The 288,358-nt window shown below is 44.0% G+C and overlaps 4 protein-coding genes and 1 pseudogene across 6 annotated transcripts; 1 reads left to right on the forward strand and 4 right to left on the reverse strand.

The window, feature by feature from the left end:
- Nucleotides 1-18,585: 18,585 nt before the first annotated feature.
- On the forward strand, nt 18,586-30,846 carry CD40LG (CD40 ligand; the record flags this gene model as incomplete). The annotated part of the gene is made up of 5 exons (XM_084259031.1): nt 18,586-19,155; nt 21,038-21,166; nt 25,883-25,943; nt 27,787-27,849; nt 30,470-30,846. The coding sequence occupies exons 1-5, from the start codon at nt 19,000-19,002 to the stop codon at nt 30,844-30,846; spliced, it is 786 nt and encodes a 261-aa protein (XP_084115157.1). The 5' UTR covers nt 18,586-18,999.
- A 7,048-nt stretch (nt 30,847-37,894) lies between these two features.
- On the reverse strand, nt 37,895-132,190 carry ARHGEF6 (Rac/Cdc42 guanine nucleotide exchange factor 6; the record flags this gene model as incomplete). 2 transcript variants are annotated; one of them, XM_084258615.1, is made up of 22 exons in its annotated part: nt 37,895-38,035; nt 39,703-39,757; nt 42,024-42,123; nt 44,686-44,775; nt 45,779-45,872; nt 47,044-47,064; nt 48,610-48,735; nt 49,788-49,933; nt 51,209-51,287; nt 52,110-52,196; nt 54,522-54,668; nt 56,703-56,762; nt 59,424-59,562; nt 74,969-75,091; nt 76,437-76,532; nt 79,277-79,371; nt 89,651-89,721; nt 101,495-101,696; nt 103,291-103,412; nt 105,538-105,622; nt 130,759-130,842; nt 132,026-132,190. In XM_084258615.1, the coding sequence occupies 22 exons, from the start codon at nt 132,188-132,190 to the stop codon at nt 37,895-37,897; spliced, it is 2,328 nt and encodes a 775-aa protein (XP_084114741.1). The 2 variants fall into 2 exon arrangements, with proteins under 2 accessions (XP_084114741.1, XP_084114740.1); XM_084258614.1 differs by having other exon boundaries at nt 103,288-103,412.
- Nucleotides 132,191-161,023: 28,833 nt separating this feature from the next.
- RBMX (RNA binding motif protein X-linked) lies at nt 161,024-164,370 on the reverse strand (the record flags this gene model as incomplete). Its single annotated transcript, XM_084258087.1, has 8 exons — nt 161,024-161,334; nt 161,972-162,054; nt 162,153-162,278; nt 162,377-162,491; nt 162,750-162,902; nt 163,329-163,500; nt 163,947-164,053; nt 164,262-164,370. The coding sequence occupies 8 exons, from the start codon at nt 164,368-164,370 to the stop codon at nt 161,024-161,026; spliced, it is 1,176 nt and encodes a 391-aa protein (XP_084114213.1).
- A 53,339-nt stretch (nt 164,371-217,709) lies between these two features.
- Nucleotides 217,710-218,116, reverse strand: LOC311187706 (uncharacterized protein C1orf21-like; annotated as a pseudogene). The gene has a single exon. The product of its transcript is annotated as an uncharacterized protein C1orf21-like (transcript).
- A 42,418-nt stretch (nt 218,117-260,534) lies between these two features.
- GPR101 (G protein-coupled receptor 101) lies at nt 260,535-262,019 on the reverse strand (the record flags this gene model as incomplete). Its single annotated transcript, XM_084258666.1, has 1 exon — nt 260,535-262,019. The coding sequence occupies one exon, from the start codon at nt 262,017-262,019 to the stop codon at nt 260,535-260,537; it is 1,485 nt and encodes a 494-aa protein (XP_084114792.1).
- Between the last annotated feature and the right edge of the window lie 26,339 nt (nt 262,020-288,358).

Below are 288,358 nucleotides of genomic sequence, written 5' to 3' on the forward strand. Positions count from 1 at the left end.
TCCGCCCAGGGAGCTACCCACATGGTGCAGCAGACCTCTCCTGTCTCACCTGTTGCTCCCCTTAGCAGTGTATCTCAGTAGATCTACCTGTTCTGCTCCCCACTCTGTTTCTGGTGAATCCTCTTACCCCCGCACCTCTGGCCTACACTCCAGTTCTTCTATGCATATAAATAAAAATAAATCTTTGAAAAAAAGGGAAGGAAATTCTGCAATATGGGATGACATGCATGAAATTTGAGGACTTTATGCTCAATGAAATAAGTCAATCACAGAAAGGTAGACACATCCTTCATGGTTCCACTGCATGAGGAATTTAAAATAGTCAAATTTATAGGGTCAAAGAATGGAAACATGGAGGGGTTATTATTACTTCGATCTCATTACTTGATCTTGTTTTTTTTTCAGGTTTTCTATTTCTGCAAGATTCAGTCTTGGTAGGTTGTGTATTTTAGGGATTTTTCAGTTTCTTCCAGTTTTCCCAGTTTGTTGGTGTAGAATTGTTCATAGCAGTCTCTTATCATTTTTGTATATGTCACATCAGTTATAATGTCCCTTCTTTCATTTCTTTGTCTTTGTCTAAGAGTTTGCCAATTTTGTTTATCTCTTCATAAAACCAACTCACGTTTGTTGTTTTTTGTTTTGTCTTATCGATTGTCCATTTCATTTACTTCTACTCCAATCTTTCCTCTGCTCACTTTGGATTTAGTGTGTTCTTTGTCATCTAGTTTGGTTGCTTTATTGTAACCTTTGCTATCAATATTATGCTGGCTTTGCATTCGAAAAGAAGATAAACCTCTCTGGTTTTCAGTGTTCCAGAACACTTTTAAAAATATCAAAATTATTTGTTCCTTGAAATATTGAAGGAATTTATTTATGCGTCTGTCTGGGCCTGATGCTATTTAAGAGATTTAGCTATTAAAAAACACTCCTAGTTTATTCTATAAGGATTTAAACCAGCCCAGTGAACCTAGTGAGGGAGAAGATATTCATTCTACTGATCAGGCTGTTTACCTATTTATTGGTGACATCCTTCTGTTTACCTTATAAACCTTCTCTCTTCTTTCCATCTTATCCAAATCTGGAATAGTTTTAAAGTAACACTGACGGTGAAGATTCCTTCTAGGACATCTAGGTGCACTCCCAGTATGATGGGCTCACGATGTAGATGTCTTATATATGCAGGCAACTTTTGAGTTAAAAGTGTTCTGGACTTCCTGAGATTGACATTAATTTTTCTTCTGTTTCCTCTACTTTCCTTTTCCCAGCTATTGAATCAGATCCCTTCTGCTAGAAGATGTGGCTAGAGATCATCCACAAAATTAGCGGAGGGAGTGGGGTGCAGAGAAATCTTTATTGGGAATTACATTTTCCCTCCCTTTCCCCTCTTACCCAAAAAGGCGTAAAAGTTCTTCCGGTTCATGGTTTGAGCCTGTCATTCTAGAATGTTCCACAATGCGACTATTACTTTCCTGCAGAGGTCATGAAACGTAGATTTTTTTGCTTTCCGTTCTTGCTTAAAGATCTACATTTCAGTGAAATACCTGTCCAGAAGCTACTTTGAAAAGTGTCATATGCAGTCCCCAGCCTCGGTTTAGGAATAACTTGTGCAAAAAGCCACAATTGTTCTTCTTCACAAAACCTCTACTGTGGTTTTTGCACATCCCTGCAACCTTGAGCACAGTCTTTCCTCTTTCTTACAGGAGTAAAAGAAAGCATTAGCACCAAGTCAGCCCTGTTCACATTTCCGGGTTCAGAGGTGCTAACTCTAAAAATGTAATCATTTTCATTGCTCACCAACTCTCTGAAGAACACTCCTCAAACCCACCACTCTGATCAAAAATTCTTTTGTCCTGAGCGGCAAGTGAACATTTTTCTCCACGCTGGGAGTAGATTTTGAGATAGATTTTTGTTAAGAATGAAAATAAGAGCATTGTTAACTGATGAAGTGCATTGGTGACTGGGTTCAGCTACATGAGTGGCAGCCTGGGTTGGCGTTTTGTGCCTAGTGTCTGCTCATGCTTGAACCCTAGAGTGCTGAGTGCACAAGTATGCAGCATTGGAAAAGAAAAAGCTACTGCGAGACTCCTCTCCCATGTAGCACAAAGGCCTGGAAAATTTCCCTCCCCAGGACACACGTGGCGCTATCTGTGTGCAGAAATGTGCCCTCTGTCTGCATCTTTTGCTGCAAAGCTGCACCCTCCCCTTGCCTAGCCAGGAAAGCTCTTTAATCAAGACAGTGGTGTGGGAGCTTCTTTTTAAGGCAACTTCCTTACCTACAATTGGCTGGCCCCTAATGCCATTTAAGCTTCCTCTTCCTGTCCTGGGGTGTGTGTGTGTGTGTGTGTGTGTGTGTGCAAAGGCCAGGGGAGGGGAAAACTGGAATCCTACAGGGTTCCCAGAGCCCTGCTCCCTGACTCCAGTGCTCAGAGGCCCCTGGTCCTCTCTTTCCTTGTCCAATCCTTCGCTTCCTCTGGCCTGGCCCTTCTTAGCTCTGAGAGTGGAGATACCTTCTACCTCCCAGGCAGGACAGGGACAGCTTTCCAGCTTCTTGGAAATTTCCTAGGAAGATTTCCCAGGGGGATTTGAACTTGAAAAGGAGACCTAGGCAGCAGCCCCACCTCTCTGTATAAAGCCTGCCTTTGAATACACACACACACACACACACACACACACACACACACACAGAGCCTGGTGGGAAGATGTCAGCTGTGTGAGGGGTGTGGGGGATAGCCTGAGGGGTGGCTATGAGAACCAGAGGTTGAGCTAGAGTGACAGGCGACAGGTGCAGGGCTGTCTTCTGTCTGTCCCATCCCACTTCCTTTCCCCATTTTTTTATTTTATTTTATTTTATTTTTTAAAAAATTTTTTTAATAGAGGCATGTTTTATTTTATTTATTTGTTTGTTTGTTTGTTTTGTTTATACATGCACTGGATACAGTCAGAAGCGCGGGAGGGTGAGAGAATTCACCAGAGCCAGAGCGGGGAGCAGAGCAGGCAGAAGGACCGAAGTACACTGCTGAGGGGAGCAGTGGGCGGCAGGAGAGGTCTGCGCGCCATGTGGGACCCTCCTCTGGTGGCCGGGGAGCAGCCGGGGATCGAACCGGCGCTGCAGAGGCTGCGGGCAGCTTCGCAACCCAGCGCTCAACCGCTGCGCCACCTGGGAGGCCCCCATTTTTTTTTTATACCAAATCTTGCTTTTTGATCTACTTTGGCCTTTTCTGCGCTCTCTCATTTTGTTTCTGAATGGAGACCCTTCTCTCTCTGCCTTGCTGCCGTCTTCAGTCTCTGTCAACATTTCCTCATGTGTCCTGTTCCTTGCCCCAGAACCCAATCAATCATTCTGGGGTTGTCAAGCCCACACTTCACAAAGCTGGCCCTCCCCTTAACCTTGGGTCTTTTGACTGGGTGGCACTACTCTGAGATGAGGAGTCCATTCTAGACCCACCTTGAGCTGTCATCCTAGATGCCTCCTTGTTGGTGATATGAGAGGCCAGCTACAGGAGTCAGCTATCCCCTGCCTGGGGTGGGGAGTGGAGGGGCGGGTCGTGGAAGGACAGAAATGGGAAGAGAGTGGGGCCCCCTCAGCAGCCCTGCTGCCGTCTGCAGAGCAAAAGAGCTTGGTTTGAACAAAAGTGTTCCCAGCAGCAGACGATGCTTGCAGGGTGAAGCTTGCTGGCGTCACATCGGGTCAACGGTGTGTGTGTCCTGGTCACCTGCTGGGTGTCAGGCCGTGGGCCCGGCATGGCTGTGGAAGTGCTGGGAGGTCAACACCCACAAGAACTTCTGCTTTTATGAAATGCTACTGGGCCAGGTGTCAGGACTGTGGGTGCTGGTCACAGCCCCCTGAGTTGACACCTGGACAAGTTCCTTAACCAGCCTCTGAGCCGCAGCTCCCTGTCTGTCAGAGCACTGAGAGATTGAGTGGCTCAGAGGATATGGAGGCGTGTTCTTGGAAGAGCATCGAATGCCATGTGAAGATATGGTTTTATCTTTGTCTACTGTCATCCCCGCCGGGGCTTTTAGGGAATAGTTCTGAGCCTCTGACCTAGATGAAATGAAGGTGCTCTGGGACTGTTTCACCTGAAAGTTTCCAAGCATGCATGAGAGTATTTGTAACTAAAGATAAATGGATGGATGAACAGACGACAAGCAGATAGAGATGGCTACTTTTTTTGAACGCAAGCAATACATAGCCAGCCATTGTGGGAAACAATGGACAAGTTAAAGCAAAGGATTGAAGGCCCAGAGACAAGTCTTTGGTACCTTCAGACCTTATTTCTCTGTGCACGTGCAAATGCCCCATCATCAGAGGGGCCACACACCATCATCAGAGGGGTCATACAGGCCTGTGAGAGCATGTCTTCTGTTGATGAACATTGTTCTCCTCAGGTCTCAACTGGATCAGCACTTCAAATGAGGGGCTCAAGTTTTCCCAAATTAGTGTGTTCATTTTCTTTTCTTAAAAAAGATTTTATTTATGCATACAAGAACTGGGGCACAGGCTGGAGGTGTAGGGGGTGAGAGGATTTACCAGTGGGGAGCAGAACAGATAGATTGACTGAAATACATACATTGCTGAGGGGAGCAGAGGGCGAGACAGTAGAGGTCTGCTGCACCATGTGGGTAGCTCCCTGACTGGGGATTGAACTCGTGCTGCAGAGTCTGTGGATAGCTTCACAGTGCTGTGTTTAACCTCTTGCGCCACCAGAGAGGCCCAGTGTGTTCATTTTCAATGGGTGCCATGACAAACTGGGGGGCTCAGAACAGAAATATATTCTCTCACAGTAAGAGGCCAGAACTCCGAGATCAAAATATCAGCAGGGCCAGGCTCCCTCTGAAGGCACAGGGAAGAACACTTTCTTCTGGCGTGCAGAAGTTGCCAGTAATCCTTGATATTCCCTGGATTGTAACTACATCACTCCAATCTCTGCCTCCATCTTCACATTGCCATCTTTCCCTTGAGGGTGTCTGTTAAATTTTTCCTCTTCTTGTATCAATACCAGTCATTGGATTAGGGTCCACTCTAATCAAGTATGGCCTCATCTAAATTTAACTAATGTCTGTATGATTCTATTTCTGCCTGTCTTCATGTGGGGACACAAGGAGTCTAACCCAGAAGAGGCACTCCCCTGACCATGTACACACCCTGATCTTGGACTTCCAGCCTCCAGAACTATGAAGATTAGCACCTCAACTTTACAGTCGGAAGACCTGGTGGCAGAGAATAAGCCAAGAAAAGTATTCGTGTAACTTCTGCCAACGATTCTTTTTCTCCTTTCCTGGATGAATAATTTTTGATTTTTGGAATTGTTATAGCACTTTCTCCCTGGATCATTTTCTGTGGCAGTAACAATGCTTACTATTGCTGCTGTGTTTCTACGTGTTGTTGGAGTGGTGGTCTTGTGTGAGCACACTGGAAGTCAGAGGGTTGACTTCTGTCTCCCCAAGTAGAAAAATCATGGACGTGTGGAATCAAACATGTTGAAATTTAGGCTTTCTCAATGGAGAAACAGACAGGCATCTGTCTATAATCTTACTAGAAACCTAGAGATCTTTAGACTTTTGGACCTTTTTAAAGTCTCTTGAACTTTTAAAAAAGTTAAAAAAAATACCCTATTTCCAAATCAGGTCACATTTACTGGTTGCTGGTGGACGAGAATTTTGGGGTTGCTATTCAATCCAGTGAAAGTGTCAGTCCCACCAATTATCTGAGCACACTCAGGTTTGGCTGGCCGCCCTATGTCAGGAGGGGTGTCTCCAGGCATCAGAAACCCTGCAACGGTAGGGGATGCAAGGCAGAAACGTCTGGATACCTAAATCCCTGGATGGGTCCGATTCTGGGGTCATGTTGTGTGTGTCCATGGGAGCTGCTCTGTGTCCACACTCTGTGTCCAGCTACTCTGTGTAACAAGACGGCGCTACTCACTAGGGAATATTGTGAAGGAGGGAAATTCTCAATTCCGTTTATTTGCAAGTGAACACCTGTGCCACAGCACTCTCAAAGGTGGTGGTCAGTGTTTCCAGCTATTAGCCTGTTGGCAACTAATAACCAGGAAGCAGAAAGTGGAGAACATATAGTCACTTTCTATCACTCATAGGCACCTTGGGCCACTCTCAGCTTAGCTTTTCACAAGTGAAACTATGGGAGTTTTGCCATAATATTTTCACTAACAGGAGTCCCTCTTTCTAAGCCAGTAAAAGCACTTCTGTACTGAAATGCATTTAGCTAGTCATTCTAAATCTTTTGATATAGCCCTTCCACTCCTCACCCCACCCCATGAAGCCTGACATGGGGACCCTACCACCCCCGTTTGCACCCCTCATGCTGGCAGAGAAAAAAATGCTTTCTGCCCCTGGCGTTTCCTTAATCATATGCAGACATGGCTGGATGATCTTTGTGAGGCTGCTGAGTCAGAGCCTGGACCGGCCAGCTTCAGTGTTAATGCACTGGCTCAGGAAGGAAGTGCTAAGATAGATGGGTGCACAGCACAGTCAAAGGGTGGAAACTGATGCCAGCTAAGACCTGAGCCTGATTCCTGGGACAGAGCAGGGGCTGGAAGTCCCAGCGGTCTGAACTAGTCTGTGCTTGCAGTAACCTGCTGTGTGACCCTGGTAAGTCATTCCCTTTCTCTGAGCCTCAGTGTCCCCATGTGTGAAATGATGGGGAGCTAATGTGGGGAACTAGAGGTCTCCTGAGTCAGGTCTCCATTAACAAGACAGTGTCCTGTAAGGATTCCTAGGAGATGGGTTGGGAACAGAGGCACTAAAATCAGTAACAGCCCCTAGAGGTTGCCGGGAGAAGATCCTGGGAGGGATCAGAAAAGAATTGCCAACCGTCTGAGGTCAGAGCTGAAGGGGGCAGCCCCAAGGGTAGCCGTAGAGCTTGGAAAAGTGGCGAGAAGAGAAGACAAGAAAAGAAGGAAGGGGAAGAGGAAAAAGAGAGAAGAAGGGGGAAGAGGAGAAAAAGGAAAAGATGAGAAGGAAGGAAGGAAGGAAGGAGGGAGGGAGGGGGGGAGGGGGGAGGGAAGGAAGGAGGAGAACCCTGAACGAGTTAAGCCAGACGGGATTAGAGTAGGGGGAAGTTAGGGGGGTCCAGAAAAAGACTATGTGGAGAAGTTTGGGGCATAGGAACTCGGGGCCAGGCTACCAGAGCTCTGCAGCCTTGGGAAAATGTAGGCAGCAGACTGAGACTAGAGGGAGGGAGGCAGAAAATGAGCTGGAATCACCCAGGCATTCCACGTTCAATGTTATCTGGCTGATTTCAAAGGGAAATTGGTGTCGATGATGTGCCCACCTGTAGGAGCCCTGATCCCCGAACCCACTCCCTCTGGAACAAAGGGATTTTGTTCCTAGAAAGTCCTGCTATTCTGTGCTCTACCTTGGGACTCCACTGGAAAAGCAGGGCTGCTATTCAGTTCCCAGAGCAAGGCTTGGGTCCCAAGCAGGCACCCTCAAAAGGAAAAAGAGTCCCAGCCTCTGGGTCTTCACACAGAATAGCCTCTGTCCCTGAAAAAATTCTTCCCTCATCCAGAAAATTTCCTCAGGGCTCTGATGGGATTTTTTCCAGGAAACTTCCCTGGCCCTCTCAAGGCCTTCACCCTCACACCTGCTTGCTCCTGCCACCCTCTGCGCTTGCTCCATTGTGGTGCTTCCCGGTGCACTGTAATCAACTCCTTGCTTTTCTACCAGACTAACTAGCAGCCCTTTTCCACCTTGGTCCCTATCAGAGAGACTAGTGCTTGCTGAGTGCTGAGCCAATATTTGATTAATGGATATTGACTATTTGGTGTTGGCAACAAGATCCCAGTCTGCCATCCTAGGGAACATCAATGGGAGAATTTTCTGGAATTATAGAGAAAGATGCTATGGGGTTTGTGTCTTCCTGCTAGACACACAGCGTTGGCTGTTAAAGTCATGCAAGGGGTGCATCAGCATCCAAGAGCCTTGCTATGTCTAGAAAGTTCCCTCAAAGCACACTATGCCTGCTGTGTTGGGGGAGAGGCAATGCGGGTGCAGGGACAGAATCGTGTCTCCAGAATACACCTCTGGCATCTCCCCACCTTGAGTCAGAAGAAGAATCACTTTCCCATTCACCCTCAGATACTGAACTGTTGACTGCCTCGAGAACAATCTTCACTTCTTTGCCTTCTTCCAGGCTTTTCCAGAAGGCAGAGGGAACACTGATAAACATTTACCCTATCAGGCTCAGAGCAGAGAACCTCACATAATTTCTCCTCTAATCCTCAGGATGACCCTATGAAGCAGAAACCGTTATTATCCTCACTTTATAGACAAAGCAACTGAAGTACAAAGTGGTTAAATAGTTTGCTTGAGCTCCGACAACAACTCCAGAAATTCTGCTACCAAACCCTGACTATTTCCACCACCTTAATCTGCCTCTTGGAAGGATTGACAACATTCTCTAGTTCAGTTTAATGGCACTATTATTTTCAAGCAATTAAAAATGATTACATTCAATAATTAGGGAAGATGTTAACACCAAAGTGAACATCTCGATGGCAAATGAGCATAAGAAAAGATGTACAACGTTATCAGCCTTTACGGAAATGCAAACCAAAACCACACACAATGAGCTAATACTACAGATCTGTTAGAATGGCTAAGGTAAATAATATTGATGATATTAAGCACTGGTGAGGATAATAAGGGTCAACTAGAACTCTCAGTCAAAACTAATCTTCAGTGATAGAAGACAAAGTAGTGGTTCCCTTGTGAGAAGCAGAGGTGATTGAAAAGAGAAAATGGGGGGCTTTAGTCAATAATCTGGGTAATGATTATAATGATATGTTTATGAAAATTTGTTAACCTTATGATTTTCACACTTTCCTGTACATAAAAGGTTGACTTCAATAAAAAGGTTATCAAAAATAAGTTATTGCAACAGTAAAATATGCTCATTGTAAAGATAATGCAAAGGGTACAGAGTATATAGAGCCAACAGTAACTCCCTCCCCCAGCTCCAGTTCTACTGCACAGTGATACCACTGTTAGCTGCATTTCTTGTTTATCTGAGCACATAGTTGTTTTGTTTTGTTTCGTTTTTTACTTATGCAAATGGGAAGTGGAGTCAGTGACTGCAAGGTCAGAAACAAAAAGTGGGCTTTTGCTAAGAAGATTGACCTTGGGAACCTGCGTTAGAGGTAAGCAGCTGAATACAGACTGAGGATACTGTCACGTGATCCAAACAAATACCTGAAGCTCTTACAGGGCAAACCCCAATATAAAATGGGGCTGCCTGACTGTGGGTCCTCACCGCACGCTTAAAGGGTACTTATGAATGCTAAACTGCAGACATACACAGAAGATTGATAAAGGGTTTATTTACAAGGGAAGGGGAAATGGGAAGCGAATAACTCAGGGAGAAAAAGAGGGAGGGAAGTTTGTAAGTGCGTCCTACCCTTTCCGCTGACCTGGAATCCCAATGACCCGCGGAGCTGGCAAAAACCTAGCATGATGCATGGCCAAGCCAGCGACTCCCTGGCCACATGGCCAGTTAAATACCCAAACCAAGAGCCTAGTTGCTTAACTCCGCCCTCAGGTCCTCACAACTTTCCCTTCGGTGATCCTGGGATTTGTAGTTCCCGGTGTCATGGGGGTGGAGTCCACAAAGCCTGTATGGAGCTTGCTCAGGACAGCCCTTCCCCCTATCAAAACCAGGTCAAAACTGCAGACGTCCTTGCCCCAAGCACATCTGTCTATGCTGGACATGAGTATCCCCAGCCCCCTCAGCCCCCCTATTCCTCTTAGCCTTCAGAATATCAGAGTAATTGCAGCCAACTACCAGATGCTGCAGAATGAAAGGGGCAGAAATTTCAGTCTAGAAAACCAAGGACACTGAATTGGGGATTTGTCATTGACTGGGTAGGCATTCCTCCAGAATGTTCCCACAGCATTCTGTACATACCTCTACTGTGGCACTTTCTTTCTTTCTTTCTTTTTTTTTTTTTTTTATTGTGGGACCCTCGCCGGCGGCTGGGGAACGAACCAACTCTGCAGAGGCTGCGGGCATCCTCACAGCCCAGCGCTCAACCACTGCGCCACCAGGGTATGCCCTACTGTGTGGCACTTTCTGATTGTTTTATGGTGGTCTGCTCATGTGTTGCTTTGTTCCTGTGGTCTGGGAGGAGTTCCTGACCAGGCAGGGACTATCATTTTGATCTTTGTACTCCCAGCATGCAGCTCAGCACCTGGCCCACTGCAGATACTCTGAGTGTTGATTTGAGAAAATGGACTGATTGAAAGAAATGTCTTCTGAAATTGTGTAGGGTAAGGAAAAATGTCAGGCTTTACTGCCCTCCCGCCATCAGGATAGATGATGGATCCTTGCGGTCCTGAATGCATGCCTGATGGCGGGCACCTGGAGTAGGGTGTGGGCATAGGTAGATGGGATTCACTGGGCTGAGACTGGGCTTTTTTAAGGGTGGCGTCACGGGGACGCCAGCAGAAGCCGAGAACAAACGGAAGCTGAAAGAGGAAGAGAACGTCAGAGAGCCCAGATAGAGTGAAGATTTGCTGGGGGCTGGGAGGCCTGCCAGCCTCCCGGCAAAACCACTGAGGACTCTGACTCCTTTACCCGGTCTGCTGGATCAGAAAACCTGCACTGTGTCCATTCCTGACCTTTACAAATTGCTTCTTAACAATCTAGCCAACAAATGCAGCATAGTGGATGGAAGAGCCAGAGCCAGAGTCCACATCATTGCTGGTTTCTGCTGTAATCCTTTGTGGAGAATCCCACATGGTGCAACTGAAGTCCTCCAGGCAGATAGAACCTTGCCTTGGAAGCTTTAAAATACAATGCCTGACTTTAAGAAGATGTGCGTAATACAAATGATTTACTATGCATTGAGCCAATGAATGGAAAATAAACAGTAACTTTGAGATGCTCTTCCTTTGAGTGTGATGTGTTTAGATTAGCACGTTGATTGGTCAATATTAAAAAAAATGTGTTTTTAGTATTTTTTTTCACTGACATTTTTTGAAGTAGACTTTTAAAAGTTCAATAGAATTTAATAAAAACTGTTAATGTTGAAATTTCCTTAATTTTATTTCTTAGTTATTAACTTCAATTTTCTTTGTTTTTAATTAATTTAATTTGTTATGTCTGTGGTACCTGATACTTTAGCCTTTTACTTGTATAATATGCTAAATTAGGTATATTATGGTTGCTACCCCTGGATGGAAAAGATAAGGCAAAGTAATAATAGCATGTAAATCAACTTTGAATAGTGAAAATTGGTACATAGATATAAGAAATTTGTATCATTTTATAAACATAAAATGGGCAGAATTGTGGGTATGCATTCATGTCAAAATTTATTTCTAAGAATTTTAGGAAATCATGAAGATAATTCAGTAACAAAATAAGACTCTGCTCATCCACAGGTGTACAGGCCAATATCACTCCTATTCGTGCAAATAATCTCAGCAACAAAGAATTTGCAGCTCTGTTTAGTGCAAGGGATTATGAAGTGTCCCCTCCAGAGCACCACTAGAAGCTTCTGTTGGGATGTCTGTAAACACAGTTTTGTTCTTAGTCCTTCTCTTGTACAAATGATGTACTTTGAAAATGCTAGTGTATAATATAATTGATGTTTGCATTTTGTTTGATTTTAAACAGAGAAAATAAAAGGGGAAACAATGTGATTTTTAGTCTTCCAGACTCCATGGACATCTGAAAAGAAACTTTTAAAACATGAAAATTATAAGGTTATTTGTTGTAGCAGTGTTGAATATCATACAACTGGAAACAACCTAAGTGTTGGTCAGTAGGGGACTAGTTAAATAAATTATAGGATGTCATTCATAAAATGCAGTAAAAAATAATAAAAAATCACTTTGCTGACATGGAATAATCTCCAGGATACATTGTTAAATGAAAAAATCAAAAGACACAGAACAGTGTATTGTGTACTACTATGTGAATAAAATGGTAAGAAAGAAAATCTGTGTATTTGCTTCAGTGAGCATAAGACTTTCTGGAAGACACATAAGAAGCTGACATTGGTTGCTGATGGAGGACTGGCAGGAAGATGTGGAAAGAAAACCTCACATGCACACTATTGTATCATGTACATTTTTAACCATGTGAATGAACAGTAATAAATGTAAAAAGAATGGAGTTACAAACATGGGCAATAAGAAGAGGTGACTTAATGTGAAATAAATTTTGAGGGATATCAGTGTAAGGGCAGGACTGGCCACAGTGCAGGTTTTCTGATCCCATGCAGACCGGGTAAAGGAGGAGTCAGAGTCCTCAGTAGTTTTGCAGGTCTTTTATTTGGGGTTCACCAGGCATATGGCAGGCAGGGGTGCTGGCTGGGGGGCTGGGAGGCTGGCAGGCCTCCCAGCCCCCAGCAAGTCTTCACTCTATCTGGGCTCTCTGGCGTTCTTTCTGCTGCTTTTCCGCTTCGGCTTCTACTGCTGCTGCTGCTGCTGCTGCTGGCTGGGGCTGCTGGCGTCCCCCCGTGATGCCACCCTTAAAAGCACAGTCTTAACTCAGCTGAATCCCATCTACCTAGGCCCACACCCTATTCCAGGTGCCCGCCATCAGGCATGCATTCAGGACAAGGATCCATCATCTATCCTGATGGCGGAAGGGCAGAAAAGCCTGACATTTTCTTTACCCTACAGTCCACCCCCTCAGGGTTTTCTGCCATACAGTCTATACATATATATACAATTTTCTAATCAAACAAACAATGCAGCCATGGCCCACAAAAGCAAATACATCAAATAACAAAATACAATATAACAAAATACAACAGAACACAAATAAGTCCAGGCAGGGCACCAACCAAGTGCAAAAGACAATTATTGGTACCAGCAGATGAGCCACCAAATCTGCTGCCGAAGGCACTGCTCATACGAGGGAGGGGAATCACTCACGGCATCTACTATATCACACCAGGAGCCGTCAGGCTTCCTGGCCTTCTCTGGCTGTAGTCTTGGCTACAAGGCACACACAGCATCCACCCCCAGGATGCACTAGCTCTGGGATTGGCAATTTTATTCTGTTGGGGGTAATCGCCAACCCTCAGGGTTTCTGTCTGCAGTCGCTCCAACACTCGGCCTTCATGGCCACCCATGCGACTCACAGACCCCTGCTCTCAAGCCAACCCACTGCACAAGCACATGGGTTGGGGATCCAAACTTTGCATTCGGCTTGGGCTCCACCCCAAGCCACATTCCCCACCCGTCCCCCAAGGACAGGTTCCTCAGTTCCTCACCCTCACTCAAGAATAAGCAGGGCATCACCCACAGGTGATTTTACGAGACTCACAGTTCTTCAGCATACCCAGGCTGCTTAACAGCCGCTTAGGGCTTCTCAACTTAGCATCAGTACCAGCTTTTGCCTACTTAGTTGGCTTTTCTCCTCCAACTGGCTGCTGGGCATACACAGGCTGCTTTTGGCCATCTAGGCCCACTGGCCACCCCTAGATTCCCATCTCTTGGGGTTTACAAACCAAACTGTTCCACCCCCAGGGTCCCAAAACATATCAACCTGCAAGATCCTCCACCTTCTGGCGGGAATGTCAGTCCATCAGTCCATCAGTTCAAGTCCATTGGCCTCTCCCTGCGTCAGCAATGGCCTGCTGCCTCAGGGGTCATTGGCTGGTCCTTTCCGGTGTCCTTGGCTGGTCCTATCCGGTGTCGTTGGCTGGTCCTTTCCGGTGTCGTTGGCTGGTCCTTTCGGGCGTCTCCTTCACGCCAGGTCCCGTCCTGCAGCTCCCGGACCGTATCCATCTTCTGTGCCGCCCTGGCGCCTCCAGCGTCGTCACAGGCAAACACTTACTCCTTAGTCCCTTCCAGGTCTTCGGAGGGCTCCAATACCTGTCTGCATGGATCCTGCCGACTACGCCAATTGTAAGGGCAGGACTGGCCACAGTGCAGGTTTTCTGATCCCATGCAGACCGGGTAAAGGAGGAGTCAGAGTCCTCAGTAGTTTTGCAGGTCTTTTATTTGGGGTTCACCAGGCATATGGCAGGCAGGGGTGCTGGCTGGGGGGCTGGGAGGCTGGCAGGCCTCCCAGCCCCCAGCAAGTCTTCACTCTATCTGGGCTCTCTGGCGTTCTTTCTGCTGCTTTTCCGCTTCGGCTTCTACTGCTGCTGCTGCTGCTGCTGGCTGGGGCTGCTGGCGTCCCCCCGTGATGCCACCCTTAAAAGCACAGTCTTAACTCAGCTGAATCCCATCTACCTATGCCCACACCCTATTCCAGGTGCCCGCCATCAGGCATGCATTCAGGACAAGGATCCATCATCTATCCTGATGGCGGAAGGGCAGAAAAGCCTGACATTTTCTTTACCCTACAATCAGGAAGTGAGAAAGTCAATGAATTTGGACTAAGAGATCAGAACAGAAAACATTGCAATTTAAGAAATCATAGATTAGAGTGGACTTTGCCAAGGAAACACCAATTTCAGAGTCAATGGACACAAAGAGCGGGATAGACCGAAAGGAAGCGTTATGGCAACTCATGAAGGAGCTGCAGGGGCAGCAGGTAGGACAGGTGCGCCCTTTCCTCCCTCTCTCCTTTCTCCAAGCACCTATCATCCGCTACAGCTGTGTTTGGCCTTGGCCCTCAGGCTAAAGTTGCCCAAGGAGGACTCCAGGGAGGGTGCTGAGGCCTGAAGGACAGATGAAAAAAAAAAAGAAAACAAAAGGAAAACTAGCATCAGTCAAGCGTGAAACCCTCTGAAAAGTTCCCCCCTCCTCCCATAGAGAAAAGCCCTCCTTACTTTATCGGTGTGGGGGGTCCTTGGCTTTCCTGCCTCTCCACCCACGCAACCCAAAGGGAAGCCTGCCTACTGACAGGCCCCGCCTACTTAAACAGAACCCACAGTCAGCCCTCCCATTCTGGAGAGGCAGGTTTGTGGGGGAAACAGATAAACACAATTGCAGAAGAAACCGTGCCATCTGCCTATACAACTGGCACAGCTCTTCATTCATAAATGTGGCCAGACAACTAAGGATCATGACACATTTGAGAAAAACCATGAAAATGAAAGAGAGGGCCCAAAATAAACAAATGGAACTGACCCCAGAGGAAAGAGAGATAACCAAGGGAATCAAAGAACACTTGATACAAATACATTCTGATTTGTGCCGCCAGAGAGGGCAGTCACTGTTATTCCACCAGGTTAGAATGTTTTGCAACTTCCCTTTCTAGCCCCTTAAAAGAAAATTTAGTAATTTGGAAAAGATTTTACTCATGTCTTACAATGTGTCAGAAAGAAAGGATTCTGAGATTTTTTTTAAATGTGGTTCTTTCCTCTAGGGGCTTATGGTAGGGAAAGCAGACACGTCAGTGATGATGTAATGTGGCAAATGCTGTGATGGATTAAGCACAGCAGAGGGCACCTTGTCAGCTAGGAGGGGATGCTTCTCAAAGAGGGTGTCTTTCCAACACAAACGGATGAGAAAGAAGGGTCTGCGGGGTCACAGTGAACAAGTTGAACAAGTATATCACATTCAGGAAAATAAAACTAGCTTGATATTTTTGATGCTCAGGGTTGGGCAGGAGCATGATGTGGGAGATGAGGATAGAAAGGTGGGCAGGCGCTGTGCTAAGAATCAAAGACTCGAGATGCTATCCTTGAGGCTAGGATTTTCCAGACATGTTCAAGGAAAGGAGAACAAACAAAACGCTGATATATTTAACTCTGTGATATGTAGACTGGAAACAATTTTCCTAGCAGAAACTATGACTGTGTTCTAGCTTATCAATATAAAATCACAACCACAAGCATATTCACACCAAAAACAAGCTGTTGAAGTATGATCCATTGCTTTTTGATTTTGCCCCTTGGTACTTATTTGCTGCAGACAAATCAGTAGCTACCAGAAAGGCAATAGAAGAAAAGAGTGACAGAGATTTAAGAAAACTGTGTGTGAGAAAAACTGAACAATGAAACAATTCCATCCATTAACTTCATTCTGTGAACTAAGAAAAAGATGGTCAGTATTTGACTTTGGCTGGAGACTCCGTCATGTACTCCGTGGATCTACAAATTTCCTGGAAACTAAGCTAAAGGGTCACTTTATGTATTAAAGGAACCAAGCACTCTTAAAGAAGCCCCAACACCAGGCCAAGCATTTCTTTGTTCAGGGAGAGACAAAGTTTGGGGGTTCCTGACACAAAGGATGTCTGATACAGAATCAGAAGTCAGAAAATAGAGTGAAAGATTTAGGAGTAGGAAAGGCAGTCCAGCTAGAGGAACAGGCAGACAAGGGATGGAGAAAGCGGAGGCTTCACGATGGAAGTATGAGCAGGATTTTCTGCAGCTAATCTCATTCAGGATGAACATGCCTGGATACTCTTGTCAATCGGCTTCCTGGCTCTGGTCCAGAGTTTTAGGTGGTTAAAGTAGGTTCAATGATGTGGTCAGTTATAAGATTTAGAATTAACATTCTGCGGGCAGTATGGAGGCTAGATGGAGTGGAGCAGGAAGGGAAAAGAAGAGCTAAATTAGAGAGGTACAAGTCAGTGTTCTAGGAGAGAGGGGATACAGGCCTGGGCTAAGATGTTGGAGAGATGGAGAGAAGTGATGACAATTAGGAAGCTTTCGGGGTTGGGGGAGGGGAAGAAGCCACTGGAGTTGGAAAGTAATCTGGGCAAGTGGGAGGGAGGACTCAGGGATGACTCCTAGGCCGCTGACCTGGAAAATTAGGTTGGTGGTGGTACCAGTCACTGAAATAGGGAGAGCAGGTCTGGGGTGGAAGTGGAATGGGGAGTTGAGCTAAATTTGGGCACTGCCAAATGTGAGGTATAGGATATGCAGGTGGGGCTATTCAGAGGTGTCCTTGCAAATCTGATGTTCAGGGCTGCAGTTATAGAGCTGAGATTTATCATAATGAAGGCGATAGCAAAAATCAAAAAGCGAATGGGAATCACTCCAGGAAAACATGGAGAATGAGATCAAGGGAGGGGAGGGGAGAGCAGAAAGAAGAGGAGGGGAGGGCAACAAAGATAATGAATGCTTGAGTTTCGAGCGGTGCAATGAGAGAATGGGATCGATCACGTGAAGAAGGGCTCTCAGAGGCAAGAGGGGAAGAGTTTTCAGAAAGGTGGCCCCAGCATAACAGGTCAGCGGCATTATTGAAGGATCGCTGAAATGGAACTCTAAAGGGTATGCAGCCAAAAGTAATCCTAAGGTAACAATGGTGGGAGTAGTTTCAGGGGGATGTTGTGGGCAGGATTAAGACGGCAGGAGGTGGAGAGCAGGAAGCCGAGGCAGGGAGACAGGACAACTACTCTTCTGAAAGTTGGTCACATGAACAAATCCTGACATCCTCTGCATCTCTGTGGTCCCTCCCGTGTCCTCTCCTGGGGAGCTTCGCTGAGCCCACCTGCAGGGGGGCCTTAAAGCTCTGGCATTCTGTGACTGTATGAAACTGACCCTAGAAAAGTCCTTGAGCTCATTTTGGCTCCCATGATAACTCTCCTTCCGTGGAACTAAGGTTACTTGTCTAAGAACTGAGGCTTGATCAAAGTTCAGCACGTGCACTGAAGCCACTGCCCTGGCAGATGCAGTCAAGAACTTCAGTGATCTTGGGCCCAGGACAGGATGCCGGGGCGTGGGAGGGGAACACAGCAGATGCAACTGTACACAGAGCATGCCTGGCGCAGCAGCTTGTAACATTTCCTATTTGTCTCTCAAAACAATTTCATAGGAATCCCCAAAAGCAAGCTTCTAGACCCGGTTTCTAGATCATGGTTTCTAGAGCAGGTTGGGATGTGGGGCAGAGATTTCCACAACTGCTTTTATTTCGAAGGCAATCCGATAACATGATACAAAAACCATCTAGAAATTCACAATCCTACACACCTTAATGCTACAATTCATTCTTTAAATGTGGGTGTTCTTTATATCATTACTGTTCATTTGTCTTTTACTAGTATATAAAGAGCTGGCGATTATTTGGAAAACTCATATCTTAGGTTAAACAGATTCCAAAAATATACAGAATGAGAGTGGCTTATTTCTTGACACGTTTCAAGATTTTTCTTGCACACATTTATTTGGTCTTCACAAGACCCTATAGGGTCAGCAATACAGATGCAACTGTCCCCTCTGGAAGTGAAGAAACTGAGGTCTAGAGAGGTAAAGATATTTGCCTGAGATCCATAGAAATTTATTGGTAGAGCAGGCAGAAGTCAGGTCTTTTAACTACAGCATATTTTCCCTATTCCTGATCCTTACGTCATCACCAACAATGATCTGGTGGATTGGTCCCGGGCAGCCAGGCAAATTGGCTAAATTGAACTTATGTTCTTACTTCACCCTCAACCCCAGAATTCTGGTCTGATCTCTTTCAAGTGCACTTTTCTCTGGTTATGAGAAATTTTATTTTTTCTTGAATTATCTTTCCAGCTAAATTTCATTTAATCATTATCTGCACTCCTTCTCACTCGATGATGCCTTGTGGAGTAGACTGGAAAAGTCGCTAAGATTTCACTGGGTTTAAAGATGAATGAAGTCTTGAGGAGCAATGAGCTAGTGCCACACCTGTCAGGAAATCAATCCAAACTTTTGTTGACATCTGTTTCTGTCCCCATATACCAGGTTCCCGCTTTACATTAGTAAGATTGAAATTGAAATAAGTCTGTTGCTGGTGGATTAATTTGTCACTTTCCTTGAAACTGGAGAAACCAAAAATTAGACCTTATAGGAAAATACTGCCATTGTCTGTTAAGGAGTCTATGACATTTCAAGGCAAGAATGAATATATGGAAGAAGACTAACAAAAGGGAAAGGCTGGACGTGAATGATACGGGTATACTTTGAAAAAAAAAAAAAAAACCTTTACGTAACATTTTTGCTGGGAGAGAAGACTACAAAGCACATTTTCCAGGAAGTGTGGGCTGCGACGATTGTGCGCCCTTAACTAATCCTGAGTAAGGTGGCCACTCTGACAGACTTCTCATGCTGCTTTTGCCACGTTCTCCGCCAGAAGCTACCGTCGCAACTCGAACACAGCATGATCGAAACATACAGCCAGCCTGCTCCCCGACCTGTGGCCACGGCCCCGCCGGCCACTATGAAAATTTTTCTGCATTTACTTACTGTTTTTCTTATCACCCACATGATTGGGTCAGCACTTTTTGCTGTGTATCTTCACAGAAGATTGGACAAGGTAAGTTGGACCCTAAAACTTTATTAACTAAATGTGGGGTCCTTATTGATTTGTGTTGCTTGATTTTAGTTCTACCTAAATGATAGGCAATGGAAGGCATGCAGAGAGATCAAAGGTCCTGAGGTGTGATGCTTGTTGTCTGCTCAGCCAGGTCTGTTCTTGTCCCTGGTCAAGAGCTCTGGTTCTAGAGTCACACTGCTTAGGCACGAATCTTGATTCTGCTCCTGACCAGATCTGTGCTCTGGGGCATGTTACTTTCTAGTTCTGTGCCTCAATTTCGACATCCGAGAAATGGCGATGCTAATGGCATGCACCTCAAAGATTAAGTGAATTTCACCCTGTAAAGGCTCAGAACAGAGCCTGGTACCAAGTAATTCCTCTGCTCACATCAGCTCTAATGATTTACACAACTTTTGCTCAAACAGTGGACAATTTTTGTTCTGAGGGAGACGACTTTTTTTCTTTTCAATGTCCAAATGGAGGAGAGTGTCACTTTGATCTGAATTTGCCCAGTGCTGCAGCTTGGCACAGCCACGGATGAGCCCACAGTTTGCAGGCTTTTAGTAAGTGTGGCGTTTTTTTTCTGTTATTTTTCAAATGCTGATTTAGCTGCAAGTTGCTCTGTTTCCCTGGAGATGTTTTACATTCTTAAATGGTTGGGCTGGCAGGAACAAAAGCAGAGAATAACTTAGTAGGTTGTTTTGCATTCTTAGGAAAAAAGAGGGCCATTAGGATTTATCGTGTTTTGACGCATTTATCCACTTCCACTGAGGGGCATTATTGGCTGTGTTGACAAAATATCAATCATCGATGAAAAGGAGAAATTTGATCACTTATCTGGCTGATCCTAAATGCCTGGGTGTAGGAATCCTGGGTGCGCATGAGTCGAGACTGCATTTTCTCGGGGATGTTTGAGCATACTCTGCTGGGATGCTGACCTAGACTTACCGCCACTGGGTTTTCTAGTGGGGTAAGCGGAGCAGTGACCACGGCAAACGGCGATTCCCCAGCGAACGAACGGGAACTCAGGGCTTCGCTGCTGAGAAAAGAGAGAAGTCCTGGGTCCAGTAGGTTGTTTGTTTATTGGACCTGGTGGGCAAATCAAATGCCTGGACATAAGTCTAGCCTCTACAGGGGGAATTATCGACTGGGAGGACGCAACTGTTACCATAGCTGCCGGGTATGCTCTCTGGGATAATGGAAGCCACCGGCTAACTGGGTCTGGTTTTAAATGTAAAAATTTAATCCTAAAACAAGAATTAGTTGATTATGCAAGTGAATTCCATACATTTAATTATTCTGAGGCACTGGAAAATAAAATAGCTCATTAACATTGGGAATGAAAGATGATTTCCTTAAAAATGCAAATATTTTCTGCAAACACTAAAGTGATAAAGAGGGAGATGTAATTAGAACTCGAGTTAATTGACACACATTGTAAATTAACTGCTTTTTATAAAGCCCTGAATCACAAGCACTGAAATGAAGTGGGCAAATTAGCTCAGCAGAAAACTACTTTTTATAGGCTGAGTTTATAATGACCAATCATTACTGGGGCAGTGGGAAATAGGACAATTATAGAATGTTATTGCTATCATACACTGGAAAAGTATACTTTTGTGATGAAATTTTATTAGAATAGCTGTGATTTCTGAGTTCTTTCCAGAGATTCAGATAATATGACATCTTAATTGCTGTTTTTTGTAGATTTTGTAACTGCAAATACCAAATAGCAATAGTCCAGCATAATAACATTTATTCCCCATTTATACCTGCAAAGTCCTCCTCCTATTGTGAGTGCTGCGGATGTGAACGTCTAGGCAGACATCATTAGCGCCATTGTCCAGAATTACTTCTCATGTCCCTGTTATTTCATGAATAGATAGAAGATGAAAGGAATCTTCAAGACGATTTTGTGTTCATGAAAATGATACAGAGATGCAGCGAAGAGAGGCCCTTATCCTTACTCAACTGTGAGAAGATTAGAGGCCAGTTTGAAGTCTTAGTGCAGGTAAGGAGCTCCGTGGTTGGGAAAAACATCATGGAAAAGTCTTATTCCCTTTGCTTGGTTGGGAAACTGAAATCTGACAGCACAGAGCTCTAAACATTTATAGCATACATATGTGCATATGTGTGTGTGTGTGTGTGTGTGTGTGTATCTAACATCACAGATAGTGCTATGGGTATAGAGATACACAGAATACATGTGGGTGTGCATGTGCGTGCACATGCACAGATGCATGCATACACACATGGGTGGATTTATCAAAGAAAAAAAAAGCCAAAATGGAGCCAAAATCCTGCGTTGTGAAGGAAAGGGAAGTTGGGAGCGTGCACATCATCATTCGAGAAGCACAGAAAGGCTCTGGGCAGATCACACACTGTCATGGGCACGTGCACACCGCCTCAGCCTCTGAGCAAAATTAGGAAGCACAGCAATTTTGGTTTTTACATTTCTTTATTTTCCCATCCAAACCATGGTAACTTCTCTCTGTGAATCCACGTTCTGGTCCCCGTTTCCAGAACCCCATTTTCTCAGGTTAGGGAAACACTAACCATTGGTCGCTGCAGTGTTGGCTCGCAACAGGTTAGGACTTTGCTTTTACTAGGGTAGCAGGGACTTCTGAAGACTGATCCACTCTAACTAGCGAAATGCGTGCATCTCTGATGATGGAACTTCAGGTGCCATGACAGTGAGATCTTTTCCTTCCCTTGTGAGGAGAGGTGTGGGGAGTGGGGGTTGATGGACCTTCCTAGTGTCGCTCAAACCACACCATACTGGCTCTTGAGGCCAGTCCACTCTAGGGCTGGTCAAGACCTAGATGGGGAGAATTTAAGCCTCTAGCCCAATAGGCTGGTACCTAGCGCCAAGTCACTGTGGTGACTGTGGCCTATGATGGGTACCTAAAATAAGTACTTTTAGAGCGCTTATTGAGGCTGCTCCTACAACGTTCATTCCCTCATCAGGGACAAGGGGCCTAGGGGGTTCTTTCTCCTGAAACAGGACTTCAAGATGTCTTTTGGCCTGTTTTCCCCTCAGGACACCAACTCAAATACCTTGACCCTCAACTGACTTTGGGGTCATGAACAGAAGGCAACACTCCACGTTGAGGGTAGCTCTGTGCCACGTGGGTGGGTATCAGGATAAACCGCAGGGGTTACTTCTTGTATCTGTAGCTGGTGTGTAATTTAACCCAGGAGCTAAGGGTTTCAACTCTTATTTCTGAACTTATTCCAGACCTCCTGTCCAATCCCAGCTGTGTGGTTTAATCCGGTAGTAAACACTCTGAGAGCTGATTCCCGAGTCACCCACTGGAATCCAAATCCAGTTCAAATCTGCTGTTGGCTTTCGGGTTCTTTACTTTAGGTTTTAGATGAAGACTCCTAAATCTTTATTTGCAAGGCTTGAAAATGATTTGAGCTTCTCTGGTTCTTTGAGGATTTTGGTCGGTTTTACAGAGCCTTAGGAGGTGTTGCAAATTTAAATGTAAATAAAACCATTTTCAGAACAATGGTTAATAATCCAAATAGCATGTTTGATTAGGCTTGGCTTTGTGGCCTTGGGCAAATGACTTCACCTTTCTTGGCCTCAGTATTCTCTCCTATAAAACAATGAGAGGACTGGGCCTCCCCTGGTGGCGCAGCAGTTGAGCGCTGGGCTGCAAGGCTATGGGCCTCTGCAGCACCGGTTTGTTCCACAGCCGCAGGCGAGGGTCCCACCAAAAAAAAAAAAAAAAAAAAAGTAGAAAACAATGAGAGGACTGAGATTATCTGTAAGAACATGACCAGCTGTGACATTCTGGAATAACATGATTAGCCTTAAGCTCCCTCCAAGGGCAGCATGGAAGGGTCGGGTCCCCCCTCCATCCTATCCTTACTATTTTACAGTTGACCTGCCAATTCCTCATGACCTTATTTCGGGTCGAATATTTGAAGCTTCCCAAACCAGCTACCCAGAATAGGAGTCAGGAAAACAGTTTGGCCCCTTTGCTCATGCTTGCATGAAAAAAAGGACAGCTCCAAAGTTTCATAGTCTAAAAAGGCAGACCTCAGCCATGTCACCCAAGGCCCCTCACATGTGACCGAGGAGGGCTCTTGCCTCGATGGCAGCAGGGGTGGAATCCCTGCCGACGTCATCAATAGCGACAACATGCACGATGGTCAGACACAATCTCTAGCTACCCAATCCCCCTCCAATTCCCACCCCTTTCCAACCCACATTCCCTAATTTCTCATCCTACAACAGTATTTTGGACTTTTGTTTAACCCCAACAGGCCAACTACAGAACCCCAAATGGGACCTTTATATTCCTCACTAATGTTAGCAGACTTTCCTTCTGGGTCACAATCTGACTAGTTCAGAGTAACCTAAGGTTTGGGTTTTTGGGCTCCAAATCATAGGGCCTGGCAGTATATTAGAAATCATCAAGTCCAATTCTCAATCCAGAACTTCAGTCTTCGCTATCAAATTTGGGACCCAATCTCTCACCCAACTGGTGAGATTGGGTGATTGGAATGTCACCCTATCTGTGTTTGAGCATCTCTAGTGACAAGGAACTCATATCTCTTGTGGCTGATAACACCAAGCTCCCACTTTGTGGGGGGAAGATGAGATTCTGGGCTTAGGTTAGGGTAAGTAGAGGCAGCATCTTGAACAGTGCGATCTCACATTTAAACCTCCTTCCCTCCCTGACCCCTGCTAGAATGAGCAAGTCCGTGATTGCCCATCAATGCCCCGGATGAGCAAGGCAGCTCACTTTGATAAGGTCAAAGCATTTCCTTTTCAAGGCAAATGTCGACCTGGCCATCCCTGCCACTCAGAGTTCCCACTAAGAGGGAAAGAACTAATTCCAGATCTTCTGAAAGTCAACTTGAAAAAGGCTTTCAGTTGAGATGGGGAGCAAAGCAATGAACAAAATGAGGCTCTGGGGCGTGGAGCTGGGGGAAAGTTCACAGAAAGGCGAGGCTGGGCGCATGAAAGACCAAGCTGCTGACTTCACGCTTTCATCTCAGCAGGCCCCGGCCCCAGTGCACCCACCCCACCTCAAAGTATCTCAATCTCAAGCGTCACACTCCATTTTTTTTGAAAAGACACTAAATACTCATTTGTTTACTGGTTATCTCACAAACATTTTCCTGTTGCTGCATGTTCGCAGAGCCACACTTCAGCTCAAATGGAAAATTGAGGCTCTGCCCCCCACCCCCCGTGAGCGCTGAGAGCTGCCACTTCCCCTTTGGGTGCCACGACTGACACCTCCCATCGAGTGACTGAGCTGAGCCTCCACCAGGGCACCCACAGCACCCACACAAAGTCTTGCTTGAGGATGGACGGGAAGGGAGGGCCCTGTAGAAGCGCATCCCTGTCTTGGGAAGGAGCGCCCGGCTTCCCCCAGAGCCGTGAATGCTGCCGTGGGGGGCGCGAGTAAGCCCGGTCCATGGATGGGATCTCTCAGTTTCTGCTCTGGCTTCGGCCTCAGACTGCCTGGCTCACCTCATGCCAGCCAGTTAATCCCTCCAGGCCTTTGTTCCGGATCTTTCAAGTGGCAGCTGTAGCTTTTATTACCTGCACCAATGACAGTTGCTGCTGGATCCCTTGGGTACCCCCAGTGTTCCTTCGGTGGCTGAGTTTTCTTAAGAAAATGCTTAAGGGAGGGCTTGGGGTCAAAATAAGGGGGTTGCAATTGTATGGGGAATATAAAAATAAAATTTACTAAAAATAAATAAATAAGTAAATAAATTTCAAATGAATAAATAAATAAATTTCAAATAAATAAATAAATAAATTTCAAATAAATAAATAAATAAATAAATAAATAAATAAATAAAGAGAAGTATTGCCTTTGCAAAAAAGAAGATAAGTTACCAGAGGGACTAGGAGAAAGGGCGGAGAGGATGGAGAGGGAGGCAAATGGGGTATGGCCATGGGCAGTTTGGGGGAGGAATCAAAGAAAAAAATAAAATAAAAAAGTGAAAAAGACCAGGAAATTCAATCCACATTGTCTAATATAAGGCTTAAAAGTCTCTGTATCCGTGAATAAGTGGCGCTGATGTAAACAGTATAACTGAGGGAGAAGTGTTGCATTTGCCCTTGAACATCAGCACTTTGACTGGTTGGTACCTGTGGTCCCTACGTGCTGATTATTCCAAATAAGCCTCAACCAGACAGGGCAACTGGAAATAAGGGGATCTCCTCAACTGTTGAAAGAGATAACAGAATAAAAAATTGCTGAGCTTCTTTCCATAGTCTGGGAGTCCTCCCAAGGTCAAACTTACTTATTGCCATTTCCTAAGAGATTTCAGACCACTGTTTCTCTAGTAAATACAGACCGTGCTTTATGTTGAATAATATCCTATAGGCCAGTTCCCAGTGTAGACTCATCTCCACAGTCTGCATTATTTGTCAATACTTGTCAAAGCCAGGGAGGCTGGGGTCACGGGAAGGGTTATGGGAGCAGCCTCTGGTCTGGAGAGAGCACGGGAATGGAGATAATAAGGCCCAGAGTCTGCTTCCAGATGCACCCCTGGGCTTTCGGGGCTGTCAGCTCATCTGTCAGATCCATGGGCTTCCAGTTGGTATGCCGGAATTAGTGACGGGATCGGACTCCGTTAGATAATCCTCCCCAGAAACAGACAACGGAGTAATGACAGATGCCAGATGCACGACACCTCTAAAGCCCCATAGCAGAGTTCCTGTCAAAATGACCTTTTGCAATGATTCTTATTTTAGGGTGTCATGCAAAAACTCAACGAGGTGAAGATGGATGAGAATAAGTTTCAAAAGCAAAAAGGTAGGTTGCAATTTACCAATTCCTCTGAATACTTGAAACGGGAAAGGAAGCTTTAGGTTGGTTGTATTGAACAAACACCACGGTGAATCAGGAACTCAATTCTGGAGATACAAGGGAAATACAATCATCAAATTGATGCCATCTCTGTTGACTGTGATTTGGAAAGGTTTTACAGGTGAATTGACAGGGAAAGCTGTGTTCCTTGAACACAGCTGGCACTCCCACGTCTGAAGAAATCCCATACCTTTGAATACCTCAATCAAAGAGGCCCTAAGGCCTGGTACCACCTGCAGAGAAGGAGATGCCAAGGAGATCACCCTTTGGTAGCAAGGGTGCTCACGGCCCGATGATGACAGTCATTGGCCCGATGATGACAGTCATTGGTCGGGAAGCATCGCCAGGGGCACCACTGGGAGCAAGGAGTGATTCAGTGTGAGCGAGCACGCTCTACTCTTTTTCCTGTTCTTAACATTGCAGTAGCTTGAACATCTCAGGCCTGGGAGGGCCCAAGATGGCCCCAAAATCCAGCAACATCCCCAGAGCACACATCTCCTTTACATCACCTGCCTTCGGATCAAACATGTCTAGGGACCTTCTACCTCCTAAAGCAACCTGGCCCATCCTCACTGGCTCAAATAGTCATAGCTAGATTACTATACTGCTTGAGAGAAGTCTCTTCTCCTCTGGGGTTGAAATTTGTTCCAGTAATCTCTACCCACTGGACCCAGTTCTGCTCTTTAGGGTCACATCAAACAAAGTTTATAATTCCTCTCCCATGCAGCAGCTGTCCAGATGTCTCAGGCCCCTGAGGCCTCTATTCGGCAGGCTAATCCTCCCCCTGGGGTCTTCCCTATTCCTCCCAGGACCCTTTTCAGGGTCCCTCCCCCTCCTAGATACTTCTTCTTCTGGACACATTAACTTTCAAAACAAACACCAAAATGCCTGAAGTGACCTGAGCAACTGGGGATGGGAAAGCTGGAGGACTGATGAAAGACTATGATGTCACAGAGTCAGGGAACATATAAATAGTACCTTCTGTAAATTTAATACACACCAAAAAATCCAGATGCAAATACTGTTTCCTGGGGCAGAGACTTGTTCTAATTATTGGTCTGGATTCAAAGGGTCATCTGATTTCCATGAAAGTCTTGTTTCGGCACGAATGTGACGTCTGTCGAGTGCCACCATGCTGCCTGTTAACTACAGCGACATTTAAGGAAACAGTTGGTGTGGATGCTGCCTGTTAGCCTTTAGGAAAATGACAAACTTCACACAACCGGTAACTGAGGTCATGCAACCTGACTCTACCTTCCAGGACACTACAAAGTGTCCAGGACCAGGCTCATCACTGCAAAGAGAGAAACTTCCACATAGTCTGAGCACTTAGCAGATCAGCACACTTAATTAAGGAGCAAGCTTTTCGTGTGAGAAGCAATTAGAGAAAAACACCATAGCCCGGCCAGTTGCTTGACCAAAGCAGACACCATAAGCATCTTACTAGCAAACTGTGCACACACGACCCCCAATGGATGGGAGGTATCCCTAAAGGCAAACTGCGAGATGTTTAAGGAAGACCAGTGTTTTCAGCCTGTGTCAGTCTACGGAGTGTGGAGTCACGTGCTGGACAGCCACGAGAGGAATGGGACCAGAGGGAAAAGCCGCTTCGATTGTTCAGATTTTAAAAATCAACTTTTTCCTCCAGGAAAGGGATTTCGGATTATTTCACCCTGCCTTTTACCCCGTCAAGCGCGGTCTCTGGGACACAGCTGTCCAACTAGACTAAGTAGTTCTGTGGACAGTGATATGACTCGGGCCTGACAGTTTGCTTTTGGTTTCATTTTAGGTGATCAGGCTCCTCAAATTGCGGCACATGTCATAAGTGAGGCCAGCAGTAAAACAGCCTCTGGTGAGTCCAAAAGCATCTGCACATCAGCCACCCAAGGGGGGAGGTTGGGATGCTGTAGCAAGGCAGCCTAATGATCAGGCTCCTCTCTTCCTCCGGGGTCCAATTTACAAACCTATCTGTGCACCTCTGCATGCTCCCTTTTGTCTTCAAAGTGAGCGCAAATGCACAGATGGGGCTTGGAAGGATGGAAGGAGGAGGGACTTCTCATTATAGTCTTGCTCCGTGGCTGATTCTGAGTGATGGATTGCCGAGCGCAGGGACCGTTATTCTGATTACACAGAAGAGATGGCGGGTAGTGACCTCCTGCCTGGGAGCACTGCTCCTCCTAACCCCTCTTCGCTGTGTGTAAATGGGCCTCGGGGGATGTTCCCTGCCATCTCTCAATCCCTGTATGATTAACCCCAGCCTCACTGGGGCCAACCTCAGGGAAATTAAAGGTAAAATCATTCTGCAAAGATCAATAGGTGCCAGGATGTTAGCTTTTCCACTGAAGTAACAACCGATGACATGCTGTAATCTTGTCAACTTTGAGTGATTTTATTTCCATATACATTCTGCCATCATTCTAGCCATTAGATCTTTTTTCCCAAATCTGTACCTCACCGGAGCTGGTGCTGGAGAATGTGTCGCATCTGATAAATGGATGGAACATGTACGCCAGCATGAAATCCCCCATCTGCCTCGATAAAGCCGTTAGAGGGCAGTGAGACCGAATCTGAAAAATTCAGCACAGTGCCCCGGAATGGAGTGTGTGAGAGTGAGTGTGTGTGAGAGTGTGTGTGAGAAAGAGAGACAGAAACACAGAGAAAGACAGAGAGACAAGACAGGAGAGGAGACAGCGCCTGGCCTTGCAGGGGTGTGGGCTTCTCAGTCGGGGTGACATGGGCGTGGTCATCCTAGATCATGGTTTCGGGAGGAGGAGAGCTGGCAGGATGCTTCAACACTGACATTCAAGACCCGTGACCATCACTGGCTGGGTGACAGTGGGCGAGTCCCTTTACCTACGCAGTGCTTCCTGCCTCACTAACGACGCAGGGTAACAGAGCATCCCATCGGCTCAGGTGGAAGAAGGTTATTGACAAGTACTACCCACACGCCAGGGGTCATGACTGCTTATTTCGCTGGCATTGAGCTGTCAGAAGAGTGACATAAAGCCCTTCATCAATACCAGTTACTTAATAATTCCGCCAATTACCTTTCTCTCAAAAAATACACTTCTGGGATAATGTCACGGTTGCAGGGAGGTCAGGGTGGCCAGCCACACGATGCTGTCTCATCTGGAGTAGATGACAGTGATGAGACACCACTGGTCTTTGTCCACTGTGTCTAAACCGTCCTCTTGGATATATTATTTCCTGCTGCTCGGGTTCAGCTAAAGGGCCCAGGACTGCCATCAGCCGTCTGCAGTCCGCAGCACTGTGGGCTCGCAGGCTCGGGTGGAAGACAGTAACTTCCGTGTCCCTCCCCAGTCCCGACTTCTCCTTCCCACCTGGTCATGCTGCTACAAACTTGACCTACAGCCCACAGCAAGGAGGAAAGTTACCTAAAGACTTACGAACTTAGTGGACTGAAAAATAGAGAGCCCAAAAGTGAAACCATCCTATGAAGTGTCATTTCTGAGATGATCTAGAGGGCCAGGAAATGGCGGGCCCTGCAGGATGCGCCCTTTGACTAAAGCAGGGCTCAGCAGGCTGGATCTTGCACTCTGATGGGCCTAAGCGCACCGGCTAGGAAGTTTTTAAAACCAAAGAAAGCAAATGCATCAATGATTTCACTTCTCCCCATACCCCCACCCCTGGTAGCCTAGCTCTGTGGGAGCTGAGATTTGATATCGGGTGCGCACACGACTTTGAACCCACTCAAAATCTCAGCTGAGAAATGGCACTCTTGGTGGGTACTCCGGTGCAGCCACAAGACTACAGCTACTTTCAAGTTGGTGGCGCCCACTACAACGGGAGATCAAAACATGTGCAATGACAGGTTTATTTTCATACTTCCTTGCCTCGTTTGAGTCCTGGCTGCGGGAGGCAGGTTGGCTTTGCAGCAGTGTGATCCGTAGGAAGAAGTTGGGATCTTTCCTTTTCGCTGACCTAGGCAGACTGGCAACTCTCCGACTCTGTCCGATTCAAGGAAAGCCTGCTGGCCACGTTCCCGTTAGCAAAGACTGAACTGGAATGTTTTGGCCAGCATAAATGATGGTGGGGGGCTTTGAAATCCTTCTCACTTTCTTTAAGTCCAGGGCAAATTGGCTTTAAGAACAGGAAAGGGAGAAGTAAGTTCATTGGGCTACTACTTTATTTAATGATCACAACCAGTCTGAGGAATATGCTGTGCCCGGAGCCCCGGGTTGCAGATGGGGAGCTGCAGGGAGAATGCAGGGACTTGTCCAAACTTAAGCAGAGCCTGGGTTGGCAACCAGCTCCCTCTGAGCTGAAAGCCCATGGCGTGTCATGAAGCAGCCCCATAGCCTGGGGGAGGGGTTCTGGAAAGGCCCTGAAGTGTCCCTGGCCCCCCAGACTTCCATTCACATATGCAGCAGTACTCACCATTCAACCCCGTGTCCTGTTGGAATGGGAACCACTGTGCAACCTCTCACCCCACGTTTGCCCTGTCCTCACAGTTCTGCAGTGGGCCCTGAAGGGCTACTACACCATGAGCAGCAACTTGGTAAGCCTGGACAATGGGAGACAGCTGACCGTTAAAATGCCAGGACTCTATTACATCTATACTCAAGTCACCTTCTGCTCCAATCGGGAAGCTTCGACTCAAGCACCCTTCATAGCCAGCGTCTGCCTGAGGTCTGACGGGGCCTCGGAGAGGATCTTACTGAGAGCAGCGAACACCCACAGCTCCTCCAAACCCTGCGGGCAACAATCTGTTCACTTGGGAGGAGTATTTGAATTGCACTCCGGCGCTTCGGTCTTTGTCAATGTGACTGATCCAAGCCAAGTGAGCCACGGCACCGGCTTCACGTCCTTCGGCTTACTCAAACTCTGAGCAGCACGACCTCGCACGCTGCGGCTGGGCTGGTGCTGGCAGTCTTCATAATACAGCAAAGCAGTTAAAACCACCCCCTGCTGAACTGCCTATTTATAACCCCAGGCTCCTCCTCGAGGAGAACTATTTATTATACGTCCCAAGGCACGGAGGGCCGCAGTAAATGAGTATGGGCACATGCAGCCCAGGCAGGCCCCATTCCAAAGAGCTTGTATTCTGAAGCAGCAATCCCAGAGCCGCAGGCACCAGAGGGCTCCGCAGACAGGACCTTGTGTGCAGAGTCCCGCGAGCAAACAGCAGCTAGTTAGCCGAGTTTAGTTTTGTTTCTTTGCCTGCAGTGTCTTGCAGTGGATAATGTATTTGATTTATCCACGAAGATGTGGAAGGGAGACAGGAAGACTCAGCTCACATTCGGTTATGGTTGATTCTGGGTCCCTGTGGCCCTGATGGAGGGGCAGGCCCTGCAGAGTGAAATGCAGTGGAGAACTGACAACCCCATTCTCTCTCTCTCTCTCTCTCTCTCTCTCTTTCTCTCTCTTTCTCTCTCTCTCTCTCTCTCTCTCTCTCTCTCTCTCTCTCTCTCTCTCTCTCTCTCTCTCACACACACACACACACACACACACGTGTCAGGCTTTTGTGGGCAGGGAACTCAGAAAGAAACAGCTCTGAGCCGGGGCGGCCCCTCCTCCCCTAAGGACTGTATTTAAAGGAAACCTGTTGTATCCACCTGCAGTTGCCATTGTTTCCAGAGTGAATTTGTGATTATCTTGTTATTTATTTTTTGAATAATAAAGATCCTTTAACCTTATTGTTGTCATTTAGCACCGAAAGCCCCAAGCCAGGTTGGGAGAGGAGAACGCATTTGGAGGGAATTTCCTGACCTTTGTCATGTTTTCTTAAACTTGTGTCCTGAGCTGGAAATGCCCTGGTGAGCACCCCCTTCCTGCAGGGCCGCCATGGCCTGTGGAAGCGCATTCAGCGAAGCGGTCTGGGCCTTTCCTGCCAGGTTGCTCTGGAAGGCTGCAGGGGATTGACTAGAGACAGATGTGTTTCTTGAACCACCACTAAATGAAACCAGAGGAAGGGCCTTTAAAGGAGAAGCAGCTGCTTGTTTTTTGAATGGCTGTCCGGTGGTTGCATCTTAGGCAGGAGGAAATGGAGCTGGGACAAACCAGGGTGGGGTGCAGGGAGGGGAGGTATCTATCCCTCAGTCCCCCACTGAAATCAAAGGAGCCATGCCTTGTCACCCCCAATCAAGGGTTATTTCGTGTGAGAGACCCAACAACCGTGCTGGAAACAAGGGCTGCCAGCTCTCCCTGCTTATTTATCACTGTGGACTTCTAGATTTCTCCTTTTTTTTTTTTCAATGTTTGTAATTCATTACTGTCCTTCTTTTCGTGCTCAAATTTCCCTTCGTTTGGCCTCTTCACGTTAGCACCTGCGTCCCTGTGACCTGACCCTATTGTTTGTTTTTGTTTTTTTTTTTTTTTTGAGCCTTCTGTTACTTCCTGGCATGAGATGTCCCAGGCTCATCTTCTCCCTTCCCTGCCCCAAACACAGAATCGGCCCTGTCTCCAAGGAGCTCTGTTTCCCTTTGGCATAGAGAAGAGTGTTTAGCAGCCAAGTTCTAGGCATTAGCTGTGTTCATTATTATTGGAGTGTCACTGCTCCTAGGGAATACATATACCCTCCAAAGTCTTTGCATTTAGCAAACTAAAATTCAGGATGCTCAGTTATATTTGAATTTCAGGTAAATACTGAAAAAATAGTACAAATATGTCCCATACAATATTTGGAAAATGATATATACCAAAATATTCCTTTTCTATATAACTAAAATTCAAATTTAACTAGGCATCAAATTTACCTGGCAATCTTAATACATATATACATACCACATACATATAAAGAAATGTACATGTACATATATGTACATATGGATATGTAGAAAGCATGAATTCACATAGATACTAGAACTGACCCCAAATGGAATGAAAAGAATTTGCTTAATGGGCAAGGGGGAAGGCATTCTAGGCAGGGTACATGGCATTTTAATAGCACTTGAGAAAAATTCAATAATTGGATCATTGAGATACTCTTTCTACTGGCACCAAAGAGCTAAATTCGAGAAGGTGGTACAAGAAGGAAGGCGATGCAGTAGCCCAAGGGAAAGAAGACATAATGACAAAAATAGGCAATGTACGTAAGGATGGAGATCCAGGGGATCCAACAGAGTTAGAATGGGAAGGCTTGGTGACTAAATGCATTAAAGGTTAAAGTATAAATTTATAGAGTTGAGGGGGAAGGTGGAATAAAGGCTAATGCCTGTTTTTTAGCTGGGGCAATTAAGTGGCCAGATGTGAGGTTTTCTGGGATGGGAGCCATTGGAAGAGAAGATTTGGGAGTAGAGGTGAGGAGTCCAGTTTTGGACATGTTGTGTTGATATTGCTTTGGGCCCTCCATGTGAGCTTTCTAGAAAGTAGCTGCATCCATGGGCCCAGAGCTTCGGGAAAAGGGCAAAATGAAAAATACAGACCTGAAAATCATCTTCATTTTGATAAATGATAAATGAAGACATGGAGTAGAGAAGTTTAACTTGGAAGAGGTTATAGAATGGAAGACACAGGAAAAGGGTGTCAAAGATCAGCTGTGTTCAGGGAACAGGCAAAGCGGCAGATCCAACAAAGGAGGCTGAGGGGTGGTCAGAAAGGCTGACTGAATGCCAGGAAAGCATGTCATCATGAAAGTCATGTAGCAACATACCAAGGAGGAAAGGGTCATCTTCATTTTGATAAATGATAAATGAAGACATGGAGTAGAGAAGTTTAACTTGGAAGAGGTTATAGAATGGAAGACACAGGAAAAGGGTGTCAAAGATCAGCTGTGTTCAGGGAACAGGCAAAGCGGCAGATCCAACAAAGGAGGCTGAGGGGTGGTCAGAAAGGCTGACTGAATGCCAGGAAAGCATGTCATCATGAAAGTCATGTAGCAACATACCAAGGAGGAAAGGGTCCAATACTGCAGGGGTATCCCCTGGATGTCAATTAAGAGTTCATTAATGATTTGGGGAGAGTGGATGGCTGAGGTAGAAGCCTAGTTAGTGGGTGCCATGTAAGGAGGAGCAAATGGCGCCAAGAGGCAGACAGACTGAAGACTGAAATCCTAACTCCACACATACTAGTATATTGTTCAACATCTCTGCCTTTGTTTACCTGTAAAGCGGAGATAACAAGAGTGAATGTGTCATAGGGTTGTTCCAAGGGTGACAGGAGTTTAACCATGTAAACCACTAGCACAATGCCTAGTACATGAAAGGTACAGTGTTACAGGCTCAGAGTAGGAAACAAACTGTTGAGGCTGTCTCAGGCAGAAAGGTAATTAGACACCTAAAAAATCACTGGGCCAGAGAAGTGGATGTGAAGGGGCTTCCGTTAGATTCAAGGCTTCAAGATCATAGCACTGAAGTGGTGATCTAATTCTAGTTGCTACATAAATCAAGCTGCATTGTTGTAACTACTGTCTCATCTACAAACCTATGAATAGACACATTGGAATGTGGAATACAGAAGCCACAAATATATCCCTGGAACTGTCTGCCAGCCAACATGCCCCAGGAAGATGGCTTCCACCTAACTTGAGCATGCCAAAGCTTTTACAAGGGCATCTCACTGGTGGAATAGGAAAAGTGTCAGATCCCACATTGTATACAGAACACTAGCTGCAAGGGTGTCTGGGATGTATTTTTTCTTTTTTAGCTTTTGAGGCAAAATATAAAAAGGGTAGGAATGGGGGCCTCCCTGGTGGTACAAGGGGTCTCAGCACTATCAAGCTATTTCCAGCCACTAAGGCATGGGCTTGATCCCCTGCCAGGGAGCTGACCCACATGGCACAGCAGACCTCTCCTGTCTCACCCGCTGCTCCCCTCTACAGTGTATTTCAGTAGATCTGCCTGTTCTGCTCCCCACTCTGTCTCTGGTGAATCTTTTCATCCCCCTTGTACCTCTGGCCTACACCCTACTTCTTGTATGCATAAATAAAAATAAACCTTTTTCTAAAAAAGGGTAGGAATGGATGCTGAGGAGCAACAGATAATCCCCGGCACATCTATCTTGAGGTGACACAATGTTTTCATTCTCTTGACACCAGCATTTCGACTGTAGTCAAAGTATAGGATTTCACTGTTAGACAAAATTCTTCAAAATATAAATAAGAATGGAGACAAAACTAATACAAAGGGTTAACCTTGAACAGGAAAATGTATACGCTTTTCTTTAATGTTGGAAGGAAAATGGTGTGACGAGGCATGGACATTGTATAGGTTGGGGCAAAAGGAGAGGGCTAGAGAAGTTAAGGAATGAAGGAAAGAGTCCCAAAGATCAGCTGTGTTCAGGGAACAGGCAAAGGAGCCATATCCAACAAAAGAGACTAGTATTGTCTATGTGACACAAGGAGCAAATGTCATCTGTCCCAAATGGAAAAGGTAGTAGCTGTTTAGGGAGCCTGATGAGAGTGGATAGTTAATGAGGGAAATGAAAGAGGATGCTGACTAGCCAGGACTATATTACAAAGCAATAATAATCAAAACAGTATGGTACTGGGACAAAAACAAAAATGCAGACTAATGGAGTAGACAGCCCTGAGATAAAGCCACACAGATACGGAATTGATCTTTGACAAAAGAGCCATGACCATGCAATGGACAAAGGAATGTCTCTTCAATAAATGGCGTTGGGAAAAGAGAGCTTTTTCTGACACCAGCTAGCCAAAAAAGGAAACACAGGACTTATTTTATAAAGCATCATTATTTATATTTATTGAAAATGTCAATTTTAAAATCTTCCAAATAAAAACAGGTTAGAAAATTTGAGCTTGTGTAAGAAGGGACATAACAGAAGAGGAACTGAAAGGCCTCCAGGGGCAGCAGTTTCATTACAGGGTAATAGGAACCCATTTATAGAGGATTGTAAACAACACAACTATGAAGACGCTGCTCTCGGGTTAACATGGCTTCATTTCCTTTATATGATTGTTTAGTGTGGAGCGTGGACATCTCTCTGCACAAGCTTCATTACTCAGAGTACCAAAGGCCTCTCATCAAAAGGCCCAAGTCCCCAAAACATGCATATGTACATGTCACTTTAAAATAAAATATCTTTCAATATTTTAAGCAATCCTATATCTTATCAACTAAAGTATTTTGTAATCATGTAATCACAAAAATGTTTCCTATGGATATAGTTTGCACATTTATTGCAAGCCATTGACTAACCACACACAGGGCAGATGCTAAGATCTGTGTCATTGTTTTAAATTTTTAGGTAAAGAATGGCATATCTAAGCTGCTGTGCTTAATAACGGAACAGCAGTCATTCCTAGAAATCCTCTTCATGCCTCAACTTCCAAAGACACTTGAGTGTGGCTGGGCTGACTGTAGCCTGCAGGAATTTCCTGTGGATGGTGTCATTTCTGCTGTGCAGCAGTCAACAGCTCTGTACCGAGTGGCCATGTGAACCTGAGATCCCCAGCACTAGGGAAAAAAAGGGCTTCTCAGCAGGCTGGGGATGTGAAGGTCCATGTTTGGTTTCCAAAACAACCTTTGCAAAACCCACATTTACTGATGTATTGACATTGATCATTCTATTGGCACTTTGCTGCTCTTGCCAATGTTTTCCCCCGCATGGCCAAATTTCACCTGCGTTTGGGAGAGAGAGGGAGGGGTTACTGTGCTCTGTTCCAGAGCCTTCGGCTGACATCTGAGGTTCTCCTAAACCTGCTTTATCACTGTTTCAATTTGTGTGATACTTACAAAGGCAAGGGTTTGATTTGATGAGTAGGTTGAGTAAACCAATTCCAAATGATCAGTCTCTCTAGTTACCAGCATGTAGCTATTAGAGGGGCCTTTTCTGGATGTACAAACGGGACCGGCAGCACACTTTTGCACAAAATGCTTACAGTCCCTCTCAAAGAGGCTCAAACTCCTCACAGCATGTATGGGGCAGCCATCAAGGGCATGGCGGTGTTTGCAAGGGCACAGTAGCTCCTCAATGTGGATGGTTTTGAAGGATGAGAAGTCACAATTTGAATAGGCAATGTAGATAAATAAAGTAACTGCTCACAGTCTATATTTTTAGAACATAAGCAAAGCACACGCGTACCAGTTGACACACTGCCTGGTATGATTGGCAAAAAGCACTGAGTAAGCATAACACTGACACATGAGGGAGAAGGCTGGGGGAGGGGCCAATTGTACACTTGGAAGAGATGGTCCATTCTGTGGCTGAAGGGGAGGCTGTCCAGCATAATTTATCCATGGATTTGGGGTTGGCATGGATGACCCGAGTTTCTTCCCCACAGAGTCAAAAAGTAAAGCGACACAAAAGTAACAAGGGTCCTGTGGTTTCCTTGGTCTTACACACGGCATGTGGCAGTGACTTTCTAAAAAGTGGGCATGGAGGAGGGCACATGATGGTCTGGGGGGGGGCAGCTGGATCATTGGGCAAATGTGTTACTCTTTCACTCTAGTCATTGCTTAAGAAGCTTTGCTTTCAGTAAATTAAGTATTGAGGGGCTTCTGGCTATAGCCACAGATTGGGGAGACATGAAGTTCACATTTAATAAGCCACAGCCAGCTGCTTTGGGAAGCAGCCAGCTGGACGAGAGTGACCCAAGGGTAGCGGCTGTGGCAGGCACACTGTGAATTGCAGGCCACTGCAGAGCATGGACGTCTCTTGCCTGTATTCACTGTCCTTCTCTTATCAAATGGAATAGACTCTGGGTGACTCCTACTGCCCCTCTTGCTTTTACCCTATAAAAAATAAACAACGACCAATAACCAAACAACAACAAACACTCAAGCAAACGGGGTATTTTGGAGAGAACAAGAAAGAGAGAGAGAGAGAGAGAGAGAGAGAGAGAGAGAGAGAGAGAGAGAGAGAGAGAGAGAGAGAGAAAGAAAGAACACCAAAGAAGTGAGTATATTGAGTCAAATCCTTCAGCTGGACGTTTCGAGATGCTCTGAAGACGCACTCCGCCCAGCAGCACAGTGAGGTCACGGAAGAACCGAGGTCTTGCTACTGGACTCAGACCGTACACACTCATCAGTTTGCTTCAACAGCCTCCGCACCAGCTTTTCTAGGTCCCTTCTTGATTTCAATTCTTCCTCCAGGCATTGCTTCATTCTTTTATTCTCCTGTGATGGGGGAAAGACTTGTCATTACCAAAGCGACTGCTTCTCAGACTCCTCCTGCTCATCCTCCTGACAGCTCTCACCACTGACTAAACGTTCCTTCTTCATGCTCCTCTCCCTCGCTCAGCTTCGAAGACAAGGCAGGCTCTCGAGTCTCCTATCTCTCTCTGACCAACCCTTTGCATTCTTCTTCCTTGCAATACATGCATTTGCTAAGGTCCTGGCCCTGGATTCTCTTCGATTTCAACTCTCCTTTTGTTTACTGTCTCTTCTCTTTCAACTCACTTATCTATTAAGGGGTCTTCCAAGTCTGATACTGACCTTAGCCGCTCTCCCGATCACAAGGTCCACAGTCCCAAATGCCAACTTGATGTTTCTACCCAAACATGTTACAAACATGTTACAAGCTCTTTATGTCCAAGAACAAACTGAGTTTATTCCGCAGCACCCCAGATTTCTCCCCTCCTGTAATTCCTGATCTGTGACAGGCATCACCATACCAAACCACGTCAAGTGTCACGTAATGTCAAGGACACAGGCTGAGACACGCATCATCCGATGTTTTCCTCATGGTACAAACATCATCGAATGTAATTACACAAACCTACACGGTCTGGCCCACCACACTCCCAGGCTCCACGGGACCTATTGGGATGGCTGTTGTTGACCGAAACATCGTTAAGTGAAGCATGACTAGAGATATCAAGTAAGAAGCTTCACCCTTAATCCCTGCCTCTGTCTTAATCTCAGCGTCAGGGCATCATTGTCCTTGGACTCTAACTCTGCAGCACACGGTCCCGTTCATCCATTTTCCTCCTGCCCAGCCGGAGTTGCCCTGCCTCGGCTCAGGACTCCATCACGTGTCATCCTGCATTTTTATTTTTTATTTATTTTTTTTTAATTTTTTTCCAAAGATTTATTTATTTATTTATACAAGCACTGGGTACAGTCAGAAGCGCGGGAGGGTGAGAGAATTCACCAGAGCCAGAGCGGGGAGCAGAACAGGCAGAAGGACCTAAGTACACTGCTGAGGGGAGCAGCGGGCGGCAGGAGAGGTCTGCGCGCCATGTGGGACCCTCCTCCGGTGGCCGGGGAGCAGCCGGGGATCGAACCGGCGCCGCAGAGGCCGCGGGCAGCTTCGCAACCCAGCGCTCAACCGCTGCGCCACCAGGGAGGCCCAATCATCCTGCATTTTTAAATCACCTCCTGTGTGGCCTCAGCCTTTGACCTCTCTCCCCTCCAGGCCTCCCTTTTCCCTGTGACCAGGTACAGCCAGTCCTCAAACACAAGTAAGACTATGCATCGTGGCGCATGGGGCCACTTCTGCAGAGAAAGGCCACAAAGCAAAATTTAGAGTTCTGTTTACACTTACGCTTGGATGACTTAGTTTTTCTTAATTCTGTTTACAACTTCCAGGGAACATAAAAGCTATAACTGAGCTTGGGACCTTATTGCAAACCATTAAATAGGTATCTAAGTGAGCCTCAGAAATTTAAACCCAAGCCCAAATGTAAAATCAACAAAACCTACTTTGGTGACACAAGGAAAATAAAAATCCCCACCTCACTGCCGTGCTCCTGGGCCTTTCCTGAGAGCGGCTACCAGTGCGTGGCAAGGAAGAGGGAGTGGGCCCGTTATGATCTGAGAAAATGACTTTGATATTTCATCACCTGTTTCAGTTCTTTGACCTCATCCTTCAAGGCATAGACAGTATCAACAAGGCTCCTGGAACAAAAAGGTAAAATTCAGACATTAATGGCTGGCACTCCAGTATTGTTAGGTAATAATACTAAAAGCAGTTTTATAGAAATACAGATCCTGAAAAGCAGTGGACTCTTTAGCCGACCTGGAGAGAGACTGCTGTAACTGGTGGTCGTGTTCCGCCGGTTTACCTGCCAATAGCACCCCTGCGCGTACTCATCATGGGCCCCTGCCACGTCTCTGTGCTTTCCTCCTCCTTCCCACTTGCTTCCCAGCTTGGGTGAGTATGAAGCAGAAAACTAGGTCTTCTGCTCGTTTTCATTGGGTTGCTAGTTTCTTTGCTGTTGAGTTGTATGAGGTCTTTATATACTGACAGATGGATTTGCAAATATCTTGTCCCAAACTCCATGCAGTAGGCTACCTTTCAATTTTTTTTAAAAGATTTATTTATTTTATGCATACAAGAGCTGGGGTACAGGCCAGAGGTGTGGGGGGGGGGTGTGAGGATTCACCAGAGACAGAGTGGGTAACAGAACAGGCAGATTAATCTAAGTACACCGCTGAGGGGAGCAGCGGACAAGTCAGGAGAGGTCTGCTGTGCCATGTGGGTCACCTCCCTGGCCAGACATTGAACTCATGCTGCAGTGGCTGCGGGTAGCTTCATAGTGCTGCGTCTTAACCCCTTGCGTCGCCAAGGAGGTCCTCCCTTTACATTTTAATGATGGTTTCTTTCATGGTGCAAAAGCCTTTTAGTTTGATGTAGTCCCATTGGTTTATTTTTGCTTCTGTTACTCTTACCATTGGTGTTGAATTCACAAAGACATTGCTGAGGTCAATGCTAAGTGGTGGTTACCAAAGGGGAAGTGTGTTGGGGAGGGTGTGAAATAAATGAGTGAAAGGGGGTCAAACGTTTGGTGGTAGATAGAAGCTAGACTCTTGGTGGTGATCATGATGTAGTATGCATACATGTACAAGGATAAAGCTGTGTATCCAAAATCTAAATAATGTTACCGTAATACAAATTTATTTTTAAAGAACAGAGGTGAGGGCTCAACACATGATTTGGCATTCTCTCTCTGGGGCAGAAATGAGCATCACCTAATGTATAATGAGAGGTGTCACAGGCCCCACCTACCCTACAATATCTGTGTAACGCCCTTCTCACCTGTCTGGCCCTACATGTTAGGGACATTACTTTGGGAAGGTCCTATAGAATACCTAAAAAGGGTGAAGCATCCTGGCTGGCTCGTGGAAGAGTCATTTCCTCTCTAGTTCTGTTCTTGAGCAAGGGCTTTGGAGATGTGGGCTCCAGTTCTGATCCTATCACTCACTAGTCCTCTAACTTTGAGCAGTCCGTTTTCTTCTCATCTGGTCTTGGTCTTACTGTCTTCACATTCAAATTGGGGATATTACCACATTCGCTGACAACTTCACAAAGTTGTCATAAGGTTGATACAGCTATAATAATAATAACTATCATCATTTACTGAGCGATTACCTTGTGCAAGCTACTTATTATTCTATTTTGCCTCACAATATCCTGGAAAGTATTACTACCTTAGCTATTACACAGAGGAAGAAACTGAGGCACCGAGAGGTGTGTGAAAGAGCTTGCACAAGTCGCAGAACTGGGAGTTGAACCAGGGCTATCCTCCCTGGTAAAGCCCAGGTGCTTTGCCATTTTCTCTACCACTTCATTCACCAGAGGGAAAAACACATCAACAATGCCAAGTACTTTGAAACATGCTGTCCTACGCACATTTAGGCCTGACTTCGGAAATGACTCAAGTTTAAACGAATGAATTATTTGGCAACTTTGTGTTTATTTGACAAGCCATTGGCCGTTCACCAGATTTCCCCTCACTACTGTGCCAAAGATAAGCCAGACATGGTTTCCCTGAACCCCAGTCTCCTCCTCCAGGGAAACAGTGAGAGGTGTACTTAGCTGACTGGATTGCTGGAGGGTCTCTAACTCAGGTCAAGTTGTAAAAGCCCAATACCTGGTCAGGGAAGAGGTGCTCTGGTGTCCCCAGGTGCCTCCTTCCCCACCTAGACCATCCTCGTACATACCCTGAAGCCCCTGACTGCATGGGGAGCCACCCCAAGGAGAGACCTCCGCCCCTCTGCCTCACCTTCCTGTGTCCCTTCCTGCCCTCCCAAGGGTCCTATCCCCAGACCACGAGGAGGGATGGTCTTCAGTGCAGGCTTCCTATGAGCACCACTGCCCTGCGAGAACCTTCAGTGCAGCCCCCCTGAGAAAGCAGGGAAGGCATTAGCCCACTCTACTCACTTTTCTTCAATGATGGTCTGCCCATTGCTTCTGGTTTCTTCGATGATGAGTTTCTCTTCCTCAGGGAGTAAGACTTGCGGGATTGAATCTTTGCGAGCACCTACAAACACAGATTGCAAGATGGAGGCGAGGGGAGATTTTGGGGTATCATCTCCTTTCTGCTATTATTACCAGAGGGTCTTGGTAATGGTACCCCCCAGGGAACTGTTACCCAACATTTGCTGATGAGAGCTTCCTGACAAGGAATTCCAAATGGCCAAAAACAGATTCCATCTTGGAGGAGGGAACTTTTTATCAGAGGAATCATGTAAAGGGTGGCTGTATTGCCCGGCCTGAACCAAGGCCACATCCTTTCCTGTTTTGCCTCCTGCAGAGCAGAGCTGGGCAGCGACATCTTGTCCCGCGCATCAACTCCGGGCTGGTGCTCCAGCCCCCATGCTGCCGTGTTACATAATTTTATTTTATTTTTTAAAAAGATTTATTTATTTATGCATACAAGAGCTGGGGTACAGGCCAGAGGTGCAGGGGGTGAGAGGATTCACCAGAGACAGAGTGGGGAACAGAACAGGCAGACTGACTAAAAATACAGTGGGCGAGACAGGAGAGGTCTGCTGTGCCATGTGGGTTGCTGCCTGGCCAGCCAGGGATTGAACTCATGCTGCAGAGGCTGCAGATTGCTTCACAGTGCGGTGCTTATCCCCTTGCACCACCAGGGAGGCCCCCGTAATTTTAGTAAAAGTCACTTAGAGAGCTGCACTGCTTAGAGACACACGCGCTTAGAGGGCCTGAGAATCACCACTCACTCCTGCTTGTGCTCTTTATAGTCCTGTGGGGTGAGGTGGGGGCAGTTAGGACATTCTGATCACAGATGGGGTTGGGTTTGGGAGGGGGTCATACCAGCAGCAAAGAGACCAGTGTCCTCCCCACCCTCTGCCCACAGTCTCTGTTCAGGCTCTGTAATGGGTGAAGTGACACAATAGACATAGGACCTGACCAAACAGCTCTCCTTCGCCTCCAACCTCCCACCACTGGCTTCTGGATCTTTCCTGAAGAGGCCTTGAGTTCCTCATTTTCAAGTATCCCTGAGCCACTGGTTTCCATTTTTTTTAAAGTCAAGTTCCTTCATGTTCCTACACCCACTGCCTTCACTTGACCATCTTTCCTTCCCTGAGGTGAAATATGCTTCTGGCTTCGATAGGGCCTAGCAACCATGGATGCTTACTAAATAGAGAGCAGGCTGACTGACTGACTGACTGACTGACTGACTGACTGACTGAACACAGCAAGAAACAACAGTGGTCACTTCTCTGAAAACAGTACTGGCTGGTGGATAGAGGGAGATGGGTCACTAGATGCTAAAAGGCTTGCTACATGCTGAGCACTGCCCTGCAAAGTTCCCATATAGAAAAGGTGGGCTAGGCAGAAGGGGTGGAAATGTGGGTGTTTCTTCTAGAAAGGTCCAGAAGGCCCAAACAACCACTTGCACCTCTGAGCAGATCTCCTGACTTCCGATGTGAGGAGAGGTGGTGGGGGAACAAATTTTGTAGGAGTGGCATGTCTTTCGTGTCTCCCTGTGCCCCTCTCTTTTTTGGTTTTCAACCAATGTTACTTCGATGAGTAAAACCAAAAAATCCTGCTCTCACTTTCTTTTCCTGGCTCCTTGCAATTTGCTATCAGGGCCAGGCAGGCCCAAAGCCACAGCCCAGCTTTGTCTGTGAAGCAGAAGGGGTGGTGGCAGCTCCTCCTCATGGTCGACTGTATCGGCTTTCACACCAAACATTTTCCTCATGAGTCTGAGAGACAAGTGACTTTGAAGGACGGTGTCCCGACTGCCACCCAAACCCTCTGCTGGCACACGCAGAGGTGGGCCCTGGCCTCCCCAGCAAGCACCAGGGAGCACACATTTCTCAGGCGGGTGTGACAGCCTCACAGAAGGCATCCTGAGTGTCTACAACCATGGAAGACAAATGACATACCCGGTGTGACCTCACTTTTGCAAAAACCCAGGATGTATCAGCAAACATGATCTCACTTTCATTTGAAAGCCCGAAAGCTGTGTGGGAAATAACCTGCCTGAACAACTCCTTGAAAGGTGGTCTCCATTCCAACAGGCCCTGCTTAGCAGCAACTTTCCAGATTTTCAGAGCAACTTTGCAACTAGGGTTGGGCAAGGTACCGCTTGCTTAAATATGCAGCTGATCAGAGCTAGTATTGACACTTCCTTTCCGCGGCCGCCAAAGAAGAGATTAGCATCAGCTCACAGACACAGGAACTCTCTGGCCTCTTGAATTCCTAGCTAGTGCGGCTGTGGGTATTTGTGTACTTCAAAGGCGAATGACTTAATTTTTTTTCCCCTTCATTTCTATCACGTCCAACTTTCTTACTCTCGCATCTTTTTCTCTCTGGGTAAACAAAGTGCTTGGTAGCTGAAACCACCACGACTGAAAGACGCAGTTCTGTCCTCTGCAGCAGGCAACACGGTTCCATGCCCTGCAACCCATTGGGCTGCTTTTCTCTGTTTCTGAGGCAGCAAGCAGGGAAAGGAAGAGGGGGAGAAAGAAAGAAAGAAAGAAGAGAGAGGGAAGGAAGGAGGGAAGAGGGAGGCAAGAAGCAGAAAGGGGGAACGGAAGCTCAGGAGAGTGAATGCTTTGGGGGAACCTACTTGAGCCATGGCCTGGTTGAAAATTTGCGCTGGTACAATAGGCTTCTATCACTTTGAGAATCTGAGCATCCTCTTCCAGAGCAGCAGTACCTATAAAATGTAATCAATCATGACTTTTCATACAAAGATGTGCCCCTAGACCCTCGACATGATATTGGGGACTGGCTTTTCTGACCGGTGCCATTTTGGATGGCAGGAGAGATGCCGCCCAGCTCTTGTAAAGCAGCAGGAACAACAGTGTCCCCTAGGGACTCTGGGTCAACATTGGTGCATTCAGCACCGAGGGCGTCTGCTCCCGAAGCCCACCCAGAGTTCGAAAACTGGGGACTCCTACCAGGTACCTCTAACAGGCCACAGTGACAGCAGTGGCTGACACCACATCCTTCCTCTCCTTCAAGATCAAGGCTCACCTTCTCTAGGAAGCTTTCCCCCATAAACTCCACCCATTTTTCCAACCAGCCTGCACAGTCACTGATTCTCCCTCCTCCCTCCAACTCACTCTCGAAATGACTGGATGACGGAGCTAACGTGCTGACGCAGATGCCCAGGTGGGGTGTGGGGAGTGCAGAAGTTAGAGCCAAGGAAAGATTTATCCAGACTATATTGTCAGCTGATACAGCTCAGGACCCTCTTTTGAGACATCACTTACTCCTTGATGTGTGTCCCAAAGAACCGACTGCAGTTTGGCTTGAAATCAAGCCTTGTTTCTGCATGTCAGCTGGCCCATGCCTTGGCTAATTGAGCACATCCTGAGCTTTGGACTTCCAGAAGGAGCGCAGTCCATTCAGTCTATCTCAGTAGAGGAAAAGATCTCAGACATCAGAAGCTAAGCAGGGGAATAATGTACCCAGAGCAAACAGGTCCCTTTAGTGGCTCAAAACCCAGTAAGTTCAAATATTCAAGACAAAGTCATACAGCTGGTGTCTGGCTAAGTGGACCCACAGGTGGCATCTTATTCAAAGTCTCAGTGGTGATCAAACCATCCCATGCATTTTTCTCTAGATCACAGATGAGGCCAAGAACAAATTGCTCTTATTGTCTGCTTTGTGTTAGTTCATTCATAACCAACTTCTAGAAAATACAAAACACGTACTTTTCCGAATCACATACTCCTCCTCCGATGGCTTTCTTTCGGTTTTTCTTTTGTGAAGAAACTTCTTCATTGTTTTGGGGCTCTTACTAGACTCCTGTAAGGATAGTGGTTACTTTATGAATTAAAATTCTCCCCGCTCCAAAAGAAAAAAAAAATAAAAAAGAGCAAATGAAATGAAATAGAACACCTCTCTCTTAATAGTCTCAATCAGGAGTGCATAAAACTTAATTTTATACACAATAAAAATGGCTCCAGTGAACTCTAAAAGGTTAAATAAAACAGAGGCAATGATATTATCCTCTCAATTGTTGTGGCGATGGGAATGAGAATGGACTGTGCCCACTGGAGATGCGGCAGATTCCTTTGGGAGGCCAAATGCCTTAGGGGAGCCATCTGCAGAGGGAAGGGTGGGCATCAGTCCCGAGAAACAGCACTATTTCTAACTTGATGTGCACTCCCCACTGATAGTGGTGAGGGAATTAAATGACAGTTGTAGCTACTAGTAGAGTACATGACACTTTTCAAAGAGCTTGAAAATGACTTAAATTTTCCTTTGCAACAGTCCCACCAAAGAAGAATATGAATTTCCATTTGTCAGATGGGAAAATTAAGGCAGAGAGACTAATTTCCCTGCAGTCAGAGTGAAGGGTCAAACGAAGGATTTCTCCTGATGTATACAATTTTGAGTTAGCAGTAATTTACCTAAGAGCCAAGCTTAAATATACATATATAGAGTCATGTTTTAAATTAGTAGATAAGATGTGTAAATCACTGAATTTGCTTTGCCATAGGAATAAGCAGCAGATCTTTAAAAAAGCATTCATCATCAGCATCCACGTAAATGAATTAGAATCTTAGCAAAAGCCTTCATGATCATCTTATACCCAACCTCCCTTGATACATGGATAAAAACTAGTCCCTCAAAAATATATGAAACAAAGAATTTAATTTCTTCCATTGAGCCACTGTGATCTAGTTAGACTTAAAAACAGAGACATCAAACACTCACATGGAACAAAAATAACGGGGAAAATAACATTTAAAAAATAGACATTTTTAAGGCATTGAGATGACATTTTTCACATGTATTTCCACAAAAGCCTGCTTTTTGAAGAACGTACTTACATGTCAGAATTGCCTCTTCATATTTTAGCCACCAATTATAACAAAGGACAAAACAAGCATAAAGGAAAGCTTCAATCATCAAAGGTTACAGCACAGCATTATGATGTCACTGTAAGCCAAAGATATTGTTCTACCCTTACCTTTAAGATATAAGACATCCTCTAAAGTGAATATGTAAAGAAAGAGAAGATGAGCGTGAGAGGTCGATGGTTATAATGACCAAATCCATTTATCAATAATTCTAAAACAACATTTGAAATGTTAGTGTTATCACAAATCACACAGAGAGAATATCACATGTCCCCCACATTAGTTTCAGATGCGATACCATCATGCAAAAGCCCAAGGAATACAGTTCTGTGCAGCATGACCAATGCTGAAATCACCGAAATACGTACTACATAGTAAGGATATATTAATAATGCTCCTCTCCCAGCAGAAACAAAGTGATCATGCCTTAGTTTTAATGGATTAGTTCTGTGCAGGATTAAGTTGCCTTTACCCTTCAAAGCTCACCTTCATTTGAATTTAGTAACTGACAATAACAAAATATCCATCATTAAAAAGGGGACCTAGATAATTATGAAGTGGCACTCCTGGTTTTAGGTAATCAAAGAAGAAAATGGGATGATTGTGGTTATCATCGGTCAATTTCCCAAACAAATCTGTGCGATAGCATCCAGGCCTGTTTCTGAACAGAGGTACATAATAAAGATTCAGCTCAAGGATTATTGTTTCTATCATGTTGGGTTGAAGCAATCAAAAAATCCCCCAGTGTCCAAATATTGTTCTAGTTTCATTGCACTAAGACTTGGAGGCACCAATTTATGCAAACAGTAGTATGGGGTTTTAAATCAAGACTCAAAACTGAGCTAGGTCTGCGTCGCTCATCAAAGCACACGTTCCCTGTAGAAATATACACTGCATTTGCTCCATCATTCTAAGACGGGTCCCCTCACTGTCATAAACTTAGAGCTTCATTCAATAAGACCAATTTAAAGAATAGTTACTCATCACTGAGCTTCTTTTCCAAAACGATGATTAACAGGTTAGGGGGGAAAAAAATCCACTGTTGTTGGAATGGGAAAGATAGCACTCCCCACAGTGATGGAAGCCAGTGACATTTCCTGCCTGCAACTTCGAGAGGAAAAAAAAAAACCTTGAAATCCCCACCTTACCTAAACATCGAAAGAGCTCTCAAGTTTACAAGCCTCTTTTGAAAAGGCATTCCTTTCCTTCTATTCTTTCCCCTTTACAATTGCAGCAAATAGGTCAGACTGTCAGAGTTTGGACTCCTGGCTTGGTCTTACAATAACTGTACTGATTCCATTTAATAGATAAAACTGTTCCAATACGCGGCACTGGGTTTGCTTGGTTGGGAATTCAACTTTAATAAAGTGGTCCATGTTTAATCATGGCCAGTGATGTAGATACACCCTTACCAACGTATAGAAAACCAGCACACTTCAGGAAGAGACCTGGAAAACTCAGGCAGTGCACATAAACTCAGTGGATCCACAGGAAATATTTGTAGATGGAACAGGGGAAGTGGGTAATTAAGAAATAAAAAATGTCCAAGTGGAGCAACGAGATTCACTGACATGTATCATCTATCACAAATTCTACCACATTCCCACAGAACTATGTGTCATCAGCTACAAAATTAGCTCATCAGAAGCATTTTATACCATATGTAGCAAAATTACCTCTTTATAACCTAGAGCTGCGGATGGTCTAAGTGGAGGCGCAGGTCGCAGACAACTTAAACTCCACGGTTTTATAATTTGAGGAGGCTCCAAGGGTCCTCGGGGCTGTCCAGTAGAGCTAAAAGACTGGGAAAACGTCTGATGAGATGTTGGCAATCTGCCATCTGAACCCGACCTTGTGCCAAACGCAGCGAGAGAGCGCGATCTCCGTGGGAGCAGCCAAGGCAAAGAAGGAAAAACGGAACTACGGAACTTTCCAGCGGGAGAACTGGCGCTTTCCAGTCAAGATCGTGGGGTAGCGAAGGAACAGCACAAAATTGACTCAGGACCCCATGCTCCTGTCCTCCCTCTCTCTTCTGGAATTTCACGCAAGTCGTGGTTTCTCCCCCCAAGGGAGGAAGGTGGGGGAGACGCTCGATATTGAATAAGTTCACTCGTGTGTTGGGCGCTCTTCTTAGGAGCTTAAACAGCTGATTTCATCAGAACAACCTAAGACCTAGGCTCAGAAGGCGAAGTGATTTGGCAAAGTCAAGATTCGAACCCAGATTGGATGCCAAAGCCTATGTTCTTCCCACCACAACACAGCACTCCACACCGGAAGCCGGGCGGCGCCGGTCAGTGTTCACAGCCAACACGAGGGGTCTTCGATCTCACTCAAGTACAGTAAAATCTCAGCAATTCAAATTCCATGAATGCTAAATTTGTGATAAGGTGGAAGAAGGCAATCCTACAAGTTTACCCCTGAAGGTTACTGAACGAATGTGAGTGTAAATGAGATTACATGAAGATGTTTAAGTACTTAGGAAGGCAAACTATTTCTTATGACTTAGAAAATTATTAATAGGAGAATAACAGTTGCTAATTAAAATGCGTCTTATTTAGCATTAAAACATGGTAGCAGCACTGCTAGTTAGAAACACTTTGCTAGCAGTTAGTTGGACTACCTAAATACTGTCAAACAAAACTACACGCGTTCTAGAGAAAACCATTGATTAATTTGGATAGCCCCCCCCCCCCCGCAAAAGAAATCAGAATTAGTGAGGTTTAACTGTACTTCAAAGTCTACAAATATAAACTACCCGAGACCCGGGGCATGCTCACTGCTTCTCCTGAGTCCTCAGCAGGCAGGATTTGAAAGAGACTCGATGATATCTGGCCACAGCACCTGGACTACTTACAGAATGAGCACTGCAAGATGACGATGATGTTTTGGATAAAGAGCTGCAGGAGGTAGGTCCTCTGATAAGTCTGCACAGCTGCTCCAGCCATTCTTGGAAGTCCTGGCTGTTGTTGCAATGGACCACAATTCTCTCTATTAAGTTCCCTGCATCACCGATTATGAGCATTTGAAAACAAAAGGCAAGGAGGACCTTGAACTTGTTTTGTTCATAAGCATATTTCATGCAACTAGAACTTAGGCTTCGTTTCAGGACTTTCCTATCTACAAGATAACCTTACTGAAACTTCTGGAACAGATAAGCTGGGATAATACGATAAAGAAGTAAACGTTCACCTCTGATGTATAAAACTTGATTTCTACTGCTTTCGGAAACTTAGCAGCTGCAGTATAAAATCTCACTGTAAACTAACAAAAAAAAATTTTACAATCCAAAAATTTAAGTGCAGAGTCTGCCTAGTGTAAAATAAAATTCTTATATTTGGCTTCATTTGGATTGTTTATTTTTATCTTCATGTTCTGCATAGATGATGACATATTTTCATTTTAAAAATTAAGTTTAATAGATTGTCAAGATATAAGTTTTATATATAAATACATTTATTAAATATGGTTGTATGTTTATGATTTATGTTTATTTACAAAGCCACATTAAAAAGACACACAATGTTCATTTTTAACATTTTAACCTACCTCTTAAATGCTATTAAATTTCCTATAGAGTTAAAAAAATAAAATAATAAAATGAGAACAGCATACTGCTTTATCCAATATCAAACTTGAAACAAGATCCAACTAAGACTGGTTAAAATCTTTGGGCCAACACCATATCCTGGGCTCCCCACTGGGAAATAAGGGGGAAAGGCCTGGGGCCATTCGCCCAGTGTTGGCCTTGGGCCACGTCAGTAGAAAAGGGCAACCATTATATGTAAATCACACAGGCCTGGCAAAAGGCCAGGGAGCATTATTGAGGCCTGGCATTTGGCTCAATTTGTGAAGAAGCTTCATGGTTTTTCAGCACTTTTTAGAAATACAACCAAATCTTGCTAATTCATAGGCTGATGATAAAATTGCGGATAAAATCCACATCTTTGGCTCCTCTGCCACCAGGAAATAGATGACAGAAGGAAGAGAAAATTGCATTTACATCAGTCCATTTTGTTATTAGCTCTAACAAGTAGCTCTTATGCGAGAGAAGATTGAAACTAATGGCAAAGTGGAGGCTTTTGAATGACCAGGAGACTTCTCTGTTCTATTGCCACTGTACCCTAATTATCCCAGGAAATGGAATATACTTCTCTAAGCCATGTAAAACTTGCGCCCAGACTGTATAACAGAAAATAATAGCATTTATTTATTTAAAGCCCACTTCATTCCGAAAAGGATTTGAAGTAGCTGCATGAAAAAGAGAAAATGACCTACCTGTGATTTCAAATGTGCAGTCATTCCCTTCAATTTCATCTAATCTAGTCACTGCCATTCCCGCTGTTGGCATTTTTCCCTATCAGAAAGGGAAGATTCCCATTAATTCTGTGGTTATACAAGCCTGCGCTTATTTCCATTCGCTTTCCTGACTCTCTCAGGAATCACTGCTAAATTATGGCTAGATATATTTCTCCGGTCTGTCAACACATAATCTGTTTCCCCACTCCAAATTTTAATCAGGCAAGAAAGCAAGAGGGGAACTGTGGATTGTGTTTAGCTAAACCCCTAAAACCATCAGGTCAGGATTTACAAGCAGTTTATTTTCTAACACATTTTCATGAGAATCCATGAGCAAAATAAAGACTGAAATTTTACTAGTCATTGCCAGACCAAGATACAACAGGCGACGGGAATGTATAATACTCTGTATTTTGGGAGCAGCCCGAAGGAAGTTTCATTTGCTAAGGAGTTTAATGACTTGCATCTAAGAATCCCGAATCATGTGAAGTGACTGTAATAATACAACCACAGCAGCAAGCCCCAGGTTCTGTATTTTCTCAGCAATAAAGATACACTGTGGGCTTGTAAAATACTGCTGCTCATTTACCTAGCTGCAGACTTAGATTTCTATTTATACATTCAAAACCTAGCTCATAGCCAGAGCAGTGGACAATCAGGTAATTTAGCAATACAAAGTAATACATTGCATTATAGTAATACAAAGGTCTTTGATATAAGGGACATCTGCTCTGATAAGCTATTTAATTACAATGAAGGATCAGAACATTCTGTTCTTTTCTGACCGGAGCTTTTAATGCCAGAGCGGAGATATAGCATCTAGATGGAAATCTTTTTTCATTATGGGTCCTGCTATTTGTTTTATATGAAGTCTACTAACCTGATAGATAAAGCCACTCATCCGAGGACTTGCAGATAACATTATCAAGACACTTGAAAATAACATAAGGTACCGCTCCTCTTTTTCCTGAAGTGGAATGAAAAATATTCAGTGGAGATAGAAAATGGATATTTTGTTCACTAAGAATTTCTGGAATAAGTTTTTGTAATATAAACAACATATTTTTAAAGATACCCAACGTGAAAGTATAAAATCGTAGAATTTTACTTTGAAATGGACATCAACCTGAAGTTGATCTCTGTCCTTCCAGCACATAAAGCTAAATACAAATAACCTTATTGTTTCCCAAGTAGGTAAGCCTGTGAGGCCAGGTCCATACCTCCCTTCCCAGGCTGCAGCCATAACACAAAATTAGTGTCTCGGTTCAGAAAATGAAAATGACTTTACTTTGAAAAGTGGCAAAGTGATGGCGTTTTTGGGTGATAGGAAATGTATTACATGGTAACATGTATGTTAAATTCTTATTCATAAAAATTACTTTTACTCAGTGAGAACAAGAGAATTATTCTAACCACATAAAGCAAAGAAGTCAATGATTTTTAAAATGGGACGAAAGGAAATTTTACATAGCAGAAGCCCTCTGAGTCCCTTAAACACATAGGCAGTTCAGAGGTGCAAGCAAGGACAGTCAGCTTACATGTCTAGCAGTCTACCTGTAGTTATCTTACGCCCCTTCTGTCTCTGTCCTCATGAGAAGAGCAAGCTTTGGAGACTACTCTTCTAGCAAGTGCTGTGCAATCACTTGCCTCTTTCTTGTGCTCGGTTTTCTTTAAACATCTCATCTCTCCTTCCAGCAGCCTCTCCTGTGGAACTAGCCTTTGCTATTTGATCTTTTAACCTATGCACAGCCCCTGTCCTGCTAGGCTTGCTTGCCCCTGTGGCTCCTGATACATGACGCCCTGTTTCTTAACATTTTATTGCCAAATGATTTCTTGTCTTTATCTTCTCTCTATCCATCCCTCCCTAACTACACCCCATTGCTCTCTGAGAGTCATCAATGACTGCCTTCCAGCACAATCCAGTGGCTTCCTCTTGGTGTCCATGTCTTGACCTCTGAACCTTCTGCTGTGTTCAGCAAGCTGACCACTTTCCAGTGCTCCTCCTGGAATTACCAGGTCATCCTCCCACCCCCCAATTCTCCTCTCTTCCTCTTTGTCTTTTCCTGGCACCGATTCCTCCTCTCTTTACCCAAGAGGTTTATTCCAAAGTTGTGAAAGACTAATAGTTAGGCTCGCTGCATTAACCTTCCCCAGGGTACCAGTGCTTTAAATGAGATTAACCCAAAATAATGAATCTCTGACAGAAACCTGTCAGGGAGGATGGGAAGTTGTTCGGGGAGGGAGAGCATCCGAGAGATCGCCCCAGGGTGACATAACCAACCTCCTTCCCCTCCCCATCCTCTTCCTAAAAAACATAATCCATCTTCAGCCCTCTCTGTTTCTCTCCAGGTATTTCCTTCCTAGGAAGGCACATCTGTCAGAGACCTCTAAATCCCTGCCTCCAACTGACCACCCACCCACATTCTGTGTTGTTTAACAGCCAATTACAAGACATCTCCCCCGGGATACCCAAGGTCACTTGAAAGTCAATGGGTCTAAAGTGCCATCATCACTGCCTCAGGCCCATGGGTGACCGCTTCCTACAAACGTCCTCTTTTAACTTTTCTACAGAAGTTCACACACTTCCTACACTTTTGTCTTTCTCAGATGTGCCCCTTAAGTTTCGTTCTCTCCACAGCTACCTTTGTCAGGCCGATGATCACTTTCCAATCACTTGGGTTTTCTGTTTCTTAACCCCTTCACCCCCCTGCAGTTTACCTGACATGCACGGATGTCAGATCAAATACCGTAAACTCCTGCCACATGGAACTCTGTTTCCTATTGTCTGCTGTGTCAGTCTGACCTATTCTTGCCTGACGCTTAAGGCCCTTCATAATCTCAGTCTGACTCAGTCCAACTCTGTCATGCCACCGGGCAAGCTTCCTTCACTCCTGACAGACAGGCTTGCTCGCTATCCCGAGGCCCACATTCCTGTCCTCCCCTGACATGAGAATGAACTGTATCTCAGGAAACCTTCCCTCGTCTCTGCATGGCCCCTCGACTTGATGTCTTCTTAGGGGCGTCTTCTGGCTCTCCCCCTCCTCTGAGCTTCTAGGGGTTCTGCTATTGAGACTCACTATCTGACTTGCATCTGACTGAGTTCTCTGAAGGACAGGACTAATGCTTGCTCTTTCCTCCCTGCTCCCACAGCACTGACCACAACACTGGGTACAGAATAAAAGCTCATTTTTTTATTGGAATGTTCAAGTATTTTGACCTTGATGGAAAAGCAAATAAAGGAAGCAAAACAGCAAAGATGGAAGAAAAGGTGTGGAGACTGACAACACCTTACCTCGCATGTGCCATACTGCACCATTACTTGTGACATAAAAATCACATTTCCCAAGGTCTTAATATCCTCCCCTTCCCATGCCTGAATAGGCTCTGAAAGTATCTGCAACTCCAGCTGCTTTCTCTTCCTTAGATCTTGGCACTGCCCCTATACAACCAAAGCAGAACAGAATGGAATGAGGATTCTTATGAAACAGACCTAAAATATGACCAAGTAATGTGTGGCTTTGACTCCCAGATTCCTACTGAGTCCTTATCACTTAGTATGAATCCTATCACCAGATTCATTCTTGATGGACAGATCGACTCACTACCCTAAATCTCTAGCCACGAGCCTCCAAGAGTTTGATAAAGAGCTACTTTTCATTTTGCCAAAACATCAAGACAAAATGGTAGAAGAGGCTTGTTTCTCCCTCTCTGCAAAGAGTATGGGAAGATTAGCAGCAGAATCATACCAAAGAAGGCAGGGGGCATACGGGAGGTTCAGATCTCTTGGGGGGTCCTGGTTCTAGCTCCTCTCCATTGAGGCACTCGGCATAAAAAACACATTACTTACAAGGCAATTTGTTTTTCTAACATATGCTCAGTTTCCAATTAAGGAATACTTATTTAAAAAAAAAAAACACAAAAATGTCTCCAGGAGTTATACAAAAGGAAAAGATTAAATCCTATGTCACAGTGAAATGAATTAACATATGCACATAATGCTTAATGAAACATACTCACTGCCCTATATTTTGTTTAGGGACTAGTAGCAGATTGCAATGAAAAAATATGAAATTAATATTTGTTCCTAAAACGATTAGGAAAAGCAGATACAACTGAATTTCAAGAGTACAAACTAAATATACAAATCAAGAAACAACATATGCGGCATGAGTATGGACAGACTGATTGACTGATGGATTGGCTGACAGGTTATCTTACAGTAATTTAATGCTATTCACTCCAAATTGAGTATGAAAATAAGCATACATTTAGTAAAAGGCGAAAGATTTACATGATCTGAAGAGAAACCAGAGTATGAAAATAAGCATACATTTAGTTATGTTATTGTTTCCAAATTAATGTTATAGTTTTTTGGGGGGTATCTTCTATAAAATCTCTACTGTCCCTTCATTTAGCTAAATGGAAGCTTGAAGAAATAAATTCATTGCACAAATTTAGAAGTAATAAACATAATAAATATATAAATAAATACATAGAATAAATATATAAATCTCAAAACAAGTGTTACGGCATGTAAAATGATCAGAAAGAAATAAGGGTTTTAAAGGAGGCAATTATGATTCCATTTACATGGGGAGAATAAAGTGGACAGAACTTATGATAAACACCATGGTGGCCATGGGCTGTTCTATTACACTGAACCACGTAAAACTGCCAATATTTACCTGCTTCTTGACCATGAAAACAGCCATTTTAACTTAAAAAATACCTTAAACTGGTCTTCAACTTGTGATTTAACTGATTTCAACAACAGGGTGATGGTAAATACTGCATCTCAACCTTGCAGCAAGAATCAACAACTAAACGTGGCTCCCAATCACCAGGAAGGCAACAGAAATGTCTCAAATGAAATGGAACTTAATCCATCACCCCAAATCACATTTTGTTTCCTCCTAAAATGGCACCAAATGGTTTTACATCAATGAGTTCAAGAAGACCCATTCACCATCACAGTCAAGAAACAAGACTATAGGTTCTTTGATAGCAATCTATATAAAGCAAATGTATTGTAGCAGGTTGTTTTCCTTTCAGATTTGATGAAGGATTTATTTTTCACTTGCAAAAAATAAACACGCACCTTTGGCATCAGTAGGTGATGATGAGGCCAGTATTGATGCCAATCAGTGAACGACTAGCTGCACAGGCATAAGATGAGCAACATGGGGGTAAAGACAAAGAGACAAAAGGAAACCCCCCACCTACACAGCAGCGCTTAATGTGGCAGAGACTTCAAATGTGAGTGCTTTATACCCTCGGCCTGGCAAGCTTTCATAGGCAAGCATGATTTTTGGAAGACAAAATTAAATGAAACAATCACTGCGATACTGTCACTAAAGCTTCTTGTTTCCACTCTGAAGACCTTTGCATAAGGAAAGAAACGTTACACACAATCACTTTTTTTCAGGAACGAAGCATACGAAATGGAGAATTATAATTTTAGAGTCTCACCTACCATGAGGGTTTTGAATGCTACGATGGCTTTCAGAATATCCTGATGATCTGGATGCGTGTCCTATTAAGGGAATACATTTTAAAACAATATTAAATGAGAATGGATCAGTGATTAGCAAGGCCTAGGGGCGGGAGGAGGGTGAGGCGGCAAATAGATAGAAAAAGGGAATTTGGGGTAGAGGGTAAAGCAACTGTCTATCTCAATTGTCGTGCTAGTAACCAAATCTATTCATGTATTAAAATTCATAGAACTATATAGCAAAAGAAAAAAGTGAAGTTTACTGTATGCTAACGTGAAGATTGGAAAATAAAGCAGCATTTGCCCATTTGGAATCTCAGCACTTCCAGTCATTGGCGGTTTAAGAAATTACAGCATCTAATAACACATCAGATATTTGAGAACCACACACTAGGTTCAAGTTCTACTCTACAGTTTGCTACCATTTCCCTTTGCTCTTTAGATAATCGAAATTATTATTTGAGTCATGTTGGGATGATTAGTTGTTAGTAAATGACACTAGGTAACAAATTGTGGGCACAGAATGGTGGTTAGAGAAAAATCAATCCAATCTCATTTGCTAAAATGCCTCCATTTTCTTTGGGCAGCCACAACATGGCAGTTGGGAAGACATTCCAAGTTGCACAGCCTGTGCTCCTTCGGCAACGTCATGACGACACACTTGCCGCGCCCGGCAACCTACAGCCCTGAGAAGTGGAGAGCACAGTAATGGCTTGGAGGACTCACACCGCTATAACAGTTTATGAAGGGACAGGAGAAATTCTTGAGGGTAGATATATGCCTAACCTTGGGGCCTAAGGGGTGTAGACGTGCGCCTAATGTGGGGCTACATGTATACCTGAGGTTTGGAATTCAGCTGAAGACAAAATCTGCTGCTCCCCCAGCCTGAGGTGCTTAAACACGGAGCTGCGCAGATGAGGGGGTCTGCCCCACACCCAAGGACAAGCATTCCTTGTGAGGAGAAAGGGGGTATCCTTTGATATTTAAATTGCTCCTTACCAAAGTCAACTGATAATGGAGACGTTCAAGCTCTACTCTACAGTTAGCCAGCAGCCATGCTACCTGGGCCAGAAAGGTAGGTAAATGTGTCACCCAGCGGTGAGCTAATGTAATGGGGCTCATTATCTGATGGCGGCAGACATACAAACAGGCTCCCATACAAGGAAGGCGAAGAAAGAAGACCTAGGCAGTAGGGGCGTTGGGGATTTTTCTCCCCAAATATGCACTTAATAGTGCATATTCATACTTCAGTACTAAGCAGAAACAGAAACTGAGGCCACTAATTTCTGGACTTTTGTCATAAGAAAGGGAGGGCAAACCTCAAACAGTTCAGTGAAGTAGCTTAGCTTTTGGAAAGGCATCCAGAGGTCAACACCTTCCTGAGCCCCCCTGGAATTTCATTCGGGTAGGCCACCCCTCTAGCCCCCCACTGCCTCCAGTTTTCTGGCAGGTCACATAATCTGAGAATGTGGTTTCACTCAGCACACATACTTTCAATCCTTTCAAACACTGACAAGACTGGCAGCGTGCAACCTTTTTCTTTAAAGATAATCAAACCCTTTAAAACCTCAAAATCTTTCCCCAGACACAGGAAGAGCAAGTAGGGTAAATGCAGCCCTCCACCGCCCGTGGGCCCTCCTCTGCTACCCACACCTTAGTCCCCTATGCTAGATGGTGCGAGAGCACATCAGAAAACTCTCACTATTGATTGGTTTTTAATAACAGGATTTGGGTTCTTGAAAAAATATCCAATTATCAGGTCTGGCTACAACTTTTAACATTTAGAAAAGATTATTGCTGTGCTTCAGCTATGACAAGTGAATTTATAAACAAAAATGCGAGGCAGCTTTGATGTGGACATGTGGAGCCACAGATTAAGGGGGTCATTTATTAATCTTCAAGGAAATACCAGAATCTTGCACTGTGATCCAGAATCCCAAAGCTGAATGACCACAGCATTCTAGAGATACATGTTCCTGTCCACAGGGAAAGTGCCCTTTGGATATTGTTTTGCTTTGTTTATCTCCCACAGTGAAGTTTGTTAATATGCCAGAACAGAAATGTCCAGCTTGATTTTGATTGAGCCGCCATCTACACATGAGAGGGCAGAACAAAACCCAAGTCAACAAGTTAGTATAGGCTTGCAGAAGGATGGAAGCTAGGGGGCAAGAGGAAGGAGGGAGAATAATCGTGGGCATTTAGCACTAATAGATGGATTTCCAGTTCCGAGTAAGACCCGGGGGCCTAAGGTGACTAGAGTTAATAACACTATATTGTCTACTTGAAAGTTGCTACTTGAGTAGATTTTAAGTGTTCTCGAGGTGATGGCTGCGTTAACTGACTTGGTGGTGATCATCATTTCACAGTGTGTGCATATATTACATCATCACATTGCACACCCAAAAACAATCACATGGTATATCCTTAATGTATATAGTTCTCATTTCTCGCTCATACCTCAATACAGGTGAGAAAAAATATATAAAAATGAGTAAGAGATTAAAAATATCTTCAATGGGGAACATAAAAATGTCCCTTTCTTATTTTGCTACATAAAGAGGAAAACTAGAAGCCCGGGAAGAAGGAAGATTGGATAATGGAAATTGTGAGATGCAGGCTTTTCCCGAATTCCCCTGCAAAGCTAGCTCGGAGGCCCAGCACAGGTGCGTGCTTGGCATCTGGCTGGAAAGCTGCCTTCCTTACCTCCATGTGTCGCTCCAGCTCCTGTAAGAGGGTCACATACTTTTCCAGGCGCATGAATGGTTTGCTGAGGCTTGTCGTTAAAATGAGGATACCCGGGCTGGCCGCGCCTTGACTTTCCATAAACTGTTCCAGATCATCACTAGCCAAAGAGGGCAGATCATTTTATTACTGTTAAATATGCCATATCGAAATTACTAAGTGCACATTATTTTACACAATAAAATTAAAATGTATTTCAGCAGCTCCTAGAAGTCTGATTGTAGAATGGAGGTTACCAGATGAGGAGGGGGAGGGTGAAGAGCCAAGTGGGGAGGGGCCCCTGGACTGCGGTGGAGACTATGGCACCCTGATGGAGGGTGTGCTATGGCCACTTACATCTGAGGAGGTGTGAACCGACACCTCTGAGTCATAGACACCGTACTAAACCAATGTGACCTCAATTGAAAAATTAATTAGGGCCTCCCCTGGTGGCACAGGCAGTTGAGTGCAGTGCTGTGAAGCTGTCCGCAGCCTCTGCAGTGCCGGTTCAATCCTGGCTGGCCAGTGAGGGTCCCACATGGTGTGGCAGACTTCTTGCCCGCTGCTTCCCTCAGCACTGTATTTCGTCAGTCTGCCTGTTCTGTTTCCCGCTCTGTCTCTGGTGAATCCTCTCACCCTCCGGTGCATCTGGCCTGTACCCCGGTTCTTGTATAAATAAATAATAATAATAAATAATTAAAAACAATCAAATAAAATTAAAAAGTAAAAATGTGTATCAGTATGCTGTCGGATTCATTTCCGCTCACTGCAGTAAGCCTTTGTTGGTTTCTCCTCACTCAATTAGCATTGTGCCTAGCACTGAAGCTACAGTGGTGCATCTGAGGCATCATTTGCTCATCCATCGGTTATTTACTGAGTATCTACTAAGTGAGTGAAGATACAGCAGTGAACAAAAAACAATCCCTTTCCTTAAGGGGCCTGCAACAGAACAGTTTATCAGGGATGACCTAACATAGTCCTTGGTCACCGCCAACATTCCAGTTACTGGCTGGTTAAATGCTGAGGGTGGTCATTTACTGAGCATTCCCTGTCACCACGGCACTGACTTACAATGTTCTAGAATCAAGCTCTAAATTCAGATAGCAGCCTTTCTGTATGACTAACCACAAAGTCACTAGGATCTTAAACCTAGGCTCTTAGCCTAGGATCTTACGGCAGGGCCACACACCACCCAGGCAATTCCATATGGCAACAACTTGGTTGAAAAAAAACCAAAAATGATTGTATTAATATGCTATGAACTGTGGCCTGTAAATGTCTAACTCAAAGCTGGTGATTTCTCTGCCCTTTTGTACCTTCTGGATTATTTCTTCCAACAGAACATTGAGTCGTGGGGCTACAAGATCTACACAAAATATACAGAGGGAAACCTACTGCCTACGACAGTGTATTTTGAAACTTCTGCTTATCCCTTGACTCCTGACCTCCTTGCTTCTCCAATCAGTCATAGGTCTTCCCACCTCTGGCTATGCCTTTCCACGCCGCCTTCATTCAGGTCTTCATGTCATCCCATCCACCATCCAAGTAGTAACCCCGGCTCCCAGGCCTTATCGCTTCTGAACCACCTTTTCTGCAGACTGCCACTTCAACCCCGTTGTGCTGCTATGTAAGAACCTCTGATCACCTGCTAGATCGAGCTTTAACTTTTTCGATTCCTACTGGCCCCACCAATCTTTCTTACTGCTCTCCAAATGGAACCCTCTACTGTACAAAGTGACCTATTTAGTCTCCCTAGAACACATCTTATGAAGTGGTTCGTAATAGTAGTGGTGTTGCAAGAAGTTGTGGAATGTGTCCCAAGAAACTTGCTAGCAGTCATCAAATATCAGGGGGTTGGGAATGGGGTGGATTGCAGGTCATCCTGTTGAAAAGACAGTCTTTCTCCTTGGGCTTTTGTAAGCAGGACAGAAAAGGATGTAATTTCAGCTTCAGCACCAGCAGCCTTGAATGTCACAAGTCTATCAGGCTGGAAATCGCTACCTTCAGGGAAGCTAGATCTCGTCAGAGTGGTGATATCTAACCATCTATTTATCTACTTTTGCAATCTTGCTCCAGAAGCAGCTGGGAAGAACAAAGTGCCCTGGGGTTGGAGTCATGAAATCCTGGCTCTCTCCTCAAGCTTGGGCAGACTGGTACGGGAGACAGATAAAAAACCTGCTCCTACTAAGGGTGGCTACTGTTGCATTCTAAGATCTTTGCAGACTTCGTTCTTGTTTAAGATAAAAAACATTTCAACACAGGTGCTATCTTCCTTTTTCAGATGAGAAACCCAAGACTCAGAAAGGACAAGCAATAGCAAGTCAATGGTCAGCTAAGCTGGGGTTCAGACCCAAGTCTGAAGTGAGAACCTCAGGGCTTCCCATGGCCCACACGGCCTCTGTATTGGAAAGTATTTTGTAAACTTTAAAGTAGTCAACAGATGCATTTTTGTTAGGATTATTATTATTCCAAGGCAAACACTTGAGAAAATCACATCTTTAAAAATTACTAAGCTGTGATTTCCAGCCAAATGGAAATTCAATTGATGTTTAATTTCCAATCAAGAGCATAAAGTGCACAAAGAGATTTAAAAATTCATCACATATTAAATATAATTAGGAAAATAACTGAAATTTGGAGAGTGCATTTGAGTAGAAATGTAATTTAGAGAAAATCGCCTTCCTAATTTCTTTTCAATTTGGTAAACAAGTCTTATTTTTTCTTTCCATCAAGGAATAACTGCTGGCATCCGGAAGGTTGCGTGCTAATTGATATAGGAGTTGCAACAATTAAAAGCCAATGCTAATGTGCGCTCTATTACTTTCCATGCAGTGCTCTAACTCCTAGGTTTGTTGAATACAAAAGAATTTTTAAAATTTTCAATCTAACATGCAATCAGTATTTTAGAACAAAAAACCTAGCCATCGGGAAGAAAACAACACTTTACTAATGCAACAAAAGAACAAAACTGTCTTAGACAGTCAGTGCTCATGGTGATAAATAGATTCTAAAAGATGCATTTTACTTAGCCAAATAAATTTAATACACAAATCATGATCGTGATTCACAAATATAATAGGTAAATATATATCATCACTCCAAAGAACAACTGATCTTTATTTATTTATTTATTTATTTATTTCTGTGGGACCCTTGCCAGCGGCCGGGGAATGAACTGGCGCTGCAGAGGCTGTGGGCAACCTCGCAGCCCAGCGCTCAACCCAGCGCTCAACTGCTGCGCCACCAGGGGAGGCCCAACAACTGGTCTTTGAAACACAGTTCTAGGGCCTCCCCAGTGGCACAGTGGGTTGAGCGCAGCACTATGAAGCTGTCTGCAGCCTCTGCAGCACTGGTTCTATCCCAGCTGGCCGGCGAGAATCCCACATGGCGCAGCAGACCTCTCCTGTCTCGCCCGCTGCTCCCCTCAGCAATGTATTTCTTCAGTCTGCCTGTTCTGTTCCCCGCTTTTTCTCTGGTGAATCCTCTCACCCTCCCGTGGTGCTGGCCTTTACCCTAGTTCTTGTATAAAAATAATAAATAAATCTTAAAAAAAAATTTCTAAGCTTTATACAACCAATTTGAATTGTCAGTGGGTTAAAACTTGCTTTTCAAGCTTAATATGTTCCGTATATGTGATGTGATGCAATCGACGCTGTTTTCAACATATGAGTGGTCACAAGGTTAACATGAATTTGTCTTAAAGGATGTACTGTGGACGGGACGCCGGCCCCTCCAGAAAGCCATGGAAACGACTGTACAGTATGAGGCTACCACATACCACACCGAGGCTTCGGTGGCATCTTTGTATCAAGATCCACTCTGTTGGCAGATAACTCTACCTGGAGCAGTTCTGGAAAAGGAACAGCCATTTCCCCACCCTTCCCCTCCCTCCCTGCCTTCCAGGGGAATCACTGTGGGGGAGGGGGGAGGGATGTGAGGCTTGAGGGTCTGGGAGGCCTCTCCCACTGGGTCAGGAAGACCTGCGTTATCCTGTTACATGTACTCAGTCCCACATGACAGGCTGTCTGCTTCTTTTTTGTCCCTTCCACTTTTCGTTGTGATTAGTCTGACTTGTTCCTGGTTCCTCAAAGACAGAGACAGAACAGCTCTGCTCTCAGAATTTCTCCTATGTTCCATGTCCCCAAAGCAAGGGCACAGCTCTGGGTTTTTCTCAAAGTGTCTGTCGCTGACAGCAATGGTTTACAGACAATGATTACGCCTAGCAAGAGGGAAAGAACCTCGCTGTTTGTAATACTCGCCGTGAAGGAGGGAAGTGAGGCCCACGTCTGTCCAGGCGCTTTGCCTCCTCTCTCCGCCTCTCTTAACTCTGGCTCCTCTGTTGTGAAAGGATGGATGCCACATCGAAGCACGGGGGAATATTTGGGTATTTACGGGTATTTTTGTAAGGGAGAGGTTCAAGAAGAAATAAGAAACCAGAGCTGCTGTGGCAAGGCAGAAGGGGAGAGAGAGGGGAAATCCCAAAAGACCTCACTCGGGGGATAGCAAAAGACTGGGACAGTCATTCAAATATATGTAAATATGGGGGACACACTGAGATGGGGGTCTGCTTATGTCTTCAAATTCAGATACTATATTACTCCATTTTAACAAGCTGCCTGTATCCGAACATGCACTGATACAGCAGCAGGCCTTCTCATTGGCCGTTGTCAGGAGCATTGCTGGTCTGGTGGTGCCACCTGCAGGCAGAAAGGGACAAGTGCACCTGACTGGCCTGCTCCCGCCGGAAGTCCTCTTCCAGCTTCCACACAGGTAGCTTCAGCAGGGAAAGCACAGAAATCGACCAATATCCCTATTTAGTTTGAAACCTTCATCTAAAACCAGGTCTTAATCTGAATTTTCTGTGAATTTCACACAAGTATGCTTTGTCTCTAGTGTGTCAGCATAAATTACCACAAAATTCAAGTAAAATAGCTGAGACTGTATTAGAAGCACACCTGAGGAAAAGCACTAGTTCATTTCATTTTCAATCCTTACGTGTAAATAAACCATGAAGATAAAAATTCAGTTTTATGGGACTCCAGTGAGCCTTCCATCATTTCTTTTTTTTTTTTTAAGATTTATTTATGCATACGAGAACTGGGATACAGACCAGAGGTGTGGGGGGTGAGAGGGTTCACCAGAGACAGAATGGGGAGCAGAACGGGCGGATCTACTGAAATACACTGCTGAGGGGAGAGGCCGGTGAGACAGGAGAGGCCTGCTGTGCCATGTGGGTAGCTCCCTGGCTGGGGATTGAACTCGTGCTGCAGTGGTTGCAGACAGCTTCATAGTTCTACGTCTTAACCCCTTGTACCACCAGGGAGGCCCCGAGCCTTCCATCATTTCAAGGGATATTATAAAAGTCTCAAAGAAACATAACAAAAAAAAAAATCAAGCAAACCACAGTATAATAATTATCGTCAATGTTAAGAATGTTATAACAGAAACATCTCTAAATACCACAAAAGCCTGCCATTTCAGGTACACCTTTATCTTTCTGGTATTTATCTAAAAGTGCTATCCTCAGATCAGAAGGAGAATATGTGCTCATATAAATAGTAAGTTAACATGAAGGACATCTCTTTTTATTGGTATTTAGAAATTTTCCTTTATACATATAGGGTGTTTATACATTCATCACAGGAAAAAGTACCTCTGAACCGTTTTTTTTTTTTAAATATATATTACAATAAGTGGCAAAGTATTAAAACATTCTTAGAAATTATAAAAACAAATTCAGGACTGTTTTACCTCTTGTGAGCGAGGGAGGGTAAGGAAATATTGGCAAGTACACTTTCATTAGGACTCTAATTGCAGCTATAATTTGTTTCTTAAGTTAAATGGTGGGTATCTGTGTATGCTTTATCTTTGTTCTTTGTGTGCTTAAAATATACATTTTTTTTCTTCTAAAAAACAACTAGTAGCTGGTAGAAGATGAAAGAATGCAGAAATGGGGAGTGACAACAAGAACTTTGTGTTATATCCCGGGTGCTATATGCTGAGTTCTTTTCATTTACTCTTCATACCAACCTTGCAAAGTAGGTATTTTTTTCCTTTTCACAAGCCAAGGTAAGAGCCTAAGAAATTAAATGAATTGCCTTAGGTAACACAGCTTCAAAGTGGCAGAGCTTTAAATTGAGACAGTGCAGAGGTGGTAGAAAGTTTACACGGAGAGCAAGGGGTGGCACAGAGTGGCTTACAAGGAAATAGCGGGGACTTCCACTTTTGGGATGGCGGCATGAGATGCTCCAATGACCCATCATCCCCCCATGAAATAAGCATAGCTGGTATAAACACCACCATTTATAGTGTCTAAAAACTGTTCGAATGGAAGATGATAAGCAAAAAACACTTAAGAAAATACTGTAATACTCAAAAGAGAGGGACCTCCCGGGTGGCGCAGCGGATGAGCGCTGGGTTGCGAAGCTGCCCGCAGCCTCTGCAGCGCCAGTTCGATCCCCGGCTGCCCCCCGGCCACTGGAGGAGGGTCCCACATGGCGCGCAGACCCCTCCTGCCGCCCGCTGCTCCCCTCAGCAGTGTACTTCGGTCCTTCTGCCTGCTCTGCTCCCCGCTCTGGCTCTGGCTCTGGTGGATTCTCTCACCCTCCCGCGCTTCTGACTGTACCCAGTGCTTGTATAAACAAAACAAACAAACAAATAAATAAAACATGCCTCTATTAAAAAAAATTTAAAAAAAAACACCTCAAAAGAGGGAATGTTCATGGCAATTGAAGCATGACCTGCTCTGCCTCTCTTCCTCCCTCTTAGTTTATCTTAACGGAAGTGCCACTGCAAGCAAGTATGGCTAAAAGACAGGGCTCCCTCTCACTCAGCACCCAAAGGACACAACATCTCTTTAGCACATCTCATCAGTTTCAACTCTCAGTTGAAGAAACTCAATGTCTGGTGAGAGTGACTGAGAAATTGAAGGCTCCCTTCTCTACTCAGCTTCCACTCATAGGGAAGAAGTTCTACCCCAGGCTAAAAATAATGGGACTCAATCACCCTCAACCCAGCTCACTTGTAGGGCAGAGGTTCTGTGCTGGGAAGGTCAAACACAGGAGACCATAAGGTATCGCCCTACCCAGTGCCCTCAGTAGTGCCTTGAAGATTTTTCCCAGAGAGGAAGTCTAAGGGAACAGAGAGCACTGAAGCTTTTCCCAAAAGGGGCTGACTTTATTTGAAATCGAGTGTGGGGAAATTCAAACCTAAAGAATCTTGCAATGAAGATTTTGGTGGTAAGCAAATAAGAGGACGCTGGTAGCTCTTCTTAAGAGTAACAAGCCAAGTCGTAGGTCAACTAGGTCACTAGAGAGAACGGAGGTGGGGGGGGAGCTAAGAGGTGCCAAGAAGGGTCAGAACAAACTTCAAAGAATGGTCTCAGAAACTAGCTCTACCTGAACTAAATTGGATCAGATGGTGGATCAATTTATGCCCCAGGAAACTGTCTAAAACATTAGAGCAATCAGATGGAAATCACTGGAGCCTAACAACTGAGTGTGATACCAAATGGGGCCAGATAGCTTACAGAGGGATCAGAGAGCAAGACAGCCAGCGCGAGCCCTGCTAAATCACTGTCATTTCAGGGGGATTGTGTGCAAGACCGAGGCTGTGGAGTGATCTCAGAGTTTGTATACCATGGGGGAAATAAGCCCCACTAAAATAATTTAGTCAGGTTACTAAACAAATAAACAAAATCAAACTCCAGAGGAAAGGGGAAGAGAGTCAGTATCCAGATTTCTTTTTTTTTTTTAAATTTTTTTTTAAATAGAGGCATGCTTTATTTATTTATTTGTTTGTTTGTTTGTTTTTTGTTTATACATGCACTGGGTACAGTCAGAAGCGCGGGAGGGAGAGAGAATTCACCAGAGCCAGAGCAGGGAGCAGAGCAGGCAGAAGGACCGAAGGACACTGCTGAGGGGAGCAGCGGGCGGCAGGAGAGGTCTGCGCGCCATGTGGGACCCTCCTCCGGTGGCCGGGGAGCAGCCGGGGATTGAACCGGCGCCGCAGAGGCTGCGGGCAGCTTCGCAACCCAGCGCTCAACCACTGCGCCACTGGGGAGGCCCAGTATCCAGATTTCTTAAATCTAAACTTGCATATAGTGTCTTGCTGTCAACAAAAGGTTATGTGACACACAAACAAGAATGTGTGACCCATATAACAAGGGGGAAAAAGACAACATAAAAATAAATGCCAGGTTGAACAAAGACTTCAAAGTAGTTATTATAAATGTGCTACCAGAACAAAGGAAACTATGCTTAAAGAAATAAAGGAAGCTGCAATGACAATGTTCCATCAAATACTGAATATCATTAAAGAGATAAAAAATTATTTTAAAAAGAACCAAAAGAGGGCCTCCCTGGTGGCACAGCGGTTGAGCGCTGGGTTGCGAAGCTGCACCAGTTCGATCCCCGGCTGCTCTCCGGCCACCGGAGGAGGGTCCCACATGGCGCGCAGACCTCTCCTGCCGCCCGCTGCTCCCCTCAGCAGTGTACTTGGGTCCTTCTGCCTGCTCTGCTCCCCGCTCTGGCTCTGGTGAATTCTCTCACCCTCCCGCGCTTCTGACTGTACCCAGTACTTGTATAAATAAATAAAAAAAAATAAAAATCTTTTAAAAAAATTTAAAAAAAGAAAAAAAACCAGGGCCTCCCCTGGTGGCGCAGTGGTTAAGCGCTGGGCTGCGAGGCTGCCGCAGCCTCTGCAGCGCCGGTTCGATCCCCGGCCGCTGGGTGAGGGTCCCACATGGCGCACAGACCTCTCCTGCCGCCTGCTGCTCCCCTCAGCAGTGTACTTCAGTCCTTCTGCCTGCTCTGCTCCCCGCTCTGGCTGTGGTGAATCCTCTAACCCTCCCGCGCTTCTGACTGTACCCAGTGCTCGTGTCAATAAATAAATAAATAAATAGATAAATAAATAAATAAATAGATAAATAAATAGAGTTTCTTTAAAAAAAAAAAGGAAAAAAAAAAGAAAAAAAACCAAAAGAAAATTCTTGAATTAAAAAATATAATAACTGAAATTTCAATTTTCACTGTAGGTGAAAGAATCAGTGAATTTAAAGAGAAATTGATAGAAATTATGCAAAAAAATAAAGAAGAAAACGAATAAAGAAAAATTAACTGAGTCTCAGGGAAATATGGGACATCTTTGGGCTTCCCCGGTGGTGCAGCGGTTGAGCGCTGGGCTGTGAAGCTGCCCGCAGCCTCTGTAGCACCAGTTCGATCCCTGACCACCAGGCGAGGGTCCCACAGGGTGCACAGACCTCTCCTGCCACGCCCGCCGCTCCCCTCAGCAGTGTATTTTATCAGTCTGCCTGTTCTGCTCTCTGCTCTGGCTCTGGTGGATCCTCTCACCCTCCCGTGCATCTGGCCTGTACCCCAGTTCTTGTATAAACAAACAAACAAATAAATAAATCTTTAAAAAAAAACACAAATATGGGACATATTTAAGTACAACAACATATGCATGGTGAGCGAACCAAAAGGGGAGGAGGGAGAAAATGGAGCAGAAAAAAATATTTGAAGAAATAGTGACAGAAAGCTTCCCCAACTTGAGGAAAATATTAATCTGCACATTCAAGAAGTTCAGGGAACTTTAAACAGGATTGTGCAAAGAGATCCATACACACAAATATTATAGAATTGCTGAAAGACAAAAATCTTGAAAAGAGGAAGAGAAAAAACAAGTCATCATGAGATAGGGAATGTGAATAAGATGAACAGCTAATTTCTGACCAGAATTAGTGGAGCTCAGAAAGGCATAAGAGATCATACCCAAAGTAACGAGAGAAACAAAATTGCCTATCAAGAATTCTGTATTCATCCAAATTTTTTTGAAAAATGAAGGTGGAATGAAAACATTCCCAGAGAAACAAAAACTGAGAGAATTCTTTGCTAAAGACCCACCTTGCAAGAAATACTAAAGTTATTGGATAAAATTAAGTAAAATCAGATGTAAATTCATATTTACATATTAAAACATCGCAGAAAATCATGTAATGATGAAAAACATATTAATACGTATTTCTTCTTCTTTTAACAGAAAAATAATTGTAAAAAGTAATATTTTATCTTTGTGTGTTGGGCCTATAAAATATAGAAATATTTTATAGCACACTGGAAGGGGTGGAAATGTTGCTCTATTAGAATAAGGATATGATACCAGATAGTAATTCTGCCACAGGAAAAAACAGAGATAAACAAATGGTAAGCAAGAATGTTACCATAACAAATGCTATAAATATATCCTTGTTCCTATTTCTTCTTTCAGTTTCATTAATAAATATAAAAAATAATTATGATGATGTAAAATTGGGTTTTAACATATACATGTAATGTGTATAATTGTAACATGAAAAGGGAAGTGGAAATAGAGCTATACTAAGAGTAATATTTTTATAGTTCACTAGAATTATGTTAATGTGAATATGAAGTAGATTCAAACAAGTTAAGACATATATGGAAAGACTCATAACAAATGCTAAAAAATATTTCAAAAAATTATTAAAGAAATTCTAGTTTCAACTCTGGCAAGCAATTGGAAGTAATCATTACTCTCCTCACAACAAGAGGAAACACTAAACAAATAGAGTACCAATGTTTTTTTCTAGGATCCACTGAGAATTGAGATCACTGACAAAATTACCACCCTAAAATCTAGAAAGACAGATAGAGCAAATTAGAGCAGAGGTCAGAAGTCACTGTGGCCAGTAACTGGTAGGGACACTTCAGTGGTAAGTTTGATGAATTGAAAGATTCTGAGTGTGGAACAACTTGACAGGTAAAAGTTCTGGGACCCAGTCTTGGGGACCCCAAAACTTTTGTGGATTTTGCATCCAGGAACCCAAACACATTTTCATAATGAAGATCAGAGAAAAATCCCCTTGTGTTTCAAGAAGGGTAGAGAAAAATAACCATTATATAATGCTCCCAGAATATTTCTCCATGCAAAGGCTTGCTCTTCAAGGGAACTGATATTGCAAACATTGACAAACTGAAGGGAGAAATGGAGAGCAACAGGATGATAGTAGGGGATCTGCAAACTCTAGGGAAGCCACTAAATTTTTTCAGAGGAATTATCATACATAATGAAAGAAGAGAAAATAAGGTCAGGTAAATATGTAATTATACAGCGATAGCAGTAAGAGGGGGTATTAAAGAAACAAAAAGTGCAGTGAATAGGAAACAGTTACAAACATGGTAGATATTCTTTTATTTATTTTTATTTTTTTTTTTTATAGAGGCATGTTTTTTATTTTATTTATTTGTTTGTTTGTTTTGTCTATACATGCACTGGACACAGTCAGAAGCGCGGGAGGGCGAGAGAATTCACCAGAGCCAGAGCAGGGAGCAGAGCAGGCAGACGGACTGAAGTACACTGCTGAGAGGAGCAGCGGGCGGCAGGAGAGGTCTGCGCGCCATGTGGGACCCTCCTCTGGTGGCTGGGGAGCAGCCGGGGATCGAACCAGCACCGCAGAGGCCGCAGGCAGCTTCGCAACCCAATGCTCAACCGCTGCGCCACCGGGGAGGCCCGGTAGATATTCTTTTAAAGGTGTGTTTATTTATGCATACAAGAACTGGTAGATATTAACCCAACTGCATCAATAATGATTTTAAATGTGAATGGTCTAAATATGCCAATTAAAAGACAGCAACTGTCAGAGTGGGTATAAAAACAAGACTCAACTGTTTATTGTCTACAAGACACAGATTAAAAGAAACAGGCTCTCACCCGTTGCTCCCCTCAGCAGTGTATTTCAGTCAATAGCCTGTTGTGTTCCCCACTCTGTCTCTGGTGAATCCTCTCACCCCCCCATATCTCTGGCCTACACCCCAGTTCTTCTACACAAAAAATAAATAAAAATTTAAAAAAGAAACAAACTGTAAATAGATATATTAGCAATATCAAAAGATAGCTGGGCAAAAGGGGTGTCTTGGTTGGTAGTGGATATCTGGTGGCGAGTGAGGTGAGAAAACGCCATCTTGGAACCAATACAGTGTTATAAACTAATGTTACCTCAACAAAAAAATATTTTTTTAAAAAAAGATAATGGGACTAGTTACAGTAAGTTCAGAAAAACCTTGCATCAGAACAAGAAAAATAAAGAGGAAGCATTACAGAGACAAAGGGCCAATACTCCAACAAGACAAAACAATCCTTAATGTGAATGCACCCAAGAGAACATCAAAATGCATGAGGTAACAACTGATAAAACTGAAAGAGAAATGATAAATCCACTGTTCTGGTTAGAGACTTCACCATTGCTCTATCAGGAATCATCAGATCCAACAGATCAAAAATTAGTAAGAATATAGTTGAACTGAGCAGCATTATTTTTTTAAAGATTTATTTATTTATGCATACAAGAACTGGGGTACAGGCCAGAAGCACAGGGGTGGGGGTTAGAGGATTTACCAGAGACAGAGTGGGGAGCAGAACAGGCAGACTGACTGAAATACACTGCTGAGGGGAGCAGTGGGAGAGCCAGGAGAGGTCTGCTGTGCCATGTGGGTCAGCATCCTGGCCGAGGATGGAACTCATGCTGCAGAGGCTGCAAATAGCTTCATAGGTTGTATCTTAACCCCTTGCGCCACCAGGGAGGCCCCTGAGCAGCATTATTAATGTAGTAGATTTAACTGATTTTTTTTTTAAGATTTATTTATTTATTTATTTATATAAGCACTGGGTACAGTCAGAAGCGTGGGAGGGTGAGAGAATTCACCAGAGCCAGAGAGGGGAACAGAACAGGCAGACTGATGAAATACACTGCTGAGGGGAGCAGTGGGCACGGCAGGAGAGGTCTGCGCACCATGTGGGATCCTCGCTGGCGGCCAGGGATCAAACTGGTGCTGCAGAGGCTGCGGGCAGCTTCGCAGCCCAGCGCTCAACCACTGAGCCACCAGGGAGGCTCTATGTGAGTCATTTCTCAACAAGACAAATAACCCAATCTAAAAATAAGCAAGGAATCTGAATAAATATTTCTCCAAATGAAAAGGTACAAATTTCCAATAAGCACATGAAAGATACTCAACATTACTAATCATTAGAAAAATCTAAGTCAACATTAGAACGAGGTATCACTTCACACCGGCTAGGATGGGCTAACAAAAAAAGAGTGATAATAACAAATGTTGATAAGGATACAGAGCAAACAGAGGGCTCATGCATTGTAGGTGAGAATTGGTGCAGTCACTTTGGAAAACAATCCAACAGTTCCTCTGAAAGTGAAACAGAATTACCAGATGACCCAGCAATTCTCTTGGCACTTACCCAAGAGAAATGAAGATGTTATGTTCACACAAAGACTCACACATACATGTTGACAGCAGCCCCATTCACGATCCCTGTCCATAAACAGGCAAAGGGAAGAACACTATGCAGTATCTGTGTCGCAGAATATTTTTTTGGCAAGTTGAAAAATGAAGTACTTTGGTGGTGGGTGTGGTGTGGTGACATACATCAGAAGAGGTGTGACCCCACATCCCTAAATCATACACAGTGTTGTAAACCAACGTTACCCTCCATAAACAGCAATACAATTTTAAAAAAAGGTTTTTCATTAAAAAAATAAATTAAAAAATGAAGTGCTGATAAGTGCTACAATGTGGATGAATCTCAAAAACATTATGTTTAGTGAAAGAAACCAGACATAAAAGACCATGTGTTGTGAGTCCACTTAAATGAAATGTCCAGAATAGGCAAATCCATAGTAATGTAATGTATTTTCATGGTTGCCTTAGATTACCAGCGGGAAGCACCTGTTAATGAGTTCAGGTTTATTTGGGGAGTGATGACAATGTTCTAAAATTGATTGTGGTGAGGTTGCACAACTCTGAATATATTAAAAATAATTTTTAGACCCATTCCCACCCCTCCTCCTACTAAAAATAATTTAACTGTACACTTTAAACAGGTGAACTGTATAGTATGCAAATTTCATGTTGATAAAGCAGTTATATACAAAAGACTATGGCAATGATTATTCTTCTAAGCTTGGTGGTGGGTACATGGGTGCTCGTTAGATTACCACCCTTTACATTTGCATTTAGATTCTCTTTGCATGTAAAATACATAACTAAGTGAAAAAAAAATTGACAAGTCTAACAGACCTGGATTCTAATTGTGGCTTAACACTTAACAGCTATGAGTTCTTGGTCAGATGACTTAACCTTTCAATGTCTTATCTGTAAAGCAGAGGAGGTAATAATAGTAACTCCCTCACAGGCTCATCCATCATGTGCCTGGCACACTGTCAGTGTTATTATTAGCTAATGTTGGCTCCAGGCAGTGTAGTCACTAGTCCAAATAGTCCAGCTTCATAGCTACTCTTTCTTTAGACTCCAACGTCCATATTCACTGTCCCTCAAGAGTCCTCCACTTTGATCACAGGAATAAAATTGAGCTTCAAGTAAGATCTACTGAATTTTACCTTTGAAAACTCTCTATTTAACAGTTCTTATAAAAGCCAAGACATCTCCTAACAAACTAGAACAAAACCCAAAATTTCCACCACTTCTGAGCATTGGTGCCAAGCAGTATTCTAGCTTGGTTCTGGAAGTTTAAGTCTTGACCAGATTAAGAGAATATGCTTGTCAGTGTTGAGTAGCCACCAGAATCCAAGCCCACTCTGAGTCTAGTCTCCAGGTTGCCACAAGAACCTGCATGTGTTGTCCTCGCTATGGCCCCACCTGGATTTCTAGCACATGCCCTTAAAAGCTGAAAGCACATCTTCAAGTCTGTCATACCGTGTTCTGGCCCAGACAAATGTGCCAGTGACCATGTCGGGGGTGGGTAGTCAGAGGGAGAGGAAGGATAGGAGAGATGTGAAGTTATGTGGACTCTTAAAGGAAACACTATTTTGCTGTTTTTCATGCATCTGTAAATTTATGTTCATGCAAATTTTTATCAGAGCCCTTTGCTTAAAGTACCTGAACACACAGTTCACAGTGCTAGTTTCCACTAGCACTTCCACCTTCCTCTCCTAATAACTGCCTTAACCACAGCACTAATGGAGACTTCCTCCACCAGACAAAGGGAAAGTGAACAGTTTAGCCATTTGTCAGCCACTCGGATGAAACTCTCCTGGGGGTAGGGGAAGGCCAAAGCATTGGATCTAAATAGAACTTCACCTCAGGAAAGCCTTCTCTGTTCTTCCCTCACCCCCACACTAAGTTGATACCAGGTTGCAAAGCCTCACAAGGTCCCTTCAATTACCCTTTGGTAAGACAACATGTTTACAACATGGAATTTCCTGTCTGAGGGCGAGATTCTGTGTTCCAGAGGGGAGGGACATTTGCTATATTGTTCACTTTTGTATCCCCACCAGCCGGCACCTGACCTTGCACAAAGTAGATACTCAGTAAATATTATGGAAAAATCAATCCATGTAACAATCAATCATTTCCTGGCAAGAGGAATGAGGATGATCAGCAGTTCAATTGGAGACCTGGCATCTCCTAAGGAGGGCTCCTAGGAAAGGATCTTACTGGAGAAGTCTTTTTTGGGGGTGAGGGGGGATGTTAAAGACTTACCTGTGCTGGGTGAGTACATTTACAGCTGAAGGATGATTTGCACAGTATGCCAGATACATGGATTTAAAATGAGGCATGAGGTTAAGTAGACAACCTCCTACTTTGTGTTGGTTTTCTGGAAACCTGTAGGCAAAACAAGTGAAACACAGAATGTAAAATAAGAAAGAAGGGATAAAGGAAGATGCTTTCAATGAAACCATACAACATGCGAGCTTTTTGCCAAAGGGGAGCTGTGTTACAACCATTTTGTCCATGAAGTAAAGTTCTTGACCACTGCTTCAAACTCTAGCCACCAAATAGCTCCAATAGACAGGGTCAGACACGTACTTAGAATGAGTAGGTAAGATGCTTTTTTAAATTATAATATTTCGATTTAGCTGGGCACACTACAAATACTCTTGGTTAATTTATGTGAAGTTCAAAGTACAAACATAACTATCCAAATCTAAAAATTAACACATTGCAAAGAAATATCATATAGTCCAGGCGACATAGTGCTTGGTAGGTGGAGTGACCTCAAGATTCTTTAAATTGATTTTTTGAATTACAAGCCACCTGCTTTCATCTGTAGAAAAATCAGAAAAGTACGTGAAAGAAAAAAAATACTCAGATTTGACATCTAGTGTAACAATTTTGGCGTATTCCTTGAACTTTCTTCTAGATGTTTCTCTATAAAATGGAAAACAAAGATTATATCTCTGGTTTGCAATCTGCTATTGCCACTTAGTAAACATCTTTCCACGTCAGGAATCTGGATCCCTCTCGACATCTGGAGTGGCTCCTCAGGGGTCTCTTTGTGTCTCTCCCCACCTCCCTCCCTGGGCAACCAGGCATCTGTGTCCCCTAAAGCTCAAAAACAGGCCCTAGTTCCCCTGTGGACAGTGAAAGTCGATAACTTCTCCAAGATCTGCTTAGAAAATGAATCTTGCTACAGAAATGTAGGGCCTGCAGGATGAAGCTGAGCACCTCTGTGCGCTAGCTGGCCCACAAAAACGTGTGGTGGTTCACATCCAAGTACGCTTTTCGCTTCCCCACTTTTATGAATTTTAACTTTAATATAATAACATACCAGGAGGGACTAAAAGAGAAAAGCCAGCTGGTGAAACAAAATGAACCGTTTGAATAACTTTTCCAGGCAATTCTAATGTACAAAAGAAAATCGATGTCAAAGGTATGATCTATGGCCAATTAAGACCTTAGTTGCCTCTCCCGCTGACCAGCAGCAGTGATCCAATATGACTTTTACATGAAGTCACAAGTAATTCACTAGATGTGGGCCCCGATGGACGAGTGCTGTGACTCTGCGACCGCCACCACCTCATGCATTGTCTCCATACTGGCACAAATTTCCAAGCGGTAAGAAATGCATAAATATAACCGTGCCCTATCTAAGACAGCACTTAAGAGGAAAACTAAATGCAAGCAACTAACACCGTTGGCTGTGTTCATGGCGATACGCAACACTCACTTGGAACATTCTTCCAAGGCTTGGCAGAGTGTCTGTTGAAACGTGCATACTTCCTCGAAGTTTCCCAGTAAAGATGTAAACTCCACGCTGCTCAGGCTGGGGGGAAAAAAAAGGCATGTAGCTTCAGTGAGCAGAATCTGAGGAGGAGTCTAGTCATTCCCAGTCTGGGGAGCTGATTGGTGGGAAATCACTGGCAAAGCGGACGAGGGAAGCAGCCCCTAGATTCTAAGCGCTGCTTTGCAACTTCTACCACCTCTGTGATCTCAAGCAACTTTCCAAAGCTTCTTTCCTTGATGTCCCTTCTCTATAGTAAGAAAAATGAGCCCAAGGAAAATGAGTGTTAAGGGGCATTTAGGTATTTTCCAAAGCAGCAAGTAAATGAATAATAAGTGTTTCATATCTAAGCGCTGAAGTAGGCGAAGTACACGGATGCTGGGACTAAGTAGAAACTTTTGCGTGCTCCCTTCTGAAGGAACTGGGGAAGTCACTGAGAGCTTTGCTAGCTGTTCATATACAGAACGGGGAGAAATAGCAAAATCCAGTTTATCCTAAATGAAGATGCTCCTAAGCCAACGAAAGGAAATCTTTCAGAGGAAGGGGGCGGGAAGAAGATAGGAGTGACTTGTCGTGCTTGTATTTGGAGGGGACAGGGGTCAAATAAAGAGCAACAGAACAATTTTACCCAGGGCTTCTGTGGTAAGAACCGTCTCACTCCCCCTTCACCCCGCCAAAGAGGAGGTGGCAATAATGACGCCAGCAGCGCTCATCCTGCTCTTCACACCTATGCGAGCATTTTACAGCCACAAACTCATTTTGCCCCCAGAGCAAATTTACGGGTAGGACTAGCGCTGCCTCCGTTGTACATTTCAGGAAGCCCGGGCACAGGGAGGTTAAGCAGATCACCCCAAGTCACCCCAAGTCCCAAGCCAGGGACTGGCAAAGGCTGAATTAGAACCAACACATTCTCGCTCCAGGGTCCACGCTGGAGAGAACTTTCCTGAAGATATCCTTAAAAGGCCAGTGTCTGCCACGGGTTCTTTCTCCTTCACATAATAATCCTAAGGGAGAGTTTCCAAGACAGTCATCTTTGCTGACAAAGAGAAAGGGAGAACAAGCCTCGCCAGCAAGCCCGGCGGATGAAAAGCCCCCAGTTCCTCTGCTGTAATGCCCTCCTGAGCCACAGGCTGGAAAAACCCTTTTGGGGGGTCAAAAGCGAAAGCGTCAGCCTGCTCCCCTGGCTCCCTCTCTCATAGCAGCCAGAACCTGACTGAAGGGAGGACCTGCACCGGATTGGGGCCTTATTTGACCCCTCTGGGGTCAGAGAATAAACTGCCTTGCTCGAATCACTGGTGTCTACAAGCCAGAGTGCGGTGGAGACCGACAGCAAGAGCCTGGCGAGCTGGCGCGTGGGAAAGGCGCTTGGCCCTCAGGTCTCCCACAGCGCTGCCCTGGCGCTCCTGTGACCACCTTGTGCAAGTGTCAGGTGCTCACGGCTCTGCTCTGGCTCTTTCCCTTTCCTTCCCTCTTATGTTTCTTGACTGGTAACCAGTCACTCCTTCCCTTGAGCTCTTAGCAGCTCCCCTTCCCACGTTGGCACTTCAGTTTCCCCCTGGTCCTCTGCTGGGCACCGCCAGGAAGCAGAGGGAACATTTCTCTTGGTGGCAGGAGACACCATGTGCCGTCTGGCACATACTGGCTGTGGTGGGCACAGCAGTGAGCCTCTTTGGATGTGGGTTTTCTTCCCCAGTGGGGTTGCCATCTCTTGCAGGCCACTAGAGCCAGTGATTCATTGAGGTTCCATTCAGGTCTAAGAACTGCATTCGCAGAACACCTCAGCTTTTGCATAATAATCACAAAGGACACTTTGTTGTTGACCATGTTTAGATGCACAGGAATACAAAATCCTTTCATAATGAAGCAGCATTCCCATAGTGCTGGGAAAATAACCAAGTGGGAAATTGAGCAAGCCGTTATGCGTAGGCAAGCATGGCTTGGACACAAGGAGAAACAAGTGAAATATTTAAATTTATTTAAGCCTGAAGTCAATAGCTTAGGCAACCCGTCAGTAAGGGGAAGCTTTGGTTATCTCTTATGTGGCCTGGCTGTGAGAATCTCTGATTTATACAGCATATTCTCTAGTAAAGTTTAAGCAATTAAAATAAAAACACAAAGGAATGCAGTATTAGCCACTATTTATTTGTTGAATATGCCATGCCTAGAAACACACAGGCACACAAAAGAATGTTCAGTATTTTGCTTTCATGAAAACTAAATTTTCAGTTCAGGTCTCAGACAATCACTTCAGATTTCTAAGACCAGAAGAGGATTTGAACATTTTATTTAAACAAGATGTTTTAACATCTCTTTCTCGTTCACTTTTGCCTGAGTGAAATACTGACTTGAATTGCTTTCACGAACATTCACGAATTCACACTCTTTGCACTGTCAGTGCATGGGAAAGAGTTTCTGCCCTGGTAAGCAAGGGTCAGAGCAAGCACGTGAATTTCCAGTTTGTGTGCTTTCTGCATAAAAACAGCAGCAAGTTCTTTTTCTGTAAGGTAAAACCAGCTCTATCACTTTTAAAACGTACAAGATAAAAATTGTGACAGACAGTAAAGTGAATGTGCTCATTCCTTCCACAGCCTGAAGGAAAAGAAAGCCAAGCTCTCCAGAAGCAACATCTTGCATCAATTCTACCGCCTTGACCATGTTCTTGGCAACCTGTGATCTGTGGAAATCTTCTAAAGGGCAAAATCAATTATTCAGTGACATGAGTGATGACTTCATATGCTAACATTATCTCACTTTATTTAGCAAGGGATTTAAAAAATAAATCTTACTTGTTATTGGACTGTAGGGGTCTTAAGTAAGTAACAAGAAGAGACTGCAGTTCTTTAGCATAATCTTTCTCAGTGTCCAAGATGTTCTGTAACACCTACAGAGAAACAAAGGTCAAGGTATTATCATTGTCTGGGCCGAGGTAGAATATAGCTTTAGATCTTTTACCCAAATTACAAGGAAAAAAAATCCTATTGACACAGGCTAGCAATGTAAGTAAGGAGCACAAAATCTGAATGTACTTTGTTTCATTCTAGCAAATTACCTTAACAACTGCAAGACAACTGGCTACACTGCATAATGTACCAACCCCATGTTTCAGTTCCCCATAACTGGAGGGACCTTGCCATTTACACACTATTGTTCAAAATGCTTTTGTTTGCTTTAGATAATTTTATCCTCAGGAAAGGTCTGTTACTTAACAAAGGATCATTTTTCCCATTTTATGGATGAGAACATTGAGAGCACTAGTTTAAGAAGTAGATTCAATGTCAGGATAAATTAACAACTGTGATATCAAACATTGCAAAAAGTTTTTGTTTCAGTTATGTTTTTTTTTTAAAGATTTATTTTATTTATACAAGAACCGGGGTACAGGCCAGAGGTGCAGAAGGGTGAGAGGATTCACCAGAGACAGAGTAGGGAGCAGAACAGGCAGACAGACTGAAGTACACTGTTGAGGGGAGCAGCGGGTGAGACAGGAGAGGTCTGCCGTGCCATGTGGGTTGCCCTACGGCCGGTGGGGATCGAACTGGCACTGCGGAGGCTGTGGACAGCTTCACAGCGATGCGCTCAACTGCCTGCGCCACCAGGGAGGCCCTGTTTCAGTTATGTTTTTGATAAAACTTTGAGGGGTCAAAATCTGAGGACACCGAATTGTTCAGAGGGTTAAAACTGGTCTTTTAATAAAGGTAAAAGGTGCTATCATAAAACATTCAAATAGAAAAAACTGAAATGTGCGGAACTGAACAAGGGAAAGAATGTTTATCAGTACTATTAATGATAATCCAATTAAAATTCTGGAGGTGACGGGCCTCCCCTGGTGGCACAGCGGTTGAGTGCTGGGCTGTGAAGCTGCCGCAGCCTCTGCAGTGCTGGTTTGATCCCCGGCCGCCAGCGAGGCTCCCACATGGTGCACAGACCTCTCCTGCCACACCTGCTGCTCCCCTCAGCAGTGTACTTATTCAGTCTGCCTGTTCTGTTCCCCGCTCTGGTGAATTCTCTCACCCTCCTGCGCTTCTGACTGTACCCAGCGCTTGTATAAATAAATAAATAAATAAATAAATCTTTAAATAAAAAAAAAAAATTCTGGAGGTGAAACAATCAATCTATAGGTCATCAGTTTCTCTTCTCTCCCCAGTCCTAGGGTCAAGGCCCATCTCCCAGCCTTTTCTGGAGGCAGCTACAACCTTCATTTCAACCTCCTAGAGTTAAAGCTGACATTTTGGTATATTCTCTCTCATGTCTCCTAATTCTTCAACAAAAAGTTACCGAGTATCTTCTCTCTGCCAAATGCCAGGCCGCCTGCAGGGAGCTACCACTCTATTTGTAAAGGGAGACATTAAACAGGGGATCATAAAACAATGTGAAGCTTGCCAGACATATACTCACAGGACAATGCATTATGATCTGTTTTTGAAAGGTGGTGTGGGCAAAGCCAGCGGAAGCCCAGGTAACTGCAGACTTTTGGGGAAACACCTGCACTGGAGGGTGGTCTTCCAGGCCCTGCTACCGGCTGAAAGGTTGTTTCAGTTTTAAAGCTTCACTCACCTCACCTGAGATTGTGACATTTCACCTATCTCAGGAGCCATTGTGAAGAGGTAGTAACACACAGTGCAGGTAGGTGCTAGGTGGGTGGGAGACAGTCCCAACAATTTCAGTATAGGATGCAGTGAAAGCAGTGCTTAAAGACATATATACATATAGCTGTAAATGCTAACAAGTATGTAACTGGACAAATTAAAAAAATCCGAGCTTTTCTTACATCTGCTAGGAGATTGAGGTCACAGGGGGAAATGCTACTCCCAAAACTGGAGAGACAGACAGATACCGAGAATCAAAACCTGCTGCAGCAGAAACCCACGAGCTCTCTGCCCAGCTGGGCTATCGTTTATTGGTGCCTCTCAAGTATCCTCATACTCACGCTCAGCACTGGCATTCATTGCTTTATTCCTAGAACTAGAGACAACTAACCCAAAGTCAGTAGTGTCATATTTTATGAAGATTGCTTTATAAGCTGCACCTGTCTGTTGATCTATAGTATTTGCATTGGGGGAAGCGTGGTGACATGGCTTCCCGCTTACATGCAAGAGGGAATGACGTCATCTAGTCATCTCCTTTGGTTCACATTTTCTTTTTTCTTTTTATTATTGAGGTAAAGTTGGCTTACAACCAGCTTTAGGGGTGTAGGTTCACACCTCCTCAGATATATGTCACCACACCACACCCACCACAAAAGCACCCATAGTCCTTTGCCCCAGGCCATTGGGCCCCCTCCCTGCTTTGTCCCAATCCTCTCCCTTCCCCGATAGCCTCAATTCTGCAGTCATATTTCTAGGATTTGTGATAGTTTGGTTCTATCATGTCCTTTGCTTTGTTTCTCTATATCCCCGCATTGTCCTTCTCCTGACTTCTTTCACTCAGCACCGGCCCCTCCAGTTCCATCCATGTTGTCACAAATGGCTTGTTCACATTTTTCTAAAATGACCATGTCTGGTAACAAACCATCTCACACCCTCACCCTCTTTTCCAGCACTGCTATCTCTGTCACATTACACAAATTATAGCACTTGTTAAACAAAAAGGGGCAACAAAATTAAAAAAAGTCATTGCCTGAAGGGAATTTTTTTTTTAATTGGAAGAACCACAGATACAATTTACATCATAAAATTAAGTTTTAAAACAAATAGCATAGCTTGAATCCCACGGTTGCTATAATTTAACCTTCTTCTCTCCATGGAAACAACTTTATAATTTCAACTCCCTTTGCATTGCTATCATCTGGGCAGCCTGTGAAAGAAATCACTACGATTTTACAAGAAAGGGGCAAAGACCCTGCCGCTAAGGGTCTGAATTGCTAGGTGAGGCGTCTGTCTCCCAGGATCCCCATCCCCGCGGGCACCACTAGCAGAGGGCAGTCGGAGCAAAGGCAAAGTAGGCAGGCAAGCGCTTCCTGCTGCCTCTGAGAGAGTTCCTGAGAAGCTAAATGGAAATGGGCATTAAACTCATATTGTTGTAAGTTTTGAGGGGGTCGGAATGCTGACTTTACAAAACTAGAATGACAAGGTGATTAATGAGTCCTCCACTAAATAATGCAAAACTATTTGAAAGGTAAGGTATGAAATCACACCGTCCTGGCAGCAGTCTGATGAGTAGAAATGTTCATCAGGGTGGAAGCTTGGGATTCTCTCCAACATTCACTTGGACATTTATTGCTTTTTTCAATCTCAAAAGACCAACTGATGAACTTTTGAGACTGGTTCTTTATTTTTCGAGCCACAGGGCAACTACTGTAAAAGGATAAAAAGGGAAGCAGACAGAGAAGGCTATGTGTTCCCAAACAGAAGCCCTCAGTGGTGAGTCAGAAGGCAAGGAGTTTGGCAGGCCAACCAACTTCACAGAAGTACAATTTGATCAAGATGAAATCCATTGAAACTTACTAAAATAGACAGCCTCCAGACATTGCCTTTGCCTCCCTGGTTCTGCCTTCACAGAGACAACTAAGCACCCTTTTGCTCAATTAACTTTTGTCTAAATTCAGAATAAAACAGATGGTGAGAAACCAAAGAAAAAAGTTGGAGGTCTTTTCTATCTCCATCCTGGGCTCTCGATTTCCACTAAAATATGTTTCATACATTTCCTGGAAGGGTCTTAGAGTGAGTTCATTTTTATAAGTATGTTTTCCAAGGGAAAGCTTCACATAAATATGGAGAAATTACTTTATAAGGCTAAAGTGTATAAACAAAGCATGAAAGTAAAGATTTGTCCAATGATAAAGGAAGACTATAATGGCCCCAGGAAACCTTAAATCAAAGCAAAAACATCAAAATATTACAGGAATTCTGAGATAATTATGATGCTCATAAAAGTGAGTTAAGGTTGGTTAAGGCTTATGAGAACAAAAAAGGCAACGTATTACTGCGTTGATATCATATTTGGCTTCTATGCCAGCAGAGCATCCTGTTTACATTCAAGCGCAATGATTGATTTGAGTCCTTGACTCCACAAAACAAGCAGCATTATTCCCTGTTATCAAAAGACTCACTAACTTGAAAATCCTGTCACCTCCAGGCCTCCAATGGAAGAGATGTATGAATAAGACAGGAAATGGGGAGGTAAAAGAACTGAGGTTATGGAGAAGGAGAAAATGGGGAGATGTGAAGTTTAGGCAGGTGGATGAAAAAGGGCAGAGTACACAGGATTTTTAGGGCAGTGGGACTACGATATTAGTGATGGATACATGCTGTGATATTTTGATTTATAAGAAATATCTATTTTGCCATTCAGATGATCAAAATACATTTCTCATACACATTTGGTCTGCATTCACATTCTTGACTCACAGCTCAAAGATTCTAGAAACTTCCTAAGCGTTGAGGGTAATAAAGGTGGCTTTTGGATGTTAATGAGCTGACTTTTTCGAAGAAAAGGGGCTGCTTGCCGGGAGATCCAACCATGTGATGAGGGTTGGAACTTCCAGTCTCCTGACCTCTGGGAAGTTGAATCGATCCCCGATGATCCAATCAGTCATGTGTAATTAACAGAGCCTCCATACCCCCACAAAAAAGGACGGGGTTCAGAGAACTTTGGGGTTGGTGAACGCGGGCGTGAAGAGGGCTTGGCAGCCCTACATCTTCTCCCCACACCTTGCTCCATGTGTCAATTCCCCCTGGAAATCCTTTGTACTGAATTGTTCATGTAGTGAGTAAATGAGTTTCTTCAGTTTTTTGAGCCATCATAGCAAATTAATAGAACCCAAGGAGAGGCTGTGGGATGCTCCGACCTGCAGCTGCTCAGGAGCCCCAGTGACAGCCTGAACTTGCAACCAGCATCTGACGTGGAGAATGGCCTTGAGAGACAGCCCTTTACCTGCAGGGTGGGGGGCTGCTATGAGTAGATAGTGCCCGAATTGTTGGACACCCTGGTTTTTGAGAACTGCTTGTTGCTGTGGAGAAGCCTCCATGCACACTCACACTGGAATTGGGTCTAAGAACCCATTTTCATGTCATTATAGATTTGTCCAAACCCCATAGGGTGTACCCCACTAGTAGTGAACCCTAATGTAAACTCTGGACTTGGGGTGATACTAACATATCAATGTAGGTACTTCAGCAAATGTAGCACTCTCATGGGAGATGCTGATCAGGTAGAGGCTATACATGTGGGGATGAGGGGCTCGGAGGAAGTCTCTTCCTCTTGCTCAATATTGCTCTGAGCATAAACCTTCTCTTAAAAAAAACTTTAAAAGGGCAGGTAAACACTGGAAAGGTAATTCAGGGTGGGAGCCAGCTGGTAGGAAAATGAGTGAGAGAGAAAATGGGGTTAAGTAGGTGAGTGGCAAGCACAAGAATTGGAGGATTGATATCTGATTTAATAAGCGACAGACTTCTTCGCACCTCTCCACCTGCAGATGGGACCTTTAGCCACCTGCTATAAATGGCAATAATGTAAAAGAAAATTAGAGAAAAATAAACAATACTGACCCTTACTGCTTTTATTTTCCTATTTGGATGTAGGGAAACATCCTCTCTCATTCTGCAGACAGATGCTCATCCCCAGAGCTGAATATTAGGATTACTGTGAAACTGATCTATTTGTGGCAGCACAAAAGACAGCTCATAGTCTATTCCAGAATAGTCACGGATCGCTGAGTGATGCTGCTGTCAGCAATGTCCGATTGACGATGGTGGTCCCCATCGGCTCTGCCGTAGAGCTTGGGTATGTAAGGCGGGACCATCTAGGATCGTGTAAGGACACTTTATGATGTTCACATTATGATGGATTCGCCAAACCATGCATTTTTCACAACATATCGCTGTAGTTAAACATACATGACTGTCATTGCCATGAATAAAGAATTCCACTGTCTGAAGGGGCATTTTGATGGAGAAAGAAGACATTGCAATCCACGCTATGGCCTGCAGGGATGGGCTGGGGGCACTGACACTCTTGCCTGCGTGAATCTGCTCAGAATGCCCCTGCCTAGAGTCCCTCTCAGCTCTTCTCTGCTTATCTACATCCCGACAGGCATTGGACAATCCTATCTCTTCCATTCAACCTTTGCTTTTATTGGTCTTCAAAATTTTGTCTAGTGCACATCAGAATCATTTTGTTTGCGGGGGTGGGGGGTGTGAAAAAGGGACTGGAGGACATGTTAAAAATCCTGTTTCCTGGGGATCTGTGGACAGAGATTTTGATATAGCAATTTGGGTGTGAGGCCCAGGGACTTCTGAGGCAAGGAATCCTCTGACCACAGATGGAGAAACCCATGTTGGGATGCTTTATGACTTTGTATCACTCTGTGCCATGTGGCTGATGCTGTTAGGTCTGTCCTGTCTTACCAAAGATGCCTGGGTGCCAAGAACAAAGTGTTGCAGACAAATTAAGCCTGACAACTAAGCTACAGAGATTCCTTTTTCTGGTCTTTACTTTTTCAGTTTCACTGCAGTAAAACTGACAAGAAAAAACTGTATATATTTAAGGTATACAACTCGATGTTTTGCTATACACTGTGCAGTGATCCCCATGATCAAGCTAATAACCTTAAGCATTACCTCAGTGGTTACTATTTCCCTTTATTCTTGTTTCTTATTTTTTAATTCCTTCTGGCATATACTATCAAGTCACAATGGACAAAGAACATCAATGAGAAGAGTATTTGAAAAATAATTAATAAAAAAGCAATTTTTTTCAATGATGAGAGGAGTTTAACAAATGGCAGTGAGTTTTGAGGACAATGAAGGAATCAAGGTCAGGGCAGCAAAAGTCTTCTCTGGGCAGCCATGTCCCTAAAAGGTGCTAAATTCCCATTCAACCGGCAGAGGCCACACCTCAGTTAGACGCCTTAAACAGGCCTCACGGCAGGTGAAGGTCTGGGCTCAATGTCAAAAGCCACCAGAATTGCACTAAGTCCTGAATGGCCTTTCTAGGGGCACAGTCCCTTGGGAACTTGAACAAGGGGATAGAATGGCCATCAATTATCCTTCTCATGTTCACAAGATATGACAGTTAATTCTATGTGTCAGTTTGACTGGGTCACAAGGTGCCCAAGTAAACATTATTTCTGGGGGTGTCTGTGAGGGCATGCCCAAGTGAGGTGAGCTGTTTAATCGGTAGCCTGTGTAAAGCGGAGTGGCCTTCCCAATGTAGGTGGATGGCATACAACATCTTGAACGCCTGAATAGAACAAAGAGGTAGAGGAAAGGCTGCCTGACTGTTTGATGTGGGACATCAGTCTTCTCCTCCCAGCAGGCTGGAACTTATAGGACTGGTTCTCCTGGTTCTCAGGTCTTTGCACTCAAACTGAACCATGCCCCCACCTGTCCCAGCATTCCAGCTTGCGGGTGACAGATCACAGGATCGTTCGGCCTCACAAGAGTCAACTCCTTACAGCATATCTCTTTTTACATGTCCTATTGGTTCTGTTTCTCTGGAGTACGCTGACTAAGACACAAGACCAAACCAAAGAGAACATTTGGACTAGAAATCACTCACTGAATGGATTGAGAGTAAGAACAGATCTAGTCAGAAACAATTATTGTTAGGATGTGAGGATTCAAAAGCTCCATGGAGAAATAATGAATGCATAGTTCCTGCTTTTATTTAAATACGCACACACACATAACCATGTGTGTATATATATATATGTTACATATATATATATGCAACTCTAAGCTCAAGCTCACAAGATGCATATATATTTATATCATAGGTATATATTTGCATATATTTGCATATATGTATATATGCAAATACATACGTACCTACCTTAAAGAAAGCATAAGATTCAACAACACGCTAACTGTGGTCTTCTCAGGGGAGTGGGATTACAGGTGGTATTCATTTCTTGTTCATACTTTTTCTGCATTGTCTGACTCCTTAAAAAGTTATTTATATAGTCAGTCATGTAATCAGAAAAATTTTTTTTTTTTTAAAGTAGAGCAAATGGGCCTCCCTGGTGGTGCAGCAGGTTGAGCACCACCCTGTGAAGCTGTCCGCAGCCTCTGCAGTGCGGGTTCGATTCCCGGCCGGCCAGGGAGAAACCCACATGGCTTGGCAGACCTCTCCTGCCTGTCTGCCTGTTCTGCTCCCCGCTCTGTCTCTGATGAATTCTCTCACCCTTCCGCACCTCTGACCTGTACCCCAGTTCTTGTATAAAAAAATAAAATCTTAAAAAAAACCAAAATTTAAAAAAAAATAGAGTAATAAGTCATTAGTACTCTTACAAAAGTAGCAACAGAAAAGGCCCATAATGAATGACTCTTAGAGAGAAGAAGAGTTAATATAAGATCAGGATAGTTTCAACTTTAGTTCCCAGGTCTCCAAATACTTGAGTGGACGAGAATGTCTTAATTTGCATAAGGTATTCAACAAAAATTGGGAGGACAATTGGAACACTCAGAACAAATTTTGAATTGTGGCTCAAATTTTGTCTAAGATATTCAAATTAAAAAAATGTGGATTAAAAACCCACAACTAACTCAAATTATTTCACAACCACATCAAGTTGCAACAATATGTCCAACTGGGCTCAATAATGAGCAATATTCATATTGCAACTTTATAGCTCCTTCACAGGCCATCATGGTCTCCCCAAGACTTTCTTTTTCTTTAAGTTTGAGGTGTGGACAAATATATCAAATGTTCAGCTGGATGAAGACAGACAGACAGATAGATATATCCGATAGATAGAATAATGATAACTGATAAACAATTTTTATTACCCAACCAGTTAACTTTTAGGAATCTACCTTACAAATCCTTACACCCTTCGCCAATGTTATGTGTATAAGAAGAAAACAATGCAGAATTGTTTATAATAGCAAAGAAGTAGGAACAATACACATAAACTCCAGTAGGAGGTGGGTAATACACACTGCAGTGCATGTCCAGAATTTACAGAGAGAGTTTACGTAAGGCTCATAAGAAGCACAGAGGATAATATGCCTTGAATAATACCTACAATATTTTAAATTGGGAGGATCAGCAGAGACAGAGACCCAAAGCAGAGCAATGGTTTATTCCAGGTCACAGGGAGAAGAAGATCCACAGGTAACATTTCTAACCATCATTTAACTGTGTCCTTTTTTTTTTTTTTTTAAACAATTAGAGCATTGGCAATCTCGCCCAGGAGCTAAAAGAAGTGATCAGGGAGGAAAGGAATGGGAGTGGAGGGGTAATATATTTTAACCTCAGAAATAAAAGAGAAACAGTAGTAGCAAAATTATTGTCCATGTTACCTAGGAAGTCCCTTCTTTGGCTTTTCATAGCAGCTACTACTCATTGTCATTATTATGGAGCAAATTCATTGAAGAGTGAAATTTAATTTTAAAACCAAATGTATAGAAATGTTCAAAAGCTGCTTGTTCATGCACAAAATGAAAGAAGCATGCAGTACAAAGCATACCGAAGCTAGGATGAAAACTGAAACTATATTTCAGCAGAGGTAGCAGAAGACACTGGGGCTACCATACAGGGAAACTTAGAGTATGATGACTTGACCTTTTCATTAGTGAGTGGGCCAAGTCCAGAAAGGAGACATGACAAAAAACAGACAGTAGATTATGGAGAATGATATGATTTCTTTTTCAAGCAGGAACTTATTTTGAGTATTGCACATACCCTATTTATAGCTAATATATTTTGACATATCTGTGTTTAAGCCAGAACCATTTCATTCCTTCCTCTGTGCCAAAAGGCAGTGTTCCCTTTGGGTTCTCCTCAAGAACAGGGTTGATATCATAATGGATTGACTGGTTCTAAAAACAAAACCACAGTATGCAATCACTTACAACAGTGCATTGGGGGAACTTGGGAATCCTAAATATGTAGTAAGGCTATATCTAACTCCTGGATTTTCCCTGTATGCCTACATATTAACCAATTTCTCTTTCACCACTATTTAATAAGCATTACTCTGAATCTTTGTGCTACTTAGGAATTTTTCAGCATGGTGGGTATAAAACTTGTAGACATCCAAAAGAGAGACACAAATAGAAGAGCTTTGTTGTAATGCAGCTGACATTAGACCCTTGCAGTGCAGCTTTATCCAGTCTTCCATTTGGATCATCTTAATTCATCAGTGGTTGAACAACGGAAAAGAGTCCATACAGGGAGTTAAAAAAACAACAACTGTTGTTCATCATCTGAATACTCACCACAGTATAATAATTCTTGGTAAGTGGAGCAGTTTCAAATCCTTTGACAGCCTTGGGGGAGAGAGGTCTTTCTGTGAAAAAAGACATTCAAATTATGTTAATATTATACAAGTCTAAGGTGAACACTTATAACATAGGTCACTTAACAATAAATATTGCCAAGTGGAAGGATCAATGGAAATGTACATTCCTAAACAAGTGAAGTTACAACTTTACTAAGTATAGATGCTCCAAGTTAGATCTTGCCCAGGCCCCTCCATTTCTGGGGAGAAAAATAAGCCAAGAAATTAAGGCCTCGCTAATTAATGGCAGGGCCAAGGCAAAAACTTTGCTCCCAGTGTGGCGTTATTTCTTTACCCCTAGCCCGCATCTCCATTCAACGTATTCAAGGCAGTTATGTAAAGCCAATACTAACCAAATACATACTTGTAACTTGCAACTCACTATACAACTACAACATAATATAAATAACAGCAACCACGCCTTTTTTAGGACTATCTACAGTGCCCAAAACAATATTCATCAGAATCTTTAATACACAGAAAATTGGCAGAAACTTCTTCTGTTTCATGTATCTCTTTAGTGTCGTTATATTGTACTTAAAATGGTGTCTTCCTTCTACAATATTAATCTTATCAAATTCATGACTAAGAGGCAGCCTAGGACATTCTTTAAAAAGGAAAACCACTTACCAAAAAGACAAGACAATGACCATACACATGTAACAGTGTCATTACAAAGTTTCTTTCCTACCCTCCTTTTTTCCTTTGTTTCATTTTGGTTTAGATTCCATTTTATACTTGCTACATTATATGCTGCTTTAAAATCCTTATGCAGAGCACAAGGGACTATGGTGACAGTTCACCTGGTAGTGGGAGATTTATGGGGACTACACCTGAGGGGAGAAATCAAATACTGTACAAAAATGAACAATGGTTTAAGAAAATTAAAAAGTTTAAATAAATAAATTAAATTAAATCATTATGCAGCATAGTGAAACATAAATAACTGAATAACAAGATCTCATAAGGCTTTGATTTTTCTCTTTTAAAAATAATATTTTCTCATTTTAAATCGGTTACATTTTTACCCTAAAAAAACATCAATTATAGATGAGAAAATAAAAACCAACAATTAGCCCATCATCCAGAGCTAACCATTATCCATACAAAAGTGTGTCTCCTGTTCCCTTTCTTTTTATAGATGTGCTTGTGAACACAGACACAGAGGGATTTTTCTTACTTTTGTAATTCTCCCATTACATTATTTCATGAATATTTCATTTTACCTTGATTTAAAAAATCCCTATATTTATTTAACACTTATCAGCTTTTATATTTTATTTGATCTTCACTACAACCCTGTTGAGCAGAGATGGAAAGGAAGTCACAAAGGCTCATGGAGGTATAGTTGGTGGCCTAAGGGTGTACATTTAAGAAGTGGCAGAGCCAAGATGAAAGCCTGTGCTCCTAACCAACATGATGTCCAGAGATGAAGCTCCCAAGGGACTCTGTCCATGGCATGGACAGTGGTTCTTACTGGAGCCAGAGGGACCACCAGTTTGATCTGGGATGATTGGAGAAGACCTCACTGGGCAGTGGTACTAGATCTGGCCGTGGAGGGAGGCCAGCATTCAAACAGGTAGAGAAGACAGCAAAGAAAGGTTCCAGAAGCACAGATAAAGATCTGGCAATTCGCAAGGCAGCACTTTGCTGTGACCATGAATTGTTCAATTAGGCCAAATTGGATAGAGTGGAAGTACTGGCAGAAAGGCAACAGTGAAGGTCAGTTGTCCCTTCCCAGGGATTATATGTGGGGTGGGGCTAGTTTGTGGGAGCTTTATGCTATTTCAAGGTCTGTCTGGATTGACCTGGTTACACAGTAGCTTCACAAAGCTTAACCAGACAAGTGAGCAATGCAGCACCACCCATTCTATACTTGAGGTTGTAAGTGGCAGTGCCAGGACTTAAACTCAAGTATTCTATTACGAGGCCTGATGTGCTTTCCAGTACACCATGGGATTAGACAAATTCAAAATTGACATTGTGGAGTCAATCTCCTTAGAAGGGTCAGATAGGTTTTTCTCAATATGCCCAGAGTAGGCCTCTTGCAATAAGTGTCACCTAGGTATGATAGAACTAAAGGTCAACAGAGGCCTTGTGAGCCCAGGGTAGTCTATTACCATTCCTTAAAGAATGCAGATTATTTTAAGCAGTGAAGGCCCTAGAGACTAAGAACCTTTGTCCTTGTCGCTGTTGTTTGCCTTTCTTCTAATCAAAGAAGCAAGGACTGTTCCTTCCCTTTTATAACCCAGAAGAATGTAGTTAGAGGGTATCACCCACATGTAGGTTTCTCTATCTGAAAAGATAATCCCCTCCTTGTCTGTCATATGACATCTCCCTCACTTCTTTCTCCTTGATGCTGTAGATTCCTAAAAATAAGACAAATATCCCCAGTTTGACCCATTATTCTTTAGAATTTATAGCCATATAAAGTCTCCATATGTATGTTACTGTGGATTTTTTTTTCCTTTGCTAACCCATATGATGCTGTTTTGATTGCTCATCCAACCCAAGAAGTACCTGGAGGGGTGGGGGATTTTCTCCTGTGCTCCAACAACAGCTACCAAGTTCTCTTAGTTTTTTTTTTTAATCAGACATGTTTTCTACAAAGGTTCTACTTACAACTCACAGTGGCTTTGTGCAATTATGACATAAATCAGTCTGCATAAAAATGAAACCAGAGAGAGATACCAGCAAGATGTGGTCACCATTCAAAAGCATGGCCAAAGGGAAGGGTAAACAGTAAAGGAAACTCAGCCAAGAAGCAGGAGAGGAAAGGAAAGGCCACAGGAATGGGTGATTATAATGGAAACAAAATGTTAGCTATGTAGAGTAGAACAGAGAAACATGAACTGAAAAGGAAGAAGTGTCTATCTTGAGAATCTTGAGTAGCTGGACGTGATCCCAAAAATTCTGATGTTTTGATAAGATCAATAAAATTGTTACTCACTCATATATGGAATACAGAGAAACGAAACAAAGGACCTGATAAAAATCAAACCATTGCAAACTCTAGAAAAATTACTGCAGAATTGAGGCTATTGGGGGGGGGGGGGCAATGGTAACAGTAAAGGACTATGGGTGCTTTGGTGGTGGGTGTGGTGTGGTGACATACCTCTGAGGAGATGTGAACTTATTCATATACAGTGTTATAAACCAATGTTACCTCAATAAAATAAATAATAGATAAATTAAAAAAAAGTCAAACCTCTAGCAAGACTGACAAGAGTGAAAAAGAGGGAAGACACAGATTACCGGCAGCAGGCGTGAAATGGGCTATCACTACAGACCCTGGAGATATCAAAAAGATAATAAAAGAATAAATTTGAACAACTCTACACACTAAGTTTGATAATTAGATGTGAAAGAAACCAATTCCCCAGAAAATAAAAACTATTACCACTCTCCCAATATAAAAGTCCATTTATATAATCTTATAATTACTAAGAAATTGAATTTGTAAACTTAAGACTCTGGAAAAAGAAATCTTCTAGCCCATATTGTTTAACTGAAGGAGTCTATCAAATATTTAAAGAAGCACCACCAATTCTTCACAATCTCTTATAGGAAATATAAGAGGAAGGATCACTTTTCAGCTCATCTTATTTAGTCGCTATTATATTGACACACAAACCAGACAAAGACAATACAAAGAAAGAAAATTGCAGACCAATACTTTTCATGATTACTCATGAAAAAACTTTTACAAAATATTAGCAGGCAGAATTCAAAGAGTGTAAAAAAATTGTACGCCAAAGAATTCATTCCAGGGATGCAAGGTGAGTAAACTATTCAAAAATCATCAATTAACCTATGCGATTCAGAGTCTAAAAAGAAAAAGAACCATATGGTAATAGCGATTAGTGCAGAAAAAGCACTTGATAAAATTCAACACCCATTTAAGAAACAAAAAAACTCAGAGGAAAAATAAAAATAGAGGGACTTCATCACAATAAAAAAAACATCTTCAGGGCCTCCCTGGTGGCACAAGGGGTTAAGATGCAACCTATGAAGCCATCGCAGCCACTGCAGCACGAGTTTGATCCCCAGCCAGGAAGCTACCACATGGCGCAGCAGACCTCTCCTGTCTGGCCTGCTGCTCCCCGCAGCAGTGTATTTCTTCAGTCTCAGCACTATCAAGCTATCAGCAGCCACTGCAACCTGAGTTCAATCCCCGGCCAGGGAGCTACCCACATAGCACAGCAGACCTCTCCTGACTCGCCTGCTGCTCCCCCACAGCAGTGTATTTCAGTCGATCTGCCTGTTCTGTTCCCCACTCTGTCTCTGGTGAATCCTCTCACCTCCCGCACCTCTGGCCTGTACCCCAGTTCTTGTATGCATAAATAAATAAATCTTTTTTTAAAAAAATCTTCAAAAAGCCTATAGCTAACATCTTATACAATGGTGGATGCTTCCCCACTAGGAGCAGGAACAAGCAAGCATGTCTGCCCTCAACATCCTTATTCAGCCTGGTGCTGGAAGTTCTAGCTCTCCCTACAGGCTGGGTCTTAGGTGGCAGAGGAGCACAAAAAGTAGGAGACAGCTTTGGACAGACAAACTTGGCAAGTCTATGAAAAATGTAACCCTTGGAAATGGTTGGCTTCATGGGGAAAAAAATGCACTGGGAGGAAAACAAGAGAAGGACAGCAACACTAAAGCCTCGGGGACGGTTTTTGGCCCCTGGTTCCCATTTATCCCTCACCCCCACGCCTGGCACTGCTGACTCCACCATGTGCTTTCTCTGAAATCCATATTCAGCAACACAAAGAGAAAGAATAAATATGTAAAGGTTCACAGGGGACAAATTCCGTTTCTGGGGATGGTTCAAAGTGACCTGAACGAAGAAACACGAAGATGTAAGCATTTTATGCCATGTTTCTCGGCAATGAAAAAGTTGGTCACCTCAACGCGTTCAGTGGGGAAAATAACCTATTAGGGTAGTGAAGAATTCAGCTGGGTTATTTGGCACAATGTAACTCCACAGTAGTGTCACACAGATATAATCATAAGAAACACTCCAGATCCTGGTGGAAAGATTCCTTTGCAATTCACTCCTGGTCTCCCCCCTCCTTTGCTGATGAATAGAGTCCTCTGGCCCCTTGGTGGTGACAGGACCAAAAAAAAATCTAGTGGCAACCAGTTTCCCTGGGCAAGAAACATCTATAATCTCTTGATGCACCCAAGGGATTAAAACAGGAAATCTAAATATAAAGTCCAATCCTAGTTTTGGTTTATAATGAGTTGGAAGAATCATTTCTTAATCTGCCTTAATACAAATCTAATTAGCTATCTACCTAATCCCTATCTAATCATGTGCTATCTATATTTACCCACCAATAAGGGGTTTTAGAAGAAGGATTTAATGACCTCTTAGCTGAATCAGTTGCAAAAAAACCAGAATTTTCTTAAAATACTTGCTGTGATCATACCTCCTTCAATATTTTCTTGGCCTGGAAGTTTTGCCAGAAAAATTTTAAGGCAAATTCCATCTTTTTTAAAAAATATTTATTTATTTAATTTACACAAGAACTGGGGTACAGGCCAGAGGTACGGGAGGGTGAGAGGATTCACCAGAGCAGAACAGGCAGACTGACGAAATACAATGCTGAGGGGAGCAGCGGGCGAGACAGGAGAGGTCTGCTGCGCCATGTGGGGCCCTCGCAGGCCGAGATGGAACCGGCGCTGCAGAGGCTGTGGACAGCTTCACAGCGCAGCACTCAACCACCTGCGCCACCAGGGGAGGCCTGCAAATTCCATCTTTGATAATGAAGATGAAAATTAAAAAAGATAGGATTTACTGTTACTGATGTATTGGTAGAAATTGTTTTGGTGTATAAATGACATCTTAACTTACAGGTTAGCACTGATTTTTCTTTGAAATTTAACAATGTCCTTTATTTCTCTAGCCTTTATCTTTCATCATCATTTATGAATGTTACTAACCCTGGGAACTGATGTTCACCATCATAAACCAAAAGTTGATAAAAACAAATTAAAATACTCTGGAATATTCCATATACATGGTTACCATTGATTTTTGAGAAAAGGACTGAAAATTGTATAAGTAACTAATTGTCTCATTTGTAATATATCTGACTTGAATGAAAGGAAGGAGAAAAAGCTTTCAATATATCTTCTGTAGCTTATATAATGACTAAGTTATTCACCTGTGTGTTTTTCATGAAGTAAGATTTTCTAAAAGAAAATAAACACCCAAAATAGGGTTTGTTTTTCTCGTATAGCAAGAATCCCGGAGGTTGGCAAACAGGACTTTTAACAATGACTTCATAGGGCCTCCCCGGTGGCGCAGCGGTTGAGCTCTGGGTTGCGAAGCTGCCCGCAGCCTCTGCAGCACCATTTCAATCCCTGGCCGCTGGGCGAGGGTCCCACATGGCACGCAGACCTCTCCTGCCACGCCCGTTGCTCCACTTCAGAAGTGTACTTCATCAGTCTGCCTGTTCTGCTCTCCACTCTGGCTCTGGTGAATCCTCTCACCCACCCGCTCTTCTGACTGAACCCAGTGCTTGTATAAATAAATAAATAAATCTTAAGGAAAAAAAAAAAACACACACAAACCAAAAAAAAAAAACCAACAACAACAATGACTTCATAAAGTCACCAATGTCCAGTCCTTGATGAGAAGCTTTTATCATCAAGGTCACAGATGCCTACTCCACCTTCAGCTCCATGCACATGTTGAACGGAAATGTGTGTGTATGTGTGTTTTATACTCAAATATTCTATTTCTTAGCTTTCTATTGTTTTAGATTGGTGGTTCTACCTGTCCTCTGAAATCTGTCTCATCCTCATGAAAGGGAAGAAGCCTTCCCCAAGGCTTCATCCATAATTATCTCTAGACAAAAGCTACAGTGGAATTTAAAACTTAAAATGCCACTCCCCAAGGGCAAATGCAGCAGAGCATAAAGTGCTCTTGTCCATGACAGCCACACAGAAAGAAAACTCTGCACAGCATCCCAGGGCCAGCAACCTGCTGGAGGGAGGTGGTTGTGGGGCTGGGTTGCTTTGTTTGGTTTTTAAGACATTATAAAAGGACATACAGTAGCAACCCCAGGCCACCATGGGTGAATATGTCAGAATTACAGTTTGTGTGACCTCAGTGTTACATGTGGACTCGAGTCAGTAGCTGGAGGTCACAGCAGGTTTTATGACAGTGGGGGTTTAAAACTCTAAATGGAAGGTTTCATTTCTAAGTCATATCCATTTCATCTGTAAATCTTTTTTTTTTAATTACTTAAAGACAAATCTTTTTTCCTAGGCTCACACATCAATGCAGACTTCATGGAAAGGAATAAAAAAATCAACAAATATTTTCTAGACCAAATAGAAAAGAGTGCAGCTGTTTTGGTGGAATCGATAATGACCCCGGCAGCATTCTAGATAGGTTCTGGCCGACTCACTATTCTGCAGAAGCAGCAGGAGTTGGGGCGGCCAAGAATTCAAGTCAACAAAGACCAACAGCTACTTTCCCAACAAGACATGTTGATTACATCAGACTCATCTCGTCTACTGTCCCCTGAGCTCACTCTGCTCATTTCTGTCACAGATCCTTCTTTTGTTCTTCCTGATCAATCATAATGGCTTAGATTGCCCCCCCTAAACTTACATGCTATATTCCAACGGTGTCTCCCCCTTACTAAACTATGAGGACAAAAGTGACGCCTGAGGTCTCTTGGCCTTGCCAGCGCCCAGGACACAGCCTCATATACTGCTCACGGCAGAGCAACCTTTGCTGGCTGGTTGGCTCGGCCGTGACACCGCCTGCCCCGAGGAGCTCGCCATCAAGCCGGATGCCTGGACTTCGAGTTATCCCCTTCCCCTTCCTTCATAACCAACCACCAGCCAATTTTCTTGATTCTATGTTAACATTATGTTCTTCTCCGTCCACTTTCTCTTCCCCTCCATGATCACCAAGTACTCCACACCACCACGTGGATTCTCTTCGATCTGGACGACTGCCTTAGCGCAGCCTCTGCCGGTTTCCCCACATCCTCGTCGGTTATCCCCACCACTTCCCTGCAATCCAGCTCCCACACAACCACTACAAAGATCTTTCTAAACCACATGCTATCTCCTGCTTAAGACTTTTTCATGGACACCCTTCTGAATGTAGCTCCAGCTCAAGGCCCCACTCTCTCTCCACTCACCTAAGTCTCAACCCAAATCATCCAACCATCCACCCCACGCTCTCCTCCTTCCATACTTTCACTTACTCCCCATAACCATCTTCTACCAGTTAGAAGAATTTCTTTCTTTAAGACCCTGTCCAATTCTATTGTAATAGAATTTTCTCTTGACTCCTCCAAAGCATCATGATTACAGCTTTGTCTGTGTTACTTACTCTGCCCTAGCCTGTCATTTGGCAGTGAGCACCCCTATCCTGACTACTGGCCTGTAAGGTCCTCAGGGGCAGAGTCCAAGGGCAGATTATTATAACCCCACACCATCATCCTTACTGATATTGTAATGACCCAGACGGATCCAAAGATGGGGGCATTTGAGATAGAGTGACTGAAAGTTAAAAGTGAAGACAGATAAAATCTGGCTGTGAGAGACCCCACCTAAATTAAAACAAGCAGGCAGTCCTATACTGTGCCTCTAAAAAGGAGTGTAGGGCCTCTCTGGTGGCGCAGCGAGTTGAGCGCCGCGCTGTGAAGCTGTCTGCAGCCTCTGCAGTGCGGGTTCGATCCCGGCTGGTGAGAATCCCACATGGCGCGGCAGATCTCTCCTGTCATGCCTGCTGCTCCCCTCAGCGGTGTATTTCTGTCATCTGCCTACTCTGCTCCCTGCTCTGCCTCTGGTGAATCCTCTCCCCGCTCCGTGCCTCTGGCCTATACCCCAGCTCTGGTATAAAAGTAAATAAATCTTTTAAAACTAACTAACTAAATAATAAATAAATAAATAAATAAAAATAAAAAGGGGTGTAAGTACAGGCAACAGTGGGAGGCTAAGTCCTGGGGAGGCTTGCAGGCTACTGGGTCAATCTTGGCTTTTACTTTTTTTTTTTTTTTTTTGAGATCAGGAGTTGTTACTCAAAATTACACTTTGAAAAATCACTCTGGCTACTGAGTTCAAAGTCAATTATAGGAATGACAAGGACAGGAGCAGGGACAGCGCTGAGTGGGCTATTGCAGTGAGCTGGCAGAGATGCCCTTCCCGCCTCTCTAGCCCCAGGCATTTCCTGACCATCGGGCTTCCTAGCCCCAGCTATCCTGACCTATCCTTGACGTGAGGGGTTACCTCTGTGCTCAGATCAGAGCTAGAGTTTGCCATGTGAGTCTTAACTGAGTTCTAAACCAAAGAGAGTACAGCCACGCATCACTGAACAATGAGGACTCTTTCTGAGAAATGCATCTTTGGGGAATTTTGTCACTGTTAGAGTGTCATAGAGTGTGATGACACAAACCTAGATGGCCCGGCCTACTACACGCCTCGGTTCTGTGGCAGAGCCTACTGGGGCCACCATCCCATGTGCAGCCCCCTTGCTGATGGAAACCTCGAGGAGCAAAGCATGACTGGATAGGAGAAGCTGGAAAGGAGGGGCCAGAAGACCAGGACAAACAGCTGGAACAAACTGGCTAGGGAGTGGACACTATCGTGAAGGACACAATCGTAAGACCTTGTTGTCTGTCTCTTCCCTGTCCCTTCAAAATTGCTTGTGATTCCTGGGCAAGCCAGTGGGTCCTGATCCTTTAGTTTTGCAGCTGAAGACATTTACTCAAGGAGTGGATCTGTTTGGAGAGTTTGACAATCAGATTATACCAACTGAAAGAAGTAGGAAGGGGTAAAAATCAGCTGTGAAAATCATTACAGCCAAGGAAATTCTAGGCGAGGGTTGTAAAAATGTTTCACGGCTCAACAGAAACTTCTAGACTTCCAGAATGAAAATGCATACCTACATCATTCTAAATCTACTAGCAAAGACTTATTCTATTAGAGATGTCCTCCAACCAATATACAACCCAGAAAAGTGTGCAAACTAAATTGTATCTTTAGTGTAAGCAACTATAAACCAGAGACACACTACGGGCTGGGGGGAGGAGGTAGTAGGATCAAAACAAGGGGGGTAGGAATTGTATGGGGACTATAACCAAGATGAAAATACATACATTGTGCAAAAATGAAAAATGATGTAAAAAAATATATAAAACAGAATAAAAATAAAAATATGGAAACCAAAAAAATAAATAAAAGTAAAACAGAATAAAAATTAAAATATGGAAACCAAAAAGAAAAAAAGAACTAACAGTGGTTATTTGGTGGAGGAGGCAAAGGAGAGAGGAATCTTTATTATCGTCACTATCTATTTCTGTCATGTTTTAATTTATTTACAGAGGCCTATAATTTTATTAATAACATTAAATCAAAGGCATTAAAAAGCAATTAAGACATGTACAAAAGAAAAAATGCACCGAGGAATGAACCACTCAAAACAGCTCTTGGGCAAATATTTTTTAAAAGAATTTTTTGATTACAATGTAAATAAATGGACACTGTTTTTATCAGTAATGTGACTTTTTTATATATCGACGGTTTTTCTGAAACTGAATATGAAAAGACCATAGGAGCCAGCATTTCTCTCTGGGCATTTATCTAAAGGATATAAGAACACTACTATGATAAGATTTATACATTCCTATGTTCCTGGCACCGTGATTCACAATAGCTAAGACATGGGACCAACCTAAAGGCATACAGATGGCTGGATAAGGAAATCGTATTCTATATGCTCCATGGATACTACTCAGCTGTGCAAAAAGATGAAATCGTGCCTTTTGCAACAATATAGATGGAGCTCAGGGAGATGATGCTAAGTGAATAAGTCAGAAAGTGAAAGACACAGGGTGGTTTCTCTCATTTGTGGAATATAAATAACCAAAGGAAACAAACTGTAAAACACAACAAAAATAACTCTTAGACGACATGAAAAATAAGATGGTTAGCAGCCGGTAGAAGACGGGGCGGGGGGGGGGGGGGGGGCGGGGAGGGAGTGTAAAGGGGTAAATATGGTGGAGGGCAAGGGAAGTATGTGGGCTTGTCAAGGTGTGAAGTGATATAGTTTTGTAAATGAATGGTAAATCAATAAAATCTGATTTTTGAAAAGGTTTCTTTTTTTTCTGGTAATATAAGCAGGGCCTACTTTATTTTAATAATAAAAGACAAGTTACCTAAGAAAGCTCTAGAAAGTCTACTGAAACATGATTAGATTTCATTCTCTGGGTATTACTAGGAAAAAGGATAAGCAATTAGAAGTATACAATGAGCTCAGGACAATCTTATTTAGAATCAGAGCGGCCAGAGAGCTTCCTGCAGTCCTATGATTGTTATTTCATGTACACATTTCTGAAACATTTAGTCTTAGCCTGCTTAAAGAGCTTAAGGCTAAAAAAAGGAAGTTAGCACATAGCCTCTCTTATTATTGTATTCTGCACAGTAATTCTTAGAGTAGCAGGAAGGAGTATGTACTCTATCACATGGGCTAGATTTAGCAGACAGAAGGGGGGGATAGTTAAGGTGGAACAGTTGTCTGAGTTCTGAATTCCTTTGCTTTTTTAGTTTTTGGCTGTCTTGATGCAATCTAAATACAACTTCGTTTCAAAATATCTAATCACAGATTTTTCCCAGTTCTGTTCTAGTCTTATTTTTGACATACACATACGAGTATAAACAGTTTCTGTTAACCAGTTAAAATGACAAGATTTTCAGTAAGAATACCAAGAAAATACAAGCGTCATATTCAAAAAGACTGAAAAGATTCACTTACCACTGGATTTAATTTCTCGGACATAATTACTAGGGAACCAGCCTGTTCGCCCATGTAATGTTCCTTCCCACCAGCCTCCTTCTTCCACTCTAGTGACATAAATGATGTCCCCTTTACAGACTGACAGTTCATCTTCATTAGTCTGCTTAAAGTTGAATCTTGCCTTTACTACCAACTGGTGACTTCCATTTTCCGTCATCTCCTAGAGAAACAAAAGCCACACCAGATGAAGTGCGCGCATAAATAAACAAGCAAGCAAGCAAACAAACAAACAAACTAATAAATAAATAAATAAATAGATGAGGCAGGGGCAGACATTAAATGAATTTACCCCACTAAAGTGGGGTGACTAAGGATAAAACCCTAGTTTCAGGGCCTACCCTGGTGGCGCAAGGGGTTAAGATGCAACCTATGAAGCTATGCGCAGCCCCTGCAGCACGAGTTCCATTCCCGGCCAGGGAGAAACCCATATGGCGAGGCAGACCTCTCCTGTCTCGCCCGCTGCTCCCCTCAGCAGTGTATTTCAGTCAATCTGCCTGTTCTGCTCCCCACTCTGTCTCTGGTGAATCCTCTCATTCCCCCCCACACACAGCTCTGGCCTGTACCCCAGTTGTTTTATGCATTAAATAAATAAATAAATAAATAAATAAATAAAAACAAAAGCCTAGTTTCATCTCAGTCGTAACTTTCTAAGTTAAGAGTGGGCCTGGCATGAATGGGCCTGGGCGGGGTGTGGGGGGGGGTGGTTAATACATCCCTCAAATTTATAAGCAACTTTTTGAATTTGTGAGAGTATCTGTTTGGGAGGGGTCTAGCTTTTGTTTCCCCCTCTCACCTCACCAATTATCTAAAGATACCAGCAAACAAAACTATTCCACCCAGCCTCTACCCAACACACAACATAATCTTACATAATTATACGACCAATATTAAGTACTAACCTGCTCTCATAAAAACTGACGCCCACCTCCCAATTACTGAAAAATATTTTAATTTGGCCAAGACTTAGTCACAGGCAAAGATGGAATATCCCCAGTTCCCTAAGTCCGGACTTCCGAAGCCGTCACAGGCCCCTTTGAGAAGGTGACGAGCACAAGGATCTTTCCCCAAAACGCAGACCCCATAGGTTCATACGCAGGGAAATTTATATGGCGAGGGCTCAAGGGTTGCAGAACCATCGTGTTCATCAGCTTCTCAAAGGTACCTGGGATCTCAAAAGGTTAAGTGCTTTGGAAGTAATTTAAGTGCTTTGGAAGTAATATCGTTCAAGAAATAGGGGTCTCCAAAGGGCAGAAGATGCAGCATTTCCTCCCAAATAAAAGCTCCCATTAGGACCAAATGCAAAGGTAAGTGGGCGCTCCCAACATTGGAGCTCATCGCAGGCTCCAGGGGAAGAGAAAGGAAAAACTAAAGGTGGCAGTGTCGATGATAGCAACTGAGTTATCTTGGTTGCCTACTGTGTGCCAGGCAATATTCTCATCCTCTGATAAACCAGAGGCAGAGAAGACGACAGCCAACGGCCAGCAGGAAGTAGTCGTGGTGGCTTCCATTGCATCACACTGACAGCCAAGGGCAGAACTTCGGGGCTTCCACCCAGGCGTCTGACTCCATGCTACTTGCCTGGGATTTGTTCCAGTGGCCCACCACGATCGTTGGTAGGTTTAAAATTAGTTATGCCAGGATGCCCGCAAACAAACAGAATGACTACCTCACCACATATGGAGATGCAACCCAGATATCAATCCAACTTCACGGATTTAAAAGAGGCAGAGGGAATTGGGGATTATACTTACCACTGCCTTTGACTGCCTCTGCAGCCTGGGAACTGAGCTAGAAACGGCTCCCTGTGGGTTTGTCTGAGAACTATTAGCAGCACTAAGAGAAGAGGAACGTCCGCATGGTCTCTCCGAGAGCTGATCTGTGAAAAGAGGAAAAGGCACGTCAAAGGGAACCAACCATTCATGTCAGAAAAACATCTACCAGAGAACATGATCTTTCACAGGGCATTATCTACGGCAGGGTGGCCTCGATTCCACCTGTTACTATCACGGACCTGTCACGGAGAGCTCACCGCCCCCCGCCCCCCTTGCCGGTGGCCAACTTACTGGCCATTGCTGTCCAATAGAATGAAAAACAGCGACAGAACCACATTTTCTCTCAACCCATGTCCCTACAACTCTTGCCTCCTGAACCAGTTGCAACAGTACGCCCTGTTATCCAAGGCAGAACTATATTGGGTACCAAACAGCTGTTTGTGGCTCTTATTACTTTGAAATATTTCAAATTTCTCTGTTTGTTTTTTAGGACATAACTGAGTGGTTCTTTTCTTACTCACACGTAACAATACGTATGGCATACAGAATGTAAAATGTCCCTGGACCCCAGGGTGGGAGGGCAGAGCGATGAGAATGCGAGAGTGAGTCAGTGTGTCTGCAGTCTCAAGACTAGAAGACTTTTTTAAAAACTCAAATTCCAGAATCTTCCTTTGAAACCTTGTGAAATTCGATCGGACCCGCACTGAGCTGGAAGTTTTCAGTGTGCCGAGAGTATCGGAAAGAGAGGAGCTGGCTTTTTGACAAATTCAAATGAGGTTTCCTTTCCTCTCCATTTATTTTTAAAAGATATAAACTGCAAAAGTCTAAAGTCCAAACATTCCCTAGGCGACGAGCTCAGCATCCAAGTAATTTCCTTGATGCTGTGGGTTTTAACTTTCACCTCCATGTATTTTATAAATATCTGTGGCAAGGGAAGAGACTGTAAAACTTGCTAGGAGAGCTTGGCAAAGGAACGTATAATTTGTATGGCATAATGTTAGAATTATACGATCCTCCCTGCCCAGGACTGGATAGTTGTCATGTGTGTTAAATATAGTCCCTTGAATTAGCTGTGCTTTCTGCTATACGCCTTGCAATAGCTCAAAAGCATTTTTTCCAAATAGCAAAAGAACAACTATGGAGAAGTATTTTTACATTTGTTGCTATTATATACAGCTCTTTTGACTAAAACTATAATTACTTGATCGCTTCCTAGATATGCCACACATTGTCTGCTCTTGTTCTTGAATTGTTTCACGGGGTAAGTTGAGTCTCTCTAAATAGATGATCATTTTCTCAAGGCCAGGGACCATTTCATACGCTGCCTTTGGAGCACCCAGCAGTGCTAGGCACACAGCCTGGTGACTCTCCAAACGGCTGAGCAGCCAGTCCAGTGTTTGGCCACCGGGCTCTGGAGTCGATCAGATGTGGGTTCGAATCCCAGCTCTGCCACTTAGCTTCCGGTTGGGCATCTGTAGGCCTGACATCCTCACCTGTCATATGGATCCAAGAAGAGTACCTACCCTGGGGTGGTTTCAAAGATTGGGTGAGATCATCACCAATGGCTTTTAGGACAGGCTAGATCCATGAGAAAGGCAGAAAGCATCTTACCTCTGATTATCACCATGCAGCTCTGTCTGACATACATCTCACAAGGCAGGGAAATCATACGCTAAGCTTATTATCATTTTCTTGCCTATACTAGGATTTGGACTTCGTACCTCCAATGTGGTGGGTATTGAACATTTAAAGAAAAGGTATTATTTTCAATCACTATGAATCTTAAGTATCATTTCCAGGGCAGGGTTACCGAGGGGTTCCCTTACGTAGACAAAGACAAACACAAAATATGAGAAAAATATGTCTACGGGGGAAGGGGAAGTAGTGGCTATATTTTGTAAACTATGAAAAAAGGGAACTTGATCTTTTCCTTTTTATTTTCTGTCTTGTTATACTGAGTTACTTATGCAACAGCTTTGAATGAAATAGTCCCTTGGTTCTTATCGCCATATTAAGGACATTAGAATAATATCCGTGGTAAGTATGTTTAAATCTTAAATCACGAAAAATTAAAGCACATAAAAAGTAAACCCCTCGGGGGCTACTGTGGGGGAGGGGAGAAATGTGCACCAATGGGACAGTCCTGGCCGTGGTGGGTTCCTAGGGTAATCAGAAACACGTAGATGCAAACCTGCGGCCCCCAAGTCATAAATCACATGCCCTGCTTACCTTCTGTCGCTTTGTTGACAGCTAAAAGAGTGCTCAGAACCTTGGAGAAATTGATGCCTGAGTAAAGGTCATCGGGATCAAATACCTATGAGAAAGGAAAATTGAAGGTGTGAGGCACTGTCAAGTATTCAACTCAACAAGCCAAACTATCATAAGGCCACTTCCTCCAGCTCTCAGGAGGGGAAAAAAGTGCAAGAGCCAAGCCCCAAACCTCTGTATACCTTTGGGAGAAATGAAAGCAGCAGCTGAGGCGCCCAGTGACATGTGGCGGGCCACCGGTGAGTCAGAGCACAGTGGTAATGGGAAATGAGAGGCTCGCTGAGAAGGCAGGGCCCGCCAGGAAATGCCCTGAGCACGCTCAGGCCCATTCTCCAGAGCTGCACATAACAGCGCTCTCAGCCCACCCACAGGAAACTCGTACGTGTGGCTGCAGTCAATGCCTGACACCTGCAGAATGCCACGAACTGTCCACACAGGAGGTGGAACCTTTCACACATCTTCATCTATACAATTTATTTACTGCACTCAGTAGGCCCACTAGCCGCAGTGACTCCGACTCCTCCTGCCACCCTCTAGGTCCCAACTCCATGTCACCCAAACTCTCCATGCAGGCCTGCCTTTTGCTCCCAGCCTTGTTCCTGGTTTCTGCGCCTTGACCTGGCGCCTCTCATCTCATCTTCATGGACTTGAAGCTTTGCCCGCCTGAGCCTGTGGTTCTTCCTAGCCTGAAGTGACTCTTCCACATACACCTTCTGGCTTTCAAGCTACTACTCAATTCTCAGCCACAAAGCATGAAATAAATACAATTATTCACTTTGCCAGTTGCAACCATCATTCTTTTATGCTGCTGGTCCCTACTGAGGAAGCCAGCTATTGTTTTAAATACAATTGAATTGCTAGTTTTAAAATGTATTCAACGTATTCAAATGTATAGAGACTTCTAGTTTCCTACGTGTACATTTGAAATTACAGGAGGATTCTGAAACACAAGCACCATTCTCTTAATTTGACGGCCAGCGATGTGGATATACATATCTAAGCAGACACCCACCTTCTGGGCGGAAATGCCCCTTCTAAAAACATCTCATTCCTTGGGGCCTTCCTGGTGGCGCAGCGGGTTGAGTGCTGCACTATGAAGCTGTCTGCAGCCTCTGCAGCATGGGTTCGATTCACATGGCCTGGCAGACCTCTCCTGCCTCGCCCGCAGCTCCCCTCAGCAGTGTCTTCGGTAAGTCTGCCTGTTCTGCTCCCTGCTCTCTCTGGTGAATTCTCTCACCCTCCAGCGCCTCTGATCTGTACCCCAGTTCTTTATAAATAAATAAGTCTTTAAAAAATAATAATAAAAAAAAATTCGTTCCAAGATGTCTAGAAGTTTACATCTTTTTTCCCCAAATGGGATGATGGCAATAAAATGTACTTTTCCATGTGGAACTAGTAATGGGCCGAACTAAGATTTTGAAGGGCCTTCCCATTAGGCAGTCATTTGTTTTATTTCTAATCAGCAAGTTTTCTGGGACCACATCAAGACACATTTTTATCGTCTTTGTGTACATGTTCTTGGAGAACTAAAATCTGCCTCCAGAATGAACATATAAATGTCTTTTTTTTTTTTTTTCAAATTGGGCGGGGGTAATACAAATAACACATGCAAATGTGACCCTCCACAGCCTGCCGGTTCTGGAATCCACCATTCTACTACTCATTTAACTGAGGAATCTTCTGTATCCAAACTAAAAATGACTGAAAAGCCCAACCACACCTACACCAGAGACACTTATACTTTTGGTAAAGGGTTATGCCAGTGCTACTAGAGTTCAATGACACTGTGACCCAAATATATTTCTGAATGCTACAATATTAAATTCAAAGTTTTCCAGGAATAAATTGATAGGTATTCTGTTCTACTTTGCCAAGGTCTGGGTGAAGCAGATGTAATAGACCATGAGGAGAAAATCCAGTATCTTAGGGGATTCCAGACTCACTGACTCCCCCTTAGAACTCATTAATGGGAAAGTGTAAATGACATGGATGCCAAAATGGTAGCAAAGCAAAAAATGCACTTGATTTTAGTGTGTGACTGCTAATGAGAGTGTGAATGTGTGTGCCAGTGGGTGTGTGTGTTGCGTAGGTGTGGTGGAGATGAGTAGAGTCTAAAATAATAAGCAGAAATAAATATTAGCACATTAAAGTATAAGTACAAAAAAAAATAAAGTATAAGTACAAAGCAGTGATAAAAATCTCTCCCTTTCTTTATGTTGCTCTTCATCAAGGTTAATTGACTGCCTACATGTGGCATACAGGCATTATTCACTTACACTAGTATTTTAATTTGAAAACAAATTGGTGGGGTATAGAGCAGACCACCCCAAGATGCCTGGCTTTGAATAATAGTGATTCATTTCTGAAATCAATCGAGGTTAGAAAGACCCAGGAAGGGTTCATGACCTGCCCCTCTACTACCCAAAGAATTTAGATAGACCTGTTCCAGAAAAGAAGTTATCACCAGGGATAACTACAACACAGTAGGGCCTCCCTGGTGGCGCAAGAGAGCATGAGTTCAATCCCCGGCCAGGGAGCTACCCACACAGCACAGCAGACCTCTCCTGACTCGCCTGCTGCTCCCCTCAGCAGTGTATTTCAGTCAATCTGCCTGTTCTGTTCCCCACTCAGTCTCTGGTGCATCCTCTCACACCCCACACACACCTCTGGCCTATACCCCAGCTCTTGTATGCATAAATAAATAAATCTTAAAAAAAATAAATACAACACAATAGGAGGCAGGTGTGGTAGACAAGGAGCAACCTAGTTGAATTTGTGCATGAAGACTGCTCTCTGTGCTATTCTTTTTTTCCTTTTTTACATGACCCAGCAAACCTATGTTTCCCAGACATATGATCTTTTTCATCTTTTTGTAAATTGTCTTCTTTCCCTTTGAAATCCAAAATCCCTACCTGCTTCTCTTTAGTCCAAAATGACATATGTACCTCCATTTTGTCTAACCATCTTCGGAATCCTCATGTCTATGTAGCTATGAGGATGTACATAATTAGATTGATCTTTTTCTCTTGTCAATCTGTCTGACATTAATTTGATTATTTGCCAGCCGAGAAAAACCAAGAAGGAAAAAGGGAGCAGACCCTGCCCCCAATAAAATTAACTGATCAGAAAAAATGAAAATGTGCAGCAGCAAGAATCATTGCATCCGCTTGAGGGAAGTTGCCTGTACTTTACACAGTTCCCTTTTTAGAAAACCCCACACACATTGTCCTACACACATTGTACCCAGAGGCATTGTCTTCACTGCAAGCCTGTTCTGTAGCCTGAGTTGCTACACAGGAAGGGGTTGGAAGGGGCCTCTAGGGACCCATGGAGAAGACAATGCCTAAGAGTTATGATTTCAGAGCAGTTGAAAGAACAGATGTGACCACAAACACCCTCCACCACGCCACACCCTCCCAAGGCCCCACTTGAATGATATTGAAAATTCCACCCAAGACCATTCTTCCCTGCAGGTGAGATTGGTCCTCTATTTAAATGGAAATCTTTTTTAAAAAAACTGATATATATATTTTTTACAATGTTGTTCATTCTCCTCTCAGGTGTAGTCCCCATAAAATTCCCACCACCAAGACATGCCGTTACCACAGTCTCTTGTGCTCCTGCCTCTCCCCGACTCCTCCCCTGTAGAATGTCTCTGATTTATAGTTTGCCAGGTAGTTCTGTCTCTTTTTTTTCTCCTGGTCCCTTTACCTATGTTCCTTCTGTAAGTGAAACCATCCGATATAAAATGGAAATCTTACTGGGAGGGAGCACAACACTTTCAGCTATTGTAAGTCCTTTACACCTTAGTGCAAAGGAGAGGTGTGAGTTTAGAGATGATGACTGGGGCAAAAACTAAGGGCTCTGCCACCTACCTGGGAAAAAGCAAAGGAGAATCCCCCAACAGGGCCAAGTTGTCAGGGGAACAAAGAAAAGTAGATTACACTACAGGACATCTGCCTAGGACTCATCCCAATCACTTACACCTACAAAGTGGAGAACCCATTGTCCTGTTCTGCCTGCAAAGCACTGGGTTTACTTTGTTAGAAGGTAACGCAATTTTGCACATTTATACTGTCTGGTTTTCCAATACAAAGCCATGAACTTCTAGACCTCTGTGTCTCACTAGACTCTATTAGTAGGGTAGGAAAGTGAGTCCCAGATTAGTTCAACTTTGTATCTATCTTGGTCCAGAAATTAGCTGGTTAGTTTTTGTAGGATCTGTGAAGGTCAAGTAAACAGCAGGATTTGCTCCCTCCATTTACCACCATTAAGACACAGACAAGTGGGCCTCCCCGGTGGCGCAGCGGTTGATCGCTGGGTTGCGAAGCTGCCCGCAGCCTCTGCGGCACTGGTTCGATCCCCGGCTGCTCCCCCGACCACCGGAGGAGGGTCCCACATGGCGCGCAGACCTCTCCTGCCGCCCGCTGCTCCTCTCAGCAGTGTACCTCGTCAGTCTGCCTGTTCTGCTCCCCGCTCTGGCTCTGGTGAATTCTCTCACCCTCTCAGGCTTCTGACTGTACCCAGTGCTTGAATAAATAAACAAACAAATAAATAAATCTTTAAAAAAAAAGACACAGACAAGAAAGAATTGCTTTTTAAACTATTGCTGATGGTTTCACGATCCCACTCTCGCATGTGCTAAGGCACGTTCAAGTACAGCCATAGCTACAATTGCAATTACAGCCGCAGGGGATGCAGGAGATACAGGGATTAAAATCATTAAAGATTTCTTTGAATTTTACATACAGTGTAAGGGCCAATCCCCCATCAACAGCTGAAATCAGACAAGGCATCTAATTTTTTAATGTTTGCTCACATTTTCCCATTTTGGATAGCCACAATGATGGCAAAACCTATTTTCCAGCCACTAAATACTAGGTACTGAACTGCTGGGGTCTGCCAATAGAAATGGCACAGAAGTTCATATTTTTATGCTTCAGAGTAATTAAGTCACAAAGCAAGAAAATTATGTAGGCAATAAAAATACTCAAGAAAGTGTTCTGAGAAGCATTCTAGTCCTATATACATACTTTACGTTCCCATGAGACATAAAAAAAAGGAAAAAGAAATCCGTGGGTTTGCACAGAGAAAGAAATCCCTGGTGCTGTCAATACAAGCAGCAACTGTACCATCTGCAGTGAGTTTATTACAACCTCTAAGATGACTAATTCAACTAGTGGTGAAGAGAGAACCTCCCTTACACGATCGTCTGTGCAGTGTTACATGTGTTGGAAGGGGTGTGCCTGCATTGGAGTGACTTAATTTAAAAAGAAAGTGAGCCGGTTTACAAGGACCTTGATAAACAGACCCATGGGCACAGCTAATCAAACCTAGCTGTGCCCAAGAGGCCAAGTCCCCAAATTAATAGGCAGCCCTGATAACACGCCTCTGAAGCCCCTCAACTTTGGCATCTGCCTGGATGCTCTGCCCAGAGAAGCAGCCCTGGCCTCCCCTTCCATGCAAGCGGATGCCACAAGGGAAATTCCAACTTCCACAACATGGTGCACTCTCACTGGTCTCCAGAAGCTCATCTAGTTGGTTCATAACTCACCTCCTTTTCTGCCAATGGAGCTGTATGCTTATACTGTTATAAAGTGGACTTCCCCCCAATAAACCATACTGTAATTGTTTGTGCTCGGCCTGAGCAGTAAGTGAAACGTCTCTATCCAGGTGGAAGTCAGCACATTGAGACCTGAACCTCACATTACTTGCAAAGGCCTTGCCTAACTGCTATGCTGTCATCATCTGAGAGGCAGCTGTGATGCAGCGAGCACCTTGTCATGTTTGTCAGAGCAGAGAAAGGCCACACGGGGCTACTTCTATTTGTCATCAGTTTCACCTTGGGAGCCATCGTCCATATTTGTGAGGTGTTGGTTGGGGGGGAGGGGATGAAGCCCGTGCTTGCAGGACCAACCTAAATCATTCCTTGGCATCATGCTCTAACTACCTGACTTTCGTCACAGTCCAATCGACATCCTTGTTAAGAGAAGCCACTCTGTAGATCAATTCCGGACCGGCTGATGTCTCTAATGCCATGTGGCTTCAATACCACTCAATCAACTTCCATTTAAAGTTAATTTAGAGTTTGGGGTGATCACAATAGGCTCCATCACTCAACTGTAAAAATCCAATCAACTAAAAAGCAAGTGATTCAGTGGGACCACATGGACATAGCTTTACATCTCAGGCCCATTTGAAAAAAAAATTCCAAATGTTTTAGGCACGTTCCAGCTCGCTCATGTTCTTATTGTTTTATTGGATTAAACTCTTAAATTAACTTAGCCCATCTTGAATCACATTCTGTAATTCTCAAAACTGAGCATTCTGCCTCTGTTAACCCCTGATCTTTGGAGGAAATGTCATTACGTAGTGCAGCAGAGCAAGCAAATCTGAGCTGCTTAGTCATATTTCACTGGATGGCACTACTCCTGGCTCTGTGAACGTGACCTGGGATGCTTCCACATGGCTACTACTAATAGTAATCACAAAGTCAGCAACAAATAACATTCTTAGCTCAGAAATTAGTCACTGGTATTCTTTTTACTAGAATACAGTGGATGGCCTCTGTACCATGCCTGGTTGTAAATAACTACTGTTCCTACTTGATATGGAGCAAATATAAGAGAGCAACCATGTCCTCTTCTCTCTTATTCACCAACCTTTGTCACCTCTCTTATTCTCTCTTATTTGTCTTCTCTCTTATTCACCATCCTTTGTCACCCTTCCAGCAAGTTAGGGAACAAGATCTGACGTGTGCATGTAGCTGCAGTAACATCAAGTATTGAAAAGAGCACTGGTGTGGGGGTCAGAAGACTTTGACTCCAACCCCAGATCGGTCACTGCTGAGCAGTTGTGAGCATCTCAGGAAAGCAATGCCGCTTTACTGTGACTGTGTTTCCCATCTGGAATCTGGGGGAAGTCTTTCACTAAAGGAGCCAAGTGAAAGGCCTGCTGCCCCATCACCTCAATAGGGGCATTTTGGCTAGATTCCCAAGGTCCAGAATCTGGCCTTCAATTCTCAAGGTTCTTGAAAATGGGCTCACACTAACCAAGTTCACAAAAGGTCAATGGATGAGCCCAAAAATGCCAATTTACCAATTTTTGCTTAACAATGAATCAGTAATAAGACTGGGTATTCTCATTTTATGGCCAGACAGCTCTCTCCCAGAAATCTACATGATAAGCCAAATTATAATTAGAAATGTGTTGGCTAGTACAGGATCAAAGCAAAGCAAGCCCAGGGCATCACAATCGAATGTTTATGTTGATTTTTTTCAAAATGTCATTTTTAAAAATGATGTACTTATGAATTCCTAGTCGTGTTATAGGACTCCTGGGGACCACCCTGTTACAGTGGCACTGGGACGGAGATTGTTGCCAGCTTTAACCATCTATATTCTTTTGTCTCGGTGGATTTATAGTCAATTTACATAACTAATATGGGTTTCCCAATTACTTTCATTTCATAAAATCCATAGCCAGAAAGTACAGCTCCGCAGAAGCCCCATGAGTGTAATCCTGTACCGATGGCATCTCCTTTCAAAGTCACCAAATCTACTTCCTGGTGGCCACCAACATCAGGTGGTCACGCCTCGTGACCTCCACTCTTCCTTACAAGCTCTTCTTCAGGGGGAAGCAGCTTTCTCCTCAACAGAGATTTCCCTTCAGTTGAATATTAAGTGTTGAGGAAAGAGAATGAACGAGGAATGATATAGGCGTCTTGGTGGGGACAGTCACAGGATTAAAAAGAAAAACCGAGAGAACAACTGGCTTTGGATACACTCACGACAAAAGAGGGTAGACATGAAGGAATGGGAAAAATGAAATCTCTTCTCAATAGTTCTTGCCATGACAAGGACAAGAGGTGGGAGGCCTAGAAGCAGCTGCAGCTCCATCAGTCCGTCACTGTGGCCACTTCCCGCCCCTTCTCTGTGCTCCTGTCACTGGAGCCTTTGCAGAAGTCACACTGGTTTTGAGAGCGAGGGTGGGTAGCTGATGCCTCAGCTGCTGGAGCATCTGTGTGCCAGACCTGGGGGGTGTTCTCCCCAAGTCCCTCCCCTTCAGAAAAGGGGACTTATGTCCCAATGTTCCGAATTGGAATGCGGAACAAGTTTTCCCAGAAACACAGCATCACACCTGCCGCTTGGTCTCTGGGAGTTCGTTCTGTAGTTCAGCCACATTCGTGAGTAAGCAGGAGGCTGTAGGCCAGCCAGAGCATGCAGTCACCACACAGAAGCTGGCTTCCTTGGGGAGATGTATTCTGAACCCCTAACAATAACTTACAAGTAAACTTTTGGGAAATAATGCACTTTTATATTGAAGAACGCTTTGGCACGTGATCCCAAATCAACACCCCACAGCCTTCATACATTTCCCTTGTCCTTTCATATAAAGGATGAGCAAATACCCTAGGCACTCTAAGCACTATTTATTTTAGAACTCTCTCTAGCTAACAGGACTAGGACAATATCCTCAGAAAATGCCATTAAGTCAATAACTCCTGTCTGGTCAACAGTGAGTTGACCCTCAGCAGTGTATTTCAGTAGATCTGCCTGTTCTGCTCCCCACTCTCTCTGGTGAATCCTCTCATCCCCCATATCTCTGGCCTACACCCCTGTTCTTCTATGCATAAATAAATGAATAAATCTTTAAAAGAAATTTTTTAAAAGCTCACATATAAATTCTTAAAAGTAAAAGTCAACTCTTGATTATCTACTTATTGATTATCAGATATGCAAGCTATCTCAAATAATTTTTTTTTAGAATTCATCCAATCATTATCCATTCAACAAATATTAATTGAAACCTGCTGTATGCCAGGAAATAATACATACATGTTTTCAAATGAAATAAAATGGACACTATATAAACTCTGAAAAATAAAGACATCCTCACAAGTACACCAACCACTAAACCACTGGGTATCTGTTGAAGTGATTTTTTTAATCCTAGATCATCATTTTCCCCCATCGAGAACACTTTTCCAAGCACCTGCATGTCTTCAAAGAATGCAAACTCGTTATATTTATACTCTTCCAACGTGCATTTTCCCAAAGAAGTTATTCTATTTCTTTTGTTAGCAAAATACTGCATTTGCTTGGTTTCCATATGTTTCTCAGAAATCATTGGTATGATGATTTCAGGTTGCTGGAGACCTAACCATGAAGAACAGACAAACTATAAGATGGAATGTTCCTATTAAAAAGACAACAGGCCCAAAATGGAGTCACTTGTGCTAAGGCCCATGTTATCAAACCAGATTAAAGATCTAAATTCATTGTTGGAATTTCCTGGTCTACATTTGTGAGATAATCTGCCTGGTGAGACCCCACCCCCACCCCTGCCGCCAAGGCTACCCCTAAGGAAGGCAACCTAGCTTGAAACAATCTTTTCTTTTTCTAATAACCTTCTTGGCCCACCCTCTGTCTGGCTATAAAAACCTTCCATTTTGTACAACTTCCCAGAATGCCTTTCGACTTGCTATATAGGATGCTGCTGTCTGATCCATGCATTGTTTATAATAACGCCAGTTAGATCTTCACATTTACTCAGATGAATATTTTTTAGCATTCCTTAGTGTTCAGATCTCCTTTACAGGCTGGGCTCTTCATAAAAGTTGTTAACAGCTTGACACCTTCAAGAAGCCTCTTAAAATAATGTCCACACGTCCAAGGGATAGGAAAAAGAGTATGTTATTGTCTAGGGTGAGACAAGTCCTTAATAAGGGTTTCACTCACTGCTTTGCAAGCTGCTGCATTTCATCTCACCTTAATTTAATTCCTTCTTTTCCCTAATGCCCTATCCAATCCTTCGATTGACATGTCTGATCTCTGTAATAATATTCAAGTCCCCAAGAAAGTATAAAGCTGGGATTTTACTCTATTTGTTTAAGCAGAACTTAATTAGGAAGGTAAATCTTCTGCCAGAAGTCAAACAGAAATGATGTGTGACTATGTGCTGCTTCGGTGATCCACATCCCTGAATCCATACACCCTTCTGCACAGTGGGGTCCAGCTTCCTAGATGTGACAGGCCTGAAGCTAATCAGACAGATGTCTGTTGTCATAATGTCTTCCAGGTGATAGCAGAGGAAGCGGCAATATCAATGTCACAGTGCAGACGGGTAGTTTGTGTCAGGCACCTCCTCTAAGAAGCTGGTAACAATGGGCTTTGGTGGTGGGTTATCGGTGCTTTGGTGGTGGGTGTGGTGTGAATTTATACCCCTAAATCATAGTGTTGTAAACCAACATCACCTCGATAAAATAAATAAGAATCAATGAATAAATAACAATACAAATTTGGTTAGCAAAGGCCCTCAGAAACTGACAAGTGACCTCCCACTATTTCATTTACAATTCAAAGACCAGACCTTACATTTCCTTTTGGAACTAACCCTAAGGTCACATCCAAAGACTCTACCTATCTCATAGACAGCAGGCAAGGTCGCTACCTCTCAGGCTGAAGCTTGGGCCTCAGTGACCAGATGACTAAATTAGCATGGGACTGCAGTCGGGGTTAGCTGGCCAAGATTGTGCGGTTTTAATAAAGCACTATGTTGTGTTCCGTTGTGCCCAGAAACAGTCTGGAATAGAATCAGCATTAAAACCAAATTAAAGTGAGTTAAATTTAAGACATAGTAACTTATATATCTCCAGTCAGGAAAATTCATTTGGCCAAATTTTCTAACAAAATTTTGCTGTATATTAAACTACATTCAACCCAATGTTTGTTTTAAAAATCACAACAGTGAAACTACTTCATTCAGGTACACAGGAGAAACTGAAAATACTTTTTCTACATTCTTATAATTCATGCACAGATTAAAAAAGAGTGAAAAGCTTTCCTGATTTTTCAATTCCAAGAGGATTCTGTCCAAACTGTTCCTATTATTAGAACACAAAATGGTAGCTAAAGAAGTTACTGTGGTTAACAACTGAATAATTCATAGTCTCAGAAGACTCCAATTGCTTTGTCTTCTCCAGTTCCTCGTTAGAACTGGATTCCCAAACATACTGCTAGTCCTGAATTGTTATAAAGGAAACCATATACAAATTGTTTTCAGCTGCTAAAAATTGGCCACGCTAAATGTTGAGAACAGGAAGACAATACACTGGAGACTTAACATGAATTGTTATAAGCAGTTGATAAAACTCTTAAGATTAGTCCTATATTATCTGAAATTATAGTGAAAAATTCCAGTCTCTGATACATGGAGATCAGTGGTCTACAATATCACTGAAATTTTAACTCTTTATGTAGCCTTCCAGATAAATAGACAAGTAAAATATGGCATATAAATCATTGTAAACACATTTCAACACACTCTAATCTAAATTCAAATTATTTCCTATGATGCGAAGCACTGCGAATTTCAAGTCTTGGAGGAAAAAAAAGAACTTCAATTACTGAGTGAAAGATGTTAATAATGTTGAAAGGATTAGTTTCTGCTGTTAAGCATGAGAATAGAGGCCAAGCCTGCGATCACCATTCATCGAAAATTCCCAGAACTGTTCAACTTTGTTTTGCCTTCAGAAGAAGGGTGTTCACTTTTAGAAAATATGTGAAGATGTTACCTTTGACTTTATTTTTTAAATCATTTTTCAAACAAACTAGCAGTCTGCCAAATAAAGCATGGGACTGAGAAATAAGATGGCTGGATCCTGCCCCACCCCCAACCCCCATTTTAAGTTCTATGCCCGTCTAAATTCTCAATGGAGCTGAGTGTAAATCCTCAGAACCTTGGGAGAAGTCCTCAGTTTACCCTCCTCCACTCAAGTTGTTTCTTTTTATGCCAGACTTCTATAAAGCATGACTCACTTCTTAAACAGAGTTTGCTTAACATAACTGACTAAGTGAAATTATTTTTTGGGAAAATGTAATATTGTCATTTGTGAACCTTAGTGTACTCACTAAATTAAAAATTCCAGCTAGGAACTAGCTTTTATTGAGTTTCCTTGAGTTCCAGGCTAAGTGCTTTGCCAGCTCTCTCTTCTGTAATGCTCGGAGGTAGTATATGCCTAGTAAAACTAAGGTGACCTTTCCCTCATATTTCCTCCCACCACCACGTACCCAATATGTGGCCAGCCCAGGGCAGTGCAAGTCCAGATTTGCAGCTCTCAGCCTCTATCTACACTACTATACTACTTCCCAGAACAGAAGATTCCCAGATTAGGAATCGAAGCCAGAGCAAGGCAGGGAAAGCCACACATTCTAGCCACTAGGCCACGAAGCACATGTTGGGTGGCCAGACCCCCCCCCACACACACACACAAAGGCCCCAGATGTTTATATGTTGGGGGGGATTCTTCTTTTTATAGTTTTGCTGTCTCCATTCTTGATGAGTGGTAGATTTCATTTCTTCAGTGTTCCACATACACATATGTGCAACTTACCCTGAACAGTGCAGGGATTGGGGGTACTGATTCCCACACCGTTGAAAATCCTTGAAACCTTAACTGCTGTCATCCTTTGGTATCCCCAGTGAGTTGGGTTCAGGACATGCCCCCAAACCAAAATCCACCAATGCCCAAGTCCCTTATCATCAGCCCTCTGTGGTCTGCACACTGCATCCAAGCATTCAACCAGCCAGCGCTGGACACAGGCAGTTGATTGCATCTGTGAATGCAGAGAAAAAAATCTACATATAAGTAGGCCCACCCAGTTCAAACCCAGGCTGTTCACGGGTCAACTGTGCACTCTTTCTGCCATTGCCAGTGTGGCTGCAATATGGCAGCCCCTCATCTCCTTTCCTGGAGCTTCTTAGTTAGATACTGGTTTCCATTTTACAAAGTGCTTTCACACATGTCATCTCATTTGCTATTTCTAACCAAGAAATTGGGGAGGAAAAATAAGATTACTCATAACTCCAGCGTGTTACATCAATAAAGTCATTGGCTCTGAGTGAGGGCCAGCAGGCAGTCTCCTAGGCACCAGGTGCCAAAGTCTTAGTGCAGAGGTGGGCCGTCCATCCTGCAGCCCAGCTCTCTCCTGACCATTCAGTCATCCTAGCCGTCGTTAATTTAATAAACATTTATGAGCACCGGCCATGTGCCACACTCTACAGAGTGCTGAGTTTGCTAGGGTAACAAAGATGATCCAGCTTCCCTCCTTTGAGAAGTTCCAAGACTAGCAGAGAAATAAATGTGTCCACAGACAAGCACAGTGGAATGGACGAGCAACATAGAGGTAGCTAGGCACAAGAGATTCTGAGAAAATAGACCCTAGCTGCCCAACACTGCAAAGATTTTCTACAAGATTCTGAAGAGGATACTAGTTTCTCTTCAGAGTTATCAGCTTGGTGGCAGTTTGGTAGGTAGGTTGCTGAGCTCTAGATAAGCCAGGGAAATGGTTCTCAACTCTGGATGCATATTGGAATCACTAGGGGAGCCTTCAAAGCGAAATAATTAGGTTTGGCTACCTCAGAAAACCGTTAGACAGTCCCTGCTCAACCAGCCACTCCATCCCTCTGTAGTATCAAGCCAAGAGAAATGCACCTATATGTTCACCAGAAGCCTTGCTTGAGGGCTTCTTAGCAGTGCGTTCATAGCAACGAGGTGTGGGAAACAACTCAGATGTCCATCAACAGGTGAACAGGTAGAAAAAGTACTGAACGTCCACTTGGTGCAATACTACAAGCAATAAATAGAGAAACCACCAGTATCCACACAAATACCACCCCAGTTAATGAAACCTCCCACACATAAGCACATACTGTACCAGTCCACTCATGAAAACATCAAATCAGAAAAAAAAAATGAATCTATTGTCTTAAGATTGGGGCAGTGTGCCCCTTGGTGAGGAGTAGTGACTGGGAAGGGGTACAGGGTGGTTTCTGGGCGCTGATAATGTGTTTCTTTATCAGTATACTGATTACATGGATGAATTCACTTTATCAAATGATATCCTCAGGATTTGTGCAACTTCCTGAATGCATGTTATATTTCAATAGAATTTTTACAGAGACAATTGAAAAAAAGAGATACCAAGGTGTGGACCTCACTGCAGACCAATTAACTGGAAGCTAGGGGGGTGGTGGGCAACTCCTGTATTTGTAAAATGCACCCCAGGTGAGTATACTGTACAGCTATGTCTGAAATCCAAGGGTCTAGGTTCTCCTCTATTTATCGATAGCTCCTTGGGGGGTACAGTCTGGCACCTGGCGAAGAGCCTGCATTTCAGAGTGAGGTATATCACCGATTAGATTCTGGGTCTGTTTTTGCACTGATAGCAAGTGGCATTTCTCTGGATCACCCCCAAACCTCAGTTTCCACTGCTGTGTAATGGGCACAAGACCATTGCCCTCCCAGGACTGTTACGAGGATTAAATAAAACAATATCCTCAATTGCCTCGCCTGGGACCGAGAACATCAGAGCTTGAGAAACAGCAGGTAATGGACTCCTTCCCCTCCTCAGTACAGTGGTGAACAGATGGCTGTAGACAAACAAAACACACATTCTCCAATTTCTCCTCCTGAAGGAGTTTCTTTGTAAAGACTGAAGTAACAGTATACTCGGACTGATGATGCCAACAAATATCAGACTTTTCTGGGTCCAAGTCGCTCCCTCTGCTGAGCATCTGCTAGCCCTGAAGATGAATGGAGAAGAGGCGGACTCGTGGGTAAATTCGAACCCCAGACCCTCCCTTGCAAAGTTTTGCTCATGTCCTCACAGCAAAGTCAAGGCCAAGATGTGAGATGGCAAAAAAAAAAAAAAAAATAGAAAAAAGTTGGCCACTCAGAAGACACAGCATCCGTGTGTGCCCCATGAATCACTTTTGTGAAAAATGTCATGTTTGAGTAAAAACAAACAGAGGCAGAGCCTGGGCTGCACGGGAGTCCAGGTTGGGTTCTGGTGCTGCCAGTGGGAAGCTGCGTGACTTTGGTTGACTAAACTTTTCTGCTCCTCTGTCTTTCAAATGAAAGTAATGCTCTCTCTCCTACGTCTTTTACAAGGGCAAGAGAAGTGCAGATAAAAGAAGAGGAAGACATTCCCAAAAAAAAGATTCAGCAGCAAAGACAGGCAAAATGAGAATACTAGCTGGAAATTTACTTTGTTCAAAACTGCAGTCATCAACAACCACCCCCTCCCGCCACCACTGAGAACTCTTGATAGGGAAGGCTCGGAGCTCGCCCAGGGACCACACCAGCCCAGAGCCGGCTTATGTAAGCAGGGACTGCAGCACTGCCTGGCATGTAGCATAATACTTTGCTTAAGAGAAATGCTTGCAAATGCCTCAGCTGAAGTGCAAGGGCAGGCCCAGGCCTTACGTTTTGGAGAGGTGCTCTCAGTCACAGAACAGCAGAACAGTGGCCAGAGCAAATGATGTCATCGGAGCTCCTCTTACCATGGCCAATGTCAAAATTAATATAGGAAGTTCAAGGACAAATTGTGGGTTTTCCCGGCAAATATAAGTTAGAAAAGCAGTTTGTCCCTTAGAATCTGGCTTTAAAAATTGTTAATACTTTATACACCATCCACTGAAATGTATCTTATTTTGGATCCCATGAAGCTTTTATTGACAAAAATATCCATAGTGGCGTAGAGAAATATATTCCCTTACTGTACTTTTACTCCCACTACACATTTAGAAGTTGATGTGAGTCACCCCAGATCCAAAAACAATAACAAACCGAAAATAAAACCCTAATATTTGGGGAGAGACAGATAAACTTAAGGGCTCTCCACTCTAGAACTAAGAAAGGAAATAGCTCAAATACCTGTTGGGTTCCTCTATATGACTGGAAATGAAAACTCGAAATTAACTACACGCACGTTGGAACCAGCCTTGCAGAGTGCAGGTCTTTTCCGTGCACAGACCATTCCTGCGACAGAGCTGTGCTCGCCACACCGAGAACAGAAAATATCCCCAAATGTAGGGATGCTGGGGATGGGGGGGGGGGGTATGATAGTAGTGTCAAAAATAGTACCGTTGGCTCCTGCTCTGGTGCCGGGGGGGAAGAAGGAATCCGATCTGATGCAAACCTGGCGGGCAGAGCCGGACAACTCGCCCCTAAGTTTGGCGCGTCCCCGCTCCGCGCCCTCGGCCCCCGGGATCTCGGTGCACCGCGAGGCCCTGCCAGAGAACGGACCCCGCGGCTGGGGCTCGCGGCTACTGCAGGGAGAGGAAGGGCGGCTCCGCCCCGGCTGGGGTCCCTCGCCGCCCCCCCGCCCCCCGGCCCCGCTCTCTCCTCTGCCCCTGACCCCTTGCCACGGGCAGGTCACCTGGCTCGGCTGCTGCCCGCTGGTCCTCCGGCTGCCCGTTCGCTCCAGCCGTTCGCTCCCGCCGCGCCGCCGCCGCCTCCTGGAAGCGGCTCGCCCTCCCGAGTCACGGGGCCCGAGAGCGGCGGGCGAGCGTCTGCCCAGGCTGCGGGGACCGCCGGACCGGGAGGAGCTGGGACCCTGCCCTGAGCGCGGCCGCCACCCAGGCGAAACCGGAGAGCTGGGCTGGCCGCCTGGGGCGGGGAGGGGCGGCTGCAACTTTGCTCCTGGACGCGGTCGAGGAGGGGGCGCCCGTCTCCAAACTCTGCGCCGCGCCCGCCACCTCGCCAGTCCGGGGTTTGGGGTTGGGTGTTTTTTTTAATGCCTTTTTTTTTTTTTGCTTTTGCATCTAAAGGGCAGCCAGATGTACTGCCCCCAAGTTCTTGCCGCCGCAGCTCCGCGGGCGGGGGGCCGCGGGGTCGACGCGGGGTGCGGGAGACGCGCCCCGCTGGGTGCGCTGGCAGCGAGTGCGGCGCGGGCGCGCGGGGCGGTGGCGGGCGGGGAGCGGCTGCGGGGGGAGCCTGCGTTCAAGGCCCCTCCGGACCCAGTTCGGCGGTGGGCGCCAGACCCCTCCTGCCTGCCGCCGAAGCCTAGGCGGGCGCGCGGCCTGGAGGGACCCGGGCAGCGCGGGGAAGCAGTGACCCGGACCTGGATCGTCCAAAGTAGGAACTGGAAGTGACAGCGGCGCAGGGCAGAGCTGCAGCCGCCGCCGCCGCCGGCCCCGCCGCCGCCGCCCGGGTGGCCCTGGCAGCAGCAGCAGCGGCGGCGGCCACACTGCGCATGCTGCTGCCGCGGGCTTCGGCCCAGAGCCCGCGCGGCCCGCGCCCGGCCTGGTGGCGGCGGCTGCCAGAGCCTCGGGCGGGAACCCCGACCCCACACGCCGGCCCTCGCTGCTGGCCTGCTCTCCCCCCGGCGCAGGACGCCGCTCGGAACCCCCACGCTGCGCGGGGAGGCGGGGAGGCGCCGAGACACCCGCGCGGGGAGGCGCGCCCCAGCGGCCGGCCACTTACCTCCCTTCCCCAACTCTCCTGGGGGCCCCTCCCGGGCTCTGTGATGACAGCTTCCACATCACAGAGTGTCTTTGAAGGAGAACGAAGAGGTTCTGAGAGCTGGGAAATATTTACAACCTCACTTGAAGTTCAATTTTTACAGAAATACAGCGCCCTGGGGAAAAGATGAGGATGGCCAGAAGTCATGGGTGACATTTCATGCAACTCTGGGAAATTCCATTAGGAGTGTCAGATTTGCTCAACAGAAAGGAAACTTACCCAAATCCTCTTTAGTCTTCCCAGTAGCTCAAACTGAGCAGCTAAATATAAAGCTTTGCCCAGTGGAAAGAGATGGAAAAGGGCCAGTTAAAAAGCATCCAACAGTTAGCTAATACCCTACTCTAGTCTCCTCGTTTTATGGATGAGCCAGCCCAGGCACAGAGAAGGGGTCTCTCACTTCACACTGGTGCAGGCTCAGGATTCGAAGACACCCATTTGCAGCTACTGCTTGACTGCCTGGCCGGATGCCTAACTCCTGGCAGGGAGGTTCTGCCCTCCCAGAGCTGGCGCTCCTGTGGGAGATTTAGCCTTGACTCATGATTATAAGTAGAGCTGTCTTACTTCCAGAACTGCTTCCCTGCAGAGCAGGCCCTGGGAAATGGCAAATCGTCCGTCCCACAGGCCCTACTTTGGGGAGGGCACCCGTGCTGTTCCGGTGACAAGGCAGATGGAGTGAGTCAGGGAGACAGGAGGCAGTGAGGGGGTGGGGGCACAGAAAAAGCCATGCTGATCCCAGCTGGCATGAGAGAGAGAGAGAATGGAAGGGAGGGAGAAAGAAAGAAACACTAACTGAGCCTCCTTACATTCAATGAAATCCTTCATGAGCCAAACACCTTTTGACAAAGCCAGCTTGGCTCAGGACAGAATAGCGGTGTCCCTGGCAAGGGGGCTGGTAGTAAGGGTGGTGGTGTAGACGCATGAATGAGGCAGGGGGAAGGTCTGGATGAAATGCAACCACAGGACTGCAGTTGCCTTTGCACTATATATTGGTGAGGCTGCCGCCAGGCCAAGACCACCAGAGAAGTACCACCCAAGCCAGTCTCTGCTGATCAGACTGTACATGACCCTGAGTCCCATCAGGTTCAAAGGCAGAACCAAAACAGAACTACCATTTCTAGAATTGTGGTGTTAAGGGACTTCCTGGTCACATTAGTGACACTCCTCCTAGAGGTGAGGATTTTTCCTTATGTTCTGGAAGATTTTCTCTTGAGGCTTGAGAGTCCTCCCTGTTTTCTCCATTCTATAAACAAATAATGAAGATATATTTGGTTCACAGGAAAGAAGTAAAATGGACTATAAAATGGTGAGAAAATGTTCAAACGCATTAGGAATTGTGAAATACAGATGACAGTGAGAAATGAAATATCAATTTCACCCAGCAGTTTAGCAAATATTAAAGATATATCATATCCAGTATTGCCCAGGACAGGAAGAAGGCACTTTCTGCACTCTTGCTGGGAGTCTAGCATTTTTGTAAGGGAATTTGGGGTATCTGTGGAATTTTGACACATTAATTCCTTTCCTATGAAGCAAGATGTTTCAAGAATGATCACAGATGTGCACAAATCTGTATGTGCATATACATGACCTACTGGGATTTATCCCAGCAACGCAGGATGGATTTCACATATGGAAATCAATCAATGTAATACAACATTGCATCAATGTAATTAAGGACAAAAAATTCATTGGTCATCCTAACAGATGCAGAAAAAGTACTTAGCAAAATCTAATAGTACCCTTTCGTGATAAAAACGCTCAAAAACTAGGAATAGCAAGGAACTCCCTCAACCAAATAAAGAGCATATATGAAAAACTCGCAGCTAGTATTCATACTCCATGGTGAAATCCTGAATTCTTCCTCCTAAGATCAAAAACAAGACCAGGATGTCACTCTCATCACTTCTAGCCAACATTGTATTGTAGGTTCTAATCAGGCAAATTAAGCCAGAAAATGAAATAAAAGGCACTAAATGGGAAAGGAAGTAATGGAAGCATCTCTACTCACAGATGACATGATCGTACATAAGAACACCACCAGGCATCCAAATAACTCTTTGTACTAATGAATAAGTTGAGCAAAGTTTAAGGACACAAGATCACTCTAGAAAAATTAATTGCATTTCTGTGCACTTGCAATGAACAATCCAAATATGAAACAATTACACCAAAAGAAATGACACACTTTGGAAGAAATTGAGCCAAAGCAGTATAAGACATCTACACTGAAAATTATAAAACATTGTTGAGGGAAATTTAAAACGACCTAAATAAATGGGAATACATCCAGTGTTGATGGAGCAGAAGACTTAATGGTGTTAAGATGACAGTATTCTCCAAAGTGATATAGAAATTGAATCAAATCACTATTGAAATTCCAGCTGTTTTTTTTTTTTTTTTTGCAGAAATAGGTAAGCTGATCCTAGAATCCGTATGGGCATGCAAGGGATCCAGAATTGCCAAAATGATTTGATTTGGAAAACAAAGGACAAAGTTGGAGTACTCATGCTTTCTGCTTTCAAAATCAACTACAAAGCTACATTAATCAATTGAGAAAAGGAAAGGCCAGTGTTTTCAATAAATGATTTAAGGCAAGTGGATCTCCACGTGTAAAAGAATGCATTTGGACTAGCTCACTCCATGTACAAAATTAAGTCAACGTGCATCAAAGCCCTTAAATGCAAGAGCTTAAAACGATAACACACTTAGAAGAAAATATGGGGAAAAGTCTTATAACCTTGTATTAGGCACTGGTTTCTTAGATAAACTACACAAAATACAAGTAACAAAAGAACAACTAGATGAATTTGATGTCATTTCAAAGACATAAAAGACACCTTTATGACAACAATATTTTAAATTGTTTAGGGCCTCCCCGGTGGCACAGAGGTTGAGCGCTGGGTTGCGAAGCTGCCCGCAGTCTCTGCAGCACCGGTTCGTTTCCTGGCCTCCAGCGAGGGTCCCACATGGTGCGCAGACCTCCCCTGCCGCCCACTGCTCTCCTCAGCAGTGTACTTCGGTCCTTCTGCCTGTTCTGCTCCCTGCTCTGGCTCTGGTGAATTCTCTCACCTTCCCGTGCTTCTGACTGTGCCCAGTGCTTGTATAAATAAATAAATAAATAAATAAATAAATAAATAAATAAATAAATAAATCTTTAAAATTGTTTAAATGTTGTGTGTTTCTAAAGATACTATCGAAGTTGGGGTGGTGTTTCCAAGGCATCTCAGCAGACTGCTGTGACTAGTCCCAGCTGTGTGATCTTCGAGAGACCCTAAGACACTATGGCCATATGAGAAACACCAAGTTCGAGGTTACTTGGAGAGGCCAAGTGACCACCTTGAGGGTCAGAAGGGAGTGGCTCTTTACTGTGGTCACCATGCCTCACAGCCAGCAGGCACACTGGGGACATGCTGCCACACCTCTGGCTCCATTTGTCTACATCTCCAAACTGCTCAGTTTAAGCTGCTCTCTTTCTTTCTTCCTTATTGTTTTTGTTTCTCCCATTCCATTTGTCTTCTAGCTCAGGGATGAGGTGGCTGTGGAGCACACATTGGGTGTCAGTGGAAAACAGAAATAAGGGGAACCCAGACACATGGTACAGGGAGGGTGGGGAACACCACTTCCATTTTCCTTTAAAAAATAAAGGGCAGGGCCTCCCCTGGTGGTGCAGGCAGTTGAGCACCTTGCTGTGAAGCTGTCCACAGCCTCTGCAGCGCTGGTTCTATCCCGGCCGGCCGGTGAGGGTCCCACATGGTGCAGCAGACCTATCCTGTCGTGCCTGCTGCTCCCCTCAGCAGTGTATTTCAGTCAGTCTGCCTGTTCTGTTCCCCACTCTGTCTCTGGTGAGTCCTCTCACCTCCTGCACTTCTGGCCTGTACCCCATTCTTGTATAAATAAATAAATAAATTTTTTAAAAGGTTAAAAAAAAATGAAGGGCAGGAGGGCTTCCCTGTTGGTGCAAGGGGTTGGACACCACACTATGAAGCAATCCACAGCCTCTGCGGCACAAGTTCAATCACCAGCCGGCCAGGGAGCAACCCACATGGCGCAGCAGACCTCTCCTGTCTCACCCACTGCTCCCCTCAGCAGTGTACTTTGGTCAATCTGCCTGTTCTGTTCCCCACTCTGTCTCTGGTGTATCCTCTCATCCCCCGCATTTCTGGCCTGTACTCCAGCTCTTGTATGCATAAATAAATAAATCTTTAAAAAAAAAAATAAAGGGCAGAAGTGTGTTGGTTGGAAGGGTAGAGAACAAACCGGGAAACAATATGCAAGCTCCAGAGGTGGGTGGTGGGAACAGTCCCCAGAGACACTGTGGGGGGTGGGAGTGGGAGGGGAGTGGCGTCAGGGCAATGCTTGCAGCATCAGGTACCCCAGAAGTTTCTGTCGGCCCAACTCAGTTCTCCTCAGCCATGTTCACCAGCAGCTTGATGGCTCTGTGCCCCACAGTCTGCTGGAGCACGTCTATGAAGACACCCTTATGTGCCTCTAGCCATTGATGTAGTTGCACCAGAACGCATTGAGGTAGATGAGCTTGGAGAACTAGAGGTCACAGACAATGAAGCCCAGATCCCCAAACTCGAGGATGGTTTTGGCCTGGTCTAAGTGCTCAGACTGGGGCTCAAGTGGTCCTGATTGCTGGAGAAGATGCTGTCCCACAGAGCAGTCTTGAGCTGGCAGTATCTCTCCCCACCCCTCCACACCCCCGCCAAAAAACCGCTGTCTGATGCCACACCCTGCTTTTCCATGGGGTCTGGTATTACTGACTTTGGGTGTTTTCACCAGGGTAGTGGGGAGGCTCTCTTTCAGAGGGTTGGGGGGTTTGGATCACTGAGGGCTCTGGGGAGTCACAACATGAATACTTGTCTCCTCCAGATACTAGTCTACCAGACTGGGGCACACAGCCTATCCCCCCTTGAGGGTGACACGGGGCAGCAGGTCATGGCGAGAGGATACGCAGTGACTGCAGCATCTGAGGAAAGCCACCCCATCACAGCGGCCCTGGCGCTCCGGCACCAATAAGGGGTCAGATCCATTCCAGAAGAGCCCACACTCATGGTCACTGATGACCTCCACACGGAGGAAGGGAAGAACACCAGGGCTCTGCGTGTCTGGTGGGTGGCCACAGTCAGAACTGCGGTGCAGGCGCTACAGCCATGCTCCTGCCTACCCTGAGCTCTTGGCCACACTTGGCTTGCCTGATGCTTCCGGCTCACGGTGTAGGGGTTCAAGAGTGCCTTGCCTTCCAGAACCGGCTCAGCAGCGGCAATCCCCACTCTACTCTCCAGGAAACTTCACTTCCCAGGTCTCTTCTCTGGTCAAGCCCTGCACCTCCATGTTGGATGCAGCCGCTCTGCGTCTGGGCTCCTGACACTGGACTCTCTTTCTTTAGATAAATATTAGCATGTTCTGGAAACTAGGCAAGCCAGGGTCTTATCACTTTATGTACATTTATGTTTTCACACCATCAACCAGAATCTGTCAAGCATGTCTTACAGCAGGGATTGTGCCTAGCACACTCTATCTAAAGTGATATTACTAATATTTGTGTCTCGGTCTGTCTCCTGGCTACCGGGGAGGTTGAGACTGGATGGTCTGTACCCTTGGCTGCTGGGTGCTCCCCAGCTCATCACTCCCTCTCATTCCTTATGTATTGATTTGATCAGATTTATCTTTGGAAGCTCCTCAGTGTGCATGCAACACCACCTAGTTTTGACACTGACAGTGAGCACTTATTACAAGTGTCTTATGGACAATGGTATATTAAGTACCCTAGAGGCATTATCTCATTTGAGCCTTAAAACAGTTCTGCGCAGTAGATATTCTTAATGTCTCCATTACACAGATGAGGAAACCGGAGCACACAGAGGCCAGGGAATTTTTCCCAGAGTCATGCAGTGGGTAACTGACCTAGCCAAGACTCTGACCTAAGTCTGTCAAACAAGAGAAGATATGTACCAGATATTGCCTCATTACATATTCATATGCTGTCCAGGCCAGCTAGAATTACAAAAAGAAAAACATGCCCAGTTCCTTTCATTTAGGAAGCTATAAATGTATGATACATATTTTTAGAAGATCTCTATCCAAAGTAGATACCGATATTTTCCACATTGATGCTTAAAGAAATAAACTTTCAAGAGCAGAAAAATCCACTTTTGCGCAACGACTCAGTCCCCAACAATACCAGAGCCAGGAGGTCTCTATTATCTGGTTTTCTTAGAACTGCACAGCAGCTCAGTATACCTTCCATCTGCTTCGGAGTATAAAAATCATGACAACCATACCATGTTTTTATTTGACAAGTAAAAATAAAAACAGAAGGTCTCCCTGGTGGTGCAAGGGGTTAAGCACAGTGTTATGAAGCTATCAGCTGCCACTGCAGCATGAGTTCCATCCCCGGCCAGGGAGAAACCCACATGGCACAGCAGACCTCTCTTGTCTCGCCCGCTGCTCCCCTCAGCAGTGTACTTCAGTCAATCTGCCTGTTCTGTTCCCCACTCTGTCTCTGGTGAATCCTTTCACCCCCTGCATCTCTGGCCTGTACCCCAGCTCTTGTATGAACAAATGAATAAATCTTTAAAAAAAAAAAAAAAAGATCTGTTCCATGGCAGATATTCTATAAGGGATAGAGTGGTTTCAAGTCACATCCACCTAAAAGCCATACATACCAATGCAGCCATGCATCACATACACACACACGCATCGCATACACACCACACACACGCATCACATACACACCACACACACACACACACACACACACATACACACACACAGCTAAAATAAGGCAGCAGGGAAACCTGGAATGAAATGCTCTGAGACAAGCATAGCCCCTAACTTTAGGGAAAATTCCAAAGCAAGCAAAGTTTATCTGAGGCAAAGCTGCTTCTATTACTACTAAGACTGACACTTGGAGAGCACTCAGTATGTGCCTGACACTCTCGCACGATTATGAATTTACCGAGATCTCACACCAATCCTAAGAGACAGGTGCTGCGTTATTCCCATTTTACAGGTGGGGAGACTGAGGCTTAGAGGTGCAGTTAAGTATAATAACATGATCACAAAGGTCACAAAGCCACCAATGAGTGAGTACTAAGGTTTGAACCCTAGCAATAGAATCTATACACAAACCACAACTAATACTTTCCTGTGAAAATATGCTACACATACTCATCTATATCTGTCATGTCCCTGGGCCTATACTGAGCTTTCTCCATATATTATCTCATAGAGCTTTTGAGGGTAGGGCTCTTAGTGCTAAATTATTATGCAGTATCTCATTTGAACCCTACAACACCACAAGCTAGCTAGTATTGTGTCCATTTTACAGATAAAAACACTGAGGCCCACAGACATCAAGTAACTTGACACACAGGTAAAAGTATCACCTTCCTCTTGGTAACACCCCTATAGGAACTGTAAGGATTCATGTAATATAAAATCATGGACTGTAGAAACTGTGTGTGTAATGTAAAGTCTCAGCCTCAGGGCAATGCTCCCTCAGCTTTTCAAGGCCCCTGTTCTAGAATGTTAATGGGAAAACGAGACAATAGATTTCTCTCTCATCCCAACTCAGAGATGACGTGCCCTTTGGCTGCAGCAAGCAGCCCCACTCTCATTTGCCCTCAGCAGGAAAGCCTCTTTCAGGGCTATCAGCTTTTACATTTTGATTTGGCAGTGTTTTGGAACTAATTTCTGGAAAAGACAAACTAGCAAGTCACCACTGGGGCCAACCCCCTCCACCGTGGTTTCCGTAAGATTCGAGCTCTGTTTAACAGTGAAAATGAACCATGTGTTTTACCGCATGCCATCTTCACTGGCAGAGTGAAAAGTGAGGACGCCCAGGAAGGCAGCCAGGGCCAGCTTACCTCTACTTGCAGGGCGGCGCAGCCTTTCAGAAAGTCTTGGATGTTGTGGGTGCACTCGGCTTCAGTCTGGGGCTCCAGGCAGAACTAGAGAAACATGGTCCATGTCACTTGGAGAGTGTCATCCCAGGGCAAGACGACCCCACTCCCCAGTCACCGACCAGATACACTAGGCTTTCCAGCACGGAGCCACATTGCTGTCACCTCAGGAAGACAAATAACCGCTGGAGGAAGTGAGGCAAAAATCTAAACGGTCGGTGTGTATTTCAAATGCCAGCAAACCTTTAGTCCCACACCGTCTCTACCTACAAGCTTGTTCTCATGCCTTTTGTCAAAGTGGGGTGCTAGTGAATTCAAGCGACGCAGGCCATTTTGTTGAGTTTGATTCTTGCTTTCAAGTTAGTATCTTGCTCCCTCCTCCTCATGAAAATGTATTAAAGTTCTATTTTCCCCTTTGCTGTTCTCTCTATTTCATCAGTTCTTGAGATCTAACCACCTTCTGACCACTGTTTTTCAAGTTTAAGAAACGGTAAGTCGATTGTTCAGTTAAAATGCAAACAGGTTCAAGAAGGCAAAAGACCTTCACTTTCACATTCCCTGCTGATCTTAAGGAAATAATTGTAGGATTCTACCTTTGCACTTACTTTAAGTGCCCACTTTAGAAATTATCCACAGAGCCCCAACAAAAATCTTGGATTTTTAAACGAGAGCAAGCTTAGTTTCACTTTGAACACATTGAAGTCCAATGATATATTTGGTTTCTATTACTTTAACAAACCTTGTGTGATATTTTGCATTCTTTTTCCTGGTTGCTAAATAGCCTCACTTTCAATGAATATTTTATTTCTTGGGGGAAAATATCTACATTGATTTTAGGTAAACTCTCCATAGACACCATCAATATCTGTTACAAATCATCACACTAGTCCACAGACTCATATGCAGCCCAGGTCCAAATCATGCCCTCAAGACACAGAGAGGGTGACATGTGTGTATGTCAGAGCAAGCTAGGGATATGCGTGTTTTCCTTGTCCCCTGGCACCAGCAGTGTGACAGGTCTTTACTGTCCTAATACTTGAGGGCCGATGACTAAAGGCCATTTCATTTTCTGACTATTTCAAATGACAAGGACAGTAAGAAAGAAGCTCTCGCTCTTAGAAAGACACAAAAGCAGAGGAGTCACAGGACCTGGCCAACAGGCGGCCCCAGGAGTCCCATTGCTGCTGCTCTGGGTGGCAGCCATCCCCAGGACACCGCCAGAACCCCTTACCTTTTCTACCGAGCCAGGCCTGAGTCTGTTGATCAGTTTGCACAGCACTACCCCATTTTTCAATGAGGACTTCAAGAACTCCTCCGGATCACAGATGGTCTTTTTGGGGGAATCTAAAACTCCCAAGGATATAAGCCATGTTACGATTCGCTCTTCTGGATTCATGTCTGGGGATTGTGAGCTCCGAACACTTCTCTGGGGCAGCTGCAAGGGCTAAGCCACATCCGCGATTGCATCTGCTGTTGGCTTCCTTTTTATGAGTTCTCTTCTGGTGCTTGCAGAGCAAAGCTTCGCAACAACTCTTCTTCAACCACACTGGAAGGAATCCACTTGAATTACGGGATTTGAAAACCCCAGGGATCACTCAAACATGTCAACACAAGCTGAATGGAAAAGTCTTGGATATCACTGGTTTTCTCCTTGAAAATCTGCAAGATAAACTCATCAGGATTTAAAAAAGAAAAAGAAACACACACACACAAAACCAACAGCTGCAAGAAGCCAATGCTTTTGGAAAACAGAGGTGAGTGGTTATGAGAGGACCTTGGAACTGAGCTGCTGGGGGCGGGGGGGGGGAACAGTGTGGGGAAATGCTGTCAATAAATAGTCTAACCCCAGTGAAATCTGGCTCCTGTCAGGAGGAAGATGCCAACTGGCTCTTAGGTCAGACAGCTCTGAGCCTCGTGAAGAGCTGTGCTGGCACCACGGGCTCCAAGGAGGCAGGCCGAGAAAATTCTTCCAAGAAATGACCCGGTGTCCTCATCCTATCTCACAGAGATGGCCTGTCACAATCATTCCTTGCAAAACACGTTGTGTTGCATGGTGACAAGGTGACAAGCGAATGAAGATTGTGCCTGCTGTCGGTCGCCACTGCATATAAGCAGAAGCTGGGAGAATGGCATTTTACTTTGCAGCCAAAAAACTATATTTGGGGAAAGAGGCTAAGGATAACATCTGACATCCTGTTTACGTGCATTCTTTAGCAATTCTTTTTCTGGACCTGGTTCTACTCCACAATCCAGCTGCAGTCCCCTTAGTGGAGACTCAGACACAAAAGCAGGTAAAAAACACTTGAAAACAACTTTTGAGAACAAAAGAGCACTTGTCCTCTGTCTGCACTCCAGCCTGGAAGGTTGTTGCTCAACAAGAAACCCTTTACATTCACAAATGCTGCTCTGAAAAAAATAACTGGTGTAACAAGAGGGCTTTACTATTCTCAAGCACTTTCAGAACCAGTTGAAATTGTCATGCTATTGGGAAATGTATGAGAAGCCAGTTTTCACAGTCCAGCCTTACACTGGCAAATGGTTGGCACTCACCCTCACTGTCCCTCCTGCATGGGATCCTGCTAAGCATCAGAATCCTTCTCAACACAGCTTTGGGCCATCTACGACCAAATAATCTTAGATAATCTGACTGAATGTCTTCAAAACTTCCCCTTCTGGCATAACACCTATCACACTTTACTATTATTACTTGTTGTTCTGCCTCCTCCACCAGAACCTAACCTCCTTATGTGTCTTTAACTCTGCTCCTGGCAGAGATCCTAGTACACAGTAGATGTTTTCTAAAAACACGGACTAAATGAATGAGTAAATTCATACGGAGTCCTGGGTACAGACACTACCTGATTATGATAGGGATTTTCGTTTGTTTTAATGGCTTAAAACAAAATTTTTTCCTTGTTAATGATTTTTTATATTTTGATTGAAATATAATTGACATTATAAAATGCACATATTTATGATTTAATAAATTTTGGCACATGCATACACCTGTGATACAACCACACATACTCAGTCCAAATTAAACTTTTCTGCTCCCCCAAAAGTGTCCTTGCATTCTTTCTACCCATTCTCCCGTCCCATCCCCCCAAATCCCAGACAACCATCAATCTGCATTCAGTCCTCTAGATTAGTTTGCTTTTTCTAGAATGAAAGAAATGGAAGTGTATACTATGGTCCCTTCTTTTTGTCTGACTGTTTCACTCAACATCATTTCCAGATTCAATCATGTCATTTCATCTATCAAAAGTTCTGTAACAAAGATTTCACTGCCAAATATTTGGCTTCATGCAATTATACTTATACGAAATAAGTATAATCAACCAAAAGTTTTCATTGACTTTTGACCCACAGTCAAATCTATGTAATAAAAAGAAAGAAATCCAGTGTTGATAAATAAAATTCCCAAATCTTCTCTTCTTAAACACATATGTCATTTGGACTGTTTTCACAATTGCACATCAAAATTGTACTCTTCAAACAGATCTGGCAGTAATGTGGAGGCATCATGTACATTTTCTGACGAAGAAGAAAGCCTGAGTGATTTCAGGAACCCAGCCAGCCTAGTCCAAAATAGGCTTGAGTCCCCTGAGGTCACCTGGATGAAGATTTGCGTCATTCTGGACACTGGCTGTTGCAATGTATTGTACATAATAAAGTAAAATCACAAAGGCAAGGCCACCTCTGCAAGATGGAAGAAACAGTTTTAGTAGTGTAAAGATTGGACGTTAGGGTTGGTATGGTCAAATGTCAAGAAAGCAATGAATTCTGGGATAGTAGCAACATATGGGTGACAAAAATCAGGCTGGGTAGGGAAGCAAGTGAAGCTAGAGAGGAGCTGATGAAATGGGAGGGGTGGAGAGAGGAGGCTGAAAGCCTGGAGGTCACAGGGACACATGTGCAGGAGTAAAATGGGCAAAGGTCTCGCCCAACTCCAGCTCCCTGGTAGCCACATTCACTGGCTGTCACTGCTTTTCTCACCTCCACCTGCTCATCCTCATGAACTCCTTGGCCCAGCAGTTGAGGTGATTTTCCAAAAGCACCTCTTTAATGGTGTAGTGTTTACAAACTACACATCTTATGAGGGAAGGAGGCAAGAGAAAGCCATGAGTGGAACTTGCACCAACATAGGTATCATTCCATTAAAACTAAAAAATGTGCAGGAAATAATGTAAATCTTAATTTTATTCAAATTGAACGGTGCATACAATAGTATTTATTACACTGTTTTCTTTTATTTCTATGGGTTTGGAAATACTCATAATTGATTTTTCAAATTTTCACATCCACTGGGTCACTTGTTAAAAAGGAGATTTGGGGGTCCTCCCTGGTGGAGCAAGGGGTTAAGCACCGCACTTTGAAGTAATCTGCAGCCTCTGCAGCACAAGTTCGATCCCTGGCTGGCCAGGGAGAAACCCATATGGCACAGCAGACCTCTCCTGTCTCGCCCGCTGCTCCCCTCAGCAGTGTATTTCAGTAGATCTGCCTGTTCTGTTCCCCACTCTGTCTCTGGTGAATCCTCTCACCCCCCGCATCTCTGGCCTGTGCCCCAGCTCTTGTATGCATAAATAAATAAATCTTTTTTAAAAATAAAAGGGAGATTGGGAGCCCTGTGACCCCGTACACTAGTTCAGAAGATTTGCAATGTGGCAAAGGAATCTGCATTATTCAAGTTCCCCTCTCCCGCATCCCTTGATTCTGAGGCAGATGTACCAAGGTCACACTTGGAGAAACAAGATGGATTAGAACCTTCCATTCTACCCCAATTTCTGCCAACACCTGGGTCATTTCAACATCCACAAGACCAACACTGCAGCATCATAGCCAGAGCGAGTTCCTTGCCCTCCTCCCGCTCATTATGTCTAGTCTTTGAAAATGGACCTGGGCCTTTAAATATGTTTTACTTTGCCAGCTGGCAAGCTATGAAGCTTTATCAGTAGCAAGTAGTGGAGAGACGTTGCAGGAGGAAGGGGTTTGACTTCCTGTTTCCTGTGTGCTCACACCAGACTCCTGCCAAGTTCCCAGTTTTCCTAGCGCTCACCTTCTGCAGCAGTGCACAGTGGGTAGCAGCTTCCCTGATACCACCATGGGGTCATTCTGTTACAAAGTGTCTCTGGTGAGACACCTCCCCTGTGGCTGGGAAACCAACACCCTAAAATGCCACATTTTCAGCAAGTTTCAGGGGCGGATGTCCCATAAGTTCCACTGACTCAGCAGCCTAGCAACTTCTCCAGCAAGGCCTGGTGAAGGCCATGGGTGGAAGGGGGCATTGTCACAGCTCTAGGGTTGGTGACTGGGATATATTATTTTTCTATTGTCTGCTATTATATATTATATCTGTTATTCCCATATTCTTTTACAATTCCCTTGACTTCTTGCTGGCCAGTCCCTCATTACTCCGATCCCCTGTTGTCATTAAGTATTCTTTGTTAACTGTTTCCTGTTCAAATTATTCTGTGGTTTCTCTGCCCAGGCTGACACGCTACATTGTCAATGAGCACGCTCCCATATCAGCCAACCACCTGCAACCTCTCACCTCTGCTTTGCCATCACACAACTACTCTGTCTCCTAAATCCTGAGTTCAAACATTGCATTTTCTCACCACAACTTACCAGTTTGTTCAGTTCTTACCACTACAACTAGTACTGAACCTCTTAGGGATATTTTTTTTTAGATTGATTTTATTTATTTATGCATATGAGAGCTGGGGTGTAGGCCACTGGTGCGGGGGTGAGAGGATTCATCAGAGACAGAGTGGGGAACAGAACAGGCAGATCTACTGAAATACACTGCTGAGGGAGCAGTGGGGAGACAGGAGAGGTCTGCTGCGCCATGTGGTAGCTCCCTGGCTGAGGATCGAACACGTGCTACAGTGGCTGCTGATAGCTTCGTAATACTGAGACTTAACCCCTTGTGCCACCAGGGAGGTGCTCTCATAGGGATCTTTAAGGCATTCTTGTCCAAAATGATCACACAAATTACATTCCCACAAGCAGGGTGTGATTTCCCATTGCTGTCACTTGCAATTTCAGATTTTTTAAAATGTTATTTTTGTGAGTGTGAAGTTTACTTTCCTTTTTCTTTTTTTTTTTAATTTTGAAATTTACTTTTCTCTCATTACAAGTTAAGTTTAAGCATGCTTTTCATAAGTTGCTTGGCCATGCGCATTTCCTCTTCTGGGTGATATTTGTCCACTTCCATTGCCCACTATTGTATTGGGTTATATGTCTTTTTGTTACTGACTTGTAAATGTTTGTGATGCTTTGTGGATACTAAACCAGGGTCAGTTGTGAATATCTTCTTGTACTGTTGTTATTCATTCTGTTGTATATTTTAAGAAACTGAAGTTAGTTCTTGATTTTTAAAAATAAGATACTTTATCTCCCTCTCCTGTAAAATCAGTCCAGAATCTGGCAGCCCAAGTCCAGCATGCAGCTTCAGAGTGAACAGAGACCCAGATTCTATCGCACACCAAGATCTCAAGCTACAAAGTAATAGATAAATTAGTTTTTATCAGAATTAACAATTGTATTTCAAAGGACATCAAGACAGTGAAAACACAACTCATGGAATGGGACAAAATATTTGCAAATCATCTATCTGATTAGGGACTTGTATCCAAAATATATGAAGAATTCTTATAACTCAATAATAAGACAAATAACTAAAAATGGGCAAAATATCTGAATAGACATCTCTCCAAAGGAGACACACAACTATTAAGCACAAGAAAAAATGCTCAACATCTTTGCCCTTCAGGAAAATGCAAATCAAAACCACAATGAGATTCTACTTCATATGCATTAGGATGGCTATAATTAAAAAGATAGTTAATAACTAGTGTTGGTGAGGATGTGGGCAAATTGGCACCCTCATCCTGTGCCAGTGGGAATGTCAAATGATGCAGCTGCTGCGGAAAACCTTTTTGCAGTGTCTCAAAATGTCAAACATCATTACCTTGTGGCCTACCAGTTGGCCCCCAAGAGAAGTGAAAGTATGAGTCCACATAAGAATGCATTTGTAGGGCCTCCCTGGTGGCGCAAGGGGATAAGCACCGCACTGTGAAGCAATCCGCAGCCTTTGCAGCATGAGCTCAATCCCTGGCCAGCCAGGGAGGAACCCACATGCGCAGCAGACCTCTCCTGACTTGCCTGCTGCTCTCCTCAGCAGTGTACTTCGGTCTATCTCCCTTTTCTGTTCCCTGCTTTGTCTCTGGTGAATCCTCTCACCCTCCACATCTCTGACCTGTACCCCAACTCTTGTATGCATAAATAAATAAATCTTTTTTAAAAAAAGAATGCATTTGTACACAAATACTCAGAGTAGCATTATCATGATAGCCAAAAAACTAAAATTAACCCAAATGTTCAGGTCCTAACAAATGGAAAGGTAAAATGTTATAATCAAATACTGCTCAGTCATGATACATAAATTAATCTTGAAAACATGCTAAGTAAAAGCAGCCAGTCACAAAGGTCTTATACTGTATGTTTATTTACTTTTTTTAGTAGTATTCTGTTACAGTTTGAATTGTTTTTGCAGGTTATATTCTGTTTCTACTTACTCGAAATGTTCAGAATAAAAGAAAACATAGAAAGTAGAACAGCAGTTGGCTAGGACCCACCTAGGGGTGGGGTTGAAGGGAAATAAGGAGTGACTGGTAGTGGATATGAGCGCTTGGGAGTGGTATTGGTGAGGAACAAGTGCGTGGACCTGTTCATGACTGGAAATACTCTGCCAGCAACCACCTCATAGGCACCAAAGACCAAACATCCATCCAAATGAACTTGGCTGGGGCTGACAAGGTGACAGGCAGGTTCAATAGCCAGTTTAAAACCTATGCCATCTGCGAGACCATTCACATGATGGGCGAATCCGATGACTCCATATACATGAAGAGCAAAAATCTGATTGGTCATGGTGCTCTTCCTTGTTTGTTTCTCTTCTCCTAGGGATCAAAGCCTTCATTGCTGTTGTCTTATTGTTTGAAAAAAGTTGTTTCATATATTTTGTCCAGTTCTCTAGTTGTTTGTATTGGGAGGACAAGTCTATACTACATAATCATTCGTGAATAGAAGCAAGTGAATAGAAGTTGGTTTAGTCTATTTTTAATTGTATCTTCTACATCATGCAAAAAATGAGACCTAACACAGTTGTTTCTTGTTATTTCATAAGTGCTCTTTAGATATTAAGGATATCAACTTTATAATAGATGTGCCTTAAATTTTTTCCTAGCTAGTGTTTGTCTTTTAAATTCTACTTATTTTGGGCCTCCCCGGTGGCACAGTGGTTGACTGCTGGGCTGCGAAGCTCTGCAGCCCCATTTCGATTCCCCTGCCGCCGGGCGAGGATCCCACATGTTGCACAGACCTCCCCTGCCACGCCCGCTGCTCCCCACAGCAGTGTATTTTGTCAGTCTGCCTGTTCTGTTCCCCACTCGGCTCTGGTGAATTCTCTCACCCTCCCCTGCTTCTGACTGTACCCAGTGCTTGTATAAATAAATCTTTAAAAAAATAAATAAATAAATTCTACTTATTTAAAGGGACCAGGAAAAAGACTAATTATAATAAAGTAAAAATCAAAATCAACAAACAACTATAAACCAGAGACACACTACGGGGGGAGGAGGAAGGAGGGTCAAAATAAGGGGGGTGGGAATTGTATGGGGAATACAACCAAGGTGAAAATGCATACATTGTGCAAAAATGAAAAATGATGTAAAAATATATAAAATAGGGCCTCCCCGGTGGCGCAGCAGTTGAGCACTGGGTTGTGAAGCTGCCTGCAGCCTCTGCAGCACTGGTTCGATCCCCGCTGCTCCCCAGCCACCGGAGGAGGGTCCCGCATGGCGCGCAGACCTCTCCTGCCGCCCTCTGCTCCCCTCAGCAGTGAACTTCGGTCCTTCTGCCTGCTCTGCTCCCCGCTCTGGCTCTGGTGAATTCTCTCACCCTCCGCGCTTCTGACTGTACCCAGTGCTTGCATAAATAAATAAATAAATCTTTAAAAATATATACATATAAAAAATAAAAAATTAAATTAAATTAAAAAAATAAATCCTACTTATTTCTTAACACTTACTATATAAAATGTTAAATTTTGTATCTAACTAAATATACCAATCTTTCCCCATTTTGATGTATGCCTTTTATATCATGCTTAAAGTCCTTCTTCAAGGTCACCTGAGGAATTAATCCTAGGGAAATAATGACAAGTTCAGAAGCTATATAGTGATGACAATAATGTCACAATCTACAGAATAAAAAATTTAATAGAGTAGCCCTCATCAAAATTAAGAACATTTGCTTTGTGAAAGCCCATCTGAAGAGGATGAAAAAATAAGCTACAGACAGGTATAAAATATTGCAAATTGCAAATCACATATCTGATAAACACCTACTATCTAGGTCTTCACCTCAAAACTCAACAGTAAAAAAAAAAATCCAATAATAAATGGGCAAGAGACATGAACAAATATTTCATGAAACAGGGTATGTGGATGGCAAATAAGCACAAGATGTTCAATATCATTAGCCACTAGGGAATGCAAATTAAAACGACAATGAGATAATAATACACATGTATCAGAAGAGTTGAAATTAAACAAAAATGTTCTAGCACCAAATGCAGCTGAGGATGTATAGAAGCTGGATCACTCATACAGTGCTGGTAGAAACATAAAATGTCACAGCCACTCTGGAAAGTAGTTGGCAGTATCTTTAAAAACTAAACAAATATTTGCCATACAGCCTAGCAATTATACACTTGGGGATTTATCCCAGAAAAAAAATGGAAATACAAAAACTTACACATGAGTGATCACAATGCTTTATTTGCCACAGCCAAAACCTGGAAATAACCCAAATGTCTTTCCTTCAACAGGTAAGTGATTAAACTGTGGTATATCCATACCTTGGGATATTACTTGGCAATAAAAAGAACAAAGGCTTGGCTATAAATCTCCAGCCCCAACTTTATAAGCCAAATTCATATATTCAACTGCTTACATCGGTGTGGTCTGGGGCAGATGAGGGGCCAAAATCTGCCTCGTGACCACTGGCACCTCCCATGCTGGTTTGGATTCCTGTGTGATGCATTGGTCTGAACTCCACCTGTGCTGTCCTGAGAAAAAGGGTTGCTGGGAAGGGGGTAGAGCAGAGCAGCTATTTTAGGAGAGCCCTTAAAAGAGAGGCAGATAATCAGCTCTTTTCTTTTACATTGGATCTGCTGTTGTAGGAGCTGCTGGGGGTGAGCTCAGCCCCTGACCCCAGCAGTGGCAGACCTTTGTGCACGCTGCCAACCTCTACAATTTCACCTCACACCGTCAATCAGCACTGGACCTTCTCCCCCTCCCTCTACCTTGCTTGTTCACCCCTTCCCTCTACCTGTTTGTTAGAATAAAGTGTTTTTTTTTTCTCTTTTGCTGCACCAATGGCCCTTTTGTGGCAGTGGGTGGCTGGACCCAGAACTGGTAAGAGTGGTTCTGGTCCAGTGACAACTTTTAGGCCCTTTGCCTGGTAGCACTTAGGAATCTCCCCTTTAATGATCTAACCTCAAAATCAACATACCCCAAAACTGAGCACCTGACTTTCCCCCTTCCTCCCTTACCCCACATCTTCCCAACAGAATGAGAAGCAAAGGGGTTGGATTGATCTGTGTGAATACTGTAACCACCAAGTCTACAAATCCTTGGAGTCATACTTGATTTCTCCTTGTTCACAGCTGATATCAAGGCAACCAACAAAGTCCTGTCAGTTCTACACAAGCCCAACCCAGAACCTGCCCTGCTCTCACGTCCTCCACTGCTGCCACCCTGGTCTAAATTATCCTGTCTTTAACCTGGGTCCTCACTTTCAACTCATGACGATTACCTAAAATCCCAGGAGGCAATGGAAAAGGCAAAGTGCAATTTCAGACAGACACAGGCAGAGAATGTAAAACATGCCCAAGGAGGGACAAACTCAGGGGTTTTTATGGGAAGAAAAGAGGAAGATGAGATAAGTGGTTAAAGAAAAAAGAGTTGATTAGTGGAAACAAGCTTAAACTCTTCTTGGCTATACGTAATTGGTGTCTGAGTCTCTAGAAAGAATGAAAAGGAAACTTGACTGATTCTACCCTTCAGCTAAAAATCCCCAACTATCAGTTCTTTCCCAATAACTTCTCAAACAAATGTTTGCTTCATGACTTCCTAAAACAACTGCTTTTGGCTCAACCCAAAGCTCTTGGACCCAGTTTGAGACAGGTAATACATTTCTCTGTTATGGCTCCTCAACTCCATTTTTAAAATGGCTACACAGATGGAGCTGGAAGGGATCACACTCAGTGAATGAAGCCTGAAAGAAAAAGAAAAATATTGGATGGTCTCACTTATAGGAGGAATGTAGAGGATCCAAATAAGGGATCAGGGGAAAAAAGTAACTATAATAAAGTAAAAATCAAAATCAACAGGCAACAGGCAACTATAAACCAGAGACATTCTGCAGGGGGGACAAGGGAGTAGGATCAAAACAGGGGTGGGAAGAGCACGAGGGACTATGGTGATGGTGCACGGGTGAATGGGTGGTGGGAATTTCACGGGGACTATAACCCAGATGAAAATGCATACATTGTACAAAAATGAAAAATGATGTAAAAAATATATAAAATAAAATAATTAAAAAATAAAATAAAAATGGCTACACCGATGTCAACTTTTCATACCCCAATAACCCCTCACCCTGGAGTCCCTAATACTATTTTTCCCCCTTTACAGTCTATTCTGCACACAGGAACCTGAGTAATTCTTTTAAAATATAAATGAAATCGTCTTCAACTGCTCTGAATCGCCCAACAACTTTCCATCACATGTAGATGGAAATCCAGAGTGATGTCAGGAATCAGGCTGCTGTCGTGAGGCTAGGCCTCTGAGGAGGTGAATCTGGTGGGAATCAAAGGCGCCGCTGTGGCTGTGGGGAATGTGCTCTCCTTTCCCAGCAATGGGAAATACGTGTCTTAGGGAAGTCTTTACTAGTGTTGGAGCATTGGCTTTTCAACTAAGAATGGTTTCAGGTTATTCAAAGGTCAAACATACCATAAGGAGACAAAATCTCTTACATTTTACAAGCATTACCTCTATGAAATCCAACTGCTACAGGGTTTTTGGTAAAGCTGGGTAGAGAGATCTTCTAGTCTTTTCCTTGGGAATGGCCTGTAAAGAATTTTGCTTATGAAATTAAATGAAATGTGGTTTGCTTAACAGCACTATGCCAATATTAATTTCTTAGTTTGATGAAAGTGCCACAGTTATTTAGGATGTTAGTAGGGGAAGCATGATTAAGAGTATAGGAGACTCTCTGTACTACATTTGCAACTCTTCTGTAAAACTAAAATTTTCTGAACATTAAAAAAATTCAAAAAGGGGGCCTCCCTGGTAGGGCCAAGGGGTTAAGTCTCAGCACTATCAAGCAAGCTATCACCAGCCATTGCAACATGGGTTCAATCCCCGGCCAGGGAGCTACCCACATGGTGCAGCAGACCTGTCCTGACTCATCCGCTGCTCCCCTCAGCAGTGTGTGTCAGTAGATCTGCCTGTTCTGTTCCCACTCTGTCTCTGGTGAATCCTCTCACCAGCACCCCCCATACCTCTGGCCTGTACCCCAGTTCTTGTACACATAAATAAATAAGTAAATCTTTAAAAAAAGAAACTACAAAAAATTTAGGACTGATAAGAGGGAGCTAAAAAATGAATACTAGTGCTTCTGTGAAAATTACAGAAGAGAAAAATCAGAACTCCATTATATTTCCAGATTATGAAATAAAAATCTCAAAGTGATTGTCACATTACTATAGTGGAATTGCATAAACTCACATGTTATGAATAGCAAGACACCTTTAGTACTCTCATTAAGAGGAAATCCCAAGGATTTTAGGAACTCTGCACCAGAAATGGAGAGAAAGTCCAAGTATTGGATTGTCAGAAAATTTGTTGTAGAGCAACCCCGATACAAAATGGGGTGCCTGGAGGTGGGTCCTCACCCGCGCTTAAAAGGACTTATCAGTGCTCTACTTCAGGCACACGCGAAAGGTTCATAAAAGGTTTATTTACAAGGGAAGGGGAAATGAGGAAATGGACAGCTCAGGGAGGAAAGTGGGAGACAAAGTTTTAAATGCGTCCTATCCGATCTGCCGATCTGGAACCCCAAATGGCGCTCTGAGAGCTGGCCGCGAGCCAGGAGCCGTGAAGCCAGGAGGCGAGCGACAGCGAGCCAGCCCAAGGCCCAAGGCCCACGTGATCGGTTTTTATACCCAACCTGGCTGCCCAACTCCACCCTCAGGTCCCAGCCACCCTCCCTTTGGGGGTGATGGGATTTGTCTTTCCCAATGTCTTGATGGCTTTAGTCTGGACTGGGAGTGGAGTCCACAAAGCCTGTATGGGATTAGCTCAGGACATCATTTCTCCCTAGCAAATTCATGACATTTTTCTATGTTTTCTATGCAAAAAATGTGTCATTACTTTTCTGACAAGCCAATATATAGTTCTCATTATAAATCCCAATATTGCCGGAGGGAAATCTACACAGAACAGCAGTAACTACTACACACCCTTAGCATTCACCAGCTTTTATTATATACTTCATTGATGCCTATTTTACCCATTGCAAATGCACAACTCAATGGTTTAGCAGATTTACCACGTTGTGTGACTATCACCATAAATCCATTTTAGAACATTTTCATCACCCCAATAAAATCCAATTTACTGTTAAATAAGTTCCCTGCTGCCATCACAAGACTGGGACAACTACTTTCCTGTCTCTATCAATCTGACTGTTCTGGACATTTTGTCCAAGTGAAACCTTGCAGTATGTGTGATACAATATGTGTATCAATATATGTAACTGTGTTACCCAGATGGCAGAAAGCTTACAAAGCAACTTTTTTCATCAGGAAGGCCCTTAAAGCTCTTTAGTTAAGACTTCGGCATTCATTGCAACCCAAGATTAAACCCTAAGGCAACTTGTACGGAGAGGACTCTGGTGACTTGACATCACCTTAGGTTTATTAACATCCATCTGAATAATGAAATTCCTGCCCAAGAGAGCTCTTGGCCACATTTTTCAGAACATGCCATCCCTCCTCAGGCAAGAGCTCATCATAAAATGACACGGCCTGCAGAAGTAAGATTCCGGACATTCCATCCTGCCCCCATCCTGTCCAAATACCAATAATACTGGGAGGGGCAGAAGCAGGGTCCCCCAGCCCCCCGAGGAGCACAGCTGCATCTCTGCCACCCCGCAGTCCAGCTGGGCCTATTGCTCTGTTTCAAGGACCAGATAAGGTCTGGCAGTTCTGGGAGGCCTGGGAAGAGCCTTAACTACAGTTTCCCCCAGACTCCAAAAGAGGGAAGGAAGGAGGGGAGTTTGAGTTAGTCCCCGAACTGGAAAGAGGGATGGGAGCAAGGTATGCAGAATGAGCAGGGACCCCTCAGAAGCCAGAAAGAAAAATCCTTGAAAACCTCCCCCTGCACCGCTCAGGGCAGCTCTCCTGCAGTCCAGAGATGCCTGCTGCTACTTGCAATTCTCTGTCCTATGGCTTCCTAATAAACTTGTTGCTGGCTCTAATCTGGTGCTTCCTGAAAGTCTTTTCTTGAGCGACACTAAGGACCCTCGGATGTCCTCGGGGTCCTCAAGAATCCTATAAAAAGTCTAACTCACTTTAGGAAGGTGGCGCGGTAGCTTAGGAGCCGCCCCTCTGTCTCCTACTCGATTAAAGTAATAAAACTGTCACAAATCCCTAAGTCGGACTGGTCAATCGGCCCATGCACCTAAGCAGCAAACCCTTTGAGCCTGATAACTGACACTGTCTGAAGGGAAAATCAGCCCCACCCCCATCCCTCTAGATTCTTGGAATAGTCACAAAACAGCAACAGATGGGTTAGCAAAGGGAAACAATCAGTGTAAATAACGTGCTTGGGGAGCTACAATGATCGCACCGGTTCCGTCACTGGTTAGGGAAAAGAGGGTAGAAATTTGGTGTTGAGGGTCCCCAGGTGTCTAGGGGACAAGAAGGATCAGATAATGGGGTTCTGTGTGTGGGGTTCTTGGGTCCCTCCGAGAAAAAATTCACCAGATGTTCCCATTCATCAGCACAGCAAGTTTATTGAGAGAAAAAAAGGAAGAGAGATGCCTGCAGAGACACAGGCGGGCAGGAGAGTGGCTTTTTGCCAGAGCAGGGGGTGGGGTGTTCTATTGTGTTCTTTGGGGGAATTTTTTCCTTTGTACAACCTATTGCCTTGGGGTCAGTGGGTTGGTCTTCGAAAATCGATAATCCTCTCTGCCCCAACCTCGATAATCTTTTCAGACCACATGTTAGATTACTGGAAATTTCCACAGCTCGTTTAGTTTGACTCCTTAATCATCCCTACCCCCCACCTCTGGTGTTTGTCCTTTTGAGACCTTCCATCCTAAATCTTTCTACGCTCACGTTCCATCAACTTCATCCTAACACATGACAAGGAGGAAAAGGACTTCATCTTTGCTCTGAATAGAGATGAGATTGTTAGATACTTTTCCAATTTATATCTAAGTCTGAGATTCATTTGCAATTAATTTTTGTGAGTTTTGGGTCAAAGATAATTTTTTTGCCTATATATGTCCAATTGCTTCAGCACCATTTGTTGAAAGACTTCTTCTTTTCAGTAACTCTTGAGTCAATGAAGAAATCAAAGGAGAAATAAAACACTACCTGGAGACCAAAGAAAATGAAGAGAAAAGCTACCAGATCCTACTGAATGCAGTAAAAGCAGTATTAAGAGGGAAGTAGGGGCCTCCCTGGTGGCCTAGGGGTTAAGTCTCAGCGCTATCACGACAAAGGCCTGAGTTTGATCCCCCGCCAGGGAGGTGACCCACATGGCACAGCAGACCTCTCCTGTCTCACCCGCTGCTCCCCTCAGCAGTGTATTTCAGTAGACCTGCCTGTTCTGCTCCCCACTCTGTCCCTGGTGAATCCTCTCGCCCCCTGGCCTGCGAAACTTAGACTCTTCCTCTCTGGTTGCATTCAGAAAACCTCCCCAGAGAAAGAACTAGAGAATATCTGTTTCCCTTTTCTCAGGGATTGGACTGCTGTAACACTCATTGTCCAATGCCCGAAGATGGCTGTCTCATTCTTTTTTTTTAATCATTTTTAAAGATTTATTTATTTATGCAAGCACTGGGGTACAGGCCAGAGGCACGGGAGGGTGAGAGAATCTACCAGAGACAGAGTGGGGAGGAGCAGAACAGGCAGAAGGACTGAAATACACTGCTGAGTGGAGCAGTGGGCGAGACAGGAGAGGTCTGCAGTGCCCTGTGGGAATCTCTCTGGCCGGGCAGAAATCGAGCCAGCACCGTGCTGCGCTCAACCCGCTGTGCCTCATTCTATCTTGTCCAGTTTGACAGGTGGGATGGCAGGTGCAGTTCCAACGACCCCATCATTGTCAGAAGTAGAAGCTCTGTGTTTCACTTCAATTTTAAAAAAAACATTTTTTTAAGTTAAAGGATGATTCCTAGAACGCACAGGTCAGATCACCCAGGAATGAAGTTTCAGGTCATACCACCAAGTAAACAACACTATTAACTGAATTAAAAGGAAATGTAAAGGGAACTTTTAAGAAGATCATTATAAATATCATGGGTGGCCTTGTGAGCAGTTACCCAAGCAAGGCTTGTAGACCTCACTTGAATTCTTTGACTACTGAAAGAAAAATCACTGTAGTAAAAGTACACTGACACAAATTTACCATCTTATCCGTGGAAGTGTCCACCTCCGCAGAGCTACGTGTATTCGTATTCTTCTGCAGCCATCACCACCATGTATCCCCAGAGATTTTTCATCTACCCAAACTAAAATGCTGTCCCCATGAAACAATAATTCTCCATTCTCCCTCCCCAACCAGTTCTTGGCAACCACCATTCTACTCCCAGGCGTCTTTCTGATTGAATTTGTCTTTCACTTAATAGCGGAGGGCACCCATTGCTGACGGGAGTTGCTTCTATCCACGCAGGCCTTTCTGCATAGGCGTGATTGAGTTTAACAGAGGTAAGAGAAAGTGGGGTTGGAGAAAGAAAAGAGGAGGAGACACAGGTGGCAAGCAAGGATTTTCATACTGTGCCTGATTCTTTCACATCAGAATGTTGAGCTTTAGAGCCACTTCCATGTTGCAGCTGAAACAGCAGGGCTTGTAGCCTGTCCTGTCACCAGTGACAAGGCTTCTCATAGACCTGCCATTACTTGATGTCCTAGCGAGACCATCCATGGTGAGGATTCTGTTCAGGGTCCTGTATGCACCTTCCACATTCCCTTCCTGTACTATCGCGGTCCTGACAATGAACTTCAGATGTTTTACCATAACCTTGGATCTAATTCATCACTCTGCAGAGCCCCACACCCTTGATACCCAGTCAACGCTTCTCCACTAGAATTTTGTCCTTGGCTGTATCATGCCCTTGTTTCCTCCCAATACTTTATATAGAATTTTCAGGAACAACTTTAATATTTTCAATCCATATGTTGGAAAATAGGGAGATAAGATCCCATAGATTCTATACTTGGAGTTGAATGCAATTATTTTCAAAGCAGTGGGCTATCTTCCTTCGGGGTGGTCCTGTAGCAGTCTAGTGAGATAAATGCAAAATAATGAAAGTGTGTTAAGCAGAGACATTTTTGGAAGAATAAATATGAGGAGAAAATCTCTTCATTCATTGAACACATTTTTTTAAATTTATTTATTCATACAAGAACTGGGGTGTAGGCCAGAGGTGTGGGGGGCCTGGGGGGTGAGAGGATTCACCAGAGAGAGTGGGGAGCAGAACAGGCAGATCTACTGAAATAATCTGCTGAGGGGAGCAGTGGGCGAGGCAGGAGATCGAACTTGTATTGCAATGACTGGCGATAGCTTGATAGTGTTATCTTTAACCCCTGCACCACCAGGGAGGCCTTGAACACATATTTGTTGAGCTCATACTGCCTGCTGTTTTTTTTTTTTTTTAGGCTTTTGGGATACATCAATAAACACAACAGGTAAAGTTTCTTACCTCATGAAGATTATTTTCTAATGGGTGAAGACAGAAGTAAATAATGCATATAACAGGTAAATTATACGGTATGCCAGAGAGTAGTAAGAGCTTTATGGGAAAAACACTAGAGCGAGTAATGGAGTTCAGGCATGCTGGACATGGGGTGTGATGGGGTGGACAGATTGCAGCATTAAATATGTCAGGTGGGGAAGGCCCCACTGAGGTGGTTAAAATATGAGCAAAGGGCTTCCCCAGTGACGCAGAGGTTGAGCGCCGGGTTGCGAAGCTGCCCGCAGCCTCTGCAGTGCTATTTCGATCCCCGGCCACCAGGAGAGGGTCCCACATGGCACATAGACCTCTCCTGCTGTGCCCGCTGCTCCCCTCGGCAGTGGACTTCGGTCCTTCTGCCTGCTCTGCTCCCCGCTCTGGCTCTGGTGAATTCTCTCACCCTCCCGCGCTTCTGACTGTACCCAGTGCTTGTATAAATAAAGAAATAAATCTTTTTTTTTTTTAAAGAAATGAGCAAAGACCTGAGGGAGTTGAGGGAGTTATTCAAATAGAAATCTGGGGAGAAGAGTTGGTCAGAATTCCAAGTGAGTCCTACTGAGTTCTCTGCTTGGGGTCACATAAGGCTACAATCAAGGTGTTGGCTGGGCTGGGCAGGGTAAGGTAAAAAGTATCAGGCTTTTCTGCCCTCCCGCCAAAGGATGGATGACGGAACCCTGGGGTCCTGAATGCATGCCTGATGGCGGGCACCTGGAGCAGGGAGTGGGCATAGGTAGATGGGATTCACCTGGGCTAAGACTGGGGTTTTTAAGGGCGGCATCATGGGGATGCCAGCAAAAGAGAAGCAGTAGCAGAAGCAGAACCACGATAGACGAGAGAGAACGCTAGAAGGCTGGAGAGCCCAGATGGAGTGAAGGCTTGCTGGGGGCTGGGAAGCCTGCCAGCCTCCCGGACCCCCAGCCCCCCTGCCTGCCATATGCCTGGTAAATCCCAATAAAAGCCTGCAAAAGCCACTGAGGGCTCCAGGACTCCTTCACCCGTCTGCTGGAGTCATAGAAAACCTGCTCTGTGCCCATTCCTGCCCTTACACTCCCTTTTCATTCATTCAAAGTCAACTGATAAGTGACCTTAATTACATCTGCAAAATCAGTTTTACTATGTCATACAACATAATCATGGGTGCAACATCATAGCCACAGTTGAGAGGATGCAGGAGGGCAATTTGGGGGCCATTTTGCCATCCTGTCTATGACTGTCACAAAAAGAAATAAACCTGAATAAACCTCTATCAATAAGAGGGAAATTTTCCCACAAAGAAAATTCCATACCCAGATGATTTCATTAGTAGATTCTGTCAGATACTGAAGGAAAAGAAAACATCAATATTAAACTCTTTCAGAAAACAGAGAAAATATTTATTAATTCATTTTATGAGGTCAGCATTACCCTTCCTACGAGTTACCAATTTATTGTCTCTCCTTTCCAAGTTCACTCTTTTTGCTTGCTCTGTGAAAATGAAGCTGAGCCCTTTATTTTTCCTTTGCCAGCTGGCACAACATTAGGTAATAGGAAAACTTGTTTCTTCTATCTGGACGCATCCTCGTAATATTTCTGGCCAAATATGTGGGTTTTTTTCCTCATGTTGACCAATGCTGACAATAGCTAGGTGTCCTACAGCTCAGTTTAGTTCTAGTACCTGGAATGAGCGTCAGAGTCCACACATTAAGGGTTCAGTCCCACAAGACTGATCCCTATTAAGATGCCATTCACTTCTGACTGACAGGCTATAAATCAGGGGTTCCTACCACCCCCTTCCTCCAGCTCCGAAATTTGCTAGCCCACAGAACTCAGTTACGTGCTGTACTCACTCATTTATTCTAAAGGCTACAACTCAGCAGCTGCCAAATGGAAGGTATAGGGCAGGGTACAGGGAAGGGGCACGGAACTTCCACACCAGCTCTGGGCACAACCACCTCCCAGCAGCTCCACGTGTTCACCAGCAGGAAGCAATCCAAAGCCCTCTCATTAGAGTGTTCTATGAAGGCTCTGTTACATGAGCAGGTTGAAGTCATTGGCTGTGGTGATTAGCTCACCCTCCAGTGCCCTCGCCTCCCTGTGTATGCATTGGGGGTAGGGGTGCCGGAAAGTTACCATCCTCTCATCACATGGTTAGTTCCTCTGGCAACCAGCCTTCATCTTTAGGGACTTTCCAAAAGTAACTTCATTTTTTGTTTGGGTTTTTTCCCCACAGTATTTGTTAATTATCAAGAGAAACTCTTCCTTAGCTGAAATATTCCATGTTTCATAGTTCAGGAACACAGTTCAGTGACAGATTTCCAAAGGAGTGACCCTACAGACATTCTTACAGAAAGCTGCAACACCCAGTCAATGCTCCAACAATATGAAATCACAGAGGACAGTTATTCTCCTCAGCACCCTCGTCCTTCTGAGTGCGGGAGCCAAACGTAACTTCAGTAAGGTCATCTCTGGGATGGTTGGAAAGGGAGTTGCCATGAAAAACGAAAGCTATTCCTTTCACCTTTATCACTCTGGAGGGAGCTATTTCAGGAACTGGAGACAAAAGACTGTAGGGTAAAGAAAATGTCAGGCTTTTCTGCCCTTCCACCATCAGGATAGATGATGGATCCTTGTCCTGAATGCATGCCTGATGGCGGGCACCTGGAATAGGGTGTGGGCATAGGAAGATATGATTCAGCTGAGCTAGGACTGCGCTTTTAAGGGCGGCGTCATGGGGGGACGCCAGCAGCACCAGCAGCAGCAGTAGAAGCCAAAGCAGAAGCCGAGAAGCAGCAGAACGAACGCTAGAGAGCCCAGATAGAGTGAAGACTTGCTGGGGGCTGGGAGGCTGCCAGCCTCCCAGCCCCCCCAGCCAACACCCCTGCCTGCCATATGCCTGGTGAACCCCAAATAAAAAACCTGCAAAACTACTGAGGACTCTGACTCCTCCTTTACCCGGTCTGCATGGGATCAGAAAACCTGCACTGTGGCCAGGTCCTGCCCCTACAAAAGACAAATATAACAAAAGATGCCCTTTTCACCGTTACCACTCCGGAGCTGTTTCAGGAACTGGGGATGAAGCCCCCGTGACAGCTTACGGTATCACAAGGCCACATCAGATATTGTCAGAAAAGGGCATTGGAGACACTGCAGGAGGAAAGAGGTTCTTGCTTGCTGGTGCCGGTGCTCTCTGGATAGGCGGGTGGTGTGGCAGGTGCTTCTCCAGCAAGGGAAGCTTCTCCAGCTCTGTCACCTGCATTGTGCAGTAGGCAGCAGCTTCCCCGAGACCCCCTCTGGCAGTTTTAGAGCAGAGCACCAATGCTGAGATAGCTTCAGACGAGCAGCTTTCTCTAGTACCCTAGATGATAACTTTCTAGCAAATTCTATGGGTCCAGAACCACAGTGATTCTCTCTTATTCAATAGGCCACAGCCACACCTCTCCAGCAACGTCTAGATTTCTGCTCCCGGGTGGGGAAGGGCTCTTCCTTGGGCCCTCTATCACAGCCCATGGGCACTGGTCTTCCTCGAATACTCCATCGTGGCCTTAGGAGTAGTGGTTATTATATATTGTCTTATGTTGTTCTGTTAGTTTATATCTGGTATTCTATATTAAGGATTCTCATTACTTTTTATTTTGTTAGTCTTCATTATTCCTCTTCATGCTCATTTTTTACATCAAACCTTCCCTGTTTAAAGTTCTCCTGGTCGAACCCAAAGGAATATTGAATTGACCTGGAGTGGCAATTGAAGACAGAGCCACAAAGTAGGCTTTGGGGATGGGTTTGTTACGCCTCTGGGTTTGAGCACAGTGCTCCCTGCAAGTGGAAAAGGGCATGTTCATGACCCACAGCATGCAGGGGCACCACAGCGAACAAGCTGTCCCCTATGTGCGTGAAGTGCCAACAGAGCATGTCCTTCGGGAGCCCATGTGACTCACGCTCAGCTGCGGGATGGTCATGGCTGGGAAGGATGTGTTCAGAGGATTCTTTTGAGTTCATTCAAGTGATTACAAAGAAAAAAATCACAAACTTTATTAACCCTCAGCTGAGGTCACCAAGTGAGACTCAAAGAGCTTCCATGACAACCCCAGAAAAACCTCACTTCTTATAGTGGCAGGGCTGATGTTTTCGAAAATCAACTGTACAAGATGCTGAATTACAATGACAGTTCAATTCAGTCCCATCAAATTTATCATGTAAAAGGGCACTGATTGATAATGGAACCCTGAAACCTGGAATGGAGACATGTTTGTACCTGGATGAAACTGACAAACCTAGTGCCTCAAGTCAGTCTGAGCACCCCTTAACAGTTTGAAGCAATTTGCCTGGCAAAGTCTATACATACAAGCTTTCCTCTGCTTTAGACCTCTGCGATAACTTTCCCTGGGGCAGATTCCTGTGAAAGGGGACAGTAATCTTCTTAGGACCCTCTACAACCCTCTCCAACAGCCACTAGATCTATAACCAGGGTCACATCTCAGTATGCTCCAGGCAGCCACCACAACCAAGGAAAGAAATAACTTATGCACCCAAGTTGGGGAGTGAAAGGCAAACTATGGAGGAACACATGCTATCAAATACAGAGCTGTAGTGAGAAGCAATGGTCTGGAAATATATTTGCAACATGCGTAAGTCTTCAAGACATGGTGACAAGAGCCTCCCTGGTGGCGCAAAGGGTTAAGACGCAACCTATGAAGCTATCTGCAGCCACTGCAGCATGAGTTTCGTCCCCCGCCAGGGAGCTACCCACATGGCCCAGCAGACCTCCCGTCTCGCCTGCTGCTCCCCTCAGCAGTGTATTTCAGTCAATCTACCTGTTCTGCTCCTCACTCTCTCTAGTGAATCCTCTCACCCTCCCCAACTCTGGCCTGTACCCCAGTTCCTGTATATATAAATAAACCTTTAAAAAAAACCAAACATGGTGACAAGAAGTTATAAGCAACATGAGATACTATAACACAACACCACACCATTTAAGTAAATTAAAAATATAAGCCTATTAAACTCCCATACACAGAACACAAAGAGATTTACATTAAATGCCCTGAAATGGTTGCCACTGGGCAACAGGTGAATGGGATTGGGAATGGGACTAAAAAGTGAAAATGAGAAGGGCACTGTGTGGACTAATGGCTATAATGTACAAAAGATTGAGCATTATGACTCACTCAGGAGAAAAAGAAAGAAACTTGGCTTATAGCAGGAACTTTCAGTCCTTGACAAGAACAGATCTAACATAAGGAGCTGCCCCCCCCATCCCATCCCTGACAATGACATGAGAGGAAAATTGACAGATAATTATACACTCTACTACTTCCACAGCATTTACCAGGTTAGTCCTCCCAGCTCATGCTATGAGGTATATGCTATCATTAACCCCCTTTTACAGGTGAGCAAGTAAGCATAGAGAGGGCTGTAACTTAAGGTGACACAGCTGGTAATACCAGAGCTGGAATTTGAACTCGGATAACCTGGACAGAACTAAGAAACCCCTAGAGCTTGGAGAGGGCAAGTCCGGGGCAGGGAAGAGTGGTCTAAAATGGCAGCATTAAACAGAGGAATGGCTAGGAGAGAAAGTTGAGCCCTTTCTTTTCCTTCCCTAACTATTGCTCTGGGAAGATCACTGTCCACTTGTACACCATGGTAGGACAGAGGAGGGCGGTATACCAGTGGGAGGTGGGTCATGCTCTGGCAGTGCTGGAGCTGGGGGGTGGATATTACACACGCAGGCACACAGGCTAGGTCATCTCCCACCAACACGGAAAAGTCCACCTTCCATCTTGAGCTAGTAAGTACAACCTAGACCCTCAAAGCAGGAATTTGGCCAATATTTCCTTGAGGAATCTGATTAAGCCAAGAGGGAAAATCTAAAGGCATTGGCTTCAGGGGTTCCCCAGCTAACAGCTCTCACAGTGAAGCTCAGAGTGGAAAAGGCCTGAGTTCATGTTAATCCCCCCACTCTGATAACAAGCACTTGAGGAAAGCCTTGAACATGGAAGATGGTAGCTTGAATTAGAACAAAAGAACAATATCTTTAAGGAGATAAAAATAATCACCGAAAGCTATAAATACCTTTAGAAAACTTTTGATAAAGCTATACAATCAAGATTAGACTTTTTTTTTAAGTACTAAGAATAATTGGCTCCTACGAAACAAGGTAACTAAATGGAAGTCTTTAACAAAATCTGCTAGAATAAATGGACATCTATATTGTTTTAAAATAAAATTTCAACTACTACACCTCACCATTAAAAAAAGAAAATCAAGTTAAGGGGCCTCTCTGGTGGTGCAGAGGTTAAAGTCTCAGTGTTATCAAGCTGTGGCATGAGTTTGATCCCTGGCCACAGAGCTGACCCCACACGGCACAGCAGACCTCTCCTGTCTCGCCCCGCTGCTCCCCTCAGCAGTGTATTTCAGCAGATCCACCTGTTCTGCTCCCCATTCTGTCTCTGGGGAATTCTCTCACACACACACACACCCCTCCCACACACACACCCTTGGCCTACACCCCAGTTCTTGTATGCATAAACAAATCTTTTTTAAAAATGTTTTAAAAAATCAAGTTAAAACTGTGAGACTTGTGGAAGAGGGGAAAAAAAAAACACCTTTATCACTTCAGTGGGCAAAATTTCCATAGGTCACAGGAAGCAACAACCCTGAAATTTTTTATTAGATTTTGTTTATCAAGACAAAGAAGAAAACACAGGCAAGACACAGAGTGGGAGAAAATGTTCACAATACATGTATCTAACCAAGAACTTGAATCCAGAATACATAAATTCTATAATAATTTGAAATGGACAGAAGACTTGGACAGTTTTTGAAGGAAGATATACAGATGGTTACATGAACACGAGCAGCTACGCAATGTGAACTGCCATGTAGCCCCATGGATTAGGATCCTGGAAGTGAAAGGACGGCCATGGAAACAGTAGAGGAAAACTTGTGAAATAGTCTGGAGTGCAGTTACTAGTAAGGTACCAATGCCAATCTCTTACCAAAGTTATGTACAATTAATACTAGGGCAAATTGGGTGAAGGATATATAGGAATTCTGTGCTATCCAAGCAATGTTTCCATAAATTTTAAATCATCCCAAAATAAAGTTAATTTTTAAAAAATGTTCAGCAACATTAGTCATCAAGGAAATGGAAATTAAAATTACAATGTGATACCACCCCCACCCAGTCACTAAAATGGCTGAAATGAATTAGGTAAAACAGCCAATGTTGGAAAGCAACCAGAACTCTCATAAATTGCTACAAGGCCATAAAATGGTACCATTGCTTTGGGAAAACTACCTGGCAGCTACTTAAAAGTCAAACGTCTATCATCTACCCTATCACTCCATTAGTTAAACGCCAAGATATTTATCCAAAAACAAATGAAAAATTATGTTCAACACTTGTACAGGAATATTCACAGCAACATTATTCATAATAGCCCCAAACTGGAAACGGCCCAGATGTCCATTGATAGAATGTACCACCTAGTCACCATATACATTGGGATTCTGCTCTACAATAAGAGGAACAAAGTGATACATGTATCTCAAAAACAAGTTGAAAGATAACCCTTTGCTGTGTGTGTGTGTGGGGGGGGAATAAGCTATTGACTGGTAAGTGGCACACAGAACTTTCTGGAAGGAAATGTTCACCATTTTGATAGATGGTTTACTATCTTTTTAAGACTAATCAAACACTTGAGCATGCTGCATTTCACTGTAAATATCTCATTTTTAAATTATATAAGTGCTGCTACTCATTTATCAGGGATATGTAAATGTAGGTTTTATTGACTTACCACTGTATTGCATACCTGCGTTAATTTGGGAGCACGACTTCACATCTCTACATGTGAACTTGCCATGCCCTCCACCAGAGCTCCAGTGCCAAACCCATCACCTGCCCTTACCTCATCCTCTCAGATAATCAGTGTATTTTTAAGTCCAAGAGCTATTGTTGTGCCCGGTTTGCTCTCTGGTTTCTATCCCACAAATGAGACCACGTGCCGTCTTGCACTGTCTGGCTTATTTCACTTAGCAGAATCACCTCAAGACCCATCCCATTTTGTGCCAAAGGTACTATTTTATCTTTTGAAGTAGCTAAGTAGTATTCCATTGAGCACATATTCCATAATTTAAGGGGTAAGTAAATTTAAACCACAACAAAATACAATGCACCCACGATGATGGCTGAATTTGTAGATACAAAATACTGCTGAGGGTGTGGGATAACCCTAATTTACATGGTTGGTGGCTGAAATATTACTTGGGTAAAATGCCTGGCAATTTCTTTTAATATAACTCTAACCTATGACCTAGCAATTTTACAAGTGTTTTCATCTCTAGTTGTGCACACAGAAACTTGTAGAACATTCCTATCAACTTCATAACAGCCGAGACCTGGAAAAGGCCCGGGTTCCCATCAAAAAGTAAACTGTACTACACTCGTACGCGTGGTGCTTATCTCAGTAAGCCATTCTGCTGAATGAGAAAAGTGACCTATTTACCTAAATTATATATTCAACTAACAGTTAAACAAGGAAGACATTTTCTATTATCAGTTTCTTTTACAATCAGTATATAGCCAGAATAACCAAGACTGGATTTTCTTCCCAACAGGAGCAGAATTAAGTCTGCTGGGTCAGTAAACTATATGCCAAACAGCTGTCTGGTCATTTAAGCACACGTAATTTAGTATTCATGTTCACTATGTTCAATCTCTATGGTTCCACACTATCTTCAAGATATCAAAAAAAATCAAGAGCCAAAAGGTCTTCAGAAACATAAACCCAGTAATTTAGATTACAGGACTGAGGAAGACAGCCGTGTTGAGTGCAACAGCTATTTAAATTTGGTCAATACCCTCTTAATCTGATTAGAAGAGCCTGTCAAAGGAGGGTTAAATTTTGGGATTACTTTCCACAGTTGTAAATGTTAAACATGATAGTGCTGATATTTTAGGAGTAAAAAAAAGGTCACACGGTCAAGTTAGTTCTTTTAACCCAACAACTCAAATCTGTTTCCTTTGAGAACATAAGCTTTTATAGCACTGGCTCTAGTCTTCAATGCAACAAATTATATAAAGTTGTATCTCCATTCCTAGGACCGGAGGTGGGGATAAAGCAGGCTTACAAAACAATACAGTTAAACAAAAGCCAACTGGCCAAATTGTTTCCAGTTTGTAAGTGTGCTTTTGATCATCTTAGCAATGTGTCCAATTACCTTCCAGAAAATGTTTCAGTTGCTAAAAATCAGACACTTCACTGGGTAGTTACCACTTATGCCTCCCATTTTTTCCTAATTTCAACATTCTGCCAGTGATAATTACGTAGTTTTAAACTGTGGAGTTGTCCCTCTATGACTTTAAAGAAAATGAAAACCAAAGCTGGAAAAATCTAAAGAACCACAAGAACTTCCTACCTCCACTTACCAATTTCCTTAATTGCTCCCCTTTCTCCATCTGGTCAATTACTCATTTTAAGTAACTACCACTCCCTAGTTAAGAGTGCCAACCAACACTGATACCTTCCTTCCCCTTCCTCAGATCCATGAGGCCTGGAAGGCAAAGATCTATTGCCTGCACCAAACCAACTGATAGGTACTGCTTATGCAACTGTCGTGCCTTATGGACAATCAGCATTCTTCTGCTTCAACAACTCTGGAAAATGAAGAGCATGTGATTAGTTCACAAGATAGTTTTTTTTTTCTAGAAATTAACCCCCCTTCTATTCTTTACTCTATTGCCATAACTGACCACAAAAATAACTGCTTTAAATCACAAGCTCTAAAAAGCAGCCATAAATATGCCCATTACACTTCCCATATGCATCACTTTGGCAATATTAAAATGACCTGCCATACCAATCAAGCTGTTACTCAAACTCTAAACTTGTTACAGTTGCGCTTCAACTGTCCCTTCTGTCAATCTGTATTGTGACTGGATTGTAACAGGCACTAATAAAAAGGGTGTCCTTTCACAAAATTCATGGGTGCCTGAACATCATACAATTAAAATTTGCTTACATACCTAAACGCTAGCCGCATTACTCCAAGTAGTAATAGCTTATTGAGAGCATTCTAGTCCTAACAAGCTTCCCATATTCAACAGCTAACATTGCATGGTTGAACCAATGAAAATGTTTAAATTAACTTCACACTACAAAGGAATAATGTGCTAGACACTGCACAGCACCTACCCCCCAAATTAGGCATTATCCCTTTTACAGGCCACCAGTCAACATTATAGCCAGTTAACTTTCAACTTACCTTAGCTTTTGATTTTTCTTGCTGCCAGCTTTATCTAGTGTGAATAAATCAGCACTCCTTGACCATAATGACCAAAATCCTCAACCTGTAAAAATTAAATAGGTAACTAGTTATCTCTCTTAAGGAAATTCTTCAAAATTTGCCTATAACTGCCCTCTTTTCCAGAAAGAAAAGGCAAGTTCAGACTTGCAGCTTAACGTATTTCATGTTCTACTACTTCTTAAGTGGTGGAAGATTCACTGGCTTGGGATGGACTGGAATGGCTTAAATGGTTAAGTTGCATGGCTTATGGATTTTCTTTCTGTTCCAATGGTGCACTGCCATGTTAAATCCATAAGTTGAACGGACAAAACTTATTTGAAGGAATAAGTGGAGTATAAGGATTTTTAGTTGGAGGTCTTCAAGTTTACTACATTCAAGAGCATCTTTTTCAACTTCATGGCTGGACCTGGGTCATGCTGCCTCAGGTTTTGCTTTTTAAAGACCACTTGCAATAGATTTTCTCCATACAGTGTAGTTTCATAGAACTAAAAAACAAGTCAGGCATCCAACTAAATGTCAAGTTTGCAATGGCTTACAGGGGTAGAGAGGGGGACCCCAAACTTAAGCCATTTCCTACATTGACTAAAAGACTAATTTGAAAAACGTTAACATATGAAGCATGTTTAAAGGTCTTCATCAAAAATACAAAAAAAAAAAATACCCCCTCCCAAGCCCCAGATAGCTATTGATGAACAACAGCTGTATTAAGTAAGGCCTTTAGTGTCATACATGCTTTTTAAAAAAAAAAAAAAATCCAAGTGTTGAATTTGGAGGACTTCTAATATGCTATCGAACACTTTGCTTTTCCAAAAGTTTTTTTTTTTTAATCTAGAAGGCATTTCCATTGCCATGACGTACAGTATGTTTCACTGTACTATGAGGAAGGTAAGTGTTCAATTTCGACTTAGACGGAAAAACTAGTTTGCTTTGCTTACCATCTTTGCTGTTTCACAGGCATTTGATGCTTTAAATCTGATGTGGAATGCTGATTGATTCACTTTTTAGAAGTCATAAGCCTTTGAGAAGTTGGAGATAACTTCATTGCTTATCTATTTTCTCCTTTGCAATCAAGCTGTTCCTTAAAAGTGAGACACTACAGAGTTGCAAAAATTTGAAACAGTAAGAGCAAGCACCGTTTGCAGCTTCATGGTTGGTTTTGGCCAAACTTTTTATTTAGTATTCTGTAGTTGCTTAACACACACTTAAATGGTCTTATTGGGGGGGAGGGGAAGGGGAGGTTCTTGCAGATTCCCAAGGAAATTTCAGAAAGGCAAATATGGCCAGCATTATCCATTTGTTTCCTTTTTGGGGGGGCGGGGGTTTACTGGGCATATAGCACTTTCCTTACATAAGCATTTGATCTCAGGTTTTTCATAACTGAGAACATTTGAGATTTCAGTTTGAAGACACTCTGAAATCCTAAGAGTAGCATACCCCAACCACCCTCTAGTAGCTAGCTTGCTTGTATAGGAAGAATTCATCTCTCCATTTTAGATGGCTAGATGTTTGTGGAAGATCTGAGAATTGCTTGCCTTATTTACTGGGAAAAATCGGAAAGTGGCCTTCAGGGACACTTTTACTTGGAAAATTACAACACCTAGTACACAAGTCAAGTCTTAACACATTAAACATTTGCTTGTTGAAAAGCAATGTCATAAAATCAAGTAAGATTAAACATGTTTTACTTTGCCTCACAAGAACATAAAAATTATGGAGGGGAACTTAACAGGAAATTTAAAAAAGGTAACACAATTTTTCCGTTTAGTAGTCCTTGGGTAGTTATGACAGAATAGGTTCCACTTTGTTTGTTTCTTTGAACAGGGATTTTGGTCCAAAGTTTTGTTTGTTTTTAATATCTGCTTCTGCCTCCCCCTCTATCAGATCGGCTTCCTCCACGGCCACCACCTCTTGGTGCTCCGCGGCTTGAACTGCTGTAGGAATCACGCGGAGGAGGGTACCCCCTTTCCATAGAAGGGGGAAGCCCTCTGTCTTGTCTGCCAACCCGATCACGACCACTTGAGTAGAGATCACTTCGGCTGCTTGAGTAACTGTCTCGACTTCCACCATATCCGTCACGTGAGCTGCTGTAATCATCATAGCGACTGCTTCCACCATAAGATGGCGGGGGCCCTCGTGTAGGTGGAGCACTACGTGAGTTACCTGCAGGGTCAACGGTCAGGTAATATGGCAACACTATAAATTGTATATATACAACATTTAAATCTGAATTTACAGAATTCTTGTATTAAACGTTTACTTTCTCAACTGGGAGGTTTTAAACTCTTGCCATTGCTGGCCATAAACAGGGATTTGCTCATCTGCTGAGATATGGAAATGGATAGTTTTAAATGTTTGTTTGAAAAGACTGAAGACGGTGTGTGTATTTCAAGAGGATATTCCAGCTTGTTATTTTATAGTAGATACTCAGCCACTTTCCAGTGATAAGTTGCAATTTTGAGCTGTAGACTTTCCTTCATATTGCAATGGTAAACATTTGATCTTGTTAATAAAATTTTTAAATTGTATTTTCACTGTTGGGGGAAAACACATAAGGCTGCCAATTTAAGCAAGCAAAATCCCCTCCAAAGCAAGCAAACAGCCTCAAAAAGAAAAAAAAAAAAACTTAGGAAAAAAAAGAAAAGCCCCTCACAGAACTAGGAAAAGCCCAGCTGATAGTTACCCCCTTTAAAAGCAAGCAAACATCCCTTAAAAGCAAGCACCACACAGCCTAATAAACTGGCTCATGAACCTAAAAACTCAAGCTGGTGATAGTCGAGACCCTCAACCATCATCTTACCATAACTCTCATATGAATCTCTGTAGGAACCTCCACTTGGATGATCTGAATAGTCACGATCACGACCATAGCCATCTCTATCACTAGATTAAAGAAAAGAGCTGTAAACATCAGGGAAATCAATTTTAACCAAAAAAAAAAAAAAAAAAATTTTTTTTAACAGCAAGTTGCAGTCACTCACCTATAGCCTCTTGATGGGTAGTCATCACGTGAACTGGAATGACCATAATCACGGTAAGTATAATCTCTGGGCGGGGGCGCATAATCTCTTGTGTCTCGAGAACTCGGGTAATCTCTGCTTGAATAGCTACAGAAACACAAGTAACTTGGTTCATGAATTTGATGAGCACTCCCTTCATCCTTAATTATTAATGAGAAAAAAGAGCTACCATAATTTTCTGTTACCTGTCTTTAGTAGAATATCCATCATCTCTTGGGGACAAATAAACATCTCTTCGAGAAGGCAGGGGTTCCCTTCGAGGTGGGCCTCCATAGCTATCTCTCCCACGGGATACAGGAGCTTAAGGGGAGGAAAGAAATCATTTAAGAAATATACGAACAAATTAAAATGTGCATAACATTCAGGTGATGAAAAGTAGTTGTTCAATTACGGTGATATGGAGTCCAAAGTTCCCTATTCACAATGCAATTTTTTGTAGGGCTCATCAACTACATATACCCATTAATGACCTAAAATCCAAGTTTCAAGCATCATTTTTAGGATTCATTTCCAAGTCCTTTCTGGTGACGAGATAGTTATAAATGGAGCGTAATTTACCTCTTCCTCCCATTCCACTGCTGCTCCGAACTGGTCCTGAAGGGGCAGATCTTTTAGGAGGAGGACCTCCACTTCGTGGTGGGGGTCCTCTTTTTACTGGCAGTGGTCCCCTGGAAGAACTCATATTAAAATTCATGGAATATCCACCATCATCTACATCAAACAGAAGAGAAAACATGTTAATATTGAGCAGAAAACAAAAAAAACTCTTTGAATCAAAAGTCTGCTCATTTCTATTTGGTGTGGGAATCTTTGCTTTGGTTTCACTTGTACAGGACTAACATGAGGTCACTGTATATATAAAGACCAGGAAAACAAAAGTGAAGGTAGCCTAAAGTTACTTTGGGCAATCAAAAATTATTTTTCCCTAGAGAATGGACTAGTATACAATTCCATCTTTTAAAAACACTAAATTAAGGATGTCTTCTTTTTTCTCTTTAAGTTACAACTCCTTTGGCGGATGACAAAGTTTTCTCAAGAAGCTAGAGCCTTTGGGCGAGGACTGAAAGCAAAGCACACATTTGGTGTGGGTTTGCCCGAACTTACACACTAAAGCAAGAAGAAAACCAAAGTCATTACCCATGTGCCCTCCACGTGAGGGAGGACCCCTGGCTCCTCCACTTCCTCCTCTTCCACCTCTTAGGCCTCTTGGAGGGCCTCTGCTTCTTGGAGGTGGAGGTGGTCCACGTCTCCCACTTTCAAAAGATGGTTTAGTAGCTTGTTCTACCTTGATGGCTTTCCCATCTAGGGACTTAAAAAGTTAGGAAACGGTTAATTACATCAACATTTAAAAAACATGCAGACTCAGCACACATTGTGAAGCCAATGTCCTTCAGAATGAAGTTTAAGTTTAGCTCAACAAAGTATCTAAAGAAAATCTACAGTGATACTTTTTCACTTATTTAATAAAAAAGCCTCAATCTTGAACCAAAACCTAAAGTAGGGAGGCCGCAGGCAGTGCTGATTTGGCAACATTTGACAGAAGGCCTGACAACAATGTATCAAAACTAGCTACAGACACTTCAGTTATTAATGGAGTGCACACAAAGCATCATGACTTTTTCTAAACTGAATGACCTTTTCTAAACTGAAAGACTCTTGCTAATATAAGTAACTTTGACTACAATGTACACACCAAGTATACACTCAAAACACTGCTTGAACCAGACCTGCACTGGGAAAGTAGTAAAACCTCACCTTTCCATTCATGTCTCGAGCTGCATCCTTAGCATCTGCTGGGCTCTCGAAGGTGACAAAAGCAAACCCTCTTGATTTGTTGGTTTCCCGATCTTTCATCAAGAGCACTAAACAGGTAGTTTTTTGGGGGGGGAAGGGAAGAGAACTATTTACTGTACAGTTAGAATTAAGTAAGAAAAGCCAAGCGTGTAAGAAAGCAAGCTCAGAACTTCTTAGAGGACAAAATTATCATTTCAGATGATCAATGCAATCAAATTCATCATAGCTTAAATTTGTTAATTTTAACAACCCTATTTATAACTGCAGAAAACTCACCTTCCACTATTCGCCCATATTTGCCAAATACTGCTTCAAGGGCTTTCTCATTTGTTTCTGTGTTAAGCCCGCCAATGAAGAGCTTTCCTGGGCGATCTGCTTCAACCATTTTCCCCCCGTGGGTCTGTTGAAAAAACAGTATTACTTCCCTGGAAAAAGTTCCTCAAGTTTATCAAGCACAGTATTTACTGGAGTGCTTTGTCTGGTTTTCCTAAAATCATTATCGCATAATACCCAAAGCCAGCTTTTCTAAGCCTCAGCAGGAAACCAATTTAAGCAGTTTAGCGATAGCTCAATTTACATTAAATTGGTTAAAAGCACCAACGTTTCCTTTCACCTTTAGCCCACCTCGGCTGTTTTCATCAATAGCCCCGCCAACATCTGAAAGTGATTTGCGTTCTCATTCTAGATTTGCTGCTTCCAAGATAAAATGTTCACATCCCAATCATCCTAAAGGCTTTCAAGCGTACCGACTCATTCAAGGTCACCGGGAAGACGCAGGTCTTTCACATCAAGCCCGTTTCCAAGAAACCTGCCTGCCTCCCTTCGTAGCTAATCTAAGCAGGAAGGTGAAGTTTGAGTCCAGTTACACCTCCCCTCCTGCACCAGCCCCCGCGCCCCGCGGAAAAGGCTATGAACTCTAAAAGAAGTATCCAGATCATTTGTTCCCAAATAACGGAGCGTGGCAGCGCGCACTGTCACACTCCGGGGCTGCCGCAGAAACCAATTAGAGCCCGTCATTAAAAAACCGCGTGGAAAAGACAAAATGGCGACACTTGGACTCAGCCCAGCAGCAGCGATGCCGGCCTGGGGAAGAACTTGCACCCTCAGCCGCGGCCGGGCCGCCGTCCAGGGCCTCCGCTCCTCGCCCAGGCTGCCCGGCGCCGGCCCCCGCGCGCCCAGGCTCGGGGGAGCGCACGGCCAGCCCCGGCAGGCTCCGCGGGGGCGCGTCCCCGCGCCACTCCAGCCCCGACCCCCGCCGGCCACCCCCGCCGGCCACCGGCGAACTCCCTCGAGACGCCGGCGACAGGACGGGCCCCCACGTGCCCGATCCTTCGACACCTCGCCTTCCCCAAATAGGTCGGCACCTCTGGGTTCTTAAAATGGCGCCCGCCACCCCCGTCTCCAGGGAGATAATCCCAAGTTCTAACGTGGCAGGTGTGCACGAAACGCCGGCTCTGGAAAGGCCCCACGTACCTGCAGGGTGACGACGGGGCTCACGCTCCCACAAGCTCGCGGGCAGGGGCGCTTCCTAGCAGCGCGGCACGCGGGAGAGGCGGCGGGCGCGAGTGCGGAAGGAGAAGCAGCTCGCACTGCTGCGCAACGAGGGCGAACAAAGGAGACAGCAAACTTTATACTGCCCGGGAACGAGGCTGCAGGACCCGGATGGAAACGGAGCGGAGAATTTGAAACGCCGGGGGCGTGGACAGACGTTCCCAGTGTCTCCATTGGTTTCCTCGACTGTCGCTCACGCTTGGCTCCGCCCGTTTCCCCCGGCCCTGCGCCTTCAGCCCGGGCTAGCTTTCGAACCTTCCTCCCAACCCCCACCGGGGCGCCCCAAACCCGCGTTTTTGCTCTCCGCTAAAATGGTGCACGAGCTGCCTTTCATAAAGGACTGGACTGTGTCGTGGTCTGGTGGGCCAGGCACGGTGCTGAACTTTACACCCATCCACTCCTTCAGCTCTCACAACAAAGTGATGAAGGGGAGCTGCTCTTACTCTCCCCATTTTGCAGAAATGGGTAACAAAGAAGTTTGGCTGTTAAGATATATTTTCCAAAACGATCTCAAACAAGATTTTTTTTTCTGAATGGGGGAATTCTGATTACTAAATACCAGGTGGGAAAACAAACCCTACGAAGCAGCTCATATATTGTAAACATACAACAATTCCTGAACATCTAAATGGCAGGCTCTGGGCTTGCACGTGAGGATGCAACCTAGAGCAAGCGAGACAAGGGCAAGATGCCTCGTGGGTAAGACTGCCAGATGTAGCGAATAAAAATACTGGCCGACCAGTGAAATTTGGATTTCAGATAACACATAATTTTTGCAGTGTAAGTATGTCCCACTAGCTAGCCAAAAACAAACAAACAAACTCGTCGTGTTTCTGAAATTCAGCTTTAACGGGGCATTCTGTATTTTATCTGCCAATCCTCCTTGGGATGGGGAGAATTTCAAAATTCTTTAAGATTTCATTCCTTTAAAATTTAACGGAAAGAACTACAGTTCTGTTACAAGGCAGGGAGAGGGGCAGCCCAAACCCCGCAAACCTGCCTATTCTAAATGGGTTCTGCCATCCGCCGCATCAACACAAAACATAGGAGACTTTAATGGGAAGGATCTTTAATAAAACTAGGAAACAAGACAGGTAAGGCAAAGAGTCTAGTTTCTAAATGAAGCACCCAAAGTGACCCGTCCCCTCGTGGGTAAAAGTCCATCCAAATGGGATTGGCCCAGAGCAAGGCCCCAAAGCCTGCCACAGGTCTAAAGCATCTTCCAGTGGGGACCCACAGAAAAGGGTCAGAAACAACCAGACAAGCCCGGAAGGAAAAGAGCAAAATCAACATCAAAATAAAAGCTGCCATGGTCACCTCCCCATGGGTCTCACCCAGTCCACGACCAAAAGACAAGCTCAGTTTCTTCACGTGTCTCTAGGCTCCATGCGCCTCCTCCAGGCTCCTTCTGGCTCCATCCTGCTTCCTTCCTCAGTCTCTTCTGCAGCTTCTCCTCTTCCTGCTCAGCTCCACCCTCCCTTTGGTGGGGCAGGGAACCTCCCCTTTTCCTGGGGACCACCCTGTTACAGTTCAAGAATTGTATGCTGTGACAAGGAGGTAAAGAGGGTGCTGTGGATGGCAATATTGGAGAGCCCAAATTGGATTAAGATGTTAGAGAAGGTCTATCTGAAGAGGTGATGTTACAGATCAGATCAGATCTGAAGGGAGAAATCAACCTTCGGAAAGCTGGGGGTGTGGAGGCACCGTTCAGGACAAGAAGAGCACAGTATACCCAAAGTGGAGGGAAACAGCGGCAGGTGTCATGGCACAGAAAGAGATCCAGGGCCATAAGAATTTAAAGGGCCTAAAAAGAGGCAGCCAGAGTATGCAGAAACTTGGAGCCCATTGAAAGATGGTGAGGGTGGGGTGGGGGTGGTAAGTCTGCAAGTAAGGTCACATAGAATTAGGGTGACAGCAGGGTCGAAGTGGAAGAAGGAACAATTCCTAGGTGTATATGACAGATAGCTTGGACTGGTTTTGCTGATAGTCACGTGGGAGAGGGCTGGAGTAGAGCTGAGGAAACAGGAAGCCATTGTGGAGGACTTGAGTATTTAACAGTAGTAGGTGATGGCCATTTACCAAAATGATTGCAGAGGAGTTCAGGATGTGGGGGCGGAGAAATCGCTGTTCAGAGCTCAGCTCTGGGCTACTTTGTTGCTTTAGAGATGGTAACACAGCATCAGAATGAATGAGACTACCAAAGGAACTCAGCCCAAGAGCACACAATGGAAACTGTAAAATATACACTGTATATGGAGAGAGAATAAGTGGAAGGAAATACCTAACATGTTACCACTTTATCTTGGGCGGTAGAATTTGTAAACAGTTGCCACTTCTCTTCTTTACAGTTGCAATTACTCTGCCACTGGTGAATTATAGTATATGCCAGGCAGGTGGTTGTAAATGATGCTCAGGTCATGGGTAGAAGCCCCAAGGAGCTTTGGAGCCAGCTCTGAATTGTTAGCATTAATGGTGGGAACAGTACTCAGTAGGGCAACGTATTTGCTCTGGTGCTTTTCTTCCAGCCAAGCAATGATAAGTAAACCGAAAGTCATGTCAACTGGCCTTCAGGATGAGTTATGTAAAGTATTGGCTCTGGCAATGAATGGGAATTGGCCAGGTTGGCAAAAACCACTTAAATGCCAGGTTCTAAATGCCAGGCTCCGCAAGCAGAGTCTCCCGGCGGAACTGGGAGAAGTCCCTCCTGCGGGCCTCTAGGCCTTCTTTTTCTGTCTCAGATCCAGATAGAAGAATCTTCACTAGGCTGTGAGGTTAAGCCAGGTCTCCCCCCAGTCTAGGACAAAAGAGCTGATTCCACCAGACATGGCTTCATCTCCCAGGATCTCTAGAAGGAAGCATGCAGCCCTGTAAACCACATCAGTCTGGACTTTGCAGTAAATGCCCAAAAGTGTGGGGGAGGGAGGAATAGAGGGTTCTAGGGGTGTGGGGTAGGGACCAGCACTTTCAAGGACCAGCAGAGAGGGAAGGGGCGGGGGCATGGGCTAGTGGAGGCAATTGTTGGTAATCTTCAGTATGGCTGCAGTAGAGTTGGAAGAAGCTGGAGGCAGAGCGCCTGCACAACACACAAACCCTTTAAAGAGAGGGAGTAGATTTCATCTTGAAGAGATGGCTCGTGGCAATAGTCTGAAGACTGTATAGGGGCAGGAGGAGCAGCAGTCTGTATACTGTATTGAGGGAGGGAGTGCCAGGAAGCAGGGTGTTGACGTCATTCTGGAAAAGGGGCTGTGGGCTAGCAGAGTGCAAAGGACTCTGGCCAACAGACTGGGATAAGCGGGTCTCACACTGCCCAACAGTAATTTCTAGATCCTGTCTCTCCCCTTCATGGGTCTTCTATATTTCCTCCTTGGCTTCTTTCTTCCTATTTCCTTCTTTGGATCATCAACTGTACTAATTTCTCTTTACTGTATTTTTCCATTAGCCTTTTGACTCTCTTCAGATGCCATCTCCATGATGGATAAACTGAACCAAGCAATACTATTTTGCTACTAAGTTCTCTTGGGATAGAATCAGTGCTGAATCAATCGAGTGACTTGCAAGCTCCTTTTATGTTCCATGGTACTGAGATGGGTGCATAGTGATTATTTAATGAATACCAATGGCCTAGTCTGAAATCTGAATGTTCTTGCCAGGGGCTCACATTTTTTTTTTAACTAAAAGAAAAGCAAAAACAAAACAACAACAAAACCAAAACACCCTAGTTTTAACAGCTTCAAACAGCTAAATAATTAACAAGTTAAAAGTCATCAAGCTCGGCATCACTCCAAGACAAGTAAATTGAAGCTTCATAGTCAGGCTTGTGTTCTTACATGAAGGGCACATGTAAGGTCATTCTGCATCCAGTTCTGCCCATTTTTCTAAATTACAGAAAGGCAAACCTGCCAAGTGCTCTTAAAAAGTCTGTTATCTGCTATGAAACCTAGGAGGAAGGGAGGGGAGAATCTGACATGATTAAAGATTGGGGGACCTCCCTGGTGGCCTAGGGGCTAAGCCTCAGCACTAGCTGTTACCACTATGGCCTGAATTCCATCCCTGGCCAGGGAGCTAACTCACATACAGTGCAGCAGACCTCTCCTGTCTCACCAGCTACTCCCTTTAGCAGTGTATTTCAGTAAAATCTGCTTGTTCTGCTCCCCACTCTGTCTCTGGTGAATCTTCTCATTCCCTGTACCTCTGGCTTGCACCCCAGTTCTTCTACGCAAAAAAAAAAAAAAAAAAAAAGAGAAAGATTGGGAGACATTTCAAACTAGTCTAAGTCACCACTGTCCAGAAGATACCCTACTTATTTACAATAAACGAAGAATAAAAGCTTTTTAACCAACATTCAATTCAGATATCTATAAAGGGACTGACTGAATGAGTGAAGGTATATGCTGTATCTTTTCCCACAATGCAGGAGATGATACATTTTTAAAAAACTTATTATTATTTTGTTGTTTTGTTTCTTTTCCTTTTTTGGGGTGGGGGAGATGATATGTTTTAACCAAATTTAATACTTGACCGAAGTGATGAACTTTTCAATAAATTGTGTCGAGACAATTAGAGGGCATCCCTGGTGGCACAAAGGGTTAAGCACTGCACTATGAAGCAATCTGGAGTCTGCCTGTTCTGCTCCCCACTCTGTCTCTGGTCTTGTATGCATAAATAAATAAATCTTAAAAAAAAAAAGACAATTAGAGAGCCATTTGAAGGTGGGGGAGGGAAGAGGTAATCGGGTTTCATACCAAAATTTTTTTTTTAAGATGTATTTATGCATACAAGAATGGGGGCACAGGCCAGAGGTGCGGGGGTGGGGGGTGAGAGGCGTCACCAGAGACAGAGTGGGGAGCAGAACAGGCAGACTGACTGAAATACACTGCTGTGGGGAGCAGCGGGCGAGTCAGGAGAGGTCTGCTGTGCCATGTGGGTTTCTCCCTGGCCAGGGATCGAACTTGTGCTGCAAAGTCTGCGGTTAGCTTCATAGGTTGCGTCTGAACCCCTTGCACCACCAGGGAGGCCCAATACCACAGTTTCTTTACTCCAAAATAAATTCCAGCTCAAAGATTTAAAATACTAGAAAATACAGTAAAATACTAGAAGAGAAATGGGGGTATGTTTTTTACAATCTTATTATGAAGCTTGTTCATTCATCAAGTAATTATTCAATGCCTGTAATGTGCCAACTCTCTTTTATGTGCCAGAAATACATCAATAAACAAAAACCAAGAGGCCTGGCCTGCAGCTGACATTTTAGTTAGGGGAGATAGACAATAAACAATGAACCCAATAAATAATAAAGTATATTTGAGGATGAAAAGTGCCATGGAAGACATAAGAGTACAGGGCAGGAGTACAGGAGTGGAAAGGTGCAAAATTAAGAGTTGATCAGAGGGGGCCTCCCCTGGTGGTGCAGCGATTGAGCACTGGGCCGCGAGGCTGTCCGCAGCCTCTGCAGCGCCAGTTCGCAGGTTCGATCCCTGGCTGTAGGCGAGGGTCCCACATGGTGCGCAGACCTCTCCTGTTGTGCCCCCTGCTCCCCTCAGCAGTGTATTTCATCAGTCTACCTGTTCTGTTCCCCGCTCTGGCTCTGGTGAATCCTCTCACCCTCCTGCGCTTCTGACTGTACCCAGTGCTTGTATAAATAAATAAAATAAAATCTTTTAAAAAAAAAAAAGAGTTAGCCCCACTAAGAGGACCTCCCAGCAGTGACAGAGGAGGGAGGAGCCACAAAGACCAAAGCATACCTGCCCCCTTGGAAGAACAGCAAGGTAGACAGTATTTCTGGCACTAAGTAGAAGGCAAGCAGGTTGATAAGTACCAGGAACCAGATCATATAGATTCCTATAGGCCATGGCAAAGACTTTGTACTGTCATTTTGGTTGAGCAGAGGAGTGACATATCTGTCTTACCTCATAAGAGAATCACATGGTTGCTGTGTCCAGGATACTCTGTAGGGAGCAAGGGTACGAGCAGGGAGTCCAATAAGACTATTGTAATAGTGCCTTGGGTCAAGAGGCAAGCAGAGGAGGTGGTGAGAAGTTGTTGAATTCTGGAAAATATTTGAAGGTAGAGCCAAAGGGATTTCCTGATGCAAAATCCACGTGGCAGGAATGAAAAGTCTGATTCGTTTGACTATAAAATCATTTATTCATTTGCAAACTTCTTTGATGGCTCATTCTTGCCTAGTCGATCTTTAGATATTAGAGTTTCTCCAGACTCGTGGCCACTTTACTCATTCCTACTACAATAAGTATCCCTATGACTCCAGGGCTTAGATCTCTATATCAGCTCCCTCCCCTGAGCTCCCAACTGGCCTGTCCAACGTCCTGCATGACTTGACCCTTTGGTTGCCTAAAATCCATTCTAAAAGCATTCTCTTGTTGACTATTTGTTTGGAATCTACTATGTGTTACTCACTATGGTAGGGTATCCAATAGTGAATAAAATGGACTTGGTCCTTGCCTTCATGAGGCTCACATTCTAGTGGGGGTATGTGAAAATATGGACAAGAAAGGGTCCTCCCTGGTGGTGCAAGGGGTTAAAATGCAACCTATGAAGCTCACTACAGCACAAGTTCGATCCCCAGCCAGGTAGCTACCCACATGGTGCAGCAGACCTCTCCTGTCTCACCTGCTGCCCCCCTCAGCAGTGAATTTCAGCCGATCTGCCTGCTCTGTTCCCAGCTGTCTCTGGTGAATTCTCTCACCCCCTACAACTCTGGCCTTTACCCCAGTTCTTGTATGTATAAATAAATAATTCTTTTCTAAAAATGAACAAGAAAACAAAAAAGAGGAAAACCTCTCTGAAGGAAACAAGTTGCAGTGACAGAGAATATAAAGCATGTGTGTTCAAGGGGAGGAGACCTATTTAGACTAGTCAGAGACAATATCTCTGAGGAAGTAACACAGACACTGAGAACTGATGGAAAAGTGTGGGAAGAACCGTCTAGATATTAGCAGCAGCATGCTCAAAGGCCCTGCTCAGAAAAAGCATTTGATGTATTTAAAGAACTTATATGAAGCCACAGTGACTGGACAAGATGATAAAGGAAAAAAAAAATGTGACCAAGTTGGGAGGTTAGAAAGGTGTCAGATCTCTCAGGACCCCCTAAATCATAACTAGGATTTTGGAAATTTATGCCAAGAACAACAGAAAACCACAGAAGGGCTTTAATCTGGGGGAAAAAAAAAACTTAAGCTGAATTGAATTTTTGAGGGATTGTTAGGGGGAAATGATGTCCTGAGTTAATCCCATACAGGCTTTGTGGACCCCACCCCCACTCCAGACTAAAGCCATCAAGACTCTGGGAAAGACAAATCCCATCACCACCAAGGGAGGGTGGCTGGGACCTGAGGGTGGAGTTGGGCCGCCAGGTTGGATATAAAAAACAAACACGTGGGCCTTGGGCTCTCTGGCTCGCGATCGCTCGCCTCCTGGCTTCACCGCTCCTGGCTGGCGGCCAGCTCTGAGAGCGCCATTTTGGGATTCCTGACCGGCGGATGGGGTAGGACTCATTTAAAACTTTGTCTCCCACTTTTCTCCCAGAGCTGTCCATTTCCTCATTTCCCCTTCCCTTGTCAATAAACCTTTTATTAACCTTTCGCATGTGCCTGCAGTAGAGCATGATAAGTCCTTTTAAGCGCGCGGGTGAGGACCCACAGTCAGGCACCCCGTTTTGTATCGGGGTTGCTCTACAACAGGATCACTTTGTCAGCTGTGTGGACAACGAGTTATAAAGAAACAGACAAGGAAGCTGGAGAGCCACTTAGCAGTTGAAGGCAGGATTCTGAGTGAACTATGGAATGATTTGTGTTAAGGGAGTGGTTGTGGATGGAGAGAAGTGGGTAGGTCAGAAAGATAGCAAAGACATGGAAACAATGCAGAATAGCCCGATTAGGAACTGGGCCCTTGGGCTAGAATGTGTGATTTGAAGCCCAGCTCGGCTACAACATAACTCTGTGGATTTGGGTCAATCCATAATTTTTCTGTACCTCAGTGTCTTCATTTACAAAATGAGGATAATAATCATGCTTTGCTTATAGGAACTGTTAGGATTAAATGAGTTAGTATACACAACACATTTATAACAGTGCCTAGAGCATAGTAGCACTAAATTATGTTAGCTACCAGTCTTGATTATGGGTTGGCTATGGGAGACAGTGAATAGTTAGTGGAGTGGACTACTGGATGTCTTTCTGAGACATGAGGGTGGCAAAACCTTGGTCTTAGGTTAAACCAATTATTTTCTCCATATCGGCTGGAAAATGTTACACAACTGTTCAGATTGAGTCTATTATAAAATTCATGAAAACATGCCAAAGTGAGACTTGAAAGTTGCCCAGTAATTTTACTACATATATTTGGTCAAATGGCTCTCCTATCTTCTGCAATCATTTCTTAAAAGTCTCCATTCCTTTCAACCTCCTGCCCCCTCATCACCTCCCTCCTGCCACCAAACTTTCAGTATTTGTCCCCAACTCCTATTTCATAGAAAAAATAGAAGCCACTAGATAGGAACTCCCTGAAGGCAAGACCTTCCCCAAGATGTTCAGAACAGGCCTTCCCAAGACATATCATTTTGGCCTATCAATTATTTCAAATTAAGGTCAATCAAGGCCCTGCAGGTTCATGAGAATCTTTTATCACTCCCTTGGCTACCTAGAAAAATGAAAATTGGGGCTCTTATTCAGAATTAGGGGTGTTTTTTTTCCACCAGAAATACCCTTTTCTAGCAGACAAATGGTACAAGCATCCACTTACAGAGTATCTGGTCTTTGTTACATGAGTCACCCTTTCCTTAGGTAGAGTCCCTCTCCTCTCTCCTTGAAGTCTCAGCCCTATCCCATTCCTTATCTCAGGAGCTATTTACCCCTAGCTTGCCCCCTTGGCTTTGGAATCCACATTGATATAGATTCCCCACATACATGTAATTAAATTGTCTTTCTCTGTTACTTATCTGTCTGATCTTTGGTTGTTTTTCCAGTCCAAGATTAACCTAAGGGTGTAGAGGGAAATTTCTTGCCTCCACCCGCCCCAGACATGCTTTATCTTCTGGTTACTAAACATACCTATCTAGCCCTAAGCTTCTTAGAAATGCAAATGTGCAGGGCCTCCCTGGTGGCATAGGGGTTAAGATGCAACCTATGAAGCTGTCAGCAGCCTCTGCAGCACAGAGTTCAATTCCCCGCCAAGGAGCAAACCACATGGTGCAGCAGACCTCTCCTGACTCACCCGCTGCTCCCCACAGCAGTGTACTCCAGTCCATCTGCCTGTTCTGTTCCCCACTCTGTCTCTGGTGAGTCCTCTCACCCCCCACTCTCACCCCCTCTCACACCTCTGGCCTGTACCCCAGCTCCTGTATGCATAAATAAATAAATCTTAAAAAAAAAAGAAATGCAAATGTGCAGGCCCCACTCCCAAACCTCTGGAGTCACAAACTGGTGGAAGAAGAGGCGGCAATCTATGTGTTAACAAGTCTGCCAGGGAACTCTGATGCACACTCAAGTCCGAGAAGCAATGTAATAGAATGGCCCTTCTTCTCATATGCCACCAGTCCTTCCAACTGTGCTTTGGACAATGTCCTCCCTTGCCATCTTGGGAATTTTATGACATTAATAATCCTTCTTTCTCTTATATATTCAACTACTCCTTCTCAACTGGAACTTTCCCTTGCACATTAAAACATTCTCATCTATAAATGCCCCTGACTCAATCTCTCACCCCTTCTAACTACCCCATGATAGTTTTCCTTTCCTCCACAATCGAAAGTATATTCACGAAAGAATGACAGTGGAAAAGGCACAAAATATCTTGGTGCAAGTTGACGACCATTCAAATGCATTAAATGGGTCCCTGAGGTCCACCACCCTGTGGCTGTAGCCAAATTCATTGTCATACCAATGAGCTTGACAAAGGGGCCATTGAGGGCACATCGGAGGTGGGGACGCAGGAGGCCAAGCAGCTTCCTGTTCAGCTCAGGGATGACTTCGTCCACACCATTGGCAACACCAGTAGAATCAGGGATGATGTCCTGGGCAGGCCTCGGCCATCACAACAGCTTCCCAGAGTGTTCGTCCACAGTCTTCTGGGTGGCAGTGATGGCATGGGCCTTGGTCACGCGTTCTTCCTCAATGCCAAGTTGTCATGGATGACCTTGGCCAGGGGTGGGGGGTCAAGCAGTTGGTGGTATAGGAGGCATTGCTGATAATCTCTAGGGAGTTGTACTTGTCATGGTTCATGCCCATCACAAACATGGGGGCATCGGCAGAAGGGGCAGAGAAGATGACCACTTGTCCTCACCCTTCAGGTAAGCCTTGACCTTCTCCAGGATAGTGAAGATGCCAGTGGATGCCACAATGTATTTGGCACCAGCATCAGCCCATTTGATGTTGGTGGGATCTGATGACAAGTTTCCCATTCTCTGCCTTGACTGTGCCATTGAACTTGCCTGGGTGGAATCTTACTGGAACATGCAGACCATGTAGTTGAGGTCAATGAAGTGGTCATTGATGGTAACAACATGCACTTTGCCAGAGTTAAAAGCAGCCCCGGTGACCAGGTGCATGGTTTAACCAAATCCATTCACTGTGACCTTCACCGTGGTGCCTGAGGGACGTGCTGGCCCCGCACGAGGAGAGGTGGCTGTCTGTTGAACAGGAAGGAGCAGAGAGCAGAGAATGACTTCTTCATGTAACTAAAAGTGGTTTTCTGGAACATGATCAGAGAGAGGAGAGATTGTGGGCGTGGAACCATCCACCCACCCAACTGAAGTTTGATGCTGAAATGGTTAGATCTTCCTAAGCACAGATGCTAAGTTTAGACTTAACCCTTAGGGCAATAGAGAGCCAGTAGATTTTCTTTTCAACTTTTCTTTGAAGATAATATTAGATTTTCAGAAATACTGCAAATATAGCACAGAAGGTTTCGTATACCCTTCCCTGAGCATCAGTTAATGTGAACATCTTACATAACTATGGCATAATGATCAAATGAATCAACCTTATTAGTATGACACCATTAACTACACAGTTCAGGGCCTCCTGGTGGTGCAGGGGTTAAAGTCTCAGCACTATCAAGCTATCAGCAGCCACTGTGACCTGAGTTCGATCCCCAGCCAGGGAGCTGAGCTACATGGCACAGCAGACCTCTCCTGTCTCACCCGCTGGCTCCCCTCAGGAGTGTATTACACTCAATCCACCTGTTCTGCTCCCCACTCTGTCTCTGGTGAATCCTCTCACTCCCCCACACCTCTGGCCTATACCCTAGTTCTTGTATGCATAAATAAATCAAAATAAATCTTTAAAAAAATGCCAATTCACTTAAAAAAAAAACTACACAGTACAGACTTTATTTGGATTTTACCGGTTTCTCCACTACTGTCTGTCTCTCTCTTTTGTAGCAGGATCCAGGCCAGAACTCCACATTGTACTGAGTCCCGTGGAGGATTTCCTGTTTTCTCAATTGAAAAAGCCCTGCATTGTAACATTCTATATGTTTCAGATGTGCAACAAGGATTTTAGAGGACTGTGGAACATTCAGATTTGTACTATCAATTTGATAGAAACAGATTTAGATTTGGGGCACTGGGAATAAAGTGAGTCAAGGCAGGAAGCCCAAGGGATAAGCTCGTTTGGCTCTGTTGGCACACTATGAAAGGTTTGATGTGGCCTCTGGAGCTGACACACTGGCCTGCCATGCCTCTTCCTTTCTGAGGTTCCAATATACTGATTTAGAATGTGGCTGAAATAGAACATGATCCTATTAGGTCATGGTGTTTTTTTGCTCCACTACTTAATTTTGGTTTGTACACATTGAAGTGAATGGGAAACAGGATGGAAACTGTAGCTTGGAAATCTTTAACGCTGAATGGTTAGGAAAGTGGGAAAAAGTTAACTGTTGAAGCCCTAGCAGTGGATTCATCTGTTTTATAAATTTTCCTTAAAGTGGCTGGAGACACCTATTTTGTGAAATGCCATTCCTTTTGTCTTTCTCCTTTTACAAAATTGTTTTAGTGATGGTGCCTATCACAAATGTCATGGTTAAATCTTTCTAGGCACGATTGTCAAAAATAGCTCCTGCCTGGCATTCAGGATGTCAACGTGGGACACAGTGGGTCCTCGGATGAGAAATTCCAGATTTCGTCGGGGCCTTCAGTAAGAGCCTTGAACAACTGTGTTTACGACATAGGCACCAAATAGGCACCTCATCTCTGTGAAATGGATCAAGGGGTGAGTGAAGGGACTGCCTGCTGCCAGTGTGGGTGACTTGGGGATGGTCACAGTCAAAAATGGCAAAGCAGACTCAGGAAGAAGCGACACCCAGCAGGGGCAATTTGACAATGGAATTCACACCAGAGAAAAGATAGGGTGTTTCTTTATTTTGCAGTAGCTTGGGGGTCACAGTAAACAACAAAAGAGGAGTGAAAGGTTCTGTGATCACAGGGCCAGCTGCAAAGGAGCATGCAGACATGTGGCCCAGGGTGGCAGCCAAGGCTGGCACCGCTGCATAATTCCTCAGACTTTTTGATAGGAAAAAAAAAAAGACATTAAAAATGGGCACCAAAAACAGAGAGCATATGACTATGGTTCCATAGGCTTTGCTCAATCTTTTACTTGCTTGTTTCTACAACACTCTTAGCTAATAGAGCTGGAAATTTAACAGCTATGTCACAAAATGAGTTTACTTCTTTTTTTAATTACCAAACAGTTTTACACTTCTTTTTAACATCATTATATTTGAAAATATTAGATATTAGGAAACCTGCTTTCTAGCCTTGACTTGGTCATCTATTAGCTGTGTGACCTTGGACTAGTGTAGGGTAAAGAAAATATCAGGCTTTTCTGCCCTTCCGCCATCAGGATAGATGATGGATCCTTGTCCTGAATGCATGCCTGATGGCGGGCACCTGGAATAGGGTGTGGGCATAGGTAGATGGGATTCAGCTGAGCTAAGACTGTGCTTTTTAAGGGCGGCGTCACGGGGACGCCAGCAGCAGCAGCAGCAGCAGCAGAACCTGAAGGAGAAGCCGAAGCAGAAGCAGAGAACGCCAGAGAGCCCAGATAGATTGAAGACTTGCTGGGGGCTGGGAGGTCTGCCAGCCTCCCAGCCCCCCAGCCAGCACCCCTGCCTGCCATATGCCTGGTGAACCCCAAATAAAAAACCTGCAAAACTACGGAGGACTCTGACTCCTCCTTTACCCGGTCTGCATGGGATCAGAAAACCTGCACTGTGTCCTGTCCTGCCCCTTACAACTAGCAAATTAAATTCTTTTGGGCTCAGTTACATCATATAAAATTCTATGTGCCCTGCTTACTTCACATGGTCCCTGGGAGGAACATGGGAAATAACAGAGGGACAAGAACTTTGCAAACTCTATTGCTACATAAAAAGGGGGGATGCTGCCCTTGTTATCTACTCATACACTCACTTACTCACTGCATCCTCTTCTGATTTGCAAATAAGTTAAAATATATAAAAATGTCCATGATAGTGTGTAGGGTAAGGAAAAATGTCAGGCTTTTCTGCCCTCCCCCATCAGGATAGATGATGGATCCTTGTCCTGAGTGCATGCCTGATGGCGGACACCTGGAGTAGGGTGTGGGCATAGGTAGATGAGATTCACCTGGGCTGAGACTGTGCTTTTTAAGGGCGGCGTCATGGGGATGCCAACGGCAGCAGCAGCCGAAAGAGAAGCCGAGAAGCAGCAGAATGAACACCAGAGAGCCCAGATAGAGTGAGGATTTGCTGGGGGCTGGGAGGCCTGCCAGCCTCCCAGCCCCCCAGCCAGCACCCCTGCCTGCCATATGCCTGGTGAACCCCAATAAAAGACCTGCAAAAAAACACTGAGGACTCTGACTGCTCCTTTACCGGGTCTGCATGGGATCAGAAAACCTGCACTGTGCCCAGTCCTGCCCTTTACATAGTGTAAGTCACTTGGTATTGATTCATCCAGATTTTCATTTATTCTGAATCCATGTGTTCTTACTATGTGCTGGGTCTGCACTAAGAGTGTGAAGAGAAGGAGGAAATGTATCTTGTCCTCAAGAAGCTTACTTCCAATAGAGAAAAATGGACAAGGAAATGAAGTATTCTTCACTTTTCCAATAAAATACACCTAATAGTACAGGAGGGGGAACCCATTTCTTCCTGGGGTTTCAGGGCAAAGCCTACATGAAGAAAGAAATTCATCCTGTGTATGTTATTTTTAAAATGTCTTGCAAATTTTACACTCCATACCACACTATGGTCTGTTTATTGTTGTTTTTAAAGAACAACCAACCAAGTCAGGTTTATTCTGGAAATAGAAGGCAAATATGCGAAAATCAGTGTAATTCATTGCATTAATAGTCTCAAGAAGAAACACTGTCTTATCAATTGATATTCCCTAAAGGTATAAAATTCAAAATTCAGTTATAATAAAAAACTGAGTTAGGAAGAGAGGGGAACTTCCTTAACCTGATAAAAAGCAGGTATAAAAAACCTATAGCTATGATTTCACTCCTGTGTGGTATAACAGAGAAAACAAAACTTTTTGTGTCTCCCAGCACTGTTCAGCTGAGCAAAGTGCAAAGACTATGTTTTAACTCTATTAAATGTTACCCTGACAGTATATGTACACGAACACTTGAAATTTATCTAATGTTATAATGAATGTTACTGCAATTAAAAAATAAGTACTAAGGAGCCAAGTACACCTAGTGGCAATATTTGGATGGTAAAATGGGAATAAGTGATATTATGAGGAAAAAAAAACACCTAGAACTAGCATTATACTTAATGGTGACAGACTGAATGCTTCTCCCCCTAAGATGAAGAAGACAAAGTTGCCCACTCTCACCACCTGTAATCAACATTGTATTGGAAATGATAGCCCGTGAAGAAGGAAAGGAAAAAACAAAAAGCATGCAGAGTGGAAAAGGAGACATGAAAGCAGTGCTTTGCACATGACAGGAGAAGTTTTACAGGGCTGGCCAGGAGGCAGGCAGGCCTCACTCTGGAAGAGTCCTCAAATTGGCCCCTGAGTGTGGGAGAGAGGGGTGGAGGGGAAAGCAAAGTGGCCCAGTGATTGACTCACATAGGGCAGTCCCCGGCTTCTGCATCTTGATAGGGAGGTAGGGAGGCAGAAGGCTAACACTGAGGGCAACAGGAGCCCAGAAAAGGACCCTCCCCACCCCAGACCTCTGGGCCCAGAAGCTGACAGTAGCTGTTGATAACCACAATCTGGCTCCGCCAGGAGGGCTGTGGGTCATTGCTGAGAATGCAGGCGTAGCCTTAGGTGAGGCTTCACTTCTGGAGATTAAGAGACGTGGGCTGTGGGAGCCTTAATGAAAAACCACAAAGGCCTGGTTGGGAGCTGTAGGGGATTAAGGTGCCAATCAGGACGAGCTGATCACTGCTCTTTCACGATACTCATCACTTTCTGCCCTCTGCAGAGGTGCCATGGCTACTTAGGAGACCCTGATGGCGCGCCTCTCCCGGGCAGCGCCTGGCACCCCAGGATCCCCTCACTAGAGGAGAGCAGCCAGCGGCCACCCAGTCCCTAGGCAGTCCCTGCCTTCCCGGTCCTAGCACAGCCCCTCCCTTTCTGCTCCCCTCCCCCCCGCAGCTTATTGTAGCACATTGACGTTATTACCCGAAGGCGGACTTGAGAGCGGTGGGAATGCAGCGGCCAGACACAAGATGATTATTCAAGCTCTGGTTACTTTGAACCGTGAGCACGCTCACAAATCCCTTAATTCTGATCGTTCGCACCGTTCCTCCCCCAACTTTTTCTACCTCTCTAGTTTAAGTCTCACAATGTCTACCCGTTCTGCTAACGACTCGCTCGCTGTCTTTGTTCTGCCTGCCAATCAGCAGAAAACGCAGACCTGTGGCAGCGAGGGAACCCACTGAAAGGCACTTGGCGGGGCTCACACGTCTCAGCGGAAACAAATAACTTCTTGTTCTGCAAAGCTCTTCGTCCTGTGATACCTGCAATGCTCTATGTAGGTACCAAGGCAAACACTTTGCATTTAGGACAAGGAGCAGGTGAGGGCAGCAAGATTCTCAAGAGGTGGAAAACCAGATCCCAGTCGTTAAGAGAAAGACTTCTTTTCACATGGCGAGAGCAGCCCCCGCGCCGGCCTCCCTCTGCAGCCATTCCCCTTCCTTGCTCCTTCCCCGGAGCAGCGCTGTCCAATGGGAATATAATGCGCGCCATGCACGTAAGTTTGAATGTTCTAGTAGTCACACTGTCAACATAGTGACAGGTGAAATCAATGTTTTGTTTAATGCAATGCACCCCAAATATTATTTTCATTTGTAATGAATGTGAAACGGAGGGTCTTGCGTACGTTAAACAGTGCAACGTCTTTGAAACCCAGCCTACATTTTACACTTACAGAACATCCATTTCTGATTAGTTGCATTTCAAGCGCCTAACAGCCACTACGCTGAACAGCAAAGCCCTGCAATTCCCCCTACTCCGCCCTCCACACCCCCCAGGAGTAAGAGATGAGGGTCCGGCGGGGGCGGTGGTCACACCACTAGTTTGGGCCTAGGCGGCCCACTCTGCAGGAGGAGAGAGCCTGAGCTGCAGAGGCGTGGAGACCTCGCAGCCGGCCTGTTTGCGGCGCCGCCCCAGTCCCCGGCTCGGCTGAGCGCGCCCGGTCCCGCCAGAACCGCGGGAAAGCCGGGCGGGACCGGGGTTGATGAGGGGGTACGGGGCGGGGGGAGAGAAACGGGGCCGGCACGCATGCGTACTGCGTGCGCCCGCCAGCCCTGCCTGGCGCCCTAGCAACCCGGTTCCAAGTCAGCGCCTGCCCGGAATAAGTGGCCTTTTTGGGAGTTGTAGTTCCAGCGGCCGGACCCGGCGCTCCCCTGCCGACATCTCTTCCGTAGCATTTCCGCTGCTTCTCTCCACGGGTGGTGGTCTCGCCCTCAGTGCGTGCCCCGGCGCCGAGCCGGCTCCAACAAGCAAACAAAGTGGCAAAACACAGCAAAAATAACTCTCCGGTTCGGGTTGCCAGAGAGGCGGGGGCAGGGGTGGGGCAAGGAGGGGCTAGGACACTGCGCGGGAGCCTTCGTGGCGGCTGAGTGGGGCGGGTGCCCATAACGTGCCAAGACGTCCCCGCCGACGTGTCATGATGCAAACGACGAACATTAATACAATTCGACAAAAAGGCGAGGGTTCGCACTTAGAAACCCCTCTCTGCACCCCCATCCCGGGCTGAGGGGGCTGCTTCGGGGGTGTCAGCCCTCCAGCGGCGCGGCTTTCCACTTCTCCGGCTGGCTCCCTGCGAGGTGGCCCCGGACTGCAGCCTGCGAGGTGAGGACCAGGACGGAGGCCCTATGAGGGGAAGGCTTCGAATAGGGGCGGGGGCGCTCCGGGTCCACCAGGGTCGGGCGCTCTTACACTCGGACCCCCAAGGCCAAAGGCCCTCTCCGGTGCGTCTCAAGCTCCGAGCCGCGCACGTGACGGACCCGGATCTCTCTTCCCTCCCACTCGTGCCCCATCTCAGTTCCTCCAACCCCCTCTCATCTCCACCTCAGCACCTCCTCCTCCCTCAACGCTTCACCTTCTTCTCTTCCTATTTATTCCCTTCCCTCCATCTCGGCTCCTCCAGCCTCCCCGCCTCCTCTTCCCTCTCGGCCCCGCCCCCTGTCTCGGCCCCGCCCCCGCCCCTTCCCCATCCCGCCTTCCCTGTCGGCCCCGCCCTTCTCTCGGCCACGCCCCCGCCCCTTCCTCCTCCCGCCTTCCCTGTCGGCCCCGCCCCTCTCTCGGCCCCGCCCCCGCCCCTTCCCCGATCCCGCCTTCCCTCTCGGCCCCGCCTCTCTCTCGGCCCCGCCCCCCGCCCCGTCTTCCCTATAGGCCACGCCCCCTCTCTAGGTCACGCCCCTCCCCCATCTCGTCTTCCTCTCGGCTCCGCCCCGCCCCGCCCCCTCCCGGCCCCTGTTTCCTCGGCTCCGCCCTCTCCTCTTAGACTGTTAACTTTCTCGGGCCTCCCCGGTGGCGCAGCGGTTGAGCGCTGGGCTGCGAAGCTGCCCGCAGCCTCTGCAGCACCGGTTCGATCCCCACCCGCCTGCGAGGTTCCCACATGGCGCGCAGACCTCTCCTGCAGCCCGCTGCTCCCCTCAACAGTGCATTTCGACAGTCTGACTGTTCTGCTCCCCGCTCTGGCTCTGGTGAATTCTCTCACCCTCCCGCGCTTCTGACTGTACCCAGTGTTTGTATAAATAAATAAATAAAATCTTAAAAAAATTAAGAAAAAAAAAAAGAATGTTAACTTTCTCTTTCTCTTTCCTCCTCAGTTCCACCAACTTCCCTTTCAACCCCCCACTCCTTTTGACTCTCCCCTTTCCTCTCCCGCTCTGCTCCTTTGCTGCCTCCTCTTGCCCGGGAGCTCCTCCCTCCCCCTTCCCAAATGGCTGCTGCTCCCCTCCATCACAGCTCCTCCTCCTCCCCTCTCTGCTCTGCTCAGCATCTTTCCTTCCCCCCTCCTTGCCCTTCTGATTGTCCCTCACCCTCTCAAGACAGACATACTCACTGTGGTCTTTCTTAGATACATCTGCCCAACGCTTCTGTCACCCCTCTGTCTTGTGGTCTCTCACTTCTACCTTGTTAATCCGTTTCTGGTCTTCTGGGGTCCTGTCTCCGCAAACACCAAAATAATATTTACCTTTGAGATTGTTGTGACAAAGAAATGAGATAACATGAGCACTGAATTACCTGCCACATCATGAGCTTTCAGTAGACGAAGCCATTATTATTAATCCTTAGCCAGAGAGCTCCAGCCCAATTCCTCTTCCGTGTGTCCCTCAACCCCCAATAAATTTCTTGAATCCATTCCTTGGTAACCTTGTTTGTGTCACTGTAAGCTGATGGAAAGTATTTATTCTAAGTAATCAATTCAAAAGTTATTAATGAATTAGAATTGTTTTCTGACCCCTAGTTTCCTAAGCTGATGGGATGGGGGAGTGTTAGATCACCCAAAGGCACTGCAAATTGGAGGCTGGCCCGGTGCACTTTCACTTCAGACTTGCCTATTAGAAAGTTCTACGGGTTTAAAAGGCCTGTCTGGGTGCAGCAAGTTACCTCTTAAAACCTGCAGCTTGGGCTTCCCCGGTGGCACAGTGGGTTCAGCACAGCGCTGTGAAACTGTGCACAGCCTCTACAGCGCAGGTTCAATCCCAGCCGGCTGCAGAGATACCCACATGGCGGGGCAGACCTCTCCTGTCTTGCCCGCTGCTCCCCTCAGCAGTGTTTTCCGTCTGTCTGCCTGTTCTGTTCCCCACTCTGTCTCTAGGGAATCTTCTCACCACCAATTCTCTGGCCTGTACCCCAGCTCTTGTATAAAAATAAATAAATCTTTTAAAAAAAACCTGCAACTTGCCTCTTCCTGGGAGAAATAGTGATAGCGATGCACTGAGCCCACATCTGGCCAGACACAATGGCATTTAACAATATTGTATACTTTCTCCTTTTCTCTAACTGGTGTTGCCTAGCCTGGCTCCTTGTTCTTTATTTCAGCAGGCTCCCCAGCAAACATACATAGTCTTTAACCACAACAAATACCTCAAATTTCTTGTCTGTAAACTCTTTTCTTTTGGGGCTGTTACAGCCTTACATGTTTTTTCTACATTTTATTTTCAGATTGTACCCTATTGTCCTTTGGTGAGCCTCACTTTTAGGTTGGGCACTCCAAGCTTCCCTAACTGGGTAGGGTTCACCCCTTGAATTTTATTAAACATATTACCTCAACTTCCATTCATGTTGCAAAAGGCAAGATTTCATCTTTAAAAAACAACAACAGCTGAGTGATATGCCACTGAGTGCGTACGTATCTGCCACTTCACTTCCTCCTTCCAACATCCAGGCATTTAGGTGCTTGAACTGGAGGTAATGACGCTAAGCAGAAATACGTCAGAAAGAGAAAGACAAAAGATCAGGTATTTTCACACATGTGTGGAAATAAATAAACAAAGCGAATGAAGTAACAAAACCAGAGGAGAAGGATGCGAGGAACAAGTGCAGGGGATCAATCTGATAGTGGTGAATGGCTTCAGAATTTTGGTAGTAAGTATGGTGTAGAATAAACATTTATCGAGGTATGACATTATACTCTTGAAACTTACATAGTATTGTAAACCAATTATACATCAATAACAAAATTCTTTTTTTCTATTACAGACACAGGAATATGCGTGGTAGAGTATTACTACTGTTATATCTCAGTCTATATTCTAGATTTTTCTATACATATTCATACCCACACATGTGTAATTTTAATAGGCCTTATTCTTTAAAGCAGTTTTTAGGGCCTCCCTGGTGCCATAAGGGGTTAAACACAGAACTGTGAAGCTGTCTGCAGCCTCTGCAGCACAGGTTCGATTCCTGCCTGCCAGGGAGCTGACCCACATGGCACAGCAGACCTCTCCTAACTCACCCCCTGCTCCCCTCAGCAGTGTATTTCAGTAGCTCTGCCTCTTCTGCTGGCCACTCTGTCTCTGGTGAATCATCTCATCGCCCCCCTCCCCCAACCTGGCACCTCTGGCCTATACCCCAGTTCTTGTATGCATAAAGAAATAAATCTTTAAAAAAACACACTGAATATGATACCATCTCTAAAGCAGGGTATCACCTTAGCAATTACATTAAAAATAAATATGGTAATCTCCAAATACGAATTTTTAAATATAGTTCCAATGATATACACTTTGTCAGTCTGGGTTCTCTATTATCCTTAATTTTCTGCTTTCCTTTTAGAAACCTTTGTCCATAAACCTTTAAAGCATAATAATGTATGTCATTACTAAATTTCTGATTAGATGTCACTACATGCAGAAATAATTTTCTTGTTTTACAGAGTTATAGTAAGACTGTTTATATTTGTTCCCAAACTTTATAATTTTCTACATCCTCTTCTTTATTTTTTAAAAAGGTTTATTTATTTATGCATACAAGAGCTGGGGTACAGCCCAGAGATGCGGGGGATGAGAGGAGTCACCAGAGACAAAGTGGGGAACAGAACAGGCAGATTGACTGAAGACCACTGCTGAGGGGAGCAGCGGGCGAGACAGGAGAGGTCTGCTGTGCCATGTGGGTTGCTCCTTGGCTGGCCAGGGATCAAACTTGTGCTGCAGAGGCTGTGGCTTGCTTCATAGTGTGGTGTTTAACCCCTTGCGTCACCAGGGAGGCCCTACATATTCTTCTTTAAAACTAAATCTAACCATATGGTAAAACTGATAGCAGCTGTTGAATTTTTTAAAAGCAGTGTCCGGAGTAAAGGAGTGACTCAAGTTCTACTGTTTTTATGGTTTAAAAAATACAATTTGGTGAATTATTGGGCACACGGCTGAGTCCAGGGTAGGAAGCAAATATGTCCCATGAAGAACCGGGATATATATCATGATGTTCATGCATTAACTCATGCTCTCAGACAGTCTTTTGGGCATAGTTTTAAGAAATCTGGTTGTTTATTCCACAAGTTGAGGGCTTGCTGTCTAGCAGATCAGCGGGGACGATAAAATGCGGAGGAGGTATAATGTCAGCTGACAGCCAAGAAGAATGAGGCATAACATCTTTACAAGCAAGTTTAAGTTCTTTGGTAAGGCCGCGGGGGTGTGAGTAGCGGGGGTGTGGGTAGTCATCTGTGGCCATTTAGTTTGGGGGCAAATAGCTGTTCTTAGCTCATTGGATCCCGAGTATGTCACAGAGTTAAAGTAGGTGCAATGACTGATGTTCAAAATGGCCCTGAGTCATCAAGGAGGGTTGAATTGTGGCCCTCGGGTCCTGTGTGAGACAGCAGAGAGTGAAGTGTATTTTAGAATGACTTCTAAAAATGGTTAAAGTATGGCCTCCCCAGTGGCGCAGCGGTTGAGCGCTGGGCTGCGAAGCTGCCCACAGCCTCCACAGTGCCGGTTCGATCCCCGGCCACCGGGCGAGGGTCCCACATGGCGCGCAGACCTCTCCTGCTGCCCGCTGCTCCCTTCAGCAGTGTGCTTTGTAAGTCTGCCTGCTCTGCTCTCCCCTCTAGCTCTGGTGAATTCTCTCACCCTCCCACGCTTCTGACTGTACCCAGTGCTTGTGCAAATAAATAAATAAATAAAAATCTTAAAAAAAAAAGTCATTAAAAAATGATTAAAGTAATACAAGAAAACACTTTTGCAGGTAGCATTTCTGGGTTCCTATAAGCTGGCCACTCATGGGCAACTGTGACTTATTTGCTATCTGCAAATCACAGCAGAGCATTCCTTGACTGCCTACAGAGAATAGCCCGTATCGCCAGGCAGGCCCCGGGGACGCCTAGGCCACTGTTGACCTGATTACGTGACTATTTCCATGGTGGTCTCGGGATAACTCTGCCTGTGATAACATCAAATACGTTGCTGATGCAAATGGCTCTTGATGTATGCTCACGATATCCCTTCCTCTGTTCCTCATATAACTTTGTCCCCCATTCCAATCCCGACCTCCGGACTTTATTCCTCATACCATTGTCACATGATCAGCTTTTACTAGCCTGTGTGATTTCAGTAAATGGCACAAGAACTTTTGCTCAAGTAGCAGAGTCTTGCCTTGCAAACCTTCTCCACAGCTGTTGTGTCCCTCATCGTGTTCCCACAACAAAGTGGCACAAAAGTTCCTGTTGCAACAGCATTAATTATCTCAAGCACTTAACCTGAGTTCCATGGACTCCAGAGACCCTGGGAAACCTTTTAACAGAACAGAGAATTTGGTGAACATGTGTTTTCTGGGGAGCGGAGGCCTAGCTTTCATCATATTCTCAAAGGGCTTTATAATTAAAAGAGGTTAAGAGCGGCTGAAGTCTCTGAAAAATTTATGTATTCAGAGAACCCAAAGATGATAGATAAATGAAATGTTATGAATTTATAGCTATACCATGTTAAAAATTTATAACCGTACTGTGTTATAAATTTATAAATGTGTTATAAAATTTATAACTGTACTGTTATAAATTTATAGCTGTAGAGTTATAAATTGATGAGAGCAATAGACCCAACTACCTTTTAGTTACTTGACTATGTATTTTGCAAGTGCTACCTTATTTTACTGTGTATTATTAATGAATGTTTGTTTTTGTCACTTCTAGTCATACATAGTGCTATTTGTAAACAAAGTGGTCTCAGTGGACTCTGCCTTACCTTAGAAGTGTTATACATGTGTGTATCACAATATCATTGTGTTTAAATGTGCCTTAAGGTTTTAAAGATAGTGAATGAAACCCCGGATATATTAAGAAATGTGAGCATTATGCAATAAAAGTAAATAGGAAGAAGTGGTTAGAATAGAGAGCTTTCCATGTGAAATAAATAGTTAACAAATTAGGAAGTTGCCATGCTTTATTTTTCTGTCTAAGAAAGGCAGATGATAAATTTACTATACTTAGAACTTTAAAAATATCTTTGCAGAGTTGTAGCATATTTCTAAAACATAGGCTAGGTTGTTTTATACTAAGGTTTTTAATGATGAGGGTGCTCAATTTACTAGTGGACAGTTATTACCTGATCAAATAGGATCAATCGTTTGAGAATCACAAATGATGTAGTCTTTAGAAAAAATGATTGTAGTTCTCTCTGATGTCACTTTATTTATTTTTTTAAAAGATTTATTTAATTTATTTATGCATATAAGAGCTGGGGTGCAGGCCAGAGGTGCCGGGTGCCAGTATATGTGTGTGTGTGTGCGCGCATATGTGTGCGTGCGTGTGTGTGTGTGTGTGTGTGTGTGTGTGTGTGTGAGAGAGAGAGAGAGAGAGAGAGAGAGAGAGAGAGAAAGGAAGAGAGAGAATTCACCAGAGACAGAGTGGGGAGCAGAACAGACGGACTGACTGAGATACACTGCTGAGGGGAGCAGCGGGCGAGTCTGCTGTGCCATGTTGGGTCAGCTCCCTGGCTACAAATCTAATGCAATAGCTTCATAGTGCTGAGACTTAACCCCTTGCGCCACCAGGGAGGCCTTGATGTCACTTTATTTCCATTAATTAAATATACAGAAATGAATCTAGACATGATTTTCATTAAAATTTCAGGGGTAGGGCCTCCCAGGTGGCGCAAGGGATTAAGTCCCAGCACTTTGAAGGTATTGGCAGCCACTGCAGAACCAGTTCAATCCCCAGCCAGGGAGCTACCCACATGGCACAGCAGACCTCTCCTGTCTTGCTCACTGCTCCCCTCAGCAGTGTATTTTAGTAGATCTTCCTGTCCTGCTCCCCATTCTGTCTCTGCTGAATCTTCTCACCCTGCACACCCCTGGCCTACACCCTGGTTCTTGCATGCATGAATAAATAAATCTTTAAAAAAAATTTCAGGTGTAAATGTAGGGCACTGGTATTAAGTATGAGTATTTAAGATGTTACAGAAGACTACATTTATTTTATCTTCTACCTAGGACATTTTATATTCAAACTTTCTTAAAGGTACTTGTAATTCTTTCCTCCTAATAACCATATGATTTGTGAGTGGGCAGGGAAGTGTTGGGGGGATAATTTTGTTTAAGTTTCTTTTTGATAAGAACTGATCTGAATGTCTCAGGTTAGAATTTGCAAAGACTTTTATTAATAACTGTTATTATTAATAACTATGTTATTTTTATGTAATTTGAAGTTTTACCCTGATAATACTGTTAGTTTCTTTTTAATGATTGTGACTACCTACTTTAAAAAAGTCGAGAACAGTACCAGGGCCATTTTCAATAATGAATTTGTAATGATCAGAGGTTACACAATCTAAAGAGGAATATATAATGAGGTCTATAAATCATAATTAGACACATTCTGGGTCATATTTTTGGAAGCATCCACCATTAGCAGTGGAAAGGTATAATAAATTACAAAGACTTTCTTTGCTGATTTTTAAAATCTTACTTGAACTTTCACTCTTTAATCTTTGACTTTTGTTAAGACTCTGGAAAGAAAAAAACTGATACTCTTGGATAAGTACTATTTGGAAAATGAATAGCATCATCCCCATATAAGGTTATTCAGATGATCTTATTAAATCTTATTTTAAAATGAATCTTCTCAAAATAGACTACTTATAATTACAGTAAAGAGTCTTCATTTTGCAAGTAGGGAGATAAAAAGGAATGGAGGCCGTGTCTGGTGTTGCCAGAGAATGCATTCATATGTGTCCTTTAAGCTATTTGCAGTAGCTACCGCTTCCACAGAAAGGTTTTGCCTTTCCAGTTTTTTCTTTTTGCTTTATGAGGAAAATTGTTTATTGTTTTTGCACATTTGGGTAGGGTAACATAAGCAGATATCACTAGACCCCCAGTGTCGATTGATATTGTCGATTGATATTGCCTCTATGTCTTACCTGACACAGGGATAGAGCAAGGATGTTTTCATAAGGAGTTACGATTATGAAGGCATTACCTTTTCCCTAACTTCATTGAAATATAATTGAAGTACAGGGCCTCCCCGGTGGCGCAGCGGTTGAGCGCTGGGTTGCGAAGCTGCCCGCAGCCTCTGCAGCGCTGGTTCGATCCCCGGCTGCTCCCCGGCCACCAGAGGAGGGTCCCACATGGCGCGCAGACCTCTCCTGCCGCCCGCTGCTCCCCTCAGCAGTGTACTTCGGTCCTTCTGCCTGCTCTGCTCCCCGCTCTGGCTCTGGTGAATTCTCTCACCTTCCCGCGCTTCTGACTGTACCCAGTGCATGTATAAACGAAACAAACAAACAAACAAATAAATAAATAAATAAAACATGCCTCTATAAAAAAAAAAGAAAAAAAAAAGAAATATAATTGAAGTACAATAAATCGCACATATTTAAAGTGTGTCATCTGATCAATTTAAATCTATGTACACCCTTGTGAAATCATCAGGCATTAGCTTTTTAAATACTTTTTAAAATTTTTTGAAATATTTATAGATACACTGGAAGCTACAAGTGTGAAGATCAGGGAGGTCCTAGCACTCTTTACCCAGCTCACCCCTGACAACGTGTTGCATGACTACAGGGTAATACCAAGACCAGGGAATTGACATTGGGACAGTACACAGAGCTTTTTTCAGATGTCACTAGTTTTATATGCACTTGTGTGTGTGTGTGTGTGTGTATGTGTGTGTAAGACAGAGAGAGAATGAGAAACACTTTGCAATTGTATCGCCTGTGCAGAATTGTGTATCCAGCCATCAATATACTATGGAATTCCATCACCACAAGACTCCCTGATGCTTCCCTTCAACAGCCACCCTTCCCCTTGTGCACATTCCTCACCCCAATCAAATACTAATCTCATCTCTGTTTCTATCATGTTATTTGAATAATGCTATGCACACGGAACCATATAGTATAGATAACCTTTTCCGGATTAGCATCACGCAGTAAGTGTTTTTGGATCCGCGTAATCCTACAGCGTGATGTCCATAGAAAGGGGAGGGCCCAGGTTCCCTGCCCCACCCAAGGAAGGCGTCGCTGGGCAGGGAGGAGAAGCTAGAAGACAGTGGGGAGGGCTTGGGAAAGGACCAAGGAAGCCAAAAAGGCCTTGAAGAAGGGTGACTGAGGGAAACGTGGAGGAGGCGCGTGGAGCAGAGACGTGGAAAAAAAAAGCCGGGCTTGCCTCTTGGCCTGGACTTGCGCAGGACACTTGGGGGCCCTGGAAAGAGACACTTGAAAGGGGCAGAGACCAGGCTAACAGGCCCGCCCGGAGGCTGAGAATGCCAGCCTTTGTCTTGATGTGTACTTTGATGTTGTCCTTTTCCCCAGGCTTGCCTGGTCCCTCTTGCCTCTTCCCTGTAGTTCCCCTCTAGAAGGTGGCTTAGACTTGTGGCAACCTTTTGGGCCTCGGCAGCCCCCTTCAGGCCAACTCTGCTTGACCGGGTAACCGTGATGGCAGGGGTAACTTTGGGTGTTTCATCAGGGAACCATCAACTATATCCTCTTCTACCCTCTCTAGGCACTGTCATTCTATTAAAGATATTAAAGCTCTTGGGCCTCCCCCCGTGGCGCAGCGGTTGAGCGCTGGGCTGAGAAGCTGCCCGCAGCCTCTGCACCGCCGGTTCGATCCCTGGCTGCTCCCCGGCCACCGGAGGAGGGTCCCACATGGCGCGCAGACCTCTTCTGCCGCCCGCTGCTCCCCTCAGCAGTGTACTTCGGTCCTTCTGCCTGCTCTGCTCCCCGCTCTGGCTCTGGTGAATTCTCTCACCCTCCCGCGCTTCTGACTGTACCCAGTGCTTGTATAAATAAATAAATCTTTAAAAAAATAAATAAAAAAAATAAAGATATTGAAACTCTATTAGAGATCTTTCACACTAAGAACATGCTTTGTCTTTATGTGGTGAATGGCAGAAAGAACCCCTTCAGAGTCTGCAAGTTTGGGGGTCCCAAGGTGCCCCTCAGCCTGCCAGCTAACAGTGTCTTTTTGTCTCTTTTGTTGTGATACATGGGTCTATTCTTTAGAGGCTGCACACCCTGAAGGAACCAGAGCCTGTGGAAGGAGGTCCCTTCAACCAGGAGACAAACTCCTTCCTGTGCAGTGTCTGTCTAGCGCCCTCTACTGACAAGGCTTCATTCAGTGCCAACTTGCAAAGGAAACATTTCAAGGGCCTAGATAATTTTTAACAGAGGTCCAAAAGCATGAATTAATTGGTGGTGGACGTGGTGTGGTAACACCTGAAGGGGGGATCCTATACCTCTAAGACACAAAGTTGTGAGGACATGTGTAACATGTGGATTGTATGCCTCTGTCCATCAGCGTGGGGCGTTTTCTTTCCGTGATGGAAATGCAGTAGAAAGACACCATTTTCGTAACATACTACTCTTAATACTTTCTTTAAAGATACTTTTCATTAAAGATTCTCTCATGAAGTATTTAACTGAAAGTTGGGATGCTTAGGTGCTCAGGTCCTGGCTCATCAGTGTATTTAACTGTGTGACCTTGGGCAAGTCTCTTAACCTCTCTCTACTTAAGTCTCCCTATCTTGTAAAATGGAAGTAATACCTACCTCACAGGGTTGTTGTTGTGCCAATCAATTAAGGGTCATGTCTGGAAAGCATCTACAGTTCTTGAAGAAGGTGCTATATAAATACAGTATAATATCTATTGAGATTGGTTTATTTGTGAAAAAAAATTAAAAGCATGAATTTGAGGATGAGAGGCAACAATAAATTTATAACTGATGTTACAGCATGTGTGCACAGATCCATGCTCTGAGGAGAGCGCCCGCTGCACAGCTCCACACATCTCTTCTTTCTGGTACTCTGCCCCCCAAATTCTAGCTTTCTTGGCTCTCTGTTTTGGCTGGTATAGTGAGTCTCATTTCAGTGTTGGGCACATTTTAGAAATAAAAGTATTTTAAATTATAAAGGATTTTAAATGCAGAAATTAATGGAAGGCCTATTTTTTCAGCCTGCTGTCATTGCCTGAATAGCTATGAATTGGAAATTTACAATATCTGTTTGGTATAAAAATTCCCTTCACTTCCTTTTCTTCCCTTTTATCATCTGTAAGCATTTAGATGAAAAAGCTACCTAACATGTACGGGACCTGCCATAGACATTCCTGGAGAATATACAGGCAATAGGAGTGTAACCTACGTTTACTGTGTAAAATTTGAAGGAATTATTCCCTATTACATGTATTATATTCACTTAATGTGTATGTCATAGACATCTTTCCATGTCAATAAATAAAAACACACCTTTTTTATTGACTGCATAAATAAAAACACACCTTTTTCACTGACATTTTATATACAGGCCATAGTTGACTTGTTTAGTGCATTATTGATAAGACAACCCAAATGTCTAATTTTCAGCTACTGCAGACAATGCTTTAATGAGTTCTCTTACTTCTTTACTTTTATGATTATATTCTAATGTTAAATTCCTAGAAGTAGGATTATTTGGGTAAAAGGGTCTATGTATTTTGGTAACACATTCCAAAATTCTTTTCCAGAAAAGTGACTAGCCTGAAGATCTGCTGCTTCCTACACACTCAGAAATACTGTGTTTTGGTCAATCTTTTAAAATCTCCTCAGGGCCTCCCTGGTGGCGCAGGTGGTTGAGTGCAGCGTGTGAAGCTGTCCACAGCCTCTGCAGTATGGTTCAATCACAGCCGGCCGTGGAGCTACCCACATGGCGCAGCAGACCTCTCCTGTCTCACCTGCTGCTCCCCTCAGCAGTGTATTTCATTTGACCTGTCTGTTCTGTTCCCCACTCTGTCTCTGGTGAATCCTCTCACCCTCCCACACATCTGCCTATACCCTGGTTCTTGTATGCATGAATAAATAAATCTTTAAAAAAAAATAAAATCTCCTTCAGAATTTTACTTCTGTGAGTATACCAAAGGAAAATAGATCCATACTAAGCAAACTCCTAACAGTCCAATGTATAAATCGGAATTTATCAATTTATATGGAGAAAAATAAATGTCTACAGGACCACACCACTCTTGTTACCTGGTCAGCACATTTGCCTCTAATAAAGATATGTGGGAACGCAAATATAAATAGAACATGATAGAAAGTTCCTGGTGAGCATAGGGCCCCAGAGCAAGGGAAAATATGGTATTAAAAGATTAAAAGATGAAGAGATATGATCTCCTACCTCTGAAATAACATAAAGTATTATGAACCAATGTTACCTCAATAAAATAATAAAAAAAAGAAATTTTTGCTAGGAAAGATCAAAAAATGCTATGGAGAAAGATGCAATGGAGGTAAAAATAAAAAATAAAAGATGATATTCATGGCACTCTGGCGCTGTGCCTGCCCAGGGATCAAATGCTTTTACTCACGGGTCAGGAACTCCTAGCCCTAAGCAGTGTTAGAGGTGGGTCACTGAAAGATTAACTTTGGAGGTTTCCTTCATAAGGAAATCTTTTTGTGACCATGAGGATTTATATATTTCCCTTTTCAGTTTTTTTTTAAGACTATATATTGTATTTTCAATTCAGTTAGGATTATACTTGATTTCATATAATGTATATTTCTTATAGCTTAAATGTGCTTTCCTGAGATCAAAAATCACCTTATTTAGGATTAGGTCTCAAATTTCTTCAAACATTTACAAATTGCACTTATTTGTGTTACTTCTCTGATGGCCTGGCAGCCATTGTAATGATTCTTCCTAATCTCACTCTGAAAGCAATTCCAGATTGGGGATGCTTTTGCTTTTGTCCTTATGTATCACCCAGAGTGCTTATTTCCATTTTATAAATGAGGATACCATAGCCCAGGGAGCTGAAGTAATTTTCTCAGGATCACAGCTCACAGGAGGTACAAGTAATATTCAAACATAGGTCTGTTTGGCCTCCAAACTCATAGTTTTTCTACCACATCATTCTGGCTTTCTGTGTTAAAGGTCTATTTTATTTTCTGCCTACAGAGGTACTGTAGAGAAAATGAGAAACGTTTATGTTAGAAATGTGTGTGTGTGTAGTTTGAATCATTCAGCTAGAGGTCAGGATTACTTGATCCTACATCCTGCAGTTTACCTGAAGTACAATTGGCGAAAATAGGTAATTTACTAGTCCAATAAGTATAGGTCACTCTTCTAATCTCTGGATGAATACAGTGTAACCTGGGGACAGGAATGAAATTCACCTTGAAGAAATTAAAATAAGCTTTCCCTAATGAGTGAGAATACTATTCAAAGTCCAAGCTATTATCAGAAGTTGATCAAAGAGCATAAGCCCTTATATATTTTTATCACTTATCAGTCATTTATTAAAATTTTAAACATAGTAATTCTTCTGTTTATAGTAAAAGCAAAGGCAAAGCACAATACAATTTCAAGTTCACACTAGGAGTCTACTTAGTATGGCATTAGCGGTGTGTCTGTCTATCAGGAGCAACTGTGGCTATGAGAAGAACTGAAGTGCAAGTTGAGGGGCAGCTATACCAAATGGAGGAATCTGGAGACTCACTGTTTAGGTCTCAACACCTTATTCCTTGACAGTGAGGTCTCAGTTCAAGAAGCTTTTCCAAAAGAGGAAATTTTCCTTTTCCATTAAAAGCCATTTAGGGTGCTTAGACGACCCTTGGCTTCCAGAGGTCATCCAATGGAAAGAACCAGACAGTTGAATTTGAATCCTGGCTTTGACATTTACTAGCTGTGTGAACTTGGGCAAGTAGTTTGAGCCTATATTTCCTGATCTGTAAAATGGGGATATATTAGTGACCTCATGGGGTTGCGATCAGAGATAAGTGAGCTATAAATATTAGCCTGTATCAAACACACTACGTTGCCTCATCCTTCTCTCAGATACAGGACCACTTGACTTGCAAATGTCTTATACAACAGTTGCTCCTCCACGTAGAGAGTGGAGTCATGCAATGAGAATGAACCAATTCACAATATATTTTTTAAATATTTATTTATTTATACAAGAACTGGGGTACAGGCCAGATGCATGGGATGGTGAGAGGATCCACCAGAGACAGAGCGGGGAACAGAACAGGCAGACTGACGAAATACACTGCTGAGGGGAGCAGCGGGCGCGACAGGAGAGGTCTGCCGTGCCATATGGGACCCTCGCCGGCTGGCCGGGACCTAACCAGTGCTGCAAAGGTTGCGGACAGCTTCACAGCGCTGCACTCAACCGCATGTGCCACCAGGGGAGGCCCACAATATTCTTTATCTGAATGAGCACCAGAAAGTTGCTGTTACAGTTGGGGGCAGGTTTTAAGGAAGAGTTGGCGAAGTATATCTATGCTGGTACTGTTTCTTTATTTTCTGCCTGGGGTTGAAAAATGCTTTTTTTAGCCTGGTGATAATGGTCTGAAACATCAGCATTTCTCAAGAGTGTATTCTTGGGCCTCCCCTGGTGCCGCAGTGGTTGAGCGCTGGGCTGTGAAGCTGCCCTCAGCCTCTGCAGAGCCGGTTCGATCCCTGGCCACCGGTGAGGGTCCCACATGGTGCGCAGACCTCTCCTGCCGCGCCCGCTGCTCCCCTCAGCAGAGTATTTTGTCAGTCTGCCTGTTCTGCTCCCCGCTCTGGCTCTGGTGAATTCTCTCACCTTCCTGCACTTCTGACTGTACCCGGTGCTTGTATAAATAAATAAATAAATCTTTTAAAAAAAAGAGTGCATTCTCTAGAACGTTCTTCAATAACTTTGGAGATGCTGCTTTCCACTGCCTGCTTTCTCAGCTTCACAAATCACCTTTATAAAATATTTCAGTCTCCAAACAAAGACGCCTTTAGACTGAGTCTAGCTCAACATTTTACAGCTGCACTTGAGTGTGGAGTGCTCTTCTGGAGTAACACTTGTATCGCACTGCAGGTCCTACCCGAGTGTACCGGGCATACACAGTCATTGTGTCTTAGAGTAGCTCACAAAGTCCCACTGAACCCATAACATAGCCTGAACTTTTAGTGGACAAATGAGAAGTAAAATTTCTACACTTGTAACTGTAACTATAAAATAGCTTAACTGCATTATGGGTAATGAAGGATATTGTCAACTAGCTGGGTACCTAATCATCATTTGTTGAATTGCTTCGGTGGGAATGATAGAATCACTATTTTTTTCACCCTTCCATTAAATAATGGATTCAAGTCAATATTATCAATGGATGTTAAAATTGTAGGTAAAGGAGTGTTGGGGAAACTGGCAATTGTCACAGTGGCAAAGTAACACCCCGCAGATTACTTGCTAATTACAGATGGGAAAATATGAAAATAAGTGGCTGAGGAACTAAATGAATGTGAGCTCATACTGTTATTACTGACTGTAATCTAGCACCTCAGCCTGTATGTTAGCCCTCTGACCTTGCTTATTCATCATTTCTTTCTCTGACAGAAGTCTGGTTCTGGTCATTTATATCAAATTTATTAACTAGAGTACAGTGTTTGGATAGTACTTTTTGGGTAAAGAAGTGTCTTATATTCTTTTCTCGTTGCAAGTTTTTGAAATCTGGTGTTTATTTTATACTTACAGCTCATCTCTCATACGAGCAGCCACGTTTCAAATGCTGAAATAACTACACGTGACTAGCAGCGGCCATCTTGTCGAAGATCTAAACCTCCAAATTTGTAGCACCTGTCCTCTTTGGTCTGTTCTATGAATTAACCCCCTTTTACTGCTTCCCACTCCCAGTACAGAAAAATCCCACCAGGTCCTGCGATATGGCTTGCTTCCAGGCCTTCAGCTGTCTCTCTCTCTTGTAGATCCTGGGAGCTTCCTGAGTACCTCTGAGCAAAATGACATTCACAGGGTTGGGTGGGAAGGGGCAGGTGCAGTCCTGACACAGGGATGGGGCAGGGAGACATGGGCAAAAGGCACACGTCACTTACAGATGCCAGGGTCATGCAGCTTCAGCATCTGCTCAGTTGGCCAGGTTGTGAGCTCCATTATTCTGGGCCTCCTCTACCGCCTTAGTGCAGCCCCTGCAAAGTACTGGGGGAATGCAGAGCCCACTCGAGGTCATTGGCTGAGCTGGTAGGCCTGAACTCCTGGTGTGCAGCTACTAGCCACACAAAAGTTCAGAGGCAATATCATACTGTTTGGTTAAACAGTTTTGACTTTTTTGCTTTTTGATTAAGTATGTTGTACATGTTGATGGTTTCAGAAAATAATACATTTTCCCAAATGGGTAGAAAGTTTGGAGTTTAACAGATTTGTTTAGATGTTATTGAAGGATGGTCACAAAGCTGAACATTTGAATGAAGATCTTCTATTTATCCATTTATGTAAGTATTTATTGAGTGCCTATTCTATGTCTAAAATGGGAATATTTATAATGTACTTAGTTTGACTTTATTTTTACACAGTAGTTCTCTGAAGCCAGTTTCTATTGTCTTCTTTTTAAAAAAATATTGTTTTCATTTTTGTTTTTGTTACCTTCTTTGGCAGGTACTATTTCTTTTAAATCTCCATTTCATAGAAAATAGAACTGAGACTCAGAGTTTAAATGACTTGCCCAAGATCACAGATGTTAGGGGTTATGAGCCCAGATTAGCTTGACATGGTATGAATTTAAAAGGGAAAGGAATAGTGGTGGAAAATTGGTCAAGAAAACTCTTTAAGGCAGGGTTTGAGCTAGGCCTTGAAGATGCTGAATATGACTCGGATAGGAGAGACAGAGGTGTATGAGGCATTGGGGGAATGTTGATGGACTCAGTTAAGAAACCTGGATTTTGTGAATATGGAGAACAGCTAAGGGTAGGGTGTTGTGGGTCAGAATGTACAGTTGATCCTTGAACAACACAGAAGGTTAAGGGTGCCTATGCCCTGTGTAGTTGAAAAATCTCCATATAACTTACAGTCTCCCCCACCATACCTGGTTCTGAATCCATAGATACAACCAACCATTAAAAGTGAACAGTTGAATCCGTGAATGCACAAGGCAGACAGAAAGAAATCTGCATGTAAGTGCACCTGCACAGTTAAAAATTCTTGTTGTTCAAGGGTCAACTGTACTTGGCATATTGGAGAACAATGAAGCAGTTTGGATGGGCCATTTGGAAATTCTTCATTGAGTGACTTTCCTAGTGCACGGCAGGTCGCGGCATCCCCGCCGATTTTCATTATGTCCCCTAGGGGGTGCTGCTGCCCCTTTTGAAAACCACTGGACTAGAAGACGCTCTAGTTGCCAGCTTGAGTCTTCGAGCGGCTGCATGAAATTTTACTGAGGAGTAAAAAAGAGGCCCATTATGTGGCACCACGTCATGAACCAAGAATCCCTGTCTTTGTTTCTACTTTTACTGCTTGTGCTTCCGTTATAAAAAATAAATAAATAAATTTCCGTTTACCTCATGATTTTATGAGAATTGCTGTCTTATAAAAAGATTTTGAAATTCTGGGGGGAGGAGTGAAGATGCAGAATAATTCCTTAATTCTAAATGGATTTAAAAAATAGGTTCCACCACTTGGTTATCTGCTTGCATTTGTCATTTGTTTTTAAATGTCCCTTGGAATTTTAAATAATTTCCTATTTTCTTAAGGAAGACTAATGTGCGTTATGGCCTCTTCATTCCAGCAGATGGCAACGTTTGGTGCAGCTTTTCTAGGCTCTTTGTATTTAAAATCCAAACGTCAGAGTGCACATTAGAAAGTATCTCTCTTTTTTAAAAGACTGGTTATGAGTCACCTTGCTTAAGGCAATGGGCACGCAGGTGAAGAGATGCACATAATTCAAATTTTTGACAAATTAAGTCACGTTTTACTATAGGAACAATATTTTAATAGAATGGCTAAGACAGGGCCTCCCTGGTGGCGCAGGTGGTTGAGCCACCCTGTGAAGCTATCAACAGCTTCTGCTGTGTGGGTTTGATTCCTGGCCGGCAGGCGAGGATCCCACATGGTGCAGCAGACCTTTCCTGTCTCACCTGCTGCTCCCCTCAGCCACGTATTTCTTCAGTCTGTCTGTTCTGTCTCTGGTGAATCCTCTCACCCTCCTGCACCTCTGATCTACACCCCATTTCTTGCATGCATAAATAAATAAATCTTTTCAAAAAAGAATGATTAAGACAAATCTTTTATGCAATGAATATCCCTTGATTTATCAGTTAAGTTCTGATTTTTTTGTAGGTCTAAAAATAATTTATTTTGAAACAATTTCAGGCTACAAAGGTTGACAGTATAATACAGACATCTCCTGTAGTCCCTCTAACCAGACACCCGATTGTTAACATTTACCTCATTTTCTTCCTTGTTGGCTCTTCTCTGTGTGTGTCTATTATCATTAGTCTTTAGCTAAATCTTTTCAGCACCAGATGTCCCATCACCCCTGAATGCTCCAGAGTGTTTCCTCCCCAAACAAGGATACTCTCCTGCGTAAGTAGATACAACCCTCCAAATCAGATATCTGTATTGGTTTCACATTATTATGGGATCCACATCCATTAATTCAGACTTCAGCAGCTGTCTCACAATAGCCCTTCTTCCCTTTCTGGTTCACGGTCCTCTCCAGGATTGTGTTGCATTTTGTTTTCTCGGTCTTCTCCCATCTGGACCAGTTTGTTAGTCTTGCCTTTCAGGTCCTTGACATGTCTAAGGACTACAGACCTTACGTTCTGGAGGATGGTCATCAACCTGTTGTTCTGAAGGTTCTTTATGCCTAGACTCAGGCCATGCGTACTGCAGGAGGGATGCCATTCTGTCCTGTCCCTGGTGGTGTTAGCTATGATCAGCTGGTCATCAGGTTTTAACAAAAATCCATTGTTGGATTAAAACTCCTTTTAATTAAAATTTGTCATTTTGTTTTTTTTAAAGTGTATATATTTTGACTTCCTTCATGCCACAACCCCAAACTTCAGAAAAAAATACCTAGAGATACCCAATTTTAAATGTCATTTCAAATATAACTTGTTCAATCTGTACCAGTGTTTTCCTTGTACTAAGAGTATGTCATATACTTGAGTGTAATAACATGGCATTAAATGGTGGAAGTGTTTATTGGAGATTATCATTTAAAATTTTCATCTGTTGGGGGTATTTTATAAGAAAGCTATTGAAAAGTTTGATTTGATTGTACAACAGTGGAAACAACTTATTTTGTAATTGTATTTTCTTGTGCTTTAGTCAGTATTGAAAACTACAATATCAAAAAATCTTTCATAAACTTGTTGCTACATCTCAAAATACTTAATATACTAAAATGTCAAATATTAGTGTATTCGAAAAGAAACACTGACTTAAGTTGAACTGTGTTTTGTATTTAAACAAAATACCCTAATAAGCTTACTTGTAATAGGTAGAGTTGGTGGGTTGCAGTATTACAAGATCTTCAGTTCAATTTAAGTAATATTGATAATATTATATATGGCAAAGACTTCAAACTTTACAGAAAAATTATAGGTAAAATTCTCCCTCACCACTTCCCCAATTCCTAGTCTCACCTTCCAAAAGTATAACCATTATTATTTTTTTTTATTTTTCTAGAATAATGTTAGCAAACACAAGACATGTGTATCATTTTGGGGGTGAAATATAATCTTGATATGTATGCTTTTCATCTTCCTTTTTTCACTTAATGCTATTTCATAGACATATCACCAACTATAGATGCACTTCACCTTTTTAAAGGTTACATAGTCCTATTTAGCACGAACCACCACAGTTTATTTATTTCCATTCTGATGGGTATTTTTGGTTGTTTCTAGGTTTTTCAATTTACAAACAAAACTATAGTGATTCTCATATATATATCTTTATGTACCTTTGCGAGTGTGGTCTGAAGTTAGAAATTACGATGATAATGTGGTCTGGGCAAAAGGAAATGTTGTGGTTTAAGATAACAGGAAAAGATAAAAAGGGTGCTAGTTTTGGTGAGTAGCAGTAATTAAAATTAATTTATTCCCACTCCCTTTCTGAAAAGATGTAGAATATCAGTAAATAAAAATAAGATAAAAATGCCAGGGTAGAGCTCATGAGTCCATGAAGTTAGAAATAAAGAAATGGAGAAATACATGCAGACTAACTTTTCTGTTTTAGTGTTAAAACCAGCAAAAGGTCATTAGTTAGAGTTTGGTCATATGATTTTTTGACATTTTTGTTTTGTTTTAAGGAGAATAAAAATATCAGGTGGTCTTCTAGATAGGATTATGTCTTAGAATCTATATCTCATATCAAGTCAGTGGTTTATGTAAGCAATTTATGAATTAAAAACTTCTGGTGGAAATGTATGTGTGTGTGTGTGGGTGTGGGTGTGTGATTTTGCCAACAGAGATGCTCTTCAGAATGACATTTTCTGTGGCTTCTCTGTGGCTAGTTTCCTCTTTCTTCTTCTCCCACAATACACAAAGAAAAGGAAATGTATTTTAAAAATACTAATTAATGTTTGTGTTGAAAGGCAAAAGACGCTTGAGATGTTATAAAAATACTCTGCATGTTGATAACATTGGAGTGAGAAGTAGGCAGGATAGAGCTGTGAAAGTGGACATTACGTAAGAGATGAAAGTAGACTAGAAGCTTTCAGCTTTCATTTGAGTTCAGAGTCCAAGCAAACTGGGGAGGAAGAAAAGCAGTAACCAGCTGAGGTGGAAGAAGGTTTGGGTGTCACAAAAATCTGGAAAGATGGCAAGGAGGAAGCTGGAAAGGATTGTGTAAGAAACCAAAACATTAAAGGTGGCCATTTAATCAAGGTAGATCCTTTGCAGGTGAGGACAGGGCCTCCCTGGTGGTGCAAGGGGTTAAGCACAGCACTGTGAAGCTCTCTGCAGCCTCTGCAGCAAGAGTTCGATCCCGGGCTGGCCAGGTTGCTACCCACATGGTGCAGCAGACCTCTCCTGTCTCGCCTGCTGCTCCCCTCAGCAGTGTGTTTCAGTCAATCCTCCTGTTCTGCTTCCCGCTCTGCCTCTGGTGAATCCTCTCACCCCCCTGCATCTCTGGTCTGTACCCCAGTTCCTGTATGCAAAATAAATAAATCTTTAAAAATAAATAAAAGTGAAAAAAGTTTATATAAAAAAAGGTGAGGACCGTGCAGAGATGATGCCTGTGAGTGAAGGACACTTTATGCCCCGTATATTCCTTGTAGACCCTTTTACGACGCTGAGAACTAGGGGCTCTGGGCCACAGCAGGAAGAAGGCACACAGACTTCTGCCCACATGCCAGTGGGTTCAGAGTGGCAGGACCTGAGTGCTCAGGATTCTTCCACAGAATCAAGTCACAGAGTCAGAAGTCAGTCCTTTGAGCCTCTGAAGTAGTTTCAATGGGGGCTTGATGGACAGACCAACTGACAATGCGACAAATGCCAAGAGTGGGGGAGGGAAGTTGAGTTGGTTACTTAGGAGACGGATTAGAGAAGCTGAAGAAAAAGAGATGAAGGTGGATGTACATACAGTGTTTGGTTCCCTGGTATCCTTCTACCCTGTAATAAAGCAATTTAGGGTGGAAGAAAACTATAAAAATGAAAGTCGGAAAGGTGTGATTCTATGGGTGCGGTCTTCCGAGGCAGTGATTTTCCTTATGTTACCATCACCTTCAAAATGAGAATAGCCTCTCGCCTCCTCCATCTCTATTTTATCCCAATCCTCCACTTTTCTCCCTCCTCGTCATTTTTGTTATCCTATGGTGACTTTTCCAGAGTCTTCTGTTTGGGCAACAGTTCAGGTCTCATTTTGCCGCCCCTCCCCCACAAGAAATCTCTGCAGATAAAAATTATTTAAATGGCTTCTCCAAAGGAGTCATGAAAGGGAAGGGCCTTGAATAGATTGTGCTATTAATATTTATAATGTAACCGTGACTGCTCTTTAGTTTCTGTCATGAGCTCATTTACTTACAACATTTAACAGACACTTAAGACATCAATCATCTATCGGGTTAGCATTATTGTGAAACAATGCCGGCCTTTTCACAGATTCTGGTGAAACTTTTTTGATGTATTTGGGTTTGACTGGGTGGCAGATGACAGAAGGCATTGGTTTTGATCTGAGGATAATTGTTAAGTTTCAGTTTTAAAAACAGTAAGCGTTGATAGGTACATGGTCCATGAGGTCTTGACCCTGAAGCTCCTGAGGGATGAAGTTGGCCTTTCAGCTAAGAAGTCAGTTATTAGCTAAACCTTCATTCCTGAACTTCCATTCTCAGCTCCCCGAAGTTTGCTATTGACCTTTATTCACTTTTGTGTGTGTATGTGTGCTGCGGGGAGGGGAAACAGTGGCCTTTGGGACAAAATGCATGGAGCTTGAGGTGATTATGTTAAGTGAAATAAGTAAAAAGTTAGATATTGAATGGTCTCACTCTGTGGGATATAAATAACAACAAAAAACATACACAGGCAAAATATAGCAGAAATAAATCTTGAACTCAGTGAAAGAATTTAATAGTTACCAGAGGGAACTGGAGGGGGAAGGGAGGAAGGAACAGGTGAGGGAGGCGGATAAAGTATTGCCATGGGGTGGGGGGGGTTGGTGGAGGGTGAGTGGAACACGTGCCTGCATGGAAGAGCAAAAATGTAACCCCCAAAATAAAAATTTATAAATTTATTTTTTTAAGATTTATTTATTTTTATTTGTTTATACAAGCACTGGGTACAGTCAGAAGTGCGGGAGGGCAAGAGAATTCACCAGAGCCAGAGCAGGGAGCAGAGCAGGCAGAAGGACCGAAGGACACTGCTGAGGGGAGCAGCGGGCGGCAGGAGAGGTCTGCGCGCCATGTGGGACACCACCTCCGGTGGCCGGGGAGCAGCGGGAGCAGCTGGGGATCGAACCGGCGCTGCAGAGGCTGCGGGCAGCTTCGCAACCCAGCGCTCAACCGCTGCGCCACCGGGGAGGCCCGAAAAAATTTATAAATTTAAAAGAAAGAAAAATGTTGCTTCTATCGCCTTGTTGTTTGTGATACAGCTTTAAGCTCATTTGGTTTATTGGTGTATTTACCCTTTGATTGAAGTTTACCCTTAGATAACTGATAGACAGAATGATAATTTGCATGTCTTTTATATGCACACATGTTTTCTATTCAAGTAATGAACCTGAGCTCTAACATTTCTCTCTTTTTTCTTCTTTAAATTTTCTAGGAAGAATTCCCTTGTTAGAGTTCTCTTCTTTCTGGAATGGTGACTTTGATCATAGGAAGAACTCTCCATAGGGATATTATCAGTTGTAATCAGAGGAATTTTATTGTGAGTAAAAATGTACATATTTGATTCAGCAAATATTTGAGTACCTACTCCGTCCAATTCTCAATGTTTGTACTTAGGGTATAGCATCTTGAATACTACACATTTTCAAAGTCTAGCAATTTTATATATTATAATTTATATACATATAAATTGCAAATAAGTTGCATACATAGATTCTTAAAAAGTATAGGTAAGTTTATTGAAGCCATTTGTTATCAACTCTTTGGTTATACTCCTCTTTTATATGATTCTAAACTCTCAAACTATCATTATTTAAGACTGTCATTAATTTGGAACATGAGATAAATATAGTGAATGCTGCAAAATAGTATATATTGTATTAAACTTAGTTTTAGCTAAGTGATAATGTTTGACTCATAATCACTTGTGGATTCGTGGTCTTTTAATTTATGTGAAATTGGCTGAATTCCTTTTGTAGGTTAAATCATTTCACTTTATTCATGAAAAGCAATCCAGTGTGTGCTTTACAGAATCAACACACTCCCTCCAATGCTAAGCTTAAAGGAGTGACTCATTTATGTGGCAGGATCATATACTTTCCAGAAACCTGCTAGATTCATGATGAGCCATTGGTTTCTAGTTAGTCTGTCTTTAGAGAGAAATTCATCTTCTAACTTTCAGAACTCTTGTGACTTTTTGTCATGTGTTTTTACTGGTCAGATGTTTTTGTCTTGTATATTTATTAAAAAACTTTCCCATGTGTAGGAAGATGTTGCCCAGGAGGACTTTGTTGGAAGCTGGTTCATGGGGGTGTATTCAAGTTGCAAGGAGCAGGATGCTGTCACTTTCCTGGGTCAAGGAACACAACTTTTATTTACAACACTTATTACTTTACGTGGCTAGGTCAATGTGTGTCATCTGAAACTTTCCTAGTGAACTCTGACAAATGCTCAACTTCAAAAATCACTGTAAAAGTTCAATGAAATTTGTATTTTATGGCACTTCAATTTCTGTCTTCAATTCAGGCCGTGAGTCTGAATATGTTCCTATATCAAGGACCTTTCACAGCTTCTTCAGGCCTGAATAATTTATTGTACCATCCAATACACATATTCCTTGTTTTGCAAAATAGATGCTTTCTTGAAAATCAGCATGTGGGTAGAATCATATTTTAAGTGGACTAAGGAAGTTCATAATTCAAAGACTAGCATTTTGAAATGTAAGCCTAAGTGCTGGTCTTTAAACGTATAAACGGAATGGCATCTTTAGCGGGCTTCCAACGGCAGATGAGCCCCGGCTGCCTTCATTTATAAGCTCAAAATGGAGCTTGTCAGTTTTGATAGCCAGAGACATGCTTTTCATAAACAAAGCTGCTGTAAAAAATGCCTTATTAGGTATTTCAGATGTCAGTGATAATTCCAAAATTCAGCTCTTAAGGTTGTATTTCCCTGAGACAAGTCTCATTTTGATATTTTTATTCCTTATCTTGAATAAAAAGGAATGGAGGGTATGTGTGTGTGTGTGTGTGTGTGTGTGTGTGTGAAGAAGGACTTGCTGTTAATGAAGTAAACAACTGGAATAGGGATGGGGAGATATTTTCTTTCATTTTGATTTAAATTAGATGAATGATGAAATACAACTTGAAAAGTTACTTCATTTGCCTTGTATTGAAAATCAGAACTTTTCATTAAGAAATTTACCAAAGATTTAACTAAGTGAATACTTTTTTTATATTAGCAAGTATATTTATTTTAAATCAAATTTTATTCCTTTACTGTTCATTTACCTAACGATACAGTCTCGGAGTATATATTCACACCTCCCTAGCAGTGTGCACATGCTTTTGTCACCCACCTCTGCAGTGCCAGTGCTAATTCCCATCTCCGGCCCGTTCTATCTGTTTCCTTTGCCCCATCTCGCTCCTCTCTGAATCCACCACAATTTCCAGTCTAAGAGCTACTTTTGCTGTGTCTTGTCAGTATGTTGCCCTTGGTTGTTTGTACTCCACAGATGAGTGCAGCCACTTGGCAACTGTCTTTTGCCGTGTGACTTAGCATCATCCCCTTAAGTTCCATCTAGATTGTCCAAAAGGCACAAATGTAACTTTTTTTAACAGCTCAGTAGTATTCATTGAGTACATATCCCACAATTTCTCTGTCCACTGATCTTTTGATGGGCACTTATGTTAATTTCATGGATTCCATGTCTTGGATGCTGCTGCTATGAACATAGGGGTGCACCAATTGTGTCCTATTAGTGTTTTCTTATTCCTTGGTCCGATGCCTAGAAGTGCTCTCTAGATATATCTTCATACCGTTCTCCATAGAGTCTGCACCAACAGTGAATGATTGTTCCCCCACCCTTCGCCAACCAAGTGAATGACTTTTGTTTGCAGTGTTACTTAAGTGCTCCCATCAGAGAACTCTGTGGTGTGCTGTTTATGTACCATGTCTTAGAAGGTTGTTCTTAGTTTATATCCTATTGGATTTACATTTATTTAAAATGAGGACTATGCTCTTTTCTTCTCTCTCACCACCTTGAGAAGAGCCATCTGCTTTTTCTAGAAAAAAAAAATTTTTTTCAAGGGGAGTGTGTTGAATCTATAAAGCACACAACTGGCTCGCTTGATATTTCTGTTTTGGGCCTTCGGTTCTGACCTGCCTTGGTTTTCTCTGCCCTGCCAGTCAATGTGCTTTCATGGTCTGTGCCATTGTCTTATGGGTCCTTCAGGGAACCCATGCTGGATATGTGCCTGCTAAAATGTTTAAGAGTAAGCATTACAACTGTGATTATCCCAGTAAGTTGGTGTATTAAATGTAGCAATTAAAAGGCTGTATGATAAATAATAAAAACCTTGCATGGGGAATTTTAACTGACTTATCGAAAGATAATTGCACTGTGATCATTATAATGTATTTGTAAAGTGGGCCTCCCCCGTGGCGCAGAGGTTGAGCCCTGGGTTGCGAAGCTGCCCGCAGCCTCTGCAGCGCCGGTTCGATCCCCGGCCACCGGCGACGGTCCCACATGGTGCACAGACCTCTCCTGCCGCCCGCTGCTCCCCTCAGCAGTGTACTTTGTCAGTCTGCCTGTTCTGTTCCCCGCTCTGGCTCTGGTGAATCCTCTCACCCTCCCGCGCTTCTGACTGTATCCAGTGCTTGTATAAATAAATAAATAAATCTTTAAAAAAATATAAAGTATTTGTAAAGTAACTAAATCAAGCTGCCACAGTAACTCTTCTGTCTTTTACTTCCTCAGCATTTAAAGGTGTTAAAAGTGGAAGAGAGGTTTTTGTTTTTGTTTTTGCTGATGACACTTCTGTGTCCTGGGTAAATATCATCGTTCTCTCCTCTCTATGTAATTATTCTCTTCCTCATACTTCATCTTGGAAAAATCATTGTCTGCTGTAATGAAGAGTAGAAAGGAGACAGAATGACCACTGCATCTTCCGTAGCGGCAGCATTCTCTTTCTGTCGTGTCTGCATTCTTTTCATCTTTTTGTACCTCTTAACCTCTAGTACAAAGAGCTGGTGATGGTGCTTTGCTCTTTGTTATTGAAGCAGATTTGCTAAATGCTCAGCTCAGCCCCATGTCTTGCATTACAGATCCGGCTGGAGGGCCAGTTCATGCACAATACTGTGCTCTTGTCCTCGTCCTGGCCTTCAGTAATCACATCGCCCTGTCTCCCCTAGTTAGTGCAGTGTCGTTAGTGATGGAAACTCCAAGGTAGTCACAGTCAAGGTGGAAGGGGGCTGGTGCTCTTCAGGGGCTGTGAGAGCAGCTCCCCTGGCTCCCTGATTTAGAGACGCAGAAACGGTGGCCAAGCTGGGGTGCACCCTGTTCAAGGCCAGCTGTGAAGTCAGAGGTGGAGTCCAGACTATGAACGACCGTGCGCCTCCTGCGTCACATCCATTGCTCTTCTTAGTCCATCAGTGTCACATAAAAGTGCTGGACTCACTTGGGATTTATCTCCAAATCCTTTGATACGTTCTGTTTGAGTTGACTTGAGCTACCATAACAAAGGGCCACAGACTGGGTGGATCTGAAGAACAGAAATTTATTTTCTCACTGTTCTGAAGGCCACAAGGATGAGGTCAGGGTGGCAGCGGGGTTGGGGGTGAGGGCTCTCTTCCCGCCTTGCTGATGGCTGCCTTCTTGCTGGGTCCTCACCGGATGGGGGGCAGGCAGCGATCTCTGGTGTGTCTGCTCATAAGGGCACTAAGCCCATCACAAGGGCCCCACCCTCATGACCTTCTTTACCTAATCACTTCCCAAATGCCATCACATTGGAATTAGGACTTTAGTGTATGAACTTGGGAGGGTCACAGTTAATTCCATAGAATGTTTTATTTAAAAAAATTCTTTTCTTAATATGTTCTGAATGACAGGCCTTGTTTTTGAAGGAACAAAGTAATGGATTTTATTTCATTTTATTTTTTAAAGATTTATTTATTTATACAAGAACTGGGGTACAGGCCAGATGTGCGGGAGGGTGAGAGGATCCACCAGAGACAGAGTGGGGAACAGAACAGTCAGAATGACGACATACACTGCCGAGGGGAGCAGTGGGCGAGACAGGAGAGGTCTGCTGTGCCATGTGGGATTCTTGCCAGCCAGCTGGCCGGGATTGAACTCATGCTGCAGAGGCTGCGGACAGCTTCACAGTGCGGCGTTCAACCGCCTGCGCCACCAGGGAGGCCCTGGATTGTATTTTTTTTTTTAAGATTTATTTATTTATTTGTTTATTTATTTATACAAGCACTGGGCACAGTCAGAAGCACGGGAGGGTGAGAGAATTGACCAGAGCCAGAGCCGGGAGCAGAGCAGGCAGAAGGACCAAAGTACACTGCTGAGGGGAGCAGCGGGCGGCAGGAGAGGTCTGCGCGCCATGTGGGACCCTCCTCTGGTGGCCAGGGAGCAGCTGGGGATCGAACTGGCGCTGCAGAGGCTGCAGGCAGCTTCGCAACCCAGCGCTCAACTGCTGCGCCACTGGGGAGGCCCTGGATTGTATTTTAATTGTTATGTAAGACTTGAATTTCTATTTGCAACACAATTTCCACATTGTGTCACAATAGGGGAGGAGGCCCCATAGTTTTAGAGTAAATACAGTTACATTATATGCTGACTGGTGACAACATGAGAGGCTGCATTAGTTATGCTCTGAGAAGAGTGGAAATATAGCCCCAGGACAGAATTCTTAGCCACTAATCCTTTAGCTACATGTGGCTTGTTTGGTTTAAAGTCTAGGGAAAGTAGTCTTGAACTAATTGAGCATTTCAAGTTTGCACAAGAACAAGTACCTCAGAATTTCTGACTTATTTAAAATGAGGACAATGCTTTTTCCTCTCACCACCTTCAATAGAGCAATTTGCTTTTTCTAAATTTTTTTTCCTAAGGGACTAGAATGGGTGGCCTTTCCTGAGGTGACTGCTTTAATGCACTTATGTAAGAAAGTGGTGTACTTGACAATTTTTCAGATATTTGTTCCTTCAGGTACAAGACTCAGATGAATCCCAAACGGAATCAACTTGGCAACAATGTGCCACCATCGCTGTGCTGGGTTGTGACACAGGTGACATTGCACACAAGAGCAAGTCGAGCCTTTGCATTATTTTGTTACTCATGTAACATATTTCCTGTGGCTTTTTTGAGTTTGGGTTTGTTTTTATTTTTAATGTATACTTAAGGTTTTATGCTAGTTACTGTAAATAAACATCAATCGCTCCTGAAACTTTGCCTTCAAAATATTTTTTTTTTTTTGCTTAAAATATTTTTTGGAGCAGGGACACCACACTTCTACACGATTCAGGGAAACATTTTTCTAGTCTGGAGGTCTTCCCCCGCCCCCCCCCCCCCACACACACCTATCACATCATGAATTCCTAGGGAATAGGTCCCAGCAGGTCAGGGCCCTTCCCACTGGTTCTCACACCGTGTGCTTCTCTGGGTGGTGCAGGCTGGCACTTCAGTGGAACCCAAGTACCTTTCCCCTTGGCTTCCTTTTTTCTGATCATTTTCTTTCATGTGTTTCAGGAAGCTGTCTGGCCCTTAAGTGCTTGCTATGTTCAATACAACCGTGAATTCTTTTGGCAAGAATCTTGCCCTTCACTTGTTTACAACAATGCCAACTGCATGCTGGGTAACACTGCAGACTCTTCAGCTTTGCCATGGTAACATTTGTGGGGCATTTCTTTTTGAACAACACCCATCCTTTATGTCTACAATATCACCTTTCTTGTAGATTTGTAGGTATGTGGCCAAAGGAACAGCTCCACATTTTCTAAAAGGCCTAGAGAACATAGCGGGGCCCATTCTCCTTCCCTTTGTGTGGGGCATTTGGCGTCTCACTGGAAGATACCAGTTCTGGATGAAATTCAAATAATTTATAATCTAGTGGGGTGTTGGGGCAGGAGGAGGGGGTGAGAAGATATGTATCACAATAACAATTCTCTGTGTTAGTCGGTATGAGGAGTTATAAAAGGGTATGTCTAAAGTGATGTGGGGGTTTGGAGGAGGAAAAGGTAATTTCTAAGTTGAGGCACCTGGGGGGGGGGGTTGGGGAGGTCATGAACTGCAGTCTGTGGTTTGAAAGATGCTTAGATCAAGATGCAGAGCTTGGTTCTATCTCCTTTCCAGCCTTGCCCAATGAGGCATCCCTCCTCCCTTGCGTATTTACTTGTCACTCCATCAAAACTTCCCTTTCTGCTTTTAACCATACTTAGATCTTCTGTTTCTAGTAGGTCATCATTTATGCTTTTGTTAAGTTTTGTAAATTTAATAAATTACACATCTTATTGTGATAACATTGCAGTTAGCACATAATTCAAAAGCCCACATGGACAAGATATTTGAGAAAGACATTTATGTTTAAAACAATCCATGGGAACGTTATTCTTGGTGTACAGTTCTTTAAGCTTTGACAGATGCACAGAGCGACCAAAATCAAGATGCACCCTAAAGCTTCCCTCATGCCACCCTTTACAATCAACTCCTCCTCCACCCCAAACACTAGCAGCCCTCAATCCGTTTTCTACTCCATCTCCAGAATTTCTGTTTCTCTTAATGATTTCTATCATTTAAGATTTCTCATTTTGTTCTTGTATTGTTTTCCTGAGTTCACTCAACTGTCATCTCTGTTTTCTTGTGGCTCATTAAATTTCCGTGAAAAAGCTATTTTGAATTTCTTATCAGGAAAACTGTAAGATCTCCATGGCTTTGGGTTTGGTTGCTGGATGATTATAGTGATTGATTTTTGGAGACCTCTCATAGCAATATTTCTAGTGTGTAAGCCATGACTTGGTCACTTTTCCTAGAGAAAAGTGTTTTCCTGTCTCCTGGGTTAAGGTCTGGCTGCCAGCATTTTGGGGGTTTATGGGAGCAGGGAGCTGAGTGTCTTGACATGCAGCGTTCAGTATGCATGTGGCCACTTAGATGGCCCTGGTTTTCGTTTCATAGCCACGCCTTTAACCATGCCTGGCATCCTGCAACCCAGAGGACAAACTTGCACACATCTGCTATGATTTATTGTGGGGGAGGTGACAGAACTTCTACTTTCCTAAGAGCTTTTGCAAAATTCTCTGACTTCAGCCACTACCTGTCTCTTGTCTTTATGTACAGAATACTGACACGGCCAGTTTCGGAGCCTTTTGTGGGTTTTGGAGTGTAAGTTGGGTTGTTTCTCAGCTTCCCCCACTGCTCGTGTAGTTTTCAGTTTTCTTTTTTTCCCTCTGTTATCTGCTTTCCTGTTCTCTGTGTTGGTGTAAATTTAAAATCAAAACGCTTTTGTGGTTTTACTGGGGGTTCAGAAGAAAGTAAATTTAGAGGTGTGTGTATTCATTTTGCCACTTTACCCTGGAATTCTCTATTTGAATGTTTGTTTCTTCCTAATTATAATAATAAATTTTCGTGGTAGAACATTTAGAGTGTGCAAAAAAAAGCACAGAGATGAAAATAATAATCATCTATAATCCTGTCTCTTCGAAAGGATTCCTGCTGACTTTCTGTTATTTTTCCAGTCTTTTTTTCTCAGATGTAAACTGTGATCACATAATCTATACTATTTTGTTCTTGCTTTATTCATTTAATGATACATAGTTAAATGGTAAGTCTCAACAGTTCATGAAATCATTGGAACTTCTCTTATATCATCTTTAACAACCACAAATATCCATTAGGTAAAAATAACAATTCACTCTTATATAGGGCTTGCTTCACACATATTAATTCACTTATTGTTCCCATCTGGTTCTCATGTACTGTGAGGTAGATATTATTATTATCCCATTTTACTGGAGAGGAAATGGTGCAGAGAGAAAGATGGTAACTTGCCCAAAGTTGCTCAGGCAGTGACCACTGAGTGGGAGAATCAGCATTCAAGCCCAAGCAGCCTGGCTTGAGTGCTTGTGCTCTTCATCACTCCAACACACAATGCTTCTATAGTTTTGAGGTCATTTAATTTTTCAGGCATTGTTAGATAATTTTAGGATGTCTATGTTTTGAAGTTAATTATAAGTTTTGCTTTGACAAATAGCTTTTGTGTGCTAAATTTTGTGTGCTTCCGTTTATTTCCTGAGAGCAGAACCTGAGAGCTAGCACATGGTCTTGGCCTTGCCTATCCCTTTATGCTTCCTGTGCCATTTCTCTTTTCTGCACAACCTCTCTTTGTTTTTATGACCCATTCTTACTTAGAACAGTTCTGGTGTCTCTGCTGAAAAACGTTCTTGAAGGTTGACAAATGACCTTCCTTCTTGCCAAATTCTTATTCACCTGTAACATTAATCGGCTGTAGTTAATAGCCTGTGATGTTTGACAGACTAATAACGACTCTCGTCCCTCTTCTAGTTCTTCTGCCTTTGTTTCTCCCTCTTAACTCCCTTCTTTCACCCTCCCGCCCACCAACTGTGAAATGTTGTGGTCTTACCTCATGGTTCTTCTCTCTCTCTTCTTCCTCCTCCTCCGTCCCCCTCCACTTCCTTCTTTTCTTCCCTTCCTCCTCTTTTTCTTCTTCTTGCACATTTTCTCCTTGAGTGATTTGCATTCATTTTCATGTTTGTTAAAAAAAATATTTATTTAGGTCCTCCCCGGTGGCGCAGCGGTTGAGCGCTGGGTTGCGAAACTGCGTGCGGCCTCTGCGGTGCCGGTTCAATCCCCGGCTGCTCCCCGGCCACCGTAGGAGGGTCCCACATGGCGCGCAGACCTCTCCTGCCGCCCGCTGCTCCCCTCAGCAGTGTACTTCGGTCCTTCTGCCTGCTCTGCTCCCCGCTCTGGCTCTGGTGAATTCTCTCACCCTCCCGCACTTCTGACTGTACCCAGTGCATGTATAAACAAAACAAACAAACCAGCAAACAAATAAATAAAGCATGCCTCTATTAAAAAAAAATAAAAAAAAATAAATAAATAAAAAATATTTATTTATTTATGCATACAACCGCTGGGGTACAGGCCAGAGGTGCGGGGAGTGAGAGGATTCACCAGAGACAGAGCGGGGAACAGAACAGGCAGACTGATGAAATACACTGCTGGGGGAGCAGCGGGAGAGACAGGAGAGGTCTGCTGTGCCATGTGTGTAGCTCCCTGGCCGGGGATTAAACTCATGTTGCAGCCTCATAGGTTGTGTCTTAAGCCCTTGCACCACCAGGGAGGCCCTCATATTTATGTCTTTGGGCTCAAGTACTCTGACTTCAGAACTAAATTAATTTTTTCCATTTCAAAAACAAACGAGGCTCTTGTTTTATTACTATTATTACCACTGTCTTATTCATATAGACTGAAAACCTTATTTGTCCTTCATTTTGCCCTTATCTTTTCTTGTTTTTATTTTGACATATCATTCATAGGCCCCAAGAATCACCTTTTGCAGTGCAGTACGGTGGGTGTTTGTGTAATCACTGTGTTGTATGACCATCACCATTTCTAACTCCAGGACATCACACCAAAAAGAAACTCTGTGGCCCGAGGAGTTACTCCCCAGTCTCCCTTCCTCCCAGCTGCAAATCTAGTCATCTGTTTTCTGTCTGGTCTTGCCTACACTGCACATTTCATATAAACAGCATCATAAAAGATGTGACCTCTTGTGCCTGACTTCTTGTACTTCACACTATGTTCTCAATATCGTTCATCTATGTTATAGCCTTTAACTTACTTCATTCATTTTTATGATTGAATATTCCATTGGAGCAATACATATGCCACCTTTTGTTTATCCACTCATCAGCTGGTGGACACTTGCTTGTTTTCACCTTTTGGATATCATGGACACTGCTGCTGTGAACATTTGTGTACGATGTCTTCCATGAACATATACTTTCATGTCTGCTGAGTTTGTACCTAGGAGTAGAATTGCTGAACCATATGGTAACTCTGTTTACCATTTTGAGAAAGAGCAGGCCTATTTTTGAAAGTGACCTCATTATTTTATATTTCCACAGCCATGTATGAGGGTTCCAGATTCTTCGCACCCTCTCACCAGCATTGTTTGCTTCTCTGTTTCTGATTATAGCCGTCCTAGTGCATATGGAGTGACAGCTCACTGTAGTTTCAATAACTAATTATGTTGTACATCTTTTCATTCACTTATTGACCATTTATATATCTCCTTTGGAAATATGTCTATTCAATTCTTTTGCTCAATTTAAATTGGATTTTTAAAAACTGTTCTTTATATAGTCTGATTTCTAGACTCTCATTGGATATATCATTTGCAAATATTTTCTTCTGTTTTGTGAACTGCCATCTCCATTCCCTTATTGTCTTTTTTGAAATGCAAAACTTTAAAATTTTGACCTCAATTTGGCTCCTTTCTTTGGTTCCCTGTGCTTCAGGTGTCATATCTAAGAAATATCATCCACATAAGTTTACAATTGCTATATATTCTTGACAGATTCCACCTTTTATTGTTATAAAATGTCCTCCTTAGCCTCTCACTGAAAAAGCCTCTTAGCTTTTTGTTGTATACAGTCTATTTTGTCTGATAGACGTGTAGTCACTCTTTTTTTTTGCATCAAACAGTAAAATGTTTATTTTCTTAGGAAAAAGGTGGGGAAGAGGGATTCAAAATGATTGTGATCACATCCCTCTGCATCTGAGAAAAGTCAAAGTTGCAAGCTTAGACCTTTATTAAGATACTTACTAAGTGAAACGACCTGCTACTCATTCCTAGGTTACCCCCAGGAGTTACACCACGCAGGATTTTAATTGATAAATGCTTCTTTACTTCGTAGCAGAGGACCAAGGCTTGCCACAGCAGCCAACCCATCTCCAAAGCCCAATATAACTTTGGAGATGAGAAGCAAGGCTCTAGCCCTTGTGGGGGGTAGAAGGGGCCAGGAGGAAGTAGAGAGGGAAGGAGATGTTTGTCTTAGAAGTGGAACTGGTCTAGAATAGAAGTTTGATATTTGAGCTCATGACTACCTCATCTTATATAAAATTGTTTGGAGAGTAGCTGTAAAACCAACAGTATCTTTAAGGTGAGATTGCAGAATTTTGCTGCGTAACTGGATACAAGAGAAGGGAAAAGTTGCAACAAGTTTTCAGTAGCAGCAACAAAGAAAATGCAGTAACAGTTTTGTTAATTTGTTTTCAGCAATATTCCTTTGCAAATTCATTAAGAAACACTGTAATTTAATGGGGCATAAGCTAGGAATGAATTTCTTTTGCTATAGTGCTGTCTGTTGAAGGGAACCAACCTTTGCAAAGATTTCAAATGGGGTGAAACTATTTACACAGTAGTAGCTTTGGGGTTGAGTGGCAGACTTGGTCCAATGTGACATTCTCTTCTTCCAAACAGTAATCTTGACTGTTTTCAAGTTTTTCATCATTCCTAAAGAATTCTTGCTGGTTTCCAGAGATGTGCATGTTGCTCTGGGTAGATGGATTAATCCCAGAATCTCTTTATTAGTTTTAAGTCTTATGTTTGAACTGGCATTTTTTCCTCAAGTTTTCTTGGTTCCTGACTGCTATTTTCTGCTTTTTCTGGCCCATTTTTTCATGTATTTGGCCTCTTCTACCCATTAGATACCATACTCATTGCCAAACACATCTCCATTCTGGCTGGTTTTGCCTTTCTGGGCTTCCTCTTCATTTTGAACAGTGGCAACCTGCTTGGCAGAGGCATAGTCCATGGCTTCAGTTGGTCAGTGTCCGTGGGCCTGAAATTATCTCTACAGACATGAGGGCATATTTCTTTTCTTTAAAAAGAAAGAAAATATACTTTCCTGCTGAGTTGCTCAAATTGCAAGCATCTGGGATGGTTCACGGGGTCTGAAGGTAGCCAGCCTCTCACCCTCTGTCCCCCCTTTTGTTTACTGTTTGCATGACACACACACACACACACACATATATACAATATGTAATATATATTACTGCATGAGATTATGTATGTATGTCTACATATTCCTTTTACTTTGACTCTGTATCTCTGTATCAAAACTATGTCTGTCATAGATATCAAATATTTGGATTATGGGGGATTTTTTTGGTCCATTTTGCAATACCCTGCTTTTTTATTTATTTATTTAATTTATTTTATTATATATTTATTTATTTATGCATACACGAGCTGGGGTGTAGGCCAGAGGTATGTGTGTGAGGGGGGTGGGGGTAAGAGGATTCACCAGAGACAGAGTAGGGAACTGAACATGCAGACTGAGTGAAATACACTGCTGAGGGGAGCAGCGGGGAGACAGGAGAGGTCTGCTGTGCCATGTGGGTCACCTCCCTGGCCGGGGATTGAACTCGTGCTACAGTAGCTGAGGATTGCTTCATAGTGTTGGCGCATAGTGTTCTCTGCTTTTTAATTGGAATATTTCATCCAGTTATATTTAATGTAATTATTGGTAAGGTAGGACTTACATTGATATTTTACTATCTTCTTACTATAAATCTTAGGGTTTTTTGATTTTCCTTTCCCCCATTACTGCCTCCTATTGTGTTAATAGATATTTTCTAGTGTGCCATTTTTATTCTTCCATCATCTCTTTTACTATTCACATTTGAGTTCCTTTCTTAGTGGTTACCTTGTGAATTGCTATCAATATCTCAAATTATAGCAATGGAATTCAGATTGGTATTAATTTAATTTCAATATTATACAAAAGCTTTGCTCCTATAAGCCCCTTTCCCTCCTTCTTCTTTGTGTGATAACTGGCATACAGATTGCATCTTAGTGCTCCCCGGTGGCGCAGCAGTTGAGCGCTGGGTTGCGAAGCTGCCCGCAGCCTCTGCAGCGCTGGTTCGATCCCCGGCCACTGGGCGAGGGTCCCACATGACATGCAGACCTCTCCTGCCACCCGCTGCTCCCCTCAGCAGTGTATTTTGGTCCTTCTGCCTGCTCTGCTCCCCGCTCTGGCTCTGGTGAATTTTCTCACCCTCCCGTGCTACTGACTGTACCCAGTGCTTGTATAAATAAATAAATAAATCTTTTTTTTTTAAAAGACAAATTGCATCTTAGTACTTTGTATACTCATCAGTACAGATTTATAATTATTGAATTATGCAGTTGTTCATAAATTTACACAGGCAAAAGGATTTTCAAATAATATTTACTATTCATGGCACCTTGGACGAGTTAGTGTACTTCTCTAACTCCTCAGGTTTTCTCAGATGCATTATGGAAATATTGATATTATCTACCTATTAGGAGGATTAAGTGAGATAACATGTAAAGCACTTGGCACAGTGCCTAGCACAGATCTGCTCCATCAGTGGGCGTAGAGGCTATTAGTTACTATTTCCTTTATTCTCTGGCCTTTGCTCATGCTGTTCCATCTGTCATAATCCCTTCTTTCCCATTCCCCAATGCCAAATTTCTATTCATGTTTTTAGTCACAGCTCAACTGCTACCACGTCCATGTTCTGAAATTGTACAGTGTCTATTACCATTATTACAACACTTATCACTGTTTTCCATAGATTGCAGTGATTTGTGATATGTTTTTTCTTTCACTCTACATTCTAAAACTCATGAGGGTGAGTACCATATCTTATTCATTCCTGTGTCTTTCACAGTGTGTAACCCAGTGCCTTAGACATGGAATAAATATTCAGTGTATGTCTACTGTGCGATTGAATAATGTGAATAATTTAAAAATACAAAATAGATTCAGTATCCTAGTGCTGTTAGTAGAATTGGATGCAAATGATATAACAGGTGTCATACAAATGACATATTCTCCTTAAGTGGTTTAGGGGCTTTATTAGGTAGCTGGGAGACAGAATCATAAGGTACTAGGATTCCTACAGTATGTAGTAGGTTGAAAGAGAATTTCCTTGCCTCACAAGAGATAAATGGGTAGTATAAAAATGGATCAGAATTTCCATGGAGAAGCAATTAGGCTAATGAAAATAGATGTTCCCTGAAAGAATTGAAGTAAAATTACTAATTGATGCATTTTCCTTCATGTAACCCTCCAAATGGAATTATTATGGGGAAGAGTCAACTTAGTTTGATGGACATGTACCCAGACTTTAAAATTGGAAGGAGAAAGTTTGGGTTCTAGCAGTCAGGATTAGGTAAGTGACTTTGGCTCAGTCCTATAACCTTTCTGATTGTCCATTTCCTTGTCTGTAATGCCTGTGTCACAGAGTTGTTCAGAGAAGTAAATGAACTAATGGATTGTGAAATTGTTTTGTGAGCTATAAAGCATCTCTGGTCATTCTTTTCATCTGTTCCTACTGCTCTGTGTTTATCATTTGCTCTAACATTTCCCCACGCTGTATTGTAATTTATTTGTTTATATCTGTTCCCCACTAGACTGAGCTTTTTCAGAGTAATTTTTTTTTGTTTTATTTATCTTTGAATACCAGTGTCTGACACACAGGTACTCAATAAATGATGAATGTGTGAATAAATGTTTCCAGTAAGAGATGGACCCAAGTGACCCCTTAAGTTTCCTTTCTGTTTTGCTGTTTAAGATTCCATGAGAAGGTCTAGAAATAATTAGAACTCAACAAAGGAAGAAATAGTCAGAATTTAAAAACATGAAATTGAGGGACAGTTACAGAATTGTTAAACACATATTAACATTCTAGCATGTACTTTCAAAAGGGAAATTGTTCAGATGGGTTAATTGAGTTTATATGTAAGAAGGGAGCTATGATTTGTCAAGTGAGAAGTAATTTTTCTGGCCATGGAATGATAACAGTGAAATGAATCAAAAGCTAGGAAATTTGGCAAAGGGATATTGTGGCTAAATAAATCCATTAGAGCAAAAATGTATTAAAAACATTTTTTAAAGTATGGTTAAGTCATGGGAAACCAGATTTCCTTATTAAGATGCCAGAAACCGATGAGACATAAGGTTTTGTGATTGTATTTGCTGTTTTTGAAAGGACTCAATACTACATCTTCAGCAGTAGCAAATATGAGTCATTGAAGAGCAGCATAGATCCCCTTACTGCCAGTGGTGCTCGCAGACAGAAGAGACTGGAAACACACGGGGGAAGGAAAGGTGACGGAGAATGACTGGAATGGAAGAAAAAATGACTGAAGTTGGTTTAGCCAGAACCAAATCACTTATCATGAAAATGCAAAAGATCTATATGCTCTAAAGAAAACCAGAGAGTATAATCAGCTATGACGAGAGATGGGGAACATCTAACACAATGACCAAACACAGCGATGGAAAGGGATGGAAAATATGAAGGCAGCACCAGAATCCTACAACTAGAATGGACCTAGAGAAAACTTAGAAGAACTAAAGCAGAGCTTCTCTGAACAGTAGACTTCAAAGCCTAACCTGGTGCATCATGAAGTGGCTGTTACCACATTCCCTCTCTCTGGTCGCTGACAAAATGTTTGGGAGAAGAGAATATGGGTGTTCTTGGAATGGGAAAAGCTTGCTCTTAAAAAGTCAGGCACACCCAAGTTAGAATCCAGTTCTGCCTCTTATCAGCTGTTCAAACTTGAGCAAGCTCCTTAATACCCCAAAAGACATTTAAGAAAGAACTTTCGTCTATTCATAGAACTTATTTTTTGTATGCCTGATTTACTATTTAATTTTCCTTTTATTTTTTGGCCTGTTAATTTCTTTTCTTTCATTTTTTAAAGAAGTCCTGTTTTCTACGACATTACCCCAGCTTTATCTCCCAAGCCTTTTATTGAGGGTTTAATTCTTCATCATATTTTTTTCTTGCACATGAAGTTTGAGACTTTTCCAGTCTTTCACTGTTGTCCTCTTGTCATATTTTTAATCCAAGGAACTCTTTGAGTTCCTCAATAGTTCTGAGAATTTCCTCTTCTTGTCTTACGGTTTCAGTGTCTTCTCTAATCTCTCTGAGGGTGTCAGTAATAGATTTTCTTTTCTAAAGTGTACTCTGAGCTTTTGGGAGTCACGCTGAGACTAGACCTGAGTGTTCTGTCAGCGCGGGGTGGTGGTGGTGGTGGTGGTGGTGGTGGTGGTGGTGAGGGGTTGGGTGTGTATGTAGAGGGCTGGGAGAGGTGGGGGTAGGGGGAAGGGAAGTTATTTGGCTCTGCCCAGTAGGGGAGGTAATCCAAGGTCTTTCAATGTCTTAGGCTGACCTTCAACCAGTCCCCCTATGAGTCATGGGAAAACATGCTTTTAGCTACTTCATTACCTCTACTTACATGGGTATGTGGCACTACAAATTCCTGAGCCCTTTTGAAGTTCAGTGGCATAAACTGAGTTGCCTTTTCACTTTCCCTGCTAATGATTTGGGGTACAGCATTCCCAGTTGTACTAACTCAGTTACATTTGTGTCTGCTATCTATCTGGTTTCCAAAATTTATTACTAATATATTCTTTCCTGTATCCCCATCCTTGTATATTTATACCCTTTTAAAATTTCATTACTATTTCCCCTATTATTTCCTTGAATTAGTTCTCTGTCCCCCTCCTGTTCCCCTTCCAGAATACCTATTATTCTTATGTTGCCTTTCCTAATGGAGTCAGATACTTCACAAAGTATATTCTCTTTTTTTCTTTGTATTTCTTTCTTCTTGCACCTGGGCCTTTTGGGCATTATTATCTTCAAGGTCACTGACTTGATCCTCCATTTGGGCTAGTCTGTTTCCACAGGTTTCTCCAGAATTAAAAAAAAAAATCTCCCCTATTGATCTTTTTACATCTTGCAGCTCCATTATTTTGCTATTTAAAGCTTCACATTTTTGTTTTCCTTATATTCATATATTTTTTCATGACATCCATTTTTCTGAATTTTGTTGTAGCTCTTTGGTTGCTTTTCAGAGTTCTCTATGTCACTTTGAATTGTTTTTCTCTATTTTCTTCCATGTCTTTGGATTTCTTTATCAAGGCAATTTTGAACTATCTTCCATGACTTTGTGGTTGGGTTCTGGAGATTTTTTTCTCTCTCCTTGTGGTGTCATGTTCCCCCGTGGTCTCAAGGTGTCTTGTGTTGTGGTTTTTTTGCCAGCCCATTACGTTGCTCTAGATCTTAGAGACTTGAACTATATCTACTTTTATATTAGGGTTTTGAGGAGGGAGCAGAGTAAAACATGTGGGTTCAATCTGTCATCTTTAACCAAAAGCCTCTTACTTCTTGTCTTTAATCTATCCCTTTCCATTTTAGCTGCCGCCACATTATACAAAGCCTCACCATGTGATTCTGACCCTGAAAAAGGTACCACACAGGTCAGAGTTTTAAGTCTAAAAACCCTGTAGTTGCTTCTGGATGCTGACAGGACATAAAGTGTATTCTTTCACCTGACTGTCAAAGTCTTCTATTATCTAACCTCTGCCTGCTCTTCCAACCTTCTCTTTTTTTTTATTTAAATAATAAATTTTATTTTTATGTTCCCCCATACAATTGCAAACCCCCCATTCTGACCCCAATCCCTCCCCTCCCGCCCCCCACCCCCCAAAAAGTGTCTCTGGTTCATAGTTTTTTGTTGATTTTGATTTTCACTTTCTTATATTCATTTTCCTGGTCCCTTATTTAAGTTTTCTAGATTCCTGCTATGAGTGAGACCATCCAGTATTTTTCTTTTTCTTTTTGGCTTATTTTGCTGAGCATGATCCCTTCCAACGCCATCCATGTTGCTGCAAATTGCATGTGTTTATCTTTTTTGAATGCTGAGTAATATTCCATGGTATATATGTACCACATCTTCTTGATCCATTCATCTATTTTTGGGCATTTGGGCTGTTTCCAAAGCTTAGCTATTGTAAATAGTGCTGCTATAAACATACGGGTGCAGGTGTTCTTTGGAATTGATGTTTCTGTGTCCTTTGGGTAAATACCTAGGAGTGGAATTGCTGGATCATATGGAAGCTCTATGTTTAGTAGGTCCAGAAATCTCCACACAGCTCTCCATAGTGGTTGGACCAGTTTGAAGGAAATATAGGCAAAACACTACGGGACTTGCACATCAAAGACATCTTTACAGACACATCACCCAAAGCAGTGATATTGAAGGCAAAGATAAACAGCTGGGACTACATCAAATTAAAGAGCTTCTGCACAGCAAAAGAGACAATAACAAAAACAAAGAGAAACCCCACCAATTGGGAGAACATTTTTGCACCCAACACTAATGATAAAGGACTGATCACAAAAATCTGCAAAGAGCTGATGAGACTCAGCAACAACAAAGAAAATAATCCAGTCAAAAAATGGGCAGAAGAGCTAAAAAGAAACTTCTCTGAAGAGGAAATGCAAATGGCCAACAGACATATGAAAAAATGTTCAACATCACTTGTAATCAGGGAAATGCAAACCAACCTTATCTCTTTGGCTTTCACATCCATAACCATGCCCACCGGTAGCTGTGATCAGACTTGTCTAGAACAAGTAGTGGGGTACAAGAGCCTGGCCTGGCCATCTAACTTAGTAGTTGACCTGTTGATTTTGGGTTACTAATTTAAAACTCTGTTTTAAGTGGATATTTGTCTGATTTGAGGATATTTTTACCTTTTAATTTTCTTACATTATTGCTCATTTTTGTGTAATATTTGATTCCTCCCCTCTGATGTAGTCCCCATAATCTCCCATCACCACATCATCCGTGAACTGTCACCATAGTCCTTTGTGCTCTTCCCTCCCCATTTTGACCCTCTCCCTCACCCTCCCCTGCTGTGTCTCAGATCTGTAGTTTGCCTGCAAGTTTTGTCTTTTTTCTGACCCTTTTGTTCAGTTTCCCTATACTCATCCTATAAGTGAGAACAGCTGATATTTTTCTTTTTCCTTCTGACTTATTTCACTGAGTATAATCCCTTTCTAGCTCCATCCATGTTGCTGCAAATAGCATGAGTTTATATTTTCTGATCATTAAGCAGTATTCCACTGTATATATATGCATATACCACATCTTAATCTGTTCATCTGTTTTGGGGCATTTAAGTTGTTTCCATATCTTAGGTATTGTAAATAGTACTGCAACAAACATAGGAGTGTAGGTTTCCTTCCAAATTAATGTTTTTGTGTCCTTTGGGTAGATTCCTAGGAGTGGAATTGCTGGATCATATGGTAGTTCCATTTTTAGTGTTTTGAGGAACCTCTACAGTTTTCCATAGTGGTTGGACCAATTGGCATTCCCACCAGCAGTATAAAAGGGTTTCTTTTTCTCCACATCCTCACCAGCACTTGTTGCCAGTTTCTTTTTTTTTTTTTTTATATGGGCCATTCTCACTGGTGTAAGGTGGTATCCCATTGTGGTTTTGATTTGCATTTCCCTGACTATAAGTGATGTTGACCATTTTTTCATATAACTGTGAACATTTGAATTTCTTGAGGCTTCTTATAGCCCATTTCAGTGTAGGATTCTAAAATATGTTTTTAATATATGCATTTTCTTAATTGTGTTTGCTGTAATGCATATTGAATTTTTCTAAGATATATTATTTCACACCTTATTTATTTTCTGTTAGGTGCTAGAGGTAGAAAGATGAGTAGGATGTGGAAATTGTGTCCTAATAAACTGCTATCTTATCATATAGTATTGGATTTAAACTCCAGCTTAGTGGCTGGGTTTATACAGTGTAACTGAATAGTCTCTGAGGGCTTTAGCCTTGTAATGTATTCAATCCTTCCCACCAAAGAATATTCTGATATTCACATCAAGTATGGTGATAACACTTTCCTGATAACATATTGTTTTCTGGTGACTTTCACCCCAGCATTGTCTTTGCTGATCTAATTCTTTGGGGGAAAGGGTTATCAGCTGCCATCACCTTCAGTACTCTGATAGAAATCCTTGCAAGGTGCTTTGGAATTCAGTATCACTTACATTTTTGGGTGCATACATCAGAAGCAAGAAAAGACAAACTTTTAGAATACTGCTCTTGACCACTGAGTAATGCTTGAAATAATACCTCACCGTAAATGTGCTACAGAGGGAAAAACATTTTATAATTAGATAAGAGTACAAGGAGCAATTATTTTGGAATAAAATATTTTTTAAAAAATTTAAACAAGACAGTACACTTTAAAACACATTCTTTGATGTATTTCCCATGTTGTAGGTTGTTCATATTTAGTTCTATATCTTATGGGAAAACTGAAAAGGATACAATGTAGGAATGCTGACTTTAACAAAGTCAGAAAAGTAACAGGACTATAGTGTGGAAGAAGCAAGCCAAGGTGTAGTCTTTAGATATGGGGCTATTTAGTTCACAGATTGGAAGTTAGCTTCTTCCCCATGTTGGGGACAGAGGCAGACCAAGAAGACTGAGACAAACTGAAAAAAGGAGAGCTTGGACAAGACAAAAGAGGAGTTGGAAAAAAGAGCAGAAAGACAACAAATTTCTGAAAGCTATTGACAATTTTTTTTAAGATTTACTTATTTATGCATACAAGAACTGGGGTACAGGCCAGAGTTGTGGGGGGCTATGAGAGAATTCACCAGAGACAGAGTGGGGAACAGAACAGGCAGACTGACTGAAATACACTGCTGAGGGGAGTAGCGGGCAAGTCAGGAGAGGTCTGCTGCGCCATGTGGGTTGCTTCCTGGCCAGGGATCAAACTTGTGCTGCAGTGGCTGTGGAGAACTTCATAGGTTGTGTCTTAACCCCTTCTGCCAACAGGGAGGCCCCACTATTGACAAAAAAAAATTTAGGACGCCTAAAAAAAGTGTTTATTTTATTTTATTTTTTAATATTAATTTAAATTTTTTTACATCATTGTTCATTTTTAAACAATATATATATATGCTGTTAAAAGTTCTCCCAAAATTTCTAAAAGTTTGTTTCTTAAAATTTTGGAATAATCAATAGTAAATCTTGTCCAATCTCTCCCTTATAATTATAAGAAAGGAACAACAGCCTTATTGTGTAGCTCTTTGCTTTCTGGTATGGTGGCCATTACCCACATTGGCTTTTGAGTGCCTGAAACACGGCTAGTCCAAATTTAGGTATTCAGTGGGTGTAAAATACACACTGGAGCTCACTTAGAATAATAGCAACAAAAAGAAGATAAAAATTCTGATGAATAATTTTTGTACTGATCACAACTTCAAATGACAGAATTTGGGCATGGGACATCAAATAAAATATATTAATAAGTTAATTGTATCTTTTACTTTTTAAAATGTGGCTAGTAAAAATATTAAAACTGCCTATATAGCTGGCATTCAATGTATTTGTAGAATATAGTATCGGCCTAGTCTCTGCCCATAACTCTCCTCTTGGAAATATCCCATATCCTGTCCAGAGTCAAGATTCTGTATTGTGACTATAGCTATATAAATTAATTTTATTTTGATTTTCAGTTGATTTATTTTTCAACAGTTTTGGTGTCCAGTTCACACAAACCAGATTCCTTAACAGGCTGCAGATTGCTTCATAGTGCGGTGCTTAATCCCTTGTGCCACCAGGGAGGCCCACAAAACCATTTCTTGGCATCATTATCAGTAGCATTTTTTTACTTCAACTCTTTTTTTCATCCTAAATAGCATCTGGTGAGTACTGTCTTTCCATAATCTCAAAAGTCTTAATTTTTTAAAGTTATTTTTCATTTATTTCAAGGAGGTTGAATTCTGGTATGGTTGTCTTTTATTATCCCCTCTTTATCCAGGAAATACCAATCTGACTCAGGAGAATTTCCTAGGGAACTAAGATTTAATTCACAAAATTTTAAAGCCACTTTTTTTTATGGAAAGTTCTAGAACTATTTCCTTTTTAAAATTAATTTCCTCTTTTTTTAAGGCTTTCCATGTTACTTAGAAAAGTTGGTATTAAGCTGGACTTCTCTGTGCCTGCGCCTCAGGGGGTGCAGGCGTCAGCCCTCCCAGTGAGGCGCCTCAAGATGGAAGGGTGGGGGCGTCCATGTGGTGCAAGGGGTTATGGTCTCAGCACTATGAAGCTATCAGCAACCACTGTAGCATGAGTGCAACCCCTGGCCGACCAGGGAGGTGACCCACATGGTGCAGCAGACCTCTCCTGTCTCGCCTGCTGCTCCCCTCAGCAGTGTATGTCAGTAGATCCACCTGTTCTGTTTCCCGCAGTGTCTCTGGTGAATCCTTTCACCCCCTGCACCTCTGGCCTGCACCCCAGCTCTTGCATGCATGCATAAATAAAATAAATCTTAAAAAAAAAAAAAAAGACGGAAGGGGCAGAACTGGTTTGTATCTTGTCCCGCACCCACCTTCTAGGCCAGGCCCCAGTTAGGTCCTTTACTAACAAGGGCTTGAAGACCACTGACTTTGGGTCTCCAGCTTTCTGCCTTCATTGATGTCAACTGTTAGTTGTGATGTCAGGACACCTGCTTCTTATCACTTTCCTCTTTTTATTTGCAACTTTTAATGTTGGGGTTTAAGAATCTTGATAGTCAAGATTGTTAGAAACACACTGAAGTGCTCTCTGAGAAGGTGTCACGGCTCTGGTGCCCTGGCTTTGTGACCGCTGTTTCAGTCGCTGGTTCCCAACTGCACTCTGGCCTCAGGAGCTGGCCAACGGGGGGTGTTATGGAGGGATTTTTGGAGATGGGGTAAAGGAATAGAGTAAAATATAATAACTGTTATTACAGGATTTTTTTTTGTCCCCAAGGAATCCTTCAGACAAAGCTTAAGTCCTTAAAAATTAGGCTAAATCTTGCACATTAACTACTTACTTTTTAAATAACACTGTGCCAAATTTGTCCGAAAGATAAGCAATAAAATCTGTTACCTTGTCAGCAACTAAATATTTAACATGCTGCAAAATAGATTATAGTAACCCTATTTTCCAGATGTCTTTTATGGAAAGGTAGTTTAAAAATGAAAACTAAAAGAGTCTTCAGATGAATTAATTTTTGTTTTAGTGAAAAACCCTGTGCTTTTTGGTACAATTGTATAACACTTATTATCTATAGAGATGATTCTTCCCTTGCCCCATCCCAGGTATTTATTTTACATGGGATTTTAAAATGGGGGTATTGATCAAATCATGTTTCTTCTTCAGAAAGCTTTTAGAAATGTGGATTGATCTAGGGGGGAGGGTGATGCTAAGCAAAATAAGTCAGAAGGAGAAAGAAAAATACTGGTTGGTATCTATTAAATGTGGAATACAGTAAAACAAAACAAAGGGTCAGATAAAATCAAAGCAATAACAAACCCTAAAATTCTGACTGTAGAATTGAGGCCACCAGAGGGGGAGAGGAGAGTGAAGTGGGGAGAAGGCCCCATGGACTGTGGTGGAGGACTCTGGGTGCCTTGGTGGTGGGTGGTGAGGTGACATACCTCTGAGATTTGGGCTGATATAACCTAAATTATATACAATTGTAAACCAGGGTTACCTCAATTAAAAAAATGTATATTGCTCATCTCAATTTAGTCAGCTCAGGTGAATAATAACAAAATAAATTACTTCATTCCTTCCAAATTTGAACTACATGGGATGCACACAAAGATTTGTAGAAAGGATGCATTCGAAAGGTTAAATCATAGAATTATGTGTATTGTGCTATAAAGACCTATTTGGAGAGGCTGTCAGTAGAGCTTCAAAAGCAAAGCAGCAAAAAACAAAAACAAAAACAAAAGCAAAACAAAAACAAAAACAAAAGTGGCATTTGATTCTGCAATTTTCTGTTGCATAATATAGTCAGTGGTGTTTGTGGCCATTGCAACTTTTCCATTTCTAGAGAGAAAGCATGTTTGCAACCGTGTATAGAGAAAATTACAGCAATATTGATGGGTCTCAAGTGAAAACTAAATTATGTGAGCAGACAAACATGGGTAAGTAACAACCTTGATTCTGAGTGGAGAAGATAGGGCCAAACTCTGAAGCTGCGTAGGTAAGGGAGTATATTTTTGAAAAGATGAAGGTCTGGAACAAAGAATTGAAAGAGTGCTGTGTGTATTGTATAGATTTGGGCTGATTTCTGTGTGGAGTGTTCAGTTAAATTTACTTTGAAGCTATCATTTCTGTTTCCAGGTCTCGTCAGATGTAGTCCATGTTTGGCTTCCTTTTCTTAGTCTTTATAATTTTCTTGATTACCTGTTCAGAAGCCAGAGTTTTGCTATTATTTTCATTTATGTGCTGAGGTAAAAACACGAGAAACGAATGCATCTTAGGCTTTCTAAACTTGCATTATTGGAATTAGAAATCTGTGTTGAGAAAAGAATTAAAATAGATGTTAACTGCATGATTTCCACAACTTGGGATTGGTTTTATATTGTGTTTTCCTAATGACACATTTTGATTTTGATGCAGCTATCAAGTTAATGCTACTTTGATGGAACATTTAAACAGAAAGCAATTTCTCTCTGGCTAGTTACTATAATTGCTGCATAATATTCAGTTAACATAGAAAAATATAGGAAACTGATTTGATATTTAGACATATAAAAGATCCGGTTCAATGGTGTTTTCTTTTCAACAATTAAAATTTTCTTTGTAGATTAGGCCAGGATTATATTTTATGGGTTTGAGATTGCTGCTAATGACTCTCTTACTTTCATTTCATTGCCTTTTGGTTACCATGGACATAAATAGTTCGTTTCACCCTACTCCACCCTCATTTTAGCCTGATGTCATTCTGGACAACTAAGGTAGTAATGAATATTGTTTTCTTAAATCTCTTTTATTTTGGTAGTTAAATGTGAGTGTCTAAAAGTGACAATAGTGAGTTGAAGGAATGGTTACTATGTACATGATGTCTTAAAGAATTTTCTTCTGGAGCTATAGTCATAAAGGTAAATAATACATATACATATTATACTTAGTTATTCATTAATTCTATGGTGCATTTTGTCATAGGAAATCGGCAATGACCATTCACGAAACATAGAGTAATAGGCTTATAAGGTGTATACTTTTATTTCTTAGGAAATGTTCTGGGTGTCCCCAAGAGTATCCACATATTTGGTGACTTTCTAGAAGGACTCATGGGCTTCTGCACATGGATGTTTTCATGGCTTGGGGTTATTACAGGAAAAAGAGGTACAACCAGATCAGCAAGGGCAAAATAGGACACAGGTGGAGCCAGAGAAATCCACACACAGACTTCCTATGCTTTCTCTCTCCCATGAGAGAACACAGAGTGCGCTCCTTTCCCCAGCTATAAAAATCCAGTAATATATTGGCAGTGTGTCTGCCCAGGGAAGCCTATTAGAGACTCAGCGTTTGAGATTTTTATTGGGAGCTAGTCACATAAGCGCCCTTCGCCTAGCAACTACAAAAATTCCAGACTCCCAAAATGAAAGCAAGTGTTGACTATAAATCACATTGTTTATACAGCCTAGGTAGAGCAAACCAGTCTTATCAGTCAGGGGATGATTAAATGCCAAATTCCCAGGTGGAAGCCAAGGGCCAACCTTGCAAGCAGGCCTTCTAAAGAGAGCATGCTCAGCAAGCTCACACCTGCTTGTTAACTCTTTCTGTCTGCCTGTCCACTTGCCTCTGGCCACCGTGCCTTCACAGCCGTCACCAGCAGTGGGAGCCCTGGGGCAGGTGACACTAACCTGCATGCTGACCTTAGTCGTGCCTCCAAGGGTCCTGAATGTAGCTGGTTGAAAATAATTCCAGAAACCACAAAGGCCCAGCTGAAGTTTCTATACTGAGGCATCAAGTCTGCACACCCTGGCCAGGAAGCTGAGGCTGCCCTGAAAGCCTCCCAGGGCCGTGGCAGCCGCACATCTCAGAACTACAACTCTGAGGACACACATGGCCCCCTGGAATGAGTTTGTAACCGCTAGAGTACCCCAGGCAAGACATGGATTCAGTCACACAGTATATGTCATATTAGGTTTCTGATCAACCTTCCCCTATTATTTCTTTTAATCCATAATCCTATGGAGTTTATTTTATGTAGTTTGTTACCAGCATCATCACAAAAGCCATTTATTGCTAGAATTTTACCTGATAAAGTTGTTTTTCTCTATTACATTTTGCAGGATGATCTTTGGTGGTGGAGAGCCTTTTTAACCAGCAGTTTTCCAGCTGTGTATCTCCTTCAGTGTGCAGTTTATTTCCGCCTTACCAAACTCCAAATCACCAGCGTTGCAAGCAACATTTTATACTTGGGTACAGGATGACCATGGTCTTGTTTTCTTTTCTTTTCACAGGTAACTGTGGAATTACTTTGTGTATTTCAGACTCTCTGGAGAGACTTCGACATAGCTGCAATGAAACAATCATCAATCAATAATTAATGGAAGGGCTAGGGAACAAAGTCAACCTGTTCATTTTTATGCTTTTGGGATAAAAAATTGCAAAGCCCAGAGAACAGGAAGGACCTTATATATTTAACCGTAAGACTGTCCTTTACAATGCTTTTAAGCAGCAAGCAGTAGGGATGTGTTCCAAAGCACATAGAGGGTTTCTGTGTAATCACCTTTGACTAGCCTCCAAGGCTAAAAATTAACTGATTTGAATAACTTTTAAATTAGTCAAATTAAATAAATGTGTGGTCATATGAGCAATTACATTTGAGGGACAAGATGTCTACTTTTCAGGATTATTCATTTGGAGGTGTTATTTGGGTTCAGATGCAATGGAAACTTTTGTTTAGATTAATGCTTGAAGCAGGTGAAAAAATGGAATTTTTCTCAGTTGGAGAAATAGTGAAGTTGGCCGGCCTTAAGCCTCTCAGCACAAGCAAGGCAGTGTTCCATCCCACCTGCCTCACTTTTAATTTCTGGTTTTAGGTCAAGTTAGAGCACTTGGAAGGTCAGATTGGAAAATGTCAAGTATTTTCCCTGCTTTTTACTCTCAGTTTGAATAGCCATGTAAAAATTAACAATGCAAATTTGCCAGGAATCAAAGCCTTCAGACAAACGTGAACATGGTGTGAAAAACTGGGCATCATGAAGGGGGGGGTGGGCAGCTGCTTTGGGATATGGTACTAGCTGTGCACTGCTGATCTCAAGTTCTCAACACAGAGAAGACCACGCAGGCCTCCTCTGTTCACTCAGTGAGTAGAAGCTGTATCTACTGTCTATTGGTTGAGGTACCAGTGAGTTACAAATACCATATAATAGTTTCAGGAGTATTGTTCACATCTTGACAAATGCATATACCACACTGCACCCCACCAAAGTTCTAATGCCCAAGTTCTAAAATCAAATCAATCCCCTCTACCTGTTCCTCCTGCTATTCCTTTCCCCTGCCCCTCTGGTAACCACCATTTTGCTATCAGAGTCCACAAGTTGTCTTTGTTGTGTTTTGTTTGTCCATTTGCATCTACATGAAGGCCTCCCTGGTGGCGCAAGGGGTTAAGTACCACACTATGAAGCAATCTGCAGCCTCTGCAGCACGAGTTCAATCCCCAGCCAGCCAGAGAGCTACCCACATGGCGCAGCAGACCTCTCCTGACTTGCCCGCTGTTGCCCTCAGCAGTGTACTTCAATCTGCCCATTCTGTTCCCCACTCTGTCTTTAGTGAATTCTCTCACCCCCCGCATCTCTGGCCTGTACCCCAGCTCTTGTATGCATAAATAAATAAATCTTTAAAAATAAGAAAAATCTACATGAGTGAAATCCTTCTTTTCCTGACATATTTCACTTAGCATAATACCTCCAGTTCCATCCATGTTGTCACACTTCGGGACAGTTTCATCTTTTTAAAAAATATTTTTATTTATACATATAAGAGCTGGGGTGCAGGCCAGAGGTGTAGAGGGTGAGAGGATTCACCAGGGACAGAGTGGGGAGCAGAACAGGTGGATCTAGTGAAATATACTGCTGAGGGGAGCAGCAAGCAAGACAGGAGAGGTTCACATCAGGAAAAAAATCGGTAAAATGATGAAATGTGTTTTTGACATCTATTTTCCAGACCTGTACTTTAAGAAGTCCTGTCTGTCATCTCTTCACATTTCACCATTAGATTTTGAGGTTCTCAGAAAGAAGCAAGGCTTATTGGCTCGGTTTCTGTTGTTTCACTTGTGAGGAAGAAGTCTTGAATTAAACAATCAGCCTTGAAACTATAGATGTACACAAAGGGAAGTTATTAGCTGCTACTGATTACTTGTTCTTGTTGGCACAAGTTTCTGAGAGTATTTTCCCAAATTATCAATCTCAATGCATGTGAAAAGCGCTGAGGAGTTTCATACTTAGAATATTTATGCAGTCATCCAAGCTCTTCCTTGTGGTCACCACATTCCTCTTTGATACTTGCCTCCATCCCTGGCATCACGGCCAGGGATGGAGGATTTTATAGTTGTCAGCTTTTGAAATTGAGTGTTGTGAGTGTAGGAAGACACTTGACTTACATTCTAAGTATATTTCCATGTTGCTACATACCCTTCATATTTATCATTGTTACAGCTGCTTAATTCATTGAGGGATTTCTTAATTTTCCTGATAGAATTTGTTCTCCCCTCCCCATTTTTTATTTATTTCCTTAAGATAGCCTATGAAATGGAATGACAGGGCCAGAAAGCATAGGGCTCTTTATGCTTTTTTGCTACCAGCAGAATACATTGGTTTCCCTATAGCCTTGCTTTGCTGGCATTGCATGTTATTTTAAAACCAAAACCAAAAAAAAAAAAAAAAAACCCAAAATTTGTTTTCTTTGCTGTTGCACAGTACAGTATGTCTAAAATGGCACCCCATTGTTTTGTTCCTCTCTCATTTTTTGAGCCAAAGGAAGTGAAGTGTGTGGTGGCTGTTGTTCCTCTACCCAATTTTCAGTTGGTAGCACCCTTAGAGATGTGTAAATGACATGTCAGAATAGGCCTCAAGGGACAGGGAGTGGGCGGGTAAGTCACATTTACCAAAATGTCATCAAAGGGTACCAGGAGGGAAACCTTCTATTTTATAGACAAAGGTAAATGAATTTCAGTTCAGGTTGAGTGACTTGCCTAAAATCCTAACTAGTTTTAATATAACTAGTTCAAAAGCTGGTTAAACCAGCTAAAAAAGGGCCTCCCTGGTGGTGCAGGTGGTTGAGTGCAGCGCTGTGAAGCTGTCCAGAGCCTCTGCAGTGCCAGTTCGATCCCCGCCTGCCGCGGAGATGCCCACAATGTGAGCGGACCTCTCCTGTCTTGCCCGCTGCTCCCCTCAGCAGTGTACTTCAGCCAGTCTGCCTGTTCTGCTAAAAAAGAATCCAAGTCTGCACATGATGAAGTAGGCTATGATCTTTTCTAATCTGATGGCTGTACTCAGACCTCTAATGAGTGCTCGTGACCAGCACATTATGGGTAGTTGACATTGACTGGAGAATAGCTAGTGATTTTATTATGGCAACAAGTTTTGTTTTGGATATCAACAAATACACCAAAGTCTTCATAAAGTTAATGAAATAATCTGATATACTGGGCACAAGATTGCAATAATTAAGATCTAACACTTCAAACTCCTTGCTTAAGGTCTAAAATACTGTCTTGAATTATAGTAATGGAGTTTATAGCCTAATATTAACCTTGGTTGGCAGTAAGTTAAATATTTTACATGATAGTAAGTTAAATATTTTACATGATATATATTTTAGGTAAGCAACGAAAAGTGTGTGCATTTGGCTCCAGTCTATTATTCTCAAGCAGGGATGAATTTGCCCTCTAGGGAACTTTTTAGCAATATCTGGAGACTTTTTTTCACCCTCGGTGTATAGTTAACTATACATATGTATACATATTTTTATAGTAACTATATATATATGTATTGTAACTATCTATTGTACAGTAACTATATATGTATACATTTTTTTTGAGATGAGTACATTCTATTTTTAACCTGTTTTTTTTTTTTCTTTCTTCACAAAGCAAAGTGTTACAATGGTAGACTTTCTCTGGAGACATTTTTGATTGTCATGATTGGGAGGATGCCAACGACATCTAGAAGGTAGAGACCAGGGACACTACTTAAGCATCCTACAACGCACAGGACAGCACCCGCCAGGACGAAGGATTATCTGACCCAACACACCAATAGTGTTGTTAAGAAACCCTGAACTATTTTTGAAGCTCACTTTTACTTGGGAGTTGATGTTATTTTCAAAATGCAGTTTTGATCATCTCAAGGGATCGTGTTTAGAATCTGAGACTCTGAACCACCAATCACTGTGCAACGATTGAAGTCAGTGTGATACAAAGAGCTTTTAAGACCCAGAAGTATCAGCCAAGTGCAGAGTGCTTTTCTGTGGGCTTTCTCACTAAGTGTCTGTGCTTTGCATAGACTTATACTCATTAGCAGAAGCTAATGAAGTTCAATATATTTTGAGTGTCTACTGTGTAATATTTTATCGCTAAATTAAAGTGAAGAATTCATGTTCTCACACAGTGGAAGATGAAATATAGTATACTAAAGGAAGCATCCAATTATCTTAACACTCAAATGTTAGATATAGCAGACCTTCTGTGTTTTATCATACCAAATTGTCTCTGCCTTATTAAAAATTCCAATTGTAAAGGAGAAATGATCAAAAAGAGATTAAGATGTATTAATGCTAATTGTTAACAACCAATAAGTAGTTACTAAGCTTCTTCTATGGGCCTGGTCATGTGCCAAAGAGAATACAGAAACCTAAGATATAATACTTTATGCTTTTCATTGACTTTTCTATGTACCAGCTACTTGCAGACACTTATTTTACTTCGTTTTCATAATTAGTAGGTATAGGTCATAGTATTCCCATTGCATGGATGAGAAAACTGAGCCCCAAAGAGATGCAGTAACTTGTTCGAGTTCACTCAGCTAGTGTTAGAGCTATGATTCATTCCATCCCAGGTTGCTTCAACTCCAAAGCTCAGTCTCTTAAATACAATTCTCCGTGCCATTCTCCAAAGAGAACTACTTTGCACTCTTCCTGGGCGCTGTCTACGCAGGTGGCATCTGTCGCCCACTGGCTTCACAGCTGCCCTCAGACCCCTCAGGAAGGCCAAGATCATCAAAAAGAGGCACAGGTAGTTCATCCAGCACCAGTCAGGTGATATGTCAAAAATAAGCGGATCTGGAGGAAAGAAACCCAGAGGCACCAACAATAGGAAGTTCAAGGGCCAGAGCTGATGCCCCAACAGTGGCGATGGGAGCAACAAGAAAACAAAGCATACGCAGTGCAGTGGCTCCGGCACACTCCTGGCGCACACGCCAAGGAGCTCCAAGAGCTGCTGACCGGAGCACATCTTCCCGCGCTGGGCCCGCTCACCACATCGCCTCCCAGAACCGCCAAGCCACCGTGGGAAGAGCAGTATCATATTAAAAAAAAAAGTCAAAGGAAGGGCCTCCCCTGGTGGCGCAGTGGTGGTTCGTTCCCCGGGCGCTGGTGAGGGTCCCACCAAAAAAAAAAACAAAAAAAAAAAACAAAGGAAGAGAAGCATTCCTGTCCCTCAGGGGTAAGCAGAAATTGTATTTTCTTACATATCTCTAGTGCTTTTGTATTGTGCATCTTATATTCTCTGGCATCTCACACCTGGATGATATCTTATCCCTCACATCTCACCACGGTTTTCCTGCCCAACTGCTGCTTATTCTTGGAGGGCTTTCTGTACAAAGACGTTCTTGGTGACCTCAACCTGCACAGATACCTCCATCCTAGAATAATCAGGGGCAGAACTGGCTTTAAGTTCCAGCTGTATTGCTTGTTGTAGGTGCTGTGAGACAAGCCACTTTACCTCACCAAGCTTCCACTTCCTGGTACAATGGGGAAGATGATCATTCAACTCAATGTGATCACACATGTGAGACACTTAACCCAGAGCCAGGAATATAACACATACTTAGTGAATAATAGCTATCATCATCATCATCACTGTCATCGTCATCATCATGAAATGCAAATTTGGTCATTTTACTCTCTGGCACATATAACTTTGTTGCATCGGGCAACACCACACTGACAAAGACACGGGAGTCGTGGAGCAGGCTGCACAAGGCAGGATGCTGCTGAGAGCAAGATCCTGGCAGTTGTTATTGATGGAATAATCATAGAGCATCAGCTACATGCGTTAGGAGGACAAGGAGAAAAGGATGGTGACACTCAGGAATGTCATCTAGGGCTTGGGGGACACGAGTCTGCTCACCATGTTACCAGCTTGATGACCAAGTGTTGTCATTGAAACTAGACCCCAGACCCCTGGCCATGGTCCTAATCTTATCAACAAGGCATTCCACTGATCAGCTTCTGGGGTCCCTTGTCCTACATCCGTTCTCGGCCCCCTGGGCGTTCCCGGTCATACCTCATGATGTGTGAGTCAGGAGTAAGTTTATGCATCCATCCTCAACCCCCCAGGCGTTTCTGGTCATACCTCTTGATGCATACCCTTCCCAGAGTGATCAAGCTTTCTGCTCTTGATTGATATGAAAGGCACCTTGTAGGGTTTGGCTCTTATGACTGTGACTGGACAGTTCTGACCTTTGTATAGGAATGCAGAACTGCAGGTGACCATAATGGTAGCTGAGCAGGCCATTTAAGTCTAACAGCCGCTTAAGTCTAGCAGACCCACATATCTTCACTGGCCCCTGCTGAGAACATGATATTAGGTCTTAATTTGGCATTCATTATCTGCCCCTCACTCCAACTTTTGCACTTTTCTCCTATATGCACTCATTAATGTACACTTAATTCTCTGATCACATACTCTTAATGCTCCAACCCCTCTGCCATACCCTTGCTGTTCCCTAAAACTACTAGTGTTTTAATTTTCCAGAACTTTCTGTTTGGAATAGCTATTTCCCATCCCCCAATGAGTCTGAATCCAGCTTTATAATACCTACTCTATTTAAGGTGCCCTCTCCAAAGTCCTGCTGCTATTCATTTGTCCATCCATCCGGAAAGTAGATATTGAACACCTACTGTGTGTCAGATATTGCCCCAGGGGCTGGAACTTTATACAGTGAACAAAAATATAAAGGGCTAAAAATCTCTATCCTCCTGGAGTTTACCTTGCCAACCACTTAATTTGAACAGCTCAGATTATAAACATTTGTTCACCTACAATGTGGCTAACACTATGCTTGGCACTCAGGGTACACATCCAAATCTGAGTAAGACTTAACCTGTAAGCCTCAAGGCAATAGTCTGGAGAGAGAAGACCCTGTCGACTCGGTGTATATCACATTCATTTGCAGAAATTATTATTATTTTTTAAAAAGATTTATTTATGATACAAGAGCTGGGGGGTGGTGAGAGGATCCACCAGACAAAGAGCAGGGAACAGAACAGGCAGACTGACTGAGGGGAGCAGTGGGTGAGATGGGAGAGGTGTGCCTTGCCATGTGGGTTTCTCCCTGGCCGTCCGGAGATCGAACTCAGGCTGCAGAGGCTGTGGATAGCTTCATAGTGTGGTGCTTAACCCCTTGTGCCACCAGGGAGGCCCATACTTGCAGAAATTATTTAAAATCAACTAAAACCAAGAAATATGATGCCCAGAGCCAATCTCAAAGCCTCTGAGTCAGAATCCTTTTTGATCTATATTTTTAACAGCTTAAAAGGCTTTTTATACACTCCAGAGCTTGAGTACCTATATTATGGGGAGCTGTTCAAGGTTTGTAAGTAGGGGCATGACAAACAAATTAGTGTTTTTGGAAATGTCACAATTACTACCTGAGTGCAGCATGAGTTGAGAGGGAGACTGGAGAGAGGCAAGCTTGGTCCCAGTTTTCTTTAAAAAGAAAATATTTTTACTACATAGAGTTTAGAAAATCTAAACAGAAAAGTATTTCAGAAACAAAATTACAAAGGAAAAAACAAATTGCTATAATTCCAACTCTCAAAAATTAATCTATTAATGAAATGCCAAGCTAATAAAAATACTAATAGATTTATGAATAGTGGGGATGATGCTTTTGGGTTTTTTTGTATTTTTTTGCATTATTTAAAAACTCAATCAAAATTAATTAAGTTGCATATTCAGTAACCTTTCAGATTTCTTTTAATAACTCAAACTTACATAAATGGTCTTATTATTTCAAATACTTCCATGTGACTAGGTCAAATTTTAATTATGGTTTACAAAATAGTGGCTGATTTCTTCATTTAAATGCAACATGTATACTCTCCAATTCTAGCAGATACAATGAAAAGAAAATATATTTATAAGAATTATATTTAAATCATGTATTTTCAAAAACTCTATCTTAAGAAATATTGTTCTATCAAAATTCAATATAGGGTCTCCCTGGTGGTGCAGGGGTTAAAGACACAGCACAATCGAGCTATCACCAGCCACTGCAGCATGAGTTCCCCAGCTGGCCAGGGAGCTACCCACATGGTGCAGCAGACCTCTCCTGTCTCACCCGCTGCTCCCCTCAGTAGAGAATTTCAGACAGTCTGCCTTTCTGCTCCCACTCTGTCTCTAGTGAATCCTCTCACTTCCCCCCCACCCTACATCTCTGGCTTACACCCCAGTTCTTGTATGCATAAATAAATCTTTAAAAAATTAATATAAACAACTGCAGAATCAATTAAATAACTATAGTTAATTTCTTCCATTGTTTGCATGTAGTTTTTTTTGGTATTTATATTCTGCAGATCAGTGAAACCATTTGATATCTGCCTTTCACTTTTTGGCTGATTTCACTCAACATAATCATTTCAAGGTCCATCCATTTTGTGCCAAAAGGCACAAAGTGACTCCACCCACAACATGGCAGAATGAAGAGGCTGGAATTACCCTCTCCCTTGAAAACAACTAGGATAAAACACAGGTATCTGCTTCTAGAAAATCCAGACTCTTTGAATCAGCTATACAGCCCCAGGATATCCCCAGGGAGTTTTAGAACAAAGGTTAGTGGCTGCTAAGGGAGAGAATAGGAGGAGGCAAGCGGGAGCATGTCTGGGCCGGGGAGGTTGACTTCCCAAACTACAATGAGGGAAACCCAGGACATTGTGAAATTCCTTGAAGGAATTTTCCTGACACAAGAGTGAGCCTGGGCCCAACCCGGGGCAGTGAGAGCTCAGCAGATTCCAACCCAGAAAGTTGGGAATCCCACAATTGGGGTGGTATACCCACTGAAAGCTCTCCCCACCCCAAGAGAACAGAGAAAAGCCAGGTGGAGCTGGGACGGATTCCATCAAAGCTCTATACCAGAAAGATGGACATTAGCGTGAACTCACAGATCCTCTACTGAAGCAAACCAAGCATGTGTGTCCTTCCCAGCCCTGCAGAAATGAGAGCTGAGGTAAGGGTGGGGCATTGATGGCCACTGCAGGCAGGTCATATTGTTAAGTGGGCACACGTGCACCCAATACACACACAGCGCTGCCTTTGAGCCAAGTGCAAATAATTCCCAGAGTGTGAGCCTGGAGACCTGGATATTGTCCTTCCCATGGCGATGCCCAAGCTTTATAGATCAAGATCCTGGGAGTAAAGGGCAGACAACCCGAACACTGAATGCAGCTTACTGAGAAAACAAGAGGTAGAGGCAACTAACATCACTCCTCAAACCGAGACAGAACCCTTCCATCCTCCACCTCACACTGAGGTAAAATAACAAGCAAACAAATAAAGATATATCCCCAGTGCCCCAACCATGTACACCCACATAAACAGCAATAAATATGGTGCTATACATGCCTAGGAACATCTCAACACAAGATGGAAAACCAGAATGAGAAAGACAGAAGGCCCGGGACAAGCATGAAGGAGACAGAAACAGAGAAACTATCTGACAATGACTTCAAAAAAACAATATTAAAAATGCTGAATGAGACACTGGAAGGACAGTCAAACACAAGACAGGCAGACAGGCAGACACAAGATCTCAGAAAGGAGATCCAGGAACAAAGAGTTCTCTAAAGAGATTGAATATATAAAAAGATCCCAAAAAGAGATTCTGGGTGAAATGCAAACAACCTTAGTGCTTTAAACAGAATCAAAATGGCAGAAGAATTTCAGATGTAGAAGTCTGTCGGGTCAGGAAGGACACTGGGCAGGTTTTCTAGGATCCAGCAGACGGGGTAAAAGAGGAGTCAGAGTCCTCAGTGGCTTTTTGCAGGTCTTTCATTGGGGTTTACCAGGCACACAGCAGGCAGGGGCGCTGGGGGGAGGGTAGCCGGGAGGCTGGCAGGCCTCCCAGCCCCCAGCAAGTCTTCACTCTGGGCTCTCCGACCTTCTCTCACATTCTCTCTGCTCTTCTCATGGCTCTGCTTCTCTCTCGGCTTCTGCTGGCGTCCCAGTGTTGCTGCCCTTAAAAAAAAAAAAAAAAAAAAAAAAAAAAAAAAAGCACAGTCTTAGCCCAGGTGAATCCCATTTACCTCTGCCCACACCCTACTCCAGGTGCCTGCCATCAGGCATGCATTCAGGACCGCAAGGATCCATCATCTATCCTGATGGCGGAGGGCAGAAAAGCCTGACAATTTTTCCTTACCCTACAAAGTCCCAAACAAATTACACATTTAGAAGGGCGTCAAGACAAGTGTAGGGTAAAGAAAATGTCAGGCTTTTCTGCCCTTCCGCCATCAGGATAGATGATGGATCCTTGTCCTGAATGCATGCCTGATGGTGGGCACCTGAAATAGGGTGTGGGCATAGGTAGATGGGATTCAGCTGAGCTAAGACTGTGCTTTTTTAAGGGCGGCGTCACGGGGACACCAGCAGCAGCAGTAGCAGTAGGAGCAGTAGAAGCCGAAGCCGAAGCCGAAGCCGAAAGAGAAGCCGAGAAGCAGCAGAACGAACTCCAGAGAGCTCAGATAGAGTGAAGACTTGCTGGGGGCTGGGAGGCCTGCCAGCCTCCCAGCCAGCACCCCTGCCTGCCATATGCCTGATGACCCCCAAATAAAAAACCTGCAAAACTACTGAGGACTCTGACTCCTCCTTTACCCGGTCTGCATGGGATCAGAAAACCTGCACTGTGCCCGGTCCTGCCTTTACAACAAGGAAAAATGAGGAAGCTCTACAAGAAATATCAGATTCAACTGGAAGAGGAAACCTATGAGTGATCAGACACCCAAAAGGGGAAGAAAAAGGAATAGGACTGGAAAGCCTAGTCAAAAAAATAATAAGTGAGAATTTCCCAAATTTACACAATAAATTAAATATGGATTTCCAGCAGGCATTGAAGAATATCTAAATTCTTAAATGCAAAATGAGCTACACCCAGAGAAATAATTTTTAAGCTATCAAAAACCAGTGATAAAGAAAAAAATTTGCAGGAAGCAAGGGGGAAAAAACTCATCAGGGCTCCCAAACTAGGGTTTCCCTAGATTTCAGTGCAGACACTCTTTAAGAAAGAAGAGAGTGGAAGAAAATATTTGCAATCCTAAATGACAAGAACCATCAGCCAAGAATTCTCTACTCTGCAAAATTATCAATTAAGTATGAAGGGGTAATAAAGGTTTTCTCAGACAAACAGAAGCTAATGGAGTTTGCCACCACCAGACCTGCTCTTCAAGTAATACTAAAAGAAGTTTTCCATAAGAAAAGTAAAATTGAAGCATAAACTCTTTAACAAAATGATAAGAGCAATATAACATCAGTACCAAGAGCAAGAAGACTATGAGTCAACAACAGCAAATGCTAAGGGTGAGGAAGAAGTGGGTAGAACTAGTATAGTTTTCCAGTTGATTAGTTGGGGATGTTGGTTGTATTCTGAAGTACTATACAACATTTGCATTATGTGGCAAATTATAAAAATGTCTAGAATTCTCTTTCCCTCCTTATAACCCTCCTTTTTTGCAAAGTGGCTTTCTTACCTCTTGCAATCAAGAGATATGGTCTACTTTGATCAATAAAATGTGACCTTGTGTGGAAGCAAGACTGTCTCTGGTGAATCCTCTCACCCCCCACACCTCTGGCCTGTACCCCGGTTCTTGTATGCATAAATAATCTTTTTCTTTTTTTTTTTTAAAGATTTATTTATTTATTTATACAAGCACTGGGTACAGTCAGAAGCACAGGAGGGTGAAAGAATTCACCAGAGCCAGAGCGGGGAACAGAACAGGCAGACTGACGGAATACACTGCTGAGGGGAGCAGTGGGCGTGGCAGGAGAGGTCTGTCGCACCATGTGGGACCCTCGCTGGTGGCCAGGTATCGAACCGGCACTGTAGAGGCTGCGGCCAGCTTCGCAGCCCAGCGCTCAGCCACTGCGCCACCAGGGGAGGCCCTAAATAAATCTTTTTTAAAAAAGAACTAGTATAGTTAAAAGTCGGAGAGGAGACACCAGCTCACAAAGGACCCAAAACATAGGAATTCAAGTAAGAGCTCAGGGTAACCACCAACCAAGAATCCAGAATAGACACCTACAGAGGAAGAAGCAAAGAAATTTGTAGAAATACTAAGGAAAGCCATCCAGAAAGAGCAGAGAGAAACAAAAGGAAAAAGAAACAACAGAAAAATAAAGCAATCAAAACCAAAATGACCGAAAATAAACAGTTCATATCAATAATCACTCTAAATGTGAATGGTCAGAATTCACCAATAAAAAGACACAGGCTAACAATGTGGGTGAAAAAACTCCAGCCATCAGTGCTTTGTTTATAAGAGACCCATTTGAAACCAAAAGACAAAAACAAACTAAAAATAACAGGCTGGAATAAGGTCATACATGCTCATAACTCAGAGAGTAAATCAGGAACTGTTATTCTCATATCCAATAATCTAGACTTTCAAGTAATAAAGGTAACCAGGCACAAGGATGGACACTATATAATGATCAAGGAAACAAATCACCAAGAAGATATACCTCTTATTAGTATTTATGCCTCAAATATAGGAGCACCTAGTTATATATAAAGCAACTGTTAACATACCTAAAATAATACATCAACAAAAATACAATAGGTTTACATTTCAACACACCACTGACACAAAAGGATAGGTCATCAAGACAGAAAGTTAACAAAGAAATAAAGGCCTTAAATTAAGTGTTAGATCAGATGGATTTACTGGACATTTGCAGAGTTTTCCATCCTAAAAGCAATGAATACACTTTCTTCTCCAATGCACATGGAACATTTTCAAGAATAGATCATATACTAGGACATAAAACAAGTCTCAGAAAATAGACGAAAAAAGAAATTATATCAAGCATTTTCACAGACCATAATACATAATAAAGTTAGAAATAAACCATAAAAGGAATCCTGGGACAACCCAAAATATGTGGAGACTAAACAGAATGTTTTTGAACTACCCTTGGGTCAATGAAGAAATCAAAGAAGAGACAAAAAAGAAAAAAACAACCTAGAGACAAATTAAAATGGAGAGACAAGCTTCCAGACCCTATGTGATGCTTTAAAAGAAGTACTATGTGGGAAGTTCATAGCGATGCAGGCCACATTAAAAAAAAATAATAAGAGATTCCAATTTAACAGTCTAACTCCGCAGTTGAAGGAATTCAAAAAAAGAACAACGAAATCACCCCAAACCAGTAGAAGGCAAAAAAAAAAAAAAAATCAGAGCAGAAATAAATGAAATAGAAAACAAAAAGAGAGTGTAAAAGATCAGTGAAACCAATTGGTGCTTTGAGAAAAAAAAATTGATAAGCTATTAGCTATGCTTGCAAAGAAGAGAGAAAACCAAAATTAATAGAATTAGGAATGAAAGAGGTGAAATTACAACGGATACTGCAGAATACACAGGATCATAAGAACCTATTTTGAAAGTCTTTGTGCAGACAATCTGAACAACCTCGAAGAAATGGGCAAATTCTTAGACTCATGTAATCTCCTAAGATTGAACTGGGATGAAATAGATAGCTTAAAAAGTCCAATCACAAGTGCTAAAATTGAAAGAGTAATAAAAAACCTGTCTTAAACAGAAGCCCAGGACCAGATGGCTTTACCAGTGAATTCTACGGAAACTATAAAGAAGGCCTAATCCCGACCTTATATGCAGTATTCTAAGTTCAGGGTGTCTTGCAGGTATCCGCCTCCGACCTCTATACAAACAGTGATTTGTAGACTGGCCACCAGCAAAGAGTGTTCCTACAAGAGCCCTTTTTCTGTCCACATTACCTAACAAGTGCCAGGCCAGGACTCAGTGGATACTGACTTATGTGTGACCGAGGAGAGTCAAGCCCCCAAGACCTTTTTCTCTAGACAAGCTTTCTCTTATTTCTTTGGGCCATGGCTTTAATTTCAACTTTAGGCAAAGCTTTTTTTTCTGCCTGTCTTACTGCTGCAAATTCTGAAATGAATGTGTCTTGGGATCTCGCCCCTACAGTGGCTCTGCAGAAGCCCTTTAAAGGTTTGTTTATATTGAATAGAACCAAGTAGAATTTCAAAATGTTTGATTTAGCTAGCTGCTTATTTTTTCAAGTATTAATATGGAATGACTGCTTTGGGAAAGCCTTAGAAGAAGCATGTGCCGGGTGTCCTGGGATTAGCCTGCAAATTCTTTTCATTGCAGACTGGCAATTAGGGCAATTGCTGCTGCCACAATGCACTGTCTCATTCAAGATCCTGTGGCTGGGTTGTCTTTTTGTTATGTATCACCTGACCTAATGATCAAAGTCTAGAAAGCACAGAGAGAAACCAGGATATATCCAGCATTAACCTGGTACTTTCTCAGACCTCAGGCAACAGTAGGTAAAGATAGCAAGGTGATCATTCTCTCCCTTTTGGTCCCATTTCGCTTTTTCTTTTTTTTTTTTTTAAGATTTACTTTATTTATTTATGCTTACAAGAGCCAGAGGTGTGGGGTGAGAGGAATCACCAGAGACAGAGTGGGGAGCAGAACAGGCGGATCTGCTGAAATATACTGCTGAGGGGAGCAGCGGGGAGCCAGGAGAGGTCTGCTGTGCCATGTGGGTCACCTCCATGGCCGGGGATCAAACTCATGGTACAGGGGCTGCTGATAGGTTCATTGTGATGAGACTTAACCCCTTGCATTACCAGGGAGGCCCCAACCATTTTACTTTTTCTACCCTCAATTTGTGGCAGCAGCAATTGCCCTATAAAAACATATATTTTATTTTTTTTGAGATCCTTTAAGTTGCTTTTGACTTGTGTGATTCACTGGTCCTTAGGGAAGAAATTTCCCCACCACTTTTCATACTTAAATATTATTTGTCTACACAGAAGAAAGAAGGGAAGGAGGAAGGGAGGGAGGAGGTGGACTGGTCCAGGCTCTAAACCCTGGTTAGCATGTTAGAATCACCTGGGGAGCTTTTAAAACTCTTGATGTTCAGGCTGCCTCCTGAATCACTTAAATTAGAATGTCTGGGGGTGTGAAGCAGGCAATAGTATTTGTTAAATCTCCCCAGGTGATTGCAATGTGTAGGCAGTGTCACTACACTAGTCAAAAAAAAAAAAAAAAAACTACATGTGACCATATTTTTCAAGCCCCCATCGGAATATCATTGGCAGCTAGCATCTATTGCCTGCTCTCTCAGGCACTCCAATAACATCCCTTTCTCTCGGGTCAACCCTGTCACTTGGCAAGGGGTAGAAGTCCTTTCACCTTTGAGGAACAGAGGAGATGGGTAACTTACTCTACATCGTAACAGGCGTCTGCCCGAGGCTTAAGTCCAGATTCCATAGTGTGAGGTAAGTGGTGGGGAAAAGCTTCAGGCTTTTCCGCCCTCCCACTGAGCATGCGCACTTGGCCAAACGGCGTGCGTGCATGCGTGGCGTGGCGTGGCGTGGCGTGGCGCAGTGCCGAGGACGGAGGAGCGCAGGGGAGTGGACGGAGGAGTGCGGCGGAGAGCGGCGGAGCGCGACGGGGTACGGCCGACAATGAACAGGGGAGAGCATGAAGACACCAGCAGGCCTGCTGGACCCGGTAAGGAACCTAGCCGGGATGGGTTGGTTGCGCTACGCATAGCTACGCGGACTATTAGAACAACGTGAGGGCTGATGGGTTTTGTGTTTTGGGTACGAGACAATTTGAGTGTTATAGGTAGAGCATGAAGAAGTTGAGACTTCATAGATATGATAGTTGATGGGGTGACTATGCAGCAAATTGCAGTCAGGTGTGTCTTCATTCACTGTCATGTGGCCAGAAGCACCTGCCCCCTCCTGAGTCTTTGAAGTTGTTGAATTCTAAAAATGAAAACTGAGTGGATATTATCATACCCATATCCAGTTTTTCTATGTTTACAATCTTTGTCCTATTTATGTCTTAGGTCTCCAAATTAGCAGTTCCTAAAATTGTTCAGAATATGCAGGATTTTATTTTTTGATTTTTAAAAGCATTTATCTTCGTATTTTTTCACTTTTTATTATTTTTTTCTAAATGTGTTTTATCATATGTATGTCATTAATCACATCATTGCTGTTATTTAGTTGGGAAAACGGAGGTGTGACAAGAGCATCACTGGCTTAAGATCAGACAGCAAGTAACCACCGAAGCAGATCGGCGTGCTCCAGGGCCCTGGCCGCCAGCGTGCTCCAGTGCTCCTCCAGTGAGGAGGAGCTGACAGCGCTGGGAGGGATGGGGAATGATGGAATATTGCATGGCAAGTTAGTTTAAGTTTGGAAACTGACAAAAACCTGCCTAACCCAAACCCAGCAGAAAGTTTTCTGTGATCTTGAGTCAGATGTTTTCCTCCATGACGGACTTCGGTGCCCTGTTACACTACGGGATCTGGAAATCCTAGTATTTTTTTTTTTTCTTGGATGAAGAAAATTGTCATTAAACCGTAATCTCATCTGAAAATTGTTATAATAGGAATATCAATGGACTCCTATGTTGAAGTCAAACTCGCCCATAATTATATCGCCCTATAAATTAGAGCTTATCTTACCTTGTCCAAGCTCTGCTGTCTGGGGCCTGGATTTACTTCTGCACTGTGTTCACGTTGCTGTCATGCCTGGGGGTTGTTTAAGGTCTGTGGTTTAAGGTTGCTCCTTGCTGCCTATACACTCTTCCCCCCCCCCCCTTTCTGGCTTGACTTTTTTTTTTCTTTTTTTTTTTTTAAGATTTATTTATTTATTTATTTATTTATACAAGCACTGGGTACAGTCAGAAGCACGGGAGGGTGAGAGGATTCACCAGAGCCAGAGCAGGGAGCAGAGCAGGCACAAGGACTGAAGTCCACTGCTGAGGGGAGCAGCGGGCAGCAGGGGAGGTCTGTGTGCCATGTGGGACCCTCCTCTGGTGGCTGGGGAGCAGCCGGGGATCGAACTGGCGCTGCAGAGGCTGCGGGCAGCTTCGCAACCCAGCGCACAACCGCTGCGCCACCGGGGAGGCCCTTTTTTACATTTTTAAAATTTTTTACATCGTTCATTTTTAAACAATATTTGCTTCCCCCCACCCTCAGGTGTAGTCCCCATAGAGTTTCCTTCCCCAAGGCACCCGTGCACCATCACCTCAGCCCCCTGTGCTCCTCCCTCCCTCCCTCCCTCCCTCTGATCCCTCTCCCTCCTCCTCCCCTGCAGCATGTCTCTGGTTTATAATTGTTTTCGCTTGGTTGGGTTTTGTACTGTTATTATTTTTTAACACTGATGTCTTATTGGGTTCCCCTATATTCCTGCTCTAAGTGAAGCCATCCGATATTTTTCTTTTTCCCTCTGGCTTATTTCACTGAGCATCATTCCTTCTAGTTCCATCCACGTTGCTGTGAATGGCATGAGTTTATCTTGTTTGAGTGCTGAGTAATATTCCATGGTGTGTATGTACCACATCTTCTTGATCCAGTCATCTATTTTTGGGCATTTGGCTTGTTTCCAGGTTCTACCTATTGTAAATAGTGCTGCAATCAACATAGGTTTACAGCTGCCTATACATTCTTTTTTTTTTAATTTTAATTTTTTTTATTTTTTTATAGAGGCATGTTTTATTCATTCATTTATTTGCCTGTCTGTTCTGTCTACACATGCACTGGGTACAGCCAGAAGCGCGGGAGGGCGAGAGAATTCACCAGAGCGGGGAGCAGAGCAGGCAGAAGGACCGAAGTACACTGCTGAGGGGAGCAGCGGGCGGCAGGAGAGGTCTGTGCGCCATGTGGAACCCTCCTTCGGGGGCCGGGGAGCAGCCGGAGATCGAACCAGTGCCGCAGAGGCTGCGGGCACCTTCGCAACCCAGCGCTCAACCGCTGGGCCACCGGGGAGGCCCTGCCTATACATTCTTAATACTTGTCTTTTTTTTAATTGAAGTATACCAATTTAATTGGTTTACATTGTTTTGGGAAGTACAGGACTTTTGATGGCTGTCTCATTTCACTGAGCATTTAGGCCATTGTTTAGCCAGTTACTTATTTGGGAGTCTTTGGTTTGTTTGCAATTTTTCAATATTTAATAATATATAATATTTTACGATAGTATGTAATATATAATAATACTATTATAAACCACAGTGTTATAACACCTTTTCACATGTATTTTTTTTCTCTTTCATGGCATTTCTTTTGGCTATATTCCTAGGTATGTTTCTGAAGTTTAATAATACAACACTTTGATTTAGAAAGCTAATATATGTTATGGGTATGCAAGGGAGGGAATATATTATTCCCGATTTTGCTACATAAAATTATGATGAATATTTACATTTTCTAAATTGAAGCAAGTTTTATGAAATTGATTGTATTACAAACTAGTTTTGCATCTCTGTATCTTTTTTTGAAGTGGAGAACTTAAGCTACTCAATTTTATTTTGGGGCTGTGTTCATGGTGATATGATGCCGGGGGGCGGGGGGTGTTTAGGGTCCAGCCTGCAGCATTCAATCAAATGGATTCTCACACCCTTTTGCGGGCAACTGTCTCCAGCGCTGCTGCTCATCCTCTCTGCCCGGCAAGAGTCTGCCAAATTTTATTTGACAATTTTCCAGTCTTCAGGTGTAGAGACTCAGTAGCACACCTCAAAACAGAGGACTTTATCTTTCCCTTCAGTGTACCCCTGAAGATCCTGGCATCACTGTGGGCCACCGCTCCCCTACCCCTTTACCCCTGGGGCACCCCGACCCCTCCCTGCCTCCACTGTGCTACTGGAATGGTAAGAACAAGCCTTACCCAAAGTCTTGCTTCTGCCCAGGTGCCCCCCCCATGTCAGGATTCGCACCTTCGAACTGGGGTAGAAGAGGCGAGAGTGGATGGATTCCCACTCTGTGGCCATGTGGTGTTGGGTGACAATGAGCGGCTCTCCTCCAAAGCCTGGAGGCTGCCTGTGTTGGGCTGGTGTGTGCTCGCAAAGCTGTGAGAAGCTGGCCATCACGTCCGCTTGCCGCCACCCCCTGCACGTGTGTCCCGCGTGGGGGCTGACAGGCTGCAGACAGGTGTGCAGGGGCCTCTGGGAGGTGGCTCGTCTCAAGTGGCTGTGGGGTGACACATCTGGAACCGTGGTCCTGGGACAAAGGGCGGGACCTGCACTGATGAGAGCCCCCAGCTGCCCCCTCTTTAGTCACACCCAGAGAAAGCCCAATTCCTAGCAAAAACAGAAAAAAAAAATGACACTCTTTGTATTTGGAGAAAGCTACTTTGATTTGCTATGTATCTAGCTAAAAAGATCATTTTCATTTTGTTTCGGGACCTTTGGATGTTTTTTCCTGCGTCTGATTTATGACTAAAATCTACAGTGTGGTGAAAGTGAATTAAAGAAGGTCCCCAAGGCTTCCAGGCACATCAGTGTTGTTTTTGAATATCTCTGTATTTCTATGAGCATCTAAGAAATATATATATGATGTGTGTGTGCTTCCAATGACATGTTTTAAATTATATATCAATTTCAAGTCTCATTGTCTGCCTCTGTATGACACAAAATACTGATTGTGTGGGAAAGACAGGCTGGGAAACAGGTTTATTCAAAATCATATTTTCCTGTAAAGGTGCCATAAAAGGGCTTAATCTAGAGTAATTAGAGCAAGGGAGAAACATTTCTTGTAATAAATAAAGTTGAATACATGGGTTTTTTTAATGAAAAAATGTTTCCTTTTTTCTTTTTCATTTTGTTTAGAGCATGTGATTATTCCATCAGAATTATTGTCAAATAAATCTTAGGTAAAATCTGTATTTTTTTAACATAAGTTGATTATACAAACTATCTTGTACCTTAGCATCTTGGTGATCATTTAAGAAATGTACATTGACTTAGTGTATAGACTTCATGAAATACCAGATACTGCGGTCTTAATCCTCAAATCTGCACATTTCTGATTAGTGGTTGTCTTTTCTGTTTGCTGTCTTTGGAGGCTGAGGATATTCAAGTTCCACTTAGCTGTGTGTACACAGCAGATAGTTGGAGTCAATGCTCTTGGATTTGCTTCTGGCAAATGGTAGGCTAGTGTCACAACTCCCCAAATGCTGGGGATTTGCACTGCAAATATTCTTTAAGCTTGCAGCTTTTGGGGAGCAGTCACGAGACAAATACGTTTTCTGTGGTAAATTTTATTGGTAATACTAGTCCTATTTAGGAAAATGTTTGAAAATTGTACATACCCTCAATTCCCAAACGGTCTCAAAGCTCTGCTTAAGCTAAAGAGCACTTGTTTGTGTGTGCAGATATCAAGGTGGCTATGGTGGCCTTGAAGGGGGAGATTGAAGCGAGGAGGGACAGGTTTGAGAACTGCATTCTGACAGAATAGCAGAGGGAGTAGGAATTGCCATGTGAAAGAAAATTATTCATTAGCCTTCTTCTATATTGGGGGTGGATCTGGGCTAAGACTGGTGGCAAGCAGGCCTGGGGCCTAGAGCAGACTGGTGGGAGAGGGTGTGGCTACAAAAGGTCAAAGGTATCTCTTCACAGTGAAATTTTCAGATCCTCTCAACCCTCTCCTGTTCAGTCTGGTAAATTTGGGCTGGACCCTAAGCCCTATGGAAGAGGAGTAACTGCTACTTTGAAATTCATTGTAACCAATTCCATTCTCCAAACACTGTGAACTAAGCAGTTATTATAGTGAGCTTCAGAGGATTCTTTTCCCAACAGGCTTGTTATCTCATAGTTGATCTGAGATCGCAAGTCCACTTACTTGCATTGATGGTAGTACTTTGATAAAAAGGAAAATTTATTTCTGCTGCAGGAGAAAGTCATAGCCTGGATGGTGTTCATAGACCAAGATGAAGGCAGCTGCCTATAGTTCTCATGGCAGCCACCTTTGAATATCTTGAAATACACTGTGTCAATTTTATTTTATTTTTATAGAGGCATGTTTTATTTATTTGTTTGTTTGTTTGTTTATACAAGCGCTGGGTACAGTCAGAAGCACGGGAGGGTGAGAGAATTCACCAGAGCCAGAGAGGGGAGCAGAGCAGTCAGAGGGACCGAAGTACACCGCTTAGGGGAGCAACGGGCCGCAGGAGAGGTCTGTGTGCCATGTGGGACCCTCCTCTGGTTGCCGGGGAGCAGCCGGGGATCGAACCGGCGCTGCAGAGGCCGCGGGCAGCTTCGTAACCCAGCGCTCAACTGCTGCGCCACCGGGGAGGCCCTACTGTGTCAATTTTAACTTGGTTTTGGAGTGAAAAATGGAGAGCACCTTACTTTCATGGAAATAGGTCCCTGAACTTCTGAGCGTGTGCCCATGAATGCCGCTTTGGAGGCAGGAAGTGTGCAGTTGCTTGCATTTCTGTCAATTAGATTACCAGCAGAGCTCTGTGGGAAAACCAAAGTGACTCCATCTTGTATGGACGCCATCTTAGAGGCATGGCTGGTAATTGGCCCACCCTGGACAACAGACAAATTCCCCATTGTTTCTTTCATGGGAACTCACTGTACTCATGATCCATATTCTACTCGATTGCTCTGCGTAGAACAAAAGATGTGTGACGTGTTCCCTGGACATCTGACATCATTAGTCTTACATGCCCACATGTATTAATGCAGGGTATAGGAAGACCCCTGCTAGGGTGAGTCCTGCTTCAACCTGAAGTCCTATCCACCAGGTTTGGTGCTGAGGACCCCTGGATGTAAGTTGCCCTTACTAAATTTAAGTGTGATTAATGGACACGCATGTTTCATTCTTCAGATTCAAATTACCTGCTCCATTTGGGGGAACTTACTCTTATGGCATTCGCCAAAGCTACTATATAGGTCAAGCACATTGACTCAAGAGGAACTGAGGGAGCTTAAATTTTTAGGTATATTTGCTTATCTCATCTGTGTCCTGTGTTTTTGCGTGCCATCCTTGGTGTTAGAGGTGAAACCATTTTCTGAAAGTGGGGTTTGAGGGACATGGTCCTGCCCTCCTGTTCTGTACATGCCAGTGAGTTGGGGCTGAACTGAGGTGGGTGTGGGGAACCAGCCCACCCTGGGCTGAACTGTGTCATGGGAGGTGTCCCGGGTCTGAGTAGTAGAAGGGGCAGGGGTCCCCTGTGGATGACCCAGGTGCTGGGCTGTACTATTTCCTAAAAAAATGATGATTCATCCCTTCCCCTGCCTGGAGAATAGAGAGTGGCATTTGGGAGCCCCACAAACCCTCTAGCCCCATTTTTCCATGCTTCCCACCCCACCTTCACTTTGAAATCCTTTGCATTCATAAGGCACTAAGCAAAGACCCACTTAGGGCAAGTCTTTCCTGATGACTCCCCCATTCCACTGGATATTGCTTGTGTTGGAACAGCATAAACCGAAACACCGAAGTCCTGCTATTTCATTCAAGCATGTGATGCGGTTACTTTAACCCTTGTCTTCTCTGTTCAAGCAGAAGAGCTGAGATCTAGTTCTAAGTGTCGTCTGCTGTTTTCCCGCGGAGCTTGGTGTAATAACCAGATGCACACATTAAAATTAGATTTTATTTAGCATATTTAAGAAGAATATACCAAGGACAGATTAACAGCACCTATTTAAGAAACACAGACATGACTTAGTAATATTTAGTTAAACCACAAACATCAATCTTTCTTCATTCCCCAAGCAAGAGTCCCTTAATCCTCTCCAGCAAAATATATGTTGTAACCATCTTAGAAAGGATCCAATGAGAGCCAACCAAATCATAAAGTTTTGTGCTTGGGCAGAGTCTTGGGGACTACTGCCCAGTGTAACAATATTGACTTATGAATTTGGGGTCTGAAGGGGTTTCTCTTCTTGCTGGGGGCGGGGGGGATCAAGTCCACTCCCTTTGTGTACCCAAAGGAAAGTTGTGCCGATGGGAACTGGGCCCTAGGATTGTAGTTTGACAATCCTTTCAAAAGGCACTTTTAAATTACAAATGGTTTTTTAAAGGAAAATTTTTAATTCAAAATTTTAAATATTCAAGAGAACTGTTTCTTGACTGAATACATTCTCCATCATGTTTTCAGTCTCAAAGCAGTATATAAACATTGCTATTAAAGGCATTTTTAGTAATTATTCAAAGAGGGTATATAGATATATATTTCTAGTTTTAATATTTTTGTTCTTAAAATATAATAAACTCATCTTATAGTTCTCTTTTCTCATCTGATACAAATCCATCAAATTCTCAAACACCTTAACCGCCACCTCGAGAGAAGGGGCGCCCTAACTCTATGTACACATTCATGCTGTATCCTCTCTCTCAGGCAACCAATCAAACAAAAAAACACCTGAGCAGCCTTGTCCGGGTTTGGTACTGCTCTAGGAGGGCAGCGATGGTCACGATACAGATCTGTGAAAAGCAAATCCTGTCAGTCCACGGTCAGGTCCTGGGTGGGCCTTGGGAGTATGAGTGTCTATTCATCCTGCTCACGGGCCTCCAACAGCTTATCCTGGGGTTTCTGCTCTTTAAGGGGGGAAAGGATTGTCTCTTGTTTTACATTCTATACATTCAATTAATGGAAAACAGGCAAATCAGTGCCACACATAGATTGTGGAGAACTGCCAGCAAGGACTTCACATTAACAGCCAGTTGTACCAGAAGAACTTTTCACCTCATCATATCTTGTACCAGGGATTTAAGGAACGAAAGGCACCACTTCCTGCCATCCCACCTTGGAGGCCTCTTTGCACATCTTGAAGTTCACACGTTACAAAGTAAAATTTACAGAACAAATGTACTACGTTCTACTTCAGAACTGACTGAGGTGTGGATCACATAGGATTCTGCATGCATTTAATTAACTAACTTCACATGAACTGACTACTTGTTTTTGAGGATGACACCACCTACAGAACACACACAACCTAACACCTAGCACCTTGTCTCCAAAAACACTTACATTTTATATACAGTTTTAGCTTACATTGAGAATTACTACAGAAAGGAACACACCACAGAAACAGGAAAAATACCAATTTTTTAACATTTAAGTTGTAACACAGATGAAGGGGGTGGATTCACTCAACCACTGAAGCACCAAACTAAAACCAGTCCTGTTTTTGCCTATATTTTACAAGAGAGATCCCGTAAGGAATTCAGACATACAAACCTCTTGTGAGCATCCAAGTTACTATGTTTCCCCCTGGGTGTGTGTACTTTTGAGATAGGAGAGCTTTGGGCAGCCATGATGTGAATATCTAACCCCTGTTGGCAACCTTCATTGGCCTTGACGATTCTCAGTCTACTTACCAAAGAGCAGTGAACTTGCCAGTGACCTGGCCATCGGAAGCCAAGTCCTGTGGATTTTAGTTTTCCTATCATTTTGTCCTTCAGCTAGACTTTTGCTTATAGCAGAAGATTGCTGTAAGTGAGCTGGGCATTTGCCGTGTGGAAGTTACTGAAAGGAATTTATGACAAGGGTTTCTTTTCATTTTGAGTTTTAGGCTATGGTCTGCTATTTGCAGCTCAGTGATTCTGTCTCTTCATGCCTAAATTGGGAGGGGCTTGGAGGGGGCCAAGAGCACCCGTCCAGCCGATGGAAAATGTGACAGACATAAGGTGGGAGAGGGTTAAAAGCCATGACTGACCAGAATTTCTCTCCTTATCTTGGTAACTGGCTCACATCCAACTGTTGCTTTAACCTTTTGTCTGTTCTAGAAGAAAAAGACATTTTGCTTAGGCCTCTCCTGACAGCGTGGGGTTTGTCTTAGAGAGGAATACAGCAAAGCAAGGCATTATGAGGGGAATACACTTTTTTGGATTTTTTTTCCCTCAAAATATGGGGAGGGTAGCTATGAGCAAAAAATACAGTCTAGTAGTTTAGAGTCTTACTCTCTGTTTCATCTCAGCAACCTCTAAGAGGTTGATCGTGGAATTCAAATGACCAGATTCTGCATAATTTTTCTCTTCAAAATTGTGTATTTCAGACATTTTTAAGAGCATTTTGGCAACGTCTAAGAAAAAGTCTAGTTTCATCATGTAAATTATTTTTCAGGTAGTATGAAAAAAATCTTTTGAAGTAACTTTACCTAGCTTAATTGGCTAATTATGTATAAAATAAGGCAATGTTAGGCACCTTATAATTTTATAAGTAAAAGATTTTTTCAGTTTTTTTTTTTTTTTTGCTGAAATAATTGGGCAGTATCTACAGGATTGAATGTGCCCCCGAAGATGTGTTGTAGTGGGTGCTCTCTTGGTAAGAAACGAGGTGCCTGCCTCCTCCTAAATCATAATGTGGCGCTTTTCCTTACCTGTTGAACGTGAAGTAGGAATCCCGTCATCTCTAAATTGGTTTGGAGTTGGGGAGGAGACAGAGAAATACCTTTCACTGCTTGGCCATTCCTACTGCTCACTTCTCTGCTTCCCTGCTTCCATGGACCCCGCAGATCTGTCAGCTCTGGGTTGGGAGGGCATGAATGGGAGTGAGTGAACACGGAGCACAGGGTATCCTCAAGGGCCAGCACAGCAGGGGTGGGGCAGTGAGGCAGGCAAAGGCAGTGGGCATGGCCGCAAGAGGTAGGCAGGGAGCCGGGAGAGCGGAGGAGTTCCCAGCAGCTGGTATTCGTGGTGCCTTAGAGAAGATGGACCCTCGAATCATAGAAATCACTGAAATTTAGGGCTTGTTCCTTGTTACTGCCTCCCCAAGCTTGTTGAAATTGGTGTGTTAGTCAAAGCACCTGCGACTCCTTGGCAAACTAGATGCTCTATTATTCTTAAATAAAGAAATCATTAAATTTGAAATCACATCATTCCAAAGTCTGGTTTGTCTAGCCCCTACAGTTTAATGGGATTTTTACTGCACATAGGAAGTAGCCTTGGCAAAAGAATTCATCCTTTAGAAACATTTAGGGGAAGCTGTTCCACATGAGGATCTGTGAGGCTAATGATGACATTTTGTGTGTGTGTTTTCAGAGTTTCAAATGACAAAACAGTATGTGCAGTAAAGCCTCATTAAGTTGATAGTGGTTTATTCAAAGTAGCACATAATTTGAAGCAGTTGCTATCTCCAAGCTAACTAGAAGAAAATATCAGCAAAGCAGAGTGCTCTTAATTCAAAGGTCCTCTTTTCCAAGCTCCTATTTTGAGGTTTTCACTTTTGAAAATCCAATTTGCCGTAAGAATAGACAATGACTAAAATAAGGAAAAGAGGAACTTTAAAAAAGGAAATCAGTGAGTTTCCGCGCCCTGGAGAATGTCGTGTGTGCTGTTTAATGCACTTACCACACTCGTACGGTTTCTTGGTTCCATTTTGATTTGGGATTTTGGCAAACAATTTTCTTTGATACACTGTGAAGGGGTTGAGCTTTAAAAATAAAACAAGAAGTTCAGTTTCAACAAAATATTTGGAGACACTTCTGGTTGCAATCCTGCTCCTACCCACGTAAACATTTCGACTCAAAGAATAAGCTACAGCTTCCTTGAACTCCTGGGTGACATCTCTTCAAAACAGTGTCCCTCCCCGAGTAGGAGGGGTGGTCACATAGGCCATTTCAGCACCCAGAAATCCTTTGAGATTTATACAAGAGTTGCCACAAATTGTCATCATAATTTTATGACTATCCACTTTCTGCATTTTGGTAGAAAACTAAATGGCAGTGCAATAAACTTCAGCCCCGATGTCTTGTCTGAATCACCACCAAATTAATGGGCTTGTAATTGATAAGATTTTCTGGCCATACCAAGTTGACAGGTCAGCTAAATTTTTTGAGGGGTCTATCCACACTGCTTTCCTAAATTCGGAATGTGGTTCTGTTTACCTTCCCCCTTGAGAAGTTCACGCTGAAATCTGTGAGGAGGAAGAAATCAAGAAAATATAAATGAGTTGGGTATTTAGATGACTGAAACTTGAGCTCTAATAGAGACATGGTGACCCCACAAGAATGAGGCTAAACTCTGAATGTGTTGAGAAACCTGTGTTGAGAAACCATCCTGTCATTGATACCTCTTCTAGTTCTCGCTCATGACAGCAGAGAGCTTTAGGAGGCTTCAGAAAGAGCCAAAGGAGAAAAGTGACACGTGGGTGAGCACAGAAGAAGGAAAATGTGGGTCCTGCTTTCCTTGCTCCCCGCATATATTACATTTCATGTCTATGATCTCACTGACACCAAAGAGATTTAGATGGATTCATGGCTCTTGACTGGCAGTGTGACTTTGTAGACCTTTGGCCACTCCTAGCTTAATTTCTTTTTTTCTGGAAATAGTTTGACCGAAAAGACCTATTTGGAAACACACACACATGCACGCGCGCGCGCACACACACACACACATGCACACACCTGGCAGAGGAGATTTGGGGGATTCTTATGACCACCCTAATTCAATCACAAAGGGAAAATTGTAAAATAGTGGCATGATTTCTGCCCCACTACTATTCAAATAGGACAAAGAAAATAGTTTAGCATCAATTGACAATTTTCCTTTTGCATGGAATGACCTTGGCTCCAGCCCACATGTAAACCCAGGGTTTTATAGAGATAAATCAACTGTTTAGTCCCATGGATGTGTGTTAATTCTTTATCTTCTTCCTTAGACTAGCTGTCCATTTCAAACATGCCCTGATACCCTCTTACACTTTTCTGGATCACTTTAGTGGAATCTAGACAACTTCTTGGAATGTCAACTGCACAGTCCTTGCACCAGATCATGGGTCTCCTCCATTTAGCCTCTGACTCGTAAGTTGATCAGTCCATCGGGCTCTGTCTCTTGGGCTCCATGAATGATCTGCTCCATTGATTTTCTTTCAGTTGAACATAGGCTGTAACCTTTGTCCTTGCGTTCCTGACTTAAAGGCCTAAAAGTCCTTAAGTTCACAGGCATCACCTTCCTTCTCCACCAGAGCAAAAGCTGACCCACTGCAGCTCTGGGGAGACAAACAGAATGCCAAATGCCAGTCCCAAATGGAAAGCCCTTGTTGCTTTAAGAACTTTAGAGCCAAATCATTTTTTCTTTTTGGGAAATCTCAGTCAAAATCCTCAAGTCTGTACTTTGAGGGGCACCCTTTTAAGGGACTCCCCCAGTTCCTACCTCTTCCATATGTTATTTACCTTGTGGTGAGAAGGATGTGTGAGCAACACGTTTGCCTGGAATGGTATGGGTTAGCACTGATGGGAGTGTGGGTGATCCAATTAAAAGAAAGCTGCTCTTGTTTTCTGGACTGTGGGCAGTTCAGGGTTTGCCTTGGAAATAGCCTCAAGGCAAAGTGGCAGAATCATGAGAAGGGACGATCTTGCCTTCAGTACCACCTTCGGTGCCGGCCTCTGTTCCAGGCAGGTCAGGGTGGCTATCTTCTTTGGGGGGCTTTTTCTTGCAGAAGAACTTCTTCAGCATATCCTGGATTTCCTTCTTGATGGTCTTGTGCATGTAGCCATAGATGTAGGGGTGGATGCAGCACTGCAGGAAGAAAAGCCAGATGATTATCGTGATCACCCACTGGGGTACCTCGGTTTGGACATCTACCCACACGGCCAGGACCGCTAGCAAGCAGTAGGGCCCCAGGGATAGCACGTAGGAGAAAATGATCAGGAAGATCACTTTAGCAGCCTTGCACTGGTAGCACCTGGGCAGAGGAAGGTCGCTGTTGCTGTTTCGACGACTGGCTGGGAGGCTCTCTGGGATGTTCACTGCCTCGATGTCACACTCACTGAAATTGACTTCATCCTCACCAAACTCCAAGTCATCTTCGCCCAAGTCAATGTTGCACTGGTTGACTTCTCCTCGGCCCTTGTCTGCCTTCACGTGGCTTTCCATTCCAGCACCACTTTCCATCCCCTCTGTGCTGCCTTCATTAGCCACCACGCTGCCTTCTCCGGCCTCCACGCTGCCCTTGGCCTCGATGCTCCCTTCCTCACTCTTCATGCCGTCATCCGTGGTCTTGACCTCACCTCCATCCTGGCCATGGATCTCGCTCTCACCGTGGAACTCATCCTTCTGTCTCCCTTCATCCCCGTTCTCCGCGCGGTCCTTGGCTCTCACCTCCAGGCTGTGGCTCTTGAAGTGCAGCAGCGCGTGCTGGCGCCGGGCAGCCCCGAACACCACGGAGTAGCAGGCAATCATGACCACTAGTGGAACAACGATGAAGGACACCACGCTGAGGATGGTGTAGCTGGGGCTGGACCCCCAGATCATGGAGCAGAGGGCGTTGCGCTCGTCAAAGGCAGCCTGGCCCCAGCCGTACAGTGGGGGTGTGCTCTGCAGGATGGCCACGATCCAGGTGCCATAGAGGAGCATGTAACCTCGGCGATGGGTCATCTTGGCGGGGTAGGAGAGAGGGTGGATGATGGACAGGTAGCGATCAACGGACACCACGATGATGGTGTTGACGCTGGCAAAGGCGAACAGGTGGGTGAGGCTAACCAGGGCGGTGCAGAAGTGGCTGTTGAGGGGCCAGAAGAGAGGCACGGAGGTGGCCACCACCCAAGGGGCCACGAGGGAAACCTGCAGCAGGTCAGTGATGAGGAGGTTAAAGATGAAGCGGTTGGTGACCTGCAGCAGCTGCGGCTTGCGCTGCAACACTAGCGCCAGAACGATGTTGCCGAAGAAAGAGACCGTGAGGAAGACGAGCAGCACGCTCGAGCGTATGATGCCGTGAGCCAGGCTGATCGGCATTTTGGAGAGGGGCATGCACGTGTGGCTGCTGTTGCTTTCACGCGTGTTGTTGGTGCAGGTGGACGTCATGGCAACAGGGTGCAGGCTCGGAGCTGGGACCGGTGGGCGGCGAAGGGGCGCACCAGCCGCTCTCACCTCCTGTGCTGGGGATGACAGAGACACGCGGCCCGGGTTAATCATCCTGCCGAGGGGGGCCGCCTGCGCGTCCGGCAGCAGCGCCACAGGACAGGGTCCCTCCCCGAGACACCCCCCTCCGGCCCACCCCTCCCCGCCTCCTCCCCCGCTGCAGGGGCCCCAGGCAGCACCCAGGCAGCTTCCAGAACCCTGAGTCTCTAGGTCTCTCTCCCTTGGGGTCTCTGAGTCCCTCCCTCTGTCTCTCCCGCTGGCACACGTGCGGGCGCTGTCGCCGCGGCTCCCGCCCGGTCTCCGGGCTTCGGACTTTGGGTCTCCCGAGGGACCTCTCCAGCGGGCTCTCCGGCTGGCGCATGCGCGCGCCGTGCACCCCGCTTGTTTACACTTGCCTGCCGGTCCCCCAAGTGTCTCTCCCGAGCGCACTTTTTCTGTCTCTGTCGGGGTGTGTATCTGCGTCTCCTCGTTTTCGCTGAATCTTTGTCCCCCACCCCCACCCCGCGTCTGCCCCTGTTTTCCAGGGTCTCGCTAGCGCAGGGGCGCTGGGTGTCCGCTCGGGCCGGGGTCTCCTCTCCTCCCGCTGCGCTTCTGGCGCTCCCGGCTCGCCCTCCCGCGTCAGTCCCGGCCGCTCGGGCTCCCGCGCCGTCTCTAGCGAGCACATTTTTGGCACCGTGAGCACCTGTCTCCGCCTGTCCTGCCCTTCCTCGCAGCCCCGCGCCGGGCTCCCGCCGCGGCCTCTGAGGCGCCGTCTCTGGTCTCTGCCCGTCACGGTCCGTGTCGCCGGTGGGCGCGCGTCTCCGGCTTCCCCCTCTGCGTCGTCTCCCCTCGGCCCTGCCAACGCGGGGTCCCTGGCGCACCCGTTCAGGGGCGCGCGGCGTGCGTGTGTCTGGCAGGCCCGTGGCTCTCCAGCTCTAGCGTGCGCGTGTCCCTCCCTCGGGTCCTGCCCGCGCGCATCCTACCCCCGCGGCGCTCGCCGTCCGTCCCAGTCCGCGGGTCTCCGCGTCTCCCCCGCCCTCCCCCTGAGCGCGCTTTCGGGCTCTCGGCGCGTTCTGCTTCTCGCCAGTGGTCTCGGAAGACCCTGCTTGTCCCTGGCGCCCGGGCGCTCGCGCGTCTGCGCCTAGAGGGCTGGTCTGCCCGTCTCCCGCTCTCCCCGGGACCCCGCGGAACACTTCCTCCGTGTGTGCCTGCGTGCTCCTTCCTCGCGCCGCTTCTCTCCGAGGGTCTCTCACCTCGGTGCTCCTCTGGCTGCATCTCTGTCTCTCTGTCGACTTTATTTTTGCCATGGAAACCAGCTGCCGCCGCGGCCGCCGCGGGCTCTGGCGCAGAAATTTCCTAGTTTCTCAGCAGCACTGACCCCGCTGGACTGCGGGCAGGACGCCTAGCGGGACCCCTTCCCCCTAGGGCAGCCTCACCCTGCGGGCTCCAGCCCACCTGCTGTCGGCGGGGGTGCAGGGAGCGGGTGAGCTCGAGGAGAACCGCGAGGACGCCAGGGTGCCGGGGCGGGGAGTCTGCGAGACAGCGAGAGCAGGAGAGAAAAACACTGCGAGGCAGAGGAGCCGCCAAGAGACAGGCGGAATGAGAGACGCGGAGCCAGAGAGAAACGACGGGGAGGGAGAGCCGTGGCCACGACGAAGGAGCCCGGCCGGCCCAGGCAGCGTGAGCCAGGAGGAGCGCGGACGGGCGTGAGAGTTGGGGAGCGCTGGAGGCAGACGCACGGGATGGAGGCTGGGAACGCAGAGCGGGACGCAGGGGATGCGAGCAAGGAAGAAGGGAGCGGAGAGTGGGGCGCGAGGTGGGGCGCGATCGCCCGGGAGAAAGCGCGAGGGCCCGGGCGCCGGCCGCGGGCGGCGGGGGAGGGCGCCGGGGCCGCGGGGCCGGCTGTGCGCGGGTGGAGCCGCTGCCGTCGGGGCGCCGCGCGCGGGGCCTCCCGGGTGCCCGAGCGCCGGCGGGGCGGGCAGGGCGCGGGGACGGCGACGCAGCGCCGAGAGGGGCCGCTTACCTGTTGCTGCGGGAGCCGGTCCCCGGGGACGGGCCGCTCGTCCGGGCTGTGGCGCGGCGGGCGCGGCGGCGGGGCGGCGGCTGGAGCGGGGCGCCTGTGCCCGCACGTCCGGCCGGCGCGCGGCGCAGCGAGCTCTGAGCGGCGGCGGGGGCGCGCGGCGTCTTAAGGCGGCGCGGGGCCCTCACCTGGTGGCGCCCCCTCCCTCGGCCCCCGCCCGCGCCGGTGACGCACGAGGCGGCGGGCGCCCGGAGCCGCGGGGCTGGCGGGCGGGGGGCCGGCGAGCCGCCCGCTCCTCCGCTGCTCTCCCCCGCCGCCCCGCCCGGGCGGCTCGAGATGGCCGAGTCCTCGCCTCCGCCCGGCGGGTTCCGCGCCCGCCCCTGGCCTGCGGAGCCCCAGCCGGCGGGCCGGGTCGCGGCCACAGGGCCGCCGGGTCCTTCGGAAGTCTCGGGAACCGGGCTCTCGGGCCCTGACCTGGGAAGACCCCGCCGCCCCGCCCCCGCCCGGCTGAAGTCTGAGCCGCCGCCGGGTCCGACAACGGAATCGTGACTTTGATGTCACCGATCTTCCACAATTTTCTCTCGCTCCTAGCAAGAGCTAAACAGCGGTTCCTTGCCTGTAGGCTCGGGGAGCATTTCATCCAAGACAAGCCGCTTAATGATCCACTGTATTATTTGATTGAAGTCTGTCAGTCTCTCTCTCTCTCTCTCTCTCGCTCTCTCTCTCTCTCTCTCTCTCTCTCTCTCTCTCTCTCTCTCTCTCTCTCTCTCTCTCATTCTGCCAGGTACTGTGTTAAGCTGCTTCACAGAGAATACCCCACCTTGTCAGATAAGTACTGCTGTTATCTTCATTCTATAGAGACAGAAGTAGAAACCACGAGAGATTACCCACTTGTCCGAGTGAATATTGCACCTGCTTTATTCACGGAGACTGACGTCTCCCAAGCACATAGCAGGTGGATCACAGCGGGACAGACACCGGGGCACAAGGCACCCCTTCCTCCTGAGGAAACCTTCGGGGCTCCAAGGTGCTCCGAACCAAGGGTCATTTGCATTTGGTTTCCAGGGATGAGGAAACAGTTTGTTTTTCCCCAAAGCTGGACAGAGGGGCAAGCATGTTCTGCAGGAAGGCGATGTCCCTGCAAAGATGGGGCTGCAGGAGAGAGCTGGGTGCCAAAGGAGACTGCAGCACGGTGAGTGCCCGGAGGTGAACTGAAGAAAGGGGGTAGGGACAGATCCTGGCGGATGTCGAGCGCCTGTCTGGGGACTTTAGACTTTATCCTCAGATCCCTGGAGGGCCATAGAGGATTTGTTTTATTATGAACATTTTCAAACATGCACAAATGTCAAGAAAATGAAAAAATAAACCCCCATGTTCCCACCATCCAATCGTAACAGTGATAAGAGCTATGTGTTTGGGAGAGATCAGTCTTGCTGAATAAAGCAGGTGATTGTTCACTGAGGTTTCACTCCAGGCAGTGTGGCCTCTTAGAACCCCAGGAATGGGGTAGAGGTGGGAGAGGTGTTGATTGGAGAAAGAGCAGAAAAGAGCCTGTGTCAGTAAACAAAGAGGGTCTTGGCAGGTCACCCAGAAGGAGCTGAGCAGAGCCTCACAGACAGGCGAACTTGGCAGTGGAGAGGGATAAGGGCAACATGGTATGGGGAAGGGTCAAGGATGAGCACAAGATTCTGAAGTGGCCATGCCTGAATGGAGCTGACCCCCCCCCCCCCACACACACACACTACACCCCACACCTCCTGGACAGGGCCATAAGGCAGGGTTACAATTGGGCTCTGGGATGCTTTTTGGATTTCAAGCCTACATTTGCTGTAAATCATTCTTTTTTTTTTTTCTGTTAAGCCTGATTTTTATCTTCTCAAGGTTGAATGGTATAAAGCTGGTCGTTTTTCCTGGAGACAGTTCCCATGATAATCGCTCGCAGTTATTCATTCCTAGCCTCATGCAGGCCATGGTGCAGGATCCTGGGTGGCTCATACTGTCAAGCAGGAGTTCACTCAGGTTTAAGACTTCCAAATTGCTTGCGGGGCAGTCAATCTTCCGTAAATGACCAAAGACAATGGCCAGGCCAGTTCGTGCTGCCCTTTCCTTCTTTCCACAGAGGTCCTGAGAACTCCCTGGACTGCTGGGACCCAGCAGGGGGACAGGGAGAAAACCTCTAGGTACATGTGCTAGGTGGGTGCCTTAGAAAGACAGGCTCATGGGATCTGCAGTTGCACCTATGGGTGCTGAGGGGGATGATGGGAGCAGAACAGCCTGGGTAGGACGAGGCCTCTGCCACTGAGACCTGTTTGCCTGCAGGAGACAGTAAAAAGCCAAGGATGCTTTGGGGGGAAAGAAAGGAAGGCTACACAGGGGAGGGTTTGAGAGTTGTTAATCCTCTGGTGTCTGTTTCTTCTTTCTCTCTCTAGCAGAAGCAGAGTTGGTGTCCTTGAATTTCAAAGGTGTGCAAATAACTGCATCCTAATTGGAGGTATGTGGGGGGCTTTAGGGAATATGTTTTTGACTTCAGACCCTAGGACATGGATTCTGATGACCTTAGGAGAGTCCTTTAACTGACAAGCCTCCTGAGATTCTAGAGAGGTTCTTTGGGATGAGAGGGAAAATCTGGGATGATGGCTTAAGAAGTCATTTAGTCCATTTTCCTGTCTCCATAATTCTAAAGCAGCAGAGATATGATGGGGCCAATGGTATCGATGGTTTAGGGCTGGAGGACTAGAAGGTACTAGAAAGGGCTCTAGGGCTGATGACAATCACATGCTGCAAGACCAGCCAGCCAGCTGCATGCCAGCCTGGACTTCCCAGACTTGTTCCCCCTCATCAGACTATCCCATGTACCTGCCAACTGAGGGTAGTCAGAGGCAATGACCCTGCCAGGCATTGGTTCCAGTAAAAATGGGGTGCAAGAGTCCTTGTGTCCTACTGTGTACCAAACCCAATGCATGCTTTATCCTATTTAATCTTGGAGGAAACTCTGCAAGTTAGAGATTAATATAGTATTTTTAGACTCAAAGACATTCTATAACATTAAGGGGGGAAAGAGCTGCAAATGTAACCATCGCAGCACTGCTAGCAATATGCACTTGTTTTCAATGATACAAAAATACGAGAAAAGAAAAAAAGCGCATGTGCTTTACAATCAGTGTGTGACCGTGCCATCCCTGTCCTCACAGAGAGGTTAAATGCCATGCCCAGGGGCACGTGGCAAGTAAGTGTTAGAGCTCAAAGTAAAACCTGTTCCACCTGACTCCAAAGCAGGGGCATTTCCTAGGCTGCTTCAGCGAAGGGTCAAGAGGCAGGACAGAAAGACTCCCAGAAACCCAGTCCAGAATAAATTTTTGAATCCAGGTAAATTGCTAGAGGTGTGGGAAGACAAATACAGTTGCAGTGATAATGGCTTTTTTTTTTTTTTTTGGTAGGATATGTGTTCCCATAGGTGGTGAAATGACTAAATTAGTCGATCTAAATTCTAAGTCACACTCCTTCCTGCTTAACAAGTTCATAATAATTCAATGGGGAAAAAATACATGGTTTTGTTCTGAAGTGCTTGCCCATGGGAGTGTTTTAAATTTTTCAGTGCTATGAACTACTCAGATACTCACTTTGGGCCAACTCTGGAGGTTGTGTTTGCAAAACTGAAACAAAATTAAGTACCATCTGGGTGTAAGCTAATATAGTCCACTCTGTGAGCTTGGGTAGGACAGAAGATCTGGATTTCAGAGCTAAGTTTATCAAGATAAGATGACTTGGAAGAGAAAATCTGCAGAAAGCAACTGGATAGTTTAAAAATGAAGAGAGTACTACCTGATTTCTAGCCCCAATTCTGTGGCTAACTTGTTGTGTGGCTTTGGGAAGTTCCCATTCTCTCTGATCTAAGTTCTAGTTAATCCACCAAACGAGGCAGGGGAAGTGTTAGGTAATCTCTAAGGATCTTTAGTCAGTTTGTGACTATTGATTATATCTCCCTTCTACCTGGATATTGTTAACCGCCCCCCCCAAATAATCCAACCCAAATATTTAAAATCTGAAAGTTGGGTTTCTGTCTAGTTATGAAAGCAAGGGACTGGACTTACCCTTCTATCTTAACAAACTAAAATGTAGACAAAATACAGGAAGCAATTGTCACATATTAAAAAAAAAAAAAGAACAAAACAGTGAGCCTTGAGAAAAGGGAAACGAATGAGGTAAATCCTAAAAGTGTCCCAGTTTGGTACCTAGAGAGAGTTTCCAAGCTGAGAACAGTGTTAACTGAAAATAAAGTCTCAAGGATAGTTAGACATAGAATTTATTAGATAATCAAAGTGATGATGCGAACCCTGGAAGCAGTCCCACGTATTTTACTCTGTGAGAGTAGTTCCAATAGTAAAAGTTTAAATTTAGTTTATATAGCTAGGAATAGTGAGTCACTGACTTTAAGAATATAATTTTTTTGATGGGGCTTCTAGTTCTAAGTCACACTGACCTAAAGCTATGTTGATGCTGGAGGAGGCACCACAAGATTGAATTTTTTCCTTGCTAAAGGATACAGTGCAGAGATGGAAATGCTGTGTCCCCATTGTTAAATCTTTTTTTTTTTAATCTAAAAAGACTGACTTTACCTCCGCTCAGCATACAAGGTGAAGCCTGTGAGGATGGCTTTGCTCGCCTGCCTGCTAGAACAAGGGCTAGGTCCTCACAAAATTTTACAGTGTGTTTACAACAGGCTGAGTCTGGAAGTCTGCTTTAATTGAGGAGAGAGAATTCAGGTTTCAGGGAGGTAGGGGTGCCTAGAATTTGCAAGATAATGTACCGGAGAGGAGTTTCCCAGAGAGAGAATTCTGGAGGATCTATAAAAATCTTTCACTGAATACTGATCAGCACTTGCATGTGAGGAAACTACACAAGGCTAGAGAAAGAATGACTCAAAAAGAGTAGGTGGAGTGCTTTCTAGAGCTCACACAGGGCTGGGAATAGCGGGGTTTTCCAATAGCCAGAGAGAAGAAACTTCATAATAAACTTGGCATTAGACTAAGTACTCAGAAGAGGATTGCCTCAGTAGTGGAGCCAAATTAGCCTTAGTTTAAAGTTCATTCTGGTCCCATGCAAGAAAGCTTAAAATCAAGCTTTGAAAGGATCAAACTGTTTCCAAGTGTCTTTACTGCAACTCAGAGCAAGTATCAAAAATAATTAAAGGAGTACAAATATATCCCATGCCCAAAAAGATAAAATTTGCAAAATCTGAAATCCAATAAAATATTACAAGGCATGTAGACCAGGAAAATATAACCTGTAATGACAAGATAAAGGCTTACATAGAAACACAGATCATAGAATTGGCAGACAAGGATATTAAAATGGCTTTAAAAAATCTATACTTATGTTCAAGAAGGTAAAAAGAAGAATGTAAAAGCTGAAAGAGAGACATAGAAAATAGAAAACCAACTCAAATTTTACTTCTAAAGGTAAAGAATGTATCTGAAAAAAATACATAGGATGATATCATTAGCATGTCAGACACCGCAAAAGATAAGTTTAGTGAACTTGAAGGCATAGCAAAAGGAACTGTCCAACATGAAATAGAGAGAAAAGAGAAAAAAAAATGATTATAGCAATTGTGGGACAATTTGAAGTGGCCGAATATATGTGTAATTTGAGTTCCTGAAAGACTTAGGGAGACAGAATATCATTTGAAGAAATAGTGGCTGAAACTTCCAAATGTAACAGAAACTAAAAACCTCACAAATTCAATAACCTCAACAAAAATCAAGCACAAGAAACATGAAGAAAACCGTACGAAGGTACAACATAATGTTCACCATTTCTCCATAAATCCTCACCACGTAGTTGGTAACCAAGATTTGGAGAAACTATAACTTTCATATGCTGCTTCTAAAATGTAAAATAGGACAGTCACATCGGAAAACAGTTTTGTTGGTTAAAAAATTGTTAAACATCCACCTGTCATGGCCCAACCGTCCCACGCCTAAGAGAGAAGAAAGCATTTGTCCATGTAAAGATGCATGCAAATATTTAAAGCACCTGTAATTGCAACAGATTAAAAACTGGGAACAAGTCTATCAACAAGTGAATGGTGTTTCACACTCATTGGAATATCATTCAGGTACAAAAGAGAACAGATGGTTGAAATATGCAACAACATGGATTAATCTCAAAATAATGCTGAAAGAAACCATACAAAATCAGAGTACACAATATGATTCCATTTACATAAAATTCCAGAAAGACAAAGTAATCTGAAGTGACATAAAGCAGATCAACGGTTGCCTTGAAATAGGGAAGAGAGAAAGGGGGTGATTTATAAAAGGGGTATGAAGAATCTTTTGGAAGTGATGCAAAGTTTCATTATTTTGACTGTGGTGATGGTTTTGTGAATGTATACCTACTTCAAAACTCATCAAAGTGTACCCTTAAGATATGTGCCATTTAATCTATATTATAATTAAATAAAACTCTAAATAAAAGTGAATTTGTGTGTGGGGGAAATAACCCATAGCCAATGGTTTGTGTATCCAGCATTAGAACAATAGTCTTTACCCGAGGGACATATCAGGCCTCCCAACATTCCTATCTTGGCTCTTATCAGCCCACCCTTGGGGTCTAGTAATCAGTATCCTTATTGCATCTTCCCTCTATAATGGGAACACAATGTGAGTGCTTCCCAAATGCAGAAATGTGTCCACCCCTTCACGGAGGGCTAACAGCTCCCATTTATTGAGGATGTACACCATTCCTTGCACTTGACCTCTCTCACAATATTTAATGAATGCTGTGAGATAGGTGCTCTCAGTCATCTTATAGATGGGGGGGAGGGGCAAAGTCTTAGAAAGGAGCCACGACTCACTCAGAATCACACAGGGACCAGCAGGGCTAGAATTTGAACTTATCACTGACTCTGCTTTCTCAGGCTGGATGCTTCGCTGCTACACTGTTTTGCTCCCCTTATTGCAAGGGAATACGATATTCCCCACTGCTATCTGAAAGCAGAACATTCCTATGAAAATGCTAGGTGGCATAAAACAAAGAGGCAATTATTAATTTATATGGGAAAGTTTTTGAGCATTTGCAGATCTCCCAAATAACCAACCAATCTTACCAAATAACTCATAAACCCAAAAACCACACCAACATAGAGTAAAAGCAGGAATGTCTGATAACTACACCCCCCCCCCCCCGCTGTATGCTGCAGTTCCTGGGGATCTTGCTGGGGTCACTCTCACAGATGAGGATGGAGGCCGCCTCTCAGCTGCTGCAAAACAAACACTAGTTTTGCTTTTTATCTTTTGTAGTAAAAGTGGAAATCTTCTTAAATTTCCTTCAATTAGTGAAAACAGGCACCAATGTTGGTTTTTCCTAAAAATAAGACACAACTAGCATTGGAAACAGAGTGGACGGTACCTGCATCTCTGATGTGCAAGGAACTTTACCCAACTTATCTAATTTTCCAACAATCTTGTGAGGTATGTATTGTTAATATTCCTTATTTTGGGGGACTCCCTGGTGGCACAGGGGTTAAAGACAGCACTATCAAGCAATTTCCTGCCACTACAGCATGAGTTAGATTCTCCCGCTGGACAGGGAGCTACCCACATGGCACAGCAGACCTCTCCTGTCTCACCCCGCTGCTCCCCTCAGCAGTGTATTTCAGTAGATTCACCTGTTCTGCTCCCCACTCTGTCTCTGGTGAATCTTCTCAACCCGCTCCCACACACCTCTGGCCCAGCACTTGTATGCATAAATAAATAAATCTTTAAAAAAAATTCCTTATTTTGTAGATGAGAAAACCAAGGCTTCAGGGAAGCTAAATAATTTGTTCAAATCATGCCCGGAGCACATGGGTGGCTTCCTTGTCCACTCTGTTGCTGTTTCTCTTACTGTCACTCCAAGGGCAGGAAAGATTTAATCCTCTCATCTTTCGAACTACACACTTCTTGAGTCAACTTGCCTAGAGGTTTCGAGAGTTTCTCAGTGTGGCTTTGGTGCAGTCTCAGGCGCCAGGAGCAATGGAATGTTCTAACCCATTCTATAGCATGTGTCACTTGAGTGGAGAGTTTGGGCAATTAGAAGCCAACATACTGCTTATTAGTATTGAATATTCAAAGTACCAAACACTTCAAACCTCCCATGACTCTGTATTAGATATCAGGGCCTGGGGAGTTTTTGAAAGCTAATTTATATATTTTTTGTCATTGAGTTAAGATGTTTGGAAGTTTGATTTCATATAGCAGTACAAACACTGAAAGTGAGAATCAGAAGAGAGCTCTGTCACTGGGGGGTTGACCAGAAAGAGGTGACTCATCAACTGTGCTCTGGTGCCTTGCTTGAAACTGTTGCTTGTTGGCTGTAAAGTTGTTGCCAAAATAGAGTGTAAAGAAAATAGGATATGTTTCCACATTTAGGAAATATTTCTGCTTTGCTCAGGTATGAGCATAAGGGTACAGGTCAGGGCAGGTGCCAGCCTCTTTAAATCAAAGTGCAATGGCCATATCAGTTTCTTGAGTTTTTACCAAAAGGAATGCAAGTTGTGACACATTTCTAGAAGCTACTCGTGTGAAATACATGAGAATTTTATGTTGTTAAATGTAGTACCGGGATACAGTCTGTACTAGTTTGTGAGAGCTGATTATTAAATTTTTAGGACTTCTGTAAGCCATCACTAAAAATTAAATGTTATAAACCTAAAGTTAAGATGAATTATATTCGAAACACAGACAATAAATCCCCAAAGCCAGCACTTTCTGATTATTTCATCACTTTTTGCTGTTATGTCTGGTCTTGAGGTGATCTAATCCATTGCGTCTGGGCAGTGCAAGCACTTTCTCATGCTGCTCGCATCCCCCAGTTCCCATCCACTGGAATCACAGCTCTCACTTGAAATCACCAAGGGGTTGAGGAATAAGAGGCCAATCGTTAAAGGGCTACAGGATTTCTTCCTGATGTTATAAAAATATTCTAAAAGTGACTGTGGTGATGGTTGCACATATCTGTGAATACACTAAAACCAGTGGAATTGTACATTTTGAGTAGGTGTATGGCATGTGGATTATATCTCAATAAAGGTATATAAAAGTAGGGTGTTCTGCAGACAGTGATGCTATGGTAAATATTTAATATCTGACTCGCAGAAAAAAAGTGCTGATTTGTAGTGCTTGGTGATTTCCACGAACATCTTCTCACATGCATATTGACATTTGTACATCTTCCTGGGAGAACTGTCTATTCAGAGCCTTTGGTAGAATACTTTCAAAATATCTCTAATCCTCCTAACAATGGTGCAGAGTATGTGCCATGATTCCCATCTTACAGTGGAGGTAACTAAGACTCAAAAGATCCAACAACTTGCTTTTTGTACACAGCTAGAAACAGCTGGAATTTGAACACATCTGGCTTGAAAACCCTTGTCCCCTCCATTATAACGCGTTGGCGCCAAGACCCTTTATCTGTCCACAGGTGCGTGTAGTGACCCCATGGCCATGAAGTACCTGGCCTGGGTTCTAGTCCTGGCTCTGTCTCTGCTTCTCCATATCTTCATTTCTCTGAAGATGAGTTTGAGGTGGACGACCTCTGTGCCATGCCGTCTGTCTCATGGCAGAATTAACCCTTTCATTTGGGGTGCATTTGTCCCAAGGATTTGTACACAGGAGGCTTAATTGCTCTGTGTTTTTTTTTTTTTTTTGAGTATTTAATGGGATTCCTTTTCTTGGTGCATTATGTTGCACTTGCCTACACTGACACTCACTTGCTTCTTTTCTGCCCACTCACACAGCCTCCCATCATCAACCTGCAGTTCAATCTAAAGAGTTTTACATGTTACTACCCCAAAGGGCTGGGTGTTGCCTGGAAACCTGAAGTTTTTACTAGGCTGAATTCCACATAATTTTTGCTATGTCAAGTAAGATAGATCTCTCCATCAGTCTTTGCGGGAGGCTGTAATGTCTACACTTCTCTTCTCAGAGAAGTTCAGGTTTGTCCCTATGACTTGTCCTTCTGCCCACTGTGTACCCACTATACAACCATACCCCCAATCCCATAGTGGTTTGGCACTGTTCTAATACTCTTTTTCCCCACTGTTCTAATACTCTTTTTCTAATACTCTTTTACCACATAACTTTTCTAATAGATTGATCAGCCATGACTTCTTGTGTCAACTGTTGTCCAAATGGCCATTGAGTTTATCTTTTGTTTAAAAAGTATGTGTTTTCCATTCTGGGACCCAGGATCTCTTTAGGGTCCTACTTTATGAATGGAACTCATATCAGCAATGTGCCAATGTTTGTCTTTGAGGCCCGAGGGGGCCCTGCTTCCTGGGGACACTACGTCTGAGTCCTAGTGAAGATTGCCTTGGACATCCACAGTGTTTGCTACTATCTGTCTAGTGGGAGGTGCAGAATGGCTATCCCAATGACCTCCTGTTTCGTAGCTGTTCACTGTGATCTCCCAAGCATGCCTGTTATCACAATGGTCAGTTGTCCCCATGGATTGTCTTGCTGGCATTCTTCCTAGACTGCACCTCAAGAGGCTCTTGATTTTGGCTTCAGATACCTTGCCTCCTTCCCCTCCAGTTTTCTTGGTCTCTCTAACTTTCAATTTGCCTCTGCTCTGCCACTTTTGGAGGAACATCTTTGTTCTGTTTGCTTAACCCCCCCTTTCTTTGGAGAAAGAGCTTTTTTTTTTTTTTTTCTCACACCACTCAGCTCTCTCCTCTACTTAGTTACTTAGTTGCTCAAAGATAGTTCTATTTTTTTTTAAGGTAGTTCTTTCCAAGTTCCTGGTAGCTTAGATTCTTGGCGCATATTATCATGGATTTTCAATAACATATTTTCTTTTTTTTTTTTAAAGATTTATTTATTTACACAAGCACTGGGTACAGTCAGAAGCGCGGGAGGGTGAGAGAATTCACCAGAGCCAGAGCGGGGAGCAGAATAGGCAGAGGACCAAAGTACACTGCTGAGGGGAGCAGCGGGCGGGGCGGCAGGAGAGGTCTGTGCACCATGTGGGTCCCTCGCTGGAGGCCGGGGATCGAACTGGCGCTGCAGAGGCTGCGGGCAGCTTTGCAACCCAGTGCTCAACCACTGAGCCACCATGGGAGGCCCTCAGTAACATCTTTTCTAAGTGATATAGGCCTGTTGGTATAATTGACTTATTGAACTCAGTCAAATCCCTTCCTAACCAATGCTCACAGTTGGTCAGGTCCCCATCGTTGAATGCAGTGTGTGATGGACTTTGGCTTTCTTTCTCCTATTGGGATGCTGGCCCTGGGCTTCACTCACAGTGACCTGATCAGTATCTGTTACTAATGAAGAGGCCCAATCTTTATAGAGGTCCAGGGTGCAGGATGAGGACCACTGAAACCAATGTGTGCTGGGTGTCAATCTGTGGTGTCAGAGAATCTGGCTTCTATCCAGTTTTACTCAAAAATTCCTCATGTGACAGCAGCTAGGCCCCATCCCTCCCTGGGCCTGTGCTTCCTGGGTTTCCTCCTTTTAATGAGAGGACTGACACACAGGAAGGTAACAGTGTGGTCTCAATGATTCAGTCTGTAGTTTACCTTTCCACCTTCACCTACTCTCCATGAGTAAGGAGTTAGATTCAGATTGTCTCAGCCTTGGGAAAGATTTTTGGATCCCTCTAAAAATAGACTAGACCCAGGATTAAGATCTGGATTGGTGGCAGGGACTGGACTACTTGGTTCTAGAGAAAAGGGTCCTGAAGTTCCAGTCCCAGCACCACCAGGCCCAGTCATGTACTCTGGCTCTGTAATGTCTTCCACTCTGGGCTGGAGAGCTTAATGTTTTTTGAGAACAATGATTCTTGAGATTTTTTTCTTTTTTAGACCAGGGATCCCTTCAAGAAACTGATAAAAGCAGCATACACACACACACACACACACACACCAGTTCAAACCCAATCGTTGGGAGGTTCATGGTCTATGAAGGCAACCCTGAAAGTCTGGAGTCTACGGTTCCCTGGTTAGTAGCCCCTGTTCTGGAAATGGCCTCTGACCTGCACTGAACTCAGTGTCCTTCTTGCAACTTGGTCGTGATCTGACTTCGTGGACTAGGAGCAGTGTGGATGATCAACGCCTTGGTCAAATTGAGCCAATGACTTAATAGTATCTGCAAGAAGCCATTCTTCTTGGACAGTACTTCTACAGCTAAGAAGATGTGCTAAGCCCTGCCAATAAAAAGGAGAGGGAATCAGCCAAGTGGGCAGTATCTTATGTTAAGGAACTTTCTCTGGTAGGAGGGCCGCTGGTAGGTATGGAGTGTCTAAGATGTGCTTCTGTGGTTGGCAAACCAGGAATAGAATCCTTTCTATTATACCAGCCAAAATCCATGAAGAAACGGGAAAGTTAAGAACAAAGCAAAGGTTCAGACACAAAGTATCGGTTTGAACAAAGGTGTAAGACTAATGCCTGAAGTGAATAGGCTTAGAAAGCCAGTGACCTAGAAAAGAAGGGAGCCTAAGGAAAAGTAAATGGTAGTGGAGGGGGACTGTACTCCTCTCAACGTCATGTCTTATGTCTTGATGGAGATGCCATGATCTCCCTTGGGAGAGCTCGCATCCATCTATGCCGTGGAACTGCAGGAAATATGAAGAGGATGTTGGGATGCAGAGAGTGGAGATTAGAGGAGCTGGGCAAAGGTCACTGATAGGTTGCTTGGTGTGTGCAGAACCATCCTTACTGTCCCTAAGCTTGGTCTACTTTTAGGCAGAATCTCCTTTCTGGAAGCTGAGCTGGGTTAAGTGCCGGCTGTAGACACCTGCCATGGTAAACAATTAGGGAGACAAATATCTAAGGTATGGACTTATGAAAGACCTTTGGCTAGACTGATACCATCAGAGAAAAGATCTTTTGGAGCCAACAGGCAGAGGAAAAAGGGGTCAGCCGATGGGGACTAATTTTGTCAGGCTTGGGCCTCTGCTGACATCATGAATTTCCCCTGTCACTGATCCAGGCCAAGAGCTGGCATGGCAGTTGGAGTGAAACTGTGGCAGGAGGAGAGGCCTACTTTTCCTGGGGTGTATTCAAGTGGGACAAGCCAATGGACCTTGGAGGCTAAATAGCTTTCTTTGCTCAAAAGTAGCACTTTCCCTGCCTGAGGCAACATGCTGTTTCCATGGGTGGTTGTAGAGGCACTCATGGGATGATAGAGAGCCAGGGAAATGCTTATAATCAACCACTTCAGAGGCAGTGGGTGTGAACTCTGCTAATGAGCCACTCACCTCACTCACTTGCCTGCCACAAGGAGACAGAGACAGCGCTGGTTACCCAGAAGTTGGTTTTCCTCCTTCTCAGACCTCTCTTACCATCTTCACACGCTTGGAGAAAACTTCGAGAGTGAAGCTGCTGAGGAATGGTGCTGAATCAGCGAACTCTTTAGTTGCCAGGAGGTCCTTGAGTCCCTGTCTTGGCCTCAGCCAGAGTCAAGCCACCGCATTTCACAGTGGGGTTGCCCTGTAACACCTGAAGTCCGCACTGAGGTCCATGGGACCTTTAGACGAGTTTGACTTGCTCTTTAATTTTGCTGTCTGGTGCTAAACCGTGACACGGTCCCTCACTTTTGCTCATTTTTGTTAGGCCATGCTCTGAGTCTCAGACTCAACTGCTGGAGCCATATCCATATATCCAGGAGAAGCAGTTCCAGAAGTGCAGCAGGTCGATTATGTGCTGTGGGGCTAGCCATGGGGGCTAGGTGGGCAAGCTGTGTCCACTGGACTTGCTTACATCAGTGCGTGTGGAGCTTTGTTTTGTTTGTCTGTTTTTGCTGTGGGCTGTTTAGACCAGAAACGGACACCTAGCCCAAGTGTGTCTGCTATTGAGGCTGGCACCAAGGACGGCCTTAGTGTTGAGGCAGGTCACGAAGACGTTCCCTAAGGGGACTTGGACTTGAGAGGTGTGGTCAGTTGGCTGTGAGAGGTGCCTGAGCCAGAGGTGCAGACTTCATGACAATGTGATACCAGAGAAAGAGAAGAGGTGTGGGTAGCAGAGGCCAAGAGAAGCCTTAGTTCCTGATGACTTTCAAGCTCCTCTCACTTTTTAATTATTTTATGGTGAGATTTCGCCAACGTGTGCAAAATTTCCAACAATAACTTCATAACCCCCCTGTACTCATCTCCCAGCTTAAGCCATGATGGTCAATCTTGTGTCATTTCATTTCTACCCATCCCCTCCCCCCTCCCCCGGACCACTAAAAGCAAAATTGCTTTATTGACACATAATTGACAAACATAAAATTTACCCATTTTAACTGTAAAACTGGGTGGTTTTCTGTAAATTTACGGAGTTATAGAAATATCACCACATCTAGTTTTAGAACATTATTAACACTCCAAAAAGAGTCCTTGTGCTCATTTTCCGTTACTCGCCCACCCCGAGTCCCCTGCAACCACTAATCTGCTTTCTGCATGTATAGAATTGCCCTTTCTGGACATTTCATATAAATAGAATCATAAAATACACAGATTTTGAAGCTAGCTTCTTACACATAGCATGTTTTTGAGGTTGTAGTATATATTTTAGTAGTCTGTACATTTTTACTTGCTGAATAGCATTCCATTTTATGGATATACCACAACTTGTTTCTCCTCTCACCAGTTGCTGGGCATTTGGCTTGTTTTTGGCTATTATGAAAAATGTTGTAACAAATATTCAGTCCTAAAAAATACTTTAGTAAATGTCTCTAAATGAGCACAGGAGTCTTTAAGAAAACATCAATGCAATGCCTTTATCACATGTAACATAATTAACCATAATTTGTCAATATCACAAGCTAGCCAATGAGAATTTCTTTTTATGGTCTTTTTTTTTTTCCGCCACACCTATCATGCCATTGGTCCTAGCTGCTCAGGGCCCTTCCCACTGGTTCTCACACCGTGTGCTTCTCTGGGTGGTACAGGCTGGCACTTCAGTGGAACCCGATTACCTTTCCCCTTGGCTTCCTTTTTTTTCCGATCATTTTATTTCATGTGTTTCAAGAAGCTGTCTGGCCATTAAGTGCTTACTATGCTCAATACAATCGTGAATTCTCTTGGCAAGATTCTTGCCCCTCGCTTGTTTGTTTACAACAATGCCAACTTCATGCTGGTAACACTGCAGACTCTTCCAGTGTCGCCATGGTAACAATCCTGGGGCATTCCCTTTTGAACAGTGCCCATCTCCTTGATGTCTCCAATATCACCTTTTTTGTAGATTCACATGTACATGGTCAAAAAAGCAAAAACAAACAAAAATCTCTGTGTTTCCTAAAAGGCCTGAAGAACATATAGCAGGCGCCTCTGCTCTTTGTCTTGGACATTTTGGTGCTATCGAAAGATGGCGCCCCCTAGCCAATGAGTATTAAAAATCCCAATTATCTCTTAGCATTTTTTAAAGCTACACAGTTTGTGAGAATCAAGATCTAAATAAAATCACATTGCAATTGTTTTATAAGGATTTAAGCCGTTTTGTAAAACTATAGGTCCATCATATTCTCTTTCCCTCCAATTTATTTGTTGAAGAAATGCCATCATTGGTTCTATATCCCAGAGTCTGGATCTTGCAGATTGCATCTCATGATGTCTTTTAACATGTTCCTCTGTCCTTTGTATTTCCTGTAAATTAGTTGCTAGATTGATGCTTGATCAGATTCACTTTTGTCTTTTGCAAGACTGGATAGATGGTGCTATTTGCCTCAGCCAGGAGATGCTGATGATGTCTGGTCACCTCCCTCTTTGATGTCAGCAGCTGCTGGGATCATTATCTAGATTCTGTTATTCATGAGATGGATGGGCCATTTTCTGAATGGGGCCTGAATGAGACTCCCTCTGTCCTTTTCCACTCAAAGCACCTAGGTAGCCCGAGGAGCTCATGCTCAAGCTGCAGCAGCAGTTCAGCATGGCGGGTGGATCTGGAAATCCTGGAGCTTCTATGAGGGTTTGCATTTTGAATGGAGCCACTGGGTAGTATACACAGTCTAGCGAGAGGCCCCAGCTCTTCAGGCCTTCCTCTGCATCTCAGTCAGTTTGGGCTTCCATAACACACAGAAATTAAACACCAGAAATTTACCTCTCACGGTTTTGGAGCCTTGGAAGTTCAAGATCAAGGCACCAACAATCTCAGTGTCTGATGAGAAGAGAGGACGCAGTGAGCGTTGCATCATGCAAAGGAAATCATTCCCATTTTCACAATTACTATTGTCTTTTTATAAACTATACCTGTCAGCAGCCCTCACTGTTTCAAATAGACCAACCTAAAACCAGAAGAGAAAGCAAACAGGGCCCCTGGTTTAATTGGTGGAAAGTGATAGAAGTTGTAAGCAGAGATGCAGCCACAATTCAATTTCACAACTCCCTGAGAGCTGCTACGTGCCCAGTGCGGCCGTGGCCTCTGCTCCCCTGGCTCTTGCCCCCTTACTGGGGAGATGCACACACAGGGGAGCATCAGACCACAGGAGATGGATGCAAGCAGTTGCTTCAGAGTGGCGGATACATTAAGTGCTGGCGGGGAGGTGGGAGGCAGAAGTGAGCATGTCTGGAAGGGGCTGGCACAGGCTTGCTGGAAGATGACAGCAGCTCAGGCCAGCGTGCGTGGTGATACCTCTGGGCCACCACGGCGTTGCAGGTGCTCTGTGTACACAACGCCGGCTTTGCAGATGCTGGCAGGAAGCCACGCCTGAGAGTCTGAAAGAAAAGTTCCGGGCTTCGGGGCCACGGTGGCTCCTGGTGTCACTTCTGGACACCAGTGGGAAGGTTTCTCCAGCCAGCCTGAGACACAGAATGCCGAGGAGAGGAGCCCTGGGGGTGTTTCCAAAGTGAAAAGGCCTAGAGTCCGAGTTATTGCGATGAACTCATAGGTGTTCCTTTGGCTCCGGTATTTCTGTTGAAGAAACGCGCGTGAGCGGCCGCCCGGCCAGCCGTCCCGCATCAGCGAGGCAGCGAGCACGGGTGACAAGAACGCAGTTTCTGTGTGGCCTTGGGGAGGCTCTGCCAACCCTTTTGAGCCTCCGTTTCCCGGTCTGGAAAGAGGAACTAAGACTCCCGGGTGGGAGGATTAAATAAGATGACTGGAGTGAAAACAGGCAGAACAAGGGGGCACTTAGTAGGTGGTTAGGTGCAGCTCCGTGCGGCTCACACAGGAAGGCCCCCCTGGTGAGCTGGACCTTGGCATCGCTGGGGGGTGTAGCTCCTGACGTAGCCGGCTTCGGGGGCTTACAAGGTGGCGCAGCGGAGGGTCTGACGGCAATTGCTCGTTCTCAGGAGTGTACAAGTGACATTTGGTTGAGCTGTGGGTGTTCAGGATTCTTCCCCCTCCTTCATTTGCGTTTTGCCGGGCTGTCTTCAGCGACCATCTGATCGGATGTTCCGAGAAGTGCAGCCCCCCCCCCGGCCCCCCGGGGACTGCGCGGGGCGGCGGGGCGGGGCGGGCGAGGCGGGCGGGCGAGGCGGGCGAGCCGCGGCGGCGCGGGCGGGCGGGCGGGTTCGGGCTCGCGGCGGTCCCCACCTTCCGGAGGCGCCCCTCGGCGCGCTGGCGGGACGCGCGCGGAAGCAGGCTGTGCGCAGGGCGCCCCCTGGTGCCCCGGAGTGCTGCCGCGCGGCCCCCGCCGCCGGGGCCCCAAGGGTCATTGACAGGACCCCGGGCCCGCGGCGCCCTCACCTCGGTTCCCGGGGGTCCCAAGGCCTCCTGGACCCATAGGACGCAGACCCGGGCGCACTTCGTGTCTTTTATTTCTTTAGCAAAACTGTGCCTCAAACGGGGCGCTTTCGGGGCAGTCGGCTTTGCCACGCGTGCGGCAGGGCGTAGGTCCCTCTGCCCTCGGCTGGCAACAGCGCCCGGCCCAGCTTAGCGCAGCGCCCCAACGCGCCGGCGGGAAGGCGGGTGCGGGCCCCCTGTGGAGCGTGCCCCTGCCGGCCCCCCCCCCCCCCCGCAGGCGGCCATCTGCTGCCCCCGCCGCCGTTTTCCTTTGGGGGAAGCACTCAAGGGAGAAGGGGCGGGGGACTAGCTCTCCCTAAACGCGATCCTGCGGCCCCGGCCCAGCCCCAGCGTCTCTGCAAAGCCAGGGAGATGCCCGCATGTCGGGCGAGCGAGCGTGGGTGCTGCGGTTCTGAAAACTCGATATTTGATCAGACATAGAAATTGATTTCCACCCCCGCGCAGCTTCTGTCTATTGCTCGGCAAACTATTAAAGCAAACTAGATTTAACAAAGGGAAAATAAATTTGCCGGGGCCTGCTGTGGCGAAATATGGGTTGCTCTCAGCACCGGCGCTTAATGAGGACTGAATTATCATTCATACGTGGACGACATTTATAGTGCATCATTAATACTTCTGAAAGACAACACTCCCGGCCCGGTCCACCTCCCCCTTCTGCAAATGTGGCTGGGATACACAATGTGTGTCTGGAGCGCCTGCGCGCTGTGAGCTGCCAAGCAATGATCCCTCATTTCTGAACTTGGCCACGGGGCTTGTCACACCGGCCTTCATTTCCCCCTTGCTCCGTGTTCTTCACGCCACCGAGATTTCTGTCTGTTCCCTCGTAACGAGGGAGATTATTAAAGAGCAGGCACTTTGAGGATACGTATTCATCGCTTCAACTGTTGAAATGTTCTTAAGGGCAAAAGTAAGAATTATTGTCTGAGTTACGGTGTGGTCTTGTCCTGCGAGAGCCCCCCCCCCCTTTGTGTACACTAGGCAGGCCTACGGCTACGGGCAGGTCCGTAAAAGGCTGGGGAGAGAAAGCCAGGGAAACAGTTGCAAGAAACTGTTGCATGTCACCTTTGAGAAAAGGCCTTGCCTTACAAGGTATTTGGAAATGTATGCTTTTCTTCTTTGTCTTTTTTCCTTCCATGTCCTAGTTTCAATTTTATTGTCACGCATATACAAAGTTCAGTGCTCAGCTTGGGTCTCTCCCGCTGGTGTTCATTGCGCGCCTCCCTGCGCAGCGGCGCGAGCTCCTGGCAGGGGAAGAGTGGCCGGTGCCCAGGGGACACGTGGAGGAAAGTCCTCCCTCGTGGGAACTCAGCAGAGGCCCTTGTGTCTGTGCCCTGGGGGCGGTGGGCAGGAGCGCCGAGGCAGGGACAGAGAATCCAAGCGTGACGTTCAGCTTTCGTGGTCTGTTTTGTGGTTTTGGTCTTCTTGGAAGAGGGTGAGGTTGGTGGATCTCATGTTGGACTTCAGAAAACACCGTTGGTGTTACCGGCACTTTTCCAGGTGAGAGGGCTGCGGGGGCACCGTAGCGGCAGGAAGGCACGGAGCAGGATGTCTATGACCCGAGCAGACAGGGTGAAGGAGGGTCCTGGAGCCCTCGGTGGCTTTCTCAGGCTTTTATTGAGTTTATCAGGCACACGGCAGGCAGGGGTGCCTGGGGGCGCGGAGGCTGGCAGCCCCCCAGCCCCCGGCCAGTCTTCATTCTTTCTGGGCTCTCTGGTGTTCTCTTGTGGTCCCTGCTCTTCTGCTGGTGCTTTTCCTGGCTCTCGTTTGCTCTCCTTCCAGTTCTGTTTCCTCTGGCGTCCTGGCCTCACAGGCCCTGTCTCAGCCCAGGTGAATCCACCTACGCAGGCCCACGCCCTGCGCCAGGTGCCCGCCATCAGGCATGCATTCAGGACCGCAGGGGTCCATCATCCATCCTGACAATCATTTACCCTCCAGGCACCCAGCCCTGGATCTCCAGCCTGCGTGGTGGGGAGCTGGGTGAGCTACTACGGAGCTCTGAACATCTAGGAATTAAAGCTTGGAGTCTCAGTGCTTCCGGTGCTGGTCCTGTGCGTGCTTCTGTCTGAGTCTGAGCCTTAGTTTCCTCACGTGGAAAAGGAGTGTGGCAACCTGTAGGGCCAATTACTCTTCTTTCTGCTTTGTTGACATTATGGAGCCTGGAATTCTCGCGCGTGCGCGAGTGCGTGTGCGCGCGCGTGTGTGTGTGTACACACACGGGGCGGAGGAAGAGAGAAGCCTACCATTAGAATCCCTTCTACGTAGGATGCCCAGGAAAGAGTGAGACACACTCATGTTCAAGGGAGGCTGATGCCAGGGGTGAGCGTTGTGACTGAATGGGGTGGCGGGGGGCACATCTGAGTTCATAAGCCCATGGACCAGGCTGGACTGAACAGTTGGGGCCTTAGCCCCAAACGGACGGGTTGCCGAAACATCAACAAACCTACGAATACGGTGTATGGTAGACCACCTCCAAAGCAAGGAGCAGTGCGGACAGCGGGCAAGGAGAATGGAAGCTGGACCCAGAAAGCCCTCGCGAGTGAGGGATGTGCTCAGTGTTTCACACAGGGAGAAACTGCAGTATCATCCTGCGGAAACCCAGCATTTCTGGAGTCCCGCCCGGAGCACAGCCCTGGGGTGGGCAGGCGGGCGGTGGAGGCCCTTGGGGGCAGCTCTCTACTTCCCATTCTCAGGAAAGACACATGTTCTGTTCTGTTTTCATTGGAAGCTGAATTGATATCTTTTTATAGGATCAGAGTGAAAAAAAAAAAAGAGAGAGCAATGTCCAGAATCAAAATTCCCCCCTTCCTGAACAGTATGAGCAGCTCTGGAATGGATTTGATTCCCAGGGAAGTTTCTCATTCATATGCTCATTTGCAGACACACCAAATGCCTGACCTTCAGGAAGATTTTAATTTTCACAAGCAACAAGCAGTTTGGGTTGCTATGGCATTTTCCAATATCATCATGACTATACAACCTCTTACACACCCTTCCTTTTTATAAAACCTACTCAGAACTTCAATCCTGCTGCTGCTACTTTTTCGGTTGGTCAAATATGTGATGGTTCTAACATTAACAAAGCTTTCTTGGGCAACATCGACTTTTCTTTTCAAGGATTAACAATACCAGGGTAACTGTGACATTGCACTTCTTTCAGATGCTTTATCAGGATTCTGTACAGATGACGAATTTGAATGTTGCATTCTTTTCTGCCTGGTTAGGAAAGTGTGCTTTTGCAAATATATTTTAGGGGAAATGAATCTGTAGCTAAGGGAGCGTGGGGGAGATATGCGACATGTTATGTAAGCTTCAGAAATGTCTTCTTCCTTCGTGGATACAATTGAAAAAATACCCTTTTATGACTGAAAGTCAATGTCTTCTGGGAGTGGGATCAGCTTTCCTTAGAAATGTAATGGCACATTTTATATTAGTTCTTAATTGATAGAATCTGTTTCCTGGTTGCCCTGAGGAAGGTGGGATCAACTCTTTGCCCCATATGGGCTCATCAAATTGAGGTTGCTGATGCTGTACACGCATTAGGATGGTGTGAAAAAACTGTTCCCTCCATCCTGAGGGCTTCTCGGGCATACAGGGCAGCCCCCCAAGCAGGCCCATTTAGCTAAAATGAAGGAAGAAGCCAGTGGCTTTGGTTTTTCTCGTGGTTGTGTGGGGTAGGCTGAATTCCCCTATGCATGCACTGAGGTTTTGGTAATTTGAACTTCCCTGCAAACACCAAAGGCGAGACACCCCCCACCTCAGGGCTTTCTTATGAACCTGCTCACACATGGGAGAAAGGGGCGCGGCAGTGGGCTTGGAAGCTGTCAGCCATCAAACAAAAATGGAGTCAGAGTCTTTATTACAACGCACCTCTGACTAATTTGTTTCACTGCTGGCTAATTTGTGCCATGTTTCATTTAATTAATGGAATTTGAACTTTTAACATCAACTGTTATGGTGCTCTAGGAGGCTTGTCGCCTGAGACCAGTAAAGGAAGTAGATTTTCCATTGAATGCCTTGTTTGAGAGCCCAGCATTGCGTGTTCTGAGATGTGAAGTGAATACCTCGGTCACTGTCGATGGTGTCTGGAATGCTGAAGAGGATAAGGAGTGCCTCACTGAGACCTTGTGTTGTGGCATTAAATATGTACAGAGCACGTGTGTGGCATTGATTTGTATTCTGGGCATCTGTAAGGCAATACATTCCCAGACTTCTTGACCCCAGAGGGACAATCTTGGATAAACCCTTGTTGTTGCTGTTGGTGAAACAAGGTGGCCAGATGCTTGGCAATGGCCCAAGAGTCTGTACACTGGAGTCTACGGGACCAATTGTTGGCAAGGAGGTCCGCTGGGGTGAAAACCATTGCCTGAAGTTTGCCAATTTTGTTGACACTTGGGTGTCCTGTCCTTGATTAAGGACATACAGGCCAGTGGACAGACACCAGCCATGCTCTAGCAACGCTGCTGCCTGTAAAGTGTACACGCTCTTTTCCCATCCCTCTGCTGATTCCAAGGACGCTCTCCAGCAGCCGTCGTCTGGGAGAGGAGCAGTTCTCTCTAGCGCTCTTGGTTCTGTCAAGAGAATGAGGACACGGAGGTTCCCTGTCCTGTCCTGTAGGCGAGACATGCCGCAGGCGGTAGGTTTGGCCCCATCGTGTATCATTTTCATTTTCAGCCTGCACCATCAGGAACATACTGGGCAACTACATGCAAAGAGTCACCTGTGAAAGCCTCTATCTTCAAAAAGAGCCATTATGTAGCCAGTGGTTGTCACGTCAACGGCATGGTGTAGAGCTGAGAGGAGAGATTATTTTTGTACCAGACGCTCATAGACAATTTACAGCCATCATGGGTGATCCAGAGACCCTGGGAGGTGTGTGAGGAGGTTGCTAAAGCCTTCTCAGTAAAGGAGTCTCTGGAGGGCATTAATGGGGTGCTTGCTGTCCTGCAATTTGGACAGACTCTAGAGCCTTTTGTTGGAGGGAGCACCATTCAAGATGAGCTGATTTGCAAGTCACGATATAAGTAGGATGAAGTAAACTCTATGCTAGGGCTGGGGCAAAAGGGGAGAAGGGAAAAGGAGACTGAAAGCAGTCAGCAGCTGAATATCAAAAACGGGCTTGAGGCCTCCCCTGGTGGCGCAGCGGTTGAGCGTTGGGCTGCGAAGCTGCCGGTTCAATCCCCGGCCGCTGGCGAGGGGCCCACATGGCACGCAGACCTCTCCTGCCACCCGCTGCTCCCCTCAGCAGTGTACTTTGTCAGTCTGCCTGTTCTGTTCCCCACTCTGGCTCTGGTGAATTCTCTCACCCTCCCGCGCTTCTCACTGTACCCAGTGCTTGTATAAATAAATAAATAAATCTTAAAAAAAAAACAAAACAGGCTTGATTTTTTGGGTTACACTCACTTCAGATGATATATTGCATGTTCAAATACAGTTAATGGAGAGTGTAAGATCAATAAGATGATTAAACTGCCAAACCACTTCAAGGGAAAATATCACATATTGAGTTCAGAGGAAATCAATCGGGAGACAAAAATGATCACACACCATAGAAGCAAAAATCGAGCTCTGGAATGAAATAACTTTGCCCAACGCTGAAGAAAATGGAACATTCCTTAGCTACGCAATGGTCAGTTCCTGAGTGTCCCCCAAATTGCTGAGAAAAAGTGAGCACCTAGCACCATCTCATTTAATACATTTTCAGGGAAGGTCAAGGTTTTTTGTTTTGTTTTTTTTTTTCCCAAATTCTTTGTTTGCAATTAATCCTCAAGCTCCTGTTTCCCTGCTTCTTTCCCACCGTAAACTAAGCAAGCCCAAAAAGGGTAGCCAAATGGCTTTCGCTCAGACTGTACTTTCCAATATGGTGGCCACTAGCCACAGATGTCTATTAAGCACTTGGAATATGGTTAGAATGAATTGAGTTGTGCTTAAAATGTAAAATACAAAGACTTAGATTTTATATGGTTTTCCTAGGATTGCTGTAAAAAAGTGCCACAAACTGGTGGCTTAAAGAACAAAAATATGTTGATTTTCTCTCAGTTCTGGAGGCCAGAAGTCCCATATTAAGGGGCAGTCTTTGGAATTTCTTGGTTCCTGCTGGCAGCTCCATCTCTGTCTTCATCTTTGCATGACATTTTCTCATTGTGTCCATCTGTCTGCCTTTGTCCAAATTTCCCCTGTTTATAAGGATAATAGTCATATTGTGTTCCTCATCTTAATGTGATCATCCTCAGACACCCCATTTCCAAATAAGATCATTTTCACAGGTACTGGGTGCTAGAACTTCAACACCTGTCTTTGGGGTGGAGTGGAGCTGGGGAGACATAATTCCACTCATAACAGATTTCACAGACTTGCTAATACAAGAAGAATAAAAATACCTCATTAATGATTATATTGTTCATGTATTGAAATGACCATGTTGGGCAAACAGAGTTAAATAAAAACATACTATTAAATGAGTCATGCTTCTTTCTTTTGGCTTTCTAAAATCTGGTTACTAGGAGATTTAAAAATTACCTATATAGCTTTTATTTGTGGCATAAATTCTATTAAATAGGACTTCTGTAGAGCAGAGGG

This window comes from Talpa europaea (assembly GCF_964194135.1).
Source record: "Talpa europaea genome assembly, chromosome: X".
NCBI lineage: Eukaryota > Metazoa > Chordata > Mammalia > Eulipotyphla > Talpidae > Talpa > Talpa europaea.